Source organism: Lepus europaeus, chromosome 1 (assembly GCF_033115175.1).
Source record: "Lepus europaeus isolate LE1 chromosome 1, mLepTim1.pri, whole genome shotgun sequence".
Taxonomy (NCBI): domain Eukaryota; kingdom Metazoa; phylum Chordata; class Mammalia; order Lagomorpha; family Leporidae; genus Lepus; species Lepus europaeus.
The window spans coordinates 96,739,009-97,027,366 of record NC_084827.1 but is presented as its reverse complement, the minus strand read 5'-3'; the positions used below and the strand labels follow the sequence as shown (position 1 = coordinate 97,027,366).

The 288,358-nt window shown below is 37.4% G+C and overlaps 1 protein-coding gene across 1 annotated transcript; it reads right to left on the bottom strand.

Moving 5' to 3' along the window:
- Positions 1-119,279: 119,279 nt before the first annotated feature.
- On the bottom strand, positions 119,280-287,872 carry KCNJ3 (potassium inwardly rectifying channel subfamily J member 3). Its single transcript, XM_062199780.1, has 3 exons — positions 287,171-287,872; positions 276,577-276,793; positions 119,280-119,866 (listed from the first exon to the last, which is right to left on the bottom strand). The coding sequence occupies exons 1-3, from the start codon at positions 287,870-287,872 to the stop codon at positions 119,280-119,282; spliced, it is 1,506 nt and encodes a 501-aa protein (XP_062055764.1).
- Between the last annotated feature and the right edge of the window lie 486 nt (positions 287,873-288,358).

Genomic DNA, 288,358 nt, shown 5'->3' with positions numbered 1-288,358 from the left:
GTATAATGGGAATGCTTTTCGGGGTGCATGTAATCAATTTGTATTCTGATTGTGGTAGTTATGCCTACAAAAATCTATGTACAGTTTAGAAAATGCATAGAATAGTACAACAAAGAATGTATGTTCATATTCAAAAACTAAACTCTCAGAAGAAAGGACAATGAAATTCTATTTTCTTCCACTTCAAGAGATTTCTGCCTTGATAAGATTTCAAGTGAGACTTTTTTTCAAACACTGTTTGATGTCCCCCTTTGATACATTTATAAAGTTGGTAATTAAGTGCCAAATCATTTTACCATTGCAAAAGGAAAAAAGTATCATTAGTGGAAAAGAACAAGTTACTATCCTTCTCTGAATACCTATAGAACAAGAACTTAAAATGAAAATGTTCCTCTGTTTCTCATAACATCCCAAGTAAGTTGAGTCTATGGCAGGTTGCACTTTCCTGGATTGGAACAATATGTCGCACATCATTTGTTCTTCAGCAAGTCTTCTGGACACACCCTCATAAAAATTGGCATTCATCACTCTACCTTCTTGACCAAATCCCACTACTGCTTTACTCCATAAAAATTCACTCCTAACTATTTCTGTGATAGTTCCTGTCCTGGTCTCTAGCCTGACAGCTTCTGCTTTCTGTTCAGCTGAGCCTCCAGATAGCTACTTGATAAAAACCTGTGGAAGAACTCCTCACTGAATTAAGAAAAGAAAAAAAGGCTCCAGGTGAGCCAAATAAACCATAGAATCCCAAGGGATCATAGTGAACTGTTGCTACCACTAAGGTTAGGCAATGATCCATTAGAATGTAATAAATAACTAACACGTATTCCCTGTTCCGAAGTCAGAATATGTCATCAATTCAAATATATACCAATAATTACATTACCTATAGCTAACTACCCAACTCCAGTCTATAAAGAATGTATGCATAAAAGAATTTAGAATGATCAAGAAAAATGTAGAATATTATGGACTTTTGGAAATTAGAGTGATTTTATTGGGAAGAATTGTCAGAGTTTCCCCCTAAACTCAGGCCCAACACTGGCAACTCCAAGGAGTTCATTTAAAGGGGTTTGTAAGCATTCTCAGGAGCTGGGCCAGAGGACGTCCCTGTAGACATGTCCATGTCAAATATGAGCAAAACCCCTCATGGGCAACAGGCTTGAGGAAGTGGCCTCTGATAGCTGAGCAGAGGAGTATGAACAGGAAGTGACTGCTCTCCCAGCAGCAGGAAGTGGGGTATTGGTGTTCCAAATCAGCTATGCATCTGAATACCTGGAAGAAGGGAGGGAGAGAGAGTTAGAAGGAGGCACAGATACAGAGACATAAAGTATGGTATATGTTCTGTAAATGCCTGCCAGGCCTAGGTGTATCTCAGCAAATTACTCTTACATTCTTGCTCCTTTTTTCCACTTTGGCCATGGAAGGTGATAGAGGCTCTGAGAGGTTAAAGAGAGAAGAAACCAACTGTGTCCTTGTCTCCACCTCCTACCTCTGTTTCCACGTAAAGTCCCTGCTTAAGCATGTCTAACAGAGGAAGGTGATTCTAATGTAAATAAAAATCTATAGTTTGACTACTGTGTGGAACATATAATTTTAATTATAGAACGAGAACACCTTACACCTTGAAATTTCTGGAAGGGATTGTTTTCGTTATATGAGAATGACCAGGAAAGGCATAAGCCTGCCCTGGATTTTCACCAGTGTTCAGGATAGATTGGCTTCCTATGTACAGAGAATAAAGTTGTTTTCTGTTCATCTTAAGAATTCACTTGTTCCTGCCTTGCCTTTGATTACAGCTACTGTGAGCTGGGGTTACTGTTCAGTGGGTTCTCTGAAACATCCAGTAATATAGTCATTATCATTTTCATGCGAAAAATTGAAGCTAGGGAGTTTAATGGCCAATGATTTATGCTCAGAGGACAGTAAAGGTGCAGTTCAAGAGTGCCTTTCTGAGTCATGTAGTGTGACAGCTCATTAGCTGTGAGTTCTGACAGATCCTCTCTGAGTATTACAGGGGAGAGGACAGATGGTCGGCATTTTCTTACTTAAGCCTATTTGTATGTAAGATTCTTACCAAAATAAATACTATTATTTTCAACTGGATAATCTTTTTCTATTAGCCTTATATTTGTAAAATGATAACTTTCTTAAACTCTAGGCTGCATATTTTTAAGGAAGTTAAACATTAAAAATGCATTTAAAATATCCTTTTATATATAGTATAATTTCTTTTGTCTATTTTATACCTGTTTAATTTTGCCCTTTTGAATTTTGCTTTGGTTTTTAACAAATACCTTTCCCATTTGTTTAGTTTGTGTGTTTATTTATAAATTTACATGTGACGTTATATTTCATAACGTCTTCTCTTTGCTTTATAATTTTCCATGAACTATCTTCAGAAGACCATAGCTAGCTAACATAAATATGACTGCCATGTGATACCTTGTCTCTAAGTTATCATATATTTTTTAACCAGAGTGGCTTTATTTGTATAATTTCCTATCTCCAGGTGAAGGCCTTTTATTCTTTAAATCTCATTTCCAAATGGTGGCATTTAAGGTGATTTAAGCAGAAGATGTTATTAAAAAAATTAGTGACAGAAGATGGAATAAAGATATTCCTGAAGAGTTCACATTTTCCCTGACTTATGCAAGATATACTTGACTTTGATAAGATGCTATCTTGAGAGCAGAGATTTGGAAATGGACACATAAGTGAAAAGGAGTGATGTGTATCAAAGGGTAAGGTGCTTCCTGAAGACAGCCCAGCACCAGCAAGTAGAAGCGAGCACTATGGAAAATTATCTTCAATCCAAAATATTGTCAAAAAAAGAAAAGAAAGAAAGTTTTGAAATTCTTGGTGAATAACAATCCATTTTTTAAAAATAATCTTCTCTCTCTCTTTTTTTTCTCTTTCTTTCTGCTTCATTTTCCTTAAATCTCCCCTCTTCTAATACTAGTTTAGCTTCTGATCTAAACCTAGGCATGACTGTAATGTTATGGAGTCCCCACAATTGTTGCATTCCAGTAACTCTGCATTAAACATTACACAGCTTGCTTAAAGCTTCTTTAACATTTTAGTGTACTTTCTTTGTATTTTCATGGAAAATGAGCTCTTGAAATTTATTTTGAACATTTCTGAAGTAGCACCACATAGTAACCATATTGGTTTCTCAATAATATAATTTCTCTAATTTTATTGGCAATCTTAATTCAACCAGTAATGGTAGGTGGTTGATTTGTAATAACAAAAATAAATAAATAATCTCTATGAGATCTTTTAGTTCTGTCAGCTTATCCTGATATTTATTTTTAAGGCCTCTCATGATTCTCTGTGGGATGAGTTTCACAAAGTCATTTTCATTGACTTTAGTTTCTCTTAACATGTCACATAGATTTTTTTACTGACTTAGCATGAATATATCTTATTTTATAGGTGAGTAATTCTGATGAATAACTCATTTTACATGAACTAGTATGTGCCTAGTTTAATTTTATTGAACATCTAAAACAAAATAGAGATTTGTATAACTGAAGGGTTTTTTTTTTTTTTAAGATTTATTTGTTTATTTGAAAGGCAGAGTTACAGAGAGAGGGAGAGACAGAAAGAGATATCTATCATCTGCTGGTTCACTGCCAAAGAGCTGTAATGGCCAGGGCTGGGCCCCGCTGAAGCCTGGAACCAGGAGCTTCATCAGGGTCTCCCACATAGGTGTAGGGACCCAAAGATCTGGGCCATCCACTGCTGCTTTCCCAGGTGCATTAGCAAGGAGCTGGATAGGAAGTGGAGCAGCTGGGACTCGGACCAGTGACCATGTGGAATGCTGATTTCACAGGCGGCAGCTTAGCCCACTACGCCTCAATGCCAGCCCCACAACTAAAGGATTTAAGAAAAAACTCCAACAAATTCTAAAGTCAAAACAGTGTTTTGTCAAACTTTGTCTTAAATATTTGTCAAACAAATTGTTAGGAGTTGTATATACTATAGTATTGATTTTGTGAATACTTGAAAATTTGCTTCATCTGAGTACAGTTGAACATCTTTCCATTTGATTGTTGTTTGTAGCCCTTGCCTAATTTCCTGCTGGACTATGGCCTTTTTACTTCTTATTTGTTAGATGCTTTATTTAGGAGAGCCATTAAACCTTTGACTACAATGTAAATTAACTAAATCAAGTTCTTGTTATACCTGTTACCATTCCTAAACTGCACCAGTTGGAATATTTACCATCAAGACCTGACCTGACATGGAAAGCGAAGACACTGTGGCAAAAAAAAAAATTACCTAAATGAAAGATCCCAGTGAGATCCCAGTGGAAAGAACGGGGCCATCAAAGAAGGAGGTACCTTTCTCTGAAGGGAGGAGAGAAATTCCACTTTGATTATGACCTTGTCTAAATAAGATCGGAGTTTGTGAACTCAAGAGGCTTCCATAGCCTTGGCAGCTCATGACAAGAGCCTCAGGTGATTACTGACAACATAAATAAGAGTGCAATTGCTAAATCAACAACGGGAATACTGTGCACCTGCTCCCCATGCAGGACCACTGTCCTTAATATGTTGTACTATGTGAATCAATGGTAAAATTTGTACTCAAACAGTATTTTATACTTTGTGTATCTGTGTGGGTGCAAACTGTTGAAATCTTTACTTAGTATATACTAAGTTGATCTTCTGTATATAAAGATAATCGAAAATGAATCTTGATGAAGAATTGGATGTGAGAGGGAGTGGGAGATGGGATGGTTGCAGGTGGAAGGAAGGTTATGGGGGAAAAGCTGCAATAATCCAAAAGTTGTACTTTGGAAATTTATATTTATTAAATAAAAGTTAAAAAAAAAGACCTGACGTGAAAAAAGTCACTATAAAGGCACTGCATATAGTTCTTCAAACACTTACATAACAAGAAATAAATGACTTTGTACTCTTTTTTAACTTTTATAGGTAAATACTGAAAAGGGTAGAAATGACAATGCTTGCTGTCTGTCATGGAATGTTTAAACTTAACTAGGGAAAAATTTGTAAATAAAATTTAGGACTACCTGAGCTATCAGTTACAGGGCCACAAAGATAGACATTTAGCCAACAGAATTGCTAAATGTCCCTTCTACATCATAGCAAACATTTGGGAAAACAGCAGCTTGTGATAAATTGGCAGATTTACAAAGTCCCTATTGAGTGTCTAGCTCCAGGGAAAGCCACTGGAAAATAGTCAACATGTCGACCACATTTGGCTTATCCTTGCTGCTTTTAGAAAGGCATTTCAGAGAGCAAATTCAGGGAATAAAGTAGCTTCCACGAATTGAGCACAGACAATAAAGAGAACACAGAATATAACTCTTTCCAAAGTTGGAAAGCCAATTGTTCCTGCAACTCAAACAGCATCAAATGAGACTGAAAAAGGCTTTGAGCAAGGAAGAACAACTGATTCTGAAGAAATGGTCAATGATGACTCAAAAAAGAAGGGCTTTGAGCAACAAAAGCCCATGATGGGACTGATAAAGAATGGCCCTCAGCTTTATGAGTGGGGAGGGGAGAGAATTAAAAATTAAGAGCATAGCTTTTCTTGTCAGTCTGTTAGTTTCAGATGGCTTCAAGATAGCTGCCACCAGAAATATCGAGAAACAATGTATGCAGGTTGCAAAGCAATAAAATAGGCACATGAACTATCTCTGGATAATCACTTTAAGTGGTTACAGTTTTATAGAAATTTTGGAAGCAGAAAACAAGAGCATTATTAATATTATTTTTAAAATAAACTTCAAGTATGACAAAAAAGTATATGCAAAAAAATGTAAAAATTTTAATTGTAAGCTTGATAATTTTTTTAAAAAAAATTATTTATTTATTTGGAAGTCAGAGTTACCCAGAGAGAGAGAGAGAGAGAGAGAGAGAGAGAGAGGTCTCCCATCTGATGGTTCATTCCCCAATTGGCCACAATGGCAGGAGCTGTGCCGATCCGAAGCCAGGAGCCAGCAGCTTCTTCTGGGTCTCCCATGTGGGTGTAGGGGCCCAACGACTTGGGCCATCTTCTACTGCTTTCCCATGCCATAGCAAAGAGCTAGTTCAGAAGTGAAGTAGCTGGGTCTCAAACCAGCGCCCATATAGAATGCTGGTGCTTCAGGCCAGGAGGTTAAGCAGCTGCACCACAGCATCAGCCCTGTTTGATAATTTTTTTAAAGATTTATTTATTTTTATCTGAAAGAGTTACAGAAGCAGAGAGAGAGAGAGAGAGATCTTCCAACTGTGGGTTCACTCCCCAAATGGCCACAAAGGTCAGGGCTGGGCAAGAGCGTTTTCCAGCTCTCCCATGTGGGTGCAGGAGCCCAAGCACTTGGACCATCCTCTGCTGCTTTCCCAGGCTCATTAGCAGGGAGCTGGATCAGAAGTGGAGCAGCCAGGACTCAAACCAGTACCGGGACTGCAGGTAGCAGCTTTACCCACTACACCACAGTGCTGAACCGATACATCCATAAAAGGTTAAAATGTCTGTATAACTCCCATTCCCATACTTATATATATGAAGTAAACATTACAAAATGTATCTTCAGATATATCGTCTAATAGAATAGCTTAAATACCTCTTTTTTAAAATTTCTCTTAGTGTAATTATTTCTTACGGTATAACTTGAAAGGAAAACTTTAAAACTTTTTTTTAGCTTAGTATTTGTGACATGAGGGACCTTAAAAATTCACAGAAAATGGAATTAAAGATAATGTATTTTCTACATGAACATTTTGAATCCTCTTCATTTAAGGATAATGATGTTTTATTTAAAAGTTTACATATTTTGTATGCTTGTATTTTTCAAATAAACTATGAGTTAATTTTTATTTAATATGAAGCAAATTCGAAGCATCTTCCAAAAATTATTCAAAAGTAGCCTTTTGTTCGACTACTATAGAACGACACCACCTCTTTCTTGGTTTTTTTTGTTGCTGTTGTTCTTAAGCATCACTGGATAGGAAAATTAAACTGGAGTCGAAGTGTGTGGCCAGAGCAGTTAGCAGCAGTAGCCCTCACATTTCCTGCACCGAAGTGGATTACTCCCAAGGACTGCAGAAGGTTGTGTCTATAATGTATTCCCAACTTGAACTGGAATTGAGTAAAATAGTCCCTGGAAACCCATAAATGCAATGAGTTTTGTGAATTAATCATACATTTTTTTTTCCAAATTGTGCTTCAGAATGTTTATTTAGCTTATATGGTAAAATAACAAGAAAATCAAAGAAAACAAATTTTCTCCCATACTACCTATACATTCAATCAATTCTTGACTTTTCAATATTTTTTCTATAAGTAGTGCTACTTTTTATAATACTGAAAGAATGTCTTTCTACATATTTATGTTTTAATTCATAAAATCATAGAACTAACCAAGAAATTTAATTTAAGATAAAAATTAAATATAGTTCATCATTTCTAGCATTTATATTAGTTGACTCAGAGATTTTTATAATAGATTAAAGAATCAGCTATTGGGGCTGGCATTGTGGCTTAGTAGGTAAAGCCATGGCCTGTGAAACTGGCATCCCACATGGGTGCTGGTTTGAGTCCTGGCTGCTTCACTTCCAATCCAGCTCTCTTCTGGGAAAGCAGCAGAGAATGTCCCAAGTGCTTGGGCCCCTGAACCCATATGGGAGACACAGAAGAAGGGCCTGCCTCCTGGCTTCTAACCTGCCTAGCTCTTGCTGTTGCAGCCATTTGGGGAGTGAAACAGCATATGGAAGACTTTTATCTCTGTTTCTCCCTCTCTTTCTCTGTAACTCTGACTTTCAAATAAATAAATAAATCTTAAATAAAAAAGAAAAGAATCAACTACACACACACACACACAAAACTAACAATGGAATAAGCTAATATAAAATTTCCAAAGGAGTTTTAGACCACCAAGTATCTGTCTGTAAAGTTTAAAAAAATTATTTATTTGAGAGGCAGAGTTACAGAGAGGGAGAGAGAGAACAGAGAGAAAGGTCTTCCATCCACTGATTCACTCCCCAAATGGCCCCAACAGCTAGAGCTGGGCCATCCGAAGCCAGAAGCCACTAGCATCTTCCAGGTCTTCCATGTGAGCGCAGCAGTTCAAGCATTTGGGCCATTTTCTACTGCTTTCCCAGGCCATCAGCAGAGATCTGAATTGGAAGAAAAGCAGTAAGGACATGCACTTCCACCCATTTGGGATGTCACAGCACTGGCCCCTGAAACAGAATTTTTATTGAAATTACAGGGACTGGATCTTAGGACGAGTTATAAACCATTTAATGTCTACTATTTGTAAGCAGGCAACACATTTGATGTGTTAGTAATATTAGTGGGTATGGGCTGGGTTTGTGGCACAGTGGATTAAGCATCTCATATTTTGCGCTCAGTTTGGATCCTCACTACTCTCCCCTTGTAATCCAACTTCCTGTGAAAGTACCTAGGATGGGCCAAGAACCATCCTGCCACCCACATCAGGGACCCTGACAGAATTCGAGCATACTAGATTCAACCTAGCTTCCTCCCTGCTCTTGTGGGATTTGGGGAACTGAACCGATGCACAGGAGATCTTTCTGCCTCTCCCTCTCAATCTCTGCCACTCTGCCTTTCAAATAAATAAACATAGAAATATTTGTTTTTAAAAAATTAGGGGGTAAAACTTCGATCCAGCGTTCAGTTCGTATGGCTATGCTTTCCACATCTCTAATCTTTCAGGTGTTCAGATTCCAGATATGAAAGAAAAGGAAAAATTTTATAAGTGCAAGCTCAATGTTAACATCAGCTACCACATACTAAAATAATAACAATTAGCAGTTGTCACCTTCAGAGTGTCAGAGAAATGTTTAGAAGTTAGTGTATCCCTTTGGTGTACTTTCAAGAAACTCATATCAAATACTATCAATAGGACTTTTCACTCCTTCAAACTACAAAGAAAATTTGTCGCCAGACAATTTTCACAGCTCTAATTACAGCGTTGCTTTTGCAACTCTATAATTAAGAGTGAACTACAATCTTCCTTCCTACTCTCAGCTGTAAAATAAAAATAAAAATTAAAAAAGTTAAGAGAATACAACTTCTGAATTTAACACAATGCTTATTTTCTTACCTTTTCAGCATATTAGCCTCCAAAATTTTGTTGAAATAGATTTAATTTATCCATCAATAGTCTAATTTTCAAGAAATGCCAATATTTAAAATGTATATCTATCTCAAAATGTCAGCTTCTGCTAATGTCCATGTTTTATTCTCAGTATCTATGTAACTCTTTTCAGTAGTGCATCAGATGAATCAGTATGCTTACATATCAACTATTTGATTCCCTAACTTTCTTTCTCCCTTTCCAAGGTGTGGGAATGTTAGTCTTTATTTTGCAATATTATATATTTGTATTTCAAAGTAAGCATAATTACTATACAGTTGTATGGTGCTTCATTTTTTTCAGCCAACATTTTGATTTGTTTTACAAGTAGCTATTAGATTTATGGCACCAGATTTAAATCATTAACATAGTATACTAAAAAAAATATACAGAATATAATGTATTTTTCCTAACATACACTGCATGATTTTATAAATTTTGATGTATCTTCCAAGTAAAGAACACTCGTTTACCAAGACTTGCTTGGAATATGCTTAACAATGAATGCTGTTAGATATACTCTGGTTTGTGTTCTAACCACATAGTGTCTATGGGTACTGATCATAGTGTCTATGGGTACTGCTCATGCATAGCTTGTGTTCTGTACTGACACTCATGCATGTCATCAGAGAGAACCTTGGTTATCACCTTGGCAAGTGACAGTTGAATCTTAGAACTTTGAATCTTCTACAGCTTTGTAGTCCATTGTTTAAAGATTTTAGTGTGGGCCCATATATATTATATGCATCCTAAATTAGAGAGCCTGTCAATTCTCCTAATCCCTCTCTTTCCACTTCCTTTCTCTCTCTCTCTCTCTCTCTCTCTCTCTCTCTCTCGTCCTGTATTGTTTTCTGATTCATTTTCTTTGATATCAAAAATAACCTAGGTTTAGAATGATATCAAAGTGCAGTAACAAAACTTTGACGTAAAGGTTTCATATTTCACAACCCTGTGGATCCCAGAAACAACAACTGCAGTAGTAAGAGGGTGTTAGAGAAGAAGGAGCAGTAAGTAGTGGGAAGCCCTTTAATTGTACCTATGCTGTCTCAGACGTTGTTCTAAACACTTCATGTACACTAAACCAACCACACTTAGACGTAGGTGGTACCATTATCTCTGTTTTATATGTGAGTATATATGTATAGAGAGATTAATTAACTTGAGATCAAACAGTTGACACATGGAAAACAGGGATTTGGTTCTCTAGTCTTTATTTTAAAATAGGAAACGCTCAGTCCTAAAGGATCACTGAGTATCAACTTTTCTGTTACAATTCCATGTAAACACTCTAGGTCAGTATTAAAGGAAACAATCACCTGCCTCATTGTTGAGAGATCTGTTGAAGACATTTAAAGCATTAGCTACAGCACGAGTCACCTTCTTAGAACTCATGTCATCCACACATTCCTCAAACAATACTGTTGCACACTCTATAAAAAGTCAAGGCAGATCTTTTTATCCTGTGTGGAAATGGAGAATATTTACTTCTTTGCAGCTGCAGATCAGTTATTGTTGCAGTCAATGCCAGTCAAAGTCTGTTCTGCTTTCCTCATCTTAATTTCCCATCTGTCCATTTGGTTAAGTAATTTTAAGATTTTCCTCTGGCTTGTGATCTACTTTGCTACCATCAGAAATTAGATAATAAAAGAGCTTACTATAAATAACTGTGTGAGATCACATAAATAAAAAAGTTTGCCTTCATTAGAATTTTTACCAGCTATTATTTAATTTTGTAAAAAGTTAATAAGGATAAAGAAGAAATAAGATAAACTCAATTAAATATTTTGCATTTTTAAAATGCATATTTTAATAACACTTGCTGTGCATATTTTGCCATTTATTCTATTCCTCAAGAAACTTCTGAAATAATAACTCATCAATTCTAGTAATTGTGTTAGTTAACACAGTTTTGAAAATGTTAAAATATTTCTTTATAAAAGTAATACTGGATACACTGAAAATGGAAACAGATGTATAAATTTACATTTCTTCTGTTGATATTACTGATGTTTCCCTCATAATTATCAATTTCAATTCTGTTTGAATTGGAGAAATCTCCAAAGGCTGAATTCAACAGAAACATTTATGTCAAATATTATGGAAAAATTTTGTACAAAATATAAAAGTTGGACTGTGATGGCCAAGGTGCCACTTGGAGACTTGTGAAGCATAAAATTTCAACAAACAACTGACCAAAACAACATGAAATTCACCACTAAACTTCCTAGCAAACAGGCCTATACAAATAAGAATAAAAAGCTTTGGGGGACTTCTGAAATTATAACAAATGATACCTCTTGAGGTCAAAGCATTATGATTAACCAACATTTTTTTTCTAATAAAACATTTTTGGCTCTTCTCAATCTGTAAATTTGTCATCTTTCCTTCTAACCACTGTTATTCTGTTTCTTAGATTTGTTTACCATGAGATCTAAATTGCTTTGCTACTGCTCTTATCTATCACTTATAAATCTGTTTGATTTGTAATTTTATTCTGCACTGTGGTGAGTATCACACTGACTGGAGAAAGAGAACCAGGAACAGACTACATGCTAACCTGGCTTCCTCCACTGATGGGCCAGGGGCCTTTCTTGCCTCTCTCAGTGTCAGTTCCCGCTTACGCTTTGAAAACATTTCAAGCAACACCCAAGGGCCTTTACTTATCTATAATAGTCTATGATTTGTTTTCCCTATCCGAGAATTCAAAAGTGAGTAATAGGTTGTCATTCGACCTTGCTGTTAAGACATTCACTTCCCATACTGGAGTGCCTGAGTTCGATTCCTAACTCCAACTCCCAATTCCAGCGTCATACCAGTGCAGGTAATGGAGCAAGTGGCTGTGTTCCTGCCATGCACTTGGGAAAACTGAATTTAGTCTTCCACTCCTGGCTTCAGCCTGACACACTGATGGCTGCTGTACACATTTGGGAAGTGAACCAATGACTGGGACATTTCTGTGTCTGTCTATCTGGGTCTCCTGAATTTTTAATAAATAACTAAATATATGCACTTCTCTGAAAATAGGCTGCTTTTCCCCATTTGTGTTTATTGGTATTTGATTCTCATTTTATAGGAGACAAATGATGATTAAATAAAAACCTCCATCATAGCCAAATACATCTGTCTCATTGTTGCTCTCAGCTGGTATCTTATGTTTATTTTGTAACACCTGAAATGTTATCCATCAGGCTCACTTTTTCAGATAAAATTCTGAAAATGGCCCAGCTCTGGCCATTGTGGACATTTGGCGAGTAAACCAGTAGATAGAAGACCTCTCTCTGTCTCTCCCTTTCTCTCTGTGGCTCCGCCACTCAAATAACTCTTTTAAAAGTAAGTAACAGGGGCCAGCACTTTGGCATAGTGGGTAAAGCTGCTGCCTGCAGTGCTGGCATCTCATATGGGCACTGGTTCGAGTCCCGGCTGCTCCATTTTCAATCCAGCTCTCTGCTCTGGCCTGGGAAAGCAGCAGAAGATGGCTCAAGTCCTTGGGTCCCTGAACCCACATGAGAGACCAGGAAGAATCTCCTGGATTCTGGCTCCTGGCTCCTGGCTTCAGATCAGCACAGCTCCGGCTGTTGCAGCCAACTGGGGAGTGAACCAGCAGATTGAAGCGCTCTCTCTCTCTCTCTCTCTCTCTCTCTCCCTCCCTCCCTCTCTCTCTGCCTCTCATTCTCTCTCTGTAACTCTGACTTTCAAATAAATAAATAAATCTTTAAAAAATAAATAAATAAATAAGAATGAGAATAGGAGAGGGAGGAGGAAAAACGTTGAGAGTGTGGGTGGGAGGGAGGGTAGGGTTGAAAGTATCACTATGTTCCTGAATCTGTATATAAGAAATACATGAAGTCTGTTTACCTTAAATACAGTTTTAAAATATTTTCTTTACTGTTTGTTTCTACACTGTAAATACTGATTATATCACTATATTCCAAGAGGAAAAGTATTGGAAAAACAGTACTATAATCTTACCCCTACATGGAAAAGCTACATTTATATAAAGAGTTGACAACTGTGATATTAAAAACTTACCAATATTTCTTTTACAAAGCATATTATAGTACTTTGATTCATTCAACCATCCAACAAATAATTAACGAGCAACCACTCACCAGCACTGTGGAGTAGCAGGTAAAGCTGCTGCCTCCAGTGCCAGCATTCTACTTTGAGTCCTGGCTGCAGCACTTCAGATCCAGCTCTCCGCTACAGCTTGGGAAAGCACTAGAAGATGTCCCAAGTCCTTGGACCCCTGCGTGCACATGGGAGACCTGGAAGAAGCTCTTGGCTCCTGGTTGCAGATTGGCCTGGCTCCATTGGTTGCAGCTATTTGGTGAATGAGGCAGCAGATAGATGATTCCCTCTCTCTCTCTCGCTTGCTTCTCAACACTGCCTTGCAAACAAATAAATAAATCTTTTTTTTTTCAGATTTATTTATTTATTTATGTGGAAGTCAAAGTTACACACAGAGAGAAGGAGAGGCGGGGGAGGAGAGAGAGAGAGAGAGAGAGAGAGAGAGAGAGAGAGAGAGAGAGAGGTCTTCCATCTGCTGCTTCACTCCTCAAATGAAAAAAGCCAGAGCTGTGCTTATCTGAAGCCAGGAACCAGGAGCTTCTTCCAGGTCCCCCAAATGGGTTCAGGGGCCCAAGCACTTGGACCGACTTCTAGTGCTTTCCCAGGCCATAGCAGAGAGCTGGATTAGAAGTGGAGCAGTCGGGACTTGAACCTGCACCCATATGAGATGTCGGCATTGCAGGCAGCAGCTTTACCTGCTATGCTACAGCACCAACCCCAAATAAATAAATCTTTTTTTTAAATGAACACCAGCTTTTTCTCAGACTGAGGGAGTTAGTACAAAACAAAACAACATCTTCATTTTCATAGATTTATATTACAGCAGGATAAACAAATAAAAGCATACAACAAAAGTATTTGTCAAATGGTAACTAGAATTATAAAGAAAAATAGAATATAGAGCTAGGGAAGATCAGTAGAAAATGTGTCCAATTTTTTAGAAAAGATTTATTTATTTATTTATTTGAAAGTCAGAATTACAGAGAGAGGAGAGACACCGAGAGAGAGAGAGATATCTTCCATCCACTGGCTTACTCCATAGTTGGCTGCAATGGCCAGGGCTGGGCCAGGCCAAAGCAAGGAGCCAGTAGCTTCCTCTAGATCACCCACATAGGTAGCAAAGGCCCAAGAACTTGGGCCATATTCTACTGTTTTCCCCAGACCTTTAACAGGGAGCTGGAATGGAAGTGGAGCAGCTGGGACTGGAACTGGTGCCTACATGGAAGCCAGCACCGCAGACGATGGCCTTACCTATTATGCCACAAGGCTGGCCCTCATTTTTTTTTAAAAAAATATATATTTCCTTAATTAAAAGGCAGAGTTAGAGAGAGATCTCTCTTCCATCCACTGGTTCACGCCCTGACTGGCCATAGCAGCTAGAGTTGAGCCAGGCCAAAGACAGGAGCAAAGAGCTTCATTGGATCTCCAACATGGGTTCCAAGAGCCCAAGTACTTGAGTCATCTTCTGTTGCTTTTCCCAGGCCTTTATTAGGTAACTGAATCAGAAGTAGAGCAGCTGAGGCTTGAACTAGATCCTGTATGGATGGCAGGTTTTACTACAACTCCAGCCTCTGTGTCCGATTTTTGAAGATTAATGAAGAAAGACGTCTCTGATAAAATGACAATTGCCTAAAGTCCTGAAGGAAATGAAGGAGTAACTAAAATACATATTAGGAAGAAGAATCCTCCTGGCAGAGTAAACAACTATAAGAACCCTAAAATGGGAATTTTTTGGTGCATCCCATGAATGTAAGGATGCCAAAGTGGCTGTGGTTGAGCATGAAAGCAGGAAGTGTTAGGAGATGAAATAAAAGCAGTCAAGTGAGCAGATTTTGGTGTTGTAGGGACCTCAAACAATTTGGTTTGAGTGAGATGATCTACAGGGCAGTTTTTTTTTAATTTATTCATTTATTTATTTGAAAATTAGAGTTACAGAGAGGTAGAGGCAGACTGAGAGAGGTCTTCTATCCATTGGGTCACTCTCCGAATGGCCACAATAACCAGAGCTGTGCTGATCTGAAGCTAGGAGCCAGGAGCTTCTTCTGGGTCTCCCACGCGGGTGCAGGAGCCCAAATACTTGGGCCATCTTCTATTGCTTTCTCAGGATATATCAGAGAGCAGAATTAGAAGTGGAGCAGCCAGGATTCCATTTGGTGCCTACATGAGATACCAGCACTGCAGGCTGCGGCTTTACCCGCCACACCACAGTGCTGGCCCCAGGGCAAGGTTTTGAATTTTGAATTGCATAGGATAGTAACAACTGAAATTAGCTAATAGTACATAGCATTTCTATACAGCTTGTTTTAGTCTATTTTATTCATATTCTCTTTGGGTTTTTAAAGGATCACTCTAATTCCTGAGTGAAGAAAAGATTAAAACATCTGTTTTACATGACAAATTAAGAAATACACACAATGAAATGAGAGAAATAAATGGATAGTTTCATGAATGTGTCTACATTTGAATATAGAACACACAGAATGTTTACAAAGATAATATTTTGAAAGTCTTACTAAGTGAATAATTTATTTAACAAGCAATTGATTTTTTGAAATTCAATAATGTACATATATATATATATATATACATGTAATCTGTATTTTATTGATATTTGTTTTTAGTCACAGTTTTTACCACAAACCAATAATTTTATTAGTAACATTTTAGGTATGTTAGCATGAGTGTAATTTGAAGACAGAAATTCGGTACAGGTTTTACGAACTCAAACATATTTATAGTCAATTTATACTCATACATGCATTTAAAATAGCTATAGTCACTATGTATATATGTCTACACGCTTGCATATATGGAGTACGCATCTCTTAAAGCAATTTAAAAATACACACACATTGGTATATGCACACACATACTCATTGCTTTGAAATGTTTCAATGTGTGTATATATAGCAACTTCCTGTTGAACACATTTTGGATTTCATTCATTTATTTATTTAAGAACCAGAGCCAGAGAGTGAGAAAGAGGCAGAGCCAAAGAGAGACAGACAACAGACATAGAGCACTCTCATCTACTGGTTTACTGTTCAAATGCCCTCTTATAAGTCTGGGCTGGACCAGGGTCAAAACTGGGAGCCCCTAATGTAATCCATGTCTCTCATATCTGTGGCAGGAACCCAAGTACTTGAGCCATCTGGCTGCCTCCCAGCATACACATTAGCAGGAAGCTGGAGACATGAGCTGGAGCCAGTAATTGAACCTGGGCACTTCAATGTGGGACACAGGTATCTTAATTGCTAGGCTAAATGTCTGCCCTGAAAGATATTTTAGAATATTTCACATCTTATTTCTCTGTGAAGTCATTTTTCTTCTCAAAATATTTCATATTAAACTCTAAATACAGTGTAAGTTCAATGAAGTTAAATGATTACCATCTAATGATACATTCTGAATATTTGGAGGTTGTGTTCATTTTCAACATCTTTCAAATGGGAAACAGCTTGTTGAATATTTTACCTACAAATAATTCATATGTCACTCAGCATGTCTTTTAACTATCTTAGTTTTTTTTTTCCTTCACAATAATACAACCTAAATCAAAAAAAAAGAATGACAAATTTCTACCTATCAATCATTCTCCACTTTTTCCACCTCATGGCATGATCATAAAGTGAGATTATACACATGAAAGCACTTTGAAAAGAGCTACAGAAATGTAAATTATCATTTTTGCCAATTTCTGCTGAACCCCATCTCTGCTATCTACCTTGATGTCTGATTTTGGAACATCACAAAGTGATTTCCTACATTTGATAAACTTCTCCCCCAAGTCTGCATGAAGAGATCGTTCCTGTCTTTCATGCCTCATCTTTATCACCATGACCTTAGAAAGGGTTTCCAAGACAACCTAAACAAGAGATTCCTCTTACTACCCTTTCTTCTAGAACCCTTCTTTCTTTTCAAAAGAGTTTATGATTTGTAGGTATGTATTATGTTGGTTTTCTTATGGGACTAAAATTTTCATGAGATCAGAAAATAAACCAACTTTCTTGAAAAGATGTGTTTCCAACTCAAATTGCAAGGTCTGATTCAGAATATTTACCAAATGGGGACAATAAGAAGTCACACTGTTAACACACAAAAAAATTATGAGCAAGTAATTCCCAAGCTTATAATGTGGACATATTTAAGGTATTATGATTATTTTAAAGAATTAAAGTTTAAGAGACTTTATATCTCCAACTTATTTTTCCCAGACACCCTCAATGTGAATCACCAGGAGTTCAAAGGATGCAAGCCAGCAGGTGACTATGTTTTATCCTCCTGGTTAAAATCCCAGCATGGAGTCATGATCAAGGATCATGTGAAGAAAACACTTCTTAAGAACAGAGAGGGGCCAGCGCTGCCATGCTGCAGGCTGAGCATCCACCTGCAGCGCCAGCATCCCATAGGGTACCAGTTCATACCCCAGCTGCTCCTCTTCTGATCCAGCTCTCTGCCTATGGGCTGGGAAAGCAGTGGAAAATGGCTCATGTGCTTGGAGCCCTGTACCAGTGTGGGAGTCCCCAAAGAAACTTCTGGCTCCTGGCCTTGGATTGGCCTGGCTCTGGCTGTTGTGGCCATCTAGGGTGTGAACCAGCGAATGGGAGACCTTTTTGTCTGTCTCTCCCTCTCTCTGTCTGTAGCTCTACTCTCAAATAAAAATAATAATAATAATAAATGAGAACAGAGGGGGAGAGAGAGATGAGACTAGAACGGAAGCTAGAGCAGTGGTCATTACTGCTCATCCTCCCTTGAGAGAGAATGACTCAGACTGTTTTCCAAAGAACAAATGACAGCTAATTAGAGTGTTGTTACTTAGTTCATAAATGGAACATAGGCCAATTCTTTACACTCTCTTGTAGTTAGTGAATGACATTGTCCCCTTATTCAGATATGAATAAGTTATGATCATCCTCTTTGATAGACTGTCTTTTTTTTAAGATTTTTTATTTATTTATATATTGAGAGGTAGAGTTACAGACAGTGAGAGCAAGAAACAGAGAGAAAGGTCTTCCTTCCATTGGTTCACTCCCCAAATGGTTGCAACAGCTGGAGCTGCGCCAATCAAAAGCCAGGAGCCAGGAGCTTCTTCCCGGTCTCCCATGTGGGTGCAGGGGCCCAAGGACTTGGACCATCTTCTACTGCTTTCCCAGGCCACAGCAGAGAGCTAGATTGGAAGAGGAGCAGCTGAGACTAGAACCGGTGCCCATATGGGATGCCTGCACTGTAGGCAGAGTATTAACCTACTGTGCAACAGCGCCAGCCCCGATGGACTACTTCTGACAGGTGTTTGTATTTCAAGCTTCTACAAGGACACCAAAATTTGAAAAATTTTTCAGTATCTATCTACAATTGCTCTCACCTTTGATTTTAGTACTGAATGTTCATCTAAAAGTCAACATAGATTTTCCTTCTGTTACTTAGCACAGTTTTCTACCAATGTGGGAAGTTCAGGAATCTCAGCCTTTTCAGTTCTTTACTTAAGTGCTGCTGCGAGCTGCTCTCACCAGAAATAGATGTTTCTCTGTATTCTCTAGCATAAACTGGGAAAATAGGAGGAGTTACATAAAATAGTCTTGCTTTTGGAGTCCAGGGAACAATTTATACACCAGGACTACAACATTAGTGAAAGCTACACCCTTTCTGGGTTTACTTCCTGTGTTATGGCCACATGCAGTATTCTCTATCCCTATCTGAATATGTAGGATGTTGCATCTAAATTTTTATTCCGATTTTTGTGCCAGGAGATGTACCTATTTTAGTCAAAACTAAACACATATTCTAGGCATGAATCATAATTGAATTCAAGAAAAGAAGGTTTTGCTTGTGGCTTATATGAAAAGGCAATGCTTGTCAGAGATGGTGGACAGTAGTATTTAATCTGGAATGTTAAGACTACTGTGATTCAACAATATGGATTACAATGAGGAATATTTTAGACACATGTTAAAATATTGTGTGTAATTTCTTTAGTGAGGGGATAGAAGCAGTTGCATTTAATGAATAAACAAGTATAGGGATAAAAGGTCATAAAGCTAATTTAAGCATAAATATGCAAGTCCTTTATGATCAAATGAAAATATGACATTGAAAATAAAAGAGTGCTTTTCTGCCATGATTTGAACAATAGAGTGGAACAATTAAACCTTAACAAAATCAGCCTCATATTTATGAATTAAAGTACAAGTGAAAACACAGAAATGATATTTTAGAACAGTCAGGTGATCAAGCAACAGGATCAGATAAGAATAAAAGAGGATTGCCAAAGGATAGCTAAATTACAAATTGTGGCTGTTTAGGACAAATGAATTCCAAAAAGAAAAGAAAAAAACCTTTTTATTAGGAATATAAAACTCAAAAAGCATGTGAGAAGAGAGGTAAAATGTGATAAATTTGTTGAAATCATGATTTGCCCTGAAAGAAGCATTTAAATTTTCATCAGCTGACAAATGATAGTATGAAACAAGTTATATAAATTGAGAAATAAATGCCAATATATAAATTGAGAAATAAATGCCAACAGGTCCTGACAAAAACATAATTGAAAATACACAAGAGTATGATAAATAAAGAAATTGGGACCATATGATAGAAGTTAAAACATCTCTAAACTAAGAGTGAGAATATATCTTCTCACAAATCAGTTTGCCTCCCTGGGCTTTGGTTCCCTAGCTACAGCATAAGTGGTGTGGGGGTGTTGTTCCACTTGAACCCCTTCAGCTTTCTTAAATTCTAAGATCATAACTCAGGAACCAAGGAGATTAAATCAGCCACTCTATGATGTATCCCAGTTATAGTATCTTAAAATCTAAATTTTGCATGCTTTGAAATGTTTAACGTCTAGGTTTTTTTTTTTTTTTTAAGATTTATTTATTTGAAAGACAGAGTTAAAGAGAGGCGGGGTTGGGGGGCCTTCCATCCACTGGTTCACTCCCCAAATGACTGCAACAGCCAGAGCTAGGCTGATCCAAAGCCAGGAACCAGGAGCTTCTACTGTTTTCTCAGGCCATAGCAGAGAGCTGGATCGGAAGTGCAGCAGCTGAGATTCAAACGGGCACCCTTATGGGATGCTGTCTCTGCAAGTAGTGACTTTACCCGCTATGCCACAGTGTTGCCCCAACATCTAATTTTTTAACAACCACTTTTACATTTACGAGAAATTGCATGAAATTTTATTGCTATTTCTTTGAAGATATCCATATATTTGTAAAATGCTTTAAGGTGGATTTTTTCCATCATTGAATTCAATTGCAATCCCTCAACAACTTTATTGTATGATAATGAACATGTAATTACATGTACATTAGAGTCCGTCCTGTGAAACCACTGGTACGATTCAGGTAATAAAATATTTGTTACCTTAAAAATTTCTTTAGGAGACATTGAATAGTTTCTCTAGTCCACACCACATCTATCCCAGGAAACCAGCAAGCAAGTTTCTACAGATGCATTTCTATCTCATAGAAATTTGTAAAAAGGCATATAAAGCACATGAGTTTTCTGTTCTCATTCAGCATAATATTTTAAGATTTGTTTTTGTTGTTGCATGTATTAATGGTTCATCCCTTTTTATTGCTAATTAGTATGCTATTGTCTCTGCATATCACTATTTGATGTGTGTTCACTTTCTAACAGACATTCTAGTCTCCAGCTTGGGATGTTATCAATAAAGCTACTATGAATATGCATGTAATTTTTAATAGACGTAAACTTTCAGTTGAATTACCTCCCTCAAGAAATTTGTCATCTTCATTTCTATTCTCCTGCATATACCACAACAATGACTACTTTGAAGAATCATTTTCAGGGCCAGTGCTGTGACATGGTAGATTAAGCCACAGCACCAGCATCCCATATGGGTGTCAGTTCAAGTCCCAGCTGTTCTACCTCTGATCTAGAATCCTGCTGATGTTCGTGGAAAAGCAGTAGAAGACGGCCCAAGTCCTTAGGAACCCTGCCACTCACATGGGAAACCCATATTAAGTTCCTGGCTTCTGGCTTTGGACTGGCCTATTACTGCCATTTGGGGAGTGAATCAGTGGATGGAAAATCTCTCTCTCTGTTTCTCTTTTTCTCTCTGTAATTTTGCCTTTCAAATAAATAATTAGATCTTCAAAAAGAGTCATTTTTCATTGCTATATTTTGGGCTATATTATTGTAATTTACCTTGATGTAATTTCTTTGTATTTCTTGTGCTGAGGTTAATTTAAAATTTTGGAACTATGAATTTAAAATAATCATCAGATTGGAAAAACGTTTGGTCATTACTTCTTCAGATACATTTTTTGTCCTGACTCTGTCTTTCCTCATTCACTTCCATTTCTTGGAGGACTCTGTATACACGTGCTAGGCTGCCCAGTGTTGTATCATAGTTCAGCACCAATGCCAATGTGTTCATTGTTTTTATTTTCTCTGTTCCATTTGGATCGTTTGTATTGCTATGTTTTCAATAACATTTTTGCAATATGTAATTTTCTATTAATGCAATTATTTTCAGTTTTTCATATTATAGTGTTTTACTTCTGTAAGTTTTATTTTGCATTGCTCTTGTATGTTTTCATATGGCTTATTACATTTTAGAAGAAATGACCTGCAATGACAACAGTTGTCTTAAAGTCATTGTCCAGGATTTCAAAATTTATGTCAATTATAGGTCAGTTTTTCTCAATTCTTTTCATGTTTATTATTTTTTCTTAGATGTCAGAAATTGTTAATCTTATATTGTTTGGTTTTGAATATGTTTGTATTTCTGTATCTATCTCTTTGTACTGTTCTCCATGTGGATTGTAGAAATAGGTACAGGTATGCCTGAATTTAGTGCTTTATTACACTTTGTGGGTATTTCTTTTTTTTATTTTCCCCCTAATTATTTGTTTTTATTTATTTGAAAGGCAGAGAAAGAGAGAAAAAAAGATTTTTCAATGACTGGTTCAATCTATGAATGCCTGCAATGGTCAAGGCTCAACCAGACCAAAAGCCAGGGGCCCAGAGCTCAATTCAGGGCCAAGTACTTCCGTCACCATCTGTTGCCTCCCAGGGTGAACATTAGCAGGAAGTTAGAATCTGAAGCAGAACTGGAATTTGAACTGAAGCACTCTGATACGCACTGCAGTTGTCCCAAGCGGTGTTCTTAACCATTGCACCAAATGCCTCAGATCCGGCCATTTTACAAATTGAAGCGCTGTGTTAATTCTGTGTTTAGCAAATCTGTCAGCATCAATTTCAAAAGAGCATATGCTAACTTCATATCTCTGTGTCATACTTTTATAATTCTGTCCTAGTAGTATATTTTATAGTGAATCTTTAAGATTACTATTGTGATTGTTTTGGGTGCCCACACTGTGTCCTTTGGAGATAGTGAATTTAATGAGTGATAGTGAGTTTAGTGTGTCTTCTGACTGTTCCACTAACTGGTGATTCCTCAGTGTCTTTCCCTGTCTTGTCTTCCAATACCCACAACAGTATTGAAAGTGGAGTAAGTAATAACCCCAAATTTCCCTTAAATGTTCAACAGAGAGGAATAACGGCACATATCTCACGTTAAAATAGAAGTTAGAAATGAATAAATTTAGTGAGAAGGGCATATCAAAAGCTGAGACAAACCAAAAGCTAATTCTCTTGTACAAGTTAGCCAAGTTGTGAAAGCTGAGGGAAAGTTCTTGAAGGGAATAAAAATTATTGCTCCAATAAGCATGTGATTGGTAAAAAAGCAAAACAGTCTTGATGATAGAGAGGGAGTTTTAGCGGTCTGGATGAAGGATAAAATCAGGCACAAAATTCCCTTAAGCCAAAGCTTAATTGAGAGGAAGGCTCTAACTCCTCTCAAGTCTATGAAGAATGGGAGTGGTTGAAGAAGCCGCAGAAGGAAAGTTTGAAAGTAATGGAGGCTGCTTCATTATTGAGTTTAAAAAAGAAAAATTTCTTTCCTTCCTTCCTTCCTTCCTTCCTTCCTTCCTTCCTTCCTTCCTTCCTTCCTATCTGTTCTCTATGTAATAATATCACATGAAAAGAGAATTGATGAGAATTGGGTTATAGTAATTATCAGGCATTTGCTGTGACCCTGAGAATATAATGCATTAATAAATTCATTTTAAAAAATAAAAAGCTGCAGCAAGAAAATTTGGCAACCACCGCCATAACACAGAAGTGTGAGAGTGCAGAAGGAAGTGGTGTGGCAAGTTATTCAGAAGATCTACCAGAAATAGAGATGTCTACGTGAAACTACAGATTTTTCAATGTAGATGGAACAGCTTTACAATGGAAGAAGATTCCATTTAAGACGTTCATAGCTGAAGAAGAGACATTGAAGCCAGTTCTCATTTATTATTCTGAAAACCCTGGAATCGCTTAGAATTATACTAAGCCTAATTTGCCTATTCTTTATTAAATAGAGCAACAAAGTTCAGGTGAGAATGCATTTGTTTCTAACCTGGTTTACTGAATAGTTGAAGCTCAGTGGAGAGCTGCTCAGGGAAAAGATTCCTTTTAAAACACTACTGCTAGTTGACAAGATACCTGTTCACCCCAGAGCACTGATGAAGATGCACAACAAGATTAATGTTTTGTTCATGCCTGCTAACATATTACCTATTCTGCAGCCCCTGTATCAAGGAGCAATTTAAATTTCAAGTCTTATTATTTAAGAAATATATTTCTTCTAAAGGTTCTAGCTGCTGTAGGCAATGATTCTACTGATGGATCTGGGCAAAGTAAATTGGAAGCCTTCTGGAAAGGATTCGCCATCTGGAAAGGATGCATTAAGAACATTTGTGATTCATGGAGGAAAATCAAAATATCAACATGAATAGGAATTTTGAATGCATTGATTTCAACCCCCCATGGATGACTTTGAGGGGTTCAAGATTTCAAGGGAGAAAGTAACTACAGATTGTTAGAAATAGCAAAAGAGCTAGAACTGAAAGTGGAAGCTGAAGGTGTGACTGAACTGCTGTGATTTTATGATAAAGACTTAAACCACAGAGTTGCTTCTTATAGATGAGTAAAGAAAGTGGTTTATTAAAATGGCGTCTACTCTTGAAGATGCTGTGTATACTGTTGAAATAACACCAAAGGATTTGTAATATTTTGTAAATTCAGTTGGTAAAGCATCACTGGAGTCGGAGAAGATTGACTCCAACTTGGGAAGAGTTTCTATGGTAAGTATGCTAAGTATAAACCAACATTACATGCTGCTGAAAAAATATAACAGAAATGTCCATTGATGTTGTCTTATTTTGAGAAATGGCCACAGACACTACAACTCAGCAGCCATCAACACTGATTTAAGACCCTCTACCAGAAAGGTGACATGGTTTCTGATTTTCTTTTGTAATTTTTGCTTTTTTTTTTCTTATTTGACAGGCAGAGTTAGTGAGAGAGAAAGAGACAGAGAGAAAGGTCTTCCTTTCTTTGGTTCACCCCCAAAATGGCTGCTACGGCCGGAGCTACGCTGATCCAAAGCCAGGAGCCAGGTGCTTCCTCCTGGTCTCCCATGCGGGTGCAGGGCCCAAGCACTTGGGCCATCCTCCACTGCCCTCCCGGGCCACAGCAGAGAGCTGCACTGGAAGAGAAGCAGCTGGGACTAGAACCGGCACCCATATGGGATGCCAGCACCGCAGGTGGAGGATTAACCAAGTGAGCCATGGCGCCGGTCCCTGTAATTTTTGCAACATTCACTGTATTGAAGTTGTCTGGAACCAAAATTGTCTCCAGTGTATATCTATCTTCGAAGTCTCTTATGCTGCTCTGCCATTCTCTCTAATACTTTGAAGAAGTTCATTCCCCAGTTTTGGATAGTTTTTAAGAAGCATTCAAGGATCACTACTCAGCTGATTACTAGGAGCACCTCTCTACTGTTTTGGACTCTCTCAGATGAACTCTATCGCCATCTGCTCATCTGGGGAAGTCCTTTGTACTTTGCCTAAGTGCCCCTTTCCTGTGCCTTCCTCTAGGAAAGGAGTTAGCTGAACAGTCACCAGGCTCACCTCACATGTTTCCCGTCACTGAGAGACCCATGGTCCTCACTTTCTAGAAATGACTATGTCATATAATTTTCCATTAAAGCCGATGGAACAGGGATAAAGTAAATACTTGCCAAAAATTTAATTCACTTTTAAAGTTTTAGGATCTCCACATCTCAAGATTTTGAAGTAGGTGCAATGATATTCTATTATTTTATTTTATTTTCTATTTATTTATTTTTATTTTTAAGCAGCAGGAATTTATTTTACACAGTTCTAGAAACTAGGAAGTTTGAAATCAAGATACTATCAAGAATAAATTAATCTGAAAATTTCATACAATGCATGAGGAAAAACTTAAATGTGGTCATATCCTTTGATATAGTAATTTGACTTATAGAAAACTACCACACAGAAAAGGTGTAGATGTGTGCTCAAATTTATAGCCAAGGTTGTTGCATAACAACATACCTGAAGTAGTGAAGAACTGGAATTAATCCAGATTTTAAATATGTATGAAGATATTCTATTATTTGAAAATATTCTCAGTTATGCAGTTAAGCATGTTAAGATAAACTTCTACTAGATCAATAGCAGTAATTACTTATTGAGTACTATCCATACAAAAGCTTTAAATCATGCCCCCTCTACTTACTGTGTCTAGATTTCCTGGTCACTATGACAAATTGGTAGCACCACTTCAATAAAATCATGTACAAACAAGCCGTATCCTCCTAAAATGGCATTTAACTTGACAAGCTGAGGACTGTGAAAGGTTATTCCTTTAACCTTGATAAATCAGAAAAAGTGATTTGAATTTCTAATTTATGCTAAAGAATTATAGCATTCAACACAAAAAAGAAACAAATGAAAAATGTTAAAAACACATGAAATTATATATATTGAACACCTACTATATGACCAGCACTGTTTCAGACATTGACATTAATACCAAAAAAACCAAAATACCCATGTGGGAATTTACAGTGAGAAATACAATTGTTTAGAAACCTAATAGTCATTTTGCACTGAATCATAGTTTTTTTTTTTTCTCTTTCTGTATGAAAGCAACAAGAAAAGACAGCATGCCTAATAACAAGAGAGAGAGTGATAAAGAATATTATAAAATCAGTTCTTTGAAAATGCATTTACCACAAAAATGTCCATTTTCAAGAATGTATTTCCAAATGAAAATAGTGTACGATATAGATTTGAGTTTTGATTATGATGCAAGCACTGCCTCAAGTTGTTAAACATTCCACTGTATCTTAAAACATGATTCCTTCTGAAAACCACTTTTTCTATATCCAACTCTGAGTGAAGTTTACTTTTGTAACATAAAGATCATTGCATCTACTTTGGGATTTGAAATAATGTTGTACTCCAGTTACTAAACTGACTTCTTCAGGACATTTATAAATGTTCCACAAACCTTTTTAAAGAAATCTCAAGGGTTCTTGTTTGGTTGAGTCTTTACTTCGCACATTTGATTTTAGTGACACAAAGAGAACATGGAATTTGGATTGCAGATATATCATTGTCACATTTTATTTCAGTGTTACAGTTTGTAAAGCCCATTCAACATTTTTTCATATTTGATTCTGCAACATTAAGGAACACCACAATTTTCTTAAAGAGGCTGCATACATCTGCTTTCCACAATCTTTTCATGGCACCAGATTGATTTTCTTATACTTAGAGATAATATTACTAGATGCAAATGAGGCTACGAAGAATTTTAAATGTCCAGAAGTTCCTTTTATTCCACCCAGGACTCTCTTCTGTCTTTTTAATCGCCATGCAACAGTAACTAAGTAGCTTGATTTTGCTTTAGGAAATCATCTTGTTGCTCTGGAGAGAAAATTACTCTTAACCATGCTGTAAAAAAAATTGTTTTAAATCTGATTTCTGCTCAAATTGCTATACTACAAAAAAAGTTATTGGTGTACTTTTAAAACAGTTCATGAAAATGTAAACATTCACTTCATAAGGGGAGACATGTATAATATTTGGAAGAAATGAGTTATCAAATTATTAAGGTAATTTGCTGAAAAATGAAAGTTTTATAAATAATAAGTTGGTTATGTTGAATTTACTATTAGATATCATTTCTTCCTTAGCATCAGAAAAAGTCTATGAATTAGAAAACATGACCTGGGACTGGCACTGTGGAGCAGCAGGTTAAAGCCCTGGCCTGAAGCGCCTGCATCCCATATGGGCGCTGGTTCTAGTCCTGGCTGCTCCTCTTCCAATCCAACTCTCTGCTATGACCTGGGAAAGCGATAGAAAATGGCCCAAGTCCTTGGGCCCCTGCACCCATGTGGGAGACCTCCTGGCTTTGGATCGGCACTGCTCCGGCCATTGTGGCCATCTGGGGAGTGAACTAGTGTATGGAAGACCTCTCTCTGTCTCTCTCTCTCTCTCTCTTAACTCTGTCTTTCAAATAAATAAAAAAATATATTTTTTTTTAAAAAAAAAGGAAAACATGACCTATTTCACACTATATATTTAAGGAGCTTTAGTTTCCTCTTTTTTTTTTTTTTAATGGCAGATTTAGAGAGAGACAGAGAAGACAGAGAAATCTTCCATCTGCTGGTTCACTCCCCAAATGGCTGCAATGACTGGGACTGGGTCTAGCCAAAGCCAGGAGCCAGGAATTTCTTCAGGTCTCTCACATGGTTTCAGGGCCCCAAACACTTGGGCCATCCTCTGCTGCTTTCTCAGGAGCATTAGCAGGGACCTGGATCAGAAGTGGAGCAGCTGGGACTCAAACCTGCATCTATGTGGTATTCTGGCACTGCAGGCCCTGGCTTAACCTACTGAGCCACAGTGCTGGCCCCAAGTTTCCATTCTTACATAGGCAATAATAGTAAGCTCATTTAGATTAACATTACAGTAATAACATCTGTTGGTTTTAAATCAGCATTTACCTTGAATTTGTAAGGGACAAATATTGACTTCTCAGTCTGAGGCCGGGAAATCAAGATCAAGGGGCCAGCGCTGAGTCCGCTGAGGACTTGCTGTGTCCTCCTATGGCAGAGCACAAAAGGACGACAGAACTGCTGACACGGGAAGGCTTTGTTATAAACAGGAATTGCACACAGTTATGGGCTTCACCATGATATTTCAATGTATGTATATACTGTTTCCTGATCAGAATGCTTGATATTTCCCCTTGTTTGACTTTACTTTATGATTTGAGGTCTGGTGGTTCTCTCCTTCATTTGTTCAATGTATACAAGGTTATTATAAACATTGGCCTCCTCACCACTCTGTGTTATACCAGGAACTTATTCCTTCTCCCTGACTCTGTTGTGATAATTGTTATCCAAGTTTGTCTTCTGTGTATGGCTTATTTAACTCAATGATACCCTTCAATTGATTTTGCAAGGGCTGGCAGGATTTTATTCTTTCTTACTGCTGAATTGTATTCCATTGTGTATATCTATCACATTTTCTGCATCCATTATAAAGGCCTTGGACCCATTCGTAGGGCAGGAGTCCTCATGACCTAATCACCTTTTAAATCTCCTATCATTAAATATATATATGTATACATATAGAAAGTCTTCTATTGTTTGAACATGCTTTCTTTAAAATGTTAATTAATATGTAATACTTCTATATTGTGACAGTAAAAATTCAAAATTTAAACACATGTGCAAACTGTAAGCTGATTAGAGACTTTACCAGGATCTCTGCCAAATGTAAAAGCCCATATAAATTACATTTATTATATTTGATTTTGATTGTATTTCATCTATAATTTATTTTCCTGACATTTGCCTTAAAATCTTGCATTTTATTATTTGCAACATTTCATCTTCTTATCTAACATTATACAGTGAAAGCTATAATGATCTTGGCCATAGTAAACAAATTAGTCTCATGAAGTTTTGTTATTTCCATCAAGCCAAATTGATACAAATAGACTTAGATGATTTATTTATCAATATATACAGTGTGTCATTTTTAAATGCTATATTCCTGCCAGCAACTAGCCATGATATATTTTGAGTCATTTAAGATTATCCAATATCCACTATGAGAGCTACTTTGGACTTCTAAGGAAATGAGTTTTTGTTTGATCATATTTTTAAAATAACAGATGATATAAAGAAATAATACAAATAGTGACATGCACTTTTACTCTTAGGTTTCCCTGAGAAGAATTTAACAATACATAGAGTTATTTCAAAGGATGTGGGATTAATAATAATAGTCTAATGCTCACCCCTTGGAAATCTATACTGTAAGAGTATTGGCATTTGGGGTGAAAGGGGTGAGTGATGTCTACTAAGTATCTATGAAAAAGACATAACTTAAAAAATTCTATAAAGTAAAAATAAAAGGAAGAATATAAAACTGATAAATACAGGAAGATATTTTTCCTAACTACAAAAGCAGACACAGTAAGGAAAAACAAACTGCCTACCAGACACGAAGACTGAGATCTGTCCCTGCATGCTATGGATTATACCTTTCAGGCAATCACAGCTCTGTTTCCCGCACTCCGAATCCCAAGTCATTGATTCTGTGTGTAGATTGGCAAGTTAACAAAAACTCCAGGGAGAAAAAATGACAAGGTGTGTTTTTGTGTGCAACAGTGTGTGTTGGGGCGTAGTCTCGATGTCCCCAGTACTTGCAGTTTGAAGTACGCCTGTATTTCAGTGCTGCATGACCAAACAATAGGAATAAGAAAAGGACGTCAGGAGGAAATCAGCAGCACAAGGCAAAAACAAACAAACAAAAAAAAAAAAAAAAAAAAAAACATGAGAAGCAATCAAAATAAAATTCACTAAATGTAACTCTCACTGCTTCCATAGCAGCAAACTTGAGGCATGAGCCCAGGCAAAGCACCTTTCTATAGTGGACATTCTGCCAAGACAGTCCCAGTATGAGCCCGGTTTCCAGAGCCTGAGAATCCGAGCAGAGCTAGGGACAACCCATCCACTAGATTGAGCACCACAACCGGCCCTCTCAAATATGACCAGGGAACTCCACATAAAAGCAAAGGCATGGGGCTTGTGTTCTGTTTGTAAATTACCACCTGTTAAGCCAGCATCCCATAGGGGCATCAGCACTGTGTCCGGCAGCTCCTTCTTCTTCTTCTTTTTTTTTTTAAGATTTATTTATTTATTTATTTTATAATTTAGTAAATATAAATTTCCAAAGTACAGTTTATGGATTACAATGGCTTCCCCCCCATAATTTCCCTCCCACTCGCACCCCCCCATCTCCCGTTCCCTCTCCCATTCCATTCACATCAAGATTCATTTTCAATTATCTTTATACACAGAAGATTGATTCAGTATATATTAAGTAAAGAGTTCATCAGTTTGCACCCACACAGAAATACAAAGTGTAAAATACTATTTCAGTACTAGTTATAGCATTACTTCACATTGGACAACACATTAAGGACAGATCCCACATGAGAAGTAAGTACACAGTGACTCCTGTTGTTGACTTACCAATTTGACACTCTTGTTTATGGTGTCAGTAATCACCCTAGGCTCTAGTCATGAGTTGCCAAGGCTATGGAAGCCTTTTGAGTTCGCCGACTTCGATCTTATTCTGACAGGGTCATAGTCAAAATGGAAGTTCTCTCCTCCCTTCAGAGACAGGTACCTCCTTCTTTGATGGCCCCGTTCTTTCCACTGGGATCTCACTCGCAGAGATCTTTCATTTAGGTCTTTTTTTTTTTTCCAGAGTGTCTTGGCTTTCCATGCCTAAAATACTCTCATGGGCTTCTTCCGGGTCTCCCGCAGCTGATGCAGGTGCCCAAGCACTTGGGCCATCTTCTATTGCTTTCCCAGGCCACAGCACAGAGCTGGATTGGGAGTGGAGCAGCCAAGTCTAGAACCAGCACTTATTTGGGATGCCGGCACTACAGGTAGCAGATTTTCCCACTACGCCAAAGCACAGGCCCCCGGCAGCTCCTTCTTAACCAGCTCCTAGCTAATGGCCCGGGGAACAGTGATGGAGGGTGGTGGGCAAGAGCTTGGGCCCCTGGACAAGTGGTAGAGACCCAGATGAAACTCCTGGCTCCTGGCTTTGACCTGGCAAGCCTTGAATGTTGCATCCAGGCATATACACATTCTATTATAGACATGCCCATTTTATTCAGTTTTATATAGTCTTTTATTTCCTATATTAATTCTATTTCTTTGGAGTTTTACAGCTTGTTGATATTGATTAGCACCTTTTATTCTGTTATAAAATATTCCCAAAATATAGGAGATAGGGTGTAGCCATTTAGTATAGTGGTTAAGACATCTGCATTCCATACTCACATCAGAGTACCTAACTCAGTGTTGATTCCAGCTTTCAGCTAGCCCCACCATTCAACTCTTTAAATTGACCTGAGCATTCAAAAATACAGCCCAACATCACCTCTATCTCTTTATTTATAGCATTTACCTATTTTATATGCTAATCATATCCTATTTTTATTTTGTTTAAAAGGGGGAGAGAAAGAAGAATAGAGACATCTTCTATTCAATTTTTAAACTTTTATTTAATAGATATAAATTTCCAAAGTACAGTTTATGGATTACAGTGGCTTTCCCCCCCCCCTTAACTTCCCTCCCACCTGCAACCCTCTCTTCTCCTGCTCCCTCTCCCATTCCAATTGCATCAAGATTCATTTTCAATTATCTTTATATACAGAAGATCAGTTTAGTATATATGAAGTAGAGAATTCAACAGTTTGCACCCACAGAGAAACAAAAAGTGTAAAATACTGTTTGAGTCCTAGTTACAGCATTAATTCACATTGTACAACACATTAAGGACAGAGATCCAATATCAGGAGTAAGTGCACAGTGACTACTGTTATTGACTTAACAAATTGAAACTCTTGTTTATGGCATCAGTAATCACCCTAGGCACTTGTCATGAGTTGCCAAGACTATGGAAACATCTCGTACAACAAAAACAAAGCTAGAGGCATCACCAGATTTCAGGATATACTACAGGGCAGTTATAGTCAAAACAGCATGGTACTGGTACAGAAACAGATGGATAGACCAATGGAACAGAATAGAAATGCTAGAAATCAATCCAAACATCTACAGCCAACTTACATTTGATCAAGGATCTAAAACCAATTCCTGGAGTAAGGACAGCCTGTTCAACAAATGGTACTGGAAAAACTGGATTTCCATGTGCAGAAGCATGAAGCAAGACGCCTACCTTACACCTTACACAAAAATCCACTCAACATGAATTAAAGATCTAAATCTACGACCTGGCACCATCAAATTATTAGAGAACATCAGAAATCCTGCAAAATATAAGCACCAGCAAAGGCTTCTTGGAAAAGACCCCGGAGGCACAGGCAGTCAAAGCCAAAATTAACATTTGGGATTGCATCAAATTGAGAAGTTTCTGTACTGCAAAAGAAACAGGAAAGTGAAGAGGCAACTAACAGAATGGGAAAAAATATTTGCAAGCTATGCAACAGATAAAGGGTTGATAACCAGAATATACAAAGAAATCAAGAAACTCCACAACATCAAAACAAACAAACCACTTAAGAGATGGGCCAAGGACCTCAATAGACATTTTTCTAAAGAGGAAATCCAAATGGCCAACAGACACATGAAAAAATGTTCAGGATCACTAGCAATCAGGGAAATGCAAATCAAAACCACAATGAGGTTTCACCTCACCCTGGTCAGAATGGCTCACATTCAGAAATCTACCAACAACAGATACTGGTGAGGATGTGGGGAAAAAGGGACACTAACCCACTGATGGTGGGAATGCAAACTGGTAAAGCCACTATGGAAGTCAGTCTGGAGATTCCTCAGAAACCTGAATAGAACCCTACCATTCAACCCAGCCATCCCACTCCTTGGAATTTACCCAAAGGAAATTAAATTGGCAAACAAAAAAGCGGTCTTCACCTTAATGTCTATTGCAGCTCAATTCACAATAGCTAAGACCTGGAATCAAACTAAATGCCCATCAACAGTAGACTGGATAAAGAAATTATGGGACATGTACTCTATAGAATACTATACAGCAGTAAAAAAAAAAAATGAAATCCGGTCATTTGCAACAAAATGGAGGAAGCTGAAAAACATCATGCTGAATGAAATAAGTGAGTCCCAAAGGGACAAGTATATGTTCTGCCTGACTGTGACAACTAACCAAGCACAAAAAAGGAAACTTGTTGAAGTGAACTGTACACTATGAGAAGCAGTGACTTGATCAGCCCTTGTCCTGACTGTTGATGAACAACTTAATACTTCATCCCTTTTGGTATTTTTTTGTCCTACTTAATACTATTGGTTGAACTCTGTAATTAACACACAATTATTCTTAGGTGTTTAAATTTAACTGAAAAGTGATCTCTGTTAAATATAAGAGTGGGAATAAGAGAGGGAGGAGATGTACAATTTGGGACATGCTCAATCGGACTTACCCCGAATGGTAGAGTTAGAAACGTGCCAGGGGATTCCAATATAATCCCATCAAGGTTGCATGTACCAATGCCATCTCACGAGTCCAAGTGATCAATTTCAGTTCACAATTGATCATAATGATAGGTCTAAGAGTCAAAGAGATCACATAAACAAGACTAGTGTCTGCTAATACTAACTGATAGAATTAAGAAGTAGAGAACGACCCAACATGGGAAGTGGGATACACAGCAGACTCATAGAATGGCAGATGTCCTAAATAACACTCTGGCCTCAGAATCAGCCCTTAAGGCATTTGGATCTGGCTGAAGAGCCCATGAGAGTATTTTAGGCATGGAAAACCAGAACACTCACGTAAAAAAAAAAAAAAAAAAAAAAAACCTAAATGAAAGATCTCTGCGAGTGAGATCCCAGTGGAAAGAACGGGCCATCAAAGAAGGAGGTACCTTTCTCTGAAGGGAGGAGAGAACTTCCACTTTGACTATGACCTTATATTCAATTTATATTCATTGGTTCACTCCCCAAAAACTCACAACAGCTGGAACTGGGCAAGGCTCAAGTCAGGAGCCAGGAACTCTCTCCAGGTCTCCCACATGGGTGACAGGGATACTAATATTTGAGCCGCCATCTGTTGCCACCCAGGATGCCTATCAGCAGGAAGCTGGATAAGTAGTGGAGTATTCAGGACTCAAAGAAGGCAATCTGGGGCCAGTGCCGTGGCTCATTAGGCTAATCCTCCACCTGCATCGCCGGTACTCTGGGTTCCAGTCCTAGTTGGGACACCAGGTTCTGTCCCGGTTGCTACTCTTCCAGTCCAGCTCTCTGCTGTGGCCTGGGAAGGCAGTGGAGGATGGCCCAAGTGCTTGGGCCCTGCACCCGCATGGGAGACCAGGATAAGCACCTGGCTCCTGGCTTCAGATCGGCCCAGCACGCTGGCCAGAGCCACCACTTGGGGGGTGAACCAACGGAAAAAGGAAGACCTTTCTCTTTGTCTCTCTCTCTCTCACTGTCTAACTGTGCCTGTCCAAAACAAAAAAGAAAAAAAAGTAAAAAGGCACTCTGATATGGGATGCGGGCATACTGGGCAGTGACCTAACTGGTGAGCCACAATACATGCCTGAAACAATATATCATTTATTTCTAATTCAAATTCTATTTTATATGCTTTAAATTGGAATTTGGATGACAGGGATTGAAAATCACAGGGGATAATATATTTACATAGTTCTTACTCCATATGTTTCTTCAAAAAGTGATTTATGGAGTTGAACAAAACAATAATTTAGACATGTCTACTCATCAGACCATAACTATTATTTTTCTTTGAGACATCGTCTTAGTCTTTTGTACATTTGATGTGACAAGAAAATTGTCTATAGCTTTTATTTCTGTAATGTCAGTGTGTAGACAAATGCCTGCCACATAGTAGGTGCTCAACAAACATCTGTTTGTCATGGTATAGCATAATGGCCATGAGCTAAAGCTTTAGTATGTATCTGCCTATTTTCAAACTCTACTTCTGTCTTTTAGCAACTCTTTGGCTTTGAATAACTCACTTTCTTTACTCACTATTCTAGCCAAACTAGGATAATAATGGCATTCATTTTTAATGTGTTAATTCAATACATATAAAAACAATTTAGAGTCTGTTACAGATTTGTAGATGTCATTATTATTACTATTAACTGTTAATGAAAGAAAAGCATGAATGAATCTATGAATGAATAAATTATATAAGAATATTTATGTAGGGGGATATAGATTTGATTAATTGTCTTATAACAATTACAGTTTTATTTTTTAACTTCACAGTACTTAGAAATTTAATTTTATTATTATTAGATATAGAGAATACCTGAGTTTATTCCAACAGGTAAGAAAGCACATATCTTAAGATTTTTTTTTTTTTTTACATTTCTCAGTTATTCCTGCTACCAACATGCTGCCTTGCCCTTTGGAGATCATTTTGAAGGCTCAAAATGAGAATAACAAAGAGTGAAAACATGACATCATTGTGCTGTTCTTTTATCCCAATTTGATCTTATAATCCAAAGCTTGGTCTTCTGTGTTCTGCTTTGTAATTTGGGAAGCTGACCTTGTGGACTACATCACTTTTGCTCCTTAGCTTCCAGGGTTCCAGCTGGACTCAACCAATAAGAAACACAGATGGGAAATCAGAGAAAAGAAGAGAGAGGTTGAAGTTGGGCTTGTTGGCCTATATTTACCTCGCTCCACTGCTGCCCGCAGTGCCGGTGGCTACATCCATCTATGAACCCCGTTATTGGATTTCACCAAGGCTCACTACTCTGTCCCTGTAGAACTAAGGAAGTAAATGATGTCCTGATACTGCTAATCTCTCAGTTTCCCTTTTTCATTGGTTAGTGTCTGTTAACTGAATACCTTTACAATAATTTATTATTCCCAGTCAAAGCTTTAAAATATGCCATCTACTTCTTGACCAACAGTCAAAAAATTTTGTTTGGTGAGATGGATGGAGCCTGTAACAAATCCAGGAGTTATTCTCTGTTCACCTTCAGTTCTTACTGTAAAAAGTAACGAGTCTTGAAGGAAGATGACTCCATTTGGCTGGATCTTCTATGGCCATTGCATTTGCTTTGGGTTCCACTGCCTCCATTTACTGAGGCGTTTTATAAGCAATTATTAGAACGGGGTGGGCAGAAAAATAACCATTCTCACTGATCTCCTGGCAATTGCAGCCTTTACAAAATGTTCCACTGATGATCCCTGGAAAGAAATTAGATTTTGCTAAATTCTCAAAACTCCTATTTTTGGAATTTGTATGACAGTAAGGGCTTGAAAACCACAGGAGAAAAAAACTTGACATACAAATGTTTATAAATACTTATATCTTGACCAATGATGCTAGGTCTCCTGGGCACGAAAGATGAAAATAACCATGAAAACTAAATGAACACCAGCTTCTAAAAGGGTAAATGAGGATACATCTTTGATTTGAACTGGTCTTGTCCCTCCTGGTCTCCATATGCATTGTGTGCTATGCGTACTTCAATTACTGAGGGATAAGGGCTCTAAAGAGGAATACCTAGAAAAGATTAAGACCTTTGTCACTGAGAGTGTATATTCTCAAATCATATACATTTCTGCTTCTTTTTCAATATCCACATGGCATGATTTTCTAATATAAAGTCTTTAGGAAGTAACTGAGGAGAATAGAATGTTTAATACATCATTTTTGATTGAATAATATATGCTTATCCTTATTCAGATTCTTCTGGTAATGTCTTTGTAAAAACATTTAGAATCTATTTTTTAAAATTTATTTATTTGAAATGCAGAGTTACAGAAAGGCAGAGAGAGAGAGAGAGAGAGAGAGAGAGAGAGAGAGAGAGAGAGAGAGAATCTTCCATTCACTGGTTCACTCCCCAAGTGGCCGCAAAGGACAGAAGTGGGCTGACCTGAAGCCAGGAGCCAAGAGCTTCTTCTGGGTCACCCATGTAGATGCAGGGGCCCAAAGATTTGAACCATCTTCTACTGCTTTCCCAAGTCCATTAGCAGGGAGCTGCATCAAAGGCAGAGCAGCCAGGACTTGAACCAGTGCCCATAAAGGATACCAGCACGGCAGGTGGCGGCTTTATTTGTTATACCACAACACCGGCCCCTAGAATCTTCTAAGCATAGATGGTGAATTGAGCCAATCAATAATACTAAAGATAACTTAAGTATAGATAAAAATATTTTTAAATTTTATATAATTATGAAGGTTTCAATTTCTTCATTTTTAAAAATATCTTACTTTTTTTCAGTTTAAAAGTGTAACAATAATAATTTACAGATACTGCTTTACATATTTTTTTCACATACACTTTATAGGTTGAAATATTTTGTTCTAAGCCAAGGAAAAAGACAATTCTGTGGTTTTATGAGAGTGTTTATAAAACAATGGGAAACCATTGATAAGACTTGAAAGGAGCTATTCTTTGGAATTTATCCTTGTTTGTCACTGTTCTTATAAGCTGCATGTTACCCCATAGGAATGAATGCTACAGTACATTATTTGTGTGTGTGTGTGTGTGTGTTTGTATGTTTTTAATGTCAGGACCTGGGTAACAAGAGGAAAGGAGAAAATAGATTTTGAGAGAAAACAAAACAAAAGTGCTAGAACATGGAAGAACATCTGAAGACAAGAAAACATGTGGAATTATTAGGCCTGCTAAAAAAATGAAAACCAACCAATCAACCAACCAAAACAATAAATAAAATATGGGTAAGAGAGCTCACTTAATACCTGCCAAGTGCCAAGTCTCTGGTAGCAAGCAGGAAATGAAAGAACCAGTGTGCTCAACCACTTTTAATACACTTGATTTTTTCTAGGTGCAAAAGAACACCTGGCTTGCAATACTGCTGTTAGCAGGAGCTTGGTGATGATGGATGTAAGAGAGACGATTACAGTCGTGTCCCCATCACCTACCTCATTTGACAGCACTTTGAAGACCCTCTTTTGGGAACATTGGAGTCCTATAGCTGATGGAAAAGTTGCTCTAACAAAAAAAGATGACTACTTGAAGCTTTGTCAGAATTATAAGCCTTAGTGTGAAGGAGCTGATCCAGTGTTTTCTGAAAAAAGCTTTTGATAGACTAAGGAGGGAGAATCTAAGAAAGAGTACAATAATGAGTTCTGGAGAGGTTGGAGTAGAAGAAGGGCAGGCAGTGTGGCTCCAGAGAAAAAAGGCAGGGAAAGTGTAAATTGGATGCTAAAGATAAACTTGGCATATTTCTAATTTTGTAAACGTGACATAAAACATGTCCCAGACAGGTGCAACATCTGACCACCTTGAAATGAGAAATTGCCTGAGAAACCCAGATGGATTCATGTACTTAGCAGAGAAAGAAAAGCATTTTTACAATTTTTTTTAGTCTCTCTATCCTAGGAAACCACGGGATCCTTAATTCAGCTGTCTCTAAACCCTGTTATGAATTGTATATTACGTGCTATGTGTGCAGATCACAACCGTGTCGTGTCAGTTGTCTAACACTGACTGTTGGTAGAGATTTGGAAATTATAATACTACTGTAAGTGCATAAAATTTACTCAGTTACGGGCCAGCACCATGGCTGAATAGGCTAATCCTCTGACTGCGGCACTGGCACCCCGGGTTCTCGTCCCGGTCGGGGTGCCGGATTCTGTCCCGGTTGCCCGTCTTCCAGGCCAGCTTTCTGCTGTGGCCTGGGAGTGCAGTGGAGGATGGCCCAAGTGCTTGGGCCCTGCACCCGCATGGGAGACCAGGAGAAGCACCTGGCTCCTGGCTTCTGATCAGCACGGTGCGCCTGGCACAGCAGCCACTAGGGGGTGAACCAATGGCAAAGGAAGACCTTTCTCTCTCTCTCTCTCTCTCTCTCTCTCTCTCACTGTCCACTCTGCCTGTCAAAAAAATTTTTTTACTCAATTACTAAGAGGGACATATGGCAACTGTGTTAATTCATTTTCCATTACTGAAATAAAGAACTATAAAAAAAATCCAAAATCAATTTGACACAATGACCAGGTTATCTATTTTTTCGGTATTTTTCACCAGTTCTTGACTAGAGTCCTCAGTCTGAAATCAGGACAGTACTTTGATTCATATATCATAATAGATTCTTGTAGTATCTATAGTGTTTCTAGAATGAATAACTACCGAATTCATTGTCCCACCAACCTTCCAACAATTTTGTCCGATCACCTCTTGGATTGCAATTTTCTATTCTTACAGTGAGATGTCAGTTTTCAGGCCAACACTTTATTGTTTTTGTTGTTGCAATTTCAACCAAAAATGCCTGAACATGCAATAAATCACTGGAGGTTAGAAAGGAAAGAAAGGACCTGTAGCCTTGAACAAAGATTAATTTAGAAACATGCTCAACATACCTTAGAATAGTACAAGAGAATCTAGTATAAAGGAAACAGATTGGAACATAAACCAGAAATCTCTAGTGCTGAGATTCCATATGAATCCTTTAGTGTATGTCTCAGTTTCCTCCTACAATAAGATTTATACATAAAGTAGAATAGAAGCTATAGCAGCCACCCACGTCTTAGAACTGCTTGTCCTCTTATGCACTATACTCTTCATGTCTAAGAGGCTTTGATCATAAGATGTCCATTATTTTAATAATGTTTTAGATTTTTACTAGCATACACAAATTAAGCTTATTTATGGGATACGAAGTGCAATTTCAATACATGTATACATTGTATAAACATAATCAGGGTAAATGTATTAGTCTCCTAAACATTTAGCATTTCTTTACAGTGAAAATATTTAAGGCCGGCGCCGTGGCTCAACAGGCTAATCCTCTGCCTTGCGGCGCTGGCACACCGGGTTCTAGTCCCAGTCAGGGCACCGGATTCTGTCCCGGTTGCCCCTCTTCCAGGCCAGCTCTCTGCTATGGCCCAGGAGTGCAGTGGAGGATGGCCTAAGTACTTGGGCCCTGCACCCCGTGGGAGACCCCATGGGAGACCGGTCACAGCGGCCATTGCAGGGTGAGCCAACGGCAATGGAAGACCTTTCTCTCTGTCTCTCTCTCTCACTGTCCACTCTGCCTGTCAAAAAAAAAAAAAGAAAGAAAATATTTTAAATCATTTCTTCTACTTTTTTAAGAGAACATTACTATGTGTATTCTCCCTAATACACTAAAGAATACCAGAATAAAGTACCCTTATTTAACTCATTCTTACTTCTTACTTAACTGCATCTTAGTTCTGATTTTTCTATCCCTCCTACTTTCTCAAGCTCTGTTAACCACCATTATATTCCTAACTTTTGAGATAAAATTTCCCATTTTGAGAACCAATATCCAACCAGTGTCCAACTTTCAAATATAGGAATCATGTTTAATTCTGGGTTTTATGTGATTTCTCATATCTACCCCCCAGACATCAAGTTTTGTCAATTCTGACTCATACCTATCTCGAGAATCCATGACATTTTCTATTTTCACTGTTCTTCTTTAATTAGCATCCATTTCACCTCTTTCCTAGCTTACTCTAATGGCTTTCTAATTGGACAACCTCCAAGTCTCATTCCCTCTATGTAGTTTTCATACTGCTTACCAGATGTTCTCACTGAAAAAGAACTTGTCTTAGTCTGTTCAGGCTGCTGTAACAACATACCATAAACTTGATGGCTTATAAACAAGATACATTTATTTCTCATAGTCACAGAAGCTGGGAAGTCCAAGAATAAGGTGCCCGCAGAGGCAGGATCTGACGAAGGCTCTCATCTTCATAGACAGAGTCTCCGACTGAGTCCTCACACGAAGAAGGGGTCGAGGGGTTACTCTTGGTTGACTTTCATTAGGACACTTTTTTTTGTGAAGGATATGCTCCCGTGACAAGATCACTTCCCAGAGGTCCCATCTCTTAAGACCATGACTTTGGGAAAGAGGGTTTCAAAGTATAAATTTTTTTGAGGCATAATCATGCAGGTCATAGCAGAAATTAAATATGATAATCTCCGATTTTAAGTAAGCCACAAGGATAAAATTCTAAAGCACAGTGGTGATAAAATGCAAGTCCTTTTAGAATCTGGCCTGTGCCTGTCTCCTACTAACATTCTTTAATACCTCCCATGAACAGCTTAACACTGCACAGTTCACTGAATGAGCTATCTTTATTGCTTGCCCTTCCTCCTGGAGTACTTTTCTTCCTGTAGTCCTTTTAGCCAAAATCTACTCATTCTGTAAGACAAATCTCAAGTATTATTCTTTAGTCAATCCCTCACTTGTACCCTTTTCCCAGTAAAGGAAAAAGCTCTACCTCTTGACTTCCCAAGAACCATGGGCAGGATTCCATTATGCAGTTCTGATGCATTTATTCCGATTACTCACATGGCAATTTCTCCCCACTAGACTCTAATGATATCATCTTAGGGACTACATCTTTTTCTCTTTGAACTCCTTGGAATTTAACCCAGTGCTTCATACCATTAACCACTAAGGATGCCATTAACCATTTGTTGATAATAGTATATGAACTTCATACAAAGTTTAGCTAGCTTTTCAGATACAATGGCTTTTTAAGCTAGGTTAGTATTCTTTTAATTATGCTCATTGTTTGAGTTACTTTTTGCATATCACCTATAAATTCCTGAATTCTAATTTCTTATTATTATAAGTGAACTGTTTTGTCAACTTAATTCCCAATGAAGTGCCAGTTTCCTTTTGACTCTCAGAGTTGCTTCCTGGTGTACCAGAGAGGGAAAGTGCTGATAATCAGTATTTCTAACCATCCCAAATTAAAACTAGCTCCAGAGTGAGAAAGTTAACTTTACAAAGATGTTTGCCAGAGAATCATCTAGTAAGAAGCCATTTCTGGAAAATTATCTGTGCTAATGAGAAAAAGAAGGGAAGAGAAAAGATGTGGGCTTTGCTATTTTCAGCTTTTTTGTTTTTGCTTTCAACAAGGTGTCTCTAACGCTCACTGTGAATGTTGTATATGGTATCTGAGTCTCATATTCGAGAGGTGTAAATGAAATCATGCCAAGCCGTGACACATGGCACGTGTGGGAAGAATAACCCAGACCTCAGCTTTATGGCAATTTCCTCTGGAGATAGTTCTGCTAAAAACAGAAGATCCTTAATTTATTTTACTGTTTTGGACTCCAGAAGTTCCCTGGTAGGCTGAGTAAACATTTCATAATGCAGTAAACCATAAACATGCAATTTCAGTTATTAGCCATTCTGTGTATTTGGATCCTAGGGAAAGAAAGTCAGAGAATGTGAACTCCTAGACTCTCTCTGGGGAAAAAAAAAAAAAAAAAAAGGAAAGTTGATGTCCTATAAAATGAAACTGTGGCCTGCATTAATTATTAAGTAGAGGTGAAAATTTTTGTCAGCCAAAACGCTATGTCTTTGAGTACATTAAATGGAAACAAAACTAGAAACAAAACTACCTCTTTTAGTTTCTCCCTATTGCTCCCTTTACAGTTCACAAATAATTAAATCAGTTGATCCATCAAAACACCGTCATTATCCATTGTCTCTCCTCACATGAAATATCTAAAGAAAATATAAGGATTTCCTTGTCATTTCATCTTGTGGCACAGAACACATTAAAATGTAGCTAACATCTTTGTATTTAGAACAGCATTATCTTTCAAATCAGAGACATAGAATATCTTCAGATATGTTTTCCAGAATGTGAACACCTTCCATGTTGGTTACAGAATCCCAAAGTAGTGTAAAATATTTTAGATAATACATTTTCTAGGCAAGGCAATCAGTTAGCATATAAGTATTAGAATTAGTAGATCTGGGATGCTGATGGATAGCTAAGCTGTCCAAAAGGTCACTAAACTTCAGAGTATTCCAAGGTATCTTTATCTTCTTATTAGGCTTCTAATTTTATATCTATCCCCAGCAAAGAGTATTTCTCTTCCCTTAACTACATGGGCAATCTTAATGTAACTTCATCTTTTTATTAATGTTGAATATGATGAAAATTTTCTTTCTTAGTTCTTCCAAATAACCAGTATACAAGCATATATATGTTTATTTCTGTGAATACTTCAAAAATTCATGGAAAAATGAGATTAAAAGATAACTTTATCTTGGCACAAAAATTTTTGAAACCCATGCATAATTCTTTTGTGTTTTACATTTTCCACTAATTTTTTAGAGACCTCTCAGATGAATGAATTTCAAAAATCTTTTGCACAAAAATAAACTTATCTTTTAATTCCATTTTCCATGAACTTGTTTTTAAATTTATATTTAATTTATTTATATAAAGGGAAAAGATTTCATGTATTTCATATATACAATTTTGAGAACATGTACTTCCCACACGTCCTCTCTAACTCCCTCCCACCCTCCCTTCTCCTTGCTTTCTTATTTTTTCTTTTAATTTTTGTTATGACATAATTTCAATTTACTTTATAATCATAAGCTTAATCCTCCACTAAATAAATAATTCAACAAATAATAAGCAGAAATACCACTGTTCCTCAGAAGTATAGACAAGGGCTATAAATAATAATCAAATATCAAGATCAATTATCAAATATAAATTACACTCAGATACATTTTTTTACACCATGTTGTGATAAAATTACTACTTTGCAGACTTATGAGGTAGAAGTTATATAATATTCTTGATTTATATTTTTTTCAGATGAGAAAACCATGATTCAAAAGTTATGCAACTTGCTAGATATCAGCAATTAACTAGAAAACACAAAATTAGGACACACTTTTCTCTGTTAGTCCTGTTATATCTGCAAATGCCAATGTGATAGTCACTAGTCACATGTGGCTGTCAAACACTTAATGTGGCCGGCGCTGTGGCTCAACAGGCTAATCCTCCACCATACGGCGCCAGCACACCGGGTTCTAGTCCCGGTCAGGGCGCCGGATTCTGTTCCGGTTGCCCCTCTTCCAGGCCAGCTCTCTGCTATGGCCCTGGAGTGCAGTGGAGGATGGCCCAAGTGCTTGGGCCCTGCACCCCATGGGAGACCAGGAGAAGCACCTGGCTCCTGCCTTGGGATCAGCGTGGTGCGCTGGCCACATTGGCGGGTGAACCAATGACAAAGGAAGACTTTTCTCTCTGTCTCTCTCTCTCTTACTGTCCACTCTGCCTGTCAAAAAAAAAAAAAAAAAAAAAGCACTTAATGTGTGACCAGTTTGAACTGAAATGTTTGGAAGTATAAAGTATACACCAGATTTGTGAAACTTCATATGAAACAAAGTATTTAAATGTCTCATTAATAATTTGTACATTAATTGCATGCTGAAAGGATATTTTTGATATACTAAGTTAAATTAAAAATACACACATCCATACTTTTTAAACAAACATATTATTACATTTTGTAATACCTACTTATTTTTTGATAATGTAACTACTAGAAAATTTGAAACTGTATAGGTTGCTTGCATGAAAATCTATTGTATTTGTACTGACAGCCCTGTATTAGAATATACAGCATAAATCTCTACAGAAAAATTCTCAATTGATTATTTCCCAGCCCTAAAAGGAAATTAAACACTTATAAGAAGTGGATCTTGAGTTCTACCTCACACTTATATACGTTACACAATTTATTGACATGTGTCACTATTGCTGATCATGCTTAAAGGAAAAATGATATTTCTCAAGAATGCTTTTCCAAATGTCAACCTTGGGAGATACCACATTCTGTCTCTGTGTGCACGGTTTTCTCCATGTGACTCTCCTTTGCCATATTATCAAATATCATCTGTTCTGATGAACATCATTCGTGCTGCAAAACTCTTCAGCACCTGGATACTCTGCATCACTGACCAGCTCACTAAGTATTCAAAAGTGTCTGGAATTACATTCTCATACTGGAGGAAGGGCACAGTCATTTAGAAGCTGTCCCCACACTTCTGTCTGCATAGCAATGATGAGGGGAGCATTTCAAATGACAAAATTTCAGGTATGCATTTCCATGGAATTTGATTCAGGAAGTTTGTGTGGTAACCAGCACTGTTCATTGTATCAGACTTCCTGTGTAATTCTAAGGTGTAAGTTATAGACCACCTTTGGAAAAACTTCTGTAGAGAAAGGCCTCCCTGTGAATTTGGAAGCAGATGGCTTACATGTTTCAACAAATGGTGTAGGGGCCCGGAGCTGTGGCACAATGGGTTAATGCCCTGGCCTAAAGCACCAGCATCCCATATGGGCGCCGGTTCAAAACCCGGATACTTCACTTCAGATCCAGCTCTCTGTTATGGCCTGGGAAAGCAGTAGAAGATGGCCCAAGTCCTTGGACTCCTGCACTCGCATGAGAGACCTGGAGGAAGCTCCTGGCTCCTGCCTTCAGATCAGCACAGCTCCAGCCATTGCGGCCATCTGGGGAGTGAACCAGCAGATGGAAGACTTACCTCCCTCTCTCTCTCTCTCTCTCTCTCTCTCTCTCTCTGCCTCTTCTCACTGTGTAACTCTGACTTTCAAATAAATAAGTAAATCTTAAAAAAAAAAAAAAAAAACAAATGGTGTAGATGCTATAGTTATCAAAATCCAGGTGTTGTTTTCATGTATTGTTTACAACATTATCTACAATTTATATAACTCCAACATTAATCGGTATCATGTTCGAAAATGGAAACTAACCAGAGGTGGAATGATTGTGGATACACAGCTTTGAATCTTGAGTTTGTAAAAGGCAAGTCTTTCTCGGTTGCCCAAATTCCAGTTTCATCATCTGCAAAATGGAATAGAAGTAATTACTTACGTTACTGTGATATCACATAATCTATTTTAAAGTGGTGTGAAATATGTTTTCAATTCATTAAACTTTAGATGACTACTACTTTAATTTGATGAATACCTATTAAGATACAATCTTTATCATTCACTGTAGTATGAGAAAAAATACAACTTGAATTCTGAAACTGACCTTTGCATTTTAGAGTCATTATTAAATTTTGCTATTTGTTAAAGAATACAAAAAGAACACTAAATTGGCAAAGAGTCTGATGCAATGTATGTTGCTGGTCTCTAATTTAAAAATTAGTACATATGACAGGAAGAGTTATGTTGCTGACCTCATCTTAATAAAATCTACCAATCCAGGGTGAGGGTGACTGTTTAGCTTGGTGGTGAATATGCCAGTTAGGACACCTGCACCCCACATTAAAGTGCCTGTGTTAGATACCTGACTCTCTCCTTACTCCAGCTTCCTGCTAGAGAAGACCAGAGAAGCAGGGGGAGGGCTCACGTAATGAGGATTCCTGCCAGCTACTTGGGAGGAGGCTCAGATTGCTTTCCCAGCCCCTGGTTTTAGTACCACTCGGGGAGTGAACCAACATATGCGAACTCTTATAGTCTCTGTCTCTCTCTGCCTCGCAAATAAATTAAACAAGACTCACCAATCCTATCTTTTGCTATGTTTACCTACTCTATTGTAGGAAACCAGAAAATACCACAATGAAGGTATGAAAACAATTCTTTCCTAGGAATCCCTTTCAAAAGTATTGAATGATCATAACTTGTAAGCATCTTACCAAATGTACTATTTTGTGACAGTACATGTCATGATCTTTTCCTTGAAACATAAAGATGGAAAAATATAGGGCCATATGGAACAGAATCAGCATATATTGAACAATTTATGAATAAGTAATAATTACATTAATGTATAAACAAATGAATGAATTCAAATGTAGCTAATTATTCTGTGGAAATTCTGGAAATGATACATCCCTAACTATGGATCCTCCTTTTTCCTTCTCAGGTATCAGCAGTCTCTCCCTGCACGGTAGGAGGAAGAATTCTGAATACTAAATGTAATCATCATAGATATAGCTGTTATGTAAATATTGTTGCAGCAACTGAGGATGTTTGAAATTACAAAGAAAATGCACTTGGCAGCATTGTGAGGAGACCCAAGAATTTGGAACAATTCACCTATAGTTTCGGATCCACAATAGAAAAAATCTCTAGATGACAAAATATTTGGAATGACGGATGCAGGTCTATCAGCAGGTAGTTTTTCACTGAAGCAAAGGTATAACAACACTCAGTGCTAAACTTAGAAATTAGTATTAACTAATGGATGTGTCTAAACTGCCAGAGTCTCATAAAAAAATGAGGTGAGAGGGAAATAAATAATTAGCACTCTGGCCAGTTCCAGTAGGTTTTCCCACCTAGCTTATTAATGATTTCATTTCACAGCAAGTTTGAAACTCTGAAAAGAATCACAGAATTAAAAGGAGCACCTAGTTGAGAGCTTCTAAACTATTCACATCTGTTACTTTTGTAGTCACTGTGAGTCTTTAGAGAAAGAATCCACTTTGCTAAAATGAAAGACAACTTTGGAAAAGAATGCAGTTATGTCAGAGAGAAAGGAATTAACTGTGAGAGGGCAAGCTCTAAGCTAGTCCTGATTTGGGCTAGTGAGAAAAGGCACATAATAGATAGTCACTTATAGAACTCCAGGAACTGTGGGAAGCCATGTCTTTGGGAAGTAGACTCTGCTGTGCCATGCCCATTGAATCTCTGTGGAGACGTTTCTGACCTGCATGATGAACTGAACTCTTGTAGAACTGACGGGAAATGCTATCTGTCTAAGCGAAACCTACTCTAGCCATACCTCCTTTTTGCTTTTATGTATTCCTACACCCTTTTATTCTGCAATATAGTTTGTGAACATCTCTGTCCTTGTACTTAACATGTTTCATCAAAATCATTTATTTCTGTGTTCATCTCCCATTTGACTGTGCATTCTTGAGAGTAATTATTATATTTATTTACTTAGTTAATTGGTTAGTTAATTAGTTAATTTATTCATGTGATCCTCAAAGCATGGAAAACAATGCCTTGAAAATCCAGAACATATTGCTTTAAGCCACTAATTTTACCCTGAACTCTTATAGATGGTCCCAATGAAGAATGATCTATTGGCTTTCTAACTTGTCCTTGGTATGAGTCTTTAACAATTTACTTTATTCCAGTTTGCACTCTTCCTGTATCAGTAAACAAATTGGCTCCTGATTTGTTGTCTCTTTTGTCTCTGGTCTAACATGCTCTACCTTTACAGGTAACACTACCCTTCCATGAAGAAGGTTTTTTTTTTTTTTTTAAGATTTATTTGAAAGTCAGAGTTACACAGAGAGAGGAGAGGCAGAGAGAGAGAGAGAGAGAGAGAGAGGGAGAGAGAGAGAGGTCGTCCATTGGCTGGTTCACTCCCCAACTGGCTGCAATGGCTGAAGCTGTGCTGATCCGAAGTCAGGATCCAGGAGCTTCCTCTGGGTCTCCCATGTGGGTGCAGGGGTCCAAGGGCTTGGACCATCTTCTACCGCTTTCCCAGGCCATAGCAGAGAACTGAATCAGAAGTGGAGCAGCCAGGTCTTGAAACAGCGCCCATATGGGATGCCAGGGCGTTAACCCGCTGCACCACAGCATTGGCCCCTCCATGAAGATGTGTTTTTATTTTTTTATTTTTATTTTTTTAAATTTTTGACAGGCAGAGTGGACAGTGAGAGAGAGAGAGACAGAGAGAAAAGTCTTCCTTTTTTTTGCCGTTGGTTCACCCTCCAATGGCCGCTGCAGACGGCGCGCTGTGGCCGGCGCACTGCCTTCCCGGGCCATAGCAGAGAGCTGGCCTGGAAGAGGGGCAACTGGGATAGAATCCGGCGCCCCAACCGGGACTAGAACCCGGTGTGCCGGCGCCGCTCTGTGGAGGATTAGCCTATTGAGCCACGGCGCCGGCCAAGATGTGTTTTTATAATCTTCCTCTCAGACTGGTATTCATGGCTTAAATTGGGTTCAATTTACACACTCAGAAAGACATTCCAAGCTGGTTTATTCTGGCTTCCCAGAATCTACACATGAGTAGCCTCAGAGATTTGGCATCGATTTCAAGGCTTAACTTATTCATGAGAACTAATCAGATATGGGGCCAGCATTGTGATGCAGTGAGTTAAGCCACAGCTTGCAATGCTGGCATCCCATCAGAGCACTGACTGCAGTCCTGGTCTCTCCACTTCCAATCCAGCTCCCTACTAGTGCACCTGGGAAAGTAGCATATGTTGGCCCAAGTACCTGGGTCCCTGACACACATGTGGGAGACTGGAGTGGAGGCCCAGGCTCCTGGCTTCAGAGTGGACCAGCCCTAGCAGCTGTGAACACCTGGGGAATGGGCCAGTGGTTAAAAGATCTCTCTGCATTTCCCTATCTATTTCTTTCTAATTCTGCCTTTCCAATAAATAAGTAAATATTTTAAAAAGGAAATACAGAGATAACAGTCGCTCAAAAACTATTGCTGGCTAACTAAGTATGTAAAATGCAGAGGCTGTGCAAGAATAAATGATTTTAAACAAGACAGAGACTGGTCCAGTGCTATGCTATGTACCTTATGTCTATAAAGAAGCAAAAAAAAAAAATTGATTTATAATCTCAAGACAATTGAACAGTAATTCTAATATATACTGATCTTTCTACCAGTTGCTCAGAGAGAAATTTAAACACACACACACAAGGCTAAAGAACAAAATATATCTGTCATCACTTTTAAGAGTCCTATAAAACACAGGGGATTATGATATGAATTAAAGTCAAAATTAGTTGCAATTTCCCTGGGTTCAGAAACCCTTAGATGCAACTCCCAAGTCTGTAGACAATAGCATCCCCAATATGAGAGAATGGAGCTGACTTGGTTTCTAGGATGTCCCAGTGCTTGCTTTGCATTCGTTCACACACAGATTCAAATGCATTTTAATTTCCAGCTCAGCCCATATGGTCACCTCATGAGCATTTAGAATAATTCTCAGGTACACAGTCACTCAGCTCTGAAACAAAAGCATGAGCATGTCAGGCGTGTAGCTTATTCATCATCTCCAATATAGCAATTCTTGAGCCTCAAGGAAATGGTGCACACTCTACTAAAGCCTATTAATTTCCAATTCTATTTAATAGCTGGATGAAAAGTTGCCTCTGTTCCCAGTGTGAGGGGCATGCTGGGAGAGAATGGATACTCAGAAATGCTTTCACCACTGAGCTGGGGTATGAAGCTTCCATCTGAGTAGGAGTTCAGGATCTGTTCTGTGATTTCTGTTGCTAGGCAACCATTTCCTTTGTCTGCTTTGTTCAGAACAGTTGCTTTATTTATACTTGGTTTAACTGATGCAGATCATAATGTGAAATCATAAAAGAAAATAGGAAAAATTATAGCAAAAATTGTTCCAGGGAATCTGTAATACTGTATGAAAATGAATGAATGTTGATGCAAACAGAGCTTCTAAAAAACCAAAGACCTATAACCCAGCAGGTCCCACCTACCTGAAACTTTCAGAATAAGCTATATAATAACCTGGAGTCAATTTTTAATATCATCTATGACTGTCAAAAATAAAGCCAAACACCTACCTAGTACTTAAATAATACTACATACATCCTGAGGACAATTTTCACACAAAAAATTACATTTTCAGTTGCAGATGTTAACACAAATGTGTAATTTTTTTTTTAAAAAAGCCTTACAAATAAAATAGACAAGAAAAAGAGAAGATTAAGGGAAACAGAATAGCAAAATTTTGTTCATAGCTTTCCAAAATTAGAGAAAGCTTGAAATACACTAAAAAGTTTACATAGTAAAACTGAAGTAAATAAACTTCTTGATTGCCCAGATCTTCACCTCTCTCTACCACTTATGAAAGTTTTCAAGTCTGTTATTCTAAAGATGATTATTAAATGAAACAGAAGTAGCAGTTATGCTTTGATCAAGTTGATGGTCACATAAGTTTTACCTGTGCTTACCGTGTTCATTCTTGTTCTTATTAGCTAACCTTTCATTCTTTTTTTCTTCACCTCTTGCTAACAATGAACCATTGAGTGTCCCCCAAGGAGCAGATATGTTAGCACTTCACAATGACAAGTCCTTTGACCTTCAAGAAGAGAGGGACTGTCATTATCAACCTCATTGTCCAGATAAGAAATGTACAGAGGAGAAAGCAAAACTTACCCAGGGGCCACAGTGTTGCTGGCAAAACCAGGATTGATGGCCGGAGCCGTGGCTCAACAGGCTAATCTTCCGCCTAGCGGCGCCGGCACCCCAGGTTCTAGTCCTGTTCGGGGCGTCGGATTCTGTCCCGGTTGCCCCTCTTCCAGGCCAGCTCTCTGCTGTGGCCTGGGAGTGCAGTGGAGGATGGCCCAAGTGCTTGGGCCCTGCACCCCATGGGAGAACAGGATAAGCACCTGGCTCCTGCCTTCGGATCAGCGCGGTGCGCAGGCCGCAGCGCGCCAGCTGTGGCGGCCATTGGAGGGTGAACCAACGGCAAAGGAAGACCTTTCTCTCTGTCTCTCTCTCTCACTATCCACTCTGCCTGTCAAAAAAAAAAAAAAAAAAAAAAAAAAAACCAGGATTGAAGCCTACATAATCTGATGTGGGTGTGTCCTTACCTGCTGAGCTAAAAATGTATGGATTGTTTTGTTATATACAAAATTGTATCCTTGACTATTTTCTTTCTGAATACTTGACTTGACTTGGGTTTTTGCAAAAATAAACAACTAAATCAATATCTTCTATTTTCATCTATTTTAACTGTCAAGTCTAAACACTGTGAAAAATTTGAGCCATGCGTTCTGGTTACAGTTAAGCATATATTCGTGTTATTACTTTTCATGGCTTCCCTACCCTTGCCTGCAGTGTTCAGTTTTGAGCTCTAGAAGACCTGAGGGATTCTCATTACTGCTGTTGTCTTGCTTGTTTGCACTCTTAGGAATGTCTTCAGGTCTTGGGTTTCTCCATTCAGCAGAAAGGTGCTAGATCAATGCTAAAAATTAAGGACTCCACACTCATGGCAGAATCTGTGTGAAGTCTGTTATCTTCATTATGGCTAATGAAATTCAAGCTTTTTCTAGTCCAAACTGAAGTCAGGATGTTTTTCTAAAATGCCCCATAGTAAAAAATCCCTCATTCTTTACTCTTATTCTTTTACAAAAAAAGAGTTTGGTTTTTGAGGCTCTAATAAGTCTGGTATCATAGCAGTGTTTGTCATCCTATGTTTACATGAAGCATGGATCTAGGAAAAGGAGTTTTTTTGTTTGTTTGTTTTTTTGTTTTTGTTTTTGTTTTTTTTTTTTTTTTTTTGACAGGCAGAGTTAGACAGAGTGAGAGACAGAGAGAAAGGTCTTCCTTTTTGCCATTGGTTCACCCTCCAATGGCCGCTGCAGCCGGCGCATCGTGCAGATCCAAAGCCAGGAGCCAGGTGCTTCTCCTGGTCTCCCATGCGGGTGCAGGGCCCAAGCACTTGGGCCATCCTCCACTGCCCTCCCGGGCCACAGCAGAGAGCTGGACTGGAGAGGAGCAACCAGGACAGAACCGGCGCCCCAACTGGGACTAGAACCCAGGATGCCGGCGCGGCAGGCAGAGGATTAGCCTAGTGAGCTGCAGCACCGGCCAAGGAGTTTTCTCTTTACTCTATGCAGAGGCCTTACTTAAAAGGGTCACAAAATTAGGAAGAGATTCATCACCACTGAAACAATAAATAAGGCTGCACTTCAGTGAAGAACCCGTTTGCTTCACTCCACATAGAGTTGTCTTCTAATGAAATTTGCAACTCAATCAAGTTCCCAAACACTGAAGAGCACATTGGGACCACTTGCTTCTTCATTACACAGGAACAGAAGAGCAAGGCCAAACTAACTAAGAATAGAAACTGTGGTGAGGAGACTTTAAATTTCCTTAAGCATTGTTGATTTTCATGTGACTCCATCCACAACTGTTTTGAATCACATAAAGCTCATTGGAATCCATTTACAAAATTCTATTTGTTTGGATACAAACATGCCCCCATGAATATACTTGTTAAAATTATTTTAAAAATATCATCCTTATCATTAAATTTGTAAGAAAATTTGATATTTTTCCTAAAGGCTTTCCTCTGGAGTAATACAGTAAGGTAATAGCCTGGGTGTTTTATATAAGATAATCATTTTAATAGTAAAAGAGTATTTAAAAATATTACTGAATTCTTATGCATTGAAATATTTCCTGAAATAAATTGAATATATTAAAATTAAATTAAATGTATGTTATGGAGCACAAAGACAGTTAAGTAAATAGAGCATATTATGGGGTTTGTAATAGTAATATCCTTGTGTGAGCTAAGTCCAGGACAGGAAAATGAACTACCAATTCATTAGCTCTTGTTTTCTTAGGTGTCTATGATTTTAGAAACAAAACAAAAAAAAAAGACTAAAGTTAATGAATATAAAAGTGCATATTAAAGTACATTTTAGATATAACAAAGTCTATTCACTGACAAGGAGACACATAAGTAATTAGAAGGCAGGCAGGAAAAAAAGAATAAGAATTGAAAATTCTAATTTTTTGGAAAGACTTTGGAGTTCTGCTCTCTGATATTTTAGATGGCTGATTTGGGTAAATTTCTCCGTATGGTCACATTGTAAATATAAATGGATGCAAAGTTCACACAGTTGTCAAAAATGTTTGGATCAGACTAGGTATTAAATAATCACATGGAAAATTCCAGAAATAAAAACATTTTACATTTGTTATCTGCAGCTAGATTCATAGTCAACCCAATGAACCTAATTGAGAGCTTATTTAATATACCAATATGGAAAAATAGTTAATTTAAATAATAAAAGTAAGAAGACACACATAATGCTACCTTACACCAAACACTACTTTAAATTCATTTATAAAATATGTGTGTATACTGATTAATTTAATTCATGTAGCTCCTGTTGTGTCCCCATTTTGTAGATAAGACACAAAGCAAATAAATAACCGGGTCAAAATCACAACAGTTGCATGGTGTAACTAGGATCAGAATCACTGGAGTCTGGCTGGAGGGGCCCAGTGTTTACACTGACCTCCACTTAGTAACGTTTTGGGGGGGATTTATTATTTTTTTACTTTTATTTAATGAATATAAATTTCCAAAGTACAGCTTATGGATTACAATGGCTTCCCCCCCCATAACTTCCCTCCCACCCGCAACCTTCCCCTCTCCCGCTCCCTCTCCCTCTCCCGCTCCCTCTCCCCTTTCATTCACATCAAGATTCATTTTCAATTCTCTTTATATAAAGAAGATCAATTTAGTACATATTAAGTAAGGATTTCAACAGTTTGCACCCACACAGAAACACAAGGTGAAAAATACTGTTTGAGTACTAGTTATAGCATTAAATCACAATGTACAGCACATTAAGGACAGAGATCCTACATGAGGAGTAAGTGCACAGTGACTCCTGTTGTTGACTTAACAAATTGACACTCTTGTTTATGGCATCAGTAATCTCCCTATGCTCCAGTCATGAGTTGCCAAGGCTATGGAAGCCTTTTGAGTTCACCGACTCTTATTTAGACAAGGTCAGAGTCAAAGTGGAAGTTCTCTCCTCCCTTCAGAGAAAGGTACCTCCTTCTTTGATGACCTGTTCTTTCCACTGGGATCTCACTCACGGAGATCTTTCATTTAGTTTTTTTTTTTTTTTTTTTTTTTTTTTTGACAGAGTATCTTGGCTTTCCATGCCTGAAATACTCTCATTAACTTTTTAACTTATGTTGCTTTTCCCTTCAAAGAATTAATGAAGCTTGTCTTTACTAACATTTAACACGATTAATTGTCTTTGTTTAAAGGACAGTTGCCCTCTGCCCACCTCTTCTCCAAACTGCTTCAAGTTAATATGTTCTTGTACTATAATGTGTCTTCTTGATCAATATCACATTGCTCTTAATTTTATAAAATCAAATATAGACACATACTAGCTTAAATTCAAATAATAATTTTAAGAAAAGCAAAAAAGCACAAGATTATGATATAAACATCTCAAAAAGACAAGTTATTTGAATAACAGTATTCTTTCTACTTCTGAACAATGTACTCCTCTTCAAAAGTACACAATTAAATATCTGAACAATGAAAATTGACAGTGGAGACGCAGGTCTTACTCATCCTTGTCACAATAGCATTATTCACTGTTTCTAGGAAATATCTGAGTTTATGCCTTTATTTTAGATTTAACCATTTTTTGTTTTATGCTTTTTCCTTAATTTCTCCATATTGGCCTTCTCTCCTTAAAACAGAATTATAATAAGTGCTCAGAGCACCCTTAGCGGCTGTTGATAAACAAGCTCAAGCTGTTTTTTTGTTTTGTTTTGTTTTGTTGATTTCTGATTAGTATAGGATCACAGGAGGATGAATCAAATAAATTAACTTTAGAGTAAAATAAATTGTATATTAGGTAAATTAAAATATGCATTATACCACAATATTTCAACCTGTCTGTAACTCAGAAAACACAACAAAACAACTAGAAACAATTTCAGATAGACAACAAATATTATTCCATCACTTATTTGTTAAAATACAAACAGTTGTATTTTGTTCTTAAGACCCTTACATTTTAAATAATTGTAAATATTGAATCAAGAATATGTTATCCTCATGTATATTTAGAGACATCAAAGAGGACAGAATTATTCATTCAACATAATTTCTACCATTTTAAGTATTAAGTAACTGAAGTCAGCGTTGTAGTGTAACTGTTTAAGCCACCGCTTGAGATGCCAGCATCCTACATGGAAAACGGTTCAACTCCCCGCTTGCTCCATTTCCAATCCAGCTTCCTGCTAAAATGCCTGAGAAAGCAATGGAAGATGGCCAACGTCCTTGGACCCCTACCCATGAGGGAGACCCAGATGAAGCTTCTGGCTCCTGGCTTTGGCCTGACCCAACCCTGGCCATTTTGCCAACTGGATAGTGAACCTGCAGATGGAAGATTTCTCTCTATCCTTCCCTCTCTCTGTCGGTAACTCTGCTTTTCAAGTAAATAAAATAAATCTTAAAAAAATTAGATAACTAATGTTTTATATTGATATGAAACATTTAACTAATTATAGATAGCATATTAATGTACATATTATGTTTCTAAACACCTTAGTGTTGATTGGCTGGTAATTAGCTTGTATAAATAGGAAATGTGTCAGTTGTGATGGGAAATAAATTTATATTGTTTACAGCATATAAAAAAAGGCAATGGGTGAAAATGAGTAAATGAGAAATGTTGAGGTATGTATGTATGTACACACTTTGTTCAATCAACATTATTCCTATTTATGACCGTTCCCTTAATTGGGAAAATTAGAGTTTCTACTGGATTGTCTGCTAACAGGACAAATCAGAATTTCAAGCTAGTTTAAATTCATACCATGGTTATTTATAAAGACAAAAGTTAAATCTCAATTCAGAAAAATCTATTTTTAAAAATACTCTGATAGTAATAAGGATTTTTTTTTTCCCACAGGCTGACCAATTAAACATTATTATATGGAGTTTTGGAGGCAACTGGATTCTCAGTTGGAAAGCTGGTGTTCTTCTGCTGTGCTCCTTAGTCATAAGCTCTATGTCTTCAGGATTTTAAAAGCTCGATACTGTAATGTCTGTGGATTAAAACCACAACTATTTGGCACGTAGAGAAGTTTTAATGCATCGCAGGAGGTACCATCAGCAATAACAGCAGGGATGAACTTTATTAAAGCAGTTTTGCCACTCTTTGACCATAAAATTCAAGCTGTTCTTCACATCAGTCCTGATGGAGAGCTCCTTCTAGAATCAGAATTCTTTGAAAAAAATTTTTGTGCTAATTTTTGTCCTGGGTTTGTCAATGGATTACAACAAAAATTAAATATCCTTCTGGCTTTAAACATTCTGAATTCTTTCTGTCTACATTTTCCCATTTTTCTCATAAACATAAACAGCTACATTTAAACAGAAATAATAATTATATTTAAAAATATGTTATTACATTATGTGTTTTTCCTTATAACATGATTTCTATTCAACATTTTTTTTCAATTTTAGCTTACATCTGGCACATTTTTTTTTCAAATTTAGCTTACTTTTTGCCATAATTAAGTTTGTTTTTAAGAGATGTTTAAGAATTGGGATGGGAAACAGTGCTATGGCACAGCAGGTAAAGCAGCTGCCTGCAGTACCAGAGTCTCGTGTGGGTGCAGGTTCGAGACCCAGCTGCTCCACTTCCACTACAGCTCTCTGCTATGGCCTTGGAAAGCAGTGTAAGATAGCCCAAGTCCTTAGGCCCCTGCATCCACATGGGAGACCCAGAAGAAGCTCCTGGCTTCTGGCTTTGGATCAGTCCAGCTCCAGTCATTGCAGTCATTTGGGGAATGAACCTCTCTCTCTCCCTCTCTCCCTCTCTCCCTTTCTCCCTCTCTCCCTCTCTCCCTCTCTCCCTCTCCCCCTCTCTCCCTCTCTCCCTCTCCCCCTCTCTCCCTCTCCCCCTCTCTCCCTCTCCCCCTCTCTCCCTCTCCCCCTCTCTCCCTTTCCCCCTCTTTCCCTCTCCCCCTCTCTCCCTCTCTCCCTCTCTCCCTCTCTGCCTTTGCCTCTGCCTCTCTCTCTGCCTCTGCTTCTCTGTAGTTCTACCTTTCAAATAATAAAATAAATATATCTTTAAAAAATAATTGGGATAATAGCATTTGACAATATATTCAGCAACATCATGGTTTGGACTCGTTTTTCTCTCTTAACTTTTATAATGATATGGACCTTGAAGGCTGTTTGGTTCATTCTTGTGAGTTTATCAGAGTGAAGTCTCCCTGGAATTTTGGCTTCTTAAATCTTTTTATTCTCACGGAATTAAACAAATAAGCTGTTACTTAGTGTACTGAAGTTTCTGATAATGTTTTTGGATGTTGTTTAATGTGACATAGATGAAGGAGAAGAAAATATATAATCAGAGAAAGAAAGCCACCTGTGCCTAATTCACCTTTAGTACATCTATCTTAATACCAGATCTATGGAGCAAAAGGGAGTTGGTATTTGATTTGCACTTTGTATACCTGCAGAAAAGCATGGCATGGTAAAATACTGATTTTTGAATTGATAACAGAATAAATAAAAAGAAAGAATTGGAATAAAAGAATAACATGATGCATTTAAGTAAACTTTAAAGAACAATTTTATTATCATATTTAAGTAGTTTTAAACTTTTGTAAGAGCTGCATAGCAAATTATCTATCTACTTCTCTCCTAGCACCATCCCACAAATAAGAACATAATACTTCAGAGTATTAGAAAATCTGTTGCCATGGACAAGTAGGATTTGGAAACAATCTGCTGTCTTAAGCACTAGAGCTAAGGACCTGAAGCTTAACAGAACCTCGGTGCCAGGGGAAATCCTGAGCTTAGGCTGGGAGCTTCACCTCAGGTCCCCCTCTGTTCTTGGATTAACCTTTATGTTAATCTTTGTTCTTAAATTAACCTTCATGATGATCAAAAAAGAGAACTCTTTCACTTTTTTTCTTCCTAATGTCATTAAGCTTATTTTTTAGTGTTGAGACATATTCAGATTCTTTTCATTGTTATTGCAAGCACTGATATCAACACAAACTGGCTTTTGGTTTGAAATCACACTGCCCAGATATTGAAAAACTGACACTTCCTTTCCTCAACACCCAACCCTAAACTCTCACCTTTCAAAGTGAATCTTCTAAATTCCTGAAGCCAGTATTTTAGGAAATTGTTTCTTTTGTTTTTAGTTTTCTTACGTTTTTTTTTTTTTTTCCGGAACAAAAGTTGCCCACCTTTAGTAGTCAGGGTTCTCTGGAAAGACAGAATGCACGGTATGTGAGCATATGTATATGGATATATGAAAGGGGATTTATTTGGGGAGTTGGCACATGCAGTTCTGGTGTTTGAGAAATCCCTTGGCAGGCTGACTGAAACTGGGGACCATAGAATGCTTTTAGTGTGGCTCAGTTCAAGTCAAAAGGCCTTAGACCACAGAAGCTGAAAGGTAATCTATCAGTTCAAGGTTGAAAGTCTGAATCCTATCAAAGGTTTGCTCGTGCCAGTCCTGGAGTTCACAATCAGCAAGCCTGGAGCTCTGATGTCAAGGCAAGGGTCAAGGGTGTCCCAGCTTTCAGACTGAGAAACCAAACCACCTTCTGTATTTATTCTGTACACACCCCTAGTCAACTGAGGATGCCCACCCAGCCCACTCAGACTCACATGCTAATCTCTATTGGAAACACCCTCAGAGACATATTTCAGGTAATGTTTATCCACGTTTCTAGATATCCCTGAGAATAGCTAGTTGACACCCAAAATTAATCAACACATTGCCTGTATTTTTGTCTTCTTTAATTATTTTATTTCAAGCCACCATTTCCCCATGGGTATCCTGTGTGGATGACACTGTATCTGCCTACTGTCAGAAAGAGCAATTATTGAATCTAATTCTGACTCTTTTCTGAGATGTTAAGAAAGGATAGTGATTTCATATTTAGGCTTTCTTTCCAATACAAGGCAACAACTAAGTCCAAAGACAGAAACAGTGCAAATCCTGTTTTCTTAGTCTCCTGAAGCAAGATGAGGTAGTAAGTTAGCAGTGATGGGAAAACCAACACTCTATACACTACTCTTAGGTGTAAAGATAACAATGATAATTAAACCCTTTACCTTGAAGGAGATGGATCAATGATGAGACGGTAAGAAGTAGTGAACAGAGTACTGTAATGATTATTGATTGACCACAGGGGCACTAAATGTAGTGCATAGCTTACCTGATTCTGTGATCCCTTGAAGTCTGGGCTCACCTCTTTGCTGAAAGAGAGGCTCTGTAAAAGATCCAGTGTCATATAGGCATGATTGAAAGAGTCAAGATGTCAAATCCATTACTGTCATATTCATTTAGTGAGAGGAAACCTAGACCATTGAGACAGCTGAAAAGTTACAATTTTCTTAATTCACTTAGAAGATGACAGGCTGTGCAAGAATATTTTAGCCAAAAACCCCTCCTGAAAAGAAGATATAATAATACAGAGTAAATAAATGTATAATGACAAGACAATGGGAGTAGTCAGTATATAATATGGTTTTAAAAACTTCAAGCAGATAAAAGCAGGAAGCTGTTGAATGATTGCTAAAGAGGCAAGGGAGTGTATCTGTTTATGAAAACCCAAGAGAGGATCTAGATTTAATCCATGGTTTTAAAAATGTTTATTGATAAAAACAGAACAGATTTAATGTATTTCATAGACACAATTCTAAGATAACCATATTTCCCTTCCTCCTGCCTTCTCTCATCTCTCCCTCCTTCTTTCATTTATTTTTTTCCTTTTTAAAAAGATTTATTTATTTTAATGAGTTACTTTGAGAGAGAGAGAGAGGGAGAGAGAGAGGAAGAGAGAGAGAGAGAGATTGAGATTTTCCATCCACTGGTTCACTCCTGAGATGGCCACAATTTTCCAGGCTGAGCCAGGATGAAGCCAGGATCAAGGAGAATCATCAGGGTCTTCCACATGGGTGGGAGGGACCTAAATACTTGGTCCTTTCCCACTGGTTTCCCAGGTGCATTAGCAGGGAGCTAGATCAGATGTGGAGCATCTGGTAGTTGAACTGGCACCCATATGAGATGCTGGTGTCACAGGCGACGGCTTTACCGGCTATGCCGAAATACAAACACAGTTTTTTCCCTTTATTTTTTTCTTTTTTTAAAATTTTTGACAGGCAGAGTTAGACAGTGAGAGAGAGCGAGAGAGAGAAAGGTCTTCCTTTTCCGTTGGTTCACCCCCCCCAAATGGCCGCTATGGCCAGTGCTGCGCCGATCTGAAGCCAAGAGCCAGGTGCTTCCTCCTGGTCTCCCATGCAGGTGCAGGGCCCAATCACTTGGGCCATCCTCCACTGCCTTCCCAGGCCACAGCAGAGAGCTGGACTGGAAGAGGAGCAACCGGGACTAGAACCTGGAGCCGGTGCCACAGGCGGAGGATTAGCCAAGTGAGCCGCAGTGTCGGCTCCCTTTAATTTTTTTCAATAACATGCTTTCAATTTACTTTACAATCACAGGCTTAACACAAGAATTTTAAAGACCATAATACACAAGTATTCACAGGTGAATGATGTGTGTAGAGATAAATAAAAGCCAGCCAGTGGACTTACTGCAGCATACGAGGACAGTGACTTTAAACAGAATGAAATAGAATTCTAGCATGCTAGCATGGAAAAACTGATGAAATGTTTTCAAATTTCAGAGTCAAAATATAAGTAAAACATCAAAGATTTTGTTGTGATTGAGGATATAATACAATTTTAATTATCTTCACAATGTAAAATTAAAAAGCATAGAAATCGGGACCGGTGCTTTGGCCTAGTGGGTAAAGCTGCTGTCTGCAGTGCCAGCATCCCATATGGGCGCCAGTTTGAGTCTCAGCTGCTCCACTTTTGATACAACTCTCTGCGATGTCCTGGGAAAGCAGTAAAAGATGGCCCAAGTCCTTGGGCCTCTGCACCCCTGTGGGAGACCTGGAAGAAGCTTCAGGCTCCTGGCTTTGGATCAGTACAGCTCCTGCCATTGTGGCCATTTGGGGAGAGAACGGCAGATGGGAGACCTCTCTCTCTGCCTCTGCCTTTCTGTAACTCTGCCTTTCAAAATAATAAATACATCTTTTTTAAAAAAATCATAGTGATCATATATAAGAGGGAAAGAAAAAAAGAATGTTAGAAGCAGCATTATTCTCATATTTGAAAACAGGGAGGTTGGGCCAGCCTTGTGACTTTGTGGATTAAACCGCCACTTGAGATGCCAGCATCCTATGGCACTATCCTGATTGTCAGTTCTAGTCCTGGCTGATCTGCTTCTGGTCCAACGTTCTTGGTAATGCGCCTGGGAAGGCACCAGAAAATGGGCCCTTGCCACTCTTTTGTGAGACCCAGAAAGAGTTCCTGGCTCCTGGATTTGGCCTGGCTGAACTAGAAGCTGTTTTAGCCATTTAGGGAGTGAGCCAGCAGATGGAAGATTCTTTCTCTCTCTCTCTCTTCCTTTTTCATGCTGTTCTGTCTTTTGAATAAATAATTTTTTAAAAAATACAGAAGCAACAAATATTTTTAAAATGAACAAGGAAATAAAATTTTGATGATAAAACTTAACTATTATTGAAGCAAAACCAATAAAACAATCATATAACCACAAAACATAGAGAAGATTAGAAGGCCAGAAGAGAAGATTTAAGATGCAATCAAACAGTACCTTCCGAAGTTGGTGAATTAAGAAATTGAGGTAAGATACTATTCTATGTAATTATTGAGAAAATGATCAGAGAAACCATACAAGAAGACTACTAGAATTTTGCCTCAGAATCAAACACTGGTGTTGGGATGGGTGGTCTTGAGGATATTATTTTAACCACAAATTCTTCTGTTTGGTTGATATTTATTATATTTTAATGGAAAATTAACAAAATCAGGTTGATTTGACTCCAAAATGTAGATATGGCTCTAACATTTATTCCTTCTAATTCACAATTTTCTCATGTCCAATGAGAAAACGAAGGGAAAGTGCTTAGCACAATGCTGCTTACGTAATGACTGCTCATGGAAACATTTGTCATTAACATTGATGTTTCTTTCACTCACACAATTTTCATTTTCCTGAGTGGCACAGGGCCTGGGAGAGAAGAGGGTGAAAGTTCACCAAATATATTGTTATGTATTTTACATTCTGTTGTCGGGCAAACTAGAACTCACCCCTAGTAAGTAATTCTCAGAAACCAGAAACCTAAATGCGGGAAGGTCACAGTCCAGCTGTCTTGGGGAAGCACCTAATCAGCTTATTTTTGTATTTGCGTCCCTATCATTAACATGATCACCGACTATCTCCAACAGAGGTATGAGATAGAAGTCAGCAGGAGCACAGAGGTTATTGAGTTACTGTACCTCCATTAGTGTCTAACTTGTTTTGCACTGTAAGACTTAAGCATTCTGATTCATTTCATAAAAGTTTTATGTAACCTAATAACAGGAAATATTGTTGTGCATTCTGCTTCAATTTTTAACTTGAAGTGTTTTCCATTTAATAAAAGAAACTTTTTTTATACATTGTTCTAGCTAAATGTAGGAGGTTTTCATGAGAGATGACATTAATTATAAGCAAATCTAATGTAACAGATGGATGGTAATGAGATACATTGAATCATCAATTGAGAGGAAAACACACACTTAGAAGAGAATGACAATGAGTATTCACTGGTCATTTGTAGAGTATGTATCCAATCTTTCAAATAATCAAATCAGGATTTTATTACTTTTATTAGGTGGTAAATGTTTATAAGTGTAAGTCATGGGGCCAGTGCTGTGACGTAGTGGATAAAGTAGCTGCCTGCAGTGCCGGCATCCCATATGAGCGCCAGTTCGAAACCCGGCTGCTCCACTTCCGATCCAGCACTCTGCTATGGTCTGGGAAAGCAGCAGAAAATGGCCCAAGTCCTTGGGCCCCTGCACCCACGTGGGAGACCCAGAAGAAGCTCTTGGTTCCTGGCTTTGGATCAGCGCAGCTCCGGCCATTGCAGCCATTTGGGGAGTGAACCAGCAGATGTAAGACCTCTCTCTCTCTCTCTCTGTGCCTCTCTCTGTGTAACTATGATTTTCAAAAAATAAATAAATCTTTTTAAAAATAAGTGTAAGTCATGCTTATGACCAAACACATAATTTCAGGGATATGGAAATAATTTATAGAAGGACATTGCTTATGAATGGTTCAAAAGTAGAAGTAACCATTCAGTTCCCAGAAGATTTCCAAATAGTTTCTATATTGATATTTAAATTTACTATTGGTGCTGGTGCTGTGGCATAACAGGTAAAGCTGCCACTTGCAGTGCCAGCATCCCATATGGGTGCTGGTTCACATTCAGGCTGCTCTACTTCTTTTTTTTATTTTATTTTTTATTTATTTTTATTTTTTTGACAGGCAGAGTGGACAGTGAGAGAGAGAGACAGAGAGAAAGGTCTTCCTTTTTGCAGTTGATTCACCCTCCAATGGCCGCCGTGGTAGGCACGCTGCAGCCAGTGCATCGCGCTGATCCGATGGCAGGAGCCAGGTGCTTCCTCCTGGTCTCCCATGGGGTGCAGGGCCCAAGCACCTGGGCCATCCTCCACTGCACTCCCTGGCCACAGCAGAGAGCTGGCCTGGAAGAGGGGCAACCGGGACAGGATCGGTGCCCCGATCGGGACTAGAACCTGGTGTGCCGGCGCCGCAAGGCGGAGGATTAGCCTATTGAGCCACGGCGCCAGCCACAGGCTGCTCTACTTCTGATCCAGCTCTCTGCTATGGCCTGGGAAAGCAGTAGAGGATAGCCCAAGTCATTGGGCCCCTGCTCCTGCCTGGGAGACCCGGAGGAAGCTCCTAGTTCCTGGCTTTGAGTCGGCATGGCTCCAGCCGTTGTGGCCATAGAAAATTCATAGTATGTAGAGACATATGTTACTCTCAGAAGTATAAACTTCCATCGTAATTTTTTCATGTCTTTTCTGTCTGCTGAGGCGCCTCTTGAGGCCTCAAGGATATAAAATCATTTCTTTCTCTTCAGATTGGCTGCTCCAACCAGCAGATGGAAGACCTCTCTCTATCCCTCTCTCTCTTTCCCTCTCCTTCTATCTCTGTGTAACTCTGACTTTCAAGTCAATGAACAAATCTTTAAAAAAAAATAAATTTACTACCATATGATTATATTTTTAAAATATGAAATAGTTGCATTATTTCTGTATAAATGTTATACAGACATATAGCACATCACATAATCAACTTAATCCTTGAGGTGCTTAATTGTTTTAAATCCTGTATCAATAATGTAATCATTTTAAAGGAAGTTAAAGATATTATGAAAGAGAGATAGATAGCCCTCTGGTAGGAATGTATAATTGTGCATTTACATTGATATATTGACACTTTAAAATATGCCAAATCATCACTACACCGTTCACATTACATTAATATGTGTCAGCAAATTTTGCTTTAAGAAATTCTTTTGCTTATAAATAGCTAACTAGAATGAGATATCTAAACTGAGCAACACGATCCTAAGAGCTTTTCATGACCCTAATAGCATTTTCAATGCTCTACTAGGATTTTTTTATTTTGTATATTTTGTTAATGATTTGAACGCACGCACACACAAACACACACACCTATACATTATGGTCAATATGATAATCGCCGATTGATAACCACCTCTTAATCAAGTTATTTCTAACCAATTTTAGTTCTTCTGGTTTCAGTTCAGAATAGATTTATGATAAAGTTACACAGGGTTAATTGTCCTAGACTATTGAGAAAACGCTTCAGAAAGATCAATTCCTAAGTTTTACATTCATGCTAAAGGAAATATAAATGTTTCCCTCTGTACTCAATAAAATACCTTTTTATAGTTCAATTTAGAAATTGCTTAAAACTTCTTAAGTATAACACCAAAAACATAAGTAACAAACAAAAAGGAAAAAATAGACTTTATTAAAATTAAAACTTAGAAGCATTAGAACACTAACAACAGAGAAGTAAACCAGAGCCTGTGAGTAAATATTTGCAAATTTTATATGTGTAAGGAGTTAATATCAAGAATATGTTAAAAATCTCCTATAACTCAATGACAAAAACAGTCTGATTTTAAAATGAGCAAAGGGCTGCAATAAACATTTCTCCACAGAAAATACACAAATGGCAAACAAAAATATGAAGATGCTAAATATAAATAAGTATGGATAAATGCGAATCAAAACTACATTGAGATAACTCTTCATTCCCATGAGAATGGCTACTAATTAAAGAAATAAAAAATAAGATAACGAGTGCTGATGAGCTTGCTGGAGAAAATGGGATACATTACTAGTGGGAATATAAAGTGGTGAGCCACTGTAGAAAAGGCATGGCTACTCTTACTATGTGGTACAGCAGTTCTTCTGGGTATGCACTGTGTGCCTAAAATCATTGATACAAATACTGATAAAGCATTTGTGCATCCACATACATAGAAACATTCACAATAGTTAAAAATGGAAACAATGCTAGACTCCATCAACATAAGATATGATAAATGTGATGTGATCTATACATAGAATGGCCTATTATTCGGTCTGCGAGGGAAGGACATGCTGATGTGTGCCATGATATATGGATGAAACTTGAAGACATTTACCAATTGAATTAAACCAGTCACAAATAGGCAAATGTTATGTGACTCCATTTATCTGAGCTGCCTAAAATAGCCAAATGCATAAAGATGTGAGATAGAATGATAATGACCAGAAGGAAGGAAGGCTGACAAACTATTGTTTAATGAACACTAAGTTTTAACTGGAGAAGATGAAAAATTCTGGAAATAAATCTTGGTGGAGGATACAAAAACAATGTTAATGTACTTAATGTCACTGGACAGAGCACATTTTTATTGCTAAAAAGTAAATTTTATTTTATGTTTTTCTTATCAGAATTTTTAAAAACTAAAAACAGAAGAAAGTCTTTTTAATGGCATGTCTAAATGTTGTAAACTTCAAGTCAAGGGAACTCTTGTAGCCAAGTATATTATAGCTAGCACAAAATGAAAAACACTTTGCAAAATAAACAAGATTTAAAATTTACCCTGAGACAATTCTTAAGTTGAAATATTGCCCATTTCTTGATACAAAGTCCTTAAGTCTGGGAAATATTATTCCAAATACAGGGTTCTAAAAAACAAATATTGGACAGAAAGACATAGAAAATTCATAGTATGTAGAGACATATGTTACTCTCAGAAGTACAAACTTCCATCATAATTTTTTCATGTCTTTTCTGTCTGCTTAGGCTCCTCTTGAGGCCTCAAGGATATAAAATCTTTTCTTTCTCTTTTAATACTCCTCTGTTTTACAGTATGAAAAAAAAGTCTATTTTGGTTGATAGCATATTATTTTTTCTAACTTCAATGTGGACATGACAAAGGGAGAATACAGAATTCAGCTACCTTTCTTTTCTGACACATGCTCACAGATTCATTGAAACACCTAACTGAATTTAACAATGCTCACCTAAAAGTCAGGATATCAACTTTATGGAAGTAAAAATTGTATTTGAGGGGGCCTGCACTGTGGCTTATCAGGTAAAGCCGCCATCTGCAGTGCCGGCATCCCATATGTGTGCCAGTTCAAGCCCTGGCTACTCCACTTCCAAACCAGCTCCCTGCTAATGCACCTGGGAAAACAGCAGGAGATGGCCCAAGTGCTTAGGCCTCTGCACACATGTGGGAGACCCATAAGAAGCTCTAGGTTCCTAGCTTTGGATCAGCCCAGCTCCAGCCATTGGAGCTATTTGGAGTGAAGCAGCAGATGGAAGACCTCTCTCTCTCTCTACTTCTGCTTCTGCCTCTAACTCTGCCTTACAAACAATTTAAGCCCATTTGAGTATATAACTAATCAATTTATCAAATCTATGTATCTTTAACCATCTGTATAATCAACATTCTGAAGATTTCTGTCAACCCATAATGTGCCCATAAACCCCAGCCCAATAAAGCCTAACCTCACCGATAGTCCAGGGAATTGCAGACCTGCTTTCTATAACTAGAGATTTGGTTGTTCTAATGTTTCATATGCAGACAGTTGTGCAACATGCCCTGGTTTTTGTGTGAACATCTAAAAATAGAGAACTTCCTGGAAAAAGAAGAAGTGTGGTGAAAGAAGTCTAAAATGTTTGTTCTGGAGTGCTGAAATGTTCTATACCTTGATGTGGATATTTATGGTATATCCATATGTAGAAATTCTTGGGGCCGCTGCTGTGGTGTAGTGGGTAAAGCTGCCACCTGCAGTGCCAGCATCCGATATGGAGGCCAGTTCAAGTCCCAGGTGTTCCACTTCCGATCCAGCTCTCTGTTATGGCCTGGGAAAGCAGCAGAAGATGGCCCAAGTCCTTGGGCCCCTGAACCTGCATGGGAGACCCAGATTAAACTACTGGCTCCTGGTTACAAATCAGTGCAGTTTCAGCTTTTGCGGCCATTAAGGAGTGAACCAGCGGATGGAAGACCTCTCTCTTTCTTTCTCTCTGCCTCTGTAACCACAGCTTCAAATAAATGAATAAATTTTAAAATTGTTTTAATCACATAAAAATCCTTCAAGTCATACTTCTAAAATTATCAAATGTACAAGTCATTTTTTAAAAGATCTATTTATTTATTTGAAAGTCAGTAACAGACAGCAAGGTAGACAGAGAGAGAGATCGATCTTCCATCTGCTGGTTCACTTCCCAGATTGCAACAGTGGCAGGGAGTGAGCCAGGTTGAAGCCAGAAGCCAGGAGCTTCATCCAGATCTCCCATGTGTGAAGCAGGGGCCCAAACACTTGGGCCATCTTCTGCTCCTTTTCCTAGACCATTCGCAGGGAGCTGGATCGGAAACGGAGCAACTGAATCTTGAGCTGGCATCCATGTGGGACACTGGTGTTGCAGGCGGCAGTTTTAGCTGCTATGCCACATTGCATCCCTACAAGTCATTTTTCAATAAAGTAAAAGCAATGTTAGAAATAAAAAGTGACATGACTAAAGACAGTAGGTATATGAAAGTTCTGTGAACCAAATTATAAAAATAAATTTGAATAAAATTTCTTCCCTAAGGATTGCATCTTAGGAAGATACACATTTTCAAAACTACATTGTGGGAGCCGGCGCCGTAGCTCACTTGGTTAATCCTCCACCTGTGGTGCTGGTATTCCATATGGGCACCGGTTCTAGTCCCAGTTGCTTCTCTTCCAGTACAGCTCTCTGCTGTGGCCCAGGAGGGCAGTGGAGGATGGCCCAGGTGCTTGGGCCCATGCACCCACATGGGAGACCAGGAGGAAGCCCCTGGCTCCTGGCTTCAGATTGGCGCAGTACTGGCTGTGGTGGCCATTTGTGGGGTGAACCAACGGAAGGAAGACCTTTCTCTCTGCCTCTCTCTCTCACTATCTGTCAAATAAATTAAAAAAAAAAACTACTTGGAAAGATATTTTTTCAATGCAATTATTTACTAAAAGAAATCATAAGAATTCATGAGGTATTACAGCAATATTGTCAGCTAAAGTATATATCTGGAAAGACTGATGTAATTTTATGTATCAGAAATAACTGGTTAGTTCATACAGTATTAAAAATCCTATTCTAAATTTCAAATTGCTCTAATATATCTAAAAATAAGGATGCCCAATGTCGAACATACTAAGGGATCAATTAACAAAACATTAGTAAAGAGAAGTGAAAAGCCTGGTAAGGATGAGGAATATAATTTTGAATGAGAAGTTGTGCATTTAAGAATAATTTTCACCAAATTATGTGAGACAGTTAACATAACTCCAAAATAGTTTTCAACATAATCCATGAAACTTCCCAAGCTATCAAAAAGGTATAGCATTAAGACATATACAGGAGTAGTCAACCAAACTAAAAAAGTAATAAACATCACAAACTAGTCCACCAGAATTCACAACTGTTTGACTACTTAAAACAATGTGGTGAGGCTAGCACTGTGGCACAGTAGGTTAATCCTCCTCCTGTGGCACCAGCATCCCCTATGGGTGCCAGTTCTAGTCCTGGCTGCTCCTCTTCTGATTCAGCTCTCTACTATGGCCTGGGAAAGCAGTAGAAGATGGCCCAAGTCCTTGGGCCCCTGTACCCGCGTGGGAGACCCGGAAGAAGCTCCTGGCTCCTGGCTTTGGATTGGCGCAGCTCCAGTCATTGTGGCCAGTTGGGGAGTGAACCAGCAGATGGAAACCCTTTCTCTCTGTCTCTCCCTCTTACTGTCTGTAACTCTGCCAAATAATAAATAATAAATAAATACTTAAAAAGAAAACAGCAATGTTACACAGCAGTGTTAGTCAAAACTGTATTTGAGCTACAAAATAAACAGACCAATAAAGGACCTAAAAAATGCCATGGGAAAATTGCGTAAACAAAACAGTGAATACATTGGAATATTGTTTGGCAGAAGAAATGCTATGCATCAGTAATGAAAGTATGTGTTTTTCCTATAAATGTTGTTAGGACAACTGGCTCTCCATATGGAGAAAGACAAATTAGTTGCCTACCTTACATTATGCCCAAAAATACATTCCAGGTGAGTTAAATACCTATATGTAAAAAGCAAAACATTTCAACATTTATAAGAAAACATACAAAAGTGGCTTTATGACATCAGTGCTGAGAGTTTCTTGTTAAAAAAAAGATATATTCGCAATGAGACAATATAATGCAATTATGATAGTCATTCTCTTTCTAGAAATATTTGTGACATGTACACAAGCCAAGATATAAAAAGTGTAGCATTGTTTAAAATAGAGGAGAAAGGTGAAATTTAGAAAAAAAAATATGGTCTTCGAAGATTTCATAGAAAACACATATTATTAAAAACCTATGCATGAATATCAATTTTTGAGTTAAAATAAAGTCACCTTTTAATTTTGTTTTTCCTTGAACTTATAGAAGTCCTCTCCTGTATGTCAATATGCATACACATACACACACATATATACATATAGACACACACATATATATGTAGATATGTGTTCTTATTTTAGTATGTATTAGATATATGTATATGCACATACATATTCAGACATATATGAGAGTACTTGAAAAGTTCATAAAAATTTTAAAAAAGTCTATGTTTCTTAAAATCTGGAAATTTATTAATATAATATTGCAATTAAATTAAATTAAAATGTTGAAATTTCATTAATATAAATGGAATGGTTGTAAATAATTAGAAAAATGGCAGAGGGACCATAAAGAAAGAAAAATAGATTTCAAATTTATGTCCAGTGTTCTATATTCATGAAAAACTTGAAACAAAATTATATATTAACATTTGATATGTTTTAGTGGGATATACATAAATTTAGTTATATTTTATTCTGCTTTTATTATTAATACCAAAGTATCAGGGCCGGCGCCGTGGCTTAACAGGCTAATCCTCCGCCTTGCAGCGCAGGCACACAGGGTTCTAGTCCCAGTTGGGGCACCAGATTCTATCCCAGTTGCCCCTCTTCCAGGCCAGCTCTCTGCTATGGCCCGGGAAGGCAGTGGAGGATGGCCCAAGTGCTTGGGCCCTGCACCCACATGGGAGACCAGGAGAAGCACCTGGCTCCTGGCTTCGGATCAGCGAGATACGCCAGCCGCAGCGGCCATTGGAGGGTGAACCAATGGCAAAAAGGAAGACCTTCCTCTCTGTCTCTCTCTCTCACTATCCACTCTGCCTGTCAAAAAAAAAAAAAATACCAAAGTATCAGAATAAAACATTTTGAGAGATTGCTTTCGTAATTAATGTCTTTTTTATTACTAAATTTGATAGTTTTTACATCAGCCAACAACTACATGTAGCCTTATTTGGATGGAAGGGTCATAAAACTTGCAAATGAAAAAATACCTCTATTTAAATCTGAGTAATATGTTTATAAATGATAAATGGCATGTTATGAGCTCTGAAAGTGATAGAAAGAAGGAGCAGACATAAATTAAGGAAATGTAAATGTATCATGTTTATAATATATATTTATATAGGTATGTATAAATCTTTTCTACACTGTCTGATTCAGCAAATTGATACTTGCAGAAAAGAGATTCAACAGACAGGTGATCTTAATATTTATCTAGCTACTACTTGGGGAATAGATTGCCTTCCTTGATGCTCAAATGTGAGCAATTTTTTTTAACTCCTAATCACCATAAGTGTTCAATTTTCATAAAATGTATTTCAGATGTAAAGGAAAGTAATTTGAAAATTGACACATTTTACTGGCTTTAACATCGATCATCTCCAATATTTTCAGATGTGCTTACAGACAATATTTTATCTTGGTATAAATAGTGACAATAATATTAAGAATTGAGGAAAGAGTTACCTTCATCTTCCCCTTATAAAAAATACAGTTTTAATTCTTTGCTTAATCTCATGTGAGTTTTAATGCAGAGTGAGCCTAATTCTTGCAGATAAAATCGAAATGGAAAAATAATTCTACATTACATTTAGTATCAGATATACACTTAATTTCTATATAAGTATTTTGTTCTTAGAGTACAAAATGTTAGTTTTCTATTCCTTTTTAGGCTTTTTAAAAAGATTTATTTATTTATTTGAAAGGCAGAGTTACAGAAAGGCAGAAGCAAAGAGAGAGAGAGAGAGAAAGAGAGAGAGGGAGGGGGTCTTCCATCCACTGGTTCACTTCCCAAATGGCCGCAAAGGCCGGAACTGGGCCAATTCAGCCAGGAACTTCCTTTGGGTCTCCCACACAAGTGCAGGGACCCAAGATTTGGGTTGTTTTCCTAGGCCATTGCGGAGAGCTGGATTGGAAGTGGAGCAGCCCCTGTAGACGGCAGCTTTACCTGCTATTCCACAGAGCTGGCCCAAGCTCTCTATTCTTTTTAAGATTGATTGACTGATTGATTGATTTGAAAGAGTTATAGAGAGCAAAGGAGATGGGGAAAAGAGAAAGGAAAAAAAAATAGGGAGGGGAGAGAAAAAAAAGAGGGAGAGAGAGACTCTGATCCCCCATCCACCAGTTCACTCCCCTGATGATCACAATGACCAGGGCTAAGGCTGGCACTGTGGCACAGTAGGTTAATCCTCTTCCTGCGCACCGGAATCCCAAATGGACACAGTTCTAATCCTGGCTGCTTCTCTTCCAATCCATCTCTCTGCTATGGCCTGGGAAATCAGTAGAATATGGCCCAAGTCCTTGGGCTCCTGCACTTGCATGGGGGACCTGGAAGAAGCTCCTGGCTCCTGGCTTTGGATTGGCGCAGCTCCAGCCATTGTGGCCATTTAGGGAGTGAACCAGTGGATGGAAGAACTTTCTCTCTGTATTTCCCTCTCTCTGTAACTCTATCTTTCAAATAAATAAAATCTAAAAAAAAAAAAAAAAATCAGGGATGGGTCAGGTCAAAGCCAGAAGCCAGAAGACTCTTCCAGGTCTCCCACATAGACAGCAGTGGCCCAAGCACTTGGGCCATCCTCAGCTGCTTTTCCTGGCCTTTTGCAGGGAGCTGGATCAGAAATGGAGCAGCTGGGACTTCAACTGGCACTTCGATATGAGACGCCAACTTCCCATTCAGTGGCTTAACCTGCTACATCATAAACACCAGCCCCTCACCTTTTCTTTAAACCATACAATACAGTGAGTTTTGCCAAATGAATATAGTAGTGAGACCAAGCAACAATCAAAATGTATTTGCATTGCTCAAATGTGATGGAAATCACTGATCTTTGTCTCTGTTGTTTTGTCTTTTCTAGAATGTCACATAAATGCATTTAAAAATACAGCTACCCTTGTAAATATGGCTTCTTTCACTTAGCAAAATGCTTCAGTGATCTATTCAAACTGTTGCATTGCAAGTACTTAATTCTCCCTGAAAATTGATAAATATCTTATTACAAAGAGGTACCACAATTTGTTTACTCAGTTCCATGTTGATGGACATTTGAGTGCTTTCAGCTTTGGGCAATTATGAATACAATTACCATAATTATTTGTATACAGGTCTTTATGTAGAAGATGCTATAATTTTTCTTGGGTAAATACCTAGAAGTGGAATTGTTTATTCGTACACTTAGTGTATACTTGCCTTTATAAGAAATTTTCAAACTATTTCCAAACTGTTATACCATATTGCATTCCTAAAATAATGTAAGAGAGTTTAGTTACTCTGCATCCTCACCAAAATGTGAAATTGTCATTATCTCCAAATTTAAGCATTCTTGCAGGTGTGTAGAGGTATCTTATAATAGGTTTAATTTGCATTTTCTTCATGACTAATTATACTCGGCATCTTTTTATGAGCTTATTTGCTATCCATATGTGCTTTTTCATTTATATCTCAGACTGTATAATTTAATGGAATGATTTTCCTATTGTTGCATTGTAAGAACTATTCCTGTTATTTAGATACAAGTTCTTTATCAAATATGTGTTTTGAATATCTATATTTTTAAAGAAACTGTAATGTTTTGAGAAGATCTGCCACTTAATTTTTTTAAGATTTATTTATTTATTTGAAAGTCAGAGTTAAACAGAGAGAGAAGGAGAGGCAAAAAGAGAGAGATCTTCCATCTGCTGGTTCACTCCCCAGTTGGCTACAATGGCTGGAGTTGCGCCAATCCAAAGCCAAGAACCAGGAGTTTCTTCCAGATCTCCCATGCGGGCGCAAGGGCCCAAAGATTTGGGCCATCTTCTACTGCTTTCCCAGGACATACCAGAGAGCTGTATGAGAAGTGGAGCAGCGGCTGGTGCCGCGGCTCACTAGGCTAATCCTCCGCCTGTGGCGCCAGCACCCCGGGTTCTAGTCCCGGTCGGGGCGCCGCATTCTGTCCTGGTTGCCCCTCTTCCAGGCCAGCTCTCTGCTGTGGCCCAGGAGTACAGTGGAGGATGGCCCAAGTACTTGAGCTCTGCACCCCATGGGAGACCAGGAGAAGCACCTGGCTCCTGGCTTCGGATCAGTGTGGTACGTCAGCCGCGGCGGCCATTGGAGGGTGAACCAATGGCAAAAGGAAGACCTTTCTCTCTGTCTCTCTCTCTCACTGTCCACTCTGCCTGTCAAAAAAAAAAAAAAAAAAAAAAAAAAAAGGAGCAGCCGGGACTTGAATCAGCACCTAAGCGGGATGCTGGCACTGCAGGCAACAGCTTTACCCGCTACGCCACAACGCCAACCCTGCAGCCATTTAATTTTGATGTTTTAATTTTTATCAATTTTTCTCTTTATGGTTCATTTTGTTCTAAGAAATGTTTGCTTAACCCAAAGTATAGTACTTCTTTCTTATGTTGTTACTAAAATTGGTATACCTTTGTTTTATTTTCAGGTCTATTTCTTTCCAGGAAAAGTTACATATAGTTGAAGTAAGGATAGAGATCCATTTCTTTTTTTAAAATGAAAGTTCAATTATTTAAGCAACTTTTGTTCAAAAGACTAACCTTTCCCCTTTTCAAAACAATACTGCCTTGAATTCTCTCAGCTTTTTACTGAAAATGGCTTCTTTATAAGACGTCTCATAATCCAACAGCCTGTGTTCTCCATTTTATTTCTTTTACAAAACTGTTTTGATTTATTGCACTTCCACTTACATTTTATAATTGAGTGGTCACAAAAACGTGCTGTTGTTTGTGTTTTGATTTCATTGATTCTATTGACCATTTGGGAAAGCATTTGATTTCTTAACATCTTTCTTTAAAAAAAAAAAGTTTTATTTATTTATTTATTTGAAAGACAGAATTACAGACCAAGAGAGAGAGAGAGAGAGAAATCTTCCCTACGCTGGGTCACTCCCCAGATGACCACAACAGCTGGAGCTAGACTGATCTGAAGCCAGGAGCCAGGATCCTCCTCTGTGTCTGCCATGTCGGTGCAGGGGCCCAAGGGCTTGAGCCATCCTCCACTGCTCTCCCAGGCCTTTAGCAGGGATCTGGATCAGGAGTGGAGCAGCTGGGACTCAAATCAGTACCTATATGGGATGCCAGTGCTGTAAGCATGGGCTTAACCTACTATCCCACAGCTCTGGCTCCAATTTCCTAATATATTTCATCTTTGGATTTTCAAATGTGGTATATGTATCCATTTACTTAGGTTAAATTAATTTCTCAACTGTATTCTTCAAATAAACTATCTTACTTTTTCTTGCATGATATCATTGTGTAGATAGCATCTTCTAGGGTAGAGGTTAATACACAGCAGAATTGGCTTTAGCTAAGTTCCTAAAAAATATATTTAAAAAAGCCGAATCTGAAAGAATATATGGAATCCACAATCACTGGCTTTGATCTTTTATAAATTTACTTTAACAATAAACTTAGTATGGAAATATCAGCATTTACATGCTGATTGTAGCTCTGTTTCTGCAACAAGATGACAACAACGGCCTGCAGGTTATGAAGAAGGAAGAAGGAAAAACTGAAGGAGAAGAGAAGATACATGAGCAGCCTGAAGTAGCCTTCATTCAGACACAGACTACCACTGTGGAATTCAATTAGTTTTGACATATGAATTCCACATTTTGTCCTGTTATCTTAACAGGTAATAGCATATTTTTGAGGAATCAGCTCACATATTTAGAAATTAAAAAATGAACTCCCTAGAAAATAAAATGGCTGTAAGTTTGATATAATGAATATCAGTGGTTGATAGAAAATTCTCATCAATCTAAGGGTAAAATTAACCTAAGTTGTATAAACATCATTTAACAATTCTAAAAACAATAGATCATTAAACAGAATTGAGTTTGGTACATTTAACTTAGCATATGTTAGTATCAATAATTGTAGTTTGGTCGGTCACCATGTAAATTTCTTTCTAACTATAAATATTCAGCTAATCATGTTTTTCTTATGCTTAGGATTATTACAATTTTCTTTTTTAGCCTATATTATTTCTCTTCCATTTTCTAGATAGCATGTTACAACTAAATGAGAAAATGAACTACACTATTCTAAAAGCTAAGATGTTATTGTCCTTGTATTAATTTTTGTTTTGATTTGAGGAAATGAGATACTGAGTTATAAACCTAAAAATTACAAAACAGACAATTTTTTTTTTGGGACAGGCAGAGTAGATAGTGAGAGAGAGACAGAGAGAAAGGTCTTCCTTTTTGCCGTTGGTTCACCCTCCAATGGCCGCTGCAGCCGGCTCATTGCGCTTCTCCTGGTCTCCCATGCGGGTGCAGGGCCCAAGCACTTGGGCCATCCTCCACTGCCTTCCCGGGCCATAGCAGAGAGCTGGCCTGGAAGAGAGGCAACCGGGATAGAATCCGGCACCCCAACCGGGACTAGAACCCGGGGTGCTGGTGCCGCAAGGCGGAGGATTAACCTGTTAAGCCACGGCGCCGGCCAAAACAGACACAATTTTAAAAGAAAATGCTTCCAAATTTTTGAGAAAGCTGAATTTGTCAAGAAAAATTTAAGATGTTAACCCTTAACAATTCTTATTAGTATTTTTTAAGTATTAATCAATCTTTTTATTATAGAATGCTACTACTCATAAAATTTTAGTATTTTGTTAACAAAATCATGGGTTTTACTGTTGTTTGAATAATATGATATTTAATAATATAAATTTACTTACCCATTTTAAGAAATGTTTTCTTGCTCATAAGATTATTACTTTAAATAAGCTCATTTCTATCTTCAACCCAAGGGTATTATTTCCTGTAGTTCCAAAATTGACTTAGTATATATTTCTAAAATGCAATAAGGACTATGTTAATATACTTCCATGAAATGGTCTCGTGTATCTATTATTAACTTAAATAAGCAAGAAAAGAAAAGCATTGTGTGCTATGATATTGCCAACAAAAGTAGAATGTTATCATATGTCCAACTATTTGCTTATATTAAAAGAAGCGAGGGGCCAGCACTGTGGCATATAAGGTAAAGCCCACTGCCTGCAGTGCCAGCATACCATATGGGTGCCAGTTTGAGTCCTGGCAGCTCCTCTGCTGATCCAGCTCTCTGTCATAGCCCGGGAAAGCAGTAGAAGATAGCCCAAGTCCTTGGACCCCTGTACCCACATGGGAGAACCGGAAGAAGCTCCAGGCTCCTGGCTTCGAATAGGTGCGGCCATCTGCGGAGTGAACTAGCAGATGGAAGACCCCCAACCCCGCCTCTCTGTAACTCTGCCTTTCAAATAAATAAATAAATAAATAAATAAATAAATCTTTTAAAAAATAAAAAAGAGGGGAACAAAAAATTAAACCTCGATTTAGTGATCTACAGGGAAGTATTAATAAGACTTGTATTTTAACTATGTAAAAATATCTTGTAAAATAAAATACTTAGAAGCTATCTCCAAAACTCTAAAGTGAAAATACATTTATATACTCAGTTACATATAAAGTTAGAAATACATAGAAATTGTTTCAAGTGAATCTGAAATCAAATAATTTTGCTGTCAAATTTCAATAAATTGCCATATGTGAATTTATTTTTGGACTCTATATTCTGTTCCTTTGTTGTTAATGTCTGTTTTTTTTTTCCAAAACAACACTGTCTTGAATTCTCTCAACTTTTGTTTTTTTAAAATGCCTTCTATATAGGAAGTCTTGAACCCAACAGTATACGTTCTCCAAAATTATTTTTTAAATACCTTTTTCACTTTTAGTGCACTTCCATGTAAATTTTATGTTTGTGGTCAATTTCCAACAAAAATCCCACCTCACTGGTATTTTGATGGATTCTACAGATCATTTTGGAAATAATTTAATATTTTCACATATTTTGTCTTCTGTGCTGCAAAGGTGATATGTCTCCATTTACTTAAGTCAAGGTAATTTCTCTCCACAACGTGTGTAGTTTTTAGTGCAGAATATAGTTCAAGGGGAAAAAATTACAGACAAAGAAACAAACAAACAAACAAAAAAACTCTTGTTTTTTATTCTCTATGTTTTGGGGGTCTAATCCAGGAAACCTTTTTCCATTCCAAATTCCTGAAGTGCTTTCCCCTTGTTTTCTTCTATCGGTCTCAAAGCTCTAGGTATCACATTTAAGTCTTTAATCCATTTTCAGCTGTTTTTTTTGTAAATGATGTAAGCTAGAAGTCTAGTTTCATTCTTCTGCATGTGGATATTCAATTGTCCCAGCACCATTTTCTCTAAAAGACTCCCCTTTCCCTAATGGATGTTTGTAGCACCTTTGTGAAAGATCATCTGGCTATAGATATGTGGGTTCACTTTTATGGTCTCTGTTCTGTTTCACTGGTCTGTGGATCTGTTCTTACGTCGACACCATCCTGTGTTAATTACTATAGCTTTGTAGTATATTTTAAAGTCAGGTCTTGTAAAGCCTTATGATTTGTTATTTTGTCTAAGATTGCTTTGGTTCTCTGTCTTCTATGGATGCATACAAATTTCAGCAGTTTTTTTTTTTTTAAGATTTATTTATTTGAAAGCTAGCCTTACAGAGACAGGGAGAGAAAGATACACAGAGAGAAAGACCTTCCATCCACTTGTTCTCTCCCCAAATGGCCAAAACAGCTGGAACTGGGCCAGGCTGAAACTGGGAGCCTGGAACTCTACCCAAGCCTCCCACTTGGGTAGCAGGGGCCTAAACATTGGGCCATCTTCCACTGCTTCCCCAAGCACATCAGCATAAAGTTGGATTGGAAGGGGAGCTGCTGGGACTCAAATCAGCACTCATATGGGATGCTGGCACCACAGATGGTGACTTAAGCACCTGTACCACAGTGCCACCCCTGTTTTTTTGTTTTGTTTTGTTTTCCTAGATCTGTGAAAAACGTAGCTATAACTTTGATAGGGATTTCCTTGAATCTATAAATCCTTTTGGGCAGTATGCACACTTTGAGTGATATTGAGCCCTCTAATCTGTGAACACAGGATGTCTTTCCATTTCTTTGCGTGTTCATCACTGTCTTTCAACAGTGACATTTATAGTTTTCATTGTAAATATCCTTCACCTCCTTGGTTAAATTTATTCCCAATTATTTTTTGTTTTGTAGCTGTTGGAAATGGGATTGCTGTCTTGATTTATCTTTGAAATGATTCATTATTGGTGTATAGCACTACTGATTTTTGTGCGTTCACTTTATATCCTGCAACTTTGCTGAAGTTACTACTTCTAACATCTTTTTTGTGTGATATATTTGTATCTTTAGGGTTTTTTATATTTAAGATCATGTCATCTGCAATTGGTAATAGGTGATTGCCTCCTTTCCACTTTATATGAGTTTTACTCTTTCTCTTGCCTAATTGCTCTTGTTAGGATCTCCAGGACTAGGTTGAATAAAACTGGCAACAGTGATAATGCATTCTTGTCTTACAGATCTTAGGCTGCAGCTTTCCCACATTCAATATGATGTTTGTTGTTGCCTTGTTACATATGGCCTTTATTATTGAGATATGTTTCCTCTGTATCTAACTTGGTCAGATTTTATCATGAAAAGATGTTTAATTTTATCAAATGCCTCTTCTGCATGTACTGTGATGAGAATTTTGTCATTCATTCTGTTGATGTGTTGTATCATGTTTACTGGTTTGCACATGTTGAACCACCCTTACTTCCCTGGGATGAATCTCACCTGAATATGGCGAATGATGTTTTTAATGTACTGTTGCATTCAATTTGCAAGTATTTTGATGAGACTTTTGTGTCTATATTCATTCTTTTTCTGTTGTGTCCTTGTCTGGTTTTGGGTATCAAAGTAATGCTGTCATTGTAGAATACATTTGGAAGAATTCCCTACTCTCTTATTATTTTAAAATAATTTAAGAAGCATTAGTGTTAATTCTTCAGTAGTGAAGCCATCTGCTCTTGTGCTTTTCTTAGATGGGAGGTTTTTTAAAAATATTTTTTTATTATTAATATTGATTCAATCTCACTACTTGTTATTGCTCTGTGTAGGAATTCTAATAACTCATGATTCAATCCTGGTAACATAAATGTGTTTGTCTACTTCTTTTAGGGTACAAAATTTGTTGCCACAGAATTATTTGTAGTCATGTCCAAAAGATGTATTTTTAAAGATTCATGTATTTATTCAACAGTCAGAGTTATAGAGAGAGAAGAAGAGGCAGAGAGATTGATATCTTCTATCCATTGGTTCCCTCCCCAGATTGCCATATGGGTAGGGCAGGGCCAGGCTGAAGCCAGGAGCCGATAACTTCATTAGAGTCTCTCACATGGGTGCAGGGGCATAAGTACTTGGGCCATGTTCTACTGCTTTCCCAGGCCATTAACAAGGAGTTGGATCAGAAGTGGCACAGCCAGGACTTGAACCAGCAGAGTATGGCCCACCCCTCCTACAATATTTTGTATTTTTGTGGTCTATCTCTACTTCCTGTAATAATTTCTCCATTTCATCTCAAATTCTATGTATTTGAAACTTCCTTTTTATTTTTTCATTGGTTAGTCTAGCTCAGAGAATACATTTTGTTTATCTTTTCAAAGAATCATCTTTTCATTGATCTTTTGAATTGTAGTTTATGTGTGATTTATTTGTGCTGTGAGTTTTATTATTTCTGATTCACATTTTTATTCTGATTCTTTTGTCTGTTCTTCTAGTGATGCTTTCTATTACAATTGTAATATCTGCTTGATTTAGTTTAATTATTCCATCTCTCTATCCAAGCTCTCTTAAAATATTTTTTTTTCTCTGTGTGCTCATGTATTTCACTATTTCCTTAAAATGGCTATTTTGAAATTTTCGTCAGAGAACTGCGAAATTTCAATTTCTAGGTGGTTGGTCTCTGGAGATTCATTTTACTTTTTTGGGTGAGGTCATGGTTTTCTGGAAGTTCCTGATGATTGTGGAGTATAACATCTTCCATCCATTGATTAGTTTTAGCAATCCTGATTTATGTGTGTCCTTCCTGGAATTCTAGGCAATCTGTTTTACTGCTGAGATGGGCTTATGGTCTGCCTGCTGCTGAGGTGGGCTCACTACCACAAACAGAAACAGCACTTATTAGTCACTGATGATACTGGCTGGGGTCTAAGACAGATCAACCCGCACCGAAAACTCCACGGAGCACTGAGTAAGTCCAGCAGCTGCATCTGTAGGGACAAGCCTGGAAACAAGCACTGCAAGGATCTGCTCAATGCTGGGTTTCGTCAGCCTCGAGCCTAGCTCTAACACCACCTTATGATTCCTTGCTGACTGCCCAAGATTGTAGGAGGACTGAACAAGGCAATTCTGCTGCTCATGTAGGCTCTGTATGCCAAAGCCCTGTATAGCATTGGGGGTGCACAGCAGGTCCAGGAGAGGTTGGTGATGCTATATGCCAAAAACAGTCTGTCTCACCAGGGTGTATGTCTCCATCTGCTAGGTGGGGAAGTCCAGAGCTTCCATCTACAGGCACTGGCCTGGCCTCTGTAGTGCTTGTGAAGGTGACCTTGTGTGTTTAGCTGTTTACACTGGTGGACACTGGAGCTTTTTACTCTGCTATATCCTTGTCTTTGCCTTCCTTAATTGTATTTTCCATCAACTTTTTGAAATACCCTCATATATGTTATCACGCATACAATACCCATTGTAAAACAGCACAAAGAAATACATCTTAAAATTCTAGGTGAATAAAAACAGATTCTTTTTAAAAAAAAAAAGAAAGAAATGAGCAGGGAAGGCAAATAAAGGTAAACAAGAAACCAAAAAAAAAGAAAAAGAGAAAACAGAAAACCAACCAACAAAACAAACAAACAAAAAAAACCAAGATGACATCTAAGACCTAATGTACTAATCAATAAAATGTAAATGGTCAAAATACCAATTAAAATAGGATGACTGTGTGGATTTAAACCTGGCCCCAAAAATATGCTATTTATATGAAATTCATTTTAAATATAAAGTTATAGGTAGAATGAATATAAAATTATAAAAATCACATCATGAAACTATTAACAAAATGAAAGGAGTATTTATATTAACAGCAGATAAAAGAAGCCTTCAGAGCAAACACAATTTTGAGACAGAGATTTCATAAAAATTGACAAAATGTCCAATCCTATAAAACATGCAACTATTCTGTGTGTATATCAAACAAAGTAGCTGTAAAATATATGAAGCAAAACTGATGCAAGCAAAAAGAAAAAGAGAAATTCTCAAATGCAGTTGTAAAGTTGGAAATCCCACTCTAAATTATTGACAAAACAAACTACATAGAACATCAGCAAGGATATAGAAGAACTCAACAAGCCCAGGGAAAAATTGCTAGACATATTGTTAGGAGTTAAGGATTGTCCAAGCAGAGAAAACTGTATTCTGTATTCAAGTTCAAATACCACAGAGAGAAGCACGAAGACAAAGGGAATTAAAGATATAAAAAGGAATTCAATACAGATGGAGTAGAGTCAGTATAGCTTATGATAGGATTGCTGTCTCCAAACAATAAACAGTTGCATTATCTCGGATAAATTATTCAATCAAAAATTCTTCATGTGTTCTTATATTAAATTAGTAATTTACAAGACATTTTTGATCCATATTTTTGGGGAGCATATTTCATGAATGTGATTGTGGTACCAAATATTTGCAGTCTTTGGTGTAAACTAAGCCTCCTTTTCCTCCTGGAGCTGTATACAGGCAGCTGAAGGCTTACATTTTGTATTGCTCCTCATTATGGAGGAGTCATCTTTTGACAGTTGATAAGTGTTTAAAAGGGAAAAATGTGTTGAAGTTCAGCAATATAGGAAGCTGGCATTGCAAGTGGCGGCTTAACCCACTGTACCACAACACTGCCCCAAAGTATGAAATCTTTTAGTCTCTCACTTGCCTTTGCATTACTTTTAATTCATCAACCTCTTCACCTATGGTTTTACTACTAACTTTCACAGGGTGTCTACTTGTGGAGCACTCTTCTACCTGGCCCTCCTCAATCTTCCAGCAGAGCTTGTTGCTGTTCATGAAGCAAGTCTTTTATCTTTTCATCTTCCTGATCTAAATGCACCAATATATTTCTTACTTCCAAGATCTATCAAGACATTAATTCAATGTGATGATTGTCATTATAAGGAGTACCAAGGTGTTCTGTTGTAGAATTTGCAGGTAGCATTCTTCTTGTGTAGGTCATACTTTGTGAATGTTTAAAATTATTAATTAATGTACATATTTGTGGGGTAGAGTGTGTTATTTTTTAAATGACCTTTCAGAGTAGAAGAAATCTGTAATGTTGAACATTTCAAGCTGGTCAGGAGGGGAAGTTAGTACTTTCTGTGAGTTCCATCATCTATTCATCATGTAATGTGGAATGCAGAAGTGATTCTCTACTCCTGTCTGTACCTTCACAGCTCCAAGGCAAGCACAAAGATGAAACAATTCTAGCACTTAGATAGCCCTTGAATCCCTCATTTCCATTCCACTAGCTTCCCTGTAACTAAGGAACTCACTGTCCCTTACCTGAGTACTCATTCTTTGATGCCAAGTATCTAAGTCCCCCTTTTATCACTTCTGTTACAGGGATTCATTAAGCAATTCCACTATGTCAAGTCCTAGTCCAAAAATCTCCAATAATTCCTATTACCTGAAGGACAAATTTTCATATTTACTACATGGTACACAGGGTCTTTATCATCTGGACCTCTTTCTCACCAACCCTGTGCCCAAATTTATTCTGGTAAAATATTTAATTATTTTCAGTACCCAAACAGTAATTCATACTTGAGACACCCCACTGCTGTTTACCATTCCCTTCTCTGAAATGCTCAACCTAACTTGTTTGACATAAAAATCTTACTCTGATGTTTTGCCTCTTCTGTGACACCCTCTTTGACACTTTCACATCTATCTTATTTGTATCTTCTTCTGTAGTACCTGTATAATATTTAATTTTGTGCCTATTTTCCTACTAAATACTGGCCTTCATATTTTTGAGGCTGGAGGTGGATTAATGTTATCACTAAATTGTATTTTGAAGGACAGAGAGTTGGGGTGGGCATTGTGACATAGTGGGTAAAGCTACTGGCATCCCATATGGGTACTGGTTGAATTCCTGCTGCTCCACTTCCAATACAGCTCCTTGCTGGGCAAGCAGTAGATGATAGCCCAAGTACTTGTGCCCCTGCAACCCACATAGGAAACCCAGAAGAAGCTCTTGGCACTTAGCACCTGGATTTGGCCTGGTCCAGCCCTGAGTATTGCTGCCATTTGGGGAGTGAACTAGTGGATGGGAGATCTCTCTCTCTCTCTCTCTCTCTCTCTATTTGTGTGTGTGTGTGCGTGTGTGTCTTCCTCCCTCTTTCTGTAACTCTGCCTTTCAAATAAATAAAATACATCTTTAAAAAAAAGAAAGAAATTGAAGACAGAAAGATCTCCAAACCACTGGCTCCTTCCCTGGAATCCTGCAAGAATTAGGTCTGAGTCTGGTCAAAGTCAGGGACTCAAGTCATATCTTCCATGTAGGAGACATGGACCCATACACTTGAAATATCACCTACTGCCTCCCAGAGTGAGCTTTAGCAGGAAACTTGAATCAGGAGCACAGTTTGGATTCAAACCAGGCACTGAACATAGAATGTGGGCATCCCAAATAGCATCTTAACCACTGTGCCAAATCCCTGTCCCCACAGGATTATTTTCAACATGCAGAGATACGGGAGAAAGCTCAAAACACTACCTGGATTTCACATAAGCAAATACAACCCAGCTCCTCCTACATCAGTGTGAAGTAGGCAAAGATGTGAGGTGAAAAAGGAAGCCATGGTCATGGTTGCTGACTTAATCATACTACTGTGCTAAAGAAGCAAAAATTACCTGATCTTTATTATTATATAGTACATAATATTTCTAATACTTAATATAATTTACCTTCTATATCACTGGAAAATTCTTAAAAAATTTACATAGGTTAACTCACTTAAAGTATAGGTACTATTATATCTACATTTATAGATGAACAAAACAAGACATAGGAGTTAAATATTGTGCCCAGGGTTATACAGCAAGCAAGAGAATGAACAAGGATTCAAACCCAGGCAGTGTAACTATATAGAGATCTGTGTTCTCAATCACTACATTATATCACTTCAAAAGTGACTGTATTATCAAAGGGTTTTGACTCAGTCGGTTTTTAGGCTTTTCTGATGAACACTTGGTAAGTCCATCAGGAGTTATTTAAAAGATGTTTCTTTCTTCTTCTTTTTTTTAATCTGAAAATAGGGGAATGATTTCTGTGAAGGAACACAGGAGAATTAGAAAGCACTGCCTGTCTCGGCTAACAATGCTCCAGCAGAGCCAATGGATTTATGCTTGTGGTTTATGGAAAGAGAAATTCTAGGCTGAAAACAAAGAGCCTTTCTTTTTTAAAAAATTATTTATTTATTTGAAAGTCAGACTTACAGAGAGAGAGAGAGAGAGATAAAGGGAAAGAAGTCCACCATCTGTAGGCTCAGTCCCCAAGTAGCCTCAATGGTCAGGGCTGAGCCAGGCCTAAGCCTGGTCGAAGCCAGAAGCCAAGAGCTTCATCTGGGTCTCCCATGTGGCTGCAGGGGCCTGGGCACTTGGGCCATATTCTGCTGCTGTTTCCCAGGCATTAATGCATTTTTATTGTTTTTCTTTCCTTCACTCTATATTTAAGCTCTTACTCCACTTTACTCAGTAAAAAACAAGAGAATGTCTTCCTTTATTATTCTCTGAACTAATGGAAACCTAAATAAAGTCATGTGTCTATTATACACACACATGAGCATATACAAACACAAAAAAGAGAGGCTAGAGATGTTCTCTGCCTTGCTATTATTCAAAATGCATTATGAAAATACCTCTATTAATCTCATATATCTATAATTGATTCTTTGAACTACAATATTTGGTCTATTAAAATTTATAAATAAGTGGAAAATTAAGTCTCTCTATCAAATATCCCTTGTCTCAAAAGAGTGAATTCATCCCCAGGCAATCAGAAATAGCTATTAATAACACCCTCTTATAAACCTAAAATTATTTCACAAATGCAAACAGATCACTAATAAAACTACAGAACTGTGTTGTAAGAGATCTCATGGTTCTTTATGACATAGCAACTGAAAAAGTTGGATTCGTTTTGTGTGATGATCATTCAAGGGTAGCCGCAAGACGAGGCCCAGGAAAGGCTCAGAGAAACTGAGTTGTGTTGCTTGTGCTGGTTCAAGAGGCATGACGTGCCATGCAGGAATAGATGGAGAAGGCTCCAAGATAATCACCAGCAGTAGAGAGGAAAGCACAGGTCTCTCTTTTTTTTTTTTGTTTTTAGAAAGGCAAGTCAGGGCAGGATGAGACATTTCAGACTGGCTGGTTTGAATAATTTCAGGGAGCTCTGGGTTTCAGGCCCATCCTTAGGGACTTGGCATTTGCTTAGGGATGACTAAAGCAGAGAAATATTGCCTCAGTGGGTGGTGTATAGGCAAGACAGAGGAGGTATGGCTCTGGATGGTTAGTTGGCTGATCACAAACAAGGCCCAGGCAGGCCCCTTTGCTGTCTCTAAGAATTGGCTCATGTAGGAAGGGGCAGTCTCTACCTAGTCAGAAAGGATTTCCAGAAGTCAAAACATCACAAAATAGAGAAAAATTAAAGATATTTATAATATCTTGGTTGTTGGTCATTTGCTGGTAGAAGATAATCACGAATTCTCCTAGAAAGACTGTAGTGCATTCTTACAATTTCCATGTGGTTGACCCAGATGTCTGCCTTAGTAGCTGTTCCCTGGAGACTGCTTCCTATGGGATAGCTAGAAGCAGATTGCTTGATAGGCCCTGTTGACTCTCACACTCCACATGGACTCTGTAGAAACGTCACAGTGACTGTCTCCCCTTCCCTGTGTGATCTTCTGGAATACGTGCCGGCTTTTATTAAACCAGAAACTAAGGCTTCCTCTAGGAACCCTGTTTGAATAATATCCTGGATTCAATGAAGGTGTTGACTCTCTGACCTCTGTGTATGACCTCCAGGCATCCCACATACATCCAGTGACTCTGAGTACTAAAAACTCTTAAAGTTTAAAAATTATGTTTGTGTCATTGAAGCTGTGCATCATTCCAATTCTTTCAGGTGAGACTATCCTGAATGGGATCAGCCAGGAGATTCCTTCCTGGTACCCTACTGTCCAGGCCTCTGGTTGATGTTGGAGATGGTAGCTACCATTTATAAGAAACTAAATTTAATTCAAAATTCAGAGGTATTGATTAGAGATAAAGTATTTGCAACTAAACTGTGAAACCCCATAGTTGGAAGTCTCCTTATGTTTTCTCTCTCTCTCTCTCTCTCTCTCTCTCTTTTTTAACAAAATGAGGTGAGGCAATTTTTTTTCATGGTACATAAAGATGGTGACTACTCTCCCCACAGTTACATCTTTGCTGCAATGTCATCATGAGCCTCTGGCAATGTGTGTTGAATATAGCATGGCTTAATGTGAAAAAGGTTCTTCTGCATACTCTTATTGATAGCTCAGTAGGCACAATGTCAGTTAACCTAAATGACCTAAATGGGAAAGGAGGATAGGCAACATAAAACTACTGGAATAATGTAGTAGACTATGTCAAAATGTCAGGTGTTAAGATGAGTAGCGAAGGAGAAAAAGAAGATACATCATAATTGCCAGTCAAATCGCAATAATGCACATGTCTATGCAAGAATTTTACAGTGTAGTCATCTCATGACTAGTAAATAAATATTTCTTCTCCCTTTCCCACAGCAGGAAAACATTATTAGGAGAATACTAAATATATTCAACTTGGTCCGTCAAAGACCATGAGGTTTTATAACTTAGTGACCTACTGACACCAACCTGCTAAACGTTTGCACAGAATTATGTCCAGCTGTGTATGTGACCCTGCAGAGTAAACTATTCTGATGGAGAAGTCTTTATCTGGAATGTCTCATTCTTTCTTTTCGCAGAGGTAAAAAATTGTTGAAAGTGCTATTGTATGTATGAGGACAGACTGGAGACATCACTCATTTGATATTTATCCATGAAGTTTCTTAATTAACACTAGTTTACAATTCTGAGCACATCATCTATGCTAACATTTTACCCTTTTAAAAACAACTGGACTCCAAACAATTATAGTCTGGAGACAGTAGGAGAGATGTGAGAGAAAAATTCACGAGAATATCTATCTATCTATCTATCTATTTATCTATCTATATAGTGGAAATGAGGTGTTGTTCAGAGTAAATTAATAACCAGGAAGTATAGTGACATAAAGCACAAAATATAGAAGATAAAAAATAATGAAGCCATTAAAAATATGAGTTACTGCTGAGGAAAGCTTTTCCAGGATCTTATGGCTATTCATTTTTATTTCTTAACTCAGTAAATTTAAGCAATCATCAGAATTGTGCATTTCTGACCCAAAAATCTTGTTCCCCATTGAGGTTTGTAGTTTTCTTAATAGTATTAGAAAGTATACTCATTATTTTTGGTTGCCTTGCACCCACTCGTATGCACAAAGTTGAAAGAGGAATGAGACTTTTTCATAAAATTATGTTACTATTTAAAGTGTATATTTTATGTTATAATTATACAATTTGATAATTAAACTATTTCACAAAAAATACATTCAATGAAAGATAAATATGCAAAAATGAAGTTAATAAAGCATATAATCACAGTAAATTTATATATCACCTTTTTATTTATGCTCTAATAATTTTTCCTGTTTTCTTTTCAAAACTGCCCATGTCATTCAAAATGTTGTAGTATATTATATTTCCATCTCTAACAAAACTTGCTTTTATCTAATCTTATTGCTATTGTGTTATATTGTTTATTCTCGTTTGTTGATTACTTCAGAGGGATTTCAATTGTTTGAGCTTCCACACGGTGCACTTCACTGTGTACCAGGCTGGAAAAACCAGTGTCTGTTTTCTCAGAGTACAGACTAGAACATGAATCACAGAACCTCACTTTTGCTTGATTTAATCATTTATTAGCTCATTATTCTATTTTAATAAGAATTTATTGGCCGGCACCGTGGCTCACTAGGCTAATCCTCCGCCTGCGGCGCCGGCACTCCGGGTTCTAGTCCTGGTCAGGGCGCCGAATTCTATCCCGGTTGCCCCTCTTCCTGTCCAGCTCTCTGCTGTGGCCCGGGAGTGCAGTGGAGGATGGCCCAAGTGCTTGGGCCCTGCACCCGCATGGGAGACCAGGAGAAGCACCTGGCTCCTGCCATCGGATCAGCGTAGTGCGCCGGCTGCAGCGCATCGGCCGCAGTGGCCATTGGAGGGTGAATCAACGAAAAAGGAAGATCTTTCTCTCTGCCTCTCTCTCTCACTGTCCACTCTGCCTTTCAAAAAAAAAAAAATGAAATTAAAAAAAAAGAAAAAAAAGAATTTATTAAAATCTGAGACTCTTAATTTGCATTTACCTCAATGCTGGTAAGATTGTATATATTCATCTGATGATATTATGTGTTGTAAATAAAATTATCATCTACTTTAAAGACTTTATAACTGGGACTGACACTGTGGCACAGTGGGTAAATCCTCCTGCGGAACTGGCATGCTATGTGGGCACCGGCTTGAGTTCCAGCTGTTCTATTTCCCATCCAGCTCCCTGCTAATGTGCCTGAGAAGGCAATAGAAGATGGCTCAAATTCTTGGACCCCTGCACCCATGTGGGAGACCCGAAAGAAGCTCCTGACTCCTGGCTTCGGATTGGCCTAGCTCCAACCATTGTGGCCATTTGGGAAGTGAACCAGCAGATGGAAGACCTCTCTCTCTGTCTCTCCCTCTCTCTGTCTCTAGCTGTGTCTCTCAAATAAATAAGTAAATCTTAAAAAAAAGTTACTTTAAAGCTACAATAATCAGGACAGTCTGGTAATGGCATATCTATAAATATATAGATCAATAGAACAGATTTTATATCCAAAAATAAACTCTTGCATCTTAAAAAAAAAGTTACTTTAAAGCTACAATAATCAGGACAGTCTGGTAATGGCATATCTATAAATATATAGATCAATAGAACATATTTTATATCCAAAAATAAACTCTTGCATCTGCAGTTCATAGATATGACATTATAGAAAATATTATAATTGGTGAGTAAACAAAGGAACAGATTTTAAATGTCATTAGTTATTATAAAAATATAAATTAAACCACAGTAAGATATTACTTTCTTACACACTAAGATATCAATAATCAGACACTAGTAAATGTGGCAAGGATGTGGAGAAATTGAAATCATCAGACCATGCTGGTGAGAATGTCCAATGGTGGAACCAGTTTGGAAAGCTGATTGTAATTCTCAAAATACTAATAAAAATTTATATAAAATCCAGAAATTATGCTACTCCATCCAAATTTACAGAGGAATTACAAGCTAAACATAACGAGCTATGCAAGAGATATTGGGACTCAATAAGTCTGCATTAAAGGCTACAAAGGATAGATCTCTATTGCAGTATCCTCTATTTCTTCTAACTCTTCAATCTTGAGGGAATGCAGATAACAATATCATTCTAGCTAATTGCTCCTGAAACCAGGTGTAGTAGTAATTTTCAAGATTGGAGCAAAAGAAGTTATAGGTATTTCTTTAAAAAAATTTTTTTTCCAAGTTCAACCAAGGAGATGTCCTGCATCATGGCAGGGTTTGGCACAGGTAATATCTACATGATTTGTCTTGCAAGTGCATCATCATTTTGTTGTAGGAATTTTATTCTAAGCTCTTGTCCTCACAGGAGACAGGAATTCAAAGCAGAGGCATAAAGGAGAGCATGATTTGCTTAAGGCAAGGGAGTGAGTATACATGCAAACCTCAGTGCAGGTGACCTCATGAGGAGAGACAGCCACCACGAGAGGACCAGAGGGCTGTCTGGAAGAGAAAGCACAGGAGAAGGCAGCAAATGAATGCCCCCAAATCCAGCAGTCTCCTTTATCAGGTAAGGCATGGAGCCCTAACTGAATATACAAACAGGGTGATGTTTGGGAGCTGCTTAGTGTGAGTGAGGTTTCAGGAGAGTTTCATGGTGTATCCAAGTGGAGTTTTTCTTACACACATTCATGACATCTTCTTCCCAGTCTTGGAGAAAATGCAAGTGCGTCATGGAAAGCAGGGAATATTGTATTGGCATGTAAGGGCAGGGAGTTAAGGTACAGGGCACAGAAATTGTGGAAATTTTCCATCTCATTTTCCTGGGCCATGTGTAAATTTCACAGCAACAATAAAATCAACAAGATCTCAACATACTTACAGGTAAAGAGCAAATCAGAAAGATTAGCAGTTTAGTCAACAAGGAATTTCTTTTTTGTTGTTGTTTTTGTTTTTGCTTTTGACAGGCAGAGTGGACAGTGAGAGAGAGAGAGAGATGGAGAGAAAGGTCTTCCTTTACTGTTGGTTCACCCTCCAATGGCTGCTGCGGCTGGCGCGCTGTGGCCTGTGCACCACACTGATCCGAAGCCAGGAGCCAGGTGCTTCTCTTCGTCTCCCATGCAGGTGCAGGGCCCAAGGACTTGGGCCATCCTCCACTGCATTCCTGGGCCACAGCAGAGAGCTGGACTGGAAGAGGGGCAACCGGGACAGAATCTGGTGCCCCGACTGGGACTAGAACCCGGGTGCCGCCACCGCAGGTGGAGGATTAGCCTATTGAGCCGCGGTGCTGGCCGTCAACAAGCAATTTCAATCCAACCCAGTATAGCCATCGATTAAGGCTTAGTGTGGGGTCAGATAGCAGATATTGGGCATATCTTAGAAAGCTGGAAAATGTTCCCAGAGGTATTTAGATTAGTACATATCACATCCTGTTTTAATAAAGATAAAAATTCCCTTTGGGTGATGTGAGCCATTTGATTTTGGAGGACTGACTTTTTCAGTAGAAAAACTTTAACAGAGACAATCTTCTTTCTTTCCAAGTAGCCCCACGTGCAGGTAGTACAGTAGGGCAAACTTAGAGTCAGTACAAATATTCACTATCTTACTTTTTCCAGTAAGGCATGAATGAGGGCCATGAGTTTAGCTTTTTAGGTGGAAGTACCTAGTGGCTATGCTTTTGCTTCCAAAGTTTCATGGAAGATTACTATCACTTATTTTGCCTTTTAATGTAGAGACATTCATCCATATTCTCACCTACAAAGAATTCCAGATCTGGAGGGCTTTTTAAAAAATATTTATTTATTTACTTGAAAATAACAGTTACACAGAGAGAGAGAAGAAGAGGCAGAGAGAGAGAGAAATCTTCCATTGCTGGTTCACTCCCCAGATGGCCACATTGGCCGGAGCTGTGCTGATCCGAAGCCAGGAGCTTCTTCAGGGTCTCCCAAGCGGGTGCAGGGTCCCAAGAACTTGGGCCATCTTCTACTGCTTTCCCAGGCCATAGCAGAAATCTGGATGGGGGACTAGCCGGGACTAGAACCAGTGCTCATATAGGATGCTGGCACTGCAGGAGGTGGCTCCATCCACTGTGTCCCAGCACCAGCCCCCAGATCTGGAGTTTTGAAAGAAACAACAATCCTCCTTGTCAATGTACTCATGAATAGGTTCTCCCAAAGAGTGAGGAAGCAAGGTGGATGAATTTAAAGATGACAGAATTTGTAGTGCAGTATCCCAGTTATGAAATAATGTGGCTTAATATTTCCCTCAAAGCCAGAAATGAACCAGTAACCTCCCCATTGTTCCAGAAGTAGCAGCATACAGTGAGGTGGACTGCCTCAAATGAACTAATGCAGTACATCACAGTGGCTGCTCTGTTCTCAGCTGAATCAGTACAGCCTTGGGCGACACGCCCAGATTCTTAGGAAAATACACCACTGGACATTTCATTTTTCCGTATTTCGAGTCAATACTCCAAGCCCTAATCTTTGCATCTTGTTTACAAAGAAATAAAAGATCTTTCTCAAGTTTAACAACCCCAGTGTAGGTGCTGTACATAGAGAATATCAACTGTGACAGTACCAAGCATCACATTTAGTTAGCAGCTTCTTCAGAAGCATGGCCCCCTGAAGAGGCTGCTATTCTGGCTGGTAATCATGCATTGGAACCACTTCCTTATAATTGCTTGGCCTAAAGTTTGAGTTTTGCTCTCACTGCCTGTGCTTTTTGATCATATAATGATGTCACAGTGTATGCCTATATTTTCTTTCACAGTTATAGTTGAACCACCTACTTTTAGTTTTTGAGATAACATATCTTAAATCTACATTACAGTAAAATGTCTTAATACTTCACCAAATAAGAAATAAACAAGTAAAAGGCAAAAAGACCCTAGTTTAGTGGGAATATAGACAATGACTATAAGCAATAATTGAAAGTATAAATGGGGGCCTGTGCTGTGGTGCAGCGGGTTAAAGCTCTGGCCTGAAGCGCCTGCATCCTACGTGGGCGACAGTTCTAATCCCGGCTGCTCCTCTTCCAATCCAGCTCTCTGTTGTGGCCTGGGATAGATGACCCAAGTCCTTGGGCCACTGCACCCATGTGGGAGACCTAAAGGAAGCTCCTGGCTCCTGGTTTCAGAACAGTGCAGCTCTGGCCATTGTAGCTATCTGGGGAGTGAACCAGTGGATGGAAGACCTCTCTCTCTCCCCACCTCTCCCTGTAACTCTTTCAAATAAATAAAATAAATCTTAAAAAAAAGATAGTATAAATGTATAAATTTCATTATTTCATAGAGAAAACCATATACATAGAAAACTGATTATTATTGTACCATTATCTAAAACCCTCTTTCTTTTATCATCCTTTAAGGGAGCAGGTTCTTGTTCCCCTAGGTATCATATCTCCAATCTAGTATATAGCATATGCGTGATAGTCATTAACAAACTTCTTGAATAATATATTTAAGACTAAAATATTTGGTCAAGTTGTTTCTTGCAATGGGAGGTTTTAGACATGTGTGCATACTCTGGCACTGGTATAAATATACTCTCCAGCTCATTTTGCTACCAGGACAACCGACCTTCTCTTTAGGAGGCTGGAAAAAAAGTGGATCTCTTGTACACAGTTCTCGTGCAGATGTTTGGATGTTCTCTCAGATTTTAAATGGAATTCTTTTAGGTGTAGGCTTGCTTTTAGGAACATCAAACAGTCTGCCTATGTATACTTATTTTCTTTATTGTCATGAGTGTGGGCAAAGATCTTACTGTTGTCAAAAATGTTTTACTAAAAATAAAATGTGTTAGGTAAGGCATTTTGTCTTGGCAATCATTCTCCCTGTCACCAGGTAGTATATTTATATAGCAGTGGTCATGGTTAAAGTTATTGAAAGACAATAAACTTAAATACCATCACTTCAAAATGATTATAATTTGGTTAAGCTCCCATCTTCCTTTTATAGTGTCTGCCATTGAAATATACTCATAGGCAGAGTCTGTTTTTAAATTACAGTAAAGATGGTAGCTTGGGCCAATATAAAGGACACTTAAAAAACAAACAAAAAATTTTGCCTGTTCACAACTCCAGTCATACAGATATTAAATTCTGAAAAAAAAAAGGAAATAATTCTTTTATTAAACTGAAAATGTTGTTACCTCTTTAACAGGATCAAAATATGAGCTATGAGCGGAGAAGTATAGAATGCAAACAAAACAAATTCTAATTCAATTTTTTACTAATTATAATTTTCTCTCACTTTTGAATGATTTGAAAAGATATGCTATAAATTATAAATTGTATACCTGTATTTAAGTAACATTCTGTAGCCCCACAAAAAGTTAAATCAAACTTTTTCTAAAAAACACGATAAAATGTTAAATATAGTATATTTCTGGAATAAGAAATATAATATTATAGCTGGCCATGACTCCAATCACTTTGTTGTGCTTGATATATGATATCACATAGAATAAAGAAATTAATTAGATCACATAAATATATATGAATGTATCTGCAACTATCCCACTCAACTTATTCTTTATTATATCCTCCAGTTTTTCAAAAATCCTCATTATACTTTAGATAACTGATAAAGGCATATTCTTTCTACTTATATGATTAGCGTTCTTTTATCATGTTTTACCTAAAATTTATTACATGATTTGTTATTATGCTCATTCTCTATTCTATGACTCTTCATAAACTTGATGCTCTAGTAACATTAGACAATTTTCCTGTTTTTTTTAGATATCTTTCCCTTTGCTAGACCCATATATTTTTAATACTGTTCCTATTACTAGAAATGATTTTACTCCATGCACTGCTGTGCAAATCTCACTGAACATTTTGATCATTTATATCAATGTTCTGTATTCAAAGATCTGTATTCAAAGATAACAATGCACCTGGAGTCGAACAAATTGGCTTCGTTATTTAATACAACAACTAAGAAAGTACACTGTAGGGAATGGCAAGATAGTTCAGTAAGAGAGCGTATTGTAAGTCTTCAAGCTTGTGTTAGGTCATCAAGGGGAAGGATCAGGAAATCAGAGCTTGCCAAACCTCCTACCTCGAATTCACTTCTTTCTTACTAATCTCACTCATTTCTTAAGAACACTGCTGACTAGAAGTGATCATATGAAGCAAACTTTTCTTATTCCTTAACCTAGAGAAAATGTTTTTAATATTTCATGACCTATGGCAGATGTATGTCAAGATATTGTAGGTATGACTATTGTTATTGATTGTTTGCATGTGCCACAAGTATTGATCTTTAATGAGTATGAATTTTACCAAATGCATTGTAAATTAATTACGTGCTCATGAAATCTGTTAATGATGTTATTTACAGTGATTGAAATAATTACTCTTCCAGTAATTTATTGTCTAATATAAACCAACTTGGTAAAAATTCATTTCTCTTGTGTCCTGTTGGACCTTGTTCAGCAGATGTTTGCTGAGAACTATTGTGTACAAGGCAATAAACATTGTTGGCCCATATTTTGTATGTTCTGCCCTTCCCTTGCCATGTTCTCTTGTTCAAAAAATTGTTAAGTTCATATAGCAGTTTAAGGAATATTTCTCCCTTTTCTACATTCTGGAAAACTATGGTCATATTTAGTTACTTAATTTTAAATGTCTGCTGAATCTTCCAAGAGAAGGGAATTTTTTTATTAAACATTCAGTTTTAAAGACTGAGTCAGGAATTTAAAATCATTAATTAGATAATGATATCTGATATCACTGCCTCTATTAACCTCACTTGAGGTTAATATAAGAAAATTATTCAGAGGCCGGCGCAGTGGCTTTCTAGGTTAATCCTCCGCCTGCAGCACTGGCATTCCATATAAGCGCTGGTTCTAATCCCCGCTGCTCTTCTTCCAATCCAACTCTCTGCTATGGCCTGGGAAATCAGCAGAAGATAGCCCAAATGCTTGGGCTCCTGCACCCACCTGGGAGACGGGAAGAAACTCCTGGCTCTTGGCTTCAGATTGTCACAGCTTTGGCTGTTGCGGACATTTGGGGAGTGAATCAGCGGATGGAAGACCTTTCTCTGTCTCTCCCTCTCACTGTCTATAACTCTACCTCTCATATAAATACAAAAAAAATCTTAAAAAAAAAAAAAGAAAATTATTCAAATGGGATAAATAAAATATAGACAATAATAATTAAAGCATTTATCAGACACTTTGATTTTATACATACAAAATGAACAGAAATCATATAAGGATGGAGATTAAAAAAAATTATCCTGGGCAGACACTGTGGTGTGGCAGGTAAAGCCACCACCTGCAGTGCCAGCATCTCATATGGGTGACAGTTGGAGTCCTGGCTGTTCCACTCTCTGCTATGGCCCGGGGAAAGCAGTAGAGGATGGCTTGCACCCGCCTGGGAGACCCCCAGAAGGCTCCTGGCTCCTGGCTTCAGATTGGCCCAGCTTCAGCCATTGTGGCCATTTGGGGAGTGAACCAATGGAATGGAAAATCTCTCTTTCTCTGTCTCTCTCGCTCTCTGTCTCTGCCTCTCTATAACTCTCTGCCTTTCAAATAAATAATCAAATCTTTAAAAAAAATCATTATCCTTCAAATATATGACAACCTACATAGAAAATTGCAAGAAATACCTAATTTTTAGATGAACTATCAAGCTTTCATATTCAAGAGACATACTCCTCACCAAGAAAATCCATGTTTTAAAATACCATTCATGGCTGGCTCTGCGGCTCAACGGGCTAATTCTCCACCTTGCGGCGCCGGCACACCGGGTTCTAGTCCTGGTCGGGGTGCCAGATTCTATCCCGGTTGCCCCTCTTCCAGGCCAGCTCTCTGCTGTGGCCAGGGAGTGCAGTGGAGGATGGCCCAAGTCCTTGGGCCCTGCACCCGCATGGGAGACCAGGAGAAGCACCTGGCTCCTGCCTTTGGATCAGCGCGATGCGCTGACTGCAGAGTGTCAGCCGCAGTGACCATGGGAGGGTGAACTAACGGTAAAGGAAGACCTTTCTCTCTGTCTCTCTCTCACTGTCCACTCTGCCTGTCCACTCTGCCTGTCAAAAAAAAAAAATACCATTCACAAAAGCAACCAAATCTAGATGCATCAAGATTATAAAGTTAATAAATGCAATGTAAAGCATGTATAAGGAAAGTTACATGTCTTTATTAAAACACTCAAAGAAGATTTGAGTAAATTGACAATGAAACTCCTCTCTATTAATATACAGAGTCAGTATGATAAATTCTTAATTATACCAATATACATTGCAATTTCAGTCAAGATTCTAAAGATCTCTTTCTGCTATTTAAAATCTAATTGTAAAAGTCATAAAAGTTGAATGAGTTAAAGATTCAAAATGCTAACACATTTGTAAAGAATCAGGTATAAAGTCACCCTTCATCAGATGCATCAAGTTCCTAAGAAAAAAGTCCCATTTTCCTTCTGTATTTTCCACAATTCTTGTTCCCATAAATGTCTATGACTGTTTCTGTAATGTCTATATTGCTTCATTTATATTCTATATTGTTATGTTTTATGACACCCTTATAACAAGTCTTAATATTTCTAAAGTCTCCTCTTAAAGAGATTGGGTTATTATTAACACTCTGGGATCCCTGAGAGTTTTTAGCTTCAACTTGTTAACTTAAATAAACCATAACAGCATTTTGAATTTGAGAGAGTTGACATCTCTACAATATGAAGTCTTCAAATCAGTGAAAATTGCTTGCCATTTTATTTATTTGGATCTTCTTGAATGTTAGTAGTTTTCTGTAATTTCCTCTGTAACAATCTTGCACCTCTTCTACTAGATTTATTTCTTTATATTTGATACTTTGAGTTCTATTACAAATGTCACTTCAGTAAAATGTATGTGCATTCAAATAATGTATGTTGACCTTGAATCCAATAATGATTCAAACACTCATTAAAGTTGACTTCAAATTATTTTCTTGTTTTTTTTGATCATCTATATATCTATTTGAAAGGCTGGGGTACAGAGAGATAGGGAGAGAGACAGAGAGAAAGAAAGATTTTCCATCTGCTATCTCACTGCCAAATGGCTCAATAGCCAGAGTAGGGCCAGGATGAAGGCAGATTCCCTGTACTCCATCTGGGTGTCCCACATACATGGCAGGGATCCTAGCACTTGGGCATCCTCTGCTGCTTTCCCTGGTGCATTTGCAAATAAGCTGGATCAGAAGCTGAGCAGCTGGGATTTGAACCAGCGCTCTGACAATGGATGCTAGTGTGGTAAACAGTTTAACCTGCTGTGCCACAACACTGCCCCCCAATTTTTTTCCTACACCCACAACTTTCCCAGGTAATAGGTGAATTGGTAAATTATGCTAAATAACCATTATATAAATAAATTAACCATGCATATGTCGGATAAATTTAACTTAGTTATGATACATTTTGGGGTGAAGTTTGATAATACCCATTTAACTAAGGAATTTTCTCTCTGTGAATAACATTGAACTATATTTTTAAAATTCACAAAATATCATGTAAAAGTTTTGGAATTAAGAACATACTAGTCTCACAAATTAATTTAGAGAATGAGCTTCATTTCTTATTTTCTGAAAATGTTTAACAGTTGAATTTTCCTTGAGTATATTTTGCTCTTTAACTTCTCAAGAGGACTCATTTCTATAATTTAAATTTTTTTATTTTCTAATAATTATATTCATTTAAATCTAATTCTCTTTATCTGCATTACATAGATATTGGTAATTAGTTTTCTGTTATCATTTCATTCAAGCATCCACTAATTCCAATTACTGATTATTCTTTGAATCATGTACTATATAAAGTGTTTTGTAAATATTTAATTATGTGTATTTTTTTCTAGGTAGCTTTAGCCTATTGATTAACAGCTAAATTGTATTATGACTAGAAAGAAGATTCTATGACTTTTGAAATTTGAACTTTACTGACACTTGCTTCACGGACCAGTGAATGATCAGATTTTATGATTTTATGAATGCTCTGGTATACTTAAACAGTATAATTATCATATTTTTTTTGCAATGTGCACTTGTTCTTTTAACATGTTATTAAATTTGCTATTAATCTTATTTCACTGTTGACTTTAATAATTTTGTCTGATTTTTCAACCCACTACTAAAACAGTTGAGTGAAAATATTCCTTCGTAGTTGTGGATTTGCCAATATACTCTTTTAATTTAATAATTGTTGCTTTTGTACCTTATATTTATGTTTTGGGGTCGAGGTGATTGAAAATTGTTCTTTTATTTTCTTTGATACATTTCTCTTGTGATGTATGCTGTTCATAATCTTTGGTAATTTTTTTTGCCTTAAAACACATTTTACCTGTTTTTAGTATACTTACTCCATGCTTATTGGTGTAACATTTTCACTGTCTAACTACTGAATACTCAACTTTGTCTCTTACAAAAAAATGTGCGGTTAAATTTTGCTTACCATCCATTCGGTTGGATATCAATTTATTATAATTGTAATCGTAGCCACAATGGAATTAGGTCACCTGCCAAAGAATTCCTGAGCTATGAACATATTAGTTATACCAAAATATGTTTAAATCACTCTTCCTCACTAAAGTTACTTCAAAGGTCTATTTTCAGAATCCAATGAATGAACTTTGAAATTATTCTTTCTTAGCTGCGAAATTCAATAGCACTTTTATTTTCACTGTATGAAATATTGGCATTCAAGAATAATAACCTTAATTAACCAAAATAGAAAATGACAATCAAAAATGTGTTAGATATATTTTTGTATTTTCTTCATCTTTTACATTCTAATAAATTACATTTCTTTCAAAATTTATGTTGTTCTAGTTATGTATTTTATTTTTTAAAATTTATTTATTTATTTGAAAGTCAGAGTTAGAGAGAAAAGGAGAGGCAGAGAGAGAGAGAGAGGTCTTCCATCCTCTGATTCACTCCCCAATTGGCTGCAAGGGCCGGAGCTGTGCAGAGCTGAAGCCAGGAGCCAGGAATTTCTTCCAGGTCTCCCACATGGGTGCAGGGGCCCAAGGACTTGGGCCATCTTCTACTGCTTTCCCAGTCCATAGCAGAGAGCTGGATGGGAAGTGGAGCAGCCAGGACTTGAACCAGAGTCTATATGGGATGCTGGCACTGCAGACGGCGTCTTTACCTGCTATGTCACAGCGCCGTCCCCCTAGTTATGTATTTTAACAACTTATCCATTTCACTGACTACCAATTTTTTTAATTCTACATATTGCTTTCTCTTTCTTCTCATTTAGTTGCTTTGTACACTCTTCTAACTAACAAGTAATTGTAATTTAGTTGCTAAACCTCATTGCAATGTGTTTCATTACAACATGTGGACAAGTAAACTACAGTCAGATATCGAATCATTTTGTGAAAAATAGATTATATATTTTGCTAAATCTATTAACAATATCGTTATGTAATGAAGACCTCCATAACCCTTACAGGATTAGGGAGTTGTTATGTTGAATTTGAGTTTAAAATACTTGCAGCATCTTCTGAAGTCAGTTCCTCATAAGCTCTAGTGTCAGTAGCCAGTCAGAGACATTTAAAGGCTGTCATTCAAAAAATTAAGATTACGTAATATTAAATTTTTATCTATTTATTTGAGAAGGAGAGAGAGTACTCCTATCTGCAGGTTTACTCCCTGAATACATGTAGTGGTCAGGATTGGGCACAGGCTGAATCCAGGGGCATCCAGGATTGCAATCCAGGTCTGCCTGGTAGGTGGCAGAAACCTAATTTCTTGAGTCATCACCACTGCCTCTCAAGATCTGCATTGCAAGGAAGGTTGAGTTAGGAGCTAGAGCAGGAATGGAATCCAGGTACTCCAATGTAGGATGTAGGCATCCTACATTTTAAATATCCATCTATTAAACAATAAACATGCTATACTATTTTGGTAAACTTAAAATATTTGAATTACTTAGAACTCAAAATCTTTTAGAAACAAAATTAGAGGCTGGCATTGTGGTGTAATGGGTAAAACTGCCACCTGCAATGCCAGCATCCTACACTGTCACTGGTTCATAAGCTGGATGCTCCACTTCTGATCCAGCTTCCTGCCAATGACCTGGGAAAAGAAGCAGAAGACAGCCCAAGTGCTTGAGCCCCTGCCATCCACACAGGAGACCTGGATGAAGCTCCTGGTTTCTGGCTTCAGCTTCCTGTTAATACATGCCATGGAAGGCACAGTGGAGATTCATGTACTTGGATTTGTGATACTCGTGTGTGAGATTAAGTTCTGGGACAAAAAACTGGCTAAAATATATTTAACAACTTCTTATAGAACTCTGCAGACTTTCCACTTCTTACCAACACTGTCATTATATTTAGAAAAATAGATTGAAAAATTTCCTCAAAACACCAAATTAAGCCCAGTGAAATGCCTAGAAACATTGTGTTCACATGATTCTAAAGTTTTTCAATGCCAGTACAAATTAATGCATTTTAAAAAAGAAGTAATAGGGGCCAGCACCATGGCACACTAGGTTAATCCTTCGCCTGTAGCGCTGGCCTCCCATATGGGTGCTGGTTCTAGTCCCAGTTGCTCCTCTTCCAGTCCAGCTCTCTGCTGTGGCCCGGGAAGGCAGTGGAGGATGGCCCAGGAGCTTGGGCCCCTGCATCCACATGGGACATCAGGAGGAGGCTCCTGGCTCCTGGCTCCTGGTTTTGGATCGGCACAGCTCCAGGCTTTGTGGCCATTTGGGGAGTGAACCAATGGAAGGAAGACCTTTCTCTCTGTTTCTCTCTGTCACTGTCTGTAAGTAACTCTATCTGTCAAATAAACAAATAAATAAATAATCTTTCAAAAATAAATAAAAAGAAGTAATAACTGATATTTTCAAGTGTTCATCAAGGCTCTGTCCCCATGTGTATGGACACTGATGCATGCTCATCCAATCTTCCTTCAGTGAAGGGTTTGTTGCCCTCATTGCAGGAGCTGCTGCGCACAGACGCCTTCAGCTTTCAGCCTATTCAATTGCTCTCTCCATTTTGGATTGAGACCATTTCCTTTTGCAGGGGACTGCATCCTATGTTTAATCAATGATGACACATAAAGGCCTGGCATTTGGGGGGCAGTTTAGGTTCGGAGCTCTTTGTGTAGTCTGCAGAGCTGTCAAGGGATGCATCACAGCTTGAATTCCTCTGTCCAGGGCTGCTTCCACCCACACCCTTCCATAGATTTTGATTCCCAAGGTAGTCCTTAATAGACGTCTCACACTGAACACTGCTCAAAGCACACAACTTATAACACTCATGATTACATAAATCACAGGAAATAAATATATGTTTTGTGCAAAATAAGGTAATGTTAACTTGAAGTTGCACAGACAAACTCTAGGAAAACTAGGAGAAAATACACCTATACAATCACAGCTGCTTTAACTGAATGGATGATAGGGTTTTCAAAAAGTTCATGGAAAATTCTTATTATGAAAATTTGTGTATGGGTTTCCTAAAATTTGTTCATCAAAATTAACATTTTTTATTCATTTCTTTTCACGAATGTTTTGAAGTACTCTTCTAAATAATGGATAGTAAGAAAAAGTCAACTTGAGAGCAACATATAAAACAGAGATAAATTGAACATCCACAGGAAAGGATAATGGGACCTTAACAAAAGATAATTCAGGGCTGGCATTGTGGCATAGCAGGTAAAGCTCCCACCTGCAAACCCAGTGTACTATATGATTGCCAGTTCGAGTTCACGCTGCTCCACTTCCATCCTGCTACCTGCTAATGCACCTGGGAAAGTAGCAGAAGATGGCTTAAGTGTTGGGCCCCTGATACCTACATGGGAAACCTGGAAGAAGCTCCTGGTTCCTGGCTTCAATTATGGCCCACCCCTGACCATCGTGAGCATCTGGAAAGTGAACCAGCTGATGGAAGATATCTCTGTCTGTCTCTCTCCTTCTCTCTCTATAACTCTTTTGAATAAACAAAAAATAAATCTTTTAAGTAAAAAGATAACTTGCCTACCACTTCTTATAATGAAATAAGTGCAACCTAAAGCTGCATCATATTTATATTTCATCTGTAACCATGAAAGCTGAGATAATATTGATTAAACAACTGTGTAAATGAGAGCACAGGACAATAAGCTGCTTTATAACATTGAAGCTGGCAACTCTATTTGATAGGGCATTGTATCCCAAAATTTAAAATTCACATTCTGTTCTTGATCCAGCAATTCCAACATGAACCCTTTACCTTATATATGTATTCCAGGAATATTAAGTGAAAAAATGGTTCAGATCACTGATTGCACTTAGCTATAAGTATGGCAAAGTTAAATTTTAGAAATATAACTATATATATACATACATATATATCTATATATACTCATAATTTTATAACTATGCAAAAGTAAATATGAGTTTGTGTGTATAATTATGAATTTAATATTTAGAACTACCTAAAATGTCTCAGTAATATTTTGTATTTTATATATTTATACTCACATAGAATATTTCTGTATAGACTGCAAGGGATCATGCAACAGTCTTTGCTTGTAGGGATGCAGAAAAATGACTCAATGGGACAAAGTCTAGGAGATATACTTTTCCACTGCTTAGATTATTGAAAAGACTGAATTATTTTATTGTAAACTTGTATTGATTGTTTGATGAATAATGCTAGAACTAAAAATATTAAGATCCAAAGTTAACATTTAGTATACCAAAAAAACTACATTGAGATGGTCAGCTGGAGATTGAAAAATGAATTCCTTTAAGTATATTAAAGAGCTCATATTTCCTGGATTTTTATGTGTTCTGTAAATAATAATAATAGCAGTAGTCTCTGCTAACAAGTAAGTCCCTTTTTTTTCATTTTTCCTCTCCCTCTCACTTTGTCTCTTCCCAGAAACTCAGAAATTAAAATATCCCTTTGTTTCACTGAAAATCATGTTTTTCTCTACTTCAGACAAAGACTTTCATGTCCTAATTTTTCTCCAATCCCAAATTTCTGTCTACCTATTACTAATTAGTAGTCTTTCAAACAGGACAAATGGAATGTTTATAAATGTTATCTGAGTTTTCCCCCAAAGATTCTCTGATTATCTACTACATATACTCTTTTTAAAATTAATTTTTACCTGTACATAACTGTGTTACTATTAACTATGCATTAGTAAAGTGTTTCTGCTACTTTTAATTATTTAAGGATATCACTAGGATAGCAATTTAATCTCTAATCTACTGCTGAAGCAGATTTGAAGATAAATGTATTGTTTATCTTCAAATACATTGTATATTTGATATATTTATCTTCAAATACATTGTACATTCTAGTATGCTTTTACTAGAATATACAATATTACTAGAATACTAGTAAGCATACTAGAATATACAATATTACTTTCAAACGTTTAAGCTCAGGAGATAGCCCTGTGGTGAAAATCAGAAAAACGGAGTTCTCTACAGAAGAATAAATTAGAGAAAAAAAAAATAAACCTTTACTGAGCAATTAGACAAAAAGGGTCCTGTCCAGTGAGTAGCGCAGGATACAGTTTGGTGAAGGCACAGTTATTGGATTTCAACCCCTTGGCTCAAGCACAAACCATGTCACCTTGTACAGCAGGACTACCTCAGCCCGACTGTGGATGGAGACAAATTCCAACTACAGCTTAGTATCAATTGTCTACCTAAGATCAACTTAAGTAGGTTGGGTCTAAGGAAAGTAAACACCTTGCTGTGTTTCCATTTAGAGTAGGGAGGGCAACAGAAACCTTATCAGAGGAGAGGAAAGAAAGGCAACTCTGTTTCTCACATCAATTAAGGCAAATAAATACATAAATGACTTTTTTCCAAAACTGAGTTGCCATCTCTCTCTCTCTCTCTCTCTCTCTCTCTATATATATATATATATATATATATCAGTGTCCAGTCACTGAAATAGACATTAAGCTTTTTTAACTCTCCCCCCATCCCACAAAAAAAAAAAAAAAATTCCCTCAGCAAAAAATCATTTTTGCTGATTTTGTAATACTAATTTCCGGAACACACTGAGTAGCCTAGAAAAAATGAAAAGCATGTGCTGAAAGTGCAGGTTTCCATCAACAATAAATTCATCAGTAACTTTGTTATTCTTGTGCTTTTATTCCTATTAAACACCTAATTTTTTTATTTTTTTATTTTTTTAATTTTTTTTATGAATCAGGACCCCTGGTCTCCCCTACAAATTTTCTTTACAGGTCAACTTTTCCTCTCTTCTAAATGCTTTTATGTCTGAGTGTTATTTGACAGCTATCATATCTAAGATGATTTGGTAACTATGCTAGATTTGCAAAATCTGAATAGATTTTAAAAATAGTGTGATTTGTCATGTATTCTGTGAAAATTGTAGGAATGATTGCATTCTACTTTGCCAGCAAATCCTGTCAGCTATCTTCAAAAATGTCCAGAATACAATCACTTCCTATTAAACCTACAGCTATCTCATGGGTCTTTTTGTCAGGATTTCCAATGTGGATTACTGCAGAAGCCTTCTAGACAGTTGTCCTGTGCTGTTCATGCCTCTTATCAGTCTATTTGCAACACAGCAGCCAGTGGGATCCTGTTTAAATGAAAATTAGATCAATGTCACTCTGGTACTCCAAATGCTCTCAATAACTTCTCACTTTATGGAAGTCAAATCTGAAATCATTAATATGTCCCACAATCTTTACACCTCTTCCGTTCACACTGCCTCCTAGACGTCAGTCACTTAACCTCTTTTCAAGCATCCTCAGCTAAATCGTTCTTACTGTTTTTTTGAAATCAAATCACTGTAAACAAGCTCCAGCCTTCAGAGTATTCCCACTTTGGAACTGCCTCTTCCCGGAGAGCTTCTGGGATCTCCTTTCACTCTGTTCAGATAGATGTCAGTGTCTTAGTGAGGCTTTCCTGTGTCCCTATACTGGTGCTCTCATCTGGCATCCTACTCTGCACCGCATTTATTACCGTCTGCATATTGAATATTTTACTAATTTGTCTTGTTACTTACAGTCCCAACACTACAACAGAATTTCCGTAAGAAAATATTCTTGTTTGTTTTGAGTGTTTTATTTGCTTTTTCAATATATGTTTTGAAATACATCCATAAGAGTTCTGTAGAATGAACTTCCCTAAATTAGGAGAGCATTGGTCAAGAGGCTTGTTATGTGCCTGTGTGTCATTATCCTCCTTTCAAACTTGAAGGTAATAATTGCATTTATCCTGTTGGTTACCTGTGAAGATTAAAAGGAAGAAAATGCACACAAATGAGTTGGCACTATGCCAGGCACATACTAAAGATCCCCAAAATCACTTTGTTAATGCTAATTATGAATGATGATGATTTGCTACATGGTTCAGGGAAAGCTTGGTAGGATTTGGTTTCCTAGAAACAGAACATCCACAGCAAAGATCCTGCTGCTGATTTCTTTAAGAGTTTGGACAACTAAAAGCTGATTAGCCAGAGAAGACTTATGTTCTCAGAAGCTTATTAGTATTTGTCTGTCATCTAATGTTCACCACAGCAGTGCCTTTCAATTCTGTAATTTCATCTTTCTCTGACCAGCTACTTTACTTTTCCATAATTCTCATTCCTATACTTACTGTCAGTGCAATCATATTTTGAAGCAGCGGATTCTCTTTGCACCTGTCTCCATTATCCAAACTGTAAAATCCAAGATATACAAGCAAATATATCTTCCCAAGGCTTTAATTATTAGAGGTAATTGCAACCTCTGGCCCCTATTACCAAATCATTTGATTTAATATAACCTATATTTATATGTTTTCATTTTAGCTGAATAACAAACTACTTTTCTATCCACGTTGTTGGAATATTTACAAATATCTATCAACTCACTCTTTTTCTTGTCTTCAATTTTATCTTTTTATTCTTTTTTTTTTTTTTTGACAGGCAGAGTTAAACAGTGAGAGAGAGAGAGAGACAGAGAGAAAGGTCTTCCTTCTGTTGGTTCACCCCACAAACGGTCGCTACGGCCAGTGAGCTGAGCCGATCTGAAGCCAGGAGCCAGGTGCTTCCTCCTAGTCTCCCACGTGGGTGCAAGGCCCAAGCACTTGGGCCATCCTCTACTGCCTTCGTGGGCCACAGCAGAGAGCTGGACTGGAAGAGTACAACTGGGACAGAATCTGGTGCCCCAACTGGGACTAGAACCTGGGTGCAGGCGCCACAGGCAGAGGATTAGCCAAGTGAGCCGCAGCACCAGCCTATCCTTTTATTCTTTATGCTGCATTGCCTAAACCATCATTCTCTGGAGAACTGGAAACAATTATGCCAACAAATATCTAATACTCTCATTACTTCATCAAAAAACTTTCAGAATGGAAACATCAAAATGATTAAGTACTATTGTATTGTACAATCAGCTTTATCTAAAGATCAGATGGATTTTGAGGTACACTGTAAAACTTATATTAAATATATGCTATACAAATTTTTATATTGACTTGCAAATCATAGTTTCAAAAGCATATTCAAAAATGGATGTCAGAAGCTGAAATAGTTTATAAGCAATTGTAGGCAACTAAAACGGCCTACACACACATAAAGAAAGTTATTCTTTTTATCCAAAGCAAAATGATCTTCAAGGCCAATATTAAAGATCTTAACTATAGATATATTCATAGATTTTTTTAACTTTAAATCATAAGTTCACATTTCCAGTGTTTTTTTTCTGTACTAACATAGTAATAATAGATATTCCTCCTTTACATTTCCTGCAAAGTCTGCCCAATTTCTTAGCTGAGTTATCATATAAGACCTTATAAATCTGATTATTTGTTTAATTTGTGTGATACTGAACCTTTGAAATACCTTAACATCTTACTATAACATAAAAGCTATCTCAGAAGCTTTGTAGATGAAGCTCTAAAAAAACCTGTAAAATATAAAGCAGAAAATTAATAAATACACAAGTAAATAGTAAATAAAAGAGGTACATATTATGATTTATACTAGAAATGGAGATATTAACCTCAGAATAAATAGAAAATTACCTTTCCTAATTATTGCTAAGTGATTTTTCTCCCACATAAAATTCTCACATCTCACTCTGGGTGAGCTCTAACTCACTAGTGTGTATCTTCTCCTGAATAATTTTTAAAATTGCGAAACTTGTGTATCACTAAATAAAAACATAATTGTTGTGGCTGGTGCTGTGGTACAGCAGGTTAAAGCCCTGGCCTGAAGCGCCGGCATCCCATATGGGCGCCAGTTCTAGTCCCTGCTGCTCCTCTTCTGATCCAGCTCTCTGCTATGGCCTGGGAAAGCAGTACAAGATGGTCCAGGTCCTTGGGCCCCTGCATCCATGTGGGAGACCCAGAAGAAGCTCCTGGCTCCTGGCTCCTGGCTCCTGGCTCCTGGCTTTGGATTGGCACTTCTCCAGCCATTTCGCCCATCTAGGGAGTGAACCAGCAGATGAAAGACCTCTCTCTCTGTCTCTACCTTTCTCTGTAACTCTGTCTTTCAAATAAATAAAATAAATATTAAAAAAACTACCATAATTGGTGAACTAGTGGTAGTCTATGTGGAATCTTATACATTTGCCATTTTTTATCATCTGTTAAGCTCTACTCAAAATTATCATAGCCTCTAGAGCAGAAAAACATCCATCGTCAGTGTGTGATCTCTATCTCCTATAGTGGAGTGCCTGGGTTGGAGTATCTGGGTTTGAGTTCCAGCCCCACTTCTAATTCCTGCTTCCTGCTAATGCTTGCCCTGAGAGGGAGTGGTGACGACTCAAGAAGTTGGATCCTCTGCAACTCACTTTGGAGACCTGCATTGAATTCTCATCTCCCAGTTTCAGCTTGGCCCAGCCCAGTTATTTGGGGAATGAGTCAGAAGATGAAAGTTTTCTCTCTCTCCACCCCTCTCTGCCATTCAAATAAATAAATAATTTTAATGAATAATAAATGCAGTCTCTTTTATAACAAAAATAGCATAACCTTCATATTTCAAATTAAGAATATGCACAACTAAGACTGTTTATTTTTATATGAGGAAAAATTGTATATAGAATACAGGGTGGCAAGTACATTTGAATATGAAGACATGAGGGTACTCAAAATAATTTGTAAAAAATTGGATGAAAGATAAGTTTATTTTGGTGCAAAAGCTTTCTTCTGAAAATTGTGACTATAGAGAGGGTTTTCCTGAGTCTACTCTGCTATTTTTGCAAGAAAGAGATTAAAAGAGTCTTATCTGGGTAACATTACTGACCTCAAAGAAAATGCCATATGCTAATTTCTGCTAAGTAGGTCAAACATATCACGCCCCAGTGTGACCAAGGTTCAATCTACCCTATAGATTTGCAAAGACCTCAATGATCTTTGTCATTTCCTCACTATAAAATATGAGACAACAACTAAAAATTACCAGATAGCTGAGAAAACTATCTAATATGAAATAAGTTCAAAATCATAGAAATAAAATGATTTGGAGAAATTAATATTAAAACATTTTAATAATTTGAGAGAACTAAAGTTGTGCATCCATGTTACAAGAAGAGAACTCTTTGAAAAGGAAACATGTAAAAGTTGAAATTAAAACTAGTTTGATAGAAATGAAAATTATGGAAGGTAAATGGAAAAAAATGAAATGAATGGTTATAAGTGATACAGTCAAGAAACTCTCCAAGAAAGTAGAAAAAATATGCAAAGATATACCATGAAAAGTGAAGATATGAGAACATTAGATAATTAACTTAAGAGATCCAACATTAAAATAATTAAATTCCAGGAAAAAAAAAGTAGTGGGGAAAGGGAGGGAAGTAAAGAAATTTTTCAGGCACTGTGGCGCAGTGGGGTACGTCACCACTTGGGACACTGTGTCTCACATTTGTGTTCCAATTCAAGTCACAGCTGTTATTCTGATCCAGCTTCCTGCTAGTGTATCCTGGGATGTAGCACAATACATGCCTCAAGTTCTTGGTCCCTTGCCACCCATATGAGAGATCTGGATGGAGTTCTGGGCTCCTGGTTTCCACCTGGCCCAGTCCAGCCCTAGATGTTTTAGGTATTTGGGAAATTAGCCAGAGAGGGAAGTGCTCTCCTTCTCTCTCTCCCAATCTCTCTTTCTCTCTCTCTTTCAAGTAGATGAAAACAATAAATAAACATTAAATATATCTAAAGACAATTTTCCTAAAAGCACAAGGATCCAGATTGAGAACATCCAACAAAAAGAATTAATATAGAAACCACATTTAGGTAGATCATCTTGAAATTTTAGAACACTATGGAAAATTAGCACATTTCAGAGATTTAACAATAAATACTGTTTAATAAAAGAGATTGAAATTCAAAATGGCATCAGACATCTCAATACTTAACACTGTAAACTAGAAAAATAAGGAATGATCCCAATGAAATTAAGGAGGAAAATAATTTCTAATAAGAGGTCAAATTAATAATAATGTATGAAAGATTAATTTATTTAATTACATACAAGGTTCAGAAAATTACCACCATTTTTCTTTCTCAGAGACTCCTAGAAAATGTGCATCACCAAAACATAGGGTAAACCCAGAAGGAAGGAGGTGTTTACTGCATTAGGCATAGTTTTTATACCAAGAATAAAAAGTAACTCAAAGAATCACATATCAGGGGTCTGCATTGTGGTGCAGGAGCTTAAGCTGCCACTAGGGAACTCATACCCCATACCGTGGAGCTGGTTGGAGTCCTGGCTCCTCTGTTTGCCATCCAGTTTACTGCTAATGCACTCATGAAAGCAGCCAAGTGATGGGCCCAGCCACCCAAGTGAGAGGCCTAGATGGAGTTTCTGGCTCCTGACTTTGGCCTGGCCCCTACCTGTCTGTTGCAGCCATATGGATAGTGAAGCAACAGATGGAAGACTCTCTCTCTCTCCATCCCCTCACCCCTACACCGCTCTGCCTTTCAAATATAAATGAACAAATAAAAATTCCTTAAAAAAAAGTATGACATAGTAAAGCAAGTCAGAAAGCCTTGGTAGATATTTATTTAAGATGACAAAACTGATAGAATGTCCAATGAGTTTGAGAAATTAACAGGAAAATATTTACATAATTGGGAAAGAAAGGCTGAGTTAGCAGCAAGTATATACTTAAATAAGCAAAGAAAAAACAATTATTAACTCTAGGAAAGGAAAGCTGTGAAGGATGAGAAATAATCAAAATACATGGGATTCAGTTTTGATAGAAATTAGTGAAACCACTGTTAATTATCCTATCAAAATATGTAAAATAATTAGGAATTTAACAATAGTAGAGTGGGTTCATAGATGTATATTGGGTAGCAAGCATTGAAATAGAACTAAATCTTCATCTACCACAGTAGAAGGCAAACAAATAATGACTTAAAAGAAAAAAATCAAGACTAAGTAATGCAAGAATATTTAGGAATTTGCATGTAAATAGCCATAGATCACTCAGGACTATTGTAAATCTGTCTTTGAGGGGAGTTGGGAAAGAATATGGAAGACTGTAGGTACTGTTTTCAGTTGTAACAAGGCTTGTGGACACTGCAAGACTCTTAACACATGTTTAGATCTGTGATTCTACTATTTACGTACACACATGACACATATATGCATGATGGATATGAATATATATCTATATATGGAATAATATTTTTACATTCAGAAATAAAGTAATTTATTCTGTGTGTACATATATATATATGTGTGTGTGTGTGTGTGTGTGTCTGTGTGTGTCTGTATCTTCAGGAGGCTTGAATTTGAGCATAGTTTCCATTTAGGTGACAGAGAGTTTACCATTCATGATGGAAAACATATAGATTTAGACATTTGTGAAACACAAAACAAAAACTGAAGTTTCTGTTTAAGATCCTCTGGAGTTTTATCAGGGACCAATCTCCTTATATGGCCCAGTGGCAAGGAAACTTGGGTTATGGACAGGGCAGAAGGTATTCTGGGAGAAGCTAAAACTAACTCTATCATGCAGCTATGGATATCTTATAGAAGATATACTAAACAACAACAAAAAAATGTTGCTACCTGTCTTCTGATTAATGAACTAAAGTTAAACTGAATATCCAAGTCAATGCAATATGTCAGATAAACAAGTATTAAGATATTTTTTATCACGGGTGTTTAGGACCAGTGTTGTGGTGCAGCTGGCTAAGCAGCCTGCGACACTGAAATCCCCTATGATCCCAAGTTTGAGACCCACTTGCTCCACTTCCACTCCAACTCCCTGCTAATGTGCTCGGGAAAGCAGTCAAAGATGGCTCAAGTACTTGAGCCCCTGACAACAACATAGGAGATTTGGATGGAACTCTAGGCTCCTGGCTTGGACCTGGCCCAGCCTAGCCTCTCTAATTCTGACTTATAAATAAATAAAGCAGCAGATGGAAGATCTCTCTCTCTCTCTCTCTCTCTCCCCCTCTGTAACTTTCTTTCAAATAAATAAATATTTTTAAAAAGAAATATTAAACAATATACTTAATTGAGAAAAGTATAGAAGAATGAGAGGCAAAACACATAAAGCTGAACAGAAATCAGTAAATAAATAAAATACATTAACTTAAAATAAAAAGTATTTTTTGTTAGAACATGAAAAGCAAGTGTTATACTATACAAAAACACCACAGAAAACATGGTGAGATTTAACATGCTCTTAGATGCTTCTGTTGCTTGAAAGGAGAGTAGAGATGTTAAGTTTACATTTCATTATGTCAATATACAAGCTTAGATCTTTTTAAAAATTTTATTTATTTATTTGAAAGGCATAGTTACAATGAGAGAGAAAAAGAGAGAGAGACATCTCTTCCATCCACTGGTACATGCTCCAAATGGCCACAGTGGTTGCAGTTTGGGCGCAGAGGCCTAAGCACTTGGGTCATCCTCCACTGCTTTCCCAGGCACATTAGCAGGGATCTGGATTGGATTTGGAGCAGGTAGGACTCAAACCAGCACCCATGGAAGATGGTGACATCTCAGATATAAGCTTCCCTGTTAGGCCACAATGCTGACCCTTACAGACTTAAATTTTTAAAAGTATCAAAAATAGAAATTGAACAAATATACAGAACACAAAATATAAGAGAAATTATAAAAACTCAGATAAAAGCTATGGTTAGGAGTGTGCATGTATGATCCATTTATACTTGCATTAAGTACAGAAATCAAATAATTTATATAAACATATTTCTAGATGTTGTATAAAATATATAAAAACATATTTAAATATATTTAGAGTGTGTAGATTCATTTATCTTTATACATTCATACACGTACACACAGAATTATGGGAAGCATACATACATATTTCCAGGTAGTGGTGAATGGTGATGAGGGAAGGAGAGAAACAGAATAACCTAGGGCTTGGAAGAAAATAGGTGGCTGTCTTAGCTATTTATAGCATACCTTGTTTCTTTAAAAATACATGAAGCCAATGTAGCAAAATGTTCCTTTTTCCGTTTTTTAACCTGCAAGTCTGAGGTACATGGATATGAAGCAACTTTTTATTTGAAATATTTTACAATTATTTCTTAAAGAATCCAGTGGGCCCCCCGATTTATTAGCTTGAGCTTTGGCTTTAGGTTTTTTATTTTTTGCCATTTATGCATTTTTCTTTTTTAAAAGACGTATTCATTTATTTAAGAGGCAGAGTTACATACAGAGAGAGGGAGAGACAGAGAGAGAGGTCTTCCATCCACTGGTTCATTCCCCAAAGGGCTGCAATGGCTGGAGCTGGGCCCAGTCAAAGCAAGAAGCTTCTTCCAGGTCTCCCACAGGCTTGCAAGGGCCCAAGCACTGGCACCATCTTCTGCTGCTTTCCCAGGCCATTAGCAAGAAGCTGAATTGGAAGTGGAACAGCCAGGACTCAAACCAGCGCCCATATGGGATGCGGGCACTGCACGCAGAGAATTAACCTGCTTCTTCACTGAGCTGGTCCCCATCACTTGAAGCTTCCAAATTCCTTCAAATTTCATTCATGTTTATTTAGCCTTTTTTTTTTTCATTCCAGCACACAATCTTGACCACATTTTCTCCTTATGTTCCTGTTACCTACCATCTGCCATTTCTTAAATCACAGCAAGCAAACATGCAAACCCCACTGTAGAAGGCATCCTGCAGGTTTGAAATCATCACACACAGTTATTGAATAGATATGTTCATGCATCCAAATTGTCCAGAACACACAGTTGTTAAATAAAGGATTCCACATACACTTCACGCTCCCAGGGGGTAAAAACTGCAACTTCAGTTTGTGGATTTAATTTTAAGAACCACTAAACACCCTCTCTGAGAATCAGTTTCCTCAAATCCAAAATGGTGATAATCTCTAACACACAGAGTTGTTCCAAGGATTCAAATAATAAATGCAAGTCACCACACAAGTGAGTGACACGTTTGGAGCTGTGAAAGGATAAACATAAGTACAGATGTGATTCTTAGTAGAATGAAGGTACAGTGTTTCTTGCTACATTCTTCTCCATAGCACCCTTTGCTCACAAACAGCCCAGACATTCTGAAATGGCCAAAATTTCAAGAAAATTTTACAGATTAAAAAAATATTGTTTTTTGAAAAAAAAAGTATTCTCTTAAGTTTTTGGGTCATCCTTTTTGAATCCCACTGTCACAAGCTGCAGTAACTTAGCTTTTAAATTAATTTTGTGAGGTGTCTAGGAATAGAGCATATAAATGAACTTAACTGAAATTAGGGATGGTTTTTTTTTTCTATAAAATATTTTCCGGTGAGGCAACTGAACATTTTATTAAAAGGTAACTCTAAGTTTAAACACAATTAGGGAAACTCTTTGTCCATCTTACTGTGCCTTTTAAAACATTGGCTCAGCGAAAGTTAAGATGGCCAGGAGGATTCCTCCAGGAAGCACAGTCATCAAGCATTCTTCATGAAGCTCAGGGTTTTTATGGACGAAACACTGCATTATTGAAGCAGCCAAACTAAAAGTATTTTTCAAAGAATGGCTTGTGCTGGATTGAACTACTGCCTTTCAGGAATTGAGTCTTTGATAAACAAGCTGAATCAAGAATGTGAGTAGGTAACTGGTGGAGAGTGGAAAGTGATAAGTACACTGTAAAAATGAAACCCAATCATGTTTCAGAAGTTTAATATAGTTTTTCTAAAACTGAACCTGCAGTGTTGAGTTTATATTTTTGTAACGCAATGATCCTGTACATTTAAATAATTATAGACTGCATGCCAGAAAATGCAATTAGTTTGCTATCAATTTGAATATGTACAACGTAATTCAAGCATAAATTCTGGAGTAGAGCTCAGAGACATGGCATGCAGTCAACTGAACCCTCTTCATAGTAAGAAACGGCAGAGATTTTCATATTAAAAATAACATGTAATTCAGCGTTCCCACCATCTCAGTCTACTTCCATTAGAAATTATGTGTTATGACTCTTTCCTTTGTAGACAAAAAGGTTCTTGAGTTCTAAGACAACTGAATACTTTTCATATCATGTGAGGAAGGATTTAAAACAGCCTAAGAAGATCTTTTCATAAATAAGTAATGATACAATACTCTTATTTTTCATTTGGTATCTATTTACAAAAGTGTATTCACATATTGCTGAAAAGCAAAATATTTAAATCGATGATAAACACTATTAAAATAACTCTATTTCTTTTATTTACAATACTTTAATAAATAGAAGAAAATAGTTTACTATAAAAGGAACTATAAGGAACTATATTATGAAAATATTATAAAAAGACTCATTTCCAATTAACTATAGTTATTCAGTTCAATGTCACATTGTGTTTTCCTTTACAATAGCCACCACATTGGTGGGTTGAAAATTGCTCTGGCTTAAATTGGCTTTTACTGCCTTGGATTTTGAGCTCTTAAAACTTCCTGAAATGTAAAAATTTGTTGACTTTTTAATTCATTCAAGAAGATGCACAACTCTTCATTGCTGAGAGACATGTCATGTACAGATTGAACAAATGTCACATGAAATCACAATAAGAAGTCCTTCAGTGCAAATATATGAAACTGAGATGATTTTTGCTTGAAATGATCAGTGTCAAAAATCAACAAAAGAAGAAAAGCAATTTTTTTTATTTTTATCCAAATATATCAGACTTCATAGTTTAGTTATTTTCAACAAAAACTTCACCAATATCATCCAAACCAGGACATAAGAATGAAAAGGAGCACTATTAATAACTACACAGGTAGAACAAGTATGAACTGGAATTTTCCTGGGTAAATCGATCAATCTAGAAATAGGGGTTAAACTGCAATTACATGCAGAAATCACACCTTTCCCACAAATATGTGAAAAAGATAAAATGATATCATTCACTCAGATAAATTAATTTTGGCAATAGTAGCTCTTTTTCATCATTGAAGTCTCAGTCCAAATATTACGATCTCCCTATGCCAGCTGCCACTACTAAAATAATCAATTAATACAGTAGTTTTCCAATTCAATACCCTATTTTCATTCTATTAATTGATATTTTGATGATCTGAAATTGTTTTATGTAATTTTTTTCTGTCTCTTCCCCATTATCCTACAGGGTACAGGTGTCCTCAGTGAACAGTGTCCTCCTCCCACTTAGTTGTGCCCCAATCTCCAAGAACTAAAAAACGCCTAGGACATTGAAGGCATGCAAAAATTTTATTGAATGAATGAATACATTCAGAGAGTTTGTTTTTGGTTCCATTTTCTCCTTGGTACCAAAGACAAATTAAAACTACTCTCCAAAGTAAGTTATGGCTCTATTTAGTTTTTTAAGTAGTTGGACTAAATGATCCATGCATTTCCTTCCACTGCTGCTATATATGTCATGCCCTCTGGACCCCCTTCTCTCTTTGTTACTATTTCCTTTCCTACATCCAGCAAATAAGAAAGTTTAGTGATCAAGGGGTGGGGCAACCACTCTATTCACAGTGGACAGAGGCTCAAGGTTGATCATTTTGCCAGTAACAATCCCCTGGTATATGTTTTGCACCTACAGAATTTGGTTGATACAGAGGTAGCCAGAAGGTATTATTATAGTCAATGATAGAACTGTTGATGTAATCCTTTGCCAATAATAAAATCATTACAGGATTACCACAAACTAGGAAATGAAGGGAGCCCAAATCAGCCATTAACAATTTACATATTAATGAGAAGAGGATTAATTTTAGGCAGACAGAGGTTGCAATGCCCAAAGAAATTTAATAGGAAACCTATGGTTTTCTGATAAAAAAGCTCTTCTAAATATTCATAAAAATCTTTGCACTCTAAATCTTTACTTTGGAGGTGTTCTACTGATCAATAGTTTTGATTCTCACAAGTGAGTCATAAATATTAGATGTAGGGTTTAGAAAAACAGTACTGCTAAAATTATTTGGAGAGTCCAAGGACCCCAAGTACCAATACAATCAGTGTTCACCAATAAATAAATAATAAATTTGCGTGTAAGATAATTGCAATTCACCTAATTTGAATTTCTCTCTGGTCTACACAAAACTTTACTCTTGAGCTCTGAGTGACAGGCATGGGATAGCTTCCCCAGGTGAGGAAAAAGCCTATTTTGTTACAACAAATTCCATAAACAAGAGAACAGCATAAAAGAGACTCAATTAGACATACATCTTTTAGGCATAAATACCATCTGTTTCATTGCATTGTTGTGTCTCCTTAAAGATAGAGCACTGGTTTCTAAAATGGACAAAAGTTCCAGAAAAGGAATGAAAATATTTCCTATTGACTTAATTTTAAATGGGGACCATTAATTATGTTATTTCACACAGATTCTCATATATCCAATGTAACTTGGCTACTGTTACAGCGATTCAGCATTTGTTCAAATCTCATATTTGTATTAGATTGTATATGATTTTTAATTAGACCAGGAAAGGAACAGTTCTCCAATTAATTAACATTTATTTCCCCTAGCCCTAGCAACTTTTAAAAATCATAAGAATTTTTCAGTGATATACCATGTACTGGTATTCTCTTAAATTTACAAGTTAAACATGTAATGGTTATGTTTTTGCAGGGCCATAAATTGCATAAACTTGCGTGACTTTCTCATGTATAAAGTACAATTCAAAACCTTCCAGGACCTTAAACAGCAGAAAACACTAAATCAGATTTTAAAATGACAAATAATTTAAGGCTAAAGTATTTGGTATTAATAATTAATGTCAGTAGCCTTCCTAGTATAATAAAGTAAACATGCACAAGAACTACAACTGTGAACAAAACATCACAATTTTATCTGATATATATGTATGTCTGAATGTGTATGTCTGTGTGTATATATATATGTATATGTGTGTATACATTTATATATACATATATATATGTGTGTGTATGTGTGTGTGTGTAATTTTATCGCCCTGAAAACTACCCACTCATGTTTGACTTAATACATATGTTAGAAATGTTGGGGAGAGTATCTCCCCTTTAAATATATATATTTTTTTTTCCAGAATATACAATATAAATATGCCATATATAAATCATGCCATAAAACTAAATGCAAAATTTGCACATTATTGCATGCTTGATGTGATAATACATGCCCATTAATGACTCTCTTTTGATGTACCCCTTTCATAACTTCTGCTTTCTGTACAGTAGCAATACTTGGAAAGGAGGGGTTCTCAAATATGGTTACAGGACTGGGGGTTGGTATAATTTTCAGGTTTCTTAGGGAGGAATAACCTCATCAGCCAAATATTGGACTACAACTAAATCAAATATTAAATAATGCCTAAGTATGTGTGTTGTTATGTGAAGCGATCAGAGTTCATTTTTCTTAATTTGGCTGGAAGATTCCCTTCCATTCTAGCGGTTCCTCCAGCCATCTTTTGAAGCTTTGGTGGCAAATCAGCCACAGACTGGCTCATAGGATCAGATAAAATCTTGGTGGTTTTAGATACTAGTTTTTCTTCTGAGTTGCCAGGAACTGAACTTATTCGTTGAAGTTTCATAGGCAAATCTCCCAAGCTGTAAGCTTTTTCTGAAGTTGTAGAACTCATCCTTAAGAGTTTTTTGGGAAAGTCTTCTCTTCCGGTAATTTTCTGTAGCTTGGATGGAAGTTTTGTAGTAATGTCATCTAATCCATCTAAGCAGTCCACAGAATTATGTCTTTCTTTGCTGTTGGTTATGGCTGGTGCTATTAAAGGTGACGACATGAGAAGCATTTCCTCCTGTTCTTTCACACTGTATGGTGGTGTGGGGACTTCAAATGTTGCATGGAACTGGGAGTAGTCAACTTTAAAGAATCCCTCTTCCAAAGAAATTACAGGAAAAAAACGATGACCCCAGAGAACTTCATCTTCAGTGTATGATGTTCGAGCTTGACAAGTCATTCCTACAAGAATAAAAAGAACCCTTGAAATGATGCATAGTGGAAGCACACGTAAAGTCGATTTGACCTAATGAATTCCTTGTGCTCTCATTTATGTTTTGATTGTTAATCCAAGCAGAATGAATAATAAAATAGGTTAACAGTTTTACTGTAGCTTCAAAGCTTTGATACACATTCAATGAAAGGTGCACAAAGTTGACATAGTTCCTATTTGAAGGGTATTATATTATATCATTGTTAACTTTATTATCTATATGTCAAAAGAAAAAATTATATAGAAGTATTTCAGAATATATGTATATCCTTATGTAGACAAGCAAAGAAAGTATGTAATCTTCTTCCATCATTCAAGAAGCAGTGTGGGGCAGTGTGGTGCCCCAGCAAGTAAAGTTGCAGCCTGAGATGCTGGCACCCCATGTGGGCATCAGTTCCTGTCCCAGGTGCTCCACTTCCAATCCAGCTCCCTGCTAATGCACCTGGGAATGCAGATGGTCCAAGTGTTTGGGCCCCTGCACCATTGTGGGAGAACAAGAAGAAGCTCCTGGCTTTGGCCTGGCCCAGCACCAGCTGATGTTGCCATTTGAGGAGTGAACTAGCAGATGGATTATTGCTCTCTCTGTCTCTCCATCTCTCTTTCTGTAATTCTTTCAAATAAATAAATAAATTATTTTTAAAAAGAAGCAACATGATATTTGAAATAAACCTGACATTGAATCTGAACTTCACCACTGTGTAAACATAAAAAAGATACTTAACCATCACTTCCTTTTCTGCAGAGAAGAGCATGGAAAACAACACCTGTCCCATAAGATTGCTGAGATCACAGAATAAAGTAACACACACAAAAATGTAAAAGCTGCCATATAATGTCTACAGATAATTGACTCTGATAAGTGAGAGCTCCATCTTTTCTTTTTCACACAGTGAGGGCTGGTAAGGGGAACTAGGAAGACTAAAAATTACTTTCTAAAATAAAGGGTGAAGATGTTTCTATCCTTGATAATGGGAAGTTATCGTAGTGGATCTATGTTTTTGGACCTACAAAGCCAGGATGAACTTTGACTCAAGTTTTAGTGATCCATTGCTAAAATCAGCAATCCAGGCCATATGATGTATCAAATTCCATTCCTGCTCTAAGAAATCCTGGATTTGGATGCTGGATGTCTGATACAAAATTTTGCTAATCTATACATTATGATGCTTGGATATCATTTATCTAGGTAATCTGATCTACTCAATTTCATTCTCTTCATAAATCATTTATTGAGACTGAATTACTATCAAATCCATTAGCCTCTGAATATTCATTTTATGAAGACTGGAAGTACATGAAAATTAAATTAATATATCAAGCTTACATTTTATATTACTCAATAGATAAAATTTTCTGTAAGTAGTAAAATCCACTTCTCTCTACCTTTACTGTCAAACCTGTTATTAAAATCTATCAAAATGTGAAATGATCAATCAATTAAAAATCATCCATTCCATAATTAAGTATAATGAACAAGTAATGACAATGTTTCCTCATTTATTTCAATTATTTCCTATACACATTATAAGCAATTTTGATTGCTTTAAAGCCTGCCATAGTTTGGATAGGAGGATATTCTGCCTTTTTATCTCCCTGAGTAGTAAATGCACATGTAATACTTACAGAGAATTTGGATAATCAAAAAGTCAGATTGAAGGTACATCTGTTCCTCTGGTGAGTCCTTCCAAATCTTCCCTTATGAATATTATGTTATATATATCATCAAATAACTAATTGTTTTAATTATACATCATCTTTCTCAAGACAGTGCAAAAAAATTTCTGTGGAAGGTAAAACACCTGTCATCTAGCAGGCACTGTGTTAGGTACTCTCTCTCAATTCTAATCCTCACTGTGGTCCTATCGATAAGATGTGCTAATGTTCTTAAAGATAAGAAATCTAAGTACTCAGAATCTCTTGACCTTCCTTGGGCAAAGATCAACTAAGTTGTAAAGAAAATACATCAATATTCTAATTTGTGTGTGTGTGTATGTCCTTTGTTTTTATATTTATTTTTAACTGATACATAAAAGTTGGACATGTTTATGGGATTCCATGCATATTTTGATACATGTATATATGTGAAATGTTAAAGTCAAGGTAAACATACCTAGCACCTCAAACATTTATCATTTCCTTATGGTGAAAACATTCAAACTCCTTTCTGGGGCTGCGCAGTGGTGTAGCGGGTTAAAGCCCTGGCCTGACGCTCCGGCATCCCATATGGGTGCCGGTTCTAGTCCCAACTGCTCCTCTTCCGATCCAGCTCTCTGCTGTGGCCTGGGAAAGCAGTGCAAGATGGCCCAAGTCCTTGGACCCCTGCCCCCGCGTGGTAGACCTGGAAGAAGCTCCTGGCTCCTGGCTTTGGATCGGCACAGCTCCTGCCATTGCAACCATCTGGAGAGTGAACCAGCAGATGGAAAACTTCTCTCTCTGTCTCTACCTCTCTCTGTAACTCTGTCTTTCAAATAAATAAAATAAATCTTAAAAATAATCCTTTCTTCTACATTTCATCTGGGGACAATAGTGGGGAGAAGATAAATGGAAAGGTTGATTATCAGATACTACTTTATAATTAGATAAGAGTAAGAAGCTCTGGTGTTCTATTACACAGGAGAATTCCTATAGATAACGATGCCATAATGTATATTTTTTAAAAATAAAAAAGCTAGAATAAAGGACTGTGAATTTTTTAACTCCACCATCTATATTTTACTTAGGAACCTGATATCAGACAACATATAACATTAACTCTGTCATGGTTCACACCTGACAGTTACTGAATATCAACTTTCACAATTAATATTATGTCAACAAAAAGTCACCAAAATATTTACATATGAAAATAATGAAATTACTTTATAAAGTGTTTTGTAAGTCTTACAGACACACACACAGCAGCGTTCTGCATTTTTCAACCATTTTCTAGCCTGTGACTAGATATTTCGTAATAAAATGATAAAAATGATAAATTACCACATACAAGGCATTAAAATGTATCTCATGATATATTGACTCACTGTTATTTTGAAAAATGTAATAATAGAGAAACATCTAAAATAAGAAGCAAATATGGGATTTTTCTATCCAGTAAGATGAAAAATAGTACAATAAAGTACCCTTTATTTTCTCCCTAAAATCTCCATTCTCTGTGAACTCATGTGGAATATGTGAACTCTATGTGTATTTGCTGTGCAAAATATTAAATTTCAGACAAAAGATCATAATGTGTGTATATTGTTAAGTGATAGTACTTCTCTTAAGAACCCTATTTTAATTTTACAATCTTATTCCACTTACAAAAGATGGTGAGGAGAATTATCTGGAGGGAGGGCACACACAGTATAACATAGTAATTTGAAACATGACATAGATTTATAAGTTTGGCCTTTCATCTGTATAATGCATGCATACATTAGTAGTTAAAGGAAAACCAGATGCTGATCTCTGTTCAATTATTTCTAATAACAAAAATGTTGAAACATAACTATCATCATCTTAGTCAATTTCAATTGGGTAGTCTTTGTTTTTTCCTTATAAAATGAATCTGAAATAAAAAATAAAATTCTTTTTTTTTTTTTTGACAAGCAGAATGGACAGTGAGAGAGAGAGACAGAGAGAAAGGTCTTTTTTTTCCATTGGTTCACCCTCCAATGGCCGCTGCAGCTGGCACACAGCACTGATCCAAAGCCAGAAGCCAGGTGCTTCTCCTGGTCTCCCATGCAGGTGTAGGGCCCAAGGACTTGGGCCATCCTCCACTGCACTCCTGGGCCACAGCAGAGAGCTGGACAGGAAGAGGGTACCATGACATAATCTGGTGCCCCAACTGGGACTAGAACCCCAGTGTGCCGGCGCCGCAGGTGGAGGATTAGCCTATTGAGCCATGGCACTGGCCAAAAAATTAAAATTCTGCATGTTGCTGATTCTCAGGGCCTTCTGTGAGTTGTTTCCTTGAGGGTTGCCAGAAACTATGGAAAAGTGCTGGAGAAATATAAATGGAATGCTTAAACTGGGAGAAATAAAATTTCAACAGCGGGGAAAGAGGCCAACAAGTAAAAAACAAGTATTCTAATGCTTGTTCACATTAAAATACCTGTAAGTATTGCTATTGAAGTGCCAGTGCAAATTTTGACTGAAAAGATAGGGAGGGTTTGTATTCAATTACACGAAATTAACTTTAGTTCTTTCCATAGCAAACTGATATATGTGAGCAAACATCTTCTGATAATTAAAAAGTATAGGGGCTGGTATTGTGGCGTGGTGGGTGAAGTTGCTGCCTGCAGTGCCAGCATCCCATATGGGCTCCGGTTCAAGTCAGCTCTCTTCTTCCATTCCAGCTCTCTGCTATGGCCTGGGAAAGCAGTAGAAGGTGGCCCAGGTCCTTGGGTTCCTGCACCCGAGTGGGAGACCTGGAAGAAGCTCCTGGCTTCGGATCCGCCCAGCTCCGGCTGTTGTGGCCATTTGGGGAGTGAACCAGCGGATGGAAGACTTTCTCTGTCTCTGTCTCTCTCTCTCTCTTTCTTTCTCTCTCTCTCTGCTTCTGTGTAACTCCACCTTTTGAATAAATAAATGAATACTTTTTAAAAAGTATATGAATTTGGATACCAATTCCACTACTAAATAGGTGGTGAAAATTACCTAAAACTCAATGGGTGTATTTTCCCGTTTATAAAGATAATAACACCTGTTTGAAAATTAAGGGCACAGAATGATCTTGGTGTTTAAGCAGCACCTGATAATGACTGCTGTACTTATTGTTCCATAGCGTTGACTTGTACTTCCTGTTCTTCCAGAAAATTACTGACACTACCTTAATGTAAGCGATGGGTTATATCATATTAATAGATTACTCCATACTAGTAATATGTAAAATTAAATTTTAAAATCTCTGAGTATAATCATTTTTAAAATCATCATAGAAAAAAGGGAACATTATTCATATTCCCAGCTTTTAAAGTTTCTCAACATTTTCCACCAAAGTATCTGTAATTGTAGCTGAGATTCAGTGTAATTACTTGAAGGTTTACAGCAAGTTGAGTGGCTAATGCCAATTATAATACTGTGTTATTATGCCACATTCACTAAAACCTTAACCTTTGTTTATTTTGCCATTCTGTCCTTATTTAAAATTAGATTTAGGTACACAAATATCAGACATTTGCAGCTCAAAACATCATAGTTTTAAAATCTGTTTTTACCTCAATGTATTATTATTTGCAGTCAATATATCAATGACGATATTGAAGCTTCATAAATTGCATAACAGGGAAATGTCTACGATTGCCAATCTGAAGTTTAGACACTGAGTTAAGATGTAATTGAGGGGTTCTTTCATTTTGCAAGTTTCCCAAAATGGTGCTCAAAAAATAAAATGCAAATTTCAATTGAGAAGCTTTAAAGTAGATATAATTACGTTGTCTAAGAATATGCATGTATCATAGCATTTTTCTGCCCAGAATGCTTATATTTCTTACTCAAACTCAAATTATTTTTAAATAATCCATGCTTAGATTCATGGTTGAAAATGCCATTTGAATTAAAATAAATGCAGGTAAATACCATTATTCAAGGGGTACTATATAATTGCACCTCTTAGCTGGCAATATGACTGTTTGCATGTTTTAACCAGATTCCAGATTTGAACAAATGTGGTGAAAATCAACACGAGCTCATCTCTGTGGAAACTGGCAAAGCAACAGATGCTGCTACTGGAAATAGCTGGGGCTTCTGAATCTTCAGATGAAAAACATGTTGTGAAAAGGGGGTTTATTCCATGCTTGATTCACATATTTAAAAGGGTGTACATTATTGTTTAATGTAATTTATTTCAAAGGCACTGTGTCTATTTAAAATGGTAGGGGCAATGTGGCCTAACCTCTTTGTTATTGACATTTCCCTTTACACCACACTAAGTCCATCTCTTTAACCGAATTAAACATTCATATGAGGACAGGTCTGAAAGCTTTTTAAGCACAAATGGCAAAGTGAGTTGCTGTTTGATAAGCCCTTAATTAAACTTTGAGAATACCCATAACTCAGTTATTTCCTCCGTGTTTCTCCTGTCAGAGATGGTGTATGTGTCATCCATATGAAGAGGACACCATAGGGTTAAAGACAATACAGCCACAGGCCAAGAGAAGTGTCTGGATGCTGTGACACAGAAAATACCACACAATCTATAACTTTTGCACAGCAGAGGCTTTATCTAAACCTTACCCAATATGGAGGTTGCTTTGAGGTGGGAAGGGCAGTGAGGGATAGAGTAAGGAGAGGGAAAAGAGAAATTATTCTCCAGATTGGGTGGCTGTTTTTATCATGTGTGCACTAAACAAAAGCAAAACTAATACTAAAATAATAGCAGTAACAAAAATACAACATATCTCCTTCAGTTAAGCCAGGTTTTACTAATGCCTCTGTAGAGCTATGGGCCAAGTATCTCTCCAAGCACTTTTTCTATCTTATATTTCATCCTTACAACTTGCTGAGGAAGGTACTTTGCGTCCCTTTCCTATTTTCCAGAGGTGGAAACTGAGTCACAGAGTTGTTATAAATTACACACACAATAAAGATTGGATAATTATTCCCAGAATAGTCCCTAAGTACAAACTCCATGACTACAAGCTTCATTTACTTACACACACACACACACAAATGCATACATGCGTGAAAAGAAAAAGTGGTAGAATTTCACCAAAAACACATTGTTTTTCTTTCCTTAATCTAACCTCTTTGTCTACTTTTTTCTTCAAATTGTCAGTTGTTTTTAAAACTGAATCAGCTAATGGCTTAGCATGCTGAGCATATTGCATATCACAAGTTCTTTCCTATCCACCCTACATGTTGCTCTGAGGATTATTCACTAAGGTCTGTAGCTGTTTCTTCCCTAATATACTTCCAAAAGTTCACACATCCTCCAAGATGTAATAATAACTGTAAGGCCCACTTGGCATTCTGTGCATGTTATGTTATGTTGCACTGAGCTGAACCTGAATGTAAACTATAAACTTTCCAAAGAACCTTATGATTATTTAAATCTTGTTTATAAAACATAAGACACTGTGCACTGCACTGTTCAATGACACTAAGGTTACTGGCAGCAGGCTCTTCTGGGATATAGGTTGCAAAGCCATTAAGAATCCATAAATTGCATCCAGAAACTGAAGTTTTCAAATAGATGGAATCCCTTTCAAGCTCAACATTTTCTGCTCAAACAGACTTTTAGAGAGAGTAGAAGTCCCTGGCATGTATTCAACCCAATATTATCCTCCATTATTTACAAGCACTTGGTCTTACAATGTGTTCTGAGACATCAGTTTTCCATTATTGCTCAAGTTAGGTCAAAGAATTCTTAAAAAAGAAAAAGGAAAAAGAAAAGCCCAATTATATTTGTTAGAAAATAAGGCTTCAATAAGAAATTGAGCAACAAATATTTCAAGTATAATACTCAAGCTTCTAAATTCCCAGGGGGGAAAAAAAAAAAAAAAACTAGGCTTCTCAGAATGACTGCTAGAATAAATTGATACAGACTCCCAAAAAGAATGAGAAATTGGGATGCTAAGGGTCAGTGATGGTGGGAACTATGTTAAGGAATTCATGGTGCTGAAAACATAATTAGGAGAGGCAAGGTGAGAAACTGAGATTTCGGGGGGGCAAGTGTTTGCTGTGGTAGTTAAGTCACAGCTTGGGAACCTGCATCTAGTCTTGCTTCTAGTCTCCACTACTCCACTACCAACCCACTTTCCTGTGAATACATAACCTGAGAGGAAGCAGCTGGTGGATCAAATACTAGGGTCACTGCCTCCAATATGTGAGACCCAGAATGACTTCTGGGTTAACGGCTTCAACCTGATTCACCTTGGCTCTCTCAGTCTTCTGGGGAAGAGAACCAGTGGATAGAAGATTTCTCTTCATATGTCTCTGGCTCTCAGTCTCTCTATACCTTTTCAATAAAACTGAAACTAAATAATAGAATTTTCTTTAAAAGAATATGGACTTTGGGTATAAATTTGGGATGGTCCTTGTTTTGAGAAACAACTATCAGTAAGACTATAGACATGTTATTTATCTGAACCTTTATTGCTATAAAATTCAGACAACAGTAATAAGACCCAATGGTATCTAGTCTATTTATTTATTTTTTCTGGATTTATGTATTTACTTGAAATACACGAAAAAGAGGGAGAGAGAAAAATATTTTCCATTTGCTGGTTGACTCTCCAAATCACCATAATGGCCAGGCCTGCGCAAGGCAAAAAGCCAGAAACCTGGAAGTCCATTCTGGTCTCCCATGTGGGTGGCAGAGGTCCAAGTACTTGGTCATCTTCCACTGCTTTCCCAGGCACATTAGCAGCAAGCTGTATTGAACATGGAGCAGGTGAGGCTCAAACTGGTGCTCTGGAGGAGGCAGATTAACCCAATATGCCACAATGCCGGCCCCAAGTCCATAACGTTATTGTGAAAATAAATTTGATGGGCTTACTAAATAAGTTAATAATAATAAGCACTCAGTTATTGGTAGATACTCATGCAATTGATTTCTCTGCTGTGTTGACAAGTCTGCATCTTCAGTTCTATATGCTTAGTTAATACAGAAGCATTACAGAATTTTGTGAATTCCCTTTCAACTCAGTGTCATTCTCTTAGTCCAATGATGTAAATGTTTCATTCTCAGTTTACTTTTTTCTTCACTCTGTTCATCATACCTGTTAAAGCATGTCTCCATGCATTGCCAATTAGAGTGAAATTGGTTACCCCAATCTATTCATGCCATTGTTTTTCTTCTAATAAGATATCACTTTTAGGTTCCAAAACATTTTAATTGTGTAATGTAATCTAGTTACTGCTGGAGGAGATCCATGGCAGAGGAAAATATGTTTTTCAAAAAGAAAATACAACACATCCTTGGCTTAATAAATGAAAAATCTTTCAGATGATTCTGGGATTTAATTCTTTCTAGAGAACATTATTCCTTGTCTTAAGGAAGAAAAATTTTTTGAAATTTTGTTTGAAGCAATAACAAATGCATATGCCAATTTTTTCAAAATATTACACATAATATTACAACATTTTATGTGTAAGGCTTAGATTTTAATGCTTAGATACTTAAATGCTTAATTATTTTTAAAATAAATTGCAGTGTCATACTTTATAATGTGATGGTTATGTAAAGCATTAACTCTTGAATATACAAGGAATAAAAACAAATCTCAGAACTGGCACTGTGGCTTAGTGGGTTAGGCCGCCACCTGCAGCACCAGCATCCCACATGCATGCTGGTTCGAGTTCTGGCTGTTCCACTTCTAACCAGCTCCATGCCTATGGCCTGAGAAGGCAGTAGAAGATGGCCCAAGTATTTAGGCCCCTGCACCCAGGTGGTAGACCAGGAAGTATCTCCTTGCTCCAGGCTTTGGATTAGCCTAGCTCCATCCATTGTGGCCATTTGGGGACTGAACTAGTGGGGTGGAAGATCTCTCTCTCTCTCTCTCTCTCTCTCTCTCTAACTCTGCCTTTCAAATAAATAATTTTTTGAAAAAAAATCTTAAATTGCCCAGCATGTCTCCCTAGTTCCTTCAAAATCTTATTGTAAGTTATCATTACAGTTTCAATTCTTAGAAACTCATTTATTGATTTGAAATGCAAGATTACACGGAGAGAGGGAAGGTTACACAGGTTTCACAGAGAGACAGAGAGAGATCTTCCATCCACTGGTTCACTCTCCGAATGGCCACAATAACCAGGGCTGGGACAGGTTGACCCAGGAGCCTGGAACTCCATCCAGGTCTTCCACATGGATGGAAGGGCCCAAATCATCTGATGCCTTCCCGGGCACATTAGTGAGAGTTGGTCAGTGGTGGAGCATCCGGGACTTGAACCAGCACTCATATGGAATGCTGGTGTCATCACAGGCTGCAGTTTAACTTGCTGTGCTACAATGCCTGTTTCTCTTGTTTGTTAAAAACAATTATGTGCTAGGTAATATGTGTTTTCTATGTATAATTTATATAATTGTCCCTCTGTCTTATAAGTTGTGTGCAACACTTTTTTTTTTTCATGTGATTGATAAAGACACCAAGGCAGAGTGAGGTGTAGTAGCTTGTCCAAAGTAAGTCAACAGGAGACAATCATAGGCACAAAAGAAGAAAAAAACTTTCAGTTCCAGAGCCAGCGTTTCTAACCTGCAAGCTGTCCTGCAAGCTGTCCTGCCTCACTTTGCTGGGGGAATGACCTTCCTAGTGGATGTATACTGCTGTTTCCCATTCATGGCACTTGGGCAATTCGGCATCACACGCTTGACATGTCCTCTTCCAGCTCTCCACCCTGTTATAACTTCTCCCACTCAAGGCATGGATCAAATGTTTCTCATTCTACAAAATACTTCCTGGGGCTGGTGTCATGGTGTAGCAGCTTAAGCCACCACTTCTAATGCCAGCTTCCCATTTGGGTCCTGTTTCAAGTCTCAGCTATTCCACTTCCAATCCAGCTCCCTGTTAATGTGCCTGTGAAAGCAGCGGGAGATGGCCCAAGTGCTTGTGCCCCTACACCCATGTGGGAGATCTGGATGAAGCTCTTGGCCCCTGGCTTTTCCCGGCCCAGGTCTGGCCATCTCAGCCACATGGGGAGTGAATCAGAGGATGGAAGATCTCTGCGCTCTGTCTCTCTCTCTCTCTGTCTCTCTCTCAGTTAACTATGCCTTTCAAAAAATAAAATAAAATAAAATAGATCTTAGAAAATATTTCCTGGGGGCCGGCGCCTTGTGGCGCCAGCACACCAGGTTCTAGTCCCGGTCGGGGTGCCGGATTCTATCCCGGTTGCCCCTCTTCCAGGCCAGCTCTCTGCTGTGGCCCGGGAAGGCAGTGGAGGATGGCCCAAGTGCTTAGGCCCTGCATCCCATGGGAGACCAGGAGGAGCACCTCGCTCCTGGCTTCGGATCAGCGAGATGTGCCGGCCGCAGCGGCCATTGGAGAGTGAACCAACGGCAAAAAGGAAGACCTTTCTCTCTGTCTCTCTCTCTCACTGTCCACTCTGCCTGTCAAAAAAATAAATAAATAAACGATTATTCAAGAGTAACTGTTTCTCCTGGAGTTACACAGGAGCACAAAGGTACAGCAGGCCTTTCTCTCTGTACCTGCCTAATCCCTTCAGCATCCCTAGGAGACAGGTTAAAAAAAAAAAAAAAAGAATATTTCCTGGGGCTGGCACTGTGGCATAGCAGGTAAAGCTGCCACCTGCAGTGCCGGCATCCCATATGGACGCCAGTTCGAGTCCCGGCTGTTCCATTTCCCATCCAGCTCTCTGCTATGACCTGGGAAACCAGTAGAAGATGGCCCAAGTACTTGGGCCTCTGCACCCGCATGGGAGACCTGGAGGAGACCTGGCTCCTGGCTTCGGATTGGCAGAGCTCCGGCCATTGCAGCTATCTTGGAAGTGAACCAGTGGTTGGAAGACCTCTCTCTCTCTCTCTTTCTCTGCCTCTCTTCTCTCTGCATAACTCTGACTTTCAAATAAATAAATAAATTTAAAAAAATTTCCTGATTTTTCTATTTTAACTCTTTTAAATGCCATGTTGTCACATATACTCACATGTTCCCAAGCTTACACATATCCCACACCCTCTGGCGCTGTAAATGTGTCAATGACATACATATTCAACTCCTCTCAGAAATAATATTTAACATTTACTAATTTATTAAACATCTAATTGCTCCCAGACGTTCCTGTAGGTGCTCAGTTACGAGGCACTGCAGCACAAGCGTGAAGAATCCACCTTCATCCCCATTATGTTTTTTAAGCTTAGTGTTGAAAGATAAGTGGCAGTTTGCCATACTATCCACCTGCACAAGGTGAGAACACTGCATGCTGGCATGGGGGAGAACATACATGTATATGTATATTTGTATATGGGAGAGGCATATACAAAGCTCTAATATGTCATGTTTTACCTGAATTGAACAAACCCGTTGCTCTTTTTTAATACTGCAGACACATTTCAGATTGGAGCAAGCTTCTTAGTGGAGATCTTATCTACTTTAACCACCTAGAGCCCAACATTGTGACAGTTAGATGCTCAATGCCTTCCTGAGGGAACAGAGCAGGGCAAATCGAAGGGGAGGACAGTTTAAATTATTAGTGGGGGTGAAGCCAGTCAAGTTTTTCAGTGACACAGACCTCCATACTCATACCAATTACTACACCAGCAAAACAAGAGGGTTACTAACAGAATAGCAGGTGATACATTTATTAATGACATAGATACAAGGAAAATGCCTCTCTGGATTCCTTTTTCTGCTTTTAAGTCAATGACACGTTAGTTTTTTCAACTCACGAGCTTAAAATTTGATTTTGGGGGCTGGTGCTATGGCTCACTTGGTTAATCCTCCGCCTGCAGCACTGGCATCCCATATGGGTGCCGGTTCTAGTCCCGGTTGCTCCTCTTCTGTTCCAGCTCTCTGCTGTGGCCTGGGAAGACAGCGGAGGATGGCTTGGGCTGCTGCACCTACATGGGAGACCAGAAGGAGGTCCTGGCTCCTGGCTTCAGATAGGCACAGCTTCAGCCATAGCAGCCATTTGGAGAGTGAACTAATGGAAGGAAGACCTTTCTCTCTCTCTCTCTCTCTCTCTCTCTCTCTCTCTCTCTCTCTCTCACTGTCTATAACTCTACTTGTCAGATAAGTAAAAATAAAGTAAAATAAAATAAAATTTGATTTTGAAGGGCAAGTGTTTGGCCTAGTGGTCAACTTGCCAGTTAGGACACTCACATCCCATTTCAAAGTGCTTGGTTCAATTGTTGGCTCCAGCTGCTGATTCCAGCTTCCTGCTAATGCAGACCCTGGGAGGCAGTGCTGATGTTTCAAATGGTTGGATTCGTACCATTCACATGGGAGACTTGAACTGAATTCCCAGCTCCCAGCTTTGGTTCCTCCACAGTTGCGTATGTTATTAAACATCTCATTTCTACCAAAAGTTATTTTAAGTACTCAATTACAAGGCACTACAGCATTGGAGTGAAACATTGGATGCAAACTTTTTCTCTCTGGTTTGCTCTATATGTCTCTCAAAGTTAAAAATATGGACTGTGGAACATCTATATTACATCTTCCCATACTGATCAGTGAAGGGGGAGTATCAAAATAAATTATAATCAATGTATAAGTGATTACACAAAAAAGCAAAAACAGTTGCATTAAATCACATGCAGTAATGAACAGGTAGCTTTATCCTTACAACTGTTTAAAATACACAGAAGGATGTGTATCCAGTGACATTCACTAGAGAGATTAGATTTAACCATTAAATCATAGATATTTTTTGATACATTTGAAAGCTTCGCTTCTATTAAATCTAAAGTTTCAGTGAGATTTAATTCCTTCATGTAACTACAACTATCACCTTATAAGATGCATTGCGGATGTATTTTTTGTCAGAAAATATAAAACTTTTTTACTCTAACTCATGATTCTGATTTTTTATACAGACTCCAACATCTTTTTCAATTTTTTAAAAACATCTCCTTTGGCAGAAACTCAAATACATTTTGTTTGCTTGCCCACTTAGAACAGAGGCTGAATAAATATTTGCAATTCAGCAGTTGTTCTGGTTCTATGCTTTGCAGTAAAAGGTCAGAGAATTTTGCTTCTAATTTTGCAGCTATGGTATTTATAGCACTTAAATGAAAATAAATTTCCTGTAATTTTATGTAAAGTATTCCTTAATTATTTTTATTTTGGGTGTGAGAATGTCCCATCACAGTATTCATCACAAATACATGCAGTTTTAGAATGCATATTTTAAAAGACAAGTTATCTGTTTGAGCAGTTACATACACATATTTGGAAGGTATTTAACTTTCTGCCATGACATGAATAAGCATCTAAAGTCAAATTATTAGTTGCCCTAAGCTACACAATTTCTCATCTCCTTGGATATTACTACAATTTACTCCAATTTCATATATAAAAAAGTAAAGAAAACTACTTTAAAATATCTATGCAGGGCTGGCACTGTGGTGTAGCGGGTAAAACTATCTCCTGCAGCGCCGGCATCCCATATGGGTGCCAGTTTGAATCCTGGCTGCTCCACTTCCCATCCAGCTCTCTGCTAGGACCTGGGAAAGCACTAGAAGATGGCCCAAGTTTGGGCCCCTGCACCCACATGGGAGACCCAGAAGAAGTCCTGGCTCCTGGTTCCTGGCTTCGGATCGGCACAGCTTCTGCTGTTGCAGCCATCTGGGGAGTGAACAGTGGATGGAAGACCTCTCTCTCTCTCTCTCTCTCTTTCTCTCTCTCTCTCTGCTTCTCCTTCTCTGTGTAACTCTTGACTTTCAAAACAGATAAATCCTTCAAAAAATATATCAATGATATAGGGGCAGGCACAGTAGGTTAATCCTCTGCCTGCAGAGCCGGCATCTCTATCGGCCCTGGTTCTAGTCCTGGCTGTTCCTCTTCCAATCCAGTTCTCTGATATGGCCTGGGAAAGCAATAGAAAATGGCCCAAGTGCTTGGGCCCCTGCGCTTGCATGGGAGACCAGGAAGAAGCACCTGGCTCCTGGCTTTGGATCGGCTCAGCTCCAGCTGTTACAGCCATTTGGGGAGTGAACCAACGGATGGAAGACCTTTCTGTCTCTCTCACTGTGTATCTCTACCTCTCAAATAAATAATTAATTAATTAGATTAAATATAAATAAAATATCAATGATATAAAAATATTGAAGCAAATAGCACATGAAATACAAATAGTGCCTTCATTAAAGCTCAACATTTTTCAGAAAGAAAATGGTAACCTGAAATGTAGTTAAATTCCTAAGGCAGGCTGGATTTTTCTTCCAGATTTTGAAATGAACAATGATCTGCCTACATACATTCTGTTAATGTAGAGAACCTAGGTTTAGCACCAAAATTCACAAATGGCCCTGTGGCTTTTTTGGAAAATTTTATCATATCTATCTTTCCAAATGTTTCAACATTTATTACCAGAATATTCAACATCATATAGATGATGCTGAGATACTGCATATATAAAATTGACTGACACCCATAGACTTATTTAATATTGCAAAACATGGGGCTGGTGCTGTGGCATAGCCCATAAAGCTGCTGCCTGCAGTGCCAGCATCCCATATGGGTGCTGGTTCAAGACCCAGCTGCTCCACTTTCAATCTAGCTCTCTGCTATGGCCTAGGAAAGCAGTAGAAGATGGTCCAATTCCTTGGGCCCTGCACCCACATGGGAGACCTGGAAGAAGCTCCTGGCTCCTGGCTTCAGATCGGCGCAGCACCGGCAGTTGCAGCCAATTGGAGAGGATGGAAGACCTCTCTCTCTCTCTCTGCCTCTCCTTTTCTCTCTGCATAAATCTGACTTTCAAATGAATAAATATATCTTTAAAAAATTCCAAAACAATAGCCAGATCTAAAGTAGTTATGGAGAAAGGAGGAAAATCAGTTGAATTAAACACCTGAAATATTACAAAGTAAGATATCCAGACAAAACTCTAGTCATAGCATATAAGACAGAAAAAAAATTGGTTAAGAAAAGATTTGTTTTGTGGCCTTTTAAATCTACCAGTTTGTTATTCAGTATCAGAAATTACATCTGGATGCTTTCCACCAATTGTGATGTCCCTTAACTAGTGATGTTTCACCTTAAATCTATCACTCCTTGAACAAATAATAAACAGGAATTAGAAAGTATTTAATGTCACACAGTTATTTAAATTCAAGTAATGCTTTTTTCTCCTTAAAAACATTTCAGAGGTTAAGTAGCAGGCAGACATTGGGGTGCAGCAGGTAAAGCCACTGCCTGGGATGTTCTCATCCCATAGCATGGTGCCAGGATGGAGCTCTGCTTCCATTTCCTATCCAGCTTTCTCATAATGCACACCCTGGGAGGAAGCAGACAACAGCTCAAGTCCTTGGAGCCCTCTACTCACATGGGAGATCCAGATTGCCTTCCAGGATCCCAGCTTCAGCCTAGCTCAGCCCTGGCTGTTACTGGCAGTTGTGGAATGAATAAGCAAATCAAAGATCTCTCTCTCTCATTCCTCTCTCCTTCTCTTTCTCAGTTGCTCTGCTTTCCAAATAAAAATAAAATAGATTTAAAAAATGAAATACACAAGATAACTTTCCAAGTTACCAGAAAAATAAATGACCCATATACAATTAAAATTCTCTCTTATACATGTTGATGTAAGTGTCCAAAATTATTCTGAGACTGTTTTGTTCACTAATTTATGAGTTTATTTAACAAAATTTAAATTAAAAATGAGAAAAAAATACTAGAAATTTGACTGTTAAGCCAAATTATGAAAAAGAATATTGAAAGTGTTGATTTAAAACAAATGGGGAAGGAAGTTGGTTAATGAGGTAGGAAAAGTGACTACATTTTGCTTCAGATGTTATTATGAAGAAATGTAGGTAACCCATACAAATAATCTAATATTTACTATATATATATATGTGTGTGTGTGTGTGTGTGTATAATCTGCTAGGTTTTAAGTCAAAAGGTCTAAATAATGTACTTATTTTCAGAACACCTATGATGTAGTAATTATCTTCTTTTTCAGATGAAAAGCCTGTGTCTAAAAAATGGGCCAAACATATGAACAAACACATCATCAAAGACAGATGGAGACAACACATAGGAAAAGATGCTTGACATCATGTCATCAGAAAGTTAATGGCAGCAACATGACAATGGACACTATTAAATGGCTGAAATCTAAAACAGCAATAACACTGTATGCTGGTGTGGATGCGGAGCAGCAGAAACTCTCCTTCCTTGCTGGTAGGAGTGAGTGAGAAATAGCATAGCCACTCTGGAATACAATGCATGGTTAAATAAATTCATACCATACCCTGCAGCAATTACATTATTTGATATTTATACAAATTTATAGAAAACTATGCCTACACAACAATCTCACTAGGAATATTTATAGCAGCTTTATTCACATAATTGCCCAAACTTGAAAATAGCCAAGGTGTCTTTCAATAGGAGAATGGATAAATGGTGGCACATCTATATAGTGGGATAATATTCAGTGATAAAAATAAAGGAGCTACTAATCCGTAGAAAGCACACTGAAAACTAAATATGTGTCACTAATGGAAAGAAGTTAGCATAAAAGACTCTATACTGTATTATACCAACTATATAGCATTATATCAACTAGGGAGAGAGGAAAAAGATCAACGATTTCCACAATTTAAGGGGAGCGAGGGATGAACTGACAGTACATCAGAGATTTTAGGGCAGTGGAACTATTCTGTGTGACCTGACAATGGTGGGGTATGTATCATTACCCAGTTGTCAAAGCTAAGACTATCCTACACGAGGAGTGAACTGGGATGTGAACTGTAGAGAGGTTAACAATGAAGTGCCAGTGTTAGTGCACTGATTGTTTTGGAGGCACCGCAAGGGTGCAGGGTGTTGACGGTTAAGGAGGCTGAGGAAGGGATTAAAATCAGGGGAGATGAATGGGAAAGCTGTACTTCCTGCTCAATTTTGTTGTGAACTTAGAACTGCTCTAGAAAATAAAATCTATTAGTAAAAATTTGAAAAATTTAAAAATTTAAGGAAAAAACACATTAAGTAACTTGCTCAAAGCCTCAAAGCTTATAAGTCAAAGAGACTTTAACTTCTGATCCTTGTGTTTACTCTTCTGCAGAGTCCTTATCCAAGATTACACCCCACATGTCATCAATTTCACTATGGCACGAAGGTGGACCTATATACCATGATGTATATGCTGACTAAAACAGACATGAAGATTTATCACCAGATCTGTGTTCTTATCTAATAGCTTCTAAATTTTTAGTATTTTAGTTCATGGAACCATAATTAAAAATTTTTTGAAAACTTTTAAAAATTAAGGATAAAATAAAAAGTCATGTAGATAAACTTTATTTTGTTGTCCTTAAGTTTTATGTATTCTTTACAATCTGTTCACTATTTTATGCAACATTGGCATACTTGCATAAGTGTAAATGGGTACGGCAGTTTCATTGTGTCTATAACTTATCTCTGCAAAATGAATGGAAGAAAGAAACCAATGTGCTTTGATGTCTCATAAGCTGATTACTAAAACCTAAGTCTAATGCCAAAGCTTCCATAAGCAAAGACAAAACTGTGTAATCAATCTTTAAAATATTAAGACAGTGTCCCTTCTGTAATTTGAAGATGAAACTATTGTTAATACTAGGCTATTATCATGTTCTTTTATTTTGCTTCTTCCCTAATGTAATATATATTGTTTCTTAATCATTCTTCAGGTGATTTTAAAGTTTATAAACATGTAATAAAGAAGAAGTTGAAATCACTATACGGTAGCATCTTGTAATATTCAGCTTTAAGACTATCATGAGAATATGCCAGGATCTTATGGAGAAATGCTCTCATCACAATTAGACAAAGGTAAACATGTACAAACTAGTTTTTCAAGGGAAACAGAAAGTAAACATTCAAAATATCAATATTCCAGAGGTGTACTTAACATATTTATGCAGCTAAAGCTTCAGGGACTCTCACTAGCACAAGTAATTTCCATTTGCATATATTTATTTTCATAATTTTATATTTCTTTTTTAAGATTTATGTTTTTATTATTTGAAAGGCAGAGTTACAGAGGGAGAGGAGAGAGGGGAGAAGTGAGAGGGGAGAGGAGAGAGGGGAGAGGGGAGAAGGGAGATGGAGAGGGAGGGAGAGATCCTCCATCCATTAGTTCACTCCCCAAATAGCTGCATTAGCAGGGGTTGGGCCAGGCCGAAGCCAGGAGATTCTTCCAGGTCTCCCTCATGGATGAAGCAGCCCAAGCACCTGAGCCATCTTTTCCAGCACTGGCAGGGAGCTGGATTGGAAGTGGAGCAGTTGAGTCGCAAACCGGCACCCATGCAGGTGCAGCATCCTACAACATTGGCTCCTTTTTTTTTTTTTTTTTTTTTGTTCTTAAAAGCAATTCTCCAAATGATTTAAACTTCCATTCCCACCAAGATTTATTCATGCAAACTGCTATACATGAAATCAAAGCAAGACTCCATGACAAACTGCATATATAAACAAATAGACTTACCATTACCTTCATGGCATTGTTTCATAAAATTTCTCTTTTTAATTCTATGAACACTGGAAGCACAATACACACTGTGCACAGCTTCAACAAGCAATGTTTATTTCACCCCAATTATACATCTCATCCATACTAACATCAGATAGTGTTTTTAACTTGACTGTGTGTGCCACCCCTTTCCCAAAACAAGTTCGGACAACATCCTCTGACGGTTAAGTTCTGATATAAGAACTCTCCCTCACAAACTAAATTCCTCTCTTATGAGGAGTACCCAATAAATACTGGCTATTATTAATATTATGCTATTATTAATATATATATTTAAATTTATTTATTTTCATTTTATTTGGAAGACACAGAGAAAAAGACAGAGAGACACACAAAGATCTTCCATCTGCTAGTTCACTCCCCTATGCCTGCAACAGCCAGGGCTAGGTCGAGCCAAACCAGGAGCTTGAACTCAATCTAGGTCTCCCACATTGGTAGCAGGGTCTCAAAGTAGTTGAACAACCATCGCTGCCTCCCAGGGTGCACCTAAGCAAAAAACTAGATTGAAATCAGTGAAGCCAGGACTCGAACCAGGTACTTGGCTATGGGATGTGGGCATCACTTCAGGCAACTTATCTGCTGTGCTGAAAGCCAGCCCTCTTATATTTTCAAGCACCAAGATCTTATTATACAAAACAATTTCTATGGTAAAAGGTTGGAGTTTTCAATTTCATTTGAATGCTGAAAATCCTCTATCAGATAAGGACTACTTGGTGTTGTACACTGAAGGGAAATTGTATTTATCACCTGAAAAAATGTGTTGCACCTCTCAACAGGGGGTAATTGATGTGTTTTATCAAAGGCTATGACACACTCTGATAGTGTTTTGCAGTGATCACTTCTGCTGCTTCTGCTGCCCGGTGGAGAAACTATCTGAACAGGTGGAGACTGAAACCAGGAGACCAGTTGTGAAACAGTCATAAGACACAGTGGCCAGCCAAGCGCCTCAGAGACAAATCCAAAAGATATTTAGAAGGCACGTTCAACAGAACTTGACAACTGCATGGATTTGGAAGGTGACGAAGACAGGCCTCCAACAATGTCTTATTGTTGGAATAAGGAAGATGGATAGACCCTAATATTTTACTTGTAAGAAAGGGAAGACAAAAATAGCAAATTAAGTCATATCCTTTTATTTTCTGAACTTTCTGATCAAATTTTTCTGACAGTTGTGTAGCATCATGCCTGCCAACAGTCTCAGCAACCAGTAGTGTGAAAAAAATACCCACTACATCGATTCATGTGCCATTACATTAAGAACAATTCTAACTAAACTGCCTCTCCATTCTGCCAAGCTCGGAGGAAATGTTATGACCGAAGTGTCACCTCTAGTCTCAAGTTTCTATATCTGGTATTAATTTCATTAATTATAGCCTTTTTTGTTTTACTCCTGATCTGCTGACAGAGCACTGGCTGAGTCTCAGCCAACTAATCAGACTGCATACATTAAGTCTGAAATACATGATGTACATCTTAATGTAATTGTTTTTCCAAGGCTTTTTCTGGACAAACAGGTATCAATAAACCTAAAGTGATTTGGTAATGCTAAAATAGTTATAATAATAGCCATTCAGTTTCCTAACGTCAAGAGATATCTTTTTGTAAACCGCCATAGCTCACAGCTGTTTTCACAGAAAAATGAAAATAAAGTAGGCCAAAAAAAGTACTTTAGTAAGAGCTCTGATAAGATAAAAAGGATATATTTTTAGGTGACTATCTTTACTGCATGGATACTATAATTAGTGAAACCCAGGTTAATTGAAGGTGAAGAATCCCAAGAACATATAAGAGTCAAAGAGATCACACAAACAAGACAAGTATCTGCTAATACTAACTGATAGAATCAAAAAGGGAGAGAAAGATCCAACATGGGAAGTGGGATACACAGTAGACTCATAGAATGGCAGATGTCCTAAACAACACTCTGGCCTCAGAATCAGCCCTCAAGGCATTCGGATCTGGCGGAAGAGCCCATGAGAGTATAGTAGGCATGGAAAGCCAAGATATCATGGAAAAGAAAAAAAAAAAAAAGAAGAAGAAGAAGACCTAAATGAAAGATCTCTGTGAATGAGAGCCCAGTGGAAAGAACGGGGCCATCAAAGAAGGAGGTACCTTTCTCTGAAGGGAGGAGAGAACTTCCACTTTGACTATGACCCTATCGGAATAAGATCAAAGTCAGCGAACTCTAAAGGCTTCCATAGCCCTGGCAACTCATGACTAGAGCCTAGGGAGATTACTGACGCCATGAACAGGAGTGTCAAATTGTTAAATCAGCAACAGGAGTCACTGTGTACTTACATCCCATGTGGGATCTGTCCCTAATGTGTCGTCTAAAGCGAAGTGATGCTATAACTAGTACTGAAACAGTATTTTTATACTTTGCGTTTCAGTGTGGGTAAAAACTGATGAGGTCTTTACTAATTATATACTGAAGTGATCTTCTGTATATAAAGAGAATTGAAAATGAAAAAAAAAAAAACAACCTGGTGTTAAAATGGAAATGGCATAGAAAATTAATTAATTTGAAAAAAAATTATGTAGGATCTCTGTCTTTAATGTGCTGTACATTGCTATTTAATGCTATAATTAGTAATCCAATGGTAGTTTTTTCACTTTATGTTGCTATATGGGCAAAATGTTGAAATCTTTACCTAATATATACTAAACTGATCTTCTGTATACAAAGAGAATTGAAAATGAATCTTTACATGAATGGAAGGGGAAAGGGAGCGGGAAAGGGGAGGGTTGCGGGTGGGAGGGAAGTTATGGGAGGGGGGAAGCCATTGTAACCCATAAGCTATACTTTGGAAGTTTATATTCATTAAATAAAAGTTTAATAAAAAATAAATAAATAAATAAAAACACCAACTTGTATCAAAGACTGAAATTGAGAAGCACCGAGAACTAACCTCCTATACATATATATGCCATAGCTATTTTCACTTTTTATAACACAATTTGCCTTATATATGATGTCAACAGTAATAAGGTGAGTTGGACTCAAATAATTTAAACAGTGAAAATCCTTGCTGTATTTAAAATGAAAAGGATGATGATGGATTGGAGTTGTGGTACAGCAGTTCAAACTGCCACCTGTGATGCTGGCATCCTATTTAGGTGCCGGTTCATATCCAGACTGCTCCCAAGTACTTGGGCCCCTGCACACACATGGGAGATCCAGATGGAGTTCTAGGCTCCTGGCTACGGCCTGGCTCAGTCCTGGCTCTTGAGGCCACTTGGGGATTGAACCAGTGGATCAAAGATCTGTCTCTCTCTCTCTTCCCTCCTCCCTCCCTCTGTGTGTGTGAATGTGTGTGTGTGTGTGTGTGTAGAAAACTGCCTTTCAAACAAATAAATCTTAAGAAATAATTATGATCATGTTTAAATTATCCAAATGAATTCAATGATCTGAACAGGTTTAGAGAATATTCTGAGTTACCTCTTATATTAATTAACAGCTCCTTTTGCTCTTTCTCTACTGCCACGTAAAAATAATGTTTCAGTTTCAATTCTTGGTATACCTATTGTGGGGAATAAGCTATTTTCACCAGGAGAGGAGGAAAGTAACAGGAACCAACATGGTGTAATGGATGAAATGATACAGACACTTTTGATTATTTTTATAAGATTTTGCTTCTTTACTTTAGATATAAATGTGATACAGAATTGGTTATAAATAAGAGTCTACAACTGGCATAACATTTTTATATGTTATGTAAATATATGTTTATATGTAAATTGGTTAAAACATTAAACTAAAACTTTATTCCTAAATCTATCTAATCGACAATATAATGCAAAAGTTCTTGATTTTTAAAGACTATAAAATTTTGCATATCCAGGGGCCAGCATTGTGGCACAGAGAATTAAGCTTGTTGCTTGCAATGTTGGCATTCCATGTGGGTGCTGGTTTGATTCCACCTGCCTGCTCTTGGCTTGAGCCTGGCTCAGACCTTTGGAGAGTGAACTAGCAGATGGAAGATCTCTCTCTCTCTCTCTCTCTCTCTCTCTCTCTCTCTCTCTCCCTCTCCCTCTCCTTCTCCCTCTCTCTCTCTCCCTTTTCCTCTCCCTCTCTCCAACTCTTACTTTCAAGTAAACTGCATTTGTTTTTACAAAAAAAGATTTTACAGGGGCTGGCGCCGTGGCTCACGTGGTTAATCCTCCGCCTGCGGCGCTGGCATCCCATATGGGCACCGGGTTCTAGTCCTGGTTGCTCCTCTTCCAGGCCAGCTCTCTGCTGTGGCCCTGGAGGGCAGTGGAGGATGGCCTAAGTGCTTGGGCCCTGCACCCGCATGGAAGACCAGGAAGAAGCACCTGGTGCCTGGGTTCGGATTGGTGCAGCTCTGGCCATGGCGGCCATTTCAGGGGTGAACCAAGGAAAGGAAGACCTTTCTGTCTCTCTCACTGTCTATAACTCTACCTGTCAAATAAAAAAAAAAAAATTTTACATATTCAATGGCATGAGCAGAAGAGAGAATTAATAACAAGATACTCCCCACCTCTGTCAGAGGGAAAAGCATACCAGCGATCAGGCTGAATGCTAAAGCAGTGCAATGTTCAATGTGTGTTTCACATTAAACCAAAGTAGCCCTTTTAGTCATATCTAAGAGTCCAGCTGTTATTTCACTATAACCCCATATTGACATCTCTTACCCACAACAGTGCTAAATCCTTTGTTTATCTCAATACCCCACATGAGTCTTGTCAAAACACTGTACCAAAATATCAGCACTCGTTCTCCATCCAGTAAACTGATGATCCTCCCATCTCCTATCACACGGACACTCCCACCCTTCACCTGCCTTACATTTGCATGTGGGTGTTGGGTATGGCTGAAATCACAGGGAGCCCCAGTAGGATGTATAAAATTTTGAATATCTCTGGAAAATACTGGATAGGTTTTCTAATGTTCAGCTGCATGTGATTTTCATAAAATGTCTCTTGTCAATGAAACCTACCCATGCAGTGATCTTAGAAAAACTAAGCTTTCTAATTTTGAAATGCAGACAGATAAATAGTTAGTGATGATTGTGCGAATTGAGTCATTATAGTCCAATTATTTATTCGTCCTCTAAGACTTAATTTTAGCATTACTACAATACAAATGTCAAGCTTGTAACCTGTTTAATAAGAAGATAATGGACTATAAAACTGCAAAGATTTGTGCTCTTGAGTCTAACACAAAACAACATCTGACAGAATCTTCTTATATTTTCTAAAATGTGAATTAGCTACAGAAAATATATTGTTCTTTCCAGAATCTGATTATTAGCATTCTTAATAGTAATATTGGAGAACAAAATGGCTTATTATGTTTACAATAGGATGCATGACTATAAAATGCTTTTACATTTACTAAGTCTATTAAACTCTAGCTAAAGGCTGGTTTTGGATGGCACAGCAGATAAACCTCTGCTTATGACACCAGCATTCCACATCAGAGTGCTTATTTGAGTCCCTGCTACAAGGTTTCTGATCCAGTTTCCTGCTAATGCATGTGGGAAAGTAGCATTAGACAGTCCAAGTATTTGGGACCCTGCCACTCCCATGGGAGACCAGGATGGAGTTCCTGATTCCTGGCTTTGGCCTGGCCCACACCCAGCTCTGTGAAGGTCTCTCTCTCTCTCTCTCTCTCTTCCTCTTCCTCTTCCTCTTCCTCTTTTTCTCTCTCTGCTGCCTGCCTTTCAGATAAATAAATAAATGAATAATCTTAAGAGAAAAAAGAAAGGAATCTTTTAAGTACACATACTTAAAGAAAATTGATAATTATCTGAACAATCATTGAAAGCACCTATATAAGTCCATCTTTTATCGCACTCCCTCCTCCCCACTTCATCCTGCGTCTTCCAAAGGAGAAACGGTCTCTTTCACATGATGCAGTCTACGTAGCAGAGTATCTGTTAAGTAGGTTTAGTAAAAATACCACCCTCAGTGGTCTTAGAGGAAGTTTCTGAGTTAGAACAGTAAGCCAGGAAGAGTAGTAGATTATATCAACACACAAGTCAAAAAGAGTTCAAAGCCCTTTTGATTAAAGTAGAAAACACATCACAACAACAACAAAAAACTATTGCAAAGCAAAAAACAAAGAAGCCTTAAAAAAAGCCTATGTCTAGAACACCTTGCCTCTGGACTAAAACTTTCTCCACAAATCAAAGAAGATATAAATAGTTAAAAGACATGCCTATGTTATGGTGATCAGAATGGGGAAAATAAAGGCAGATTTAGTAAGCTAAGAACAGACTGTACCAATAAGAAAGGGAATTGGAGATCTTGGATGCTGAGCAAACAGACACATAAAAGAACTGCAGACACACAATCTGACCTGCCCTTGAAAAGGAGACCGCGCAAGATTCCTGGCTTCCCTAAAATAAAGTATGCTGTTTGTGACCAGAAACTAGAATTATATGATCACTTATTAAGCTCACAATTCTATTAAAGGAAATCACCTATTTCAAATTAAAATAAATTGCAGAAAGTAGCCTCCCTACACATATCCACACCAACATACATATATATTTACACAAACAGGCTTATTTAAAAAATAAAAAGTCTGGTCTACATTGCTGTTTTCTCAATTCACTGTACTGCATTTTGAATCAAAGAAGTTATTCTTATTTCAGTACTCTGCTTGTGAGCATACTTTTACCAATAAGAAAAAGAATTCTAAATTATCTTCATATATTTACTTGTAGTTCAATATATAATTACTTTTAATGTTGCATCTGAAAAGCTAATTTAATGACAATTAATAAATTATGTAGGCAGAAAAAATAAAAGTTTCCCCCACATTAAATGAAATTAGCAAAATTCCATAGATACCACAAATAACCATCTTCAATAAATTCCATTGCATATAAATTCAAAGAAAATAACATCCAGGTTAAAATATTTACATAGCTTATAAGTATTTGCAAATATTCAAATGCCAAGGTAAATATTGTAGAAAAATGTGTTGCTGTCCAAAAATGTTCTTTCTGTGAACTATTATTTATAAACATTTTCCTATATCCCTTTGGCCAAAGCCTATTTCTCATTCATCTGCACCCTTTCCAATGAATAATTGAGTCCAGGGCATAACTGGACCTCAGTAAACAATGCAGGGATCTTGAGTAGTAAGCGGTGTGACCAAGAATGGCATGAGGAAGTTAGAGACTCAATCAGTTTCTCTTTTTCCCATACTCTCTTTTCTAAGTTAAATACATGTGGCACATGCTTACCTTAAAAGTTCAATGAATGCAAAAGTATTACTGAGTATTTGCATCAGCAAAACAAAAGGTGAATGCGTGTTAGGTAATAATTGATACTTGACTATTACAATTCATATCCCTTTCCTGTATGCTTGGTTAGGTGTACATGCACAGGCATGCTTGCTTGTAAAAGATGATTATGATGAAAATTCTTGCATGAGTCCTTTGATGAGTCTGAGCCTTCATTCCTGTGGCTAGCTTCTCAAAATTGCTTTGCATGAACTTAACATCTCTCTAGATTTTACTTAGGACACTAACACATTCATTCATGCCTTAGGGATTGAGCATTGTAGAAGACATTGAAGGTAAACTGATGAGTAAAACAAATATTATTCTCCCCTTTACAGACCTAAAAGTCTAAGGAAGAACAGGTTTTTAAGCATAACTTTTTAACACATGTGATTAAATTTCATCCCAGGCACTTTTGTAACACAAAACTGGGACATTAATCCTGATCATCAGAGGACAAGGGAGGGAAAGGGCCTTCCCAGGTTGAAGGAGATTGATTTGGTGTAAGCCAAGTGCTCTCCCTACCAGAAGGCATGGAAAGGAAACCAGAGAACGCCTTGGTACACTAAGAACAAGGAAAGGGAGAGATACCAAGGAGGCAGGGAACAGACTGCAGAGAGCCATGAAGCTCTACGAAGCAGACTGGACATCATTTTAGGAGAAATATTTAAACATCCAAGGACTTTAAGCACTGAATGCAGCTAGAAATTGACCACCTCCTGTTTTTACATTCCTTTTATTTCTTTTAAAAAGGCCTCCCTGATAGATTGAACGGGACCGCTAGCACCAAATAACCCACACAACTGCTTTCTCATAACTGGTTTCACAGATGCTTTTTTGCATCTCTTTTGAAAAGACTCCATTGTAGTCACTAATTTACCATAGTCAATTTGACCTGCACCCCTGTGGAGTTAGTGTATGTGTGTTTCTGTTATAAGCCATCTTCTCTTCACACACTACTCTTCTGATTTCTACAATATTGTATTCCTACGGTTGGGCTCTATTTCCAGGTTTCCAGACATTAAGATGTATATTTATGGTCTATGTCACAGGATGGGAAAATGCACACTGTTTTCACAGTACATTAATATACTTACACTTTTCTCAGTATGAAGATATCATTCTAAGAGAGAAGTATAGCTTAACATTCTTATAAATTACTTCCAGGTTTTATTTCAGTGGTAGAACCTCAATGAATACTGGACTCATAAATTGCTTTGAAAACACTAAAAACTTGGTGCAACAGAACTTTGATTTACAACTTATTCTAGGCACTCAAATATTGGTTGAAATGAAGAGCTGATGTTTAATATTTTAAAAGACTGAAATGGATACCTTAAAAATAACTAGTATTAAAATAACATTACAGCATAGAGTAATATAATGCCAAAGAGATTTTTCTCAAATTCACATCATTTGTGACAAAAGCAAAGAAACTAAACACTACACATCAACAGGTTTTACTTCAAGGATGTTTCAATTCTTTTTATTCCTTCATTCAACATTATGGTAAGAATGTCCTGGGGCCAGCGCCATGGCACAATAGGCTAATCTTCCACCTGCAGCACCGGTATCCCATATGGGCACCGGGTTCCAGTCCTGGTTGCTCCTCTTCCAGTCCAGCTCTCTCCTGTGGCCTGGGAAGGTAGTGGAGGATGGCACAGGTGCTTGGGCCCCTGCACCTGCATGGGAGACCAGGAGGAAGCATCTGGTTCCTGGCTTCGGATCTGTGCAGCTCTGGCTGTTGTGGCTATTTGGGGAGTGAACCAACAGAAGGAAGACCTTTCTCGGTCTCTCTCTCTCTCTCTCTCTCTCTCTCTCTCTCACTGTCTATAATTCTTATGTGAAGTGATGCTATAGCTAGTACTAAAACAGTATTTTTACACTTTGTGTTTCTGTGTGGGTGCAAACTGATGAAATCTTTACTTAGCATATACTGAATCAATCTTCTGTATATAAAGATAATTGAAAATGAAAAAAAAAAACCTGGTGTTAAATTGGAAATTGCATACAAAATTAATCAATTTTTAAAAAATATCATGTAGGATCTCTGTCTTTAATGTGCTGTACACTGTGATTTAATGCTATAACTAGTACTCCAACAGTATTTTTCCACTTTGTGTTGCTATGTGGGGGTAAACTGTTGAAATCTTTACTTAATATATACTAAACTGATCTTCTGTACATAAAGAGAATCGAAAATGATTCTTGATGTGAATGGAAGGGGAGAGGGAGAGGGAAAGGGGAGGGTTGTGGGTGGGAGGGAAGTTATGGGGGGGGGAAGCCATTGTAATCCATAAGCTGTACTTTGGAAATTTATATTCATTTTAAATAAAAGTTTAATAAATAAATAAATAAAGAAAGAAGATGTCCTTTATACCAAACACTAAAAGAGCATCAGAATAGAGAAGAATAAATGACATATACCCCTGACTCCATGGATATCACAGTCTTCTTTAGATGACAAAAATAGAAACAAGTACCTCACAAAAATGTAGCAGCATAAAATAAGAATTGTCTGTGTAAATATTGAGGGGAAAAAAGAAGAGGTTACATAGAAGACTTTTTGTCTGGCCTGAAACTGCCAGCCAGTTTTCCTGCTTCGATCAGCCCTCAACTCCAATGTAAAGCCCATCACTTTCATAAATAGATAGTACAAAATGACTAAATGATCAAAGTCTTGCCCTTGTTCATAACCTTGTCAAGGTGGGATCCACCCCTTCCCTGGGGGCAGCCTAAGAGAATCTCCTCAACCCTGCACCAAGGGGGCCTTTGGGACCAGCAGTTACAAATTTGAGATATTGCTCTTATCCTACAGCCTTGCGGGGTTTTCCCTCCATCCAACAACTGGCTTACATAAACAGGGCATTTTCTTCCTTTGTGGAACCAACACTAATCTCTTCCCCACTGATGCGACTGGAACTTAGACACCTCTCTGGCTCCCAATGTGAATGTGGCTCCCAGTAACCAATTTCTACCAATTTCTCTAACCATAAACATTATCCACAAAAGAACTGTTATGCTAATACCCCTCCTAACCAGCTTAAAAATCGCTGCTGGGGTGGGCATGGGGGTAGGAGGATTTGCCACATCCCTCTGCTACTATCAGGCTCTTTCTAAAGATATGCAAGACAGCCTAAATGAAATGTCCCAAGGCCTTTTTAAGGTTCAAAATCAAGTTGTGCCTTTGCAGCAATAACCTTACCAAAGAAATGGAGATTAGACCTATTAACAGCAGAAAAAGAGGGTCTCTGTTCATGCTTAGAAGAACATAGCTTTTAGGTAAATCAATCCGTCTCCTCCGTGATGCTGCTCACAAGCTGAAAGACCATCCAGAATTCAACAATGGGCATCTGGCTCTAGGAACAGCTGGTTCCAAAACCCTCCTGGCTGCCTTGGCTGCTGTCCCCTCTCATCTCTCATAACAATTTTTTTCCTTGCTGTTTATTTAGAGCCATGTACCCTTCAGCTATTGAAATGGTTCATTCATTCAATGGTCCAGAAGATCACACAGACCCATGTGGACAATATCCTTTTGCTAAAAGGCACACAAGTCCAGCCACGGCTCTGGAGATCTCCCTCCACCCCTCCCACCCCCAGGGGAGGGAGGAATCACTCTCCTAACTAGGACCCCTCTCCGAAGGAAGCAGCCATGCAGACTGTGGGTGTCCTGTTCCCTGGTTCTCCCTCCCCCAGGACTCTTGTCTGTGTAACACCAATAGCTTTTTATTTTCTTTCTATGTATGTATTAAATTGCTGGATTTGTTAGAACCTATTAGGCCACTGAGGCCTAAGAGAACCCGTTAGGTCACTGGGCATGAAACCTCAGGCCTAATGAAACTGGGCACGGATAGATAATCTAAAGGCTAATGGAATGGTTACTGTTCGGGAAAGCCCCGCGCCTGGGACATCCAAACTGCTAAGACGTGCATTGTAAACTTCACCAAGGAATCTTTCTGCACATCTCCCACCCACCTTATCAGGGTCCATGTGGTGCTCTGCACCTCCCCCAACAAGCAGCCAAAGAAGGGTCTGTGCCTGCTGCTGGAACGGAAGGGAGCTTGGTTCAACCCCCTGCCCTTTGTCCAGGCAGGCTACAACCGCACTCTCTTTGCCTCCCTGCCATTCCGTCCCTGCTAAAATAAAGTCGTTACTACTTTAAAATAATAAAAAAAAAAAAACCACAATACTCATTATTAGTATTATAATCATTATTAGAACAATGTTCAGAAACTGCTCCATAAAGTATCAGTTACATTGAATAAACTGGTTATAGCTAATCTTGTCGATAAGCAAAGGCAATTGGAAAGACATCTTCTTTCTTTGTATTAACAAATGGATAGATTTTCATGGATCCAATTCTACTATTTGCCATGCTATTTCATTTTGTCAGTGAGAGAATCTGAACAAAATATATGCAAATGTTATACTAGGTCAAGTTTGAGCTGCTGAAATGCCTCAGTGGTTCAAAATAAGTGTAAAGCATACAGATTGGAAATGAAAATGCTATGAATAGCTCCCTTAATTTTGCTATTTTGATTTCACATATTAAACAATTTAAATGATCCCATATATATATATATATAATGATATATTAAATGATCCATATATAACCATATATATATAATCATGTATATATATATATATATATGAGATTTATTCCACCTCTGATATCTGCAAACATACTTAGGTTCATTTGTAAACATCCACAGATATACTTTAAATACTGGAGTCAGATGCTATTACACTGCTGTCTTCTTTTTAACGTTCTTGTGGAGAATAACATCATTAAGTTTGACAAGTGTACTATAGGTAGTGAACAGTAACAACATCATGTTGAAATGCTCCAACTCCAGAAATAACAAAGTCGAATGTCTACATTCTTGGTGCCTTTCTGCTGTCAGACATGTGAAAACCGGTTTTAAAAATTAAAATATTCTCTTTTTCTTTTTGGGAAAGTTTCGATGGTAGCATTTCCATTTAATCATTTGAAGATTCTGAAACCGGCTGTGCTTTTCTTAAATCAGAAAGCCATCTCCAGGGAGGTTCAGTTATAACTAATGGAATCTTATTTAAATTAATGCACAAAAAATGATTTGTATATAGATACCTTAGCTTTTAAAGGTTGGGGGAAGATATAATTTAAGCAAAGTGCCCAAATTCTAAGCCTTCACAGTAGATGTCCAGAAGTCAGTTGTCTAGCAATCCATGAACGTAAATCACCGCACTCTTCTGTCTGGGATATGCTCTGTCAATACCATTTTCACAAAAAATAAAAATAAAAAAGGAATTTTTTTAAGATCTGGCTTATTTAAAGTCTGGGGAAAGCCATGCATCAGACTCTGATAACAGTTTTGCTGGAAAACAAACAAACCATCAAAATTGAATTTGGTTGTTGGTAGAGGGCTAAGGAGTCAGCTTTTCTGGACTAGTATTGATAGGAGATAGGAAATGAGAACACACACACATGCACACAAATGATTACAATTAGCATAAACTTTAAAGGTACAGGAATCGAAGGGCTCACAATAATATATAAAAACATTTATGTAGGTAGACAAATTACTCAAACAAAACAAAAAAGAAAAACAATTATCTGGTTTCCACTGGAAGTAGTAGTATGCCAACACTTTAAAAATTGGTCTTTAAAGGAAGGATACGATGATGCTCATATCCTAAAGGAACCTATGGTAGTACAGGATCCAAAGCACACTCCAACTCCTGATGCTTGTTGACGGAATATTTATTCTAAATTGCCTCCATAAAAGTAACAGGAGAGGCAAGCGTCTTGAATGAACAAGTATAGTTCATGATTTTAATCAAAACATGAAGGACGAGAAAATTTATTTGAAAAATCGCATCATTTTTGCAGACATAGTAAGATAATTTCCTAACTGATCAATAAATATAACTTTGGCTGATGAAGCTTTTTTTTTTTAATTTTATTTAAGGTATAAACATTTCATGTATTTCATATATACAGTTTTAGGAAAATCAACACAGTTTTGTGTTGCTTATATTTTGAATCTCAAGGAGATAAATGCAAAATTTATTTGGGATATAGATTGTACATAAGGTGCAGCAACAAATGGACTATGAAACAAAGGCTAAAATAACAGCATGAAATTAAGGGACAGCAGAGATTTAGCAATTAGGAAGCACCTCCCATCATTGAAATCTATTATAGCAGGGAAAGTTCTCCTGGGGGAAGTATAGAAATTTTATGAACTAAGTCATTTTTATAGACTAGACAAAATAATCAAAAATGGCATTAAGAGCCCAGAACTTGAAGACAGAGGGGAGGGAGGTTGATTAGATAATCTAATAGAGCTGTCTTATCTTCACATTTCCATGATTCTAAAATTCAATGAGATTTTTAGACAGTTTGATCACTCACTAGAGAGAATTTAATTTCATTTTTTATGACATATCTAATGGGTGAACAGCAGTGTTCATGCAGGCTTGGCCTGGTTTGCTCTCTGGGGCTTGGATTTCTGGAACAAAACTAACTACTACACTAACATAAACCTCAATGAAAACGATAATTACTAAGTAATCCCTGTGCAGAACTTCCACCAGACAGCTAGGGCTCATATCAGCACTGCTAATGTGGAATTATTGAAATTTAAATCAGAAGTGTTTATCCAACACTATGATGAGATAAAGTGATCTGAGACTGCTTATCATGATTAAGGCTGCAGATTGCAGGTTATTATTAGAATGAAAAAGGAATATAAACTTGATGGGAAGAAAACCAAATATAGGTTCTCATTATCAGGGAGGAAAAAAGATTGTTTCTTGAATGCAGTTAATGCACTAAAATGATTGTGGTATTTTCTTGTTTCCCTAGGTTAATCACTTTTATAAGTGAGGACTGGCATAGCTATGACAATGTCTTAGAGCCCAGTGTCTTACAAGGAGAACAAAAACAAAGTTCTAAGCTGTTTAAAATTGAGCACAAGGCATTATCGTTTAGATTATGCAACTATTATTGGTGACTAAAGTAAAGGTCAATGAGAAATTGCAATAAGGATAAAGGACCAATGCTGAATTACACTTTAAACTCACATTTCAAATCCACATGTCCACAGAATGATTATTTTTTATTTATTTTTTATTTTTCTTTTTTACAGGCAGAGTGGATAGTAAGAGAGAGAGACAGAGAGAAAGGTCTTCCTTTTTGCCGTTGGTTCACCCTCCAATGGCCGCTGCGGCCAACGCATCATGCTGATCCGAAGCCAGGAGCCAGGCGCTTCTCCTGGTCTCCCATGCGGGTGCAGGGCCCAAGCACTTGGGCCATCCTCCACTGCCTTCCCGGGCCATAGCAGAGAGCTGGCCTGGAAGAGGGGCAACTGGGACAGAATCCGGCGCCCCAACCGGGACTAGAACCCGGTGTGCCGGCGCCACAAGGCGGAGGATTAGCCTGTTAAGCCACGGCGCCAGCCACACAGAATGATTATTAACACTTGCACGAAAACATCATCCCAAGGAGATTTTATTTTCCAAAACTTATATTAACAAAAAGTTTCAAAACAGAAAGCTATTTACCAGGACACTTCATAATGTATCCAGCTTTTTCTACCCCTTACATGATAATCCAAAGTAACAAAGAGGCTGATAAATACAAAAATTATTTATTGGTAGGCTTTATCAAACACCATTTATTTAACTTATTGTGATCAATTTTTAGTGCTTTTATATTTTTGATGGTTCACATATATTTAATCGCTCTTTTGGATTTGCTCTTATTTCCAATTAGAATATGACATTCCTCAGTTCTGGGATCTCATTTACCATACACCGCATGGTGTGATATATAGTAAGAATTCTAAAATTTGTGTTTTGTGGAAACAAGGAAGAGAAAAACATAAAAAAAGAAGCCATGTTTCTGTTTCTACATTTCTAATTAGTGACATCTACAATGCAGTGAATATGGCACAGAAGCCTCTTGTAAAAACTTAAAACTTTTAAAAAAATCTTGATTGAGCTCCAAAAATCAGTAATCCCTTTCACATATTATTAAGTACAGTAATTTTCATTCACTTTCTATAGTTACTTTTCTAGAGATTTTTTAAAAGTTTGATCATTTTAATTAATTTTATCCTTTACATTTAAAAATACTCTGAATTTCTAACAAAGGTTTCCTTCATTATTTCATTTATCGTTTCACAAATCTATTAAGTGCTAAGGAAAATAACACCCTCATGAAATTTGTATTCTTAAAGAGAAGAGAGGGGTCTGGCGCCATGGCTCACTTGGTTAATCCTCCGCCTGCAGCGCTAGTATCCCATATGCGCAACGGGTTCCAGTCCTGGTTGCTCCTGTTCCAGTCCAGCTCTCTGCTGTGGCCTAGGAAGGCAGTAGAGGAAGGCCCAGGTGCTTGGGCCCCTGCACCCGCCTGGGAGACCAGGAGGAAGCACCTGGCTCCTGGCTTCGGATCGGTGCAGCGCTGGCTGTAGCAGCCAGTTGGGGGGTGAACCAATGGATGGAAGACCTTTCTCTCTGTCTCTCTCTCATTAACTCTATCTGTCAAATAAATAAAAAAAAAAATTTAAAAAGTAAAGGGAAGAGAGAGACAAATAAGAAAGCAATTAGTTGAGTAACAGCATGTCAGGCAACGATCAGCTCTCTGAAGAATGATTAAGCACTATGGCGGGGTATGCATTTATATACAGGGTACCAAGAAACACTTCTCACTTTCTGATGAGCAGCTGGGTAAATAAACTGAGCAAAGGAAGCCATGAACATATCTGGTAGAATGAGGTTTCGAGAAAACACAAAAAATGCAAAGGCCTTGAGGTGAGTGCTAACTTGGCAGGTATGAGCAGTGAGTGAGGAAAAGAATATTAACACTTGAACCAACAGGGCTGGTATTGTGGCAGGGCGGATTAAGCCATGACTTATGACACCAACATCCCACATCAAAGCACCAGTTCAAAACCTTGCTGCTCCACTCTGATCCAGTTCCCCACTAACTGCTGGAAAAGCATGTAGTACTGCCTAAAGCACTTAGACTTTGCAACCCACCTAGGAGACCTACATGGAGTTCTTGGCTCCTGATATTAGTGTGGTCCAGCCCCAGCTGCTGTGGCCATTTGGGGAGTGAGTCAGCAGATGAAAGATCTCCTTTTCTCTCTGTCTCTCCCTCTTTCTTTGTCACTCTGACATTTAAATAAATAAAATAAACATTTATATATACATAAAAAAAGAATTGAACCAGAGAATTAGTAAGGAGTCTGCTCTTTGTAGATTAAAGGAAGGAAACACAAGGTAAATGGAAGACCAATAGGAAGGGTTTCTGGCTAGTGACAATGAATGGGTACTTCATGTATGTCCATGTCTAAGTACACACAAGGTCAATACTGGTTCGACTCACACAGTTTCCATCCATTTAGCCCATTGATTCTGGTGAACATGGGCATGTGATGCTAGTGAAAGTGGACTTCACAATCAATATTAATGCCAACTGCGGTTTTAAAAACAAAATGAGGAAGTAAAATAAATAATAGAACAAAAGATAGCAAATAAAGTTTGCTGTTGTCAATTATGAAAATAGATCTTTGCAGTAAGAATTCAACTCATTGTCAAGATCTTTTAAATTCATGGTTAATCTCTATAGATGAATTAATGATCATCTGTGTTTACCTTTTTAATATTGAGTTAAATTCAAAATATATTTTCAAGAGGTTAAGAAGAATCTTTTTTTCAGGAGAAAAAGAAACAGAAAAATAATCCATGTAAAAACTTGTTTTAATGGAAATGTTTGCATAGAACAGAAGAAACATATTAGCCAATGCAACATTCATATCTACCTGATTCCTGGGAGTAGCAGCAGTTATTTCAGCACATTCAACATAGCATAAATACACAAGTCTTCCTTCTGCAAGTAATAGTGACAGCTGTAACTGTATTACCTATATATGGCTGCGATCTCCTCTGGAGTTTTTTTCTGAATGTGAAAGTAATATTTACATTGAATTTTATTTACTTATTTGAGAGAGAGAAAGAGATATCTCACTTCTTGATTAATTTCTTCTCCAAATCCCGAAAATACCCAGGTCTGGGCCAGGCTGGAGCCAGAAGCCAGGAACTCAATGCAGTTCCCCCTGAGGGTGGCAGGAACCCAATTACTTGAGCCACCCCTGCTGTCTCTCAGGGTCTGCTTGGCAAGAAGCTGGATCCAGGAGTTGGAGCTGGGACTTAAACCCAGGTGCTCTAACATGGGGAATGGTTGTCTTAACCACTAAGCTAAATGTCCATGCCTAATAGTATTAATTTGTTAAATTTTCTCTTATAATAGTCCCTTTTTCATTTTATTCATAAACTTTAATGAAGCTAATAAAGTCTTCCTGAGTGACAACTTTCAAAATAATGCACATAAAATCCTTGATTACAAATTTTTACCCAAAGGCCCTAGAAAGCATTTCTATTGAGAGAAAGATAAAAGAAAAAGATTTAAAAGTCAGTAAAAATAATTTTAAGCAATTTTGTGTATTCAAAGATTTTCTCCATTAAAATATTTAATTTGATATCCTAAAAATGCATTGTGAATTATATAATTATTATGATTATCATGTTTATATACCTTTGCTAATATTTTACAGCATTACATTTGTCCTGTGGAAATAAAATCATGTCATCTTACATCAAAAGTCACACAAACAGGTGTACAAAAAAAAAAAAAAAACAGTAAATTTAGTTTGAAAAGAAAGTGAAATCTTTCAGGCAATAATCTTGACAGAACTTTTGAGCAAGTAATGACAGGGTAGGAGAGAATGTGATGAAACTACAATTGAGGAGACTGTTTAATTAAGGAGAGACATAGTAATTTCCCAGTGAGTGGTAAATTTGTAGACAGCACAGTCGGTTGATTTTCAAACATTTTTAAAAGGCAGAAGTTGTGACTATTTACTGGGACATACAAACCAATTTTTAGAACACACTATTATAGGGATAATATATTTATCTCTGACTCCATAGGAGTGTCACACATTGTTCTCTGCCTGTGGGGAAGTTGCCAATTGACATCATCAAAGTCTATAAGGAAAAGTTTCAGACACTCCGAACAGTTTGTGCTTCTATCAAAAAGGCTGAATTTACATCAATAATAGAGTTGTATAATCCAATCTCTAGGTGTGAAATGTGATTAAATTCACTGGGTGATATCAAAATCAAATATATATTATATCACATTTGGCTGAGAAAACCCTAAAACTGAATGCTAAACAACAGCAAATTTGTCTTGGAAAGTGGGGAACTAGCATGAACATAGCTAAAGTTTATAGTTCTACCAGAATTCACACAGTTGGCAAAAACATTTAAGATAAAGGAAAACAGAGTTAAACTTTGGGTTCTAATAGGAGTAATGTCTGCTAAATAAAGGGTAAAGAACCAGAGTATGGAAAGGCTACTCTTATCCAGGCTCCATGGATGATGAAAAGGTTTTTTGGGGAATGGGTGGAGCAGAATCCAGGGGACCATGAGCAACATGCCCTATCTGGGGAAGTTCATGGGTGGTGGGTTCCTTTTGCAATTCTTCAAGGTGAGGCTTCAGGGAGCTCCCACTAATTTTTACCAGACACCTGCAATTCTCCCTCTGTTGCATTTCTCAAAGGTGGGCTGAAAAGCACATTGACACTTGCTTCTTACCTGGATGTTGCTGAAGATACAGGAGCAGGGAAGGAAGGGACAAGGCTGTACTGGGGGTGATGACTCATGGAGCTGATGAGGAGACAAAGAATGAAGCTGCCTCTCCCCAAAGAAGTGATGGGGGGTGGGGCTGGAATAATGTTGAAAATTTCCCCAAACATTTATCTTTTCTGAGGAAGTTCTCCACTGTCAGAGTCTCCGAAAGCATGTGGAACCAGTTTTGTGCCACCACCTTCCCCTCCCTGTCACATTTATTATAACCTGGTAGTTAACATCTACTAAGTCTCCTATTCCTTTTAGACCCTACATTCCAGAAGATTCAGAAAGGAGAGGAGAAAAAGAACAGTGCAGCTTCCACAAAAGGCTGCAAATTGCTTAAATTTAAATGGCCTAGGTCTGCCACCCCTCACCAAATGTTTACCGTATTTGTTCAGCTGGCTGATTCTGGACGTGGGGCATTGTTGAGGTAAACAGCATTGGTAGGGTCCTTCCTACTGCTTGAAGTAATTTTGATAGAAGCCTTAATTAATTTTTGCATGAGACAAAATAAAACTACATAGGTCCAATCACTATTGATAAGATCAGTCAATGACCCACACAGTGGCATGTTCATATGAAAATCTGAGTTTTGCTAAGAATGTGTGGGGCATCTTTCTCTGGGAAAGACATCATTCAGAGGTCTGAGCATCTTGCATGTTCTTGTTGATGACTACGCCAAACTGCAAGGCTTATCTCTCTCCTGATACTTAGCAGGTTTTCTAGCTAGTTATATAAGCATCTATGTAGGTCAAGTTCACCACAGTGTAACTGTGTAAATTTGTTCTTCAGTGGAAAGGAAATTTGCCTGTTTGTCATTTGCTAAAATGTTTGCCCAAAAAGTGTTACGCCTTCCTCCCTGAGGTCCTTAGCTGTGAAACAAAGCTATTACTTATGTAGCATCTCTCTGGTGTCTTTGCACTGCCTCAGTGGTACTTGGAAAGCAATGGATTCAGACACAAATATGCTTGTGCCAATAATGCTAACAGTATCATGGGTAATAAAGTTCCTTTTCTCTGACTCCGGAATTTTGTGTCTTCTTCAAGGTCAAATTGGATACAGAGCATGGTTTTAACTCTTATGCTATATTTCTCTGTATGTTGATGTAGTTTAAAAACATTGGGGCATTTTACATTTTATTTACTAAATTTAACATGTCTATTTTATGTAACTGTTTATCACTTGCTAAACATCAAAATTTTCTCAAAGGTCTATAATCTAATCACTTTATGCTAATTTGACATATCTGCTCAGTATTATTTTAATTTGTGCATGATAAATACATATTCTTAAGACAAACTAGTTAATTATATGCCCATATTACATATCATAACCTATTGCATGAAAGTAAAAGAGTTAAATTAAGTTGGGGCAGGAATTTGTCCTAGCTGCTAAGATACCAGTTGCGATGCCCACATTCCATATCAGAGTTCCTAGGCTGGAATCCCAGCTCTGATTCTGATTCTAGATTCCCACTAATCTGTAAATAGGGAGGCAGCAGGTGACAGCTCAGTTAGTGGCTGGCCACCTGAACTGAGTTCTTGGCTTTGGTCTGGCCCAGCTCCAGCCTTTGCAGGCATTCAATACCTACACCAAATGATGAGACCTCTATCTCTTTTCCTTTCTCTCTCTCTCTTGATCTCTCTCAATCTCTCTCCCTCTCTAGTAAGTAAATAAAAAATTTAAAAGAAAAAAGTTGATGCAATATTAAAATTCATTTAAACTTAGTTACATAATAGGCCTTAGTTTGGAAAGTTCCAAAAACTTAGATGCCAAGAGTTCATAAATACACAGTCATTTAGGTCCTTTCCTCCAAATTGGAACTCATATGATGTGTCTAACTTTGAAATGATTCCTGCACTACCACTCAATAATTAGCCAGGAAGAGAGGGGTAAATTTAAAATCATTTCAAAGTGTTATTGAAATGTTTCCTGAAACAGAAAAATAAATGCAGATATTGCATTTGTGCATACAAAATAGTTGAACGTCACATGACATCTTTGTCTTCATCTTACCCTGAGGTCTCTTTGTTCCTTCTGAAGAGTCCGTTCCTGCCAAGACACTTAACACCACTTCAGCACTCTGGCTACCCCAGACTGATGACACCACCTCATCAACACAAAGAGAAGTTACCATTGCCCAAATTCCTACCACTTCCTTTTAGGTCTCTCTTTAGTCTGTTCGGTCAGCATTTGTACAAAATACTACTTAGCACTGAGTCTTGTTTTTGTTAGTTCATTTTAATTTTTCACCAGTTATTAAATCTGCTTCTTTGGCCTACATACCTAGAGATTGTGATTTATCATGGCCCCAACATAATCCAGTTGCTACATGACTTCTTAAGAACTTAACAGTTCATTGTTGGGATTTTATTTGTTAGTTCTTCAGTTCATCTTTAGAGTTTTATACATCTTGGTCTACCTCTTCTGATTGTTCTTACTTTTTGCAAACCTAAAGTTTAAAGAAAAATCTAAATTGAATCTTTTATCCTTACATTCTAAATTCTAATTTTGAAATGAACTTTTAGCACATCATGTTTCTGTATCTTATAGATTCCCCATTATTTTACATTGAAACATAGAACAACTCAGATGATGTAAAAATTGAAATTTCAGAATGCATAAGTCTTGGTTATTTCAAACCATTTATGTTTAATATTTGAAAAGTTTAGGAGCAATTTAAGTAGGCGATTACTTCTTCCAGCCGAGTACAGGGCTTCAGGTCAAAGTGAACTGTATTTCATCATCAGTATCATTGCTTTCTAGTGTAGGAACACAGTATAACTCCTTAGCTCTCTCCCTCTTGGATTATTCACCAATAAAATATAGGTAACATCTAAAATTTATAATGATGGATGGTTTGCAAATTACACACTGACAGGTACCTGGTACTTAAGTGTCACAGAGTAAATCAGAACTATTTTTACATGATGATAAATTCAACAGAAAATTTATTAAAACAATATGGTGAATGGCTTCTCCTTTTTTATTCACTTGGCCACCTGTCTACATTATAATAATGTGAAATATCTGCTAGGCAATCAGAAAATGAAGAATTTTTGCAAATGTGGACAATGGAGGAAAATAAAGAAAAGTATGTATAATTGACAAGAAAAGTTAAGTGCCATAGTACCAGAAACAGCTTTGTCATGAGTTTATTTAATTAGATTATAGCTAAATTGGCCTTTTTTTTTGGTGAAGTTGAAATCTTTATCATTATTTCCTTCAAAACATAAACCTGCATCCCTGAATTAAGCATTTATTAACATTTGGGGAATCTCTCATGTGCCATAGGCTGCACTGTGCTGCTTTTGATGTATTATCTTTCACCATCTCTACAAAACTACCACTTGAAATAAGTCATGGTTTTCAACATTTCACAAATAAAACTAGTGCTCACAAATTAAAAAATGTCATGTGAAAACTAGCTAATGGAACTCTAGGCTTCCAAATTTTGGAATGGTCTTCAGACTATTAAAATCACTGTCAGAAATATAAAGGCTTTTTAAAAATAACCTTAAATATTTTAATAGAGAATATACTGAAAAACTATAGGACTCTATCACCGCCATTAGGTTTTATTAGCATTTTTCAGGCTATGTTTATTTTTATTCAGTTAAAGAATACTTAGAAGTATAAATTTCTGTAGTCAGATTATCAGCACAACTTAACCAGCATTATTGACTGATTTTGTATTACAAATCAATTGAAATTAATCTTGACTACATTTCACTTTCATGACATAGAATATCTTTACTTCTATATGCACCTGGTTAACAAGGGGTTCTAATTAACAATTTTCAAACCCATCATTTCAAATCCATCAAAACAAAAAAATTCAGCATACTTCAGAAAAGTATGTATTTTATGAGTCAGAAGTTAAATCCTAGAGTTTTGAAATAGTAATCAAAGAGACTCAATAATATAATAACTAAAAAAAATCTGATAGCTTCTTAACACTTTGAGGAAAGAATATGCTTTATCATTCTTCATTTTTCTGCCATATTGTTGCAATAGACACTAGATACTTAGTAAATTAATGCTTTAAATTGTTAGTAATTATTTTCTTTGTGTGTTTCTGTAAGGGAATGACATTTCTTTATACTTTATGAAAAATAATATTTCTTGATACTTTGAGAATCATTTTAATTATACACAATTTTATTTTTAGGACTAATGATCATTTAATTTTATTCTAATTATATGATTCATAAACATAATTTTTATGGCTATAGGACACAAGGGTAGACCACTTATTAAAAACAACTTTTTTGGCCCATTGAACAATAAATACTCAAATATGCTAAACACATTTATAATTGACTTTAGAAACATTTCTTATTGACATAATCTGCATAGTTTAAGAAACCTAAAAATTCGCTGCTTCTGTGCCATATGGATCACATCCTAAATAACTTTGAGCACCAAGAAATTACTTCTTAATATTATTCTCAACTACTTCCCTAATCTCTTTTATTTTCTGTTACATTAGTTTGATTTAAGAGCCTCCAAGGTACTACTGGATTTATGCTTCAAAAATGGGTAGGTTAATTCAAAATCTTTAATATGTAAGTCACATTTGCTCAGTCTGAGCTGGCAATTCTTTCTCTTTCTCAAAAAAAAGGGCAGTACATCTTAAAAATCACTAAAAATTATCAATAACTTATGAACATCATTTTCAGTTTGTTAGCATATAAAACTGCTATCCTAATGTACATCTTGCTATGAAACTATAAAACATTTTACAGTGAGAATGAATGAGATAAAATGATTTTCTTATGGCTTGGGGTTACTATGTTTGTAATGGGAATAGTGATCACTTAATTGATAGAAAAAGTACTCAATCATACAAATTATGCAAAAGAAAGATTTAATCTTTCATTCTAAACATCTCATACGTAATTAATAAAATCATGACTAGACACATACTAGAGGAAAATATAGGGGAAACACTGCAAGAAATTGGTATAGGCAAAGACTTCTAGGCTAAGACTCCAGAAGCATGGGCAATAAAAGCAAAAATGACAAATGGGATTTCATCAAGCCAAGAAGCTCTACTCTGCAAAGGAAATACTTAACAAAGTGAAGAGGCCGGCGCTGCGGCTCACTAGGCTAATCCTCCGCCTTGAGGCGCCGGCACCCCAGGATCTAGTCCCGGTTGGGGCACCAGATTCTGTCCCGGTTGCCCCTCTTCCAGGCCAGCTCTCTGCTGTGGCCAGGGAGTGCAGTGGAGGATGGCCCAAGTGCTTGGGCCCTGCACCCCATGGGAGACCAGGAGAAGCACCTGGCTCCTGCCATCGGATCAGCGTGGTGCGCTGGCGTCAGCGCGCCAGCCACGGCGGCCATTGCAGGGTGAACCAACGGCGGGGGAAGACCTTTCTCTCTGTCTCTCTCTCTCACTGTCCACTCTGCCTGTCAAAGAAATTTAAAAAAATTAAAAAAACAAAGTGAAGAGATAACTGACATAATGGGAGAAAATATTTGCAAACTATATATCTGATAAAAGATGTATATGGAACTCAAAAGACTCAACAGCAATAAACTATCTAGTTAAGAAATGGGCTAAGGATGGCCGGCGCCATGGCTCAATAGGCTAATCCTCCACCTTGCTGCACCGGCACACTGGGTTCTAGTCCCGGTTAGGGCGTTGGATTCTGTCCTGGTTGCCCCTCTTCCAGTCCAGCTCTCTGCTGTGGCCCAGGAGTGCAGTGGAAGATGGCCCAAGTGCTTGGGCTCTGCACCCGCATAGGAGACCAGGAGAAGCACCCAGCTCCCGGCTTCGGATCAGCGTGGTGCGCCGGCCACAGCACGCCAGCCGCAGCAGCCATTGGAGGGTGAACCAATGGTAAAGGATGACCTTTCTCTCTGTCTCTCTCTCTCTCTCTCTCTCACTGTCCACTCTGCCTGTCAAAAAATAAAAAAATAAAAAAGAATTGGGCTAAGTTTATGAATAGGTATTTTTCAAAGGATGAAATACAAATGGATAAGAAACACAGGAAATATGCTCAGGATCACTAGCCATCAGGGAAATGCAAAGAAAAACTACAATACATTTTCACATCACCTCAGTCAGGATGGCTATCATCCAAAAATTAAAAAAAATGACAAATAATGGCAAGTATGTGAAGGAAAAGTACCCTAATCTGCTTTTAGTGGGAATGTAAACTAGCAGAACAATTATGGAAGACAGTATGTATATTCCTCAGAAATCTTAAAATAGATCTACCTTATGACCCAGCCATCACACTCTTGGGAGTTTATCCAAAGGAAATGAAATCAGTATAATGAAAGAGTTATCTGTACCCTATGTTCATAGCAACTCAATTTACAAGCTAAGATTTGGAATCCACCCAGATATTAATCAACTGATGACTGAAAAAAGAAAATGTAGTGTGTGTGTGTGTGTGCAATATGTGTATATTTATACACACAATGTATATACAAAGTATGTATGTGTATATATATATATATATATATATATATATATATATATACATGTATATAATGGAACACTACTCAGCCATAAAAAGGAATGAAATCCTGTCTTGTGTCACAAAATGAATGCAACTGGAGGCCATTAATGAATAAGCCAGTCTCCAATATACAAATATCATATATTTTCCCTGATTTCTGTTAACTAATATATAGAGTATAAAAAAGTAATGTACATGAGTGAACTCGATATCTTGAGATTTGATTTTTGTTTATAGCCCTTGTTTATATTTCTAAGAAACAACGGTCTACTGATTACTTGCTGAATTCTTTTATATTGTGGAGGATTAAGCTTGTGATTATACAGTAAATCAAAAGTATTCCATTGCAAAAATTAAAAGAAAAATAAGAAAGGAAGGAGGAGGGTGGTTGGGAGGTAGAAACGGAGAGTGAGAAGTATCATTATGTTCTTAAAACTGTAATATGCAATACATTAATCTGTTCCCTTCTCCTATATGTGAAAAGAAGCATGAAATCGATGTGGTCTTAGTCCATCTTGGAATCTCTCTATTTACTCAAAAAGGCTATGAAGCCAATGTAACTGTAAGTAACCAGCAATTAATAAAGTACATGTGAGGTAGTAGAACCAAGTCAGAGTTGGAACCAGACATCAGGCAACCAAGTCCTCTGTAGGATGTAGATCCCAGGCCATGATATGACAGCCCTTCTGGCCTCTGTAGCACTTGTTACTTCATTGTAGACCATGGAAAACTAAAAAAGGTATATGCACAAGAACAAGAGAAAAGTTGCTGTCAGGAAACCTTTGAAAACCCTAGAAACACTGAATGATGTGTGGCACTTTCTTTTATCAAAAACTCATATAAACAACAATTCAACATTGTCCGTGACTCAGAACTACTGTTAGAATCAAATAGCCAGAGTAGAAGAAAACCTCAAAACAGTAGGTTTATAGCTCTAAACTATGCTAGTGCACACTAAGAAAATGAATGTGAGGCTAATTTTTGAATTGTTTTAAATCTAAATGTAACGTGAAAGGGGAACATTCAGCAGATTGAGGAACTTGAGATACACAGATCCAATTCCTTCATGGTACCAAAAGATAACAACTCATAGATACGTTATCTTTCAAAGATCAGAAAACATATGCAGGGGCCATCGCATAGTGGGTTAAGCCGCTGCCTGCAGTGCCAGTATCCCACATGGGTGCGGTTCAAGACCCGGCTGCTCCACTTCTGATCCAGCTCACTGCTGTGGCCTAGGAAAGCAGTGGAAGGTGCCCTGGGGCTTTGGGCCCCTGCACTCATGTGGGAGGCCTAGAGGAAGCTCCTGGATCCTGGCTTCGGATAGGCACAGCTCTGGCCATGGAGGTAGTTGGGGAGTGGAGCAGTGGATGGAAGAACCCCCACACCTCTCCTTCTCTCTCTGTGTAACTCTGAGTTTCAAATAAATAAATAAATCTTTTTTTTTTAAGAAAATGTACACATAAGCATAAAGCATGAGATGCACAAATAAGAGTAAATAATTTTTTAAAGATTTATTTATTTATTTATTGTAAGTCAGTGTTACACAGAGAGAGAAGGAGAGGCAGAGAGAGAAAGAAGTCTTCCATCCACTGGTTCACTCCCCAGTTGGCCGCAATGGCAGGAGCTGTGCTGGTCCGAAGCCAGGTGCCAGGAGCTTCCTCTGGGTCTCTACCTGGTTGCAGGATACCAAGGACCTGGGCCATCTTCCACTGCTTTCCCAGGCCATAGCAGAGAGCTGGATCAAAGGTGGAGCAGCTGGGACTCAAACCAGCACCCATATGGGATGCTGGCACTGCAGGTGGCAGCTTTACCAACTATGCCACAGTGACCTCAACAGTAAATAAAATAAATAAAAAAGTTGCTAACTCTTATAGAGTTATTGGTATTTGTCAATCATTCATTTAAATTTTTAAACAACAACCCCTTAAAGACAATAGTATTTCAATTTCATTCCATAGATAAGGAAAATGAAGACCAGAGAAATTAAGGTAAGTTACTTTTCCCGAGTCTTACAGCTGACGAAGTGGGTAAAAGCAGGATTTAAACTCAGGCATCTGGGTCCAGAGTACACAGGTTGAATACTGCATGGTACTTTCTATACTCACAGCTTGAAGAAGTGGGAATTTTGAGCAGAGAGTCAAAAACAACTCACAGTCACTCCTGCAAGTCACATGGGAGCTGGATAGCAGAAGCCCCAAGGGCACAGTGAGGCCAAGGGAGCTTGCTCCTCTGATGCTGATGATTCCAAGTGTCCTATTTTGCGTGACCATCTCGCAGGTATTCTTTTATACATTGTGCTTAAAATCTATAAGAAGCAGACACTTCCTCTAAAATTATGGCAGACGGGCACATCAGTAAACATGTTCAAATTGGAATTCAAAATGCATTTTTGAACATAATTGTTTAGTGTCATCAAAAATTGTCAAGCTGTATGAAACAGGAAAATGGGCCATAAGGAGATAAGAAGCTAAGATGAGTAAGATATAAAAAGAGGTAAGGAAAAATGTTTAAAAAAAAAATCCATGAGTATTAAAGCTCAGTTAAAACTCCTATTGAGGACAGTAGAAAGCAGATCTAAAGCTGAAAAATCAGTGATGCAAAGGAAAACCATAAATCCTTTGAAGATAAAGAAGAAATTCATTGAAATAAAAGCTACAAAAAATGTGGTTGATGTGGGGAAAGAGAATGCAGAGCAATCTTGTACATCCGCTCCTCCATTCAGTAAATACTTAAGTGTTTTCCTGAAATTGGTAAAACTAAAAGCTGTCAATTCTAAAATCATGCCCATATTGGTAGTTTCATAGAATTCATAAAATGAGGCCGGCGCCGTGGCTCAGTAGGCTAATCCTCCACCTTGCGGCGCTGGCACACCGGGTTCTAGTCCCGGTCGGGGCACCGATCCTGTCCCGGTTGCCCCTCTTCCAGGCCAGCTCTCTGCTGTGGCCAGGGAGTGCAGTGGAGGATGGCCCAGGTCCTTGGGCCCTGTACCCCATGAGAGACCAGGATAAGCACCTGGCTCCTGCCATCGGAACAGCGCGGTGCGCCAGCCGCAGCGCGCCAGCTGCGGCGGCCATTGGAGGGTGAATCAACGGTAAAAAGGAAGACCTTTCTCTCTGTCTCCCTCTACTGTCCACTCTGCCTGTCCAAAAAAAAAAAAAAGAATTCATAAAATGAAAGAGGCAGAATTAATTTTCATTTTACTTGAATTTCATTGGAATTGTAAATATTCCTATAGAAAAAAATCTAAGCTACCTTCAAATACTTTAATAGTAAATTTCTTGCGTGGAGGAGATTAAGCGTCCAAACTCATCGATTACGTAAGTCAACAGAGACCATAATGAAACTGAACAAATATGTATTTTTTATTGTTTTTTCAAGGATAATGAAAACAACTTTTTCACTGTAGAGCCAGGTTATTTGCACCAATCTCTTTCAAAATTTGGCACAAATGCCCTGTTTTCATGACTATTTAATATTACTATCCACTCTCCAACTCTATTTCATTCTACTCTACTTTTATTTATCATTAGCACTTATCCTCTGCTAATATGCTACAGAATTTATTATTTATTATGACTAGAATATAAACTCCATGATGGAACTTTTTATTTAATATTGGCCAGAGATAAATTTCAATAGCAGAAAACAGTGGCTGTTGCATTTCAGAATATTAACAGGTATTCCCCTGTTAAGAATTGAAGTACTCAGGAAGAGGATGAGTGCAGGTTACGCATGTTGTAGAAAATAGCAGTCTTCAACCACATAATCTTGAAGTGGCACCAGAAATGTTATTGGAGTGGTAGAATGGAGACAAATACGAGAGACTTAAAATTCTATGTCTGGAAATGGTTCTAAGCACAATGGATTGAGGCTTTAAACTATCCAAGGAAAAAGAAGAAGGGACTGTTATAAAGAATTGTAGAAACATTTGGGAGGTGATTAGACCATTGGTTCTCCATCACTTCTCCTTCATGCTACATCTTCTTCCTCCACATGTGTCCATTAATTGCTTGAAATCTTATGGTTTCTTTCAGTTGTAGAATCTGCCGAATTTATAGCTTATATAATCCTCAGTTTCCCATCTTGTATGTTAATCTCTGTTTCTATCCCATCCCAATGCATATACCTCACATGTACACATATTCACAAACAGTACACATATGCACACTTCATAAACACACCTCACATGCACACACCACACACAAATCTTACATGCCTGCACATACCATACACACACCTCATATACACTTACATACCTCACATGCATGCACACACACACAACTCACATACACATCACACATGCACACGTATACCTCTCATACCCTTTAAACACACACACAACCTCACATAGACAACCCTCCCCACATACACACACACTGTTCTCCAGCCACAGCATTCCTGCTCACAACCCCAAATATAAGATGTATGGTTAAACTTAAAAGATCCCTACACTATAGTATCAATACTTTAAATATGTCAATTATCCAATATATCTAAAATTTAGAACAATTTTAATCAAAATATCAACAAGTTTTTTTTTCTTTTGAATAACTTGTCAAATTCTAATGTCCATCTGGAGGAAATATTGTGCAAGAACAGCCAAGATATTTCTGGGGAAAAAAAAGGTAGAATAATAAGGGAAGACTAGTCTTTCTTGTAATCCAAATGTTCAACCGGTTGAAATGATTAATGCAGTGTGGTTTCAGTCCAGGTTTATTAATGAAAATGATCCACAGAATCTGTGAATACTGCAACCTGAAAATTAGGATAATAGAATAATGATATTTGTTGCAACTTCATTTAGTATTTGTTCAAAAGTTAGTTTGTCCTCCTATGATTGCCTTATTTTACTTAGCATAATGTCCTCAAGGTTCATCCATGTTATTGCATAGGGAAGAACCACCACTTTTCAAAGGCTGAATAATATTCCAGTGCATGTATAGACCACATTATTTTTCATTTATCTGTGGAATATTTACATTGTTTCTACATCTTGACTAGTATACATAATCCTCATGGTGGTTTCCTGGGTCTGAGAGGATGGGGAAAAGGAAGAGTTCTTTGGTAAAAAATTTCAATTGTATCGAACGAATATGTTCTAGAGCACTTCAGTAAACTATTGTGCCTATAACTAGTAAATTGTGCATTCTACCCTTAAAAACCTGTTAAGAGGGTAAAATCTCACGTTAAGTGTTCTTATCACTACATAATGACAGTACCAAGTGTGGAAAATCTAAATATTCAAGCTAAAGAAAATAGTCACATAAAGCATTAAGTAGTGCATAAAATGATATATGGGAAAGAAGAGGGTATACAACATAAATTTCAGAAAGAAAATGAGTTATAGTAGGATATATGTATACAATTGTGTATATACATATATAATAGAATTAAAATTAGCAACAATAATGATATTTGCAGTAAGCATGCCACACCCCAAAACATCAAACAACACAGTGAACTGTGAGCAATGAGGTATGGGAGGAAGCATTTCACTTTTTCTTCTATAGAATAATGGTTACTGGATATTTTAAATAAGGAACAGATTTTTCATACTTTAGTAATTAAATGTACATTTGTGTATGTGTCATACTAGCAATACTTTTTTTTTTTGACAGGCAGAGTGGACAGTGAGAGAGAGACAGAGAGAGAGACAGAGAGAAAGGTCTTCCTTTGCCGTTGGTTCACCCCCCAAAGGCTGCTGCTGCCAGTGCACCGCGCTGATCCGAAGCCAGGAGCCAGCTGCTTTCCCTGGTCTCCCATGCGGGTGCAGGGCCCAAGGACTTGGGCCATCCTCCACTGCACTCCTGGGCCACAGCAGAGAGCTGGCCTGGAAGAAGGGCAACCGGGACAGAATCTGGTGCCCCGACCAGGACTAGAACCCGGTGTGCCGGCGCCGCAGGCAGAGGATTAGTCTATTGAGCCATGGCGCTGGCTAGCAATACATTTTTTAAAAAATATATATTATTTAACTGAAGCTTTACATCAACTTTATAAATTAAATCCACTCATTAATGTCTCAATTTTACAAATGAGAAAACAAATTGAAAGGTACTCCCCAGGATGTAACTGCAATGCTTTGAATCTCACAATGTGACAGATGCCTTTATTTGCAAATGACCTAGAACACTGGGTCATGAATTGTGTGTCTCATAAAATGATCCATGACATGAATAAGAGAAAAATTGCTTCTGGAGCTCAGAAACCTCAACATCTAGTTAAAGTCTCCTTCTCTTTCCATACCCTATTCAGGTGGACCCTTCGGTAGACATTACTCAACAGATACATGATACAGCAATGCTCAAATAGGAAGGGCTGGAATAGAATGAGTGGGCTTGGCCAGCTAGAGCTATAGATTCTGAAGCATCTATTTTTGAAAATATTTTTCTTTGCTCAAAAGAGTATCTTACACAGTTTAATTTTATAGCTTCTTCTAATAAAAATATTCTGTGATGCTTATGAACCCTTCCAAATTTAAAGTAACTAACAAGGTAATTATTTAATAATGTGGATAAACTACTTTAAAAGCTGCTCATATCAAGACATTCAACTTTGTTATATAGAATCCTTTTCATAATTATTATCACAAAAGAAACCTTAAATCATTTTTGAATTGAGAGACTGAAAAATTAACAAATAACGCAGACTTCTATGTTATATTGTTAAACATAGAAAAATTTTCCTGTATTTGATGGAAATAAATTATCCAGGACCCTCAGCTGAGTAATGGCCAAAAGGTGTCAACTCATTTTGCAAAGTGGTTAGTGATTAGTGTTTAAAAGACCTTAACAAGTTAATTATGTTGATATATTGGTGAAAGCACTAGGGAAAACAATAAAGGCCATTAAATGGGATAGTAAGCACCTTCTGGACAACATAATTAGAACAACTGCATTTTAAGATTTTGTATGCAGAGGGGTTTTGTGTCCATAGAAATCCACAGAAGATCTTGAATATCTATATGGCTTGGCACTTCTTATTTTATGACTATGTCTTGTCAATACCACTCCCAGAATGAGTTTCTGTATTGTGCACATAGATCTACCTTGAAGTTGGACTTCAATTCCTCAGATAACCTCACCACAATTATGTAAGTTAGCACTGAATCACAACTTTTGTGAAGGCATTCAACATAGTTTGCAGTTTAATCCATCACCCATGTTTGGTGTGTGACAGCCAAAGAAAAGTCAATGAAAAACTCTGCAGTCTGGTTAAAAATAGCTATGGCCCAGGGTTTTGTGTACTAGTCTGACAGGACATTCCAAAATCTGCCCTTCTCTTAGAGTTTGAGTTACTGTCATTCACATCCCACTGGGGAAATCCAATTCCTCAAAATCCAATTACCCAAGTAGAAATCCAATTCTCTGAGTCTTTCCTTACTCTGTAATAATGCTTTGGGTTCCACACTTATCTAACAACAGGGCTAAAAAGGAAAGCACATCACAAGAAAATGCAAAAAGAGAGAACCAGCTATTATTTTATGATTCAAAAGAAACTTTATATTCATGTGTGTAAAGAAAAAACACCGCTGATAATTAGTTTCATCTACACAGTTACCTGCTAAATCAATCTAAAACATTAGGAATAAAGATTTTTAGTCAGAGTCTAGAATACAGGATAAAAATGCCCTTATGCTCAAAATCTTGAAAATTCTTAAATAGAAAATAAGTTATGCATGAAAATAATAAAAGAAAATGTCAATGAATGAGTTTTAACTGTAAAAGAATCTGAAACATTTATAAAAAGGATAGCATTGAATATTATTTTGTTAGAGTAGTTAAATATATGCGGACAATTTTTAATGCATTGACTTCAAATTGAGATAAAAGTCTATATAAAATACATATATAATTAATAGTTAACAGCACATACCTACTATAAATAATAAAATATAACTCAAAATTCAAAGAAACTAATTTTCTTGATTTCTGTTTTCCTAGATAAGAGTTATAGATTTGAAATCTATAAATTTATGAACACAAATTTTCATCTGAAAAAGTAGAAAATATGTCATAATTATACACCAAGACCATTTAAAGGAGGAACAAGTGGGTCAATGTAATAGCTTCCATAAAGCATAAATAAGATAAAAACTGAAGCTGAAATAGACTCTGCAAGATAAAATAAAATATATTTGAATATTATGAATCTGACTCTAGTAAAGATTGATGGTGTTAGGGTCAGCGCTGTGACAGTAAGTTAATCCTCTGCCTGTGGCACTGGCATCCCATATGGGCACCGGTTCTAGTCCCAGCTGCCCCTCTTCCAGTCCAGCTCTCTGCTATGGCCTGGGAAAATAGTAGAAGATGGCTCAAGTCCTTGGGCCCCTGCACCCATGTGGGACACTCTATCTCCTGTATTTTGGGAATATTTTATAACAGAATAAAAGGTGCTAATCAATATCAATAAGCTGAAAAACTCCAAAGAAATAGATTTAATATAGGAAATAAAAGACTATGTAAAACTGAATAAAATGGGCATGTCTATAATAGAATGTGTATATGCCTGGTTGCAACATTCAGGGCTTGGCCAGGTCAAAGCCAGGAGCTCGGAGTTTCATTTGGGTCTCCACCACTTGCCCCAGGGCCCAAGCTCTTGCCCACCATGCTCCATCACTGTTCCATGCTCCATCACTGTTCCCTGGGCCATTAGCTGGAAACTGAATAAGAAGGAGCTGCCGGGGGCCAGCGCTGTGGCATAGTTGGTAAATGTGCTGCCTGCAGTGCAGGCATCCCATATAGGTGCGGGTTCTAGTCTTGGCTGCTCCACTCCCGATCCAGCTCTGTGCTGTGGCCTGGGAAAGCAATAGAAGATGGCCCAAGTGCTTGTGTACCAGCACTTGCATGGGAGACCAGGAAGAAGCACCTGGCTCCTGGCTTCGGATTGGCGCAGCTCCAGCCGTTGTGGCCATTTGGGGGATGAACCACTGGAAGGAAGGCCTTTCTCTCTGTCTCTCCTGCTCACTGTCTGCAACTGTAACTCTCAAATAAAATAAATAAAATCTTTAAAAAAAAAGATTGATGCTGTCAGTCAAAGGCATTTATTGAGAAACACTAATTTATTGCAAGGGATATATATGTTGATGATTCACAATGCATATTTGTTTGCTAAACTTAAAATATAGGTTTCACATAGAATATAAAAGGAAAGTATGGCTAATCGAAGCACAGATTATTCAAAATGCTATGGTTTCAAACAAATATTCCAAGATACTTGTAAATGTACAAAGAGGATGATCTTGTTCAAGAAGCTTCCTAGTGTCCCAGGTAACATTTCCCCCTTGCTACAACAGTTCTGTGTCCCTTATTTCACTAGGAGTCTGGATGGTGGCAATGTTGTCTTATACTCATTTTTATACCCAGTTATATAGTACTGGGTATTAGGAATGAAAATCTTTCTTTGATAGGAAGAGAAGTAGGCCACTTTTTATAGCTGTTCAAGTGCTCCTCATTCACTCGTACTTATTAAATACCTACTATCTGCTAAGCATGTGAACATACCTATTTAAATATAACAAACATTAAATTACCTTTGATTGAAAGCCACAAGGAATCAAATAATTCATTTATTATTCAACTGCATTTAGTGCTTCACATAAACTAATATTCTTCACAAGGAACTATCATGGATGTTCATAAATGAGATTCATTACGACTTTGAGGGCAAGATGCCATTTGGCAGGTTAATCCCCTCTGCTGGGGCAACGAAAAGATAATTTTGCTGTGAGCACTCTTCCAGATATATTTATTCCTGGATCTCTTCCTCTTCTTCACTCAGTTATACTGCAACATATTGCATGCTGCTCTAACTTGGAACAAGCACCAACCTTAAAATTCAATTTGGAAAATCTTAAAAATAGACTGAACATATCATGACAAATCAAACATTTTCAAATAACACTGTTGGCAAGGTGGTTTTTACTTAAAATTGAAAATGTTAACATTTTGCAAGAAGGTGAGTTATTTTTCTTGGCAGATATATTTTAAAGAACATTGAGAGGAAATACTGAATAAGAACAAAAGTTTCAAAAAGTAAAATCAGTTATCTTAAAGGAAATGAAAATATCAAAAAGACAGGACAACAAAATGTACGTAATTTTCATCTGACAAAAAGCAACATTACCTAGAGGTCTCCAACAGCAAAGCAATAGAGCTTCCTACTCAATAGCCCAAGACAAAAAATCACGGAACATATTAATCTGATTCTTCCAGTTAGATTTGAAATGTCAGCTCCCAATTCAGCAAAACGAAACTTTCTTTATAGATCGGCTTTGAGGAGTTTCCAGACTCCTCCACTTTCCACTGCTGAAAGTGAACACATAGCAATCCCTGAAAATAGCAAGGCATTTGCTTCAGGGGGAAAATTACCATAATATTTGGGCTCAGGATCTGCAAAACAAGTGCCTGCAGGCATTAAATTCAATTACATATATTCAATCCATAGTCATTTCATCTGATACTATTCATTCATTTGTTCATTCAACCAGCAAATATTTATTAAGGGCCAGCCTCCTTGTACTAGCTGTAGAACTTAAGCAGGTACATATCAAAGATTATTCTCCAGTATTTAGAAATTTAAATTCCAGGTCAGCTTCTGTGTATGAATGTGTGTGTGTTTACAAAACCTCCGGGTAGCCAATATTTGGTAAATCTGAAATTTTAGAGGCTTCTATGGCTTAAATTACAGTTATTGTTTTATCAAAACACTTAAACATTTTATGTGCATAAGGAATTTGAAAGAGAATTGAGGGCCACATGGTTATGATAAACTCAAGAAAACTCATTTTTTTGATATAGGATAGTCCTAGAAGTTACACTTTAAAAAAAAAAAAATGGGAAATGGCAGGGACCCACACACTGCAGTGTCTGGTTTTCACTATTTGGATATATGTCTGCAGTCTCTACCTTCATCACAAATTGATAAGCATGAACCTAGAAGGCACAAACTTGTAGAGTTTAGGCAACTGTAAATGAGTATTCAAAATGATTCAAAGTCACTAGTAAATATTTCCCAATGAGCAAAGAGAAGTGATGAAAGGAAAATTGCAGGTATTCGATTAACTCAAGAAAAGGAAGCAACACAGTAAAACTCATCAGCATTATATAATTCTGATGATCCAGGCTGACATTTTTCAGTACCTCAATTATTTCCCCAAGATCTTGAGATCTTTTACTTTCGAATGCCATGATATAAATCCTTAGAAGCTACATTATATTCTAAGAAATAAATTGGTTAAACAGTCTGTGGCCTGTTTTTTCTGTTCTCATAAAATTCTAATATAGTATTAGTATAACTCTGGGATTTTATTTCAAGTAAAGCTGTTGCTGTTCTCAATTTAATTCTGAAGATCCACACTGGGGCTTTATATTCAAGACTTCTATCTTTATTTTACCTCAGTGATCTTTATTTATAATCAAAAGGGACAACTTCATTCAGGAAAAAACTTCCTAATTTGGTTAAAGTATGGTTGACAGAAAGATAAAGTAAGCTAATAGTTTTAGATAGAAAAGTCTCTTCTCCAGAAATACACAAATAACTAAAGTGGAAAAAATTTTTTAAAAAAACTGTTCTGTAAGGCCACATAAGTCTCTGACTTTGGCACTGGCAAATACAATCACTTATTAGTGATTGATAAATTGACAAGTAGATGATTGAGTTAATGAATTGCTCCTCATAGGCCTTTGGTGGAATCTTACTCTTCTTAACTAAGTATGATTATGGGGAGACAAGCTCATGGCAGGATCATTCACTCTGAAATAATTGTAAGAACTGATAAACTAGCCTACCAAGCTCCATGGATTCTGACAGAGACACAGGATTCCTGGGTCTAAGAAATGGCAATATCCGCACAGTTGCACTGCTTCCCCAAGCCTCAACCCCCGCAGAGCATCCCAAAGGCAAGGTGGAGCTTGCACGCACAGAAGGTGTGCTGCCAGGGAGGTCTTTGCTGCAGAAATCTGCTTTTTCAACAAGCAGTGAGTCTGTTCTACCCACCAGGAGACAAAGTACAGCTCAGGACTACATGATGCTTTCCCCACTTTTCAGAATCACTTCCTGCACAAACATCCCTGACAAAGTTGTGGGTGGGGGGCTGGCATTGGGGTATAAGAGTAAAGCCATTGCCTGTGACATCATCTCATATGGATGCCGGTTGGAATCTCAGCTTTTCCATTTCCAGTCCAGTTCCCTGCTAATAAACTTGGGATCACAGCGGAGAATGGCCAAAATGCTTGGACCCCTGCACTAATGTGGGAGACCTGGAAGAAGCTCCTGGCTCCTGGCTTCCACTTGGCCCAATCCTGGCCCTTGAGGCCACTTGGGAAATGAACCAGCAGATGGAGGATCTTTGTGTCTCTGTCTCTCTCTCTCTAACTCTGCCTTTCAAATAAACAAAATAAACATTAAAAAAATAAAAGAAATAGTCATGGCCTTGAATTTTGACACACCCAGGCAGACAAGTAGATACACAAGAGGCCCAAGGTGGACTGCCTCCCAGGAAAATCTCAAAATTCATTTGTATGTACCTGAGGAAGGAAGTTCATGTGCTCAGTATTATCAATAATTTGATTACCTTTTCTTAAAATGTGTGCTATATTTGGATGTCTTCTGTCAAAATATTATCTGATAAGGGTCTGTCATGAGAGACAGCCAAGGTCATGGTCTCCAAAAGAGGATAGCATATATGAAACAAAATCAGCTACCTTCCTTTTCTCCTACATGTAATAAAATGGTTGTTCATTATTAATGACTTACTGCAACTTGATTTCTTCGAATTTCTCAAACACTATAAAGTATTATTAATAATTTCCTGTTAGCAAACTTTGATAACATTAGTGTTCATTTTGTTCTCTTTTGGGCCCCAAAAGGTGTCTTTTGCAAATCTTTATTTTCTTGTCACTCTTTCTGGAACTCTCTTCTCCCCACCTATTTATATTTTGATATCCAAGGCCTTTATCGTATACAATCACTTTAATAATAAAAATGCAAATTTTGCATTGAATTTCAACAAAAATTTTGGGCTTATATGACAATTTGGAATACTTGAGTGAATATATATATATATATATATATATATAGTATAAGGACAGAGAATAAAGAAAAATTGTTTAATTTTCCTGTACATATTTACCTATGTTTTTTGCCTTGCCAAGAACCTTATGTTTCAATAAGCAAACAATAGCTGACACTTGCATAGTGTTTTGTGTATCTCAAGGTGCTTTTGAATATAGGAACCTAGCAATCAGAGTTGATTTGTGATTAAGTATGTTAAAGGCATAACATGCAGAGTTTTCAAAGATGGTAACTCTGCTTCCCAAGTTACCTTTGCTCCTCTGGCTCCTAATAAAATCTTCCAGAAGGCAAACTTACACAATTCAGATTCCTAGATAAAGTAAGTATCCTTGTGTATTTTCTCCATATTAAATCCCCTTGATATTCCAACATAAAAAACTCAGATATAGTGTTTTTAATTTCACCTAAGGGCAGCCAGCGCTGCGGCTCACTAAGCTAATCCTCCACCTGCAGCGATGGCACCCTGGGTTCTAGTCCCGGTCAGGGTGCCAGATTCTGTCCTGGTTGCTCCTCTTCCAGTCCAGCTCTCTGCTGTGGCCTGGGAAGGCAGTGGAGGATGGCCCAAGTGCTTGGGCCCTGTACCCGCATGGGAGACCGGGGGAGACACCTGGCTCCTGGCTTCAGATGGGCACAGTGCACTGGCTGGAGCAGCCATTTGGTGGGTGAACCAAAGGAAGGAAGACCTTTCTCTCTGTCTCTCTCACTGTCTAACTCTGCCTGTCAAAAAAAAAAAAAAATTCCCCTAAGGTCAACTGTCTTCTTTAAATTTCGCTTAACTACAATGAGGTCTTAGACATTTGGTAAATTCTGGGATTGTTAGCTAGAAAGAAATCTATATTTAAATATCTTTTTGGTTTTTCTTCTTATAATATTATGTTTCTAAGAAAAATATCTGTTACCAAGTCTGTGCCTTCAAGAAATTAAGATATGGAATGGATGTAACATAAGAGAAGCTAAAATATCAAAAGTTAACATTCATAGTGATAAATCGTCAACCCCTTGGTATATGTGTCTTAAACCCTAAGATTGAACTTCAGAGCGAGTCTCAAAGCACTTTGAATCAAGAGCAGATGATACAGTTTTTCCCACCCATCCTAAAAACTGTAGAAATATTAACCATAAAAACATAGATATATTTGGAATCCATGTTTAAAAATAAGCAGAATGTCTGACTATACAAAACACATATCTGTAAGTGGCAGTAGGTATGCCAGATTTTTCTACCAGTATCTATTTAGAAGAGTTTTGCTAGCAGAGAAGCAGTAATAAGTATCAAAGGAATAAGAGAAAATGATAAAACATCCATTTAGACACAGGGAAACTCTATCCAGAAAACTGCTCCTTCTATAAAAATGAGAAAAGATGATCATTTTACTCAACTGTAATAGCATGCATCTCAATTCCAATTCTAGAACCAGCAATCTGTAATACACAGTGGGACAACTTGTTTAGCTCATGCGCTCATTGTTAAGCACTCCCTATCTATCTAAAAGCAGCTGTACACAATCACCTGCAAAAATGTTTGCTAGTTTCTTTATGTCTTCTCAATATTTAGATTTCATCAGCTTCATATTTTCATCTGCTATCCTCATCTAGGTTATATTTACATTGTACATCAAAAGAGAACCTATATATATATTAAGTGTGTGCTTTCTCTCACTTTCTCTGTTGTCTTTTTCTGTATCTGAAATATCTGTTACCTCAATGCCCTGTCCAAAAAGCTCTCATCTCAATTTTCATGCATTCATTTATGGCAATGTCAGCCACTCTATTTCTTTATGTACCAAACTGAAGAAATGGATGTGAACAGTTGCCTATGTATCTTCCTAAGTACTCTTCTCTTCCAACATGGAATTTCTGGCCAATTAACAGAAGCATATGTTGGACTGCATTACATGGAAAGGGAAAGTAGTTGTCATCAAAAGAAAAAAAATGTACTGAATTTTGTTTAGCTGGACATCACCAGGGACATGTACAGGGTTTCAAGAGGCAGAAATGAAGAAGTTGCTCTATAGGCAGAGGAATACGACACAGAAATGTTCAAGGAGTGCAGACTGAATGACAGATCTGGTATGCCAATGACTTTCCCATGTGTTAATCACTACATGCAATGACAATCGAACTTGAGAAAGTTTGAGCAAACAGAAAGAAGGGGAGGTAGACACTTTTGTTACAGTTGGAGCAATCATTCTCCCATTTTGTTCCTGGTTCCTTAGGGTTTCAAAAAGAACCAAATGGCAGCTGCCTTGGCAGACCTGGGTGGAAGATGGGTGAACAGCACATGGGCTGAGTCAATCCCTAGTTAAAAGCTGTTAGGTGGGCTCTCATCTAGTTGGACTGGTGTACCTAGAGGAGGAAGCCTTGGAGGGACACCAATATGAGTGAGCACAGAGGAAAGGCCATGTGAGATGTGAAGACGTGGTGAGAAAGTGGCCATCTGCAAGTCAAGGAGAGCCACAGGTTGGTTTAGGAAGGAGCCTCCAGAACTGAAGAAATGGAGCTCTGTGGTTTAAATCACCCCATCTATGGCATTTCGTTATGGCAGCCCTGGCAAGCTAATACAATGACTTTATATAGATCTTTGCAATTCACATATTACACCTATCATGTAGTCATCATATATTCTCTGTAAGAGAACAGTTGATACGAGCAGCATTTAGAGTTTATTTCACTTACTTAATGTTGCTATGCCTAATCTGCTATTTAGCATGCTTACATTAATTCAGGTGTGGCTGTTTTGGTACGGCAGGTAAAGCTGCCCCTGGGACATCCACATCCCATATCAGAATCCCAGGGATCTAGTCCAGCCTCAGCTTCTGATCCAGTTTTCTACTAGTGTACAATCTGAGAGGCACGAGATGATGGCTCAAGAAATTGCATCCCTGCCAACCACTTGGGAGATGCAGATGGATCTCTGGGCTCACATTCAGCCTAGCCCAACACTGGTTGTTGTCAGCATTTAGGGAGTAGACTACCAAATGAAGATTCTCTCTCTCTCTCTCCTCAGCATCTATAATTCAGTGAAGTCCTTCTTTTCTTCCTCCTTCACTTCCTCCTCACCACCACCATCATCATGACAAAAAAATCTAAACTTATGAGCATATTGTGAACACTGTTCTGACTACTTTGCATATTAAATTATTTAATTTTCATAATGTTTCTACAAGATAGGTACTATTACTGTGCATAGTTTATCAAGTAGAAAACAGCCAAAGGGAAATAAAGAAACTTGGACAGTCACAGAACCAGGACACAAGTAACTTGAACACAACCCAACCTTTGTAGAATTCTCTAACCCTTATGTCACAGAGTTTCTGAAGCACGCTCAGACTTTCAGAGAATTAAACTGTCTTCTATTTGCATTCATTACTCTCCTTGAAAAACTTGAGCCTTTATTACAAAAGTTATCTCCTCTTTCCACTCAAAGAATCTTCTTTTTTATGATATCAGTTTCTTTTTGGTTCAGATGGATAAGTTAAATTTAAATTTTGTGCAGTTCTGCAATGCTCATAAATAAATACTATTTCTGTGGAAAACAAGAAATTTGGAATATTAAGCATTGTTTTAAAAATCTGTACGTAACATTATCATTGGGAAACCAAGTGTACCCTCACCATAGTTATTGATGCAGCATTAAAGTAAACCTTCAACTTGAGATAAGGCATAACATAAACACCGAATTGCTAACCCCTAAAAAGAAAAATTGCAATGCTCCCTTTATTTGAAATTGTTAAAAAATAAATAGTACCATAATTATATCATTCTCTCATGAATTGATGTTTGATTTCCTTACAAAATGTGTTCAAGAAGGTGGGCTTTATCCCGCCCCCCCCCCCCCCATCTAAACCAATCAATAATGGCAGTGATACAGATGCATTCTAAGGTTTCTGCCTACAGTGAATTTAAACCGGGAACTTTTGAAAAAAAAAAATAGAAACACAAAAAGTATTTACCCTTGAAGTTCTTGTATAGAAAGAGACACCATCTCTTACAATTAAAAAGATAGGCTATAAGGTCACCTGCATTTAAGTCTGACTCCAGCATTTAGTAGCTGTGCCCCTTTAACTAGTTAACCTGTACTTCAGGTTTTTTTTTCTCTAAAATGGAGATTATTACAATGCTTACATCATAGAGCTTTATCAGAATTTAACAAGTTGATTTTTTTTTTTTTTTTTTGAGAGGCAGAGTAGACAGTGAGAGAGAGACAGAGAGAAAGGTCTTCCTTTTTGCCGTTGGTTCACCCTCCAATGGCCACTGCAGCCGGCTCATTGCGCTGATCCGAAGCCAGGAGCCAGGCGCTTCTCCTGGTCTCCCATGCGGGTGCAGGGCCCAAGCACTTGGGCCATCCTCCACTGCCTTCCCGGGCCATAGCAGAGAGCTGGCCTGGAAGAGAGGCAACCGGGATAGAATCCGGCTCCCCAACCGGGACTAGAACCCGGTGTGCCAGTGCCGCAAGGCGGAGGATTAGCCTATTAAGCCACGGCGCCGGCCACAAGTTGAACGTTTTTAAGTCACTTAAAAGTATGTTTTGGGCCGGCGCTGTGGCTCAGTAGGCTAATCCTCCGCCTTGCGGCGCCGGCACACCGGGTTCTAGTCCCGGTCGGGGCACCGATCCTGTCCCGGTTGCCCCTCTTCCAGGCCAGCTCTCTGCTGTGGCCAGGGAGTGCAGTAGAGGATGGCCCAAGTTCTTGGGCCCTGCACCCCATGGGAGACCAGGATAAGCACCTGGCTCCTGCCATCGGAACAGCGCGGTGCGCCGGCCGCAGCGCGCTACCGCGGCGGCCATTGGAGGGTGAACCAACGGCAAAAGAAGACCTTTCTCTCTGTCTCTCTCTCTCTCACTGTCCACTCTGCCTGTCAAAAATAAAAAAAATAAAATAAAAAAAAGTATGTTTTGGGCATTTTTCCTCCTACACACATTTTTGGAAAAAACATAGAAATATTACAACTCTATGGCTAATCTAGGAAGTTAATAGTAAGGTGCTAGGAATCCTTCTGTATACTGCCATGTGAGAGCTTATCTCTGTATTTCCTTTCTCTGTCTCATTCTGAGCAGAATGAAAAACACAACAAGAAACGGATTTCTGAACCTCATTAAAGCCTCTAAACAAAACTGAACCTTGGGCAGGTGCTATGGCTCAGCAGGTTACGCTGCTGCTTTCAGCACCTGTTTGAGTCCTGGCAGCTCCACTTCTAATCCAGTTCCCTACTAATGTGGCTGGGAAAGCAGTGGAAGATGCTACAAGTATGTGGGCCTCTGCCACTCATGTGGGAGATCCAGATGGAGTTCCAGGCTCCTGATTTCAGCCTGGTCCAGCCCTGGCTGTTGTGGCCATCTGGGCATTGATCCCAATGGATGGATGATCTCTCTCTCTCTCTCTCTCTCTCTCTCTCTCTCTTTCTCCTCTTCCCTCCTTCTCTCCATGTCTCTCTCTGTAACTCTTTCAAATAAACACATAAATAAATGAATCTTTAAAAGTAACTGAATCTGGAGCCAGCATTGCAGTATAGCAGGCAAAGCTGCCATCTGCAGTGCCAGCATCCCATGTGGGCTTTCGTTCTAGTCCTGGCTGCTCCACTTTCGATCCAGCTCTCTGCTAATGTGCCTTGAAAAGTAGAGGAAGATGGCCCAAGTGTTTGGGCCCTGCATCCACATAGGAGACCTGGAAGCAGCTCCAGGCTCCTGGCTTCAGCCTGGCCTTTGCAGCCATTTGGGGGAGTGAATCAATGAATAGATGACACCTCTCTCTCTCTCTCTCTCTCTCTCTCTGTGTGTCCCCCGTAATTCTGCCTTTTAAATAAATAAAATATATCTTACAAAAAAGTAACTGAATCCTTCAAAAGGTACTGGGGAGGTGCAGATAAAAATCTTTTAACATCTATGATTCCAACACTGTGAAAATCCAAGCCATATTTCATTCTTCCAATATCTGCCCTGGATATTTTTTTTCTCCAAAATATTCTAATAGTACTCTTTTATGATTGAAACGTAGAGTTCTTCAATCAATAGGACAGGATGTATGAGATTCTGTCCAAAGTAAATTTTAATTCCTATTCTTAATTTGTAACTTCACAAACCTTGGTCAACTAAGAAAACAAAATAGGGACAGGATTCTCTGCACTCTGAGCTGAGTAGAACAGTGTGAGGCAACCATATCTCTCTTCCTAATCTCACTAAGGTAGATTACGAAGGAACACTTTATTAGTTTTCAAGGATGGTACCAGAGAGGAAGTTAGGGACACAGTTTCATTAGTAGGAATTTACCATCTCGTTTTGTGTCCATTTTCTGATGTATCAAAGAAATGCTGGATGTGAAAGTGTGTGTGTGTTTGTTGTGGAAATATCAATGTGTATGCTATTAATATGCTATACTTCATAACTACTTAAAATGCATGTTTCATCTATTTTCATTCATATGTTTTAGGAAGTAATTGTAGCTAACACTTATTTAGTATCTACAATGAACCAGCTGCTGTTCTGAGTACCTTCAGTGTACAAACTCATTTAATCCTTCAAACATCACTATGAAATAGGAACCAAAATTATCTTCATTTTATATTTTAGGAAACTAAGGTTTGGATGAATTAGGAACTTGCCCAGAATTAAATGGTTAATAAGTAGCAAAACCATGTTTTTCCAGGCTTTTTGACTCCACAGTACTCTCAACTACCTTATAAAATACAACTTTCCAATAATTGTTGTGTGCATGAGCAAGACGCACCTAAAATATCCAAAGCTAAATAATGCCTTTATGTTCTTCAATGTCATTGACAGTCAAAATAATCACAAAAATGGCTCTAAAAGGCACAAAGGATTATGCACTCAAACAATAAAATTTCTCAGCACTCCAAACCACTGAACATTATGTCCAGCATTGAAGACCAGTTCACCATTTGTTAGAGTAACCTAATTACAACATTGATTCAGGCTCTAGGGAGCTGCTACTAAGTGTTTGGCAAGAGAAGTGGGAGAAAGAAAAGGTCACAGATGTACTACACATTTACATCACATCTCTACATGCATTATACACTTATTGCAAACAGATTATTAGATGGTTAGGCAAGTAACAAGTATTAAATACTTGTTTTTCCCTGTAAGATCTATTTTAATTTACTATATGCTCAGTAGCTAAGCAGAAGGCCAATCAGAAGCCAAGATCATGTATGCTATTAAATTCTGCTAAAATTTCAGCACATATAATGGCCATTATTTAGCTATAAATTTTGAAACAGGCTCTTTCCTCATGGCTAATTTTTGCAACTGTACATTTGGTTTCATTCTGTGATCCTCCCCAGGCCCCATCTCAGAGGATTTTTTATTGGAAAAAGACTAATATGAATATGTTAGTAAGACAGACTTCCTTGGAAATATTGGGATTGATGTTTCAGTATTAAGGTTTTACTTCTAATCTTTATGTAAGTGCACATAACAGAAAAAATTATAATCATAATACTCCTTCATGTTCCACAGATTAATTTCTTAAATAACTGTAACAAATTGACATAAACTTGGTCCATAAGAACAAAGGTATTAAGATGCTGCAAGAGGGGCCAACACTGTGGCGTGGGGGTAAAGCCACCTCCTGCAGTGCTGGTATCCCATGTGGGCACCAGTTCGAGTCCCGGCTGCTTCACTTCTGATCCAGCTCTCTGCTGTGGCCTGGGAAAGCAGTACAAGATTGCCCAAGTCCTTGGGCTCTTGGACCCACATGGGAGACCCGGAGGAAGCTCCTGGCTCCTGGCTTCAGATCAGCATAGCTCCAATCATTGCAGCCAATTGGGGAATGAACCAGTGGATGGAAGACCTCTTCTCTCTTTCTCTCTCTCTCTGCCTCTCGTCTCTCTCTATGTAACTCTGACTTTCAAATAAAAATAAATAATTCTTAAAAAAAAAGATACTGCAAGAGCTACGTATCTTTTGGAGGCTCTAGGGGAGAATTCACTTCCAGACCTTTCCACCCTCTGCTGACTGCCTCAGTCCTTCTCTAAGGACCTCTTTAGCTTCAAACCCAGCAGTGGCCAGCTACCTTCCTCACATCTCCTCAACCTGAGATGCATTTCTCTTCCACATTTAAGGAACCTTTGGATTAACTTGATAATTCCTAGATAATTCAGAATAATCTTCCTATTTAAGGTCAGCTGATTAGCAACTTTAATTCCATCTTCTTCCTTAGTTGCCTTTTGTCAGGTACAGTAACATATTTAGAGGTTCATATCTAGGGGTGATAGGTGAATGCCTTTAGGGTCAATTGGTCATTATTATGCTACCACAAGAGACCACTGTTTATTTACTATTCAGATGCTATTCATCTCAATACTTCTGCTCAAAAAGGAGGGACATGCAAATGTATGTGTGTAAGTAGTATAAATGGACAGCATATATGTGTAATGTATACGTATATAGCAAGAACATCGCAGCCACATCTGAGAGACCAGGTGCTCCTCTCTGGACAGATCTCTTCTCAACCAAGCTAACCTAATACCAGTGAAAAGCTGCCTCTTCTCACATCACATCCACATCACCTTGGTCTAAATCCCATCTTCTTTTCACCTGGGCTATTACTATTGAATATTAACATACTTTTTGTCTTCCAACACTCTTCAAACTGATGACAGAGCCATTTTCTTTTTTTTTTCTTTTAAGAGTTTTTTTTTTTTTAATTTATTTGAAAGGCAGAGTTAGAGAGGGAGAAGGAGAGGGAGAGGGAGAGGGAGAGGAAGAGAGAGAGGGAGAGGGAGAGAGAGAAGCTTCCATCTGCTGGCTCACTCCCTCAAATGACTGAATTGGCTATGGCTGAGGCAGCAAAAAGCTAAGAAACTAGAGCTTCTTCCAGGTCTCTCACATGGGTGCAGGGGCCCAAGCACATGGGCCATCTTGTGCTGCTTTTCCAGGTACATTAGCAGGGACTGGATCTGAACTGAACCAGCCAGGTCATGAACCACCACCCATATGGGATGCCTGCATCACAAATGGAGGCTTACCTGCTATGCCATAATGCATTTAATGATGGCCCCTTTGCTTACGATTGATAAATGGTTCTATTTCACCTATAGGGTAAACTCATGGCATTCAAGAAAGGTACCTGTCTCAGTACTGTGCAGTTATCTTCTGAAATATACAACACTTGCATGTTTCTCTACCCATGTTAGGATACTGATGGTATCAAGAATGTGCCAGGATGATTCCGGCGTTTGTGCTTTTTGTTTTCTTTGCTGCAATCCCTCTTTTATGTGCCTTAAAAAATTCCTCTTTGTAATCTAGTTCAAGTGTTTCTTCATGAGTGTATTTTTTCCTGACCTTTGAATTCACATACTTCCTTCTCTGTGCTCCCACTTTATTAAAGAGGTTATCATACAACCCTTTAGTACATTTCTCTCTCTCTCTGTCTCTCTGTCTCTCTTTGACACATACATACCCTTCATATATTTACCTTTCCTCCTCTCTGTTGTTTCTTTTCCATTTTGATAGGCATTTCATCCTTTCAAGGGCTAGAACAATACATTTGCCACCGTTGAATATATTCAATAAGTAATGGGCTTACTAAATGTGAAAGAAGAATAATATCTAGTAACGCTATCACAAGAAAATTGTTTTTTCCTTGCAAGAAAGCAGTCCCAGTGGAGGAATATTTTGAACCCATAGAAAACAAAATTCTGAACCTCATCATAACCCTAAATTGAAAGATTACCTGGATGAACCAAACTCTTCGGAATTTGACTTTAGGTCATATCCTAACAAGTGCATTATTCAAACATCACACTTAGGATATCAGTCCTAGAAAGTGACCTGTAAAGTCAAGTGTTTAAATCCATTGTGTTGTTAGTAGGAGACTTCATGCTAGAGGGCAGTATCCTCAGCAGTTTCAGGTTCCTGAGCACTCTCTCATGTGGTCTCTGTCATCATAATTCCTTTGCAAACAATCTCAAGGAACCCATTTTCAGGTTACAGGTAAGTGAACTCTAAACCAACATACTTAAATTTCTCAAACAATTCTTCATTCAATCTCCAAACTGTGCAACATGAAGGATAATCAATTTGTTGTACTTTTTCTACACCACACAAGAATATAACAAACTATTAATAAACTAGGCATATTTTTCTTGCATTTTAGAATAGGAAGTATTGTTGGGCTTTATTAGGTGTCAACTATTTGCTGTGCATCCTCTTGTAGAATTGATATATTTTTAATCCTATGGCTTTTCTCATTGAGAAATATATTACTATATCTATTTCACATATGAAAAAAAAACTAAAATTAGAGCATGACAAAAACCCCTTGGTGTTAAAGACACTAAGCTGTAGCACCCTCCCCATGTCACCCCCACCAATAACAAATCCATGCCCTAAATTGTAGCTTTTCTACTTCCTCAGTAATCCGAGAGGAAAAAAAAACCCTAAATGGTTAACCTTTTTCTGCTTACAAAAAAGGAAGAGAAAGGAGAATATTCCCAATCTTACCTAGTAATTTCACACAGAGCTTATTGGTCTCCATAAGAGACATATGTAGACATATTATGATAATTAAATAGCTCAGTAATAATAATTAAATAAAATAATCTTATGCTCCTAAAGCTATTATATTGTTTACTTGATGCTTGAGGAAATCTATTCGTGTCTAACTCTGACAAATCCCATTAAAATAGGATAAAAGATTAAAAGAGGATTAATGTTTTCAATCATTAACAGTAACAATCCAACTGATACAGCAGAAAATACTTCCTGTCATAGAGATTTCAGTCTACTAGACCAAAACTACCAAATGAGAATCTTTGATTCTTGAAAGAGTTTTTATAGATTTATTTATTTATGTATTTATTTATGTTTAGTTTATTTATGAAGAGAGAGTGACTGAGAGAGAGAGACAGAAAGAAATTTGGCTGGTTTACTCCACAAGTGGCTGCAAGGCCAGGGTGAGCCAGGGGGAAACCAGGAACCAAAAATGCCATTCAGGTCTTCCACATGGGTGGCAGAAGCCCATGCCATTAGGCCATCTACTGCTTCCTTCCCATGCGCATTATAAGGGAACTGGTTGGGAAACAGAGCAACCCAGACTTGAACCAGCACTCCTCTTAGGGATGCCGAAATGATCAGACTTCTAAAAGCATTGAAAGAATTTCAAAGACAACTTCATTTGTTTCTTTGATTTGACCTTTAAATATCTCAGTTCACTATAATGATACTGGGAGGAGCATACTGATTAGAAGCTATAACCCATCATTAATTCTCCACTTTAATAAACTAACAAAATGAATTGTTAATATTTGTTTTTGGAACTTTATTTTTTTCAAATTATGAGTGAAAATACAAGTCTTTTGCCATGAAAACTTTGCAAAAACCTTTAGCATTTAAATATTCAGATTGTGTAGAGACATACAGATCCTTCAATAAAGATTTCAGTCAATATAATTTTATCATCACATATAATAACTTTGTTTTATGATTTCTCATTATTTCCCTTCTTAGTGAAGTGGAATTAAGAGAGAATAAATTAGGACCAACATTGCGGCACAATGGGTTAAGTTGCCACTTCCTGTGATGCTGATGGCATCCTGTATTGATGCTGATTCAACTACTGGTTACTCCACTTCTCATCCAGCTCACCACTAATGCTCCTGGGAAAGCAGCAGATGATGGTCCAACTCCCTGAGCCCCTGAAACCATGAGGGTGATCCCGATGAGGCTTCTGGTTCCTGGCTTCATCCTGGCCCAGCTCTGGCTGTTACTGTTATTCGGAGAGTGAACCAGTGGATAGAAGATCTCTTTCACACACTCCCTCTGTCTCTCTCCTCTCTCTAACTCCACCTTTCAAATAAAATAAATAAATCTTAAAAACAAAAAAAAATCAGTTAACAAACTAGAGAATATACAGTACTTGACATCATGTGAAACAGATTATAAATGAAATGGCCTATTGAGTTAATTTTCTTTCTTCAACATTAAAGCTCTATATTACAGCACTACATTTATGTTCATGTTCATGTTCATGTTTATTTATTTGTTTATTTAATAGGTAGAAAGAGAGAGAGAGCAAGAGAGTGAGAGTGCCCATCAGTTGGTACACTTTCTAAATTTCAATAATAACCACGGCTGGGCCAGAACCAAAGCCAGGAGCTAGGAACAGAATTCAGGTCTCTGAAAGGAGTTGGAGGAATCCAATGACTTAAGCCATGACCACTGCCTGCCAGGTCCATATAAGCAGGAAGCCTGAGTCCAAAGTTATAGGCAGGAATAGAAGTTAGGCACTCGGAATTTTACACTTTGTGTTTCTGCGTGGGTACAAACTGATGAGATCTTTACTAATTATATACTGAATCGATCTCCTGTATATAAAGATAATTGGAAATGGAAAAAAAAAAAAACAAACCTGGTGTTAAATTGGAAATGGCATAGAAAATTAATTAATTTTTAAAAAAATATTATGTAGGATCTCTGCCTTTAATGTGCTGTACACTCTTATTTAATGCTATAACTAGTACTCCAACAGTATTTTTTTTCTCACTTTGTGTTGCTATATGGGGGCAAACTGTTGAAATCGTTATCTAATTTATACTAAACTGATCTTTTGTATATAAAGAGAATTGAAAATGAATCATGATGTGATTGGAAGGGGAGAGGGAGCGGGAAAGGGGAGGGTTGTGGGTGGGAGGGAAGTTTTGGGAGGGGGAAGCCATTGTAACCCATGAGCTGTACTTTGGAAATTTATATTCATTAAATAAAAGTTTAATAAAAAAAAAAGAAGTTAGGCACTCGGATGAGGGACACAGTTGTGTTAAGGAGCATCTTGGCTGCTAAGCTAAATGTTGATTCCTTATGTTTATTTTTTATGGCTACCATAAAAAGCCAATATCCTTTCACCCTTCAGTTTTCGTCAGTCACCAAGTCTGTAAACTAAGTTGGGAAAACTGATTCAGCGTAGCTACAGTTGAAAAATTCAGCAAGTATATGCAAAAGTCCTTTAAATTTGAAAAAAAAATAACTGAAGAAATATATTTCAAAAGAAAAAATATTAAAGTTAAAACATACCAAAGTCCTCTGTATTTAAACAGAATATGTCACAGGGTAGAGAAAGAGGTAAGGGTCATTACTGGTTCAACTACTATTACCATTTTCAATAACTTACATCAAAAAAGCCCATGAAAATTATCACTTCAATGGCAGAGAACAAGACAAGGGGAGAAGATGGAATAGAGACAAAAGACAAATAAAAACTGTCAAAGTGACAGATATGAAAGAAGTTATGAATTCCATGAACTGTTGGCGTTTATGTGTTTTGCACTGATTCAATAATATTTTTTAACAGTAGATGAAGCTAAATTGGCTAAAGCTAAAAATGCAAACAGTCCTCACTAAAAAGGGAAATTTTTATTTTTTACTGAAATATTTTATTACTTTAATTTTTAATTAGTTTTTAATAGATTCAATGTGATGTATAGATACAATTCTAAGGACATAAAGATATTCCCTTCCTTCCTCCCTCTCTCCCTCCCCTTTTCTCCCTACCATTCTCATTCTTTCTCCCGTTCTTTCTGTTTTTAGTTTTTGAGAGAACATATTTTAAGTTTACATTACAGGGGCCGGTGCTGTAGCATAGTGGGTAAAGCCACTGCCTGCAGTGCCAGCATCCCATATGGGAACCGGTTCAAGTCCCAGCTGCTCCACTTCTAATCCAGCTCTCTGCTATGGCCTGGGAAAACAGTAGAAGATGGCCCAAGTCCTTGGGCCCCTGAACCCATGAGGGAGACCCAGAAGAAGCTCTTGGTCCCTGGATTTGGATTGGCACAGCTCCAGCCGTTGCCGCCATCTGGGGAGTTAACCAGAGGTTGGAAGACTCTCTCTCTCTCTGCCTCTCTTTCTCTCTCTGTGTAACTCTGCCTTTCAAATAAATAAATAAATCTTTAAAAAAGTTTACATTACAGTAAAAAGGCTTAAGATGGCACTGAATAAGAAGTTTAACAAGTAAAAAGTGAAAAGATCCTAGTTTCTTGGGGATATAGACAACAGCCTAAACAGTAATTGAATGGAAAAATGACCATTGCACTCTTATACAGTAAATTTTAAGGTAATCACAGATCTTAAAATTATAGTAGTATAACATTCTTAATCGTTGATTTGACAAAGGTATGCTTATGGTTGAAACACTCTCATACACACACACACTCATATCACCACCAACACACACTGCACACAAATATATTAAAAAGCAAAGCCAGGGAATATGACGAAGTCACAGGAAAATAACAAGGTTAATTGCAATTCAATCCACACACTCTCAATGGAAACTGCTTCCAAAGTCCCTGTTACACAAAATGTTTGCAGAGACGTGCATTATGTATGAAGAGGTGTTTGCAGGCTGGATTTACTATTTTGATCCATCATCCAAACATAGCTTATGTTCCAATTGAATCTTTCCAATTTGATGACTGTGTGTATGTGTGTGCACGCACAAGAGAATTGGTTGGAGAGACTTCTGGAAAATTTAGATAGTGCAAGATTTCTTTGGAACATTTAGAAACTGAATAATTTGTACATGCGATGCCATTTTAAAATAGAACACTAGAACATAATTCTACTCTTCCTAAAATTCATTTTGTCAATGTGGAGGTTTCTTTTTTCATATTTTTTTTTTGCCAATAGATTGCTAAGAAATGTGAAAATATAAGAGCAAAGATACAAAAATGTAATTCATACTGTGGAGTATTGCTAAAAGTCTAATACCGTCATAGCTTTTCTGAATTGTCATCAATTAATTAGAGTAATTTTAAAACATACATTTTAGTTACATATATTTCCTTCAGTGGACTAGAAAATCAATTTAACATGATCACAAGAAGAATTTAAGGTATTACCCATACAAATCATATTCTAGAGGTACAACCAGCCAACTGACAGAATATTTCCTATGTTACATATGTGACAATTTTAAGAGCAGAAAGAACCCTTTTCACTTAAAAACGTGATTTGAAAATTACTATAAAATGGCTGAAATCTTCAACTTCAAATTTACTAAATTTAATTAGATAGTCTGAAAAACTTTATTAATATGTGTATCAATACAGTGTATGCACCCATTAGGTCAAACAATGAACACTGCTTCAGTTCCAGCTCCTTCTCAGGATATGCTACAAACCTCAAGACAGAGAAGAAAGCTGGGAGAATGAACAGTGAGAGTGAGGGAAGGTAAAGGCATCAAGAATCACTTGGCCTTAAATCTTTTTAGAACTGCTAGTGATCTGAAAAATAAAGATGCTACTGGCCGGTGCCACGGCTCACTATGCTAATCCTCTGCCTGCGGCGCCAGCACACCGGGTTCTAGTCCTGGTCGGGGTGCCAGATTCTGTCCCGGTTGCCCCTCTTCCTGTCCAGCTCTCTGCTGTGGCCCGGGAGTGCAGTGGAGGATGACCCAAGTGCTTGGGCCCTGCACCCGTATGGGAGACCAGGGAAAGCACCTGGCTCCTGGCTTCGGATCAGCGTGGTGCGCTGGCCGCAGCGGCCACTGGAGGATGAACCAACAGAAAAGGAAGACCTTTCTCTCTGTCTCTCACTGTCCACTCTGCTTGTAAAAAAAGAAAAAAAAATGCTACTATGCTCTGTGAAATGAAATATGAAAACAGCCAGTATTTTAGAAGGAAGTTTTGCGTAGCTCAATAGATAAGGCATGTCAATTTAAACTTTCATTATATCCCCCACTTATCCTGATATTTTTTTCCATCCCCTAAGGTTGCTCAGGTTTAGAAGTTCTTGTGCTTTTTGTATATTTTGCAATTACTTAGCCTAAATACTTTGGTAGATAAAATCTGTAAATTTCCAAAGGGTATATACTCAATTTCTTTGATTAAAAATTAATGCAGTACATTGTGAGTTTTAAGAATATAAATGTGTTCTAAATTCACTTAGTATATATAATGAAATGGCATTATATGATTGTTTTAATGTTTACTAATCTCATAAAATGTGTTGTAAATCCAATCTCTGTTTTTAACAGTGTGTGACAATTACAACAGAATAAAAGAGAAATGAATATATAAAGGAAACATACACCAGAAAATATATAGCTCCCCAATTCTGTGAAACCAACAGCTATGTAACACAGGAATCTGATACAAACAACATTGATAAGTGTTTTAGTAATACCTATTCTGTAAAATAGGGGTTCCTAAATAGCTAAAATTAGTCAAAATTCTTCAAACCATTTAAAAAATTTACCTCTTGAAACAATGTATAATTTATAATTTTTCATGATAGTCAGTAAATGCTATGAATAAGGCAATTATTTTGTCTGAAAAGAAAAGTTAGCAAAAATGAAATTCAGTGAGAGTTCTAAAAAGATATCTCACAGGCCAACTGCAGAATTTATCTGAAATTTAAGTCCAAAAAATGCAATAGCAAAGCTCAAAAAATTAAGTGACTAATTAAGACTAATTATGATATTTTCAAAAAATCAACTGAAGTTGCCACTTCCACAATTCTTTTTTTTTTCATTTTTTATTATTTATTTAACAGGTAGAGTTATAGACAGAAAAAGAGACAGAGAGAAAGGTCTTCCTTCTGTTGATTCACTCCCCAAATGGCCACCACCGCCGGCGCTGCGGCTATCCGAAGCCAGGAGCCAGGAGCCAGGTGCTTCCTTCTGGTCTCCCATGCAGGTGCGGGGCCCAAGCACTTGGGCCATCCTCCACTGCCCTCCAGGGCCACAGCAGAGAGCTGGACTAGAAGAGGAGCAACAGGGACTAGAATCCGGTGCCCATATGGGATGCTGGAGCCGCAGGCGGAGGATTAACCAAGTGAGCCACGGCCCCGGCCCCCCACTTCCCCAATTCTAACATGTTCAGAATTTTAAGTTTTCTCCATGTATTACAAAATTGCTTCCACACAGTACATAATGAAAGGTGGAACTTATAAATGATATGCTTTATTTCCTTCAACTGTTAACTGTAGTGTTAGCACCTGTTTTAACCATTTCATCAAAATATTTACCCCTTTATTCTGACAGTTAATCTTCAAATCAATGAAAAGTTCCTACTGCTCTAAAGACCATGAGTATTGTTCTTATGATAATTAATTTAAATAATTAAATCCTAAAATAAACCAAAGATATTGAAAGACATTACATCAGTCAGTTCTGATATTAAAAAGTAAGCAAATCAACTATTTTTCTTGGAATACGGGTATAAGAAGTATATTAAGATTGTGATGAATAAAAATATTTCGTGTAATACATTAAATTTACCCATAGGACCGTACATTACTAGATTAAAATACTGAAGCACTGTAAGTGATCAAAAATAAACAGTCATTAAGCATAGCCTTCTTTATCCAAGTGCTGTAAAACCAACCTTGGCTATGAAATGAAACAGTTTTCGGCATGGAAATTAGTTTCTATGTGAGAAAACTAGCTCTACTCTACACAGTACCCTTCTAAGCATTTGTGGTGGACCAACGAGTTGTTTCTCTTTGATTAGATGTATGATTTCAAAAATTATGTGCTGAAAGACAATTGTGATTGCCACATGATACTCCATCTACTTGGAAATAATTAAAGTATTAAAACATTACTAAAAAAATGTTTAAATGTTAAATAAGAGAGTAATACCTATCTTTGGTAAATTTAACAAATGAAAACTAAATTTGGTGGCCTCTTTGCAGATCATTGGGATGCCAAAATGGAAACATGAGTTTGGAGGAAAGGACAGAATTAAAAACAACACTGGAGGCAATTATGCATTGGTGATAATAATAGTTGCATAGTAAGGATAAAAATATCTGCAGACTAATTAATTTGTATCTTAAAAGTCATTCTCTGACAAAGTATTAAAGAAATTTAACATCTCATAATGACTACACAAAGGTTTTTAGCAGATATAATTTACATATTAAGACATGCTCTCAAACGTGAATAGATGTTCAATCAATTTAATAACCCTTTGAAATTTCTAAAATTGCATAAATGAAAAATGTACAACCAAAAAAAGGATAGGTCTAAATTATTTAAAAAAGCATTAAGATATAGAAAAATAGTGATACTGAAGTCAGAATAAAAAGGCATTAATTGAAGCACTACTTCACATGCCTGTGGCTTCCTAGTTCTCGAATGTAGAAGGCAGAGTGAATTTGGCAGCATATAGAATCAAATAAAACCAAAAAGCATTCCAAAGGCCACGTTCGTCTTTGGATCATGAAATCTCTACCCAAACCCTAAGTTTCTGATATCCTAATGCTGCCTTTAATCAATTCCTAAATTTCTATTTTCATAATCACACTTAAGCAAACCATCCAGCAAAATACCCCACGATCCAAAGATATGCCATACTTAATCACCACACACTTATTCACACACTCTTAGAATTCATGTGCTGGTGCGAATCTCAGCAGGCTATCAAAAAGAAATCAATCTCATGCTGCAATGTTTATTGAAAATGTAGTAAATCATGCAAGGAAGTGTTTATGTATTTAAAGTGAAGACTAACTGCATTAAAATGATTAAAGTAATTAATATTAATTAAAAATCAATCGTAATATTTAAAGTAAGATGTTTTCTTCCTAGTACATGCGTTAACTTTTCATTGAGGATATTTTCCTACTTCCGTCTTGGAATACATATTACAATGTTTTCTTAAACAATTCATGGCAATTTGCCATTCCATTTCTTTATGATTCATGGCTTGTCTTTTACACAGTACTAAATTCTCCAATGGCTTTTACAGAATAAGTTAAATTTAAACATAGAAACACTATTTTAATATAATATTGAGTTAATGAAATTGCTTTTGAAAAAAAAACCCAGCACAATTGGCTAATTGTACAGCCTGAATGATCAAAGCTTTCTGTAATTTTTAGACATCAGGATGGGTGAAAACAAAGCTCAAAAAGATCCAACTGCCATCTCTGATCAGGCTTATAAAAATGATCTCTGTAAGCAGAAGTTTAAGGTTAATAATCCAGAATGATTCTCAGCCTCCAGATAACTGATTTCTTAAGTTAATACTTAAATGGGATCAAACGTTTTGGACATTTTTCCATTTGCTAAAGACATTTTATTTTCTACTGATCGGAGCGAAAGTAACAAGGAAAGCAAAAAGCTAAGTAAGACGACTATATAGCATTGTTCTGTCAAAAATTGTGCTTTAAGAACAAAACCATCTGTTAAAGTAGATTTTACACTATTTATATTTATCCCAAATTCCATGATGTATATTAATGCCAACAAATTACATATTAGAACTTTCATATATTCCAGCAGTAGGCAATAAATTAAAAATCCAATGAGATAAGAAAGAAATCATTAGCCATGATCATCTTAGGCTTTCTCAGCTTTTATTTATTGCTCCTTTTCTCTTCTTTTTAATGTACTATCCTAGGAAAGAAATAATCGTAAAGAGATAGGGACAGGAGAATGAGACAGATTTATTAACTACAATGTTCAGTGCAAAGTGAAAAAAAAAACAATTAGAAAAAAAATCACTATTTAGATTTTTCTCTAAATTCAAATTTTCATTACAGATGATTGGTTAATGTCAACATTGGTCATCTTTCTCAATATCAGCACAGGTATGAGGGATCATCAAAGAGTTCATGGAAAATGTGCATTATGTAAAACCTATGCATGCATCTCCATGGTCTTCTAATACTATTTTCTTCTAACTTTGTGAGGCTCCCCTGTATTCTCAGCATCTTGACAACAAGTGTTTGTTCATTTCTATCTCTGCATCTGTTTTTATCACATGTGAGGCTAGATGTCTACACCTCAGTATAGATTATCTGATTATTCTCAAAGATATTTAAGAGGAATTCAAGACAGCATGCAATTATGATAATCAGAAAAAAAAAAAAACCTCCCCTGTGTGAAGCCACGACCCTCAATGTCCCAGGATTCCTATTTACTATTTTGCATAGCACCACATTGCTAATATCAGCTCCTCCACTCAGGAATCTAACACATGACTTCCATCTAAGGTAGGATCATGCCATCTACCAACAATATCATCTAGTTCCTAGCGTGTTCCTGCCTCTTGAACAGTGTTGAATTGTGCCTTTTCTAGGATGCTCAGAACATTCTAACTGTGTTGGGCATAGAAGATACCAACTGTAATGAAGCTCATCTGCAAGGTGAGTGGCCCAGGAGTATACGGGATGGAGGCTTCCTTTCTGGAATTTACCACCTCTCATCTCCCATGGTTTGATCTGACCCTTGCTACCAACTCACCCTTAGCCCTTCAGCTGTGCAATTGTGACATTCTTGCAATTTATCTTAAACATATAAAGTATAGATTCAAATGTATTTCTTTTCCAGATGTCTGTTCCTTTCTTCCAATTTTATTTATCTAAAAACCCTGTATTTTGTGGAGGAAAGAAGCGATAGCTTTTCTCCCTCTTATTCTGAAAAAATTACTTTTAACAAATAACCTTTAAAATTATCTTCTTGGGGCTTACTGCTCATGAAAGGAAATTTAATATTTGTACTATCTCAAAGTTAAATCAAATTCTGTTGGCAAATTCAAAATGATGGTTTTAGTATTTGGCTCTCAGAGATCTTTCATCCTGAGACTAGAGCTGGGAATAATAAAATATCTGAGACAAACTAGTGAATGAAACTCCAGTATATTTACAAATCCTTATGATTTCTAACATCCTCTATTCACCACCTCCAAATATGCTATAACAAAAATAACAAAATCAGCACCTTAAAAATAATTGGTAGAATAAAATAAATAAATCAGATTGAAGACAGCTCATTTAAATAAGAAAGTCATCTAATTAACAATGACATGGAGTGATCAAATGAATATAAATATTGCAGTCTTCAAAAACATTATAGGCGACAAAAAAAGAAAACAGAAAAAATATCCTATTTTCAGTTCCCTTATGCTGCCAAATATTCTGTTTCCAGTTTCCAAGGACTGTGCTGGAACAGAATGTGGAACTAAGAAGGTTTGTACCAACATGAATCCTCCAGATCTTTCCAAGATCCAGTGACAGATTCTTAAAAACTTGGTTTGAATTTCAGACCACTGCTCAGAGGGCAGTGAAATCTGACAATATGCACTAAGGACAAGGTATGAGAAAGCAAAAAAATAAAAAATAAAAAATAAAAAAAATCAGGATTTCTTTTGTAAATGCTAAATACTGAGAATTGAAGATTGTTGAATTGCCTCTCAGTGATGTATTTATCTCTCTCTCTCTCTCTCTTTTTTTTTTTTTTTAATTTGACATGTAGGGTTACAGACAGTGAGAGAGAGAGACAGAGAGAAAGGTCTTCCTTCCATTGGTTCACTCCCCAAAATGGTCGCAATGGCTGGCGCGGCACCGATCCAAAGCCAGGAGCCAGGTGCTTCCTCCTGGTCTCCCATGCGGGTACAGGAGCCCAAGCACTCGGGTCATCCTCCACTGCCTTCCCGGGCCACAGCAGAGAGCTGGACTGGAAGAGGAGCAACTAGGACAGAATCCAGTGTCCCAACCGGGACTAGAACTGGCACCCATATGGGATGCCAGAGCTGCAGGCGGAGGATTAACCAAGTGAGCCATGGCGCCGGCCCCATACTTATCTCTTGAGGTAAGATGTGCAACTCATTCTGAAACTGAATCATTAAATCACTTTTTCCTGAGCTAGTAATAATACACGCCTGAATATATAATTATGCTACTGAAAAAAACTTTCAAAAGGTTTAAATTTATTGCTGAACATGTCAGCATTGAAACTATCAATGGAGGAATGATACCAATAAGTGAAATTTGTTACTAGTTTCAGGATTCCTAAAACAATAACTCTTATAACCACAGATGGTTGAGATTACTATATTGAACACATAAACATGGCAAAGAATTTCACAATAATTGATAGAAGTTCTAATTAAATAAGCCTTATCTCATTACAATTTTATTTATGGAATCAGCATAATTTAGAGAATTATTATTTTCTTTTTTTTCCATTTTATTTGAAAGGCAGAAATTCCATCAGAGAAAGTTCTTCCACCCACTGGTTCACTCCCCAAATGCCTACAACAACTAGGGCTGAAACCAGGAGCCTGGAATTCAATTCGAGTATCCTACACTGGTGGAAGGTACCTAAGTACTTGAGCCACCACCTGCTGCCTCCCAGAATGCACATTAGCAAAAAGCTAGATCAAAAGTCAAGCTAGTGGCCAGCATTGTGGCTCACTAGGCTAATCCTCCGCCTGTGGCGCAGGCACATCGGGTTCTAATCCCGGTTGGGGTGCCGGATTCTGTCCCAGTTGCTCCTCTTCCAGTCCAGCTCTCTGTTGTGGCCCAGGAAGGCAGTGGAGGATGGCCCAAGTGCTTGGGCCCTGCACCCGCATGGGAGACAAGGAGGAAGCACCTGGCTCCTGGCTTCGGATCGGCACAGCACACCGCCTGTGGCAGCCATTTGGGGAGTGAACCAACGGAAGGAAGACCTTTCTCTCTCTGTCTCTCTCTCTGTCTAACTCTGCCTGTCAAAAAAAAAAAAAAAAGAAGCCAAGCTAGGACTTGAGCCAGCTACTCTGATATGAGATACTTTTTTCTAAATGGCATCTTAACCATTGCGCCAAATATACAGCACGAAGGGAAAGGAATTAAAAGACGCAGAATTCAAAAGGATTTGAGGCTTAATAGAAAGTGATAGTAGGCCGGCGCTGCGGCTCACTTGGCTAACCCTCCACCTGCATCTCCGGCACACCCCAGGTTCTAGTTCCGGTTGGGGCGCCGGATTCTGTCCCGGTTGCTCCTCTTCCAGTCCAGCTCTCTGCTGTGGCCCGGGAGTGCAGCGGAGGATGGCCCAAGTGCTTGGACCCTGCACCCGCATGGGAGACCAGGAGGAAGCACCTGGCTCCTGGCTTCGGATCTGCGCAGCGTGCCGGCCAAAGCGGCCATTTAGGGGGTGAACCAACGGAAAAGGAAGACCTTTCTCTCTGTCTCTCTCTGTCTGACTCTGCCTGTCAAAAAAAAAAAAAAAAAAAGTGATAGTAAGGCACATCTAAATATATTCTCACAAGCATCTCACCTAGTAAGGTCAAGATATTAACAACTATGAGTTGCATAGTGACCATAGTGATAATCATATCTCTCTATGATCTCTTAGAGAGATATGATAATATGATCTAAGATATATTTAAGAAAATAGCACAGTTTCAGTATTAGCAGAGATAGCCCCTATGAAAATGAAAAATATAAATAATGATAGATCTATTGTTATTGAAGTTTCTTCTGTTTTGAGTAACCTACACAATCTTTTAAAATTAATTTCAGGTTTTGTTTTTCTTTAAGTACTGAGCTTAATTGTGACAGCAGAAGAAAGTGTGCAACCCATATTTAACATAACTTTCTCATCATATGTGCTCTCAAACATCATGATGCATTATCAAGTCATAAATACTTTACAGTCATTCATGTTAAAATACGGTACTGCTTAGACAAGGAACTGGAAAGTAATCTCTATAGAAAGTGTTTATGATGAAAATGGTTAAATCTGCTAATATAGAGGTTCATAACTTTCTCACTTCATCACCCCATTACTGTCTATATATATTTTTTCATTATACTCCTTGATCAAAATTAGTTATAATTTTTCTGCTCATCAAGTAGTTAAATCTAAATAACATTCTTTATTTATGTCTTAATAACTTGGTAATCACTTAAAAATATTACACATAAATCAAAAGAACAATAGCATTTTATTCCATTCTGAAATAGCAGTTACTTAATAATGGCATGTGCACACCTGTTTTGCACTGTACCACCTTCTCAATCTTGGGCTCAGTCTGAATATCACCTCTCTCATTTCTGTTCATTTATTTTTCTTACCATAGTTACTAAGCAAAATAGCAAGTGTCAAAATCGTAGGGTCTTAAAGATATGGCATCATCAAAAGCAATATAATGTGCTCTAATGTTGAAATTATGAGTTGACCTTTCTTAGCAGTTTGTGGGGTGACAGGCAAGTTCCACTGAATTTCCACTGAAAATTAAAAATATATTAAAACCTCCCATGAGTTCACTGGAGTACTCTGCTACACAGTTAGGGAATCACCAGATTAAAGATAAATGAAATCACAATAACAAAACTCAGGGTTAAGAATCTGACGACTGTCAAGAACTAGTTTGGAAACACTGACTTTATACAGTAGAATGTAAACAGAACCAACATCAAAGAACACTAGGTTTACAGATGCATACAGAGAGCCAGCCACATGTGAGTTAGTGTGTCTGACACTAAGAATACAGTAGGGAATGAAGCAGGAAAAATCAATTCCCTTCTAGACATGACACATCAGCAGGCACCAAAAAAGGGACAAACTAATGGGCTAGACTACCTTGAGAAAAAAATCAAGGGTAAAGGGAACCACGTTTTTTTAGGAGATAAGAAAAGCCTCCGTTAATAACAAAATAACGCTCGAAGTAAGCTCTAGAGCAGAGGTTCTCAAACAAGGATGAGTTTGCTCCAATAAAGTTATGTTGCGGGCACAATCGCGTGGAGGCCAGGGATGCTGGTATACATCCTTCAGTGCAAAACACAGGCTTCACTCACTTTTCAGCACAATAAATTTTCTGACCCTGAATGTCAATAGTGTTAGCTTAAGGAATATGTTTCTGAAGCATAATTCTTTAAATATGCAAAGGAATGTGTGTGAATGTGTGTTTGGGCACGAGGGCATCCACAGCTAGAGCAAACAGCACATACAAAGAATTTTAAATACCTGCATAAGAACGTGGTGTATGTAGCAAATCAAAAGAGGTTTCACATAAGTGTAGGTTACTGTGGGAAATGGCAATAATTCTCAATGCACACTCAGAGAGTAATGAGAAAATGTAACCAGAAGGTGATTTTTGCCTGGATAAGCTTTGGGTAAATGAAGGACTAGTGATTTTCATTTAAATTTATTTAGGCAAATGTTAGGTTGTATATAATATTCAATGTTGTTTTCTGCTATGAAAAGTGACACAGCACAGAAAGCAACAAAAGGTCTACATTAAATGACCATATCATGATTATGTTGGTGTCAGAGCATCTATGAGATTCTGACAACTGATGAAACACAAAACCTGACCAAAACAGAAAAACATGAAGGGGAAAAGAGCCATGATTACTGCCATTAATTATAATAACAATATTTCATTTACCCTGGAATAGAACTGATGTCACAATTAAAGGCAGAGCAAATATGTCATGGTTTGAAGGATAACCTTGGATTATTTAGTTGGGATACATATACATCAGTTACACTCTATCTGCAGACCATCAGACAAGGCCTTGATAAGCAACATAGACTCTTTAAACATTCTCCCTCATATTAACAGTTGTACAATGAGAAGGTAAAGAAAAGGGATGTTTTGTTTTATAAATAGATAAGATTTGTGAAAGTCAGGCTAGGATCTAAATCTTTCCACACATTTATATTTAGCCTCTCTGATACCTTCATTCTATGGCAGAGAAAACTGAGGCCTTACAGGAAGTCTCTCGCCTACACACAGCACCTGGAAGCTAGAAGCTAAGAGCCAGGGTTTGATCTCAGTTTCTCCCAGTATGCAAGTTTCTATGTTCCGTGCTTCCCTTCAGTAGAAAGGAAAAAACAGAACTAGTGTTCTTTCTGTAACTGATCCTTCTTTGCTTTTTGTTGCTCTTCAGTAGCTGCTGGGCAGAACTTGAATTGAGCATCTACTTCCAAGTCTTATGTTCTTGCCTCAAAGTAAATGATCAAAGACCACATAAAATCACTGCTATCTGACATCTCATATCTCCCAGGCTATCAATATTAATGCATAAAAGGGTGATTGAAAAGAATAATTAGTTAATATTAGCAAGAGATACTAGTATTCCCAGCAGCTTAGAGCTGTTCCGACCCCCTATAAAAGTTCAACGCACACTTGGAGGAACACCATGGGGAAGTCAAAGATTCCAGTTATTTCTTCTTGACTCCACATTAGCTTTTGAGCTTTGTTAAACAGCCACAGTAAGAAGACTCACTCTAGAAGAAGCACATAAAAGAAATTTTAAAAAATGCACTCTATATACTTAGGCTTTTAGTAAACAGAGGGAATTTCTCACAAAATTAAATACTAGAAATGTGAATTCCAAAGTTACAAATACACTGGACTATGTTTTTCATTGTATGATTTCATTTCATCAATAAACATAGATCTACAATTCCTTAGAATTGTCCTCCTGGTACAAAGAACCTGAGACTTAGAAAAATCAAATAACTAAGTTGAGCAGATAAGTCTTAGTAGACTGGAGATTTCTCTGCACTTTCCAAAGACTACCTCCAGGGCATTTTGTTTGGTTGATTTTGTTTTACCTGCTTTATTTCTTTTAGCCAAATATCTTAGAAGCCCTCTCAATAACCAAAGGAGACTTACATAGAGCATTTTCAAGTCAATATACAATGCAATGTAATGGCCACATTGGAAATATTTTTCATCTATTTTAATTTTCAACATGTCTCCTACTCCAATACTATTTTCCCTTACATGGGTCCCATGGAATGGACTCCCTCTTACATATCCTGTATATCCCTTGTCAGTTTATATAGAGGTCTTATTTGTTTCTCACAGCAACTATAGAGATACTATAAATCCTGTTACCAACATTACAAAAACAAAGAAAGAAAGAGAGAGAGAGGAAGGGAGGAAAGGAGGGAGGGAGAGAGGGGGGTAGGGAGGGAAGAAATTAAGTTCCCAAGAAGCGAACTGACTCTGTTGGGAACATTTTCATAAGTAAGTGATCGTCAGGTCTTCAGCCTTATAGCCCAGAATGTCCTTGTTACGATCAAGTGTCTTCCTCATCTTTAGCCAGACCTAAGTCCTGGCCCACTCTCCATGCCCCGGTGTTTACATTATGAATGTTGAATTGTTGAAACTGAGTCCCCTGCAATTACTCTATGCCTACATCAACCTCCCTAAAATTTAAAATATTTGAATGATTTTTCATCTGTAATTTGACATAAAATATTAAAGGCACCGTTTTCCCCTAACACCAAGTTATATCAGAACCCTAGTATCAGTTTCATCACAACATGTATTTGATTCCTACTGCTGCTATAAAAATTGCCACAACCTAAATTGCTTAAAGCAACAAAGATCTATTATACTTGTAGAGTTCAAAATTATAATAGCAAGATTTTTAATTTACTTTTTTATTATTTATTTGAAAATCAGAGTTAACACAGAGATAGAGAGGAGAGGCAGAGAGTGAGAGAGAGAGAAGTCTTCCATCCGCTGGTTCACTCCCCAGTTGGCCACAATAGCTGGAGCTGGGCCAATCCAGGTCTCCCATGCGGGTGAAGGAGCCCAAGGACTTGGGCCATCTTCTACTGCTTTCCCAGGCTATAGCAGAGAGCTGGATCGGAAGTGGAGCAGGCAGGACACGAACCGGCGCCCATGTGGGATGCTGGCACTGCAGGCAGCGGCTTTACCCGCTACTCCACAGTGCCGGCCCCAATTACAAGATACTGATAAGGCTACCATCCTGCTAAGAGCTCTAGGGGAGAATCAATCTCTCACTTCTGGAGGCTACCATCATTGCTTGACTTGTGGCTATATCAAACTTGCCTTGATTTCCATCCGTATACCCAACTCTGCAACCTTCTTACCTCTATCTTTCACTTACCGGAACTTTGGGGATGTTATTTAGTACACCTGGAAAACCCAGAATAGTCTCCCCATGTCAAAATCTTTAAGCGGATCCGCAAAGTCTCTTTTGTCAAATAAAGTAACACATTGTGGACATCTTAGAGGGTTCATTATTCTGCTTACTTCAAAAAAGTAATTATCATTAATAATTACATTTTACATAATTCTCGAAAGCTTTCATGTAGTCATTTCAGTAAGCCAAAAAAATCCGATTCACATTTAATGATGAAAACTAAAAGTATTTTCTTTAAATTATGTAATAGGATAAAGCCAAAATATCATCTATTTTACCTCACATGTATGTGTGTCTTAGAAGTCATAATTGAGCTAGAAAAAATTAAAAGCCATGTAAGCTCTGGAAGATCCAATATTATCACAGTGGCAACTTTCTCTAAAAAATCTAAAAGTTCAATGGAATTCCCATCACCATTCCACTTGGGTCTTTTTCTGGACCTTGAACTGATCTTAAAATTATATAACAGATCAAAAATGACCACAAAATAATGATGGAGGTACATGTTGCATAATATGTAACTTTCTTAAAAATTCTGATAATTGAAATGTGGGCTAATGGTGCCAGAGTATTCACACATCTCTGAGATAAAGCCCAAAAACAGATGTTAATATAAACAGAAACTTGTGAATGTGCAAGCAGCATTACAGTTTGGCAGGGAAAGTATGATCTACTAATCCAGTCAAAGTCAACTATTCTTACAGAAATTGATGAAGCTATGCCATTACATCACCTAGTACAAATAACTGAATTCAAAAGGAATTGCAGCCTAAAACTGAAAAAAATAGTTTAAGAAAGATAGAGCAAAATGTTCTGATAGTATTAGATAACAGTTTCCTCAAATAAAAACACACAATTAAATTTAAGGGAAAGATGCAATAAATTTAAGAACTGAAAACTATTATGTGAGTACAAGAAATTTTTTACATAAATAGCTAAATGAGCTGTAAAACATGTATCTCTCAAATTGTTACATCCAAAAGAATTTCTACAAAATAAGAAATATTAGATAATTTGATAGAAAAAAGAAATCAATAATCGTGAAAAAGATTAAAGTTCACTAGAATCAAGAAAATGAAACAATGTACACAAGGACAAGATATCATTTTACATTCACCAGAATTGCCCAAAATGTTGAAAGTCTAATAGTTCCAATTGCTTGTTATAGAGTTCATTAGTAGTTACGAAGAGTATAAATGGGAGCAGTCACTTTGGAAATACCTAACGGTACTTAGCAAATCTGTTGATGTATATTCCTTATTGCCCACGTCTTCTTTTAATTGTTCCATAGCTTAAAAAAAAAACTCATAAAATGATATTCAGTTCATCAAGTCCTGATAGTATATTAAATTTGAAAGAGGCAATCAATTAATAAAATATTGATGCATGAATGCCATTCATACCATGAAAGACTACATAATTATTAAAATACCTGAACACAATCCTAGATTTCAAAACATACACTGTGGGGCAGACATTCATCATGGAGCTTAAGACATCACTTGGGATGCCTGCATCCCATATTGTAATTCCTGAGTTTAAGTCCTGTCTCTATCTTTGATTTCAGCTTACTGCTTAAGCACATCCTGTGAGGCAGTGAGTGATTGCTCAAGTTCCTGGGTCCATGCACTATAAGGGATACAAGACTGAGTCCTCAGTTCCTGACCTAACCTACACCCAGCTATTTAAGCTTTTGAGGCGTAAACCAGTGGGTGGAAGTTCTCTCTGTCTTTCTTTCAAATAACAATAAAAAATAAATAAATAAGAGTTTAAAAAATATAGTAAAGTTTTAGAAAAAAAGCAACTTGTAAATGATAATATTTTACCTACATTTTAAAATTGCTTATTTTTAACTGGGTACATGCTCCCCATGTAGGATCTCTGTCCTTAATGTATTTTACTATGAAACTTAAGAACAACACTATTAGTCAAACAATACCCTATACCTTGTGTGGTTGTGTGAGTGCAGCCTGTTGAAATCCTTGCTTAGTATATACTAATTTAATCCTCTGTATGTGAAGGTAATTGAAAATGAAACTCGATGAAGGGCAGGATGGGAGAGGGAGTGGGAGAGAGGAGGGATGTGGGAGGGAGGGAGGTTTGGGGGGGAAGGCACAACAATACAAAAGTTGCACTTTGTAAATTCACATTTATTAAATAAAAAATCATTAAAAAACTACTTATTTTTATAGTTACATATTATAAATTACATGTGGCATAGGATTCCTTGCAGGAATTATGCAACTGATAAAGGATTAATATCCAGAATCCATAAAGAGCTCAAGAAACTCAACAACAATAAAACAAACAAACCAGTTAAGAAATGGGCAAAGGATTTGAGCAGGTATTTTTCAAAAGAGGAAATTCAAATAGCCAACAGACATGAGAAAAAATGCTCAGGATCACTAGCCATCAGGCAAATGCAAATCAAAACAATAATGAGGTTTTACCTCACTCAAGTCAGAATGGCTCTCCATACAGAAATCAACAAATAATAAATGCTAGTGAGGATGTGGGGAAAAGGGTACCCTAATACACTGCTGGTGGGATTGTAAACTAGTACTGCCATTGTGGAAGACAGTATGGAGATATTTCAGATCTGAAAATAGATCTACCTTATGATCCAGCCATCCCATTCCTGGGAATTTACTCAAGTGAAAATAAATCAGCACATGAAAAAGTGATCTGTACCCCTGTGTTTATTACAGCTCAATTCACAACAGCTAAGATATGGAATCAACCCAAATGTCCATCAACTGATGACTGGATAAAGAAATTGTGATGTGTGTGTGTGTGTGTGTATAATGGAATATTCCTCAATCATAAAAAAATCCTCTTTTGCAACAAAATGGATACAATTGGTAACCATTATACTTAGTAAAATAAACCAGTCCCAAAAAGACGAATGCCATATGCTCTCCCTGATCTGTGGTAACCAATAGAGTGCCTAAATTGTAATGTATAGGAGTGAAATTGACATTCTGATCTTCAATGATTGTTTACAGCACTTGTTTCTACTGTTGAGAAACAGTATTTTTTCTTATTATTATTTGTTGAACTCTTTACATAGTGTAGGGTTAAGCTTATGAATATAAAGTAAACTGAAAATAGATCATTGTAAAAATTAAGAGGGGGAATAAGAGATGAAGGAGGAGGAAGTGTGGCAGTATAGGCGGGAGGGAGGATGGGGTGGGAAGTATTACTATGTTCCTAAATTCGTATATATGGAATACATGAAATTTCTTTACCTTAAATTAACAAAAATGAAAAAAAAAGAAATTTGAAAAAAAGAAATTAAAAAAAAAGAATTTCCTTGCAGGAAGGAAGAAGTACAAATACAAGCAGTACTTTTGAAGGAAGGAAGCAAGAAATGGCAAAGAAAAGTAGCTAGGTCTTATGATTTTACATATATACACACATATATATAACATTTTATATATGTGTATATATACATACAGATAGATCTCTCTATATTCAATTTATTATTTACATCTATATCCAATATTTATATATCCATATCTGCATTTTTAAAACAAATAATAAATGAATATTTCAAACTATTTATAACAAATATTTTAAAATGTAACTATCTCCTATATATGGATGTTGAAAACACAAATGTTTCTTCTTACCCATATTCCTGTAATATTTTATAAATAAAAGAAAGCTGAATTAAAACTAACATGAGAAAATCCCATAAGGTATATTGCAAAATGGACCAGCTCAAATGACAAACAGGGGCCAGTGCTATGGTGTAGCAGGTAAAGCCGCCGCCTTCTGTGCCGGCATCCCATATGGGTACCGGTTCAAGTCTTGGCTGCTCCACTTCTGATCCAGCTCTCTGCTGTGGCCTGGGAAAGCAATGGAAGATGGCCCAAGTCCTTAAGCCCTTGCATCCATGTGAGAAACCCAGAAGAAGTTCCTGGCTCCTGGCTTTTTATCGGCGCAGCTCCAACCATGTGGCCAATTGGGAAGTGAACCAGTGGACGGAAGACCTCTCTCTCTCTCTACCTCTCCTCTCTGTGTGTAACTCTGACTTTCAAAGAAATAAATAAATCTTTTTAAAAATGACAAATAATGTGATACCACACTAATATCAAAATTGCAAAATTCTGGCACATGTGAAAGTTATTCTCAAACCAAACACTAGATTGAAATATTGGTTCAAATTCACAAAGGACTAAGAACCCATATCCATGTCCAGGCACACTGGGAGCTTGTTCCAGAGTTCAACTCTACTCCACACCAAGCTGTGCTTTACGGCTATGAGACTTGCTCCAGGTTGGCTGAAGACACCCAGATTACAATTGGACATTTTGTGGAAGGATTAGGAGTGCCATCTGTTCCTGAGTCAGCAGAAACGGAGAATTTCCATTACCCATTTTACTTCTTTGCTCGTGAAACTTGTTTTCTGTTGTTGGAAGCCTCTGGGGGCAAATCCAAGTCCAATCAACAGCATAAGCTGCAGACTTGAAATCAGTAGGCAGAATGCCCCAAAGAAAAAGCTAAAAAAAGAGCTGCCAAGACATCCTTTCCTTAAATCTGGGTTCCCAACTGGTTAAACTGTCCTCTTCTATATTCAGCTAAAAGTGTAATCCATTAAAGGGATCAGCAGGGCCAGTGTTGTGGCATAGTGGGTAAAGCTGCTGCCTGCGATTCCAGAATCCCATATGGGCGCCAATTCAATCCCGGCAGCTCCACTTCCAATTTAGCTCTCTGCTAGTATGTACAGAGTAGCCCAAGTACTTAGGCCCTTGCACCCATGTGGGAGACCTAGAAGAAGCTCCTGGCTCCTAGCTGCAGACCAACTCAGCTCCAACCGTTGTGACCGCTGGGGAAGTGAACCAGCAGATAGAAGATCTCTCTCTTTCCCTCTCTCTGTAACTCTGCCTTTCAAATAAATAAATCTTAAAAAAAAAAAAAAAAAAAAAAAAAAAACAGGGATCAGCATCTGCTTCAAACTAATAAAGGATCTGTCTCCCTTAACACATCTCATCTGATGTCCAAGACTTCAGTTCCTCCAGGGACATCCAGCATTAGTGTGAAAATGTATTGGATTAGGCCAAGCTCTATCATTACTATGTTATGCGCGTTATATGATTTATATTGCAAAATTCTACCTTAAGTACCACTCCTATAGAAATCAACACTTAGCATACATTCTGATCAATGTTGTTGATCAAATGCCATACTCATTGCATTGAAAGAATCCTTTCTTCAGAACTATTTATGATTTAGTTATATATTTTTTGAAAGACAGACTAAGACAGAGATCTTCCACCTGCTGCTTCATTTCTCAAATCCTCACAATATCCAGCATTAGGCCAGACCAAAGTCAGGAACCCAGAACCCAAGTACTTGGGTCATTGCCACTGCTTCCTAGGGTGCACATTATCAGGATGCTGGAATTGGAAGTAGAGCTGGGACTTGAACCCAGGCACTCTAAAATGAGATTTATGAATCTGGCATTGTTGCAAAGAGAGTTAAAATGCTGCTTGTGACACTGGCATCTCATATCAGAGTGCCAGTTCAAGTTCAGGCTATAGCATTTTTGATCTAGTTCCCTGCTAATGTGCCTAGGAAGGCAGCAGAAAGTGGCCCGAGTACTTAGGCTCCTGCCATCTTCTTAGGAGACACAAATGGAGTTCCAGGCTCCTGACTTTGACCTGGCATTGCCCTGGCAGCTACGGCCATTTGAGAAGTGAGCCAACAGGTGCACGATCTCTCTCTGTCCCTCCATCTCTCTTTCACTTTGTCTTTTAAATAAATAAAATAAATCTGTAAAAAAAAAAAAAAAAACTGAAATGAAATGAGAGCAACCCAAGCAACGTCTTAACCTCTGCACTAAATGCCTACCCCAGTTCCAAAATTCTGAGATGCTCAACCAAAAGCCCTGCAAATGTACTCAGATTAAATTTAGGAAGCAGCTGTCAAAATATTCTGTATTGTTAAGAGATTTTTATAAAGTTCTTGAAATAAAGAACCTTATTTTGTAGAGATTAGAGCTAATAATTTTGAAATGCTATTTCTCCAATATTAGACAGGAAATTTTTAAAGGTGCCATCTGCTACAGTCTGAATATTGATTTCCCTTCAAAATTCATATGTTGGAACCTAATATTCAATTGGACACTTTTAAGAGCTTGGTTGTTACAATGATAAAGTAATGAGGGTTACACCTCCAAGAATGGAACTGGCTAACTTGTCAAAGAGGCACAAAAGAGCTTCATTTCCCTTTTTAGACATGTGAGGAAGCAGCAACAATTGGCCATCTTTGAAGCAGTCAGCTAGCCAAGTCTTGCAGTGCATCCATAGGTGCCTTGATCTTGGAATTCTCAACCTTCATAACATGAGAAATAAATTTGTTTTATTTATAAATTATCCCATGTAAGATATTCTGTTACAGTAGTTTAACAGACTAACACACCATCAAGGAACTGGTGTTGTGGCATAGCAGGTAAAGCCACCACCTAAGATGCCAGCATCCCATATGGGCACTGGTTCATGGTCCAGCTGCTCCACTTCCAAACCAGCTCCTTTCCGCCAATGGCCTGGAAAAAGCAGTGGAAGATGGTCTGAATGTTTGGGCATCTGCTACTTACATGGGAGACCTGTATGAAGCTCCTGGCTCCTGGCTTCAGAATGGTCTAGCTCTAGTCTGTAGCCATCTGGGGAGTGAACCAGCAGATGGAAGATTGATATCTCTTTCTCTCCTCTCTCTCTCCCTCTCTCCCCCCCCCAACCCTGACTTTCAAATAAATAAGCAAACCTCTAAAAAAATAATAATATTAAAATCAGAGAGTAAGTTTACAAAATAAAATAATGTACTTGAATGCCTTTTCTATTTCATATAACAAAATAAGATTTCACGTGGAACAACAAAACCAATATATGCACATAGGCAAAATTTGGCCCATAGAGAAGAATTTAAGGAGGGAAAGATGGCAAAGAGTTTACTTTGTTCAGTGAAAAATGTATTTTAGGCTTCCATTCCTACTTTTGATACTCTAGAAACCCTAATTCTGATAAGGGAACAGCTTGAACCAGCACTTATGATACTGTCATACTGCTGGCAAATACCAAATAAGCAGCTTTCCTAAGCTGCACATCAGAAATATGCCCCCAAAATAGAGACTGGAAAGAACATCCTGCTGCATTCATATATGTCTCAATTTATCACTTTATTTTGTATCTTTTTTAAAGATTTATTTATTTATTTGAAAGTCAGAGTTACACAGAGAGAGGAGAAGCAGAGAGAGAGGTCTTCCAACCGCTGGTTCACTCCCCAGTTAGCCGCAACGGCCAGAGCTACACTGATCACTGATCTGAAGCCAGGAGCCAGGAAACAAGAGCCAGGAGCTTCCTCGGGGTCTCCCATGCAGGTGCAGGGGCACAAGGACTTGGGCCATCTTCTACTGCTTTCCTAGGCCACAGCAGAGAGCTGGATCGGGAGTTCGAGCCAGGACTCGAACCAGAGCTTATATGGGATGCCGGCACTGCAGGCGGCGGCTTTACCCACTATACCACAGCACTGCCCAGTATTTTATATCTTAAAATATATTAATCTACTCTGAAAAACCCACAGTTGTTATGAAAACATTGAAATAATGCTTAGACATTTAAAATTATCTTTAGAATTCATTATTAATTCATTTCTAGTGGCTTATGAAATTGTCATCATATTATAACCCATTTTTTCTTGTAAGGATACAGAAGCTCAGAGCTAAGTTTTACAAATTTTCCAAGATCATAAAGCCCCCAAGAATAGGATTCAGTAACAATCTTTGCACATAAATCTTGTGCTCCCTTTACTACAAATTTCTTGGGTGTCAAAAGTCAGTAGTTAACTTTTGTCTTAGATTGAAAACAAACTGCTTTGCTCTCTTATACCATGTAATACTTCCAATAAAAATAGTGCATGAACATATGCCTATTTTAAGCACCAATTTATAAAAATCTATATGTTGTTTTCCAATATTAAAAATATTAATTCACTTGAATTCAGTGAATTAACAAACATGAGTAATAATTAGGGTAGAGGATATCAGAGCAGGAGTATATGAGTATAGTGCAGTATTGTTTTGAAAAATTAAATAACAAAGACAGAGCTCTTAACTTTATTTAGAACATAGGAAATAATATTTATGCAAATTGCTAATATCATTATTACTAACATCTATAGGCACAGTTACCTACCTTTGGTACTAGTATCAAGAATGTAAAAATGTAAATATTGATCACATGTTACCAATAATAAAGTATCTCACAAGTATGCTTTCTACCTAAAGATACAAACATTTCTGGATATCCAGGGACCATTAAAATGCTGAACACAGTCAGAAATGAAAGAAAAAAAAGGATGTCCCTAAAGCAGTATCTTTAGTGCCAGGTAATATGGAAGTAAAAGAGCATCTTAAAATGTAAACAAATCTTTGGAACATCTTCCTCATCCGTGTATCTGTATTTACTATTCCCAGTTTACAGGTGAAGAAACTGAAGGGCAGTTTAATTAGTTTACCTAACATAAGAAAGTTAGTACAAACCAGGGACAAATCCAAGCAGTCCACTCAATCACGCTAGTCCTTAGTTGGAATTATTGCTTATATTTTCTGCATTCCTTTTATTAAAAACTTCATTCTTGAATTCCCTTAAGAAGTAATATAACATTCAATTTTATGCCAAAAGAGAAGACAGATTTTGAGAACAGTGTGAATGAGAACCATAGCATAAAATATTTATATTTGCTTTCACAGATTTTATGAAAATAAAATGCTGACCATGGTCAGAAACAGTCTGGCATGCTATCACAAAAAAAAAAAAAAAATCTTGAATTTGAGGACTTCTACTTCTAAGCTTCCTCATTGCATGGATAGCTTAAACTGAAAAGTGTTTCTAATTGTATAAAATATCAGGATACATTAAATATTCAAATAATTGTGAATTTAGCAATTAAACTATAAGAAAACCCACGTTAGGGGCCGGCGCTGTGGCATAGTGGGTAAAGCCGCCACATGCACTGTCAGCATCTCATATGGGCACTGGTTCAAGTCCTGGCTGCTCCACTTCCGATCCAGCTTTCTGCTGTGGCTTGGGAAAGCAGTAGCAGACGGCTCAAATCCTTGGGACCCTGCACTCACTTGGGAGACCAGGAACAGGCTCCTGGCTCCTGGCTTCGGATTGGCCATCTAGGGAGTGAAAGGATGGAAGTGAGTGGATGGAAGACCCCTCTCTCTCTCTCTCTCTCTCTCTCTCTCTCTTTCTGCATCTTCTTCAATATATTTCTGCCTTTCAAATAAATAATCTTAAAAAAAAAAAAAAGAACAGTACGGGATTGCTGCGGCCCTGCGCCTCCAGGGCGTGTGACCTTTGGACCACCTGCCCCATGCTTCCTGGCCTAGACGTTCCTCCACGTGGTTGGTTCCTGGTACTCAGGAACCTGCCAGAACCAGGACTATGACTTATTTGGGGAAAGAAAAGGACCTGTCCATGTGAATAGTGTGACGTTCACAAGAAGCCAGAGGCTGCCTGCTGACTGTCAAACAGGACACAGGAAGACACAATTGCCACCACAGAGAAGAAGCAGGAGTTATTTGTGATTATTGTGGTGAAAAGCATCAAAAACAGTGTGAAAGTCTGGCATAGGGTTCCACTACCTGATACATGGCAGCCTCTGGCACCACATCGACTCCTATACCAAGATGGCCATTAAGTTCCAGCAGAAATGCAAGGTCTTTGAGCAGGGCTGCTGAGAGCAACTGTTGTTTGGAGGATGGGAGGCCATCAAGGACTTCCAGGAGAGAACACCAGACACACGTAGGGGATTCCTGGCCCCGGAGCTTGGCACAGGAGTCGCCAGTATTGAGTCCTGGGGCACTGGATGAGGTGGAGAACCCCTGCCAGGCCCCTGGACCTCAGGCTGTCATTGGCAGCCCCCACTGGTATCCAAAAGGCATGACAAGTGTGCTGTGGACTCAGCTGGCTTGTGGGGGAGACACCAGGTTCATGTTGCCTGCCTGCCTAGGACATGGGGCCAAGATGAGGCCAAGGGTTTGACATGGCCGCACAGAACGATCTTGTGACAGAAGCTGTGAACTCTTTCAAAGCCAGCTGGGACACCAGGAAGGACACAAACACTGCCCACTGAGTCTTGGGGCACCCACAGGCTAGCCAGGAAGGTGAGGAGGTGCCAGAGGGGTAATTACTGAGAGGGGTGCAGGGAGTGGAGGTGGATCAGCATATTGGTACAGCAGGGGTCACAGGGCAGGGTCTCAATAAAGGCTATTTGAACAAAAAAAAAAAAAGAAAGAAAGAAAAAGGAAAAAAAAGAAAAGAAAAGAAAACCCATCTGACAAGATATATCAAAATGAAAACCAGGTAATATTTTGAATTTCTGAAAAACTAAGAGTTGATAATCTCAATTTTCATCGCAAGAAACTCAGAAAATTCGTCAAATTAACCTCAAAAACAAGTAGAAATCAGGGTCAAAAATTGCAGGGATTCAAGAGATAATCTTAATTAATTCAAAATATTCAAAACTGATGAGGTGAAAAGGGAAAAAACACAGATTACCCATAACAGAATGGAAACAAAGGCGTGATTATCATTCTTTCATATATTACAGAAAAATCACAAATAACTTTTACTAATGAACTAGGATGATTAAATATTCAAAAATGAGCAAAATTAATTATATTAATGAAATAAAGAATTATTCAATGGATACAGATACAGTATTTGATAAAAGTAAGCACTTATTTAATGATACAAACTAGAAATAGAAAGAGACTTTGTGTTAACCTTTAAAATTTTTCTATAAACTCAAAACTCTTCTAAAGTAAGAGCTGGCCGGAGTCGGGGCTCACTTGGCTAATATTCTGCCTACGGTGCCGGCACACTGGGTTCTAGTCCTGGTTGGGATTCTGTCCCGGTTGCCCCTCTTCCAGGCCAGCTCTGTGCTGTGGCCCAGGAGTGCAGTGGAGGATGGCCCAAGTCCTTGGGCACTGCACCCGAATGAGAGACCGAAAGGGGAACTTGGCTCCTGGCTTCAGATCAGTGCAGTGTGGTGCGCAGGCCGCAGTGCGCCGGCGGCAGCGGCCATTGGGGGGTGAACCAACGGCAAAGGAAGACCTTTCTCTCTGTCTCTCTCTCTCTCACTGTCCACTTTGTCTGTCAAAAAAATAAAATAAAATAAAATAAAATAAAACAACAAAAAAACTGTTATATGTAAATTTCAAAGCCATTCCTCCTCCATTTGTTAAGTTTATGATATTTCCTTTTTTTTTTAAAAAAAAGATTTATTTATTTATTTGAAAGTCAGAGTTACACAGAGAGAGGAGAGGCAGTGAGAGAGAGAGAGAGGTCTTCCATCTGCTGTTTCACTCCCCAAGTGGCCACAACAGCTGGAGCTGTGCAATCCAAAGCCAGGAGCCAGTAGCTTCCTCCAGGTCTCCTACACAGGTGCAGGGGCCCAAGTACCTGGGCCATCTTCCACTGCTTTCCCAGGCCATTAGCAGGGAGTTGGGTGCACATGGGTGCAGGGGTCTAAGGACTTGGGCCATCTCCTACTGCTTTCCCAGGCCATTAGCAGGGACCTGGATTGGAAGTGGAGCAGCTGGGTCTTGAACCAGTGCCCATATGGATGCTGGCCCAGGGCGTTAACCCACTGCACCACAGTGCTGGCCCCCAAGTTCATGATATTTTCAAATGCCATTTTTAAGTTATGATTTAAAAAAAAAGATTTAATTATTTATTTGAAAACCAGAGTTAGAGAGAAGAAGAGACAGAGAGAGAAAGAGATTTTCTACCAACTGGTTCACTCCCCAAATGTCTGCAATGGCCAGGGCTGGGCCAAGCAGAAATCAGGAGCCAGGAGCTTCTTCTGGGTCTCCCATGTGGGACAGGGGCCCAGAGACTTGGGCAATCTTCTGCTGCTTCCCCAGGTACATTAGGAGGGAGCTGGATTGGAAGTAGAGCAGTAGGGACTCTAATCAGCACCCATATGAGATGCTGGCACTGCAGGCCTTGGCTTTAACCCAGCTGCATCACAATGCAGGCTCCTAAAGCTGTGATTAAATGCAATTAACTTGGTTAAAACAAACAAAAAATACTTAGGCTCTGGAAAATAATGTGATAAAGCATAACTTTGAGAAAAAACAGAATTGCACTGTAAATTAAAACTTGAATGAATGAAATGCTTATGCTTTAATGCTAATATGTGGATCAAATTCAATGATAATGATAATTTTATAAAATCTTGAATCTGCAAAGGCAATAATAAAAAACTAATAATAAAAGAAATAAAGAATATTTTTCTAATGTTAGTGTCAACAAAATTTTAATAAGTCAACATGTCATGCTGTTTCTAAATGGCATTGAGTCAATCTGAAATGCTATTAATAAAAATTAGATTCAGTCATTTCTAGAGCAGCATAATTGCTACAACCTGTATTGAAAACAATGGGGAACTGTCATATTACTAGCCTTTGACTTCATAACTACAGTTTAAACAATTCATTATAAAGAAATATTTCAAGAGCTGAAAAACTATGCCACAAAAGCAATGGTCATTGTCATATATAAAATTTATGTCTGATATGAGAATATTAGGGCTTTCATCTGAGTTCAACTATAATACCAATCAAAAAGCATTATTGTCTTAGAATAAAAAAATTGGCACAAAAATAATGCTCAATAGTATTCTATTAAACTGCTTTATAAACCAATTGCTTTTGTTAACTGAATGCTTTTCAAATTATTTTATTTCATAATGTTTTCTTTTCAATTGTCACTTATAAGATATTTTAACTTGTTCATGGTATGATACAAAAGTTTAAAATCCAAGTGCATTGTAAATAATTTCTTTTACTATGCAATTATATGTCTTTATGTAAAATAGCTTAGTAGTATTTCAACTTTTTTTTTTTTTTTTTTGACAGGCAGAGTGGACAGTGAGAGAGAGAAACAGAAAGTTCTTCCTTTGCTGTTGGTTCACCTTCCAATGGCTCCACGGCCAGCGCGCTGATCTGAAGCCAGGAGCCAGGTGCTTCTCCTGGTCTCCCATGCGGGTGCAGGGCCCAAGCACTTGGGCCATCCTCCACTGCACTCCCGGGCCACAGCAGAGAGCTGGCCTGGAAGAGGGGCAACCGGGACAGAAACTGGCGCCCCGACTGGGACGAGAACGGGTGTGCCAGTGCTGCAGGCGGAGGATTAGCCTAGTGAGCCGTGGCGCTGACAGTATTTCAACTTTCTCAACACTTTATGTCTTACTGACAAAATTATTATCCCAAATGTATAGTTGAGAGTGCCAAAGTGTAAATAGAGACAAAGGCTTAAAAAGACCTTACAAACAATAAATATTTGAGAAATTTTTGGATCCAACAAATAATATATAGTTGTAAAAGTTTAGGAAATACAAATAGTAAATATTCAGGAAAAGTCATTGGTTAGCTTTATTGTTATCATCATCATCATCATCATCATCATCAAATAAAGTTTCAAAATATTTCCTTTTTCTCTAGCTAAGAGTGTACCAAATAAATTATTTTTAGTAAAATAATATTTCTGTCTCCTGTTCCTTCCTTAAAGTTTTATTTATCTCCCTACTTTTTTATATATCCCATATGTAGATTTATTCATATGCATTTGATCCTCTATATAGTACTCTATATTGTTATTATGAATAGATTTGAATTTTGCCATCATTTTTCCTAATTGGTTATTGCTATTACAAAGAAAGAATATTGATTTTATTGTATTATATGTATAATCACAACAGTTCATTTTTTAAAAGTTTCAAATTGAATACAACAAAATGTTTCTGTGTTCAAGAATATTTTTCATCTAGTACTTAGGACAACATCAAACTATTTAATTTGCATGGTGATTTATAAGAAGAAATTACTTTGAATAAAGGATGTTACATAGACTTAAATGAGGAAAGAGTATTTTTATAATCAATTTTTAAAATATTTATTTATTTATTATGTGAAAGCAAAGTTACAGAGAGGCAAATTCACAGAGGGAGAGAGAGAGGTCTTCCATCCCCCGGTTGACTCTCCAAAAGGCCATAACAGCTGGAGCTGTGCTTATCTGAAGCCAGGAGCCAGGAGTCTCTTCCAGATCTTCCACAAGGGCACAGGGACCCAAGGACTTGAGCCATCCTAGGCCTCAGCAAAGAGCTCTATTGGAAGTGGAGCATCCAGGACTTGAACCAGCACCCATATGAGATGTTGGCACTGCAGAGGGTGGCTTTACACGCTAGGCCACAGTGCGGGCCCCAGGAATCTAATTCTTAAACCATCACCACTGCCTCCTAGCATCTGCCAGGAATCAAACCCAGGTCCTCCACTTCAGAATACAGCTGTCTTAACTGGTGTGTTATATGCCTATTCTTGAAGATAGGGCTTGGAAAGAAGCAATTAAGTAAAATGAGGTTATTAGAGTATTCCCTAATCCAATATATTGGGTGTTTTCATGAAAAGATAGTATTAGTATATAAATGGAAATAGAAGACTTTATGAAAACATATGAAGCAGACACCCATCTACAAGCCAAGGAGAGAGGCCTCAAAAGAAACCAAACATAAGAAAAGACAAGGAAAGTGGAAGACTCGTTGCCTACTTTGACTAGTTTATGCTAGTATATGTGTTGAAATATTGCACTGTATCCCATAAAAACAGGAAAGTTAATAAAAGTTGTCAAAGAAGAAAACATATAAAAAACAATGACAGCAGCACTACTGGCACCTTGACCTTGAACTTCCAGTCTCCTGAGCTGTGAGAAAATTAATCTCTTTTGTCTAAGCCATCCAGTCTGTTTTGTTAAAGCATCTTTAGAAAGCTTAATGCAATAGGAATAAACAAGAAAGTCTTTGTTCTAAAGGATAAAATTCTGTTAGATATTATGAAACCATGTAAATTTTTCAATATCTTACGTGAAAGGTAATAAATACATAGAAATGTACATATAACATGGATAGTGCAATGGCAGCAAATCATATAGGATGCATTTGTTTTGGCTTAGAAATAATTAAACTTGATATTAGTAATTAAGTTCAATGTTAGTTGCCACATATTTTGGCAAATTATAAAATTCTAAATACCTACTTCAAAAATGAAATAAAAATGGAAACTAGTAAATATATGTAATGAAAAATATATTATTCACATAAATAACATTAAAAGAAATTTATCTAAGTGTTATCATTTTAAAGTAATACAGGCAGCCAAAATTTTTTTCACCATAGCACTCAAAGCTCATTTTTGCCAAATTTGAACTACAAATTTTCAAAAATTTAATTGTAAAAAACATAATTTCTATTAATTGAGCAAAAAGTGAGCAACATTAATTTTCATTAAGAAATATAATCAAATGTTTTTTGTTGTCATTGCTCAGAAGTTATATATTTTTTCACTTAATTCATGATCTATGCATTACAAAGTTGTAATGAAGGTAAAAATTTTAAAAAAAGCTTTTGTTTGATAGGAAATACACAAGGCCTAGTCAAAGCTATAACTTTCATCAGTTCCAGCCTGTGCTAAGGTTGTTAAAGGTGTGAGTAGCTATAGGATTGAGGATACATCAATAATGTAGATTCTTTGTTGTTCCATATGTGTTTGTCCATTTAGCTGAGCAGACATGAAGCAATGAAAATACGCCCAAGGGGGCACAACAAGCAAGTTTGGGCCAGAATGAAGGCAAGAGCCAGGACCTCCCTCTGTTCTTACACATAAGTGGCATGGGCCATCTTTCACTGCCTCTACAGGTGCATATGCAAGAAGGTGAATCAGAAGCTGAACAACCTGGATTCCAGTTGATACTCTATTACAGGATTCTGGCACTGGAGGTGGCAGCACTGCAATCCTAGCCCCAAAGCCTTTCATAATTAATACCTGAATAATTATAGTAGCATAATATAATTTTGCTCAAATAAAACTAAAGTTCTTTAAAAAATTTGTTTAATTTATATATTGCACATAATGTTCAAACTGGATTGCTTCCTAATGTTGTTTAAAGAGAAATAAAAGAATCATAACTTCTGGACACACATCATCTTAACTGGAGGACATGATTGCTTTTTTTTTTTCCTGTTAACCAGCATTTTTCAAGAGGCACTTACAGTAAACATTTTAAAAGTAATGTTCAGTTTTGAGTCCATACAAAGAAAGATGAACATTTATTTAGTGATTAAGATATACTATCACTCAGTACGGAATAGATAAGAGAAATATGTATGAGGGAAATTATGCTACTTTGCCAATGTAATGAAACTAGTGATAAAACCAGAATCCAAGCACATTTTAAAGAACAGATACAGTATCTTGAGTTACAATTCTCTGACATGAGTTACATAGTCAGAGTTCAACAATTCCAAGTTATATCTATGCAATGTTATCACAATCAGATGCAATAAAAATGTTCTTCCTGATCTGCAACAAACCTGCAGAATGTTTAGATTAAAATAGAGCTGAGTTACCATCATAGGGATTGGCAAGCTAACTACCTTCATAAACCATTCCACTGACATGTAGATGAGCCTGCTATAAATGTAGATACCTGAGACAGCCTTAATCAGTTGAGGGGAGAGGACTAGGAACACTCAGGATCAATTAAATGAATATGAAAAGCTTCTTTTCAGTGAAGACTTACAGTGCAGTTGCTAAATTCCCAAATGACAATTGATAAGAAAGTAATGACTTCTCGGGGTCATTGCCCTGGCTCACTTGGTTAATCCTCTGCCTTGCGGCACCAGCATCCCATATGGGCACCGGGTTCTAGTCCCGGTTGCTCCTCTTCCAGTCCAGCTCTCTGCTGTGGCCCAGGAGGGCAGTGGAGGATGGCCCAAGTGCTTGGGCCCCTGCACCTGCATGGGAGACCAGGAGGAAGCACCTGGCTCCCGGCTTTAGACCGGTGTAGTCGCCGGCCATGGCGACCATTTGGGGAGTGAACCAACGGAAGGAAGACCTTTCTATCTGTCTCTCCCTCTCACTGTCTGTAACTCTACCTTTCAAATAATCAAATAATGATTTCTATAAGAACAGCATGACTTCCATGTTGATACAATTCACCTCACTACTATCCATTTCAGTAAAAAATAAAAACATAATAATTTTCTTTATGCAGTACATCTGGTAACTTCTAAATATTAATCCTACTGAGGACAGAGAATGAAAATATTAATAGTTTTATATTGCAATGAATCTGGTCAGCTGAAACTTATGCTTCATTTTTCCTTGTAAAATCAGGGGAGAGCTGACAGAGAGTTTCTAATATGTGCATCTCCATGGTACACTTACCAATGTCTAATCTGCAAAGATAATTTGAGACAATTTGTGTTTTTTAGTGTGTCTATCAGTCATGCTCTTCTCTTTAACAATTTTAGCTTATATAAATAAAAAAATATACCTTTTATCACTTTCTTGAGATGTCATTATTTATTCTACTTTCCTAGTACAATCAAATGAATAAAAGCAGAGTTCTGCCTAATTTGTCAGCTAATGTGTTATTCACAGCTTTCAATTCATTCATGTTAATTTTTAACCGGATATTTTACAATTGGATGAATTTGGTTCCCAGGCATAGGATAAAGGGTTCCAGGCATCCTAGAAGGGTCATGCAGAAGTGATTCCTCATTTCCCCTCACTAGCTGATACCACATTCCATAACCACATGTAAATCATAAAATGAAAACCTGCCTCTAACAACAAATCCATGTAACTTTCCACTTCTCAGTTCATAAAAGGGACATGCCAACACACATTTTTATTTTTGCACAAGTTTTATTTGAAAGGGGTGAGAAGTTGCAGCAGAATTCCATAGCAATCCCTATGGTTTTATTTAAGTCCCTGATGGGTTTATTTTGTCCAAAAAAGAAAACTGAAGCAAAATTAGATGTTTGGTGAGGATTTTTACTGCAGAGATGTTTCTCGACCAAGCCCAAGTCGTTAATTCAAATATGGACTATTTTCCTGTGTTGGGCACTGGAATTTTTAGCTTATTTTGTCTTTTTCATTTCTTACAATGCTCCTATTATACAAAAATTTTACAAGAAGTAGAATCAAAGCCCTAACCCCACTGATAACATGAATAAAAAGAGAAGTTATTGATAACTCTAAAGGTATATGTTTTATGACAAGTACAATATTGACTTCCTAAGAGAGGCATTATTTTCAATCTATTTCTTACATAATAACTATAAAGCACAATTCTAAAGTGTTTTATGCAAAGAAAGTGTACTGCAAGTTTGAGGTGCACTACTTATTGTATAAAAGTGATATTCTGCAGATTCCCTGTTCTTTCAACACAATAGCAGGAGGTAATTTTCTTGTTACAAGTTCTTGCTGTCCTTTCACAAGGGGCATGGTAGATTTTATTGCTGAGCTCCAAGCAACATACTGTCATTGCTCATTTTGATATAAACATTCTTTATAATATTATGATATAACCACTGGAACATATTTTACAAATAGTTTCACAGGAAGTTACAGCAAGAAATCATTTAAGTGGAGGACTTTAGTGTCTATTATTTCCTTTGTAGTTAAAAATGAATTTTCTTCTGCTCATTGTGACTTTTCCAAATGCACTTCAAATATTTTGAAATATCTGAAAATATGTTTTGGGAGGTAATAATACCATGAGTGCACAGCCTTTATGAATGAATTATTGGCCTAATAAAAAGGGAATGAAAGAGATTCTTCTCCCCTTCCACCATGTGATTATAATGCAAGTAGGCAACATCCATAAGCCAGATAGTGGGCACTCACCAGACACTTGATGACGTGATCTTGAACTTCCAAAACTCCAGAATGATGGGGAAAATTCTATTATTTCTAATCTACCCAGTATACTATATTTTGTTAGAGTACCCAACAGATTAAGATAAACCTCAGGATCAGGAAAGACAAATTAATGCATTTTGTGAAATATATGGATATATATATCCATCCATATATATACACAAATATATATCATAGGAGATATATATATATATATATACATACATATAGCACAGGAGATATATACGTTTGTGTTAAGATGTAGAGCTAAGAAGTAGGCAACCAAGAAATACCAATGGGAACAGAAAACAACAATAATACCTGCTCTTTCTCCCCGAAAGACAAGAAGAGCAGCACAACAATACAGAAAACCTGTATCAGTAATAACTCTACTACAGTCAAGCCCACAGAAAAACTTTGGTTGTACTGCATCGATGCTGTCAAAAGCAGAGTGGGTGGACTAGATTCCCAAATTTATCTGGTTGTAACATGTACTCCAACTACTCCTCAGAGAGAAATGACTAAGGAGCAGGGATTTCACACTTGCAACAGTAATGACCTCCACCCTCCATCTTCACTTTACCACATCCCATCCTCATTGTGTCAGTGGAGACTACCTGGTGTGCCTGAAGTAAACTCCCACCAATGGCAATAAAGTGCCTTCCCTCTGTCCACTGAGGTAGTGTCAGAGGATGCCTTCTAGAGAGACAGGATGTTCATCTGTCCTGTGCCACCTCTTTTTTATGATTAGTGGAGGCCACCAGGGGAGTAGTAACAAGATGTTCCTACACCCTCCAAACAGAGCAATATGCTTAGAGACCAAGCAGAGGGTGAGAACTCCATCCCTGCCCAGCAGTAAGGAGGAGATTATAATGTCAATGGCGAGTGAAAACTTGCACTTACACCCTAACTTGGCAATCAGGAGGTTGTGCATAATCTTCTTCTAGCCACTGGGATTAAAGGTTCATCTGGCTAGCTGAACCAAAAGATTTAAACAAGACTCAGAGTGTCATAAAATGTCTAGGTTTTAGTAGAAAAATCAATCATTCCAAGAACCAGGAAAACATTAAACTAAATGATAAAAGAAAACTAACATACGCCCAAATGAAGATGATAAAGATGTTAGAATTATCTCAAGGGGCTGATGTTTGGCATAGCAGATAAAATCTCATTTGAACATTCACAGAGTGACTGGTATTGAATTGTGGCTTCACTCCCAATTTCAGCTTCCCACTAATGTACATACAGGTAATGGCTTAAGTATTTGAGCCATGTGCTTTCACCCACGTGGAAACCTCCAGGTAGAATTTCCATCTCCTGGCTTTGGACTAGCTCAGCCTTGGTCGTTTTGGGTATTTGAGGAGTAAACTAAATACATATATATATAAACACACACACATATATATGTATATAAAATTTGAAAGGCAACCAAGAAGATATATATATATATATATATATATATTCCATCTCTCCTATTCAAATAATAAAATAAATATATATCCATAAATAAAAATACATATGCATCCATCTCTTCCTTTCAAATAATTAAGTAAATAATTTTTCAAAAGTGTTATCAGCAAAAAATTTTGAAACACATATCCTAAAAATACTATCCAAAGGAAATGAAAGCAGCATATGGAAGCATCACCTGCACTCCCATCTTCATAGTAGCTCAATTCAAACTAGATGTTCATCAGCTGATGGCCAGATAAAGAAAAATATGGTATATACACACAACAGAATACTATCTCCCATAAAGAATGAAATTTTAATATTTGCAACCAAATGTATATAACAGGAGCTCATTATGCTAAATGAAATAACCATGCCCCAAAAGAAAAATAGTACATTTCCTCTTATTTGTGATATATATATATATATATATACACACACAAATATATGACTGTAGTTTTAATGATCAGTGATTCTTTTAAAATTCACTATCTATGAGAGAATCAGACATATTTCCATTTGATTATTATTTATAGTTCTTGCCTATATTCCTGTTGAACTATGGTCTTTCTACATGTTGAACTTTTTATTTAGTTGAGCATTAAGACTTTGACTATAATTAAAAATGTTCCCTCAAAAAAAAAAAAAGAAAGAAAGAAAGTGAGTTTTCAAGATGGTGAAATAGGGAGGGAGTTTACTTGTCTAATCTAGAGGAAGATAATATAAAAAAAAAAGTGGAGAGAGTGCAATCTCATGGAAGAATTAGGCAGAAAACTCCAGAGGAAACTCCATGCAAATTAGAGGGACACTGTGGACCTATGAAGCAGGTGTGGATGTGCACAGCTCAGGACCCCAGCAACCAGGAGCCTCAGCACTAGCTTTGGAGTAAGGTGAGACCAGACTGCAACAGGCCAAGCCAATGGTGATAAAGCTGCAGGAAGATCCTGGTGTGAATCTGGCTTGGAGCCCTGTCATGGACAGCATACCTATAAACCTAAAAGGAAAATAAAAGGTGGCAAAGTTCTCTCTCACTGACCACCTTGCACCAGTGTCCCATAACTAGCCAAGAGAAGGTGAGTGCCATTTTAGACAAATATAATAGCTGTGCCAGCTCATGTCCATGAGCCAAATAACCAACTAAGACACTTGAGTCTGGCTGGGAGAATTGACAGGGAACTAGGTACTCATGACTGTGGGAGGCTTGAATGTAGGACTGTGAAAACACTGTGGTTGTGCAGGAGGGTGCAGGGTGAGGCTAGAACTTTGGGAAGGCACTGTGGGTGGCTCCACACACTTGGGGTTCCCTTACTGCCTACTGAGAGTCACTGCTGCAGAATCCATGCTCAGATGATGACTGCATAGATTCTTCATGTAGTTCTTGTGACATTGTGGATAAATATTGTACCCACTGTAGCTAGTGGCTAAGTATCAGTCTCCTTTGAGGAGAGGAGGTAAGCATGAGACTATGCCAAGAAAGCAGAACAAACTTCTCCTCTGATAAAAAAAAAAAAAAAGAAGATATTTACCACATCCAACTTGGATGTCACCTTGGCCACTGAGCAGAGCTCCCTGACCACACCCAGCACACGCCCCTGGGTATTTACTAAAAGAGTGGATATTCCACTAAGCCACAGAGATATTGTCCAAAAATAAAATCCATTAGGGGGAAAAAAGGCCACAATCAAGTACTCCATAAATGCCTAGTAACAAATGCAGCAATTAAGGAAATAAGAATAAGGATAGTGTGATGCCCCCCCAAAAGAACACAACACTTCAATATTAGAATGTGAAAATGAAGACATTGAAGAAATGTCAGAAATAGAATTCAAAAAATTGATCTTAAGATTACTTAGAAGTAATCAGAAGCAAATCCACAAATTAAAAAAATCCATAGAAGACATGAATGAAAAATTTTCCTATGAAATTGAGGTTTCAAAGTGAAATCAAAACAAAAAATTGAAAGTGAAGAATTCGATAGATCAAATAAAAAAGATACAGTGGAAAGCTGGTACAAGAGACTCGGTAAGGCAGAAGAATGAATATATGAGTTAGAAGACAAAACTATGGAAATTTTACATTCGGACCAAAAAAAAAAAAAATGAAGAAGAAGTCAGAAAACTAAAAAACAATGTTGGAGATCTATGGTATACTATCAAATGACACAACATATGGGTCTTAGGAGTTCCTGAAGGCATCAAAAGAGAATGGATTAGAAGGCATCTTCCATAATTTGGAGAAAGACAGGGATGTCCAAGTACAGGAAGCACACACAGAACTCCTAATAGACATGACCAGAAAAGATCTTCACCACAACACATTGCAGTCAAATTCTTCACAGTAAAACATAAAAAGATTCTAAAACACCAGGTTACTCTTAGAGGATCTCCAATTACACTCACAGCTGACTTCTCATCAGAAACCCTACAGGCTAGGAGAGAATGGCAAGATATATTCCGAGTCTTAAGAGAAAAAAGTGTCAATCTAGAGTACTCCGCAAAGCTATCATTTATGAATAGCTATCATTTATGAATGAAGGTAATAATAAAGACCTTCCATAACAAACAGACATTCAAAGAATTTCTCACCACTCATCCAGTCTTAAAAAAACTGCTTAAGGATGTGCTACACAAAGAAATACAAAAACATAATCATCAGTATGAAAGAATCTGAAGGCAGAAAATCACCCAGTAAAAGTCAAAAGAAACCCACAGTAGGAATATTTATGTAAAAATGACAGGGCCAAGTAGTTACTTATCAATCGTCATTTTGAAAGTAAATGGTCTCCATTCTCCAGTTAAAAGATACACACTGGATGAATGGAGTAAAAAAAAAAAAATCCATCTATTTTCTGCCTACAAGAAATATATCTCACCAACAAAGATATATGCAGACTGAAAGTGCAAGGATGGAAAGAGATATTCCATGCTAACAGAAACCAAAAAAGAGCTGGCGTAGCCATCTTAATATCAGACAAAATAATCTCCATCATAAAAACTGTTAAAAGAGACAAAGAAGGGCAATAAGTAAAGATTCAGTGATCAATTCAAGAGAAAGATGTGACTCTTTTAAATGTACATGCACCTAATTACAGGACACCTGGCTATTTAAAAGCAATGTTAATGGATCTAAAGGGAGACAAAGACTCCAATACAATATTAATGGGGGAATTCAATTACCTAATTTTAGAAATAGACAGCTCAATCAGATAGAAAATTAGTAAGGAAGCAACAAAGTTAATTGACACTATAGTTAAAATAGACCTAATGATATCTACATAAATTTTCATCCTATAGTTGCAGAATATACATTCTTCTCAGCAGTGCATGGTACTTTCTGTATGACAGACCACACACTAGGCTATAAAGCAAGGCTCAGCAAATTCAAAAAACTGGAAATCATACCATACATCTTCTCTGACCATAATGGAATGAAGCCGAAAATCAACAACTCAGGAAACTCTAGAGCATACCAACACATGGAGACCGCACAACCAACATGGCTGAAAGAAGAGCATGTCATAGACGATATCAAGAGAAATAAAAAAAAAAATTCTGTAAATGAAAGAAGATGACAATACAACATATCAAAATTCATAGGATACAGCAAAAGCAGTGTAAAGAGGAAAGTTTATAGCAATGGTGCCTACATCAAGAAATTGGAAAGGCACCAAATAAATGAACTATCAATGCACCTTAAGGACCTAGAAAAATAACAGCATACCAAACCCAAAACTAGTAGGAGAAGAGAAATCATTAAAAATATAGAAGAAATAAACACATTGAAACCAAAACAATACAAAAGATCTGTGAAACAAAAAAGCTGTTATTTTGAAAAAATCAACAAAATTGACACACCATTGGCCCAACTCACCAATCAGAAAGAAAAGAGGGAGAAAATCCAAATTAATAAAATTAAAGATGAAAAAGGAAATGTAACAATAGACACCACAGAAGTAAAAAGAATCATCAGAAATTACAACACAGAGCTGTAAGCCAACAAATCAGGGAACTTAGAAGAAATGGACAGATTCTTGAACACATACAAACTACCTAAATTGAACCATGAAATATAGAAAACTTAAACAGAACAATAACAGAAACAGAAATTGAATCAGTAATAAAGACCTTCCCAACAAAGAAAAGCCCAGGACTGGATGGCTTCCCTGTTGGATTCTACCAGATATTTAAAGAAGAACTAACTCCAATTCTCAAGCTATTCAAAACAATAGAAAAGGAGGGAATCCTCCCAAATTCCTTCTTTGAAGATCGTATCACCTCAATTCTGAAACCTGAAAGATACAACAGAGAAAGAGAACCACAAACCAATTTTCCGGATTAACATAGATGCAAAAATCCTCAACAAAATACCAGCCAATCGAATCCAAAAACATATCAGAGATCATTCATATGGCCCAAGTGGGATGTATCTGTGGTATGCAGAGATGATTCAACATTGGCAATTCAATGTCACACATTACATTAACTGTTGAAAAACAAAAACCATATGATGTCAACGGTTGCAGAGAAAGCATTAGATAAAACACAACACATTTTCATGATGAAAACTTTAAGCAACTTGGGTATAGAAAGAACATTCCTCAACACAATTTAGGAAATTTATGACAAACCCTCAACTAGCATCCTCTTGAATGGGGAAAAGATGGAAGCACTTCCACTGAGACCCGGCACTAGACAATGATGCCCACTATCACCATTGGTATTCAATATAGTCCTGGAAGTATTAACCACAGCCATCATACAAGAAAAAAATCAAAGGGATACAAAGTGGCGAGGAGAAAGTCAAATTATCCCTATTTGCAGATGACATGATTATATATAGGATACAAAAGACTCCACTAAGAGACTATTGAAACTCATAGAATATTTTGGTAAATTAGCAGAATATAAAATCAACACATAAAGATCAATAATCTTTGTATACACAGACAATGCCATGGATTTTTTTTCAAAGATCAATCCCATTCACAATAGCTACAAAAAATCAAATACCTTGGAATAAATTTAAACAAGGACAATTCAAACATCTCTATGATGAGAATTATAAAACATTAAATAAAGAAATAAAAGACATAAAAATGGAAAAACCTTCCATGTTCATGGAATGGAAAAATCAATATCATCAAATTCCATACTACCAAAAGCAATTTATAGATTCAATGTGATTCCAATCAAAATACCAACAATATTCTTCTTATATGGAACAAATGATGTTGAAATTCATATGGAAACACGGAAGACCCAGAATAGCTAAAGAAATCTTATAAAACAAAAGCAAAGCTGGAGGCATCACAGTACAGGTTTCAAGACATATTACAGGGCAGCTATAATCAAAACATCCTGCTGCTGGTACAAAGACAGATGGATAGAACAGTGGAACAGAATAGAAATTCTAGAAACCAATCCATGCATCCATGCATCTGCAACATACTTATATTTGACAAAGGAGCTAAAATCAATCCCTTGAGCTAGGACAGTCTCTTTAACAAATGGTGCTGGTAAAACTGCATCTCCACACGTAGAATTATTAAGAAACACCCGTATCTTACACCTTACAGTAAAATACACCCAGAATGGATTAAAATCCTAAATCTATGACTCAATATCATCGAATAATTAGAGATCATTGGAGAAACCCTGCAAGACATTAGCATAGGAAATGAGTTCTTGGAAAGATGCCAGAGACAAAATCAAAGCCAAAATTGACAAATGGTATTATATCAAGTAGAGAAGCTTCTGCACTACAAAAGAAACACTCAAAAAGGTGAAGAGGTAACCAATATAATGGGAGAAATTTTTGCCAACTATGCAATTGATAAAAGATTAATAAACAGAATATACAGATCAAGAAATTCAACAATAATAAAACAAACAATCCAGTTAAGAAATTGATAGAGAACTTAACCAGACATTTTTTCAAAAGAGGAAATCCAAATGGCCACAGACACTTGGAAAAAACCTAAGGATCACTAGCCATCAGGGAAATACAAATCAAAGGCACAATGAGGTTTGACCTCACCTTTTTTACAATGACTTTCATATGGAAATCAACAAACAATAAATGTTGGTAAGGATGTGGGGAAAAAGTTACCCTAGTCCACTCTTGGTGATAATGTAAACTGGTACAGCCACTGTTAAAGACATTATGGAGATACCACAGAAATTTGAATACAGACCTACCATATGACCCAGCCATCCCACTAGTGGGAATTTACCCAATGGAAATGAAATCAGCATATGAAAGAGTTAGCTATAACCCCATGTTTATTGCAGCTTAATTCACAATATATAAGATATGGAATCAATGCAAATGTCCATCAACTGAAGACTAAATAAATTATGAATTATGTACACCATGGAATATTACATAGCAATAAAAAATGAATTCCTGACATTTGCAACAAAATGGATGAAATGGAAAACATCATACTTAGTGAGATAAGCCAGTCCCCAAAGGACAAATACCATATGCTCTTCTTGATCTGTGATAACAAATAGAAGACTTAAAAGTTAACATATAGAAGTAAAATTGACACTTTGAGATATAATGATAGTGAATAGCCCTTATCTTGAATGCTGAGGACAGTTTTTTTTTTTTTCATACAATTTGTTGAACTCTTTACTTAGTATGGATTTAATCATATGCATACAAAGTTAATTAAAAATAGATGTTTTACAGTAAAAAATAAGAATGGGAATAGGAGAGCAAGGAGAAAATGGGGTGGAAGTGTGGGTGGGAGGGCAGGTACAGGGGAAAAAAATCACTGTTTCTAAAGTTGTACTTAAGAAATATATAAAGTTTGTATTCATTTAAATGAAATGTTTCAGGGGAAAAAACAAAAATAAAACACCAAAAATAAAAGAAAGACAGAGGAAGGGAGGGAGATAGTTATGGGGTGAAGGAGGGAGAAAGAAAATATTATTTTCTTAAAATTGTATCTATGAACTACATCAACTCTGTTCTCTTTGTATTAATATATTAACATGAGCACTGTGTTGTAGCAATTGTGTTGCATTTGCTGTGACCCTGATGTAATGTATCAATAAATTCCCTTTAAAACGATCAATTCTAAACATGCTTGAAACAAATGAAAAAAATGTCATCAAAGAAACTGAAAATAAAAGTATGAATCTAGTGGGAATTTTAGAACTGAAAAACATAATAATCAAATTAAAAATCACCAGGGACAGAGGAGATCATTAAGTAATAATATGAGGTCAATCCACATAGATGTAATAATCCTAACAGCATGCAGAGATGAAAAATATGTGAAATAAAACTGATAAAAATGAAATAAATACACAGATCAAGTCTTATACAGAAAACTAACAAGGATATTGAAGAACTCAAAATACCACCAATCAAGAAAATTTAGAAAATGTTCCAAGAGCCAACAGCAAAGTGCTGGCATATACTTCTTCTTAGTACCCACAAGACATGTACCAAGACAGAGCATGTACCAAGACACACCATAAAACAAGATTTAGCAGATTTGGAGATTTTGGATAATTTGTTGTGTTTCCTGACCACAAGAGAACCAAATCAGAAATAAATAACAGGGCAAGTAGAACAATTTCTAAAAACTAAAGAAATAACCAAACAACACACTTATAAATAACTTATGGTTTATTTAATAAATCCATGGAACAAATCCACGGAATCTCAAAGGAAATAAAGTAATAAATTGCATTAATATGAAAATACTACATATATGAATTAATACAGCACAGATAAAGCTGAGAAGAAAGGGAAATTTACAGCACTAAATGCACCCATTAGAAAAGAAAAAAAAAGTCTCAAAGCAACAATGTAAGGCTCAATATTACCTTAAGAAACTAAAAAAGAAAAGCAATATCAATCCAAAACAACAGGAGGAAGGAAATAATGATACAAGCAGAAATCAATGAAAGCAAACCAGAAAAAAAAAACCCAATGTTTAAAATACCTAGCTGTTAGAAATGATAGCAAATATCTAACTAGAGAGATGCAAATTTCCAACATCAATAAAAAACCAAGAGTTATCATTCTAGACCCTGAAAACATCAAAAGTAAAAGAATACTCTGAATAACTATATATACATAAATACAATAGACTAATGCCTTTTAAAATGCGCTATGATATTAAAACATGACATAGAGAATATGAAGTACCTTAGAACAATAAAGTTGAATTCTCATTTAAAACTCCCATTGAAAAATGTTCAGGTTAATTTTACTGCAGAATACTACAAAACATTTAAAGAAATGACATCAATCCAACACAATTTCCTCCAAAAAAACTGAAGAGAAAAGAAAATCCTCCAATTAATTTATGAATCTAGTATTATGCCGATACCAAGTTAGAAAAATACAGTACAAAATTATCAATAATACTCATAAATACCACAATCAGTAATTAATGCAAGCAAGTAGCATCCAGCAACATATGAAAAGAATTATATTCCATCCTAGTGGAATTCAATCTAGGGATGCAAGGCTGATTCAATATATAAAAATCAAACAATATAATCCAGTATATTAACTGACTAAATAAGAAAACCATTGAATCACATTAACAGAGCATGTGATGAAATTCAATATCTCATCATAATAAAAACACTGGGAAAAAAAGGAATAGAAGGTCAGTTCTTTATACAGTATGTCTACAAAAAATCATATATACATAATACTGTATTTAACATTGAAAGACTGGTGCCCCTTAAGATATAGAATAGGAACCCCCATGGTCGCATCATGGGTTAAAACACCACCTGCAACTTCAGCATCCCACGTGGGCACTGGTTCAAGTCCTGTCTGCTCTACTTCCAATGCAGGTCCTACTACTGCATCTGGGAAAACATCAGCAGATGATCCTAATGCTTGGGCCCTGCATGCATATGGGAGAGCTGAAGGGAATTCCATGCTCCTGGCTTTAGCTTGGCCCAGGTCTAGCCATTGCAGCCATTTGGGAATGAATCGGCAGATGAAAGATCTCTCTCTCTCCATCTGTCTCCCTGCCCCTCCCCATAACTCTGTCCTTCAAATAAATATTTTTTAAAGAAATGAAGAATAAAGCAAGAATTTTCACAGTCACCACTTTTATTCAACACTGTGGTGGAAATTCAACATTATGTAATTATGAAAGAAGATGGGATGCATTCACACTGGAAAGAAAACTGCTTTTTCAAAGGTGACATAATTTTCTAAGCATAAAATTTCTACAAGTGTTAAAAAGGAGAGAAGGGAGGGGGAGAGGCAGAGAGAGACAAAGAGAGAGCAAGAGAGAGATAAAGAGAGGAAAGAAAGAAAAGGAGAGAAAGATGGGAGAACAAAACGGATTCCGCAAGGTTACAAGTACAAGTTAAATATGCAAAAAAAAATTTCATTTTGACATATTGTAATGAATAAGCAATACCCAAATGAAAAGTACTTCATTTACAATCACTCGAAAATATTAGGAATAATTAACAGAACATACCCAACTACAAAACATTGCTAAAAGAATGAAAAAGTAAAAAAGTGGAAACCAATACCATGTTCATGTATTGGAAGACAATATTTTTAAGATGTCAGCAGTTCCCAAAGTGATCAACAAGTCTAATGAAATCATCATTAAAATCTTCATGATGGTTTTTATAGAAAAAAAAAATCGTAAACCACAATGCGATATCACCTCACCCATCAGAATGGCTACAATCCAAAACACAGAGAGTAACAAATGCTCGTGAGGATGCAGACTAACAGGAACACTTATACACTGTTAGTGCGAATATAAATTAGTGCAGCCACTGTGGAAAACCGTGTGGAGGTTTCTTCAAAAAAGCAAACATAGGGGCTGGCATTGTGGTGTAGCAGGAAAAGTCCCCTCCTGCAACAGAGATATCTGATACGGGTTTGTATCCCCGCTGCTCCAGTTCCAATCCAGCTCCCTGCTAATGGCCTGGGAAAGCAGCAAAGGATGGTCCAAGTACTTGGGTCCCTGCTACCCATTACCCACATGGGAGACCTAGAAGAAGCTCCTGGCTCCTGGTTTTAGTCTGGCTTAGCTCACAGCTATTTGGAGGAGTGAATCAGTGGATGAAAGATATCTCTGACACTCCCTCTCTCTGTGCAGCTTTTTCAAATAAATAAATCAATCTTAAAAACAAAACAAAACAAAAAATCTAAAATAGACCAGTCATATGATCCAGCAATCACACTACTGGATTACACCCAAAAGACTTAATCAAACTGAATCAAAGAGATACCTGCATCATCATGTTTTTTTTGCAGCACTGTTCACAATAGCCAAAAATTTTTTAAAAGATTTATTTATTTTATTTGAAAGTCAGAGTTACACAGAGAGAGAAGGAAAGGCAGAGAGAGAAAGAGAGGTGTTCTGTCCACTGCAACAGCCGGAGCTGTGCCAATCTGAAGCCAGGAGCCAGGAGCTTCCTCCGGGTCTCCCACATGGGTGTAGGGACCCAAGAACTTGGGCCATCTTCTGCTGGTTTCCCAGGTCATAGCAGAGCTGGATTGGAAGTGGAGCAGCCAGGCCTTGAACCGGCAACCATATGGGATGCCGGCACTTCAGGCCAGGGTATTAACCTGCTGAACCACAGCACCGGCCCTAACAGCCAAAATTTGGAATCAACCAAAATGTCCATCATCAGATGAATGGATAAAGAAAATGTGTTTTATATATATACACAGCATAATATTATTCAGCTATAAAAATAAATAAAATTCTACCATTTGTAGCAAAATGGACAAAACTGGAGGATAATGAGTGAAATAAGTCAGACCCAGAAAAACACTAGATGTTCTCTCTTACACATGGGAGCTAAAATTAAAAAAAAAGAGAGAGAGGGAAAAAAGGAAGAAATGTGTGTTTGTATCATTATTGCTGCATATATACTTTTGTAAAACTTTGTTTTATGCATTTGTGAAGCCAGTGGCTAAGAATGTTATACTATTATAGTTTTAATGGTCTCTGATTACTTTAAAATTTACTGCATATGGGTGAAATGTCCTTCTTTCCATTATATTATTGTTTATAGTCTTTGTCTATATTCCCACTAAACTAGGGTATTTTTGCTTTTCGCTTGTTAAACTTCTTATTCAGTGAAGTATTCAGCTTTTTTACAGTAACATAATTTAAAAAGTATCATCTCAAAAACTAAAAAAAGAGCAAAAGAAAGGGAGAAGGCAGGAGGGTGGTGGAGAAAGAAGGAAGGAAGAAGAAAGGGAGGAAGGAAGGGAATATCATCATGATCTTAATATTGTATCACAAAGCACATTGAATATGTTAAAAACTAATTAATTTTTAATTTAATAATTAAACTGAAGTATCAACATATCCTGAATAGTCAAGACAATCTTGAAAAAGAAGATGATGAAGGACCCATACTTCTGGGTTTCAAATTACTAAAGATCTAGGGTAATCAAAATAGTGTATAGTAGCATGAATATAGAATATAGATCAATGGAATGAAATGAAGAGAACAAAAATAAACCCATATATATATATGTGTGTGTGTGTGTGTGTGTGTGTACACATATACACCATGTGACAATTTTTGAAAAGGTTACCATGACCATTTAGTATAAATCTTTTCAACAAATATTGCTGGGATGACGAGATATAAATAGGCAGAAAATTATATTGGTCCTTACTTAACATCATGTACAAATGTGCCAGGGGATTCCAATACAATCACATCAAGGTGGCATGTACCAATGCCATCTCACTAGTCCAAGTGATCAATTTCAGTTCACAATTGATCATACTGATAGGTCTAAGAGTCAAAGGGATCACACAAACAAGACAAGTGTCTGCTAATACTAACTGATAGAATCAAAAAGGGAGAGAAAGATCCAACATGGGAAGTGGGATACACAGCAGACTCATAGAATGGCAGATGTCCTAAACAGCACTCTGGCCTCAGAATCAACCCTTAAGGCATTAGGATCTGGCTGAAGAGCCCATGAGAGTATTTTAGGCTTGGAAAGCCAGAACACTCAGGCAAAAAAAAAAAAAAAAAAAAAAAAAAAAAAAAAAAAAAACCCTAAATGAAAGATCTCCATGAGATCCCAGTAGAAAAAACAGGTCATCAAAGAAGGAGGTACCTTTCTCTGAAGGGAGGAGAGAACTTCCACTTTGACTATGACCTTGTCTAAAGAAGATCAAAGTCGACGAACTCAAAAGGCTTCCATACCCTTGGCAACTCATGACTAAAGCCTAGGGAGATTACCGATGCCATAAATAAGAGTGTCAATGTGTTAAGTCAACAACAGGAGTCACTGTGGACTTACTCCTCATGTAGGATCTCTGTCCTTAATGTGTTGTTCAATGTGAATTAATGCTATAACTATCACTGAAACAGTATTTTACACTTTATGTTCTGTGTGGGTGCAAACTACGGAAATCTTTACTTAATTTATACTAAATCGATCTTCTATATATAAAGAGAATTGAAAATGAATCTTGATGTGAATGGAATGGGATAGAGAGCAGGAGATGGGAGGGTTGTGGGTGGGAGGGAAGTTATGGGGGGAAGAAGCCATTGTAATCCAGGAACTGTACTTTGGAAATTTATATTTACTAAATAAATGTTAAAAAGACTTAAAACTATAAAACTCACAAAAGAAATCATATAGCAAAAGCATTATGATGTCATATTTGATATTTTGCAAGAAAACTAAAGAAAAAATGGACATACTGGACTTCATAGAAATTTTTAAAATCAAGCATCAAAAGGCACTACCAATGGAGCAAAAAGGCAGTTCACAGAATAGAAGTAAATATTTGCAACTTATATATCTGACAAAGGATTGATAACCAAAATACAAATGTAGAGTATTCCAAAAACTCAACAAAAGCAGCAACAAGAAGCAACCTAATTCAAAAATAGGTTAACTATTTCAATAGATATCATGCCAAAGAAGATAACTCAAGTGGCCAAGGAGGACATAAAAAGATGACCAACATCACCAACCATTATAAAAATGCAAGTCCAAAAAACAATGCAGTATCACTTCACACCTATTAGGATGGCTAGCATGAAAAAAAAAAAAAAAGGAAATAACGACTGGAAAAAATTCAACCCTTGTGTACTGTTGTGGCAAAGTAAAAGCAGTTGTAAGATAGATATACACTCATTCATAGTAACATTATTTCCAATATTTGAAGCAAGGAAGCAACTCAAGAGTCTAGTAGGCCGGCACCATGGCTTAACATGCTAATCCTCCGCCTTGCGGTGCTGGCACACTGGGTTCTAGTCCCGGTTGGGGCGCCGGATTCTACCCCGGTTGCCCCTCTTCCAGGCCAGCTCTCTGCTATGGCCCGGGAGTGCAGTGGAGGATGGCCCAAGTGCTTGGGCCCTGCACCCTCATGGGAGACCAGGAGGAGCACCTGGCTCCTGGCTTCGGATCAGCGTGATGAGCCGACCGCAGCAGCCATTGGAAAGTGAACCAATGGCAAAAAGGAAGACCTTTCTCTCTGTCTCTCTCTCTCACTATCTACTCTAACAACAACAACAACAACAACAACAACAAAAAGTCTAGTGATAGACAAAAAAGAAGAAAATGTCATCCACACATTCAATAGAATGTTACTTAACATTATGAAGGAAGACAGGTCTGATATATGCTACAGCATAAATGAATCCTTAAAAAATTCTAAGGAAAATAAGTCAGACATAAAAAGACAACTGACATATAATTTTACACAGATGAGGAACTCAGAGTAGTCAAAATCATAGGAAAAGAAAAAGTGGTGTTTGCTGGAGCTTGCGGGGTAAGGGGAATGGGGAGAGGGAAGTTATTGTTAATAGACAAAAAAATTCAGTTTTATGAGATGAAAGTGATTATGGAGACAGATGGTGGTGATGATTGTACAACACAATAAACGTACTGAATATCACTAAATTGGAGACTTAAAAATGGTTAAGATGGTAAATGTTATGTCACTACTACATGTGTGTGTGCCTATGTGTGTGATATGTTTAGAATTTGAATGTTGAAAAGTAAAAATTCATCAGAACATCTATTCATTATATACTTCCCTGCCTCTAGAATTGTTACAGACTCATTTCTTTTCTGTAACTTCAATGAAATTTGGGGGATGATGGCAGCTACACTTGTATGTTTAATCTGCTATCTTAAACTTCAAGTGAATCTTCTAAATCTATTTACAGCTATGATTCACATACATACTGTAAATGTATACATCTCAAATTTTTATCTAGTTCTACCTACTTTCAAAAGCAGAAGACTTCACTGATGAAATGAACATTTCATTTTTATTTTGAATGTTTTTAACACTATCGATTATTTGTCATCCATTTAAGAACACCTCCCTCCAAAACCTAAGTGGGAAAAACTTCATTAAATGAAACAGTAGAAAAATGTTGTCACAAAATCATATTTTTATTTCTCTTGAATGGTCTGAATTAAAATTATATAGTAAATATAGGGCAAATTGAGTTTATAGTCTATCATTGAGATAATCAAGGAATATAGCATAGTGATTATCAGAATGAACCCTAGGATCAGATTGCAAGTGTTCAGATCTGAGATGAACCATTAGTTGTGTAAGTTTGTAGAAGTTACTCAACCTCCCTGACAATCAGACTCATCATGTGTGGAATGCGTTAATATTGTATACCTCATAACATAATAAGAAGCTTTAATAACAATAACCACAAAACACTTAAAATAAGAACAAGCACATGATCATTACTTAATAAATATTTCCCAAGGTTAATAAAATCAGTTATTTCTCTAAGATTATGTATGTAACAATACTCAGAGACATGGATTAAATTGCTCTGCAACATTAATCTCACAAGACTTTCTGGAAATATGTACTATAGTGAGTAAAACATTCAGCTCTTTGGTACCACGTCCAAAAGCTTAAGAAAAGTGATTGAAGTGCTTTGTCCTAGTCTTTTTTGAAATCTGCATTATTTTGTGTTTGCCTAGTCAAATGCAGAGTCCAAACTGGGAGATTCTTCCCATCCAGAACTCATGATTTTGAATTTTATATCATGTGCTACACTAAAATGGTTTTGTACTGATTTTACATGCAAGATGTCATTTTTTATTATATAAAACTTCCACGAAAAAAATGCAAGAAAGAGATTAAAAAGAGAGTCAGTGCTAAAACAGAGTCTTGAAAAGCAAAAACCTACCATCTGTAGCAGGAGGACTTCATAAAACCCAGGGGTGTCTTCTTACCCAACTGTCAACACCAGGAAGTGTGCCAAGGGGACAGATGCTAAAACTGGAAAGTCTCATCTAGGGCGTGACATCAGAGTCCTATAATTCCTCTCTAAAAAAGCATCAGTCACCACAACAGCAACAAAGTATTCATGAGAAAACAAATGCCCCCTTTTTAATAAAAAAAGTTTCCATTAGATAGTGACACTACTAAAATTCTATTAAAAATGAATACATTGGTTTGTGGGATAAGAGATAATGCCCATATTGAACAAGTCTCCAAGAGACCAGGAAAATTTTTTTAACCATTGGCAACAACAGGGATCATATGATCAATCAGGAAAATAAAAGAAGGCACTACTAAAAATAGTTTCCAATCACAAAACAAAGTTGAGAAAAAAACAATAAGGAACTCTCTCCCTTGTTTTTTAGCAGTACACTGAGAAGTACAGGACAACGAAAATGAGTAACTCTAAGGCAGCGTCCAGCATTGAAAACAGATTCTAATCTATTGTTAGTACCATTATGTGTGGGAATTTATGATCCAAAAACAAAAACACCCTTCAGCTCAACATATTTCATGCTAATTCAAGAATTGCTGAATTTGGACTTTTACTCCCACTGGATTTCCACTTCTATCAGAGAAGATATCTGGCTTGTAAGATTTCAGAGTCTTCAGCTGTGACATGTGTATCACAACTAGTCTGAATCACAAAGTGTCCCTGCTGACTATGGCTTTAGTTTCTAAAGCTATGGTTACAAATCAAACAGTGGACCAAGCAAACATGAATGAGCGCAGCAGACTCCTGAAGTCTGTAGGAACCTGGAGAGCAAATATGCAGGTAGAGCAGATGGAAGCTATTCAACGTCATGCTATTATTCTCAAATTTCATTTTTCAAGAGAAGTGTAAAAAATTGTACTCCATTTGCAATTTCCAAGTTATATTAATGATTATACAGATATTTCAAGCATTATTTTAAAACTATGAGTGCCATATACTCATATCTATAAACTAAATTTAACTCAAAGATATCATATGTTAGTCATGGAAGTGTCTCCAATATAATTAATCTTAATAAGGTGGATGCAGCCACTTGACCCAGTAGCTAGGCAGCTACTTAAGATGTCTCTGTCTCACATCGGAGTACCTGGGTTCATCCACAACAGAGTACCAAGATTCAGTGACAAACTCTGGCTGCTGGTAATGTAGATTCTAGGAGATAGCATTGATGGGTCAACTAGTTGGGTTTCAGTCACCCAAGTTTGAGACCTGGAATGAGTTCCTGGCTTCCAGCTTCAGCTCCCTTAGGTGTTGTGAGCATCTGAATAATGTACCAGCAGATGGGCCTCTGTCTCACACTCTCTGTCTTTCTGTCATTTTTTCTCTCTCTTCTCTCTTTTTTTCTCTCAAACATATGAAAAAAAGTTTAAAACACTTCATAATTGTAAGGACAGCTGTTTTATTTATTTTGCCTTATTTGGTTAGCATGATGATGTAAATATGCATTTCCCAAATAATGACTTTTAATATGAAGAAAAGCCTGTGATTTGCAAATTCTATTTATTTTTGTATACAAGAGATCTAAACTGGTTAAGAAAAACTGGGTTATAAAGCTTTATCCAGCTTCTCCAATATCAGAACACTCAATTTCTAACGAAACAAACAAACAAAAAAAGATAAAAATCCATCAGTTATTTGCTTTCTTCAAAAAGGCAGGAAACATTATGGAAATCCATTTGTGTTTTATGCGAAAAGAAGCATCAACATAAAACCACTCAGCTTATCAGCTTCTTTAATGTTTCAGGGGAAAATAAAATCAATAATAAGACTATGTTTTAATGAAATATGAGCCAATAAAGACAACTGTAATGAAAGAGACTCAAATACATACTCCTTTTTACTAAATGAGTGACAATAAACTATGACAATTTTTAATACATGAAAGAGAAAAATTAATAAAAAGGGGTACCACTGGTGACTATTTTATCAAGTTCTACTTCACTCCAGAAAACCCTTATTATCCACTTTTATTTCATTTCACTCTAAGGCAAATTGAAGAGGTTTTCTTCCTATCAGGCATTCTTTTCCAAACTAACATGTCACTGTTTGTCATTTCTATTTACAAATAAATAAATTTCATATATATACATTGTGTGTGCGTGCGTGTGTGTGTGTGTATGAAACAGGCCTCTATTAGTCAGTTGCCAAACATATATATATATATATATATATATATATATATATATATATATTAAAAAAAAAAAACTTAACGGGTGGGTGTTTATCCTACATGGTAAGACACTGTGAAGCTACCAAACATCCTCTATTGGATAACCTGGGTTGAATATCAGGTTCTGGCTCCTGATTCCAGCTTCCAGCTAATACGAAACCTAGGAGGCTGTAGTGATGCCTCAAGTAATTGGGTCCCTATCATCTATGTGGGAGACCTGGATTGAGTTCCCAGCTCTCAGCTTCATGGGCATTTGTGGAGCGAACCACTCCATTTCTTTCTCTTTCTGTCTCACAAATACACACACACACACACACACAGAGACGCATGGATAAATCAGAAGTCAAACCATTGTAAAGATAGATGCCCTCAGCTTATAAGGGAGTAACAGTCCAATGAACCCATCATAAACTTGAAAATCTGAAGTTGAACCAAGGTTAAATCCAGGGTCTTTAGGATATCATCCCGCTATCTTCTGATTTGCATTGATTATAAAGAAAAAAATCTATCGTAATTCCAAACTTGACCTAACTTTATTCTTCCTTACATATCAATGGGTTTCAAATAGTTAAAGAAAAAAATTGCATTTTTAATGTCGTTGTACATGATCTTTGAAACTCACTGTATGTGTTTTTTCTCCTCTGATTGACATTATAATTGTTTATCATTGTTTTAGAAGCAAATTGGAAGGTTTTTGGTTCTTTTTTTAAATTGTTTTATTTACATGAAGTGAACAAATTTCATTCCTTAGTGTAGTTTTCTTCATATTTTCCTTCCTTGGATGCATTGAGCATCTTGGGTATTTGGCTACATCAGAGTTTCTTTGATAATTTTTTTTTGTCTCTACCACCACCTTTCAGATAACCTTCAGCTAATTGATGCTCTTGCTTCTGAAACTTTTTTTCTGGGGTCAGTACTGCACAGCAGATAAAGCCAATGCCTGAAACACTGGCATCCTTATGGATGGAAAGTCCCCTCTGCTCCACTTCCAATTCAGCTCCCTGCTAATGTACCTGGGAAAAGCTGTGGAAGATGGCTCAAATACTTGGGCTGCTGCTACCAACATGGGAGACCTGGATTAGGCTCCTGGCCCTTGGCTTTGGCCATTGTGCCCATATGAGGAATGAACCAGTAGATGGAAGATCTCTGTCTTCTCCTCTGTCTATAAATCTTACTTTCAAAATCAGTAAATGAATCTATTTAAAATAAACTTATTTTTCTGTGTTTTATTTGGATCATTTCCAATATCATGTCTTCAAATTCAGTTATCATTTCTTCTCAAAGTTCTACCATCCATCCTTTGCATCCAGTGAATTTTTGATATCAGGCTCTATTTTCCAAGTCTAGAAGTTAGGATGGGGTTTTCCAATATCACCGTGTCTTCACTGGTTCAGAATGTCCTCTAGCTTTACATACATATGGAATACAGTTTTAATAATTTGATTATTTTGCTTATGAATATTTTCCTGCTTCATTGGATGAAATTTTACATTTATGTTGTTGTGTGCAAGTTAGTGTAAATTTTACACTGTTAGGTGGTAAATATTTGTGTGTCCTGGATTCCAAGATGGCTGAAAAGGGAAAAGACTGATTTTGATTAGAGGAAGACACTAGAAGAAAAGCAGCAGAAGCGCATTCCCAGGGGAGAGTTGAAGAGCAGTTTCCTGTGGAAATTCTACAGGAAGAAGAATGATGCCAATAAGCAGCATGGACAGAACAAACATGCAGCAGTGTGTGGAGCCACCACCTGTGACTCCTGCTGGGGGCTGGAGGAAACACCAGCTCCTGAGAATGAGGTGAGAGCAGAGTGCTGGAGAAAGCAGAGCTCTCTACCCTGTGACTGCGGGAGCCTTGCACACTATGATTGTGGGAATTCTGTGACTACACAATAAGGTATGAGATGTAGCTGAGTCTTTGGGCAATCACTATGTCTGGCCTCAAAGACTCACTGTGCCTTGATTGCCTGGGGTCGGTTACTGTGAACGGTTTTGTTTTCACTGAGGACCATAGAGATACTTTATGTGATTCATGTGCCTGTGTGGGTGGGGTGCTGAAGCCACTGTGGGCTAATCCCAAGCACTGATCATCTTTGAAGGGAGGACAGGAGGCTGTGATTATGCCAGCAGACACGATCATACTTCTCCCTTGCTGACAATACAAATCTTCCAGAACCAACACTGGTGTCATTCAGGACTCCCACCCCACCATGAGCATTGACCAAAACTCCCTGGCCCCACCCAACACACATCTCTGGATATCCACTGAAGGAGCACACACTCCATGAAACCAGTGAGGCATAGTTCAAATTCATCAGAGAAGAAAACCAAGTGTTTCCACAAATGCCTAAACATAAATGCATATATACAAGAAACAAAACAAGGAAGACATTAAGACCCCACCAAAGGAATTAGCTTTTATTATCTAATAACTATTAGAATATGAAAAATGAAAGATTGATGAAGTGCTTGAAAATGAATTCAAAATAATGATCATAAGATTACTCAGAAACAGAAAAAAATTCATGAGATAAAGAAATCCATCCATGATATGGATGAAAAATTTTCCTGAGAGAGATATTGAAGAGAAATTAAAGTAAAATATTAGAAATGAAGAATTCAATATATCAAATAAAAAATACAGTGGAAAGCCTCAACAACAGAATAGGGAGGCAGAAGAAAGAATATTTGAGCTAGCAAATCTTTGGAAATATCAGACCAAAAAAAAAAAAGAAGAAGAAATTATAAAAACTGAAAATAGCATTTGAGATTTATGAGATACTATTGAATGACCAAACATACATGTCTAAGCAGTTCCTAAAGGCATTGAAAGAGAAGTGGATTAGAATGCCTATTCAGCAAATTAATAACAGAAAATGACCCTAGTTTGCAGAAAAAAATGGAACATCCAATTATAGGAATCACATTGAACTCCAAATAGACATGATCAGAAAAGATCTTCACTATGACACAATATAGTCAAACTTTCAATTGTAAAACATAAAGATTCTAAAACATGCCCAAGAGAAATGTCAGATGACCTTAAGAGGACCCTAATTAGCTTTACAATTGATCTATCATCAGAAACCCTACAGACCAGGTGATAACGGAGAGATACAATCCAAGTCCTACAAGAAAGGAAATGTCAACCTAGAATACTAAACCTAGCAAAGCTCTCATTTATAAATGAAGATGAAATAAAGACTTTCCAAAGCAAACGGAAACTGAAATAATTTCTCACCGCTTGTCCAGTGTTACAAATGACTCTTAAGGATGTCCTACACATAGAAACAGAGAATGGTAGTCATCATCATGAAAAACTGAAGGCAGAAAATCTCCAAGTAAAAGTACAAAGGAAATCTAAAGCAAACAATAGGAATATTTGTGGAGAAATGGTAGGATCAAGTCATCACTTTAAATGTAAATTGCCTAAATGTAATAACTTTAAATGTAAATGGCCTAAATTCTCCAATGGATGCAACCATTATGCTTAGTGAATTAAGACAGTTTCAAAAGATAAATATCATATTGCCGGCGCCATAGCTCACTAATCTAATCCTCTGCCTGCAGCTCCGGCACACTAGGTTCCAGTCCCTGTTGGGGCACCGGATTCTGTCCCGGTTGCTCCTCTTCCAGTCCAGCTCTCTGCTGTGGCCCGGGAATGCAGTGGAGGATGGCCCAAGTGCTTGGGCCCTGCACCCCCATGGGAGACCAGGAGGGAGCACCTGGCTCCTGGCTTCGGATCTGTGCAGCGCACCAGCCGTAGCAGCCATTTAAGGGGTGAACAAACGGAAGGAAGACCTTTCTCTCTGTCTCTCTCTCTCTCACTGTCTAATTCTGCCTGTCAAAAAAAAAATCATATTTTTTTCTGATATGTGGCAGTTAATACAGAATCAAAAAAAAAGTTTAGGAATGAAATGGTCATTTGGGGATATGATTTTTTTTTTTTTTGACAGGCAGAGTGGACAGTGAGAGAGAGAGAGAGAGAAAGGTCTTCCTTCCATTGGTTCACTCTCCAATGCCCGCTGCGGCCAGCGCACCGCGCTGATCTGAAGCCAGGAGCCAGGTGCTTCCTCCTGGTCTCCCATGTGGGTACAGGACCCAAGCACTTGGGCCATCCTCTACTGCACTCCCGGGCCACAACCAGAGCTGGACTCAAAGAGGAGCAACTGGGACAGAATCCGGCACCCCGATTTTTGTTTTTAGCTCTTGTTTATACTCCTGTGAAACTGTGCTATTCCTACTTTTTACTTGTTGAATATTATGATGAGAAGCAAATTAAGACCATGAATATAGACTGAGTTAAAATTGTGGCTTTGTAAAACAGATGAAGAGAAGGGAGGGAGGGAGGAGGATTAGGAGGGAGTAGGGAATGAAGGAACTGTGATTGTATTCTTGGAAGTATACCTATGGAATGCATAAAATCTGTACTTTTATCTTAATAAAAATTTTAGAATGTATTGGAATGAAAAAATTTTGTGTGTCCTCATAAATATTTATGAGCTTTGTTCTGAGCATGATTTACTTACTTGCAAACTTTTTCAGTTTTGCAAATCTTGTTTTTAAACCTAGCAAAGTTTATGCAGACTTAGGACAAATTACAATATAGGATTACTTTTTCCCCAATAGTGAGAAGGTGTCTGAATATTTTACATAATGAACCATGAATTATAAAATTTTCTTCTTTTCCCTGGCCTTATTTCTTTTCCAGGTCCTTTTACATCACCTCATTTGTTTATTATCTCTTAGAATCACTGCCTTTCATTGCCTAAGGTTCAATGTTCTGAAAATTGATGTTTCATATATTTGGTTCTTTTTCAGCTGTTGGAAGTGGGAGGGCATTTCTCATATTTTTCTCCATATTTCTTTGTCATAGGGTTGGAATTAATTTTTTTTTCCTTTCACATGTATAATTCTGAGAGTTGAGCGTTAATTCTTTTCTCTCTGAACTCATTGTTCTTTGCAATTTTTATTGCTTCATTTAATGAATATGCACAATTTAAATCTTCCAGGGGTTGTTAAGTGGCACTAGAATAAGTTAATCTAGGTTGGACACAAGCAGAATAGTTTCAGATCACTTTGTTTTGTTTAGTTTTGCTGTTTTTTACTTAGAACTTGTGGCTTCCTGTCATTTTCTTTTATTCTAAAAAGTCAAGATTAAATGGCAAAAAATGATGTTTATGGTCTGAGCAACTTGTTTTTAAAATAGGTTCAGGTTCTAGACATCAAAATGACCTCCATCAAAAACTGTTATAATTAAGTTTCTGATTTTTTATAGCAAACAATGGGTTATAAGCTCAGGAGAACTTTATAGGTTACAAGAGAGAAAAGAAGAGTGCAGGAAAGAGAAATGACAAGAATGATCCAGAGGACACTATACGTTTCCAAAAGTACAGCCATAATAGTACACTCTACACTACACAAGGAGTGTAGGGACACAGCAGCTTGTCTGTAACAGTGGATAATTATAATGTAAAACTCAAAAATTGCACTTACTTCAGATGTTAATGTCTCAAATTTGAAGAATAGAGCTAAATTTTAAAAATTCCATACATAATATTTTTCTATGAAACTCTACAAGGCCTACCATTCAAAATCATAATTTCTCAGTTTCCTTTTGGTTTTCATAAAAGACATGTAGGGAAGAGGATGTGGGTTAGTGAAAGATATACAAACAATAGCTGTCCCAAAGCTTAGAGTATTCTGGAGAAATTATTATTAAAGAGATAAATAAATTAGGTCATCTATAACACATCAAGGAAAAACTAACTTTTCCTCACATTTGGCAATGGTATTATGAATGAGGTGAGTGTTGTGGTGCAGCAGATGGAGCTGCAGCCTGTGATGCCGGCATCCCATGTTGGATGACCAGGGAAAGACTGCTGCTTCACTTCTGATCCGGCTCTCTGCCAATGTGCCTGGGAGGGCAACAGTGGGTGGCCTGAATGTTTGGGCTCCTGAAACCCAGATAGAGGTCCTGGCTCTTGGCTTCAGACTCTGCCGTTGAGGCCACTTGGAGAGTGAATGAGAAGATGGGAAAATTTCTCTCTCTCTCCATGCCCTCTCTCTCTCTTTTTCTCTCTGCCTTTCAAGTAAATTGAGCTTTTAAAAAATATGTATGCTTAGTTCAATTTTTAAATTGAATTTCTAGACTTGTTAATATTCCCAAACACTTTGTACTAACATCAACAACTTAGGTAAATTAACTACATCCCAGATGATATGGGTTAAATGTCTGCTTCAAAACTCACATTGAAATTTAATTGTCATTATAACAGTATTGTGAGGAAGCAACTTTAAAAGGTGATGAGGTCATGGGGACTCTACCCTCATGAGTGGCTTAACATTGCTATTGTCATTAGTTATCGTTAGATATGGTTAATGTTGTGAGAGTATGCCTCTTTTAACTTTGGCTGCCTCTTGACCCCGACCTTGTCTTGTGCATTGTTTTGTCCTTTTTGTCCTTCTGTCATGAAATGACCTTGCCAGATGGCAGCACCATGTTCTTGGACCCCCCAGCCTCCAAACTCATGAGCCAAATAAGTTTTTATTGCTTAAAAATTGTCCAATCTCTGATATTGTTATGAAGCTAGAAAAAAATGCATCAAATGGAAACACAACAATGTAGGCTTTCACTATGTGTGTGTTGTTGTTTTCCTTCTTGTTTGGAGAAAAGTTGCTACCTAATCAAATCTGTTCCTGTCTATAAAGTTGATTGTCTCAGAATCCTCAAATGGCTTATGTTGACGTAAATGAAGATATTAACTCCAATAACGAAAATAGGCCCACAAGGAAAGGGTAAAGTGCATTGTCATGATTACCTCATGAGCATCATAGAACTTGTTTATTGAGCAGCCTTAACTTACTGTTGAAAGGAAAAAAAATGGCTTCTTTTTGCTCTATTTTTGACTCTTCCACTCCCTTTGTTGAGTCTACATTCTTCAGTACTCTGACAATATCTCATCCTTTCAAGTAACTTTCATGCACAGAACAGCCCTTTTTATGGATAATTACAATTCTCTTTTACTACTAAATGATTCACTCCTACCTAAAATCGAAGTCAATTTCAAATACAATTTTTTCACTCAGTATCAGTGGGAGTGTGTGGTCTCATCTTTCACTCTTGCCATCTCCTCCCTCATGCTTTTTCCATATTCTAGCTTTTGAAAAACTAGAAAGGGCCTAGGAATTAGGACTAAGTACAGAGGAGAAACACTGGCACCTCTCCAGCACTTTCTTGTTGAATACAGTCTGATTATCACCAGAGGCTGGTAATTTTATAAGATATAGATATGGTTTGTGTTGTTAGGCACCTGTTTCTTAGGGTTGATTTTCACTACTTTCTGTCCCTTTTCTTGGGAGGTGATGGAAAAGGCATTCTAATTGTCATGACTGCTTGCTCTGATCCTGAATTTAAAGAATCATAGCAGATTTTCTTAATGTAGGGTGTTTTCCCCTGCACATCTTGCACTCCAGAAGATTTCCCGTTAGGACGGATGATCCCCAGCTACTTCCTCTCCAATGCAGTTAGCATATGGTAAACTAAAGCATCATAGACATAGAAAATGCTAGATGTATCAGCTGTTATTGGTCTTGGAGAATTTTGTCTTCTCAGGAATCTGCAGCAAATTTCCATGTTTCTGAGTGTAACAAATGAAGTACAAATAGTGGTAGTAGATTAACTAAATATTAGAAGTAGATTTACTAAAAATAATTAAAGAAGGTTGAACTTCAAATTCCTTACATGGGACCTTTCCAACTCCCTGGAAAGTTTCTGGGATTTATATTCACATAATCCTGGTTTATAATATTTGCAGAAGTAACACAAGAAGTCTTCAGAAAGTTCATGGGAATATGTACTATGAAAATGAAGCACGAATTTCAATTTTTTTATAAAATGAATCATTTAATTCAATTTTTCTACAAACTTTTTTGAAATACATTTTATAAAGAGGCTTCTGTGGATTTTATAAGCTTCAGTACCACAAGCCTTGTTTCTTCTGTCGTTATCTATATTCGCTTATGCAAACCAAATCTTCAGTGGGTTAAGATAGGATTAATGGCCCAGGACAGCAAAATCCCAGCAGGCTGCCATATTCTTCATGAACAATATTCATCAACACCCTTCCAAATAAAGATTGAAAGTGGAGGTTGCTAATCACTGAATCCATTTTTCTGTATTATTGAAAGTCTCACATGTGTGTCTAGGACCTCTGTGGGTCTGAGGCATTCATCACCTGGAAATCTCAAGATCAGAACTTCAATCTTATAATTCAAGACGAGGAACTTTTCACAAGATTCTTCTACAAGCAGTCATTCATCTGAAACAGTGTATGTAGATAGCATGGACTCGGGCTTTCCCCTCCATCCAAAAGAGAGCCTCAATTTATGATGAAAAAACTCGCGCATAAATTTAGGTTATATTGTATTTTATCTTTCTAAGAAAATATATTTTGGCTCTCCGAGGCAAAATGAAGCAAAGCTGACTATTCACTATTTATATTAATGCTCATTATGTGTCAACAAAAAGCAAAATATTGTATATTAATTTTGTGGAAGGTAAAAATCTATGCTTTTTAAACAAAATTATTTAAAAAGAGTAAGAACAAAAACATTTGTTTGAAAATAGGGTCTAAAGGTAGATAGCCAATTCAAATATAGAACTAAAAACAGTCATTAAATAAATGAAAACCAAATCTGCTAGAAACAGAATCTGTTAAATTAGCCAAAACAAGTTTCTACCACAGGCAAAATGACTGATTTAAAGTCTAAGTTTGCAAAAGAAAGTGGCTTTGAAAAGCAAAATGTATACATACTAATAGAATACCCAAAAATCAATACTCAAATTTTTATTTGTTTGCTTTTTGCAGTGTTATGCTGGGCAGACTCAGTCTCTGTTTCCTAGAAATACACTAAACATCTGATTTATTTTCTACTTTAAAAATCAATCACTGATAAAAGCTAAATGTGTTTTTGTACTTTCCATCCTTGATTAATCCCCATTTCTTTCAAGTGATCTGTAAATAATACACGGTTTTGAATGATAACTTGCCAGATTGTTTTCAGCAGGTCCAAAGCTATGCATTGGACTTTGATGGGCAGTTAGTGCCACAATGCAAAGAAAGCTGAACTGAACAGCTAATGAGCTATTTGGGATGCCAACATGGCATTTTGTGCATACAAAACCTCAAGCCAAATGGTAATACAAAGGAAAAAGAAACTGATTGACACCACAAATCTTTTAAATCCTATTGAAAATACGACCTTAAAAGATGTTTTGTTTCTAAAGAATCCAGAGAAGTCTGTCATTGTCCTTCACTTATCCAAATACCAATGGCTAAAAAAAGTATCATCTGCCATGAATAAAAAAAGAAGCAAGGAATGAGAAATAGAGAAGTCCAAATAGGACATCTAAAGATATAAAGTGCACAGGTATGTAGAATCAAATAAGGTGCAAAACTCATTTCTTACCAAGCTGTACCTTTACAACCCGAATTTCATGAGAGAAAAAATAAATAGTATTGCCACTACTTTTTGACCTAATGGGTTTCTTTATCGCACACAGGCCATGGTTCAAACTGGGATTCTAACATTTTAAAGGCAGGTTTACCCTCAGACTATTTACTCATGTACTAAGAAGGGACAGTGATGCCTACCTCATGGCGAGGCTTTGAGTCAGCACAGGTGCAGTTTGATATGCTCAGCATCTGTCCCGGCACACTACAGTCGGTTGCCATGCTGACATTACATATCAATATAGAATTGTGATGATATTTACTACATGAAAACCCACTGAGAGGGCTGGCATTGTGGCATATCAGGTTAATTCACCACCTGAGACACTGGCATCCCAAATGGGTGTCAGTTCAGGTCCCAGTTGCTCATATGTCAACAAAAAGCAATAATGAGCACTTCAGGTCCAGCTCCCTGCTAATGGCCTAGGAAAAGGAGCAGAAGATGGCCCAAGTGTTTGGGCCCCTGACACCCATGTAGGAGACCTAGATGAAGCTTCTGGCTTCTGGCTTCAGCCAGGCTCAGCACTGGCCATTGTGGTCATCTGGGGAATGAACCAGCAGATGGAAAATCTCTCTGTGTCTCTTCCTCTCTGTAACTCTGACTTTCAAATAAATAAATCATTTTTTAAAAGCACAGTTTAAAAAAACCACTGAAATGAAAGCATTTTCATCTTGACAAACCCATCTTGTAGAGAAAGGTTGAGTGCATTCATGCCTCAAGTCAGGAACTCCCTCCACAAAAACAGTAATGAATCAAATTGTCTTACTTGGCAAGTACTGACAGACAAAACTTTCTCCTCAAGGAGGATGCACTTACCGATTACCTACATAAGAGGGTAATTTCAGGGGCCAAGGTTGTGGCAGAATGGGTTAAGCTGCCAGCTGCGATGCTGGCCTCCCACATCTGAACACCAGTTCACGTCCTGACTGCTCTGCTTCCTAACCAGCTCCCTGCTAATGCACCTGGGAAAGCAGCAGAAGATGGTCTAAGTCTTTGGACCCCTGAAACCTATGTGTTTGACTAGGATGTGTTTCCCAGATCCTGGCTTTGGCTTCACCTACCCTTGCCCAGTGCAGTCACTTGTGGAGGGAGGACCTCTCCCTGAACCCTGTAAATGCCAATCCAACACATAAATAAATCTTTTTAAAAAGATAATTTCACATATCAACAAATATGTAATATAGCAACACATAGATACCATCATTATTTTTGTAAATAAAAAGCACTAGCTATATGTGTGTGTGTATATATATATATATATATGATACTCAAAGAAGTTATCTGACATATTTAAAACAACTCAAACATGCATATAACATGTGTTTTAGAAGTAAGATTTTCCTTTAATTACCTAAATTCTCTTATTCACATTACAGGTAAACCAGCATAGGTACCCTGAGAAAAATTACAGACAGGCAACCAAAGTAGTAACCTTAACAAAAAATTTTGAGTTTTCAAAACTGTTCAGAACTCTGTTCATTCCAAAGAAAGTATTTTGAATATTTTCATGATATGTCAAATCCATCTCTAATTTGGTGTCCCACATAGAAGGGCAGATAATTTAACTTAAATTATACCATACGGCATCATTTCTTCAAGCTTTTGTTCTTGGTGCTGGCTAAAATTCTATTCATCTTTTAAAATTCTAGTAAAGTGACGCTTTGTCTGAATGGGCCATCTTGACCTCAGACTCTCAGGGGCATTTAATCATATCCTCCTCTAAATGATACTTCTTTGTTCTGCATCCTTCTATTATTAGATGAATCACATCACAGGGTTTAAATGAATTTCATTCTTACCTCTTTTCAGAAAAAAATTGCTAAATTACTTTTAAATGTGATTTCAATATTTAGTAGGCTAAATGTACCATACTTGAAGTAGGGAATAATCACAGGTTATTGAAGAGTGTGATTTAACAATATATTGTTCATAAAGAACTATCAACTGGAAGTACATTTTTAATCTGTGATGAGATTCAAATGAGGCACGATTAAAGGGAGGAATCCTCTTTTATGAATTCACAATTAAGCATACAACTAAATTTGACATTTCCATATTTTTCATTGTTTTTTTTTAATGTTTGTATTTGCAACATTCCTGAAATAGTAAAAAAAGCTGATGCTGCTTTTTTTACTTAAACATTTGACTATTTCTGATTAAAAAGTAGTATAGGTTAAAATAAAATCACTAAACTGAATAACTTTAATATTCCTTTACCACTAGTTTTTCCTACTAAATTAGATTTTATAGGAAAAATACAAAATTTTCATTTTATTATGAGTATTCTTTAATTATTAATCTAGATAAATTTCATATAGTACTTATAATTATATTGTTTTATTTATATAACTTTAAAAACTTGGTTAAGCAAGGATTTTATTTTTATTCCCCTTATTCTAATATTCTTTACTAAGTCAACCCTCATTTAATCCAAGCAAATAAGCAGAGCTAAAACTATGCAATCCCCAAAGCTCTTGTAGCAGGGATAGAGGATGGGAGGAGAAAGTTCAGAAGAACACTAAAGAGAGTTTCCTAGGAAAATCCTTTCCTGAATAAAACACAAAACCCCTCCAAGAAGAATCACTGTTGGTCTCTCCTCCTTGCTCTCTCTCTGCTCATAATTCTGAAATGATACCTAAATTCAAAAAAGTCATCTTACCCTTCCAAGAAGGTGAAAGAAATGCTACAAATGGCACAGGGACTCAGAAAGAGTCTGAGTATTTGATGCCATCTTTGAACAGCTGGGTCAACCTGCTTCTGCACTTCTCTTACATGTGAAAAATAGGATTATTCTAAATGACATTTTTAAAAGTTAGTCCCATGTATAACCTCTGCACCCTATCTCAATATAAGTAAATGTTAATATGAAAATTCATATTAAAAAGACAAACAAGGGGCCAGCGCTGTAGCACAGCAGGTAAAGCCACTGTCTACAGTGCTGGCATCCCATATAGGCGCTGGTTTGCATCCTGGCTGCTCCACTTCCAATCCAACTCTCTGTTATGGCCTGAGAAAGCAGTAGAGGATGGCCCAAGTCCTTGGCCCTGGCACCCACGTGGGAGACCTGGAAGAAGCTCCAGGCTCCTGACTTTGGATGGGTGCAGCTCTAGAGGTTGCAGCCAACTGGGGAGTGAACCAGCGGATGGAAAACCTCTCTCTCTCTCTCTCTCTCTACCTCTCCTTCTCTCTCAGTGTAACTCTGACTTTCAAATAAATAAATAAATCTTTTTTAAAAAAAAGACAAGCAATATGCTGTAAACATTAAAAGATATTGTTTTAAAATATAAATCTGACACTTTTTCTATAAATTAAAATAATCTTCAGGTTCCTGGCAGATGTAACTAAATTATGCAAATAAATTAATAAAAGTAGAACATTAAGTGTATTGTAAAGTACTGGTAAAGACAGTTTCACAAAGGAAAGTTGTCAACTATTTCTAAGGAACATCTCTGCTCTCTCCATGGGTGGGCAGAGTGGTCCCCTGCACCCCAGGACTGTGGGAGCCTTGTGTGCTGAGACTGAAGGAATTCTGTGACTGCACAATAGTGTGAAGAGTGTAGCTGGGTCTCTAGGCAATCACACTATGTGTCACCAGAGGCTCAGAGCTCCCTGATTGCCTGGAGTAGGTCACTGCAGCAGCATCTGTGTTCACACTGAGGACTGCACAGATCCTTTGTGCCACTCATGTAGCATGGGTGAGTATTGTACCCACTGTGGGCTAACCCTGGACATTCATCACATTGGAAGAGAGGAGATGAGGGTATGATTATGCCAAGAGAGGTGATCATCTACCATGCCCAGCTTGAGTGTCACCTTGGATATTTGCCCCATCGTTAAGCACTGACCAGAACACGTTGGCCACATCCAGCACACACCTCTGAGTATTCAATGAAAGAGTAGAAATTCCACTAAGCTGGAAGGGCATAGTTCAAAAATAAAAGCTATCAGATAAGAACACCAACACATTTCCACAAAAAGAAATTCAAGAAACAAGAATAAGAAAGACAACATGACTCCCCCAAAAAAGCACAGCATTTCAATATTAGAATGTGAAGACAAAGAGATTGATAAAATAAATGCATGAAAATGAATTTAAAACATTGATTACAGGATTACTCAGAATCATTGAGAAATAAAGTTAAAGAAATCTGTACATGACACGGAAGAAAAAATTTTCCATGAGGTTGAGATTTTAAAGAGAAATCAAACTAAACTATTAGATATTTAGAATTCAATATGTCAAATACGAAATACACTGGAAAGCCTTAACAACAGATTTGCTAAGGCAGAAGAAAGAATATGCAAGCTAGAAAACATATCTTTGGAAACATCTCAGTCAGAGAAAAAACAAAAGTAGAGGTGGAGGATTAGAAAAATTTAAAACAGTGTTGGAGATTTATGGGATACTATCATATGTACAAACATGCAGATCTTAGGACTTCCTGAGTATGGAAAGAGAGAATGGATTAGAAGGCCTATTCAGTAAATACTTACAGAAAACTTCCCAAATTTTCAGAAAGAAAGGGACATCCAAGTACCTTAGGCACATAAAACTCCTAATAGATGTGACCAGAAAAGATCTTCACCATGACGCATTGTAATAAAACACAAAGAAAAGATTCTAAAATGTGCATGAGAGAAACAGCAGATTACTTTGAGAATCTCCAGTAAGACTCAAAGTAGATTTTCCATCATAAACCCACAGGGTAAGAGAGAACGGAGAGATATAATTCTTAGAAGGAAAAAAAAAGTCAGCCCTGTATATTGTACCCTGAAAAGCTCTCATTTTTGAATGAAAGTGACATAAAGATCTTCCATAACTAACAGAAATTGAAGGAATGTATCATCATTCATCCAGCCTTAGAAAGAATGCTTAAGGATGTGCTACACATAGAAAGATAGTCATCACTATGAAATAATATGAAGGCAGAAAAATGCAAGTAAAAGTACAAAGGAAATCCAAAGCAGACAATAAGAACATTTATGGAAAAATGGCAGAGCCCAAATGTTACTTATCAATATTCACCTGGAATGTTAGTGACCTAAATTCTCCAATTGAAAGATACAGACTGGCTGAATGGATTTAAAAAATAAGTGCCATCTATTTGTTGCCTACAATAAACATACCTCACCAACAAAGATACACACAGACTGAAACTAAAAGAGACAAAGAAGCTATTATGTAATGATTGAGGCATCAATTCAAAAGGGAAATGTGACTATAATAAATGTATATGCACCCAATGCCAGGGCATCTGGATATTTAAAACAAATGTTAATGGCTCTAAAGGGAGACATAAACTCCAATATAAGAATAATGTGGGACTTCAACACCTCACTTTCATCAATGGATGGATCAACTAGACATAATCAACAAAGAACAACAAAGCTAATCTACACTACGGACCAAATGGAATTAAGTGACACCTACGGAACCTTTTATCTCACAGTTGCAGAATACACATTCTTCTCATCAGTGCATGGAACTTTCTCTAGGATAGACCACATGCTATGCCATAAAGCAAGTCTCAGAAAATTTAAAAAAAAAAAAAAAATTGAAATCACACCATGCATCTTTTCTGACCACAATGGAATGAAGTTGGGAATCAACAGCTCAAGAATATCTAAAATATACACAAACACGTGAAGACTGAAAAACACACTCCGGAATGAACAGTGAGTCATAGAAGAAATCAAAAGGGAAGTAAAAAAAAAAAATTCTGGAAATGAATGAAGATGGCAATGCAATATATCAAAACTAACAGGATACATCAATAGCAATTTTGAGAGGGAAGCTTATAGCAATCTGTGCCTACATCAAGAAATTGGAAAGGTATCACATAAATGAGCTATTAATGTGTCTCTAGGACCTAGAAAAACAACAACAAACCAAACTCAAAATTAGTAGCATAAAGAAATAATTAAAATTAGGAAAAAAAATTAACAAAATTGAAACTCCAAGAAAAGCAATACAAATGATCAATGAATTTAAGAGGTGATTTTTTAAAAAAAATAAACATAGTTGATACATGATTGACTGAATTATCCAAAAGAAAACAGAGAAGACTCAAATCAGTCAATTCAGAGATGGAAAAGGAGATGCAGCAATGGATACAACAGAAATAAAAAGAATCATCAGGAATTATACGAATAGCTATGTGCCAAAAATTATAAAATCTAGAAGAAATAAATTCCTGGACACATGTTACCTACCATCCTACCAAAATTGAGTCATGAAGACAGAAAATCTAGGCAGATTGATAATAAAAACAGAGATTGAATCAGAAATCAAAACTTTCCCAACAAAGGCCAGGACTGGACATGCTCATTGCTGAATTCTATGAGATATTAAAAGATACAGAGTGGCTGAATGGATTCAAAAATAAGATTCATCTATTGTCTCCTACAAGAAACACATCTCATCAACAAAGATATATGCAGACTGAAACTGAAATTATGGAAAATGTTGTTCCTGGCTAACAGAAAGCAAAAAAAGGGCTGGTGTTGCCATCCTAATATCAGACAAAATAGACTTTAATATAAATCTGCTAAAAGAGACAAGGGAGAGCACTATGTAATGATTAAGGGACCAACTCAACAGGAAGATGTGATTATAATAAATGCACACACACCCAATTACAGGAAGCCTGGCTACTTAAAAAAATGTTAATGGATCTAAAGGGAGACATAGACTCCAATACAACAGTAATGAGGGACATAAACACCCCACTTTCATCAGCGGACAGATAACTAGACAGAAAATCAAAAGAGAAACAACAGAGCTAGTTGATACTATGTACCAAATGGAATTAACTGACATCTACAGAACCTTTCATCCCACAGTTGCAGAACACATATACTTCTACTTAGTGCATGGAACTTTCTCTAGGATAGACCATAGGCTACCCCATAAAACAAGTCTCAGCAAATTAAAAAAAAAAACTGAAATCATGCCATGCGTCTCTAATCACAATGGAATAAAGCTGGAAATCAACAACTCAAGAATCTCTATATCATATGCAAACCTAAGGAGACTGAACAACATGTTCTTAAGTGAACATGTTCATTAACAGTGGGTTCAATATGTTCTCTAACAGTGGGTCACAAAAGAAATAAAAAAAATTTCTGGAAACAAATGAATATGATAATACATCATATCAAAACTTATGGGTACAGCAAAACCAGTGTTAAGAGGGAAGTTTATAGCGATTTTTATGCCTACAGGAAAGAATTAGAAAGGTATTAAATTAAATAAATGATCTCTCAGTGCATGTCAAGGACTTAGAAAAACAACAACAAACGGAACCCCAAATTAGTAGAAGGAAAGAAATAATTAAAATTAGAGAAGAAATAAAACAAAGTTGAAACCAAAGCAACAATACAAATGATCAGTGAAATGAAGAGCTGATTTTTTTTAAATAAACAAAATTAATACACCATTGGGTCAACTAACTAATATATCAAAAAAGGGAGGGGCTAGTGCCATGGCTCACTTGGCTAATCCTCTGCGTGTGGTGCCAGCACCCCAGGTTCTAGTCCCAGTTGGGGCACCGGGTACTAGTCCCAGTTGCTCCTCTTCCAGTCCAACTCTCTGCTCTGCCCGGGAGGGCAGCGGAGGATGGCCCAAGTGCTTGGGTCCCTGCATCCGCATGGGAGACTGGGAGGAAGTACCCAGCTCCCGGCTTGGATCAGTGCACCGGCCATAGCAGCCATTAGGGGAATGAACCAACGGAAAGAAAACCTTTCTCTCTGTCTCTCTCTCACTGTCTATAACTCTCTCTCTCTCTCTCTCTCTCTCTCTCTCACTGTCTAACTCTGCCTGGCAAAAAATGGGGGGAGAAGGCCCAAACCAATAAGATCAGAGATGCAAAAGGAAATGTAATAGATACCACAGAAATAAAAGTGATCATTAGATACTATTGCAAAAAGTTGTATGCCAGCAAATCAGGAAATCTAGAAGAAATGAATAGATTCCTAGACACATACAATCTACCAAAATTGAGTCATGAAGACTCAGAAAACCTAAACATACCAATAATCAAGATGGAAATTGGATCAGTAATAAAGACCCTCCCAACAAAGAAAAGCCCAGGACTAAAAGGATTCAGTGCTGAATTCTACCAGACATTTAAAGAAGAACTAATTCCAATTCTTCTCAAGCTATTCAAAACAATTGAAAGGGAGGGAATCCTCCCAAACTCCTTCTATGAAACTTGTATCACCTTAATTCCTAAGCCAGAAAAAGATAAAACAGAGAAAGAGAACTACAGACCAATATCCCTGATGAACATAAATGCAAAAATCCTCAACAAAATATTAGCTCATCTAATCCAACAACACATCAGGGAGATCATTCATTCAGACCAAGTGGGATTTATCCCTGGTATGCAGGGATGGTTCAACATTCACAAATCAATCAATGTGATACAAACACATTAACAAGTTGAAGAACAAAAACCATATGGTTATTTTGTTAGATGCAGAGAAAACATTTGATAAAATGCAATACACTTTCATAAAGAAAACCTATGTAAATTGAATATAGAAGGAACATTCCTCAACACAATCAAGGCTACTTATGACAAACTTACAGCCAGCATTCAAATCAATGGGGAAAAGCCAGAAGCATTCCCTCTATGATCCAGAACCATACAAGGATGCCTACTCTCACAATTGTTATTTAATACAGTCCTAGAAGTTTTATCCACAGCCATTGGGCAAGAAAAAGAAATCAAAGGGATTCAAATTGGGAAGGATGAAATCAAACTATCCCTATTTGGAAATGACATGATTCTATATACACGGGAGCCAAAAGACTAAATTAACAGATTATTGAAACTCATAAAATAAATTGGTAAAGGTGCAGGGTGTAAAACTAACCCAGAAAAATCAAGAGGTTTTATGTATCTATCAATGCCATGGCTGAGAAAAAACTTCTAATATCAATCCCATTCACAGTAGCTACAAAAATATTAAATACTTCAGAATAAATTTAACCAAGGAGATGAAAGATCTCTACAATGAAAATTACATAACATTAATGAAAGCAATAGAAGAACACACCAAAAATGGAAATATTTCCATGTTTGTGGATTGGAAAAATCAATATCATCATACAGTCCATAGCATCAAAAGCAATTTACAGATTCAATGTGATCCCAATCAAATACCAATGACATTCTTCTCAGGTAGAAAAAGATATGATAAATTCATATGGAAACAATAGAGACTCTGAATAGCTAAAGCAATCTGGGAAATACCGAACCAGTTGGACTGAAGTTGGTTTCATGCCAAAACAAAATCTTTGAAGCCCAGAAGTTGATTTATTTATACTATAGAATGTATCTATAGTCATTGACTAAAGCAAGTTATTCTTACAACATCCTATATGAAATAATAATGGAATAATGGCTTTTGGTTAACCCTAAGTGTGCACATCAGAAGCCTGAGGCATGTACATTCACATATAAACACATGCACCAAGAAATATTGAAACATCAGATACTATTCATGACTTATTCAATGAACATTGTCACTATTACTCTGTATAACTATAAAATTTGTGATTTTATCTCCATATAAAGTATTAATAGAATGTGACACTTCAAAAATTTAACATAAATTCATTTAATTTGACGGGATGCTAAACAATTTTTACATGCCTTGAAACATAACACAGTATCCTATAAATATGAAAAATTTGTATGTGTCTCTTAATTTTTAAAAATTGAGTGAAAAAATAACATAATTTAACATCAAATTAAAGAGATCTTATTTTTCTTCACATAATCATAATTTTTTGTTAGGAATTTTGAAAGACAAATAAGGAATGATTAATAATTTTCCTATCACTGTGGACTGGATTTTTAAAAGGTAATATTTTAAAGACAAATTCATTATAAGTATCTACATAATGTTAAAAGAACATAATTTTTCAATAAATTTGATTTTGAAATAATAATTTATGGCCATTCATTTTTACTGTAGCACTAGCAATACCTCATCTGGTTTATAAAATGGGTCTATCACATTTAATGTGAAGCATTTTTCATAAAGCAAAATGAATTAAAACTGTTTCTATTTATCCTCTCACAGAGGGACAAAATAAACAGAACAAAATGAAATGAGAGTAACAATGTTATATTGACTATTTTTTAACATGATTGTCCTGATATCATAAAAATGAATTTGACCATAGCATTCGGTTGCTCAAAAATCTGCCATAGTTTTGTAATCCCTGATTAAGCTGAAGTTCTTACACTAGGACTGTCCACAATCTTGCCCAACACCTCTGTAGCCTTATAGCCATTGCACTTCATATATCTCACTCTTCAGCCCAAATCTGAATCTACAAACTCTTCCACTACAGACTTAATTTCATCTTCCCTCATGTACACTATTTCACTGTCTTAAATGTCTTCTCCTCCATCTTCAAAATTAAACTTTAAGAACGAAATGTTACATACTTCAAGTTTTCAACAACTCTTCTCCAATATTCTACCCAAAAAGTGATGCTCCTTCTAGCCAAAAATTGATGCTTTTTCAAACCAAGATGAGTAATAGATGATCATCTCTCATCTGAACCACTGCCATAGTATTCCAAACGGTCTATTGGCATCCAATTTTGCCTCATTTAATATTTTCTTCAAGGTCAGCCAGAGTGAATTTTTCCCCTAAAGTGCAACTGTGATCATATTATTCTGCTTAAAAGCTATTTGTGGAAAGGGGGTTTAGCCTGGGGACTAAGACACTATTTTGTTCACCTGCATCCTATTTCTGAATGCTTAAGTTCACTTCCCAGCTCCTAATTTTAGCTTCCTGAACACAGACATGGTTAACCCCAAGAGGAAGCAGTGATAGCTCAAATGGTTAGTTTCCCGCCACTCATATAGGAGAACTGGATTGGGTTTCCAGCACCAAGATTCATGGCCATCCCCTACCTGCCATTGCAGGCATTTGGTGAGTGAGCCAGCAGACATGATGCCTCTATCTTTCTGTATGTCTCTAAAGTAAACGAATGTTTATTTCATAATTTTTAAAATAAATAAATAGATTTGTTTATATTATTTTAAAGGCAGAAAGAGAAAGAAACAGACAGAAAATTCCAATCTGCTAGTTCACTCCCCAAATGTTTGCAACAATCAGGATTAGACCAGGCCAAAGTCAAGAGCCCAAAACACAATCTAGGTCATGCACATGGGTAACAGGAATCCAAGTACCTGAGCCATTATCTGCTGCCTCCCAGGTCACCACATCAGCAGGCATCTAGAATCAGGAGCAGGAGCTGGGATTCATACTAAAGCACTCAGAAATGGGATGTGTGTCTCCCAAGCTTCTTAACTACATTGCCAAGTTTAATATAAAAAAAAAAATAGAGCTGTGTTTTAAGTTCTTTCTAATTACAAGAAGGTACCACTTTCCTTTACACTGTTCTCTGACCTATGACAAATCTGTACCATTTGCAATATAAATGGCTCACCAATCACTTACAAAGAAGCTGAATATATAAATCTTAGTGTTGGTGCTAAAATTTCTTAAGAAGAGTTATACTGACATAAAAGTTAAAATTTTCAAGTATCAGGGCTGGTGTCCTAGCACAGCGAGCTATGCTGCCACCGACGTTGTTGGCATGCCATATTGGAGGGCCAGTTTGAGTCCTAAGTGCTCCACTTCCTATCCAGTTCCCAGCTAATGCACCTGGGAAAGGAATGGAAGATGGCCCAAGGGATTGGGCTCTTGCTACACACGTAGGGGAGGAGACCCAGAGGGAGCTCCAGGTTCCTGGCTTTGGCCAGAACTAGCACTGGCCATTGTGACCACTTTAGGAGTGAAACAGAATGGAAGATCACTTTCAATCTCTCTGCCACTCTGCCTTTCAAATAAATAATCCAAAAAAATTACAAGCATCAATTGTTAATCAAAACATGTTTAAGTACCAATGAATATTGAATTCTCATGTTCTAGATGTACTTCCATTTTAGATTTTTCAGTTCTCTGTTATTACATTTACTATAATTGTCTCATATAAATTTCCTACACAGTAACTTTATTTGTGCAATTGAAATAAAATTCTGGTATATACCCCCAAAAACTCCACTATCTGTAGCTTCCAATGACTAATTCTAATTAAGTGAAAAACATAAATGGCTTAAAAAGCTGTTTTCAAGCCTTTATCCTCTCACTTTACCAACTGCTGAAACTCCTTCTTTTCCCCATTAACTCGCTCACACAATGTACCTCTAACCGTATAAACCTCATTCACAAACTTCAACTGTAAATGAACATTTTATGAACATATAAATGAACAACAGAAATGAACACTTTATGAACAAATGAACACACGTGAGATCTCCTCACCACTCTTCCAACAACATTCTTCCCACCCTGCGCTGCCTGGCTAACTCCTACCCTTCCTTCCCAGGTCTAGGTTGTGTCCTTGTACACCCCAGTGGCGCGGTCCATTTCGCAATTACATGACCATTTAACTTTCTCTGGATTTTGAGTTTTGCGGTCTTGGTCCCTCTGACTTTCTTATCCCTCTTTCTGCACTCAGAAGTTCGCACAGTGCTTGATGTGTACAGATTGCTTAATACAGCGAAAGAAAATATAGAAATCTCAACAGCTACCATTTTTATGTATTTTTCCAAAAAGCCCTTGCAATTCTGTTCAAGATCAAACCTAATTATAAGACATACATATCTACTGATGTGTCTTCCCATCTATTAAGTTAGGTAACTAGCTATCTAATCTAAAACTTAGACCCTAGGAGTAGGAAAGATCAGTGACATATCTTAATGAAGTATATTCTCCATATCATTATACGTTATTTTGAAGAAGGGAAGCAATGAATAAATTTTAGTAAGTGAAGCTTTATTGGTAATAGGAAAAATGCTAGATCAAAATTCAAAGCACAAAAATGTATTCTGACTACTCTACCAGAAGTATTTGATGGGCAAGTTATTCTCATTGAATTATACTTTCCATTTCTGTAAAATGAAGGGCTTTAACTAGATCATTGCTAAGGTGTACTTTATCTTCATAATCCTATCATTCCATTTCTTCCATTCAATTAGGTGACAGCTAAGACTCACAAAATCATAAATGTGCCTGTTTCTACTTCCTCTCAATTTTTTTTTCCAGTTCCAATGATATTTTAGTTTGCACTCTAAAAAAAAAGTAAGAAATCTGTTTCTTCAAAGCTGAAAGAATCAGATTACATTTTACCAAGCATATCCAAGTCAGGGAGGACATCATCTTTGGCAGATGTAATTAAATGATCAGTTTCAATAAATTACAATGCTCTAACTGGAGTCTGTACTATCAGTCTTGTGAACCCTGGAATACAGGAGGACTCTCTGCAAAGCTTTCCTTTAGTAATGATTGAGACACATTTTAAAGATAAGCTAAATCCAGCATGTTAGGCTGAATTTAAGCAATATTTAATAACTGAATTAAAACAATAAGATCATTAGTAGTCTGCACAGTATAGAAGACATAAATTATGCATATTATTATAGAGAGTAAGTACACTTGAAAAATAGGTTGCTGGAAGAGATGATAGATAGCAAAGCAAAAATTTTTTAAAAAACAGATAACATGTTAAAACATTTTTGCAGCTGATAATACTAATCTAAGTAAATACACACAAATGCAAGCAGAAAGAGGCGACACCATTTTTCCTCTGCATTCTCTAAGTAGTGCTGCCAAATACAGCAGGATTGAAGCCGTTTCTGGGGAACTGCTGAATCAGGAGCATGAGTCACAAAATAAACTCTCAGCCCAGAAAAAGTATTTAGAAAGTGCTGAGAGCTCACACACAAGCAGGCATGTGCATTCAGTTCATAAAAGCCAGACTTTCTCCACCCATCAAAGCACAGTGCACTCCCTCACCCCTCTCACCCCGACCCAGCACATACATTCTCCCATTTGCATGTGTAATTGGGAGAAAGCTCTGTTTCTAAATGGGAATGTCCAGCACAGAGCTGGTCTACCATGTGACTAAGGATGGCTCTGAAGAGACACAGGTCATTTCCCAACTTAATGACAAGTAATCTAAAATGAAAATAAAATTAAACAAAATAAAAAGAGCTTAAATTATATTAAAAATTAATTTGGAAACATGGACAAAACTGCTTGACAGTAATTTAAAGGAGACTAAAATGCTCTTTCTCTATCAACCTTTAAGATTTAATCATCTCTGGAGCAGTCTAGACAGAGGCCTTCTGTGAGGTAGGCAGAAGGGCTGAATTGATACAAACAGAACTCTTTGCTAAGGAAGGCAGCAGAGATAGAGCAGAATGAGGGCCACTGACAGGCTTATGAATGTATTGTTTGGCATAAACGGTTGAGTAAATCCACCCTATATAAAATCAACACAAGTAAGATTATGTCCCAAGAGAAAATCATCCATGGACAGCAAAGAAGTAGTTTTCTTCCTTCCGTTCCTAACCACATGTCCCATGAGGGGACCTTCTCTGTGTTCTGATGGCACTGTTGCTATCATCAGTAAACACTAAGAGGTCACAGTTTATAAAATAGCTTTGTATTATTTTATCTCATTCAATATTTATTTTCAACAGCAACAATAACACAGTGGCAATGATTTCCCACTTGAATTTCAGTGCCAAGGTCACTGCTATGAGCCGAGTAGGTCAATGCTCTTAGCTCTTCTTTTTCAGACAGAGCCTAAGGCATGAAATAACAAAGTAAAAACTAATCAAAGGGACGCAATGTCAAATTGGGTCCCAGAATCCCAATTTGCCAAGATAAACTCATGCTATCTGGATCTCAAATCTTGGCCACTCATTACCATTGCCCATTATAAGCACAATTCTCTCTAATCCCTGCAAAATTTTCCCCAGAAAAGAAAGCTCTCAAACGGTTCAGTTTTAATGACAAATAGCCAGCATCAGTGTAAAAAAATGTATAAATTGTCCTTTCGAACTTTGGCATAAGGAAAATGATAGGCCCTCCTATGAAGCAATAAATAACTGTACATAGTGTTCTGGTTTAATGAATGTGGAACAATTCCAACGATCAGAATTCTCTCCTTTAGTAAGTAGCACTGACATCCTTGTTTGGCATTTATATTAGATCTTCACACAATGTTCCACAATAGATATCACATCTTGTTCTCAGTTATGATGATGAATAGCAATGCATTTTAATTCATACTCCTGATTTGCGCTGTTTGCTACCCACATTATTTGCTTTTGGCTACACTGATCAGCACAGTCTGAATCGACTGAAGATTTCACAGATTTAAAGAGGTATGTACCACATACCACTGCGGTAGATCAGGTCAAGCTATATAGCAACTGAGTCATTAATTCTATAAATATTGGCGGTTTTTCTGGTTGTTGAATAGAGGAATTCTTATACTTTACTTCTCTTAATAAGAATTTCCTCTGTACTTTATAAACAATACATATCTCCTGGGCCACAAACCCCAGACGTTTTAACACTATAAGTCTAGGAGAGGGTCCAACAGTTAGCACCTTATCAAGCACCCCATGAGATACTATTGTGGATAGTTCCAAGACTTCCCCCTGAAAAACTGAAAATGAGCAGGTCATGTTAAAATAGTGATGTTCTTTATCCCTGCATATGCTGCTTCTTTATGAAACAGCTTTTCCACAATTACAATTCCTCTCTACTTTCTATAATCACCTAGATTATCAATAAGGTTTGCTCACTTCTTTTATTCATATCGGCCTCAGCTGTGACAAATGTGGTGTCAACCCCTCACCCCTAGCAACTTATCCAAAGAAACCTCCTGCACATCAAATGAACAGCTTCCACTCTGGGATGCTAAGGATTTTCTTCATTAAATTTTGTGTAAAAGACAGCAATGAAAGTCAGAAAGCAGATAACATACAGGCAAAAACACTTTTTGTGTATTTTTGAGACTTCCATGTTGACAATAGTACAGTAAGGAAAACAGTGAGTACACTAATCATGAGTATAAATAGATCTATTCAATTATCGATAAAGCAAACTTCTTAACTGAAATGAAACTGGCATTTAAGAAGGCTGAGTTAACCTCAGGCTGTTGAGTGGGATGAACAATCTTACCAGCTAGCTCAGGACATTCAGGAATTTTATTCCAAAATTTTCATTGCCAGAAAACCTTTGAGTCACAGGCAAACTACTTTGGCTAATCACCCCACGCTGTGCTTCAACATCCAGTTATTAACATGTTTAGAATACAAAAAAAAATTCTACAATGACCTGTGAAAAGAAAATGAGAAAGTAGGAATTTATTGAAGAATTATTCATAAATATTGATTTATATTAACAAGGAAAGCATGGCTCCAGAAAATCTAGTTGTATTTTGACTTGATAAACTGTTGAAAATATTTCTAAAAGAGAAAAAAAACTCAATGAAGCAACAACTATTTAGCAAATGTATATTTATAGAAGTTACTGAGCAGAAGTTACTTTGAGATGCCCAATGTATAAGATCTTAATGCTATTACTTTTTACCTGATACATTAGCAATCTTCTAAAACAACACTACTTACATGAAAAAGTAACTTTGATATGGGCCAAAACAAGAAAACTGAACTAGTAGGCCACACAGTCTTGATTTAGGTCCTGCCGACAACAGGTGCTCACCAACTAATGATTAAGAACTTGTAATTAAGAAGGATGAATAACATTTCTAGTGGTCAGGACTGTGTTATGTCATAATAATGCTAGCTGATTTGCTGGCCACTGTCTTCTAACAGATTACTAAGGGGTAGTGGTCAATCATAATTAATAAAATAAAATATTATAGAATTGCCAAGAAAGGAAAATTATAGGAACATACCAATTATTCCGTTTGAGCTTTTGCTGTATGAGTTATGCATTGGAAAATTTCAAGCTATTTTTCAATAGTAAGGAGAATAGTCGAGGGTTTGTTAACTCTGTTTTATGTATTAGTCTCAATTTAACTGTTTGTGTTTTTGAGAGGCATTCTAAGTAGCCTGTGGAACTTCAAGATGAAGGATCCCAGAGCTCTTTCCCCATTCTGTTTAATCATAGCTTTGAAACCAGAGCCTTTTTCATTATTTTTAACAGACACATAGGTGACTGAGCTGGACAATCGTGTGCAGGACCCAATTATCTCTGGTCAGCTCGTTGTAACAGCCTAGTAACTAGTCTGTCTCTGTTCTCAGTCCCACACTGTCTGTCTTCCACCTGCTGCCAGAGCGATCTTTTTATCATGGAAATATCACCATGCATTTTCCTGCTTAAAATTCTTCAATGACTTTGTTGCCTGCATAACTAGGTCCAAACAATTATCCAAGAATAAATCTAGGCTCATCTCCAGCCAGTTAGCCTCCACTTGTTCTGAACTCTCACCACACCAAATCATGATAGCCCTAATAAAGTGAGTCCTCCGTGCCTGAACCTGCTGTCTCTCTAGCCAGAAGGCCTGGTTCCCCATATCCTCTTCATGAGCTTCTGCTTCACCTTCAAGCTTCAGCTAATGCTGTGTCCTCAGGAGGGCCTTCTGAGACCTCCTTAAGAACAAACACATCCATCCAAGGACCACTCTTTTAGTCCCCCAACATAGCCAATTTTTTTTTTTTTTTTTTTTTTTTTTTTTTTTTTTTTTTTTTTTTTTTTTTTTTAGCACTTACTGCTAAAACTCAACTTATCTCAACTTCTTTCTCCCTCTGGACAGTGTATTTCCTCCTTATTCAATCTTGTACTAGCTTGTACTTAATATAACATGAGTAATCAACTAACATTTATTGATTGATTTCATATAAGAACTAATTCATGTCTCACAAAACAAGTTTATAAAAAGAGAAATTAAAATTATCTAATTATTTAAAAATAAAAACACATATCAGAAATGTTTTCTGGGATCTACCACTTTCTCAGATTTACAACATACAAAATGAATTCTTATATGATGTAGTCCTTAATCAATATTGGAAGTTTGCAGTTAATTTGGAAATGTTGTAAGGCACATATGAAACAAATATGATAAAGTTATACAACTATAAAGAAATGAAATATTTTAATGAAGATATACAGACTTCTAAGAACATGATTTTTCATAATAATATGCTAAAGTCCAAGCAAATTTTGCATAAAAGAAGTTGCAAGCAAATGACTATAATATTAACTCACAATTTGCAAAATGAAACACAAGCCAATAGATATGAAATTTTAACTTCACTGCTAATCAAAAAAAGAAAACAATAGTAAAAGTAAAAAAAAATAGTTCCCATTTTTGACAAGGGTATGAGGATATGGGTACCTTTCTATATAGTTATAAACTGTTACCAATTTTCTGGATAGCAATCCCAAAATATGCATTAAAACCCAGTAGATATAATGTCCCTTTTACCAGAAATTCCATCTCTAAGAATTTAAGATATTTAAGATAATAAAGTCAATGAGAAATAAATTTAAATTGATAATTATAAGAATACTTGTTAAAATGGAAATATCTAAAGATATCAAACTAGGAGGTAGATAATAAATTTAAGATGATACACAGATTACTAAATAATAAGGCCATTAAAATTTGACATGAGAGGCATTACCAATAGATTATATAATAAAGCAAGTTATAAAATAGCATAAAATAAAATATGTGAACACAGATTAACATGGGTTAATCACCAATGTACTAATACTACAGAAACTGATATTAAAAGCAGAGCATCTTTTGCATATTTGTATTTTACTATTTCTACAATGAGCGTGTTCTTAGTAGTCTTTGCCTAGCAAAAAGTTTAGTTTTAATTAATTATTAAAGAAAAACAATGGACTAAAGTGCCCAGGGATAATTCAGCATATAAGGTCACTCTTGTGCTAAATGAGAGAAGACAGAAATAGTATCTATGACAGTAAAAAAAAATGGCCAGGGTGATAGATATAGAAGACAAAGGTGAGCACCAATGCCTGAGCCTTACCAGAAGAGCAACCTTGTTTTGACAGTAAGAAATGCATGTATTTTGATATAGCAGTCTTTAGGGAATATTGAGCACAAGTATTTAATGTAAGTAGTGCTGTAAACAGATTTATTGGGCAGTCCTATGCAATCTGCATGTAAGAAAAAGTCTTACAGGTATGAAATTAATTTTTGAGACAGTTACTGTGATGTGGATATAGCATCAGGTGAGAATGAAGAGAAAAAGCTAAATTGAGAGACATTACTAAGAGGGAGAAGAAGTCAGGTACTTGTCCCCTTGGAACATTTGCCACTGCTGGTATTTCTACCTGGAATGACCTCTTCTGAGATGCACACATTTCTGAACTTAGTTTTTTGCTCCATCGTCTACTTCTCCTCACAGCCTCCCCTGACTTCCCTAGACTATCCAACTCTCTTGACTTGTTTTTTTCCTCTAATAACACAGACTACTTCTAACATTCTGTTTTCCCCTTAAGAATACAAGTACCCACAAGGAGAAAAATGTTTTTGCTCACTAAAGTACTCTCTGTGGTCCAGACTAGTGTCTAGCCTGTAATAGCCATTCAATAAGTATTTGCAGAATGACAAATTAGTTGGATAAAAAGAAAAAAGGGGGTAGTGTTGGAAGAAAATGAAATCTTTGAGACCAACCTTCCTTTTGGGGATGTAACTTGAGGGCAAGATGATGAATTGGTATTCGTGCATGGGGATAATGAATTAAAATAGCAACACCAAGTGGAAACATGGACTGGAAATTAATGGGAATTACAAGAACACACCTTTGGGGAGGTTTCCTGCAGGGAGATGAAAGGAATGGTGATATTCAATGAATTCACTCAGAAAGTCTGTATATAGACTACGGAGGGTAAAGGCAAGGACACAGACCTAGGCAACAATAAAAAGAACGTGGGAGAGAGTGAATCCCACGAAGAACCTTAAAAACAATAAAGGGACAAAGAATGGATTTTTTTCCCCACAAGGAAAGACCCTAAAGTGAATGAGCAAACAGAAAAGAGTCAGTCTGATTTTAGATGTCAGTATGGTAAGAGTTGGATTTGAGTCATGGATGGTGAGAAGCAATGCATGAGCAACAGAACTAGCTATAAAAGAGATGATCTTGGGAAAAGAACAGACACCTTCCCCCTACAAACACCAGGAAAGAAAGCGAAGGCAACTCTGAGAAAAAGATAAAGAGAGTAAAGAAATGTATAAAAACTGAAGTGCCACATTGTTTTTAATAGAATAGGTGGAAAAATGATATGCCAAGAAAGGGCTGGGACAGCTGGCACCGGGGGCATGGAATGAGAAAAGGTCTAAAATAGATCCCATGGGGAGTGAGCCTGAGAGTACAGAAAAGACAATTAAAAAGACTGCCAAATAGGAGCAGAAACCAGATTGAAGTTTGAAAGCATCCAGTTCTAATGAGCCAAATCTGCAATGCTTTGTTTGCCTCTAGCAGTGCTCTCTCTCTTGGGAGAAGAAGCAAAGAGAGCAGGAGTCAGAGGTAAGCTATGCTTAGAAACTCACTGGATGAGCAAAGATGCAGAGGTTATTAACGAAGAGGCTAATCTGGGACCTAAAAATCTAGCTCCTTTGCAGCAAGGAGGGCAGCAATGCCTGAGTCGGGTCCTTGGTAAGAGTCTGTGAGGAAGAGGGAGAGGAGTGACTAAGAGTCCTGGGCTGAAAGCTGGAACCCATGGAAATTAGAAAGCTTCAGTTTTCTCACAACCCCCACCCCCAAATCCCAGTTCCTGCTGAGATCACAGAATTGGGAAGAAACAAGAAATAAATGAGATTGGAAGATGCTTAGCAGAAGACTGCTGTGAAGTGAGCAGCTGGATGTGTATGGGAGGAGAGGGCAGTAGAAGAAAATAAGATTAACACAAAACTGGTAACTGCTTAAAACTGTATGCATTTATAGGACTTTAACCACTAATTTTTAAGTAAAATGACACATGATCCATTAGAAAAAAAGTGGCAGTTTTGTTGCATATAGTTTGAGGTTCCTAAATTATGACCTGTTCTTATGAAAACAGGCTCTGCTTGTTAATGAAATCTCCACAACAAAATGCAACAAAATCATCCAGAGTGCTGAGATGGCCCTTCCTCCACCTCTCTAAATGCTTACCCCACTCTCCACATTGTTCACTCTGCTCCAACCACCTCCGCCTTCTTTCAGTTCCCAGAATAAATCAAGCTTATTCTCAACCCAGGGCCCGTGTGCCAGCTGTTCCACAATGCGTGCCACGCTCTGCCCCCAGCCTGGCCCCAGAGGGCCTTCCAGACAGCCAAGTCTGGGCTCCTCACAGAGGCCTTCCCCAACACTCCACCTGAAGTTGCCTGTATATACCTGTCACCTTGCTGTGGCGCTTATTCCAGATACATCTTATTCACTTTTCGTGTATAGTGATCTGCCTTCTCCAGTTAGAGTATAATTCACTTGAGGAAAGGAATTCGTCCATACAGGTCTTCATTGTCTCCCTAGTATCTTAAGTACTTCCAAGCACACAGTATGCATTCAATAAATATTTGCCAGGCCTGCACTGTGGCTTAGTAGGTTAAGCCTCCGCCTGTGGTGCCGGCATCCCATATGGGCACTGGTTAGTGTCCCGGCTGCTCCTCTTCCTATCCAGCTCTCTACTATGGCAAAGTAGTAGAAGATGGCTCAAGTCTTTGGGCCCCTGCACTTACATGGGAGACCTGGAAGAAGTTCCTGGCTCCTGGCTTCAGATTGACCCAACTCTGGCCATTGTGGCCAATTGTGGAGTGACCCAGCAAATGGAAGACCTTTCTGTCTGTCTATCTGTCTCTTTCTCTCTCTGTAATTCTCTTAACTAAATAAACAAAATCTTAAAAAAATAAATATTTTTCAAATGCCTGAATGCTAAAAACATTGTACTTTTATGCTAAAATAACAGATATTTACATCAAACAAAATTTTATTCACAAGGCTCTATACCAAAGAACATGAAAGGCAAAGATGATATTCTTGTTGCCTTAAAACCATCCCCAAAGATCGTATGTGCCTTACTGTAAGCAACACATAATATGAAAAAGTAAAATTCATTGTGAATGTAGGGAAAAGAGGAAACATCCTTAATGATGAATCTGAATAAATCTCAACAAAACTTTAAATGATCAAATAGATGTAAAAATGCCAAAGCTATTTTTACCAGGCAAGAGGAGGTCTGGAAATACACACAGATTTACAGAGCTCGAACAGTGTGAGATTTAATTAGTTAGAGCATATACACAAACAAAATGTCAGATAAATTTTCCACTATATAAATTATGAGTAATGTTTTTGCTATTTGTCTTACAATATTAGATCTAGAGAACAGGCTTCATTAAGAGGGTAAGAGGAAATGGACTTTAATCTATTCCGCCATAAAAGGCAATCCCTAAATAAGAAACTCAGTGTACAGTCAAGTTTTCACATTTTCCATGGAAAGTATTCTCTGCCAGTTTATTACTTGAAAAAAAAAAAAAGAACAAAGGAGATATGTTAAAATGAAATTTCTATCCTAAAGAATAATTTGTTACAAAAGTTCTCATGACCTTTCATGTAGGACATTAATTACCAACCAAGCTCCTCTGAAATATAGGTAAAATTAAAAAACAACCTGCTTCAGCATTTCCTTACGATGCCCACGTGGAAGATAAAACTCATAAGATTAAACAATATGCAAACCTCAGACCTACTCAGATTTAGAGACATTATAAACAATAACTGCCATATCCTGCAAGTACATCAAGGTCAAAAAACACACAATAAGGTAAGAAATCCATGTTTGTAATGTAGGGAATTGTTATCACTCCTAAAAACTGCAAATAGTTTTAAGGAAAAAACAGGAAAAAAATAAATTGGTGAATGGATGGATAAGTAGATGGATGGATGGATAAACAGATACATAAATGTATAGATAGAGCAATCTAATAAAAGATATTCAAAGCTATAAATAGAAACAAAAAAATCCTTTCTTGCTCTCACTAAAATCTTCATTTTTAAACTGAAGTATTAACAACAGAAATAACAAAATAGTAATAGTACCAGAAGCATATTCTAGCTTGATATATCATACTAACTTTAAAGAGAAGGAAAACAAACATAGAGATTAAATATTTTATCTAAATTTCAAATAGGCATTATGTGACAGATGTGCAAAATGTAAATAATTGGCCTCTTCTGATCTTTGGACAAAAGTGACTGTTACATACCTAAAGATCTTCCACCTTGGTATAAAGCTTGGATCTATCTACATTGTAGACAATACCAATTTCAGCATTGCTACAACTTAGATGTAAAGATTAACATTTTAAGTTTAAGATGACATTGGTGGAAGATTAAGAGTTAAAACATTCCTTGCTTTCATTCCTTTTAAAAATATAATACTCAAGATATAAATACATGTGCATATGTACATGTATATACACATGGAACCTTCAAAAAGTTCATGGAAATGTGTACTATCAAAAAATTATGCATGAAGTTCAAAAATCTTTGTGCCAAAATAAACTTGTCTTTCATTCCATTTTCCATGAACTTTTGGAATTACTTTCATATATATACTTGTAATTGTGCAGTATTAGTCTGAAGCATCCAGCAGGTACCAAACTACTTGGGGAATATTTCAGTCACAAATATTAGACTCATATTTATGATTTTTTTTCTTTGCCATTTTACCTCTCCTCAGAAAGTAGCAAATTATGAGTAGAAATTGGAGCACACCAATGTTACATTGCCTCTGATGCAACAACATAGAGGATATAGACATATGAAGCAGGAAACTAAGAAAAAAAATCTTTCTTGTTTAAAGAAAATTGTGGTCAGGATTCAGCTAGGGAAATTTACCAACCCGTTTTGATATCAAAATACTGCTTTAGAACACACACACACACACACACATACACCGAATTTTCCACCGGGGTAGCACATAGTAGATATCAAAGCTGTATCACTGACACCCCAAATCACCATCCCCAAGGCAGGAATATGCATGCTGAGTTCAGGCTGCTCACTAATTACCCTGAAATTTTTTAACCTCAAATCTTAAAAGAAAAAGCATGGTTATAAGGAAATCCAAGTTTAAAACTAAAACAGAACATTGCAATCATTTCTTGGGAGTCATCTCAGTTTCCTCATTTTATACAGTGAGCATTTTTGAGTTGATATCATGTATGCAACCATCAAAACAGTAAATTTTAATTTTCAAAATACCATCAATTTAATGTTACAAAGAGATAAAGGGTAAGTTATTAACTTCATATTGTGAACTGTGAATCATTTAGCCCAGTTTGTGACAGATATTATGCATATAACAACATGTCATTAAGAAATAAAGAAATTATGGCATATCTGTATTTTACTTACCAGTTGTTTCCACAATGCCTTCTAGGATGACGACAATTTCAAACTGTTCAGTTTGCATGCTTCGCTGAGATAAGTCATAAAAGGGGCTTTTGGCATCAATCACGTGGCAAATTGTGAGTGGGGACACAAGAAAAAGTTGATCTGCCCCTGTACTAAAGCCTACGTCCAGTTCAAGTTGGTCAAGGGGAAGGAACTCACCCTCAGGTGTCTGCCGAGACTAGACAAGCACACAGAGAAAAGAGAAGAAATCACCACTTGTACTGAAATTTTTAAGGCAGCCCAACAGTAATTTATATCATCGTCAACATTCTGAACTATCAATCATCTGCAACAAAATCCAAACAAATCATTATGCAGCTATGTTCTAGGCAAATGGGCCGAAATCCCACATAGCTCATGCAGGACATACATGCATTATTTATAATATACAGCGTGCTATAATTACCATTCCCTAACTCAGGAGTTTTGGAGAAATGCCTAGTCCAATAATGGCTGTTAGCACAAACTGAGGAACTGAGTGTACGTGTGCTACTGCTTGACATTAATCACTGCAGGATAATTCACTGCATGCCAGATGACTTTTTTCTCACAAAGCAAATAAGTAGCCAGTTCTTACTGTTTGCTAAAGCTGAAAAAGTTTGACTATCATTTAAGAGATTTATTGAATTATTAAGAAGCACAACATTATTTTTCTAAGATTCTTGAAAAGTAAAAAGTAGATATGAGTGAAAAAGTTAAACTATGTTATGTACACAAAAGTTCACATGATAAAAACAGAATGCAGGTTGTGCTAGCTGATGATTTTCAAAGTCTTATAATAAACTGGAGTATAATTGTTCAATTCTCTATTTTATGAATTTTAAAACAGTAAAAATTGTGCCAAACTGAACTTTTTAAGATACAATTTTAAAAATCCGCATTTAAAAACAATTTAGTAAAGCATTCATAAGACACTGCCATTATTTCAGTATAAATTCACCTCAAGCTTATTCAATAAACTATATGCTAAGACTCTAAGCAAAAATGAAATATAACTTAGAGACATCAGCAAACCATGAAAATAAACTTACTCATCTGTTACATATAATGATCACATACAAATAAACAAGCAAGTTTAATTAATAGGAAGGTGGTGATGAGCTAAGGTTTGGTAATTAGAGGTTGCCTTTAGAAAAATGTAAGGGGGAGGGCCCCATGCTGCCAGTCAAATGGTACTTTAAAGAATTCAATGTATATTAAAAGAATCTCTGCAAGCTAATTTAACAAACCAACCCAAATCTGTAACACTGGCCTGTCCAATAAATGGTAATCTGAAGACAAAATTCTTACTTTCAAGGTGCCAAGAAAGACACTGGTTTGTCATGAGAGGTTTGTCTGAAAACACAGGGACATGTGGTTTAGTGACATTCCTAGTGGCAAAACAGAATGCAGTGTTTCAAATTGGTGGTGGTTTTTTGTGGCAGCAATTGGAGCAAATGGTCTCAGCTTCAGACTTAGTCAACAAGAGAAGCTATTTGAAGTGAGACTCAGCAATATCATTTATGTATAAGAAAATCTAATGAAAACATGAGACTAATATTCGTCTATACCTTGTGAGTAGTAGAAAAATAGAAGAAAATTATTAATGACAAAAAAGGAAAGGCCATGGAAAAACCTGAGCATGCAAAAATAAAAACAGCAACTCTAGTGATCAACATTGGAGAAAGCTAGGCATTTCTAAGCCAAGATGAAAAAAGCTCTTCGGAGCTTTTTAAAGTCACCTACATTTCTGAGCCTATCTTAAATTAGTAAGATATGGATGAGACCAACATATTTCCAACTGCACAATTGTATGACAAATTTGATTAATGGAACAAAACAAAAGCGAAACACAAAACAAAAATTAATAAAAACTCTAGGTCAGTGTTCTCTCATCTACTAACAAGCGGGTGCTATATAAACACAAGGTGGTATTCTGATGTTTATAATTAATAACAAGAATTTGTATCCTTTTAGGGACTTGTTAATCTCTGCTTTTCCTGCACTAAATGGCAGTGTTGACAATGATAATTCTTTAAAAATTTAATTTCACATTATTTCAAAATAATTTCCCTAGGGAAGAATCTTTTCTATTTTATATGTACACTAATATTAAATTTATTTTCCTTTCTATAAACTTTTATTTATACTTGTGCCTTACTTTAAAAGGTTTGAGAGTAAGGCATTAAATTTTATATTCCCTAATCATTATACAACCCAGAAGAATAAGAAGTGGCCTAGAAATAGGCAGGCTATCAGGAGAATGCCAGTCTGAAGTAAGTATTTTATTTTTAGCAAAATAGTTTATTAAGACATAGGTAGACTTAACTATTCATGGATCTGTTCCATTCAGACTCAGTGTATCCTCCAATTTTAAATATTTCTTTTATATAGTCCAAAGTACACTATGTACCAGATTTAAGGGCTTTGTATGTTAACTAGGTCTTCCTATTATGTGACAGTATAGGAGAAGTAGTAATTTCATTTCTTTGAAAGATATTTTCCCTGTTTATAAATTTTGCAGCAAAGTGATAATCCCTACATATGCATTGAATTTTATTTTACAGTGATATTACATAATCTATCTTTCTTTAAATGCCTAAGACATAACAAATCCACAATTTTATCCTTTAGGTTCTGCTTTACATTAGGACATAAAATGAATCAACTACCAAAAGTTTCACCTCCCTGATTTTTGAGTGTGTTTCTTTCATTTTGTAAAAGACTGAGGGGTCTATTAATCACTGGAATTAGACATTTTGACTCAGGTCAAGAGTGAAGGGTGTGGTTTTAGGGTGGCAGGTGCTTGGAGTGTTAAGAATTATTTGGAAATCTGTGCTCCTTACCACAGCTGAGTTACCTTATCAGTGTTCAACCAAATTCTTTCCATGTAAGAAAAACCTACATACACCTACTGAATACATTTTCAAAAGCATACAAATTGCACTCTTGGCTTCAATATAATCTAATCTAAGGATCACTCTAATCCAATCTAATCTAATCTAGGATCTTCTAACTCTGGTAAAAATCTGGAGATTTGCTGAAGCAAAGAAAAAAAAACAAAAAAAAACTCCAGCTTAGAGTTAAGTCTCTTAACTTGTGTAAGTGGATTGAGAGAAGTTATGCTCAGGGAACTGATACAGTGATATGAAAGAAAAAGATACAGACGAAAAAGGAATTTTGTATGTGCCTTTATACAAGTAAACTGGCCGGTGCCGCGGCTCAATAGGCTAATCCTCCGCCTGCGGCACTGGTACCCCAGGTTCTAGTCCCGGTCGGGGCTCTGGATTCTGTCCCGGTTGCTCCTCTTCCAGTCCAGCTCTCTGCTGTGGCCCGGGAGTGCAGTGGAGGGATGGCCTAGGTCCTGGGGCCCTGCACCCGCATGGGAGACCAGGAGAAGCTCCTGGCTCCTGGCTTCAGATCTGCGCGGTGCATTGGCTGCAGCACACCGGCCGCAGTGGCCATTGGGGGGGTGAACCAACGGAAAAGGAATACCTTTCTCTCTGTCTCTCTCTCTCTCTCTCTCTCTCACTGTCCACTCTGCCTGTCAAAAATAAAAAATATAAAAATATACACGTAAACTGATCTGTAATAAATCAGTAGCACTAGCATTCCACCAGTTTTCTGTGGTCTTAATTAACTATCAATAGTCATATCTCACTAAGAAATATTTCATGATAGGCAGAATATTTTGAGATAAAAAGATTTAAGTTGGTTTAAAATTATGCTATAAGTAATTTGCTGGTGCTGGCATTGTGTCTCAGTGACATTAAGCCATGGCTTGCAACACCTGCATCCCAGCCTGAGTGCCTGGGATCAAGTTTGACCTCTACTTCAGATTCAACTTCCTGCTAATACACCTACAGAACAGCAGATAATGCCCCAAGTTCTTGGGCCCTTGCCACCCACTTGGAAGTCAGGATTGAGTTCCTGGATTCTGGCTTTGGTCTGGCCCAGTCCTGGCAGTTGGCAGCATTTGGACAGTAAACCAGTGTATGAAAGATCTTTCTCTTTCTTTCTCTCTCTCTCTCTAATAAGTAAATAAATCTTTAAGAACAAAGTAAACCAGCAAGATATAGCAGCTTGTTAATATTGATAGTCAAATGAATTCCTTTAGCTTTATAAACTTCCAAATTCCAAAGGGAACACAGAATCATTATCATTTCCCAGATAAAAACATATAAATATATATCACCTAGTAGATGAATAATAACTCAAATTGTTTTCAAATACAAAACAATTGCTGAAAGTTAAGATTGATGCCATAAATTATATAATTTCTAAACATCTTTTTAGAACTGACTTCTATTTTATACAAGTCATTTAGAATCAAAAGAACAGTGGAATAAATAATAAAATAAGGAAGATGGAAGGAAAGAGGGAAAGAAAAATCGGTAATTCTGAGAAATTCAGAAAATAATTTGGAAAAGCTATCTTCTGAGAATGACTTATATACAACTTCTATTTTCAATTCTATAGAATCTTGGGAAGGAAAGAAAGATTTTTCTGCTATTTTAAAGTCTTCTTGATGTCATTACTGCAAATTCTGGGTGTTAAGAGAAGCTCTGGAAAAATGTAAAACTTAAAATTTGTTTAAATTTATTGTTCAAAAATTAAATCATTTTAATGATTTACTTATTGGAAAGGCAGAGTGATGGAGAAGAGGGAGGAACAAAGAGAGAAAGAGATCTTCTATTCTCTGGTTCATTCCCCAAATGCCTCAATGGCTGACCAGTCAAAGCCGGAGTTCCATTTGGATATCTCATGTGAGTTGCAGGGGCCCAAATACTTGGGCCTTTATCTGCTGCCTTCAGAGGCACATTAGCAGGGAGCTGGATCAGAAGCAGAGCAACCAGGACCCCAACCAGCACTCCAGCATTGCCAGTGAGGAAGGCGGTAGGTTAACCTGCTATATCACAATGACAGCCTCATAAATTTAATTTTAAAATAATCAGTTTCTGAAATGATTTTATACAATTTAGATTTTTTGACAGTAGCTTATATGTCATTCTTCATAAATATATGCTACTTAATAAAAATATTTCAATCATACACATTTTCATTATATGCAAAGGGATCCATGTGTAGAATTTATAGCTTGTAGAAAGCTTCATGGTCAAATGTACCAAATAAAATGAAGCTATTAAAGTCAAACGACCTCAAACTCCCTTGGAATCCCTAATGACCTACAAGATTATTAACTACAATTCTGATTACAGGTGGGAAAAAAACAAGTCCCATTTTGCCTAGAAGGGATTGTCATGGCCATGTACTTTATAGAGAGATAGTTTTTATATTATATATGAGACAGTTGAGTTCTTATGCAAAGATACACATACACTACCATGAAATGCACAGGTAGCACTGTACTGGATTATATAGATCCATATTTGGTCATCGTCTTTCTAGGGGTTATGTGGCCTACTTTCCTCATTCACTCTGCAAGGTCACAATTCACCAATACAACCTACATCTTTGCTGCCTCCCTCCTATCCATCTGACCCATAACTGTGTTCCTTCCAAGCTGCAAATGTGGCTGGGAAACTTTGAATAAAACATTTAATTATTCTCATCTGAGAGATATTTTTCTTATCATACCCCAAGGCTTGATCCATGCCCCATCATTCACACAAGTCTAAGCTAGTGAAGGGCCCTTAGGGCCCAGTTAGAAAAGGAAAGAAGAGAAGGGAAGGGAAGGGAAGGGAAGGGAAAGAGATGGGATAATAAGAAGGTAGAGGGCAGGGGAGGGAGAAGGGAGGAGGGGAGAGGAGGGGAAGAGAAGGAAAGTGAAGAGAAGGGAAGGGGGAGGGGAGAAAAGGAGGTGAAGGGAAGGGAAGGGAGGAGAAGGGGAGGAGGAGGGAGAGGGAAGGAGAAAGGAGAGAAAGGCGGGAAAGCGGAGGGGAAGAGGGGGAAGGGAGAAGAGGGGAGGGGAGGAGAGGAGAGGGGAGGAGATGAGAGGGGAGGAGAGGAGAGGATGGAGGGGGAGACAAGAGGGGTGAAGAGAAGGGGATGGGAAAGGAGAAGAGATTAAAGGTGCTTCAGATGGAGACAGAAAGCCCTTGCCACCTGCCACTTGCCCCCCCCCATTCTATCTGTAATTTAGTTCTCTTTCAACATGTAATACTTATTGAGTGTGAACGTATGTGTGTGTGCATGTGCAAATGCTGAATACATGCTGAAGTCAGAAAAAAACAACACTGAGTAAACTCAGAGTAATATTATGAAATTAACACTAGGAAATGAGCCAAAAGCAGGTTCTAGGATCAAGAATATAAAAGCCTTGGGTCTCAAAGCACATGATAATGGCTTTGAAGTTCAGACCAAAATTTAAGTCAGTAGAGGAAGATATAGTCCTGGAATTTTATCTTGATTGTCTAATCAAATAAAATTAAATTGGACATTTATTTGGACTCCTTAAGATTGAAATTCCATAAAAACTCAGGTGGGAAAAGTATAACATCCTCTAAAATAAATGTTTTCAATACTAAGCTAATTAGTAATATGCTCAGTTTTATGACAATAGCATACCTTACAGAAGTAAATGTAATTTGTCTTGTAATAAATTGTGTGAAGCTTTTATTTCATTCAAATAGAAGACCAGCACTATAATTCTTTTGGACCTTGTGTGGAATTTATAAAAAGTATGGACAGAATTTATAACCCTACTTGCATATCCCCTCCTAATCACCACTCTCCAATCCATCTAATGCTTTTTCCTGCTTTGCTTCACCATTTTTTCTTGCCTACAGCTGTTCACTTGTGGGTCTTCATGTCCCTTGTTTCTGTTGCCACTATTCCCTGAGCACAAGCCACCCTGTATTTTTCAGGAGCCATATTAAAAACACAAAACATATTACTACTACTGAAAAAATAATTATTATTATTATAGATTTTAAAAAGAACCAAAGTTCTAAACTTACTGAAGAACTATTCCATTTTACTTGAGTCAGAGAAAACAAAGCTAGACAAATTAGGAACTGTACTATTTTTTGAGAAAGAAGAAAACCACTAAAACCTCACCAACCAATACAGGACTTAGCCCCTGAAATTATTTGGTTCTCAGTCTTACAACTTTGAAATATTTTTAATAGCAGCTTGGATGATGTTCAAACACACACATGCATGCACACACACACACGGAAAGAGAGGGATATTAATTTTTGGATTTAATTTTTTCTAAGGAGATAATTGTTTTAAGATTAAAAATAAAGTTCAAATTAGCCAAAGTTTAAAAAAGTCTGTCATACCAAATAATTTCATCCTCCAACACTTCCAATCCAGCTCTCTGCTATAGCCTGGGAAAGCAGTAGAAGATGGCCTAAGTCCTTGGGCCACTGCACCCATGTGAGAAACCCAGAAGAAGCTCCTGGCTCCGGGCTCCTGGCTTCAGATCAGCATAGCTCCAGCCATTGCAGTCAACTGCAGAGTGAACCAGCAATGGAAGACCTCTCTCTCTCTCTCGCTCTCGCTCTCGCTCTCTCTCTCTCTCTGCCTCTCCTTCTCTCTCTGTAACTCTGACTTTCAAATAAATAAATAAATCTTAAAAAAATAACTTTAAAAAAAAGAAAGCTATATCCATGTGCTTTTATCCAATTTTAGTTGTGACAATAGTTTTTATGTCACCCTTCACATAACTATAATATTTAATATTTAAATAAAAAATGATTTAAAATTATAAAATAATACTGACATTTAGACTAATAAGGTTTTTATTCGAACATCTTTAAAGGACAGTAGAAAAACACAAGTAATTTAAAGTAAGCAACAGGAAGAGAAATAGGTAGCTACAGTTATCATTGGTAAATATTATACTGGTTTTTGTTGCCTTAAAACTCTACATATTCTATATTTAAAGATATGTGAATCTTAAAATGTCAAACAGAGGTTAAAACAGGAAACTGAACAGTTTTAATAATATCTGATAATAAAGCTGATGGTGAAATATTATCACTTTAAGGTTTTTGCTATAGTTTCATTTCACTAAGACAGTTGACTCTTTTAGGTCACTTCATCTCAGTCCCTAAGAGAAAATGAGAGCAACTTGTTAAAGGTAAATCTCCCTTCTAATTTTACTGAATGTTATTAGCTCATCAATAAAATATGAGTTTTTTTATGAAGTCTAAGAAAATGATATGAGTCATTTTAATTACCATGGCTACAGAAAGAATCACACAAACCCTCTGGCCGAAGAATGGCCACTGATCAGTGCTCTCCTTTCACAAGAACCAGGGGAGAAAGTCACCATAATTGTGTTTAACTATAAACTGGCACTACGTATCAATCACTGTTAGTGCTGACATCTTAACAAATCAATATGAAAGTGCTTTACAGGGATGTATATTATTATATAATATTACATAATATTATACTATTATTTTAATTAGATGTTGTTTTATCACCTTGTGTTAACATAGCACCTTGCTCCAAATTTGTCAAAAGTGTAAATCTTATATTGTTTTAAAAAATCAGGACACTCCTGATGGTACACGGCCTAATGCAATAAAATCATTATCAGTTTCTTGAACACTGTAAAGACTTAGTGTTTCATACTCAGTGTACCTTTGTAGAGATAGATGCAGATAGATAGGTGGGTAGATGGATGATAGATGATAGATAGATAGATAGATAGATAGATAGATAGATAGATAATAGGTGGTAAATAGGAATAGAAAGATACAGATTTTTAAACTGACATGCAGTTGATTCTGGCATTATTAAAATTAAATGCAGTCTAAAAACACCCCAAATAGACTTCCTGGAAAGGATATCTGTTTTAATAAACTTATATGCTTGAGAAACTGGAGAATGATAATAAATAACCCTTAAAATTGAATTTCCAATTTGCAACAGGCCAATCCACATGGTAAAGTACTTTTCAATTAGAGTATCAAAGTATGAACACCTTGAGAGAGACCTTTACATTGTGTTAATAATTAAAGTGTCCCATTATACTCAGTAGGCCTAATCTATAGAAAGAGATAATACATCTTGGGTGTATGTATACAAACAGGTACGTGCAACAATAAACATGCAACAAACACAGCCACTCAGCTGGTCCAACAACCTGCTTATTTCAAATAGCAATCGATAAAATAATACATTGATTCTAATTTTATGCAGTTCATTGAATCTAATTATAAAAGATTAGAGTCTACTCACATTATATATTCATTATTATCTTAATTTTCCACTACGGCACAGAATTTATGTTATTTACTGTAGATAGCACAGTAAATATGCATATGATATGAAGGGACAGGACAAGTGAACTGCTTTGATGCACACTTTTCCCGAGCAACTTTGTCAAGAGTAATTAGGGTAAGACCTTGTAGTGAAAAATGACAGTGACACAAGAGTAAAGCTTCTTAAAAGCACAGTGTGTCACTTTTAGCTGCAATGTAAGTTGAGCCTGTGTGAAACAACATTTACCTATGTAGAGTGGAAACTGAATTTTCAAAATCTCAAGTAGGTATCAGATTTTCATGTTTTTAATATAAATTTTGAATCTATGTTTCTACTTGCATAGATAAACCTTTTTTTCAGTTTATGAACTATTTGAGGTCGTCTTTTTCACCTTAAAAGCATTTCAAAACTAAGACAGTGATAAAAAAAGAAAAAGAAAAGTTGTAAATGACATGGAGACAGAAATGGGCTTTAATCCCTCATTCGCAGACTCTGATTGGATGAGCGATTAGGGAGGATTTCTCGGTTTGCCGTGGTGCCCTCTAACGACTAGATGGACCTCGCTCTAATAATCACTCCATGTGCAGTTTGTTTTAGCATTTACACCGCTGATCGTAGGAAGCAATCTTCTTTAATGGATGCTGAAAAGCTTCAAGTGAAATCTGTAATTGACAAAGGCTTCATAGAAACAGGCAATTAAGAATAAAATTAACAAGAGGCTCTACAGGAAAAGCCCTCAAGCTTTCACAGAATACTTGTCTAGGAAAATATTTGGTAATAATAAAATTTAAAAGAATCAGGTGTGGTTTCTCCCACTGTATGCTTGTTAACAAGACCATATACACAAAGTTATCGTGTCTAGAGGAATAATCCACCAGCTAATATTATTAGGGGAGGAGAGAATGAAAATATAATAAAAGACTATTGAGAAAGTTAAGTTCAATACAACAGCGGTGAAGGTGAGTGCCTCAAGTTTAATGGAGTTGTGGTGTTAACAGCAAATCAACACTTCCAAGAACAAAGCAGGAGGGTACAAGGGAGAGCGGGGCACTAAAATCACTCTGGAACCAACACCACTCCTTAAGTGTTACTAGTCCAGAAAGTGACACCAGCACCTCAGAAAGGGACGACGCTAACGACCCGAGAGTGAGTGGGGGGAGGGTGGGAGTGCCAGCTCCGCTCTCTCTGCCGGTCGCTGGGCGTCCTTATCCCTCCCTCCTCCAAACAAACACAACCGCAAACAGCGGCAAGTTTACCTGTAGAGAGAGGTAAGAGCGCGGGAGGGGCTGGGTGGGTGGTTCCCGGGCGCGCTCGCCTCCCTGCCGGCCGCAGGCAGGAAGGGAGGAAGCGAAGGAGGGAGGTGGCCAGGCGGCAAGGGGCCGGGGGCACTTACTTTGAGCAGCTTGCAGCGGATCTGCGCCGAGACCATGTGGCTGTTGCGCAGGTTGCCCACCCGGAACATGAGCGTGAGTTTTCCGTCCCTCATGGAGATCACCGCGTGCTCGCTAAACATGAGGGTCTCGGCGCGCTTCTTGGGCTGGGACATCTTGATGAACATGCATCCGATGAGGAAGGCGTCCACGATGGAGCCAAGGATGGACTGGAAGAGGAAGAGGATGATGCCCTCGGGGCACTTGTCGGTGATGTATCGGTAGCCATAGCCGATGGTGGCCTCAGTCTCGATGAAGAAGAGAAAAGCGGAGGGGAAGTTATAGACGTTGGCCACGCAGGGCGTGTAGTTGCCGACGTGGGCTTTGTTCAGGTCGCCCCGGGTGTAGGCGATCACCCACCACATGGACGCCATGAAGAGCCAGGCCACGGTGTAGGTGAGGATGAAGATGAAGAGGTTCCAGCGCCACTTGAGGTCCACCAGGGTGGTGAAGAGGTCCGAGAGGTAGCGGCTCGTCTCGCTGCCCAGGTTGCCGTGCTGGACATTGCACCGGCCGTTCTTGTCCACGAACCGCTGCCGCTTCTTCTTGGGCACAAGCTGCTGCTGCGGGCCCTGGCCCGGCCCCTGGGGCTGCAAGCCCGAGCCGCTGGACGAGGTGGTCACTACCTGGTAATCGTCCCCAAATTTCCTTCGGAGTGCAGACATAATACGGAGGGGCGAGCCAGATTCAAACGCGAAGCGAAGGTGCAGGAGCCGAGCGCTGCAAGCCAGCACCGATAAGGAGGTGGGGGCGGGGGCAGAGGGTGGGGGGCACAGCCGGCAGGTAGCGGCGGCCTCTGCCCCCTGCCGACGCCTCTCCCGTTCCCCCGGGACGGACGCTCGCTTTCCCAGCTGAGTCTGAGAACACAGAAAAGTGCTCTCCCGCACTCAATGCAGGAGGGATGCACAGTCCAGGAACCCAAGCGCGATTTTGCCTCCAAGCTTTTGGAGGCTCCTCTTCTCTCCCCCCACCGCCGGCATCCCGGGCCACCGCCTGCCTTTGCGCAGCCCTCCTGACTACCCTGCACACTGACTGCTTAAAATGAATGAGTTGACAAGCCAGTCCCACCCCACCTGCCAACTCGCCAGGGCTGCGCTACCTGCTCGGACCAGACCCTCCCCCCTCCCCGCCGCTCCCCGCTCTCCCTCCCC

Excerpts from the sequence above, each read along its gene's own strand:
- KCNJ3 (XM_062199780.1), bottom strand. The coding sequence starts at position 287,872 with ATGTCTGCACTCCGAAGGAAATTTGGGGACGATTACCAGGTAGTGACC. Across the intron at positions 276,794-287,170 it reads TCCGCTGCAAGCTGCTCAAA|TCTCGGCAGACACCTGAGGG; the intron begins GTAAGTGCCCCC and ends GTGCTTGTCTAG. Across the intron at positions 119,867-276,576 it reads AGGCATTGTGGAAACAACTG|GAATGACTTGTCAAGCTCGA; the intron begins GTAAGTAAAATA and ends TTATTCTTGTAG.